The sequence below is a fragment of the Panthera onca genome, chromosome A3, assembly GCF_046562875.1.
Source record: "Panthera onca isolate mPanOnc1 chromosome A3, mPanOnc1 haplotype 2, whole genome shotgun sequence".
NCBI classification, from domain to species: Eukaryota; Metazoa; Chordata; class Mammalia; order Carnivora; family Felidae; genus Panthera; species Panthera onca.
In genome coordinates, this window is record NC_138341.1 from 94101115 (window position 1) to 94389472 (window position 288358).

General features: G+C 40.4%; 1 protein-coding gene across 2 annotated transcripts; it reads right to left on the bottom strand.

Annotated features, from left to right (window-relative positions):
• Window positions 1-44601: 44601 nt before the first annotated feature.
• Window positions 44602-189456, bottom strand: KIZ (kizuna centrosomal protein). 2 transcript variants are annotated; one of them, XM_060610967.3, is made up of 13 exons: window positions 189246-189456; window positions 181865-181927; window positions 176325-176487; window positions 167234-167326; window positions 129170-129815; window positions 128467-128785; window positions 86855-86975; window positions 75721-75886; window positions 74515-74580; window positions 60433-60537; window positions 57421-57517; window positions 47158-47201; window positions 44602-44751 (listed from the first exon to the last, which is right to left on the bottom strand). In XM_060610967.3, exons 1-13 carry the CDS (start codon window positions 189410-189412, stop codon window positions 44648-44650), a joined length of 2154 nt encoding a protein of 717 aa, XP_060466950.3. In that variant the 5' UTR covers window positions 189413-189456; the 3' UTR covers window positions 44602-44647. The 2 variants fall into 2 exon arrangements, with proteins under 2 accessions (XP_060466950.3, XP_060466954.2); XM_060610971.3 differs by lacking the exon at window positions 86855-86975 and having other exon boundaries at window positions 128679-128785.
• Window positions 189457-288358: the final 98902 nt, after the last annotated feature.

Sequence of the window (288358 nt, forward strand, 5' to 3'; positions counted from 1 at the left end):
CATGGACAAAAATATGGCACACTGTGAGCAAGTTAAAAATGCTGGACCTGCCTTGGTTTAATATAAAAGAAGAGAAAACTCAAGCCTGGTTTACAAATGGTTCTGCATAATATTCAGGCACCACTGCAATACTATAGCCCCTTTCTGGGACATCCTGAAGGACAGTGGTGGAGGGAAATCTTCCCAGTGGGAAACACTTTGAGCAGTACACCCTTGTTCATTTTTCTTGTTAGGAGAAATGGCAGATATGCAATTATATACTGATTAATGGACTGTGGCCAATGGTTTTGCTGGGATCAAGGACTTGGGAGGAACAGAAGTGGAATATTGGTGACAAGGAAGTCTGGGGAAGAGGTATGTGAATAGATCTCTGTGGAATGGTAAATCTCTGTGTCTTGTCAATGCACACGAAAGGGTGACGTCAGCAGAGGAGGATTTTAATAATCAGTTGGATAAAATGCCCCATTCTGTGGATAACAGCCTCTTTCAGAGCCACCCCTGTCATTGCCCAATGGGCTCATGAACAAAGTGACAGCAGAGGCAGAGATGAAAGTTATGCATGGACTCAGCAACAGGGACTTCCACTCTCCAAAGCTGACCTGACTACAGCGATGCTGAGTGCCCAATTTGCCAGCAACACAGACCAGCACTGAGTTCCCAGTATGTGACCATTCCCAGGAGGCATCACCCACTACCTTGTGGGAGGTTGATTATATTGGACCACTTCCATCATGGAAGGGGAAGCATTTTGTTCCTAATGGAACAGATGTGCACTGGATATTGATTTGCCTTCCCTTCACACAATGCACCTACCAAAACTACCATCCGTGAACTTACAGAATGTCTTGTCTATCATTATGGTATTTCAAACAGCATTGCTTCTGATCAAGGAACTCACTTCATATCAGTGAAGTGTAGCAATGGTCTGTGCCCATGAAATTCACTGGCCTTTCCATGTTCTCTACCATCCTGAAGCAGCTGGCTTGCTAGAACAGTGGAATGACTTTTTAAAAAATGTTTATTTATTTTTGAGAGGGAAAGAGAGAAAGGGTGCAAGTGGGGAAAGACAGAGAAAGAGGGGGACAGAGGATTTGAACCAGGCTCTCTACCAACAGCAGAGAGCCTGATGCAGGACTCGAACTCTTGAACCATGAGATCATGACCTAGCTGAAGTTGGATGCTTAATTGACTGAGCCACCCAGGTGCCCCTGGAATGTCTTTTTAACTACTCTGTTACAGTATCAAGGGGGCAATATCTTACAGGACTGGAACAAGTTTCTCCAAAGAGGCTGTATATGCTCTCAAACAGCATTCAGTATATGATGCTGTTTCTCCCATAGCCAAGACTCACCAGTCTAGGAATAGAGGTGTGGAGATAAGATTGGCACTACTCACTATTACCCATAGTGACCCAGTAGCAAAATTTTTGCTTCCTATATTTGTGATCTTACACTCTGCTGACCTAGAGGTCTTAGTTCCAAAGCAGCAATGCTTCCAACAGGAGACACAGCAATGATTCCGTTGACCGAGAAGTTAAGACTGCCACCAGGCCATTTTAAACTCAGGCAAAAAAGGAAGTTACTTGATGGACTGGAACTACCAGGGGAAATGGGGCTGCTACTCCACGGTGGAAGTAGGAGAGGGTGTGCCTGGAATGCAGGAGACCCCTGTGTTATGTCTTAGTGAGATTAACATTCAAATAGGTGGACTTTGAGTAAAGCAGATTACTCTCCAGAGTGTGAGTTAAAGTCTTCATAGAACAAAGACTTCCACTGCACAAGAAAGAATTCTGCCAGCAGACTGCCTTCAGACTGGAACTGCAACTCTTCCCTCAGAATCCAGCCTGCCAGCCCCACTCCCCATCAGATTTTGGACTTGCCAAGCTCTCTCAATCTCTCTATGTCTCTCTCTCTCTCTCTGTGTGTGTGTGTGTGTGTGTGTGTGTGTGTGTGTGTGTGTGTCTCTGTCTCTATGTCTCTCTCTCTCTCTCTCTCTCTCTCTCACACACACACACACACACACACACACACACACACACACACACACACTTTTGATTCTGATTATGTTTCTCTGGAGAACCCTGACTAATATATTGGTCAAGATACCTAACCTTTCTGCACCTTAGTTTTCCCAACTATAAAATGAGGATTATATACTTCATGGAGTTTCTGTGAAGATTCAATGATACGACACTCAGAGCATGGCCCAAAACATGCCAAGCACCCAGCAAATGTTAGCCATTGAATGGTTATCTGTTGGGTTTTTGCCTTGAGGAAGCCTCACAATTTTGTTAGTGTGATCCACCTAAAAGATCTTGGACAATTTAATCACCTAATGGAGCTTCATTTTTACATCCCCCACCCAGCATTAACTTTCTGGCATTGAGGCTGTCTTCATTCTCTCTTGGTTGTATTTCCTACACATTCTCACCTCATTGAGTGTATGCTGCTAGTCTTCCCACCACCTTCCTGCCAATTCAAATTACACTTTTTCTCTCTCTCTTCTCCATGAATGTCTTCCAGAATGTGAGTGCAAACTGGCTCCTGCCCACTGTCATCTTCCATAGCATTCCCTGACTTCTACATGGCATCTCATCTTCCATTTCATTATTCCTATGAACATTGTGTTTAATCTATCAGGGTAAGCTGGGTTTTGCTATGGTAATAAATAATGCCTGAAATCTCATTAACTTACTGTAAATGGGGTTGGGCTACTCCCCAGGGATATCCTCCATAAGGTGACTCAGGGCTTCAGCTGCTTTCTTCCTGTAATTCTGCCAGCTCAACACATGACCAGACCATTGTTACTAAAAGGAAAGACTGAGCAGGAGGGATGTCCTGGGTGGTTTTTTTTCTTAAAAATTTTTTTTAATGTTTTTATTTTTGAGAGAGAGAGAGAGACAGAAAGTGAGTAGGGGAGGGGTAGAGAGAGAGGGAAACACAGAATCTGAAGCAGTCTCCAGGCTCTGAGCTGTCAGCAAGAGCCCAACGTGGGGCTCTAGCCCCTGTACCATGAGATCATGACCTGAGCTAAAGTTGGATGTTCAACTCGGGTGCTCCAGTCCTGGGTGTTTTTAAAGTCCAGGCTTGGTTGTGGCTTATTCATTTCCACTTTGGTCCATTTGACCAAAACCCAGTCACATAGTCCCAACCCAACTGCAGAGACACACCTGCAGAGGAGATAAGGAAATATAGTCTTGCATGCCCAAGGATAGGAAAAGGAAAGAGGATTGGTGAACACATGGCTTTGTCTCTGCCACACTCCTCAGCAAATTTGCAAATCAAATTAGTAAATATATATTTATGGTCCACAGTCTTTGCTATGTATGTTGGGTACCATAAGCAAAATAAATTATTTCTCCCAAAGAGCCTACCATCAGTAGCAAGGATAAGCAACAGCCACAAAATATAAAATAATAAAATAAGTCACAGTTTAGCCAACAATAAATAAGTCTCATATCACAGTGTATGACTGCAAGCCCAAATGAGCTGCATAGATAATAATTGCTACAGACATTGAGAAAAGACAGAGATCTAGTCATCTAACAGGGTCGTCAGATGATAGGGAGAAAGAATACACTGAGTCTTGCAATAACAGTAAGATTTGATTGAAAATAAAGAGGTGTGGAAGGAGATACTGTAAGTTCCCTGGAATCCAGCAGATTCTCAATAAATACATTGATTGAATTGAATTCTTAGAGCAATAGTTCTCAAAATGTTGTCCAGAGATCCCTTGGGTCCCAGAGACTCTTTTGAGGGGGACTTGAGGTCAAAACTATTTTCATAATAATATTCAAGTGTGATTTACCCTCTTCACTTTCATTCTCCAAGAGTATAGTGGGATTTTTCAGAGGCTATAGGGTCTGATATCTTAACAAATTGAATATCAGAAGTAGATGTGACAGTAATCCAGTTGTCATCTATGAAGCCAGACATTGAAGGATTTCAAAAAATGTAAAACAATGTCATTCTTCTCACTAAATTTCTTCTGTTGGGGAAATATAGATACTTTCATAAGATAGGTTAACGTGCATGAGTTTCCTGCTATTTTAAGTGAATTAATAAATTAGTATTTTAAAATTTTCTCAAGTTTGATTTGTAACATGGGAAATATTGATAGATATAATACACAAAAGCCCCTTGAAGTGGTCATAATTTTTAAGGGTATAAAAGAGCCCTGAGACCAAAAACTTTGAAAATCTCTGTCTTAGAACATAAAATGGAAATGGAATCTACATGTTTCTGCTCTTAGAAACAATGCAAAGCTTACTTTTCAATTTTCCAAGATTTTTGTATATTCAGATGTTGTCTCAAGTGCTCCTTGCTACCTAAAACACTCTGCAATCATTATCACCAAGTACAAATAATAGCTACAAATGAACATGACATTGGCGAGCTGACACACAAACATGTTTGTTGATACACATCCTATCTCTGTTGAACTTCAGACTGAAGCTCAGAAATAAAGGTACAGGAGGGCAATACAGGGATGTAGATAACCAAAAGATGTATTTTTTAAAGTTTGTTATTTATTTTGAGAGAGAGAGAGCACAAATGGGGTAGGGGCAGAGAGAGAGGGAGAGAGAATTCCAAGCAGGCTCCACATTGACAAAGCACAGAAACCAACGTGGGGCTCGAACCCATGAACCGCGAGATCATGACCTGAGCTGAAATCAAGAGTCAGGCACTCAACCAACTGAGCCACCCAGGCACCCCCTTCAAAAGATTTATTTTTAAGGCCGTAATATACACATTGCTAAATTTATTCAGAAAGATTATTTAACTCTAAACTTTCTCAGTGTATACTCATGCCTTAAGTTAACCAAAGAGCTGTAACAATAAGTAGTGTACTCCAAAGTATGTGAGAAATAGGATCTGTGGTCAAATAATTTTGGGAGCTTTGGGTTAAATTGAGCTGAGTAGACCGCAATTCTATCGCCCTCTTTGAGCCTTTTTGTATGCCCCATTTCTACATTTCTCTAACCATGGGAAACCACCCCCCCCCTTTTTTTTGCAAGGCATTTTGCAGGTTTTGTATCCCTGGGAAACAGTGTGAATAGATGCTATAAGTGTAAGTGTGTACAGGCTGCTACTGATGTTTTAGCAAGCTTTGGCTGCCTGTACTCAGGTTGCCAAGAATAGGATTTGACCAAAACCGTGAGTCTAAATCCATACTTGTTATTACATGGATTTAGATGACAAATCCCATGCTCTAAAATGTAACCCCAAACAGTCAAAGCCTGCTAGAACATGATTCGCTTGTAAAGCAGGTACAAGATGTCCTAGATCCAGCACTATGAAAGGGTCCTACTACATTTTATTTCCTAATATGACATCTGAGAAAATTCTGGCAGATTTCTGTTTAAGGCCACAGTTTGTATTGTCTCCTAAAGCAAAAGACAGGGAGTTGACAGAAGGCACATATTTCAAAGAGTTGAACGGTAATAATTCCCTCTGGGTGTATAAATGGGGGAAGCTGGCTAGAAAAGACCTTGTTTAGAGGATAATAAAGTGTAAAGCACTCAGAAGTGTTGAAGGTAAGACCTCAACCCTACAAGCTGATAAGCAGGCCCAGACTTTTATTTATAGTGACATGAGTGACATTTATCTGCCTTTCACTAGAACATCTAATCCACTTGTCAAGGTGTGTCTTGAACAGAGACCTGGTTTCTGGCCATGGTTGGCAGGCTTCGCATACAAATGTGACTACCCTGGCTGAAATTCCCGATTGAAAAACACATCAATGGTATATGAAATTATGGAGTAAATATATCAACCCAGTTTCAATTTGCCTCAGAGACAACATTGTCTGAAAAGGGTCTTGGCTTTGTGATAGAAATTATAGTCTGTCCATGAAAGTAGAAGTAGAGATAAATTACTGAGGGGTTCACAAATCCCAGTGTCTCGCTCCTTAGTCCCGAAGTACAAGCATAACAGGGCCGTAGATGTCTCTTCCTTACCCTCAGTTGTTAACACAGTTCACTTTTAGGAACTGAAAATCAAAATGAACCGAGAACACCTACAAAAACTGCCCAGCTGCTATAGTTAAGGAACCGTTAGAGATTCAGGATACAGTGCTCTCTTAAGGAGCTTTTTACAGATTATAAGGCATGACACATTTAAAGTTAGTAGTGATAAGCAATTTGAAGAACAGTTCAAGAAAAAGGCCATGGTTATTTACAGACAAATTAAACTTACTAGAAGAGTACAGAGGAGAGAAAGAAGAAATGGTTGCTGTGGGTAGGGACTCCAGCTAGAATTTACGAAGTGAAATTGGAAGTGGGTCTTGATGGAAGAGTAATATAAACAAGATCTTCAGCAAAACTGATATGTTATTAATTAATTACAGGCCATAGGTATCCTTACACACACACACACACACACACACACACACACACACTCGCATGCACACTCTCCTCCTCTATTTCCTATTCATATGCTGCTTTGGTCACTTAATCCACACTGCCATTTATTGTTCTTCAATGTAGGGCCTTTATGTCATAGGACTTCACCTCATCTTCATACTAGATGACAAGCACCTTAGGAAAGTTTCTTCTGTCTCCTCTTTGCCATGTGTAGAACTGTGCCCAAACAGTTCTTTTGTTCTTCACCAATCAACTTTATTAAGATATCATTTACACACATTAAAATGAATCCATTTTACATGTACAGTTCAATGAATTTTGACAAATGTATGTACTCGGGTAACCACCACTACAACCAAGATATAGAACAATTCCATTGTCCCCAAAAGTTCCCTGTGCTCCCGTGTTGTGGCAACTCATTCCTCACCCCTGGTCTCAGGCAACGTTGATCTGCTTTATGTTCCTGTAGATTCGTTTTTTTCTAGAGTTTCCTATAAATGAAATCATACCATTTGTAGTCTTTTGTCTGCATTCTTTTACTCAGTATATGTGTTTTTAGAATTCATCCACGCTGTGTGAACCCATCGTGTTTTTACTGCTGTGTAGTATCTTGTTGTGAACAGGGTACCACAGTTTGTTTACCCATTCACAAATTGATGGATACTTGATTTGTTTCCAGCTTCTTGAAATAAAGCTCCTATGGACATTCCTGTACAGGGTTTTTTTGTTGTGAGGAAGTACATTTTTACTTCTTTGGAGTAAATACCTAGGGATAAGGGTTGCACTGGAGGTATATGTTTAGCTTTGTAAGAAACTACCAAACTGTTTTCAAAGTAATTGTACCATTTTACCTAACTATGTTTGATGATTATAGGAATGACCTCCATGAGCATTTTTGTCACTGGAAACCTTGGAAGGCTCTCTGATTTCCATAGAATAGAATTCACACTCCTTAGGCTAGCATCCTTGGCCCTCTACAATCTCCCTTTATTTTATTTTTTTTTCAGACTTTGTCTTCCACTGCTCTGGTATATGCTCACTTCACTCTCTCATGCACCACTGTACTACTTGCTCATCCACAGATGAGCCATACCTAAGTCACAGTGCAAGTGGATTTGTACAAGTCCAGCTCCTCTGTTTACTTTGTTGTCCATGTAACCATTGTCACATGCTTGGCAGCCAAATGGCCAGGGTAAGGGCTCAACAGGATCAGGATTAGGCAACAACTTACATGTGTGACTCAATACAGTCCTAAGACAGATTTCATAAACATTATTTTTTTGAAGTTTTTATTTCATTTTATTTTATTTTTTTAATTTACATGTAAGTTAGTTAGCATATAGTGCAACAATGATTCTAGGAGTAGTTTCCTTAATGTCCCTTACCCATTTAGCCCATCCCCCCCCCCCACAACCTCTCTGGATTACTACAGAGGATAGTAATCCTCTGTTTGTTCTCCATATTTAAGAGTCTCTTATGTTTTATCCCCTTCCCTGTTTTTATATTATTTTTGCTTCCCTTCCTTTATGTTCATCTGTTTTGTATCTTAAAGTCCTCATATAATGAAATCATATGATATTTGTCTTTCTCTGACCAATTTTGGTTAGCATAATACCCTATTGTTCCACTCCACCAAAAGTCTGCTAGAACTGATACATGAATTCAGCAAAGTCGCAGAATACAAAATCAATGTACAGAAATCAGGTGCATTCTTATACACTAATAATGAAGCAACAGAAAGACAAATAAAGAAACTGATCCCACTCACAATTGCACCAAGAAGCATAAAATACCTAGGAATAAACCTAACCAAAGATGTAAAAGATCTGTATGCTGAAAAGTATAGAAATTGAAGAAGATATAAAGAAATGGGAAAACATTCCATACTCATGGATTGGAAGAATAAATATTGTTAAAATGTCAATACTACCCAAAGCTATCTACACATTCAATGCAATCCCAATCAAAATTGCACCAGCATACTTCTCGAAGCTAGAACAAGTAATCCTAAAATTCGTATGGAACCACAAAAGGCCCTGAATAGCCAAAGTAATTTTGAAGAAGACGACCAAAGCAGGAGACATCACAATCCCAGACTTCAGCCTCTACTACAAAGCTGTAATCATCAAGACAGCATGGTATTGGCACAAAAACAGACACATAGACCAGTGGAATAGAATAGAAACCCCAGAACTAGACGCACGAAAGTATGGCCAACTAATCTTTGACAAAGCAGGAAAGAATATCCAATGGAAAAAAGACAATCTCTTTAACAAATGGTGCTGGGAGAACTGGACAGCAACATGCAGAAGGATGAAACTAGACCACTTTCTTACACCATTCACAAAAACAAACTCAAAATGGATAAAGGACCTGAATGTGAGACAGGAAACCATCAAAACCCTAGAAGAGAAAGCAGGAACAAACTTCTCTGACCTCAGCCGCAGCAATTTCTTACTTGACACATCCCCAAAGGCAAGGGAATTAAAAGCAAACATGAACTATTGGCACCTCATGAAGATAAAAAGCTTCTGCACAGCAAAGGAAACAATCAACAAGACTAAAAGGCAACCAACGGAATGGGAAAAGATATTTGCGAATGACATATCGGACAAAGGGCTAATATCCAAAATGTATAAAGAGCTCACCAAACTCCACACCCGAAAAACAAATAACCCAGTGAAGAAATGGGCAGAAAACATGAATAGACATTTCTCTAAAGAAGACATCCAGATGGCCAACAGGCACATGAAAAGATGCTCAACATCGCTCCTCATCAGGAAAATACAAATCAAAACCACACTCAGATATCACCTCATGCCAGTCAGAGTGGCTAAAATGAACAAATCAGGAGACTATAGATGCTGGAGAGGATGTGGAGAAACGGGAACCCTCTTGCACTGTTGGTGGGAATGCAAACTGGTGCAGCCGCTCTGGAAAACAGTGTGGAAGTTCCTCAAAAAGTTGAAAATAGACCTACCCTATGACCCAGCAATAGCACTGCTAGGAATTTACCCAAGGGATACAGGAGTACTGATGCATAGGAGCACTTGTACCCCAATGTTTATAGCAGCACTCTCAACAATAGCCAAATTATGGAAAGAGCCTAAATGTCCATCAACTGATGAGTGGATAAAGAAATTGTGGTTTATATACACAATGGAATACTACGTGGCAATGAGAAAGAATGAAATATGGCCTTTTGTAGCAATGTGGATGGAACTGGAGAATGTCATGCTAAGTGAAATAAGTCATACAGAGAAAGACAGATACCATATGTTTTCACTCTTATGTGGATCCTGAGAAACTTAACAGAAGTCCATGGGGGAGGGGAAGAAAAAAAAAAAGAGGTTAGAGAGGGAAAGAGCCAAAGCATAAGAGACTCTTAAAAACTGAGAACAAACTGAGGGTTGATGGGGGGTGGGAGGGAGGGCAGGGTGGGTGATGGGTATTGAGGAGGACACCTTTTGGGATGAGCACTCGGTGTTGTATGGAAACCAATTTGACAATAAATTTCATATTTAAAAAAAAATACCCTATAGTTCCATCTACGTGGTTGCAAATGGCAAGGTTTCATTCGTTTTGATTGCCGAGTAGTACTCCATTGGTGTGTGTGTGTGTGTGTGTGTGTGTGTGTGTGTGTGTGTATACACATATGTGATATATATATACACATATATATACACACACATATAGATCTATATGTGTGTGTATATATATGTGTGTGTTTACACATATATATACACACACATATAGATCTATATGTGTGTGTATATATATGTGTGTGTTTGTGTGTGTGTGTGTGTAGTGTGTGTATATATTTATACACATACACATCTTCTTTATCCATTCATCTATTGATGGACATTTAGGTTCTTTCCATACTTTGGCTATTGTTGATAGTGCTGCTGTAAACATTGGGGTGCATGTGACCCTTCAAAACAGCATACCTGTATCCCTTGGACAAGTACCTACTAGTGCAATTGCTAGGTCGTAGGGTAGTTCTATTTTTTAATTTTTTGAGGAACCTTCATACTGTTTTCCAGAGTGGCTGCACCAGTTTTCATTCCCACCAGCAATGCAAAAGAGATCCTCTTTCTCCAAATCCTTGCCAACATCTGTTGTTACCTGAGTTGTTAATCTTAGCCATTCTGACAGGTGTGAGGTGGTATCTCCTTGTGGTTTTGATTTGTATTTCCCTGATGATGAGTGACATTGAGCATTTTTTCATGTGTCGGTTGGCTATCTGGGTGTCTTCTTTGGAGAAGTGTCTATTCATGTCTTTTGCCCATTTCTTCACTGAATTATTTATTTTTTGGGTGTTGAATTTGATAAGTTCTTTATAGATTTTGGATACTAACCCTTTATCTGCTATGTCTTTTTGCAAGTATCTTCTCCCATTCCATTGGTTGCCTTTTAGTGTTGCTGATTGTTTCCTTGCTATGCAGAAACTTTTTATTTTGATGAGGTCCCAATAGTTCATTTTTGCTTTTGTTTCCCTTGCTTCCGGAGACGTGTTGGGTAAGAAGTTGCTGTGGTTGAGGTCAAAGAGGTTTTGCCTTCTTTCTCCTTGAGGATTTTGATGGCTTCCTGTCTCACATTTAGGTCTTTCATCCATTTTGAGTTTATTTTTGTGTATGGTGTAAGAAACTGGTCCAGGTACATTCTTCTGCATGTCACTGTCCAGTTTTCTCAGCACCACTTGCTGAAGAGACTGTCTTTATTCCATTGGATATTCTTTCCTGCTTTGTCAAAGATTAGCTGGCCATATGTTTGTGTGTCCATTTCTGGGTTCTTTATTCTGTTCCATTGATCTGAGTGTCTGTTTTTAATTTCACAAACATTATTAAGTTTGAAATTATGTTTGTCTCTAAACATGCCAAACATGTATCTAGGATTTGAGAAATCGTTTTTTGAAAGGGAAGGGAATACAGAGGGCATTCTCTCTTCATAGATGCAGTCCACAAACATTTAGTGAGCATCTTTTATGAGCAAAGCTTTGTGGGACATACAGGCACATAGTGTCTCTGCAGGATGAGTGTGAGTCACTGCAGCAGTAGGAAAGGGGAAATAGCAGATGGCTCTTAGAGAGCCTAAAGTATCTAAGTGGGTAGATGTGACTTTAACTGAAGCACAGACTGGAAAATTAGAATATATGATTCATGACAATTACAAAGAGGAAGAAAAAAGAAAAAGAGCAATGTAGTTCACCCTGCCTCATTATTCATTCACTGCTTAAGCAAATAAACTTAAAATCATCCATTTGGTGATGCTGAATTTGAATGAAGTCTATTGCTATTAGAAATATCATCATGGGCAAGATTAGGCTCCATAATGTCTCCTGGGCTCAGCTTGTGGTTTCTTCAAGGTAATGCTAATCGTGAGAATAAGAACAAGGTTAGAAAGGAGCAGAATTGTGCACTTAAAAAATTTCCAATGGCTAATTTTGCTTGTAATACAATGATATCAATTTGAACAAGAAAATACATCAGTAATTTAGTGTATAGAGTGTGCAAGCACTATTTCTCATTTCTTCTCTCTTTTTTTTTTTTTTAAAACCTGATTCACACTGTTCTGCAAATCCCCATATTCTTTCCCGAAATGAATCTTCCACCTGAACTAGTGTGTTTCTTTGTCCTAACAGATGTTGCTTAAATAGAATGATTCAAGAAACTTGAATAAGAGCTAAAAGATAGAATTGGACTCTTGTTTTATGCAAAAATGAGTCATTATTTGGTTTATGGCTGCACAATGTGTACTGCTCATACTCCAGATGTAGTATAGCATAATAGAAGAACACCTTAAATTAATTAGCACTCTCAGAAATGCAACAAAGGTAGGGATCCAAAAGCTTTTCAGTGAGTGACTAGCAGTAAAAATGTTTCTATCTTTCTATCATGGAATCACTTTCCTGAGAATTGGCTCAAATCTCTAGCTTTTACAGAGAGTTCTTTAGCTGATGGTGGGGGTGGGGAGGAGGGTGGGAAGGGAGAGGATTTTATGATACCAAAGACCAGGAAACTTTTTCACACAGCTTATCCCACCACCCAAGGCAAATCAAATGACCTAAAAACTCCAAAAGGAATGCATTGCCCTTCTGTGTAGTACACAGAGATTTTGCCCAACACATGAGCCTGAATTGTATCATCCAATTCGTATCATCCAACTCATAGTCTTATTTCTAAAATCTCATTTGTTTGTGTCCAGCCAGCATTGCCAGGCTAGGAATGCTCATTTCCAAAAAGTTGCTGTACTGAAGAGAGGGCTGTCCTTCTCCAGAAGAATAAAATACCTGGAGTTTTAACTTTACCTCGTTACCCAAGTCATGGAGCCTGGTTCCTAAACCTACTGCTGTGTGACCTTGAACAAGGGTCTCCCCTCCTTTGGATCCTACCATCTTCACCTGTAAAATGAGGAGCAACACCAAGTCACCTCTAAGGATCCTTCTGGCTCTAATGGCTCAGAATTAGACATTCCTTCCATTGTCTGAAAGCCTGTGACAATTGTGATCTGTATTTAAAATGTTGATATACATGGCCTTAGTGCCACTTATTTTCTGCTGTGTGGGTCTTCCTTTCCTGGAGTCATTCAATGCAGTCAATAACATTTGAGAAATCTGAACTGAGCAGCTACTGTGTGCCAGGCTCTGTTGTATGTGCTGAATATTGGGCACAAAATGCCTGGTCTCCTAAATTTTACAGTTTTATTTGGGGTGGGGGATGGGGTGGGAGAGAGATAGCAAATAAGTGAAAAAACAATGTGTAATACTATGTTGAGTTGTGGTAAGTGCTTTTTGTTTTACTATAAAACAGGGCAAAGGGATGGGAGGTAATGGTGGGGTGGGGCCTCTTTTTTAGGGTCAAGAAAGGTCATTTTTCTATTTTTTAAATCGGGCTATAATTGAAATATCATAAGATGAACAGTTCTTAAAGGTTCAGTCAATGGGTTTTGGCAATTGTTCAGACCTGTGGTGTGTTAAAACATGTCTGACAATTCTGTGGCCTTAGTGACTTGATTCCAATGCACAGAATGTGGTGGAAGGGACATAGTGTAACTTTTGAGGTTAGGTTAGAAAAGGCAATACAGCTTCCATCTGACACTCTTTCTCCCTCTCTTTCTCTCTCAACCCATCCACCATGCTGTAAGGAAGCCAAGCAGTCACATGGAGAGGCCAGTGTAGGTATTCCGGCCCACAGTCCCAGCTGAGGTCCCAGTCAACATCAACATCAACCACCAAATATATAAGTGAATGGGCCTTTCCAGCTCCCAGCCTTCAAGTTTTCTAGCTAAGGTCCCAGATATTACAGAATATATTGTTCCTGTTGTGTTCTGTCCGAATTCCTGTCCCACAGAAATTCTCAGAGATAATAAATAGTTGTTTTGCGTAACTGAATGTGGGGTCGATTTGCTACACAGCAATAGATAACAGAAACATCCATGGGAGAGTCACCATCCAAAATGAAATATAGAATGTTCTCTTGTGCCCTCCAGGCAATTCCCCCTCTACCCAGAGGCACCTCCATCTAACTTTTACTGGCATAGATTAGTTTTGCTTATTCTAGAGAAGGAAGATGCTCAGGATGAAATGAGTTTTGATTAGACACCTGCAGGTAGTAAGGGAGTGAATGACACTGGCAAAGATCCATGGGATGTAGACAAAGGGAATAGCCAATGCAAAGGCCCTCAGACAGGACAATGACTAGGGAGTTTGAGAAACATTAGGGACTAATTTGGCCTGAATGAGGTGAGTGGGAGATAGGAGCTGGGAAAGGGGGCAAGGATCAGATGAGATAAAGTTGACAACCACAGTGAAGAATTGCAGTTTTAGTCTGGACAAGAGGAGAAGCTACTAGAGAGTTTTTAGGATAGGAGTGACATGGTCTGGCTTATGTTTTCAAAGGAAGTCTGGAAGTTATGTGGAGAATTATGGGGTGGGAAAAGTGGAAACAGGAGCTATGGGGGGTTAAAAATGACCACAAATTCTTGGCTGCTCTGCTCATCCAGAGGTGGACTTTATTCCTCCTGATTTAAATCTGGCCAGTCCTGTGACTGCACTGACTAAAGGAATGCACAGCAGTTATTCTGTGTAACTTCCAAGGCTGTAATTTTAAGGACTGTGCATTTCCCTTTCAGTGCTACTCCCTCATAGAAGTCATGCTGTGTAGCAGCCTAACCAGACCCCTGGCTAATAACTCCAGCTGAGCTCCTAACTGGGAAGTCATCACAAACTGCCAGCCATGACAGTAAGGTCATAATAATCCTTCTAGCCATCCCACACCCCAGCTGACACCACATTAAGCTGTAGAACCACAAACAAACAAACAAACAAACAGAACAAAAGCTGTAGAACCACCTGTTCAACTCACAGAATCATGAGAAATAATGAAATGGTGTTGCCTTAAGCCATTAATTTTGGGATTGTTTGTTACACAGCAATAAATAACAGAAACAACCTGTAGGAGACTATTAGTCTGGGTGGGAGATAATGGTGGTGTGACCTAGAGTAGTAGAAGCAGAAAACAAAGATGACAGGATTTGTTATTATGTAATAAAAGAGAGAGACAAGCTCTGGGTGATGCCAAGGATTTAAGCCTGAACACTTAGAAGAACAAAGTAGTCATTTACTGAGATAAGAAGAATGCCTGAAAAGCAGGTTTGGGGAGAAATCAGGAACTCAGATTTGAACGTGTTGAGTGTGATATGCTGATTAGACTTCCAAATGGAGATGTTGAGTAGGCAGGTAGATTTGTTGCTCTGAAACACAGGGGAAGAATTTGGGCTGGAGACTTAAATTTGGAAGTCTGCACTGTATATTATTTAAAGTCATAAATAGAGATGTCATTACTTTGGACTAGTGCTAAAAAGGAAGAGAAGAGTTCTGAGCACTAAGCCTCCAGGGAACTTCAATATGTAGAGTTCAAAAAGATGAGGAAAAATCTCAAAGGAGACTGAAAAGAAGCTGCCAGTGAAATGAGAAAGAAATCAAGGGACTGTGTCCTAGAGGCCAAGAGAAAAACATGTTTCAAGAAAGAACAACTGTGCCCAGTGCAGCTGATGGACTCCTTGAGTACAGCCATGAAGTCTGCTATTTTACCAATCATTTTATATTTGTTGAAACTTGCTCTGTGGCTGAGTATGCAATTGATGTTTGTTAATGTGTCTTCTGCAGCAGAAGGGAGCAGTATTCTGTACATGTCAGATAAAACTTGCTAATTGTTTTCAAATCCTTTATATTTTTCATTATTCTTTTGGCCTGTTTGATCTCTCTATTACTGAAAATAGCTTATTAAAACTACCCACTAATGGGTGATTTTATATATTCCTCTTTGTAGTTTTGTTAATTTTTTTCCTTTGTATATTTTGAGGCTATGTTATTAGGGGCATTCAGATTTAAACTGTTTAGATTATTACAGTGTTACATCCTTATGAAGTAGTTCTTTATTTTGAGAAATGCTTTGTGTCATAAAATCTAATTTGTATAACATTAATATAGCTATACTAGCTTTCTTTTGATACTTGTCAGGTATATAATTTCTCCTTCGTTTTCTTTCACTTATCCTATATTCTGCTTTTTTTATGTGTTTCTTTCAAATGAAAAACAGCTTTTTTTTTTTTTTTCCTTTTTAAATCTGACCATCTCAGTTCAGGTGCCAGACAGAGAGTTAAGAAGCCATCCTAGACATCCAGCCCAGGTGAGCATTCAGATGACTCCATGTTCAGCCATGGGGTTACCAATGCAAGATCCCAAGCAAGCACCGCCAAGCTAATCCCAGTCAACCCACAGAACTGTGAGAAACAATGAATTATTATTTAAAGCCGTTAAGTTTTGGAGTGGTTTGCTACACATCAGTAGGTAGCTGAAGAGAAAACTAATAAGAGAAAATAGAATAGTGGAAATACTCCCTCCCCCATAAAAAAAAGAGCTAATGATTTGACTATGTATAAAATATTAAACTCTTGTATGTTCAACTAAAAAATATATAGAAAGATAGAGACCTATTCTGCTTCCAGTATCATGTGAAACCAAGAGCTCTGGGCCCCTCTAGCCCCACAACAGGTAGATACTACACATTCTTTTATATATATATCTATATAATTTATTGTCAAGTTGGCTAACATACAGTGTATACAGTGTGCTGTTTTGGGGGTAGATTCTCCTAATTCACCGCTTAAAGACAATACACAGTGGTCATCCCAACAAGTGCCCTCCTCAATGACTATCACCCATTTTCCCCTTTCTCCCACTGCCCCCCCCCCCCGCATCAACCTTCAGTTTGTTCTCTGTATTTAAGAGTCTCTTGTGGTTTGCCTCCCTCCCTCTCTGTTTGTAACTACTTTTTCCCCTTCCCTTCCCCCATGGTCTTCTGTTAAGTTTCTCAAGTTCCACAAATGAGTAAAAACATATGATATCTGTCTTTCTCTGACTGACTTATTTCACTTAGCATAATACCCTCCAGTTCCATCCACATTGCTGCAAATGGCAGGATTTCATTCTTTCTCATTGCCAAGTAGTATTCCATTGTATATATAAACCACATTTTCTTTATCCATTCATCAGTTGACGGACATTTAGGCTCTTTCCATAATTTTTGAAAGTGCTATTGTGCTAAAGTGCTATTGTGCAATAGCTAAGTGCTATTGTTGAAAGTGCTGCTATAAACATTGGGGTAAATGTGCCCCTATGAATTAGCACTCCTGTATCCTTTGGATAAATTCCTAATAGTACTATTGCTGGGTTGTAGGGTAGTTCTATTTTTAATTTTTTGTGGAACCTTCATACTGTTTTCCAGAGTGGCTGCACCAGTTTGCATTCCCACCAACAGTGCAAGAGGGTTCCTGTTTCTCCATAACCTCCCCAGCATCTGTTGTTTCCTGAGTTGTTAATTTTAGCCACTCTGATTGGTGTGAGGTGATATCTCAATGTGGTTTTGATTTGTATTTCTCTGATGATGAGGGATGTTGAGCATCTTTTCATGTGTCTGTTGGCCATCTGGATGTCTTCTTTGGAAAGGTATCTGTTCATGTCTTCTGCCCATTTCCTCACTGGATTATTTGTTTTTCAGGTGTTGAGTTTGGTAAGTTCCTTGTAGATTTTGGATACTAACCCTTTATGCGATATGTCATTTGCAAATATCTTCTCTCATTCCATCAGTTGCCTTTTAGTTTTGTTGATTGTTTCCTTTGTTGTGCAGAAGTTTTTTTCCTCAACGAAGTCCCAATAATTCATTTTTGCTTTTATTTCCCTTGCCTTCGGAGATATGTCAAGTAAGAAGTTGGTGCAGCCGAGGTCAAAGAGTTTGCCGCCTGTTTTCTCCTGTAGGATTTTGATGGTTTCCTCCATCTAGGTCTTTCATCCATTTTGAATTTATTTTTGTGTATGGTGTAAGAAAGTGATCTAGTTTCATTCTTCTGCATGTTGCTGTCCAGTTTTCTCAGCACCATTTGCTAATGAAGCTGTCTTTTTTTCAATTGGATATTCTTTCCTGCTTTGTTGAAGATTAGTTGGCCATATATTTGTGGGTCCATTTCTGGGTTCTCTATTCTATTGCTGTATGCGTGTATTTTGTGCCAATACCATGCTGTCTTGAGGATTACAGCTTTGTAATACAGGTTAAAGTCCAGGATTGTAATGCCTCCTGCTTTGGTTTTCTTTTTCAACATTACTTTAGCTATTTGGGGTCTTTTGTGATTCCATACAAATTTTAGGATTGTTTGTTCCAGCTCTGTGAAGAATGTTGGTGCTATTTTGATTGAGATTGTATTAAATGTGTAGATTACTTTGAGTAGTATCGAAACTTTAACAATATTTGTTCTTCTAATTCATGAGCATGGAATGTTTTTCCATTTCTTTGTGTCTTCTTCAATTTCTTTCATAAGCTTTCTAGATTTTTTAGCATATAGATGTTTTACCTCTCTGGTTAGGTTTATTCCTAGGTATTTTATGGTTCTTGGTGCAGTTATAAATGGGATCAATTCCTTGATATCTCTTTCTGTTGCTTCATTATTGGTGCATAGAAATGCAACTAATTTCTGTACATTGATTTTATATCCTGCAACTTTGATGAATTCATGGATCAGTTCTAGCACGGTTTTTGGTGAAATTTTTTGGGTTTTCTATGTAGAGTATCGTATCATCTGCAAAAAGTGAAAGTTCGACTACTTCTTTGCCAATTTGAATGCCTTTTATCTCATTTTGTTGTCTGATTGCTGAGGCTAAGCCTTCCAACACTATGTTAAACAACAGTGGTTAGAGTGGACATCCCTGTCATGTTCCTGATCTCAGAGAGAAAGCTCTCAGTTTTTCCCCATTGAGGATGATATTAGCTGTGGGCCTTTAATATATGGATTTTATGATGTTATGTTCCTTCTATCCCAACTATCTTGAGGGTTTTTATTAAGAAAGGATGCTGTATTTTGACAAATGCTTTTATTGCATCTATTGACAAAATTATATGGTTCTTATCCTTTCTTCTATTAATGTGATGTATCACATTGATTGATTTGCAAATATTGAACCAGCCCTGCAGCCTAGGAATAAATCCCACTTGATCATGGTGAATAATTCTTCTAATATACTGTTGAATTTGATTTGCTACTATCTTGTTGAGAATTTTTGCTTTCATGTTTATCAGGGATATCGGCCGGTAATTCTCCTTTTTAGTGGGTTTTTTGTCTGGTTTGGGAATCAAGGTAATGCTGGCTTCATAGAATGAATCTGGAAGCTTTCCTTCATTTCTGTTTTTTGGAACAGCTTCAGAAGAATAGGTATTAACTTTGCTTTGAATGTCTGGTAGAATTCCTCTTGGAAGACATCTAGCCCAGGACTCTTATTTGTTAGGAGGTTTTTGATAACTAATTCAATTTCTTCACTCGTTATGGGTCTGTTCAAATTTTCTGTTTCTTCCCTTTTGAGTTTTGGTAGTGTGTGGATGTCTAGGAATTTGTCCATTTCTTCCAGATTGTCCAGTTTATTGGCATATAATTTTTCATAGTATTCTCTAATAATTGTTCATATTTCTGTGGTATTGGTTGTGATCTCTCCTCTTTCACTCATGATTTTATCTATTTGAGTCCTTTCTCTTTTATTTTTGAGAAGTCTGTCCAGGGGTTTATCAATTTTGTTTATTCTTTCAAAAACCAGCTCTTAGATTCATTGATCTATTCTACTGTTTTTTTTTAAATTCGATATTATTTATTTCTGCTCTAATCATTATTATTTATCTTCTGCTGGCTTCAGGTTTTCTTTGCTGCTGCCTTTCTAGGTGTGAGGTTAGGTTATATATTGGGGACCTTTCTTCCTTCTTGAGATAGGCTTGAATTGCAATGTATTTTCCTCTTAGGACTGCCTTTGCTGCATCCCAAAGGGTTTGGACTGTTGTGTTTTCATTTACATTTGCTTCCATATATTTTTTAATTTCTTCCTTAATTTCCTGAATGACCCATTCATTCTTTAGTAGGATGTTCTTTAACCTCCATGTATTTGGGGCTTTCCAAATGTTTCCTTGTGGTTGATTTCAAGTTTCATAATGTTGTGATCTGAAAATATGCATGATATGATCTCAATCCTTTCATATTTGTTGAGGGCTATTTTGTGACCCAGTATATGATTTATCTTGGAGAATGTTCCATGTGCACTCAAGAAGAATGTGTATTCTGCTACTTTTGGATGAAAAGTTCTTAATATATCTGTTAGGTCCATCTGGTCCAATGTATCATTCAGAGCCACTGTTTCCTAATTGATTTTCTGTCTAGATTATCTGTCCATTGCTATGAATGGAGTATTAAAGTCTCCCACAATTATTGTGTTATTATTAGTAAGTTTGCTTATGTGTGTGATTAATTGATTCATATATTTGGGTGCTTTATATTGGGGGCATAAATATTTACAATTGTTAGCTCTTTTTGATGGATAGACCCCTTAATTATGATATGATGCCCTTCTTCATCTCTTGTTACAGCTTTTGTTTTAAAATCTAGTTTGTCTGATATAAGTATGGCTATTCCAGCTTTCTTTTGACATCTATTAGCATGATAGATGGTTCTCCATCCCTTCACTTTCAATCTGCAGGTATCCTCAGGTCTAAAATGAGTCTCATGTAGACAGCATACAGATGGATCTTATTCTTCTTCTTTTTTAATCCATTCTGATCCTATGTATTTTGATTGGGGCATTTAGTCCATTTATATTCAGAGTGATTATTGAAAGGTATGGATTTAGTGCTATTGTATTATCTGTAGGTTCTGTGTTTGTGGTGATACCTCTAGTCCTTTGTAGTCTTTACAGCATTCCACTCAGAGTCCCCCTTAGAGTCTCCTGCAAGGCTGGTTTAGTGGTCATGAACTCCTTAGTTTTTGTTTGCCTGGGAAAGCCTTTATCTCTCCTATTCTGAATGACAGCCTTGCTAGATAAAGTATTCTCAACTGTATAGTTTTACTATTCAGCACTTGAATATTTCCTGCCACTCCCTTCTGGCCTGTCAAGTTTCAGTGGATAGGTCTGCTACTACCCTTATGTGTCTACCCTTGTAGGTTAAAGTCTGTTTGTCCCTAGTTGCTTTCAGATTTCTCTCTTTATCTTTGTATTTTGCCAATTTCACTATGTTATGTCATGGTATTGACATAATTTTGTTGATTTTGAAGGGAGTTCTCTGTGCCTCTTGAACTTGATGTCCGTTTTCTTCCCCAGATTAGGGAAGTTCTCAGCTATAATGTGTTCAAATAAACCTCCTTCCCCTTTATCTCTCTCTTTTTCTTCTAGAACTCCTATGATATGGATATCATTTCATTTCATTGAATCACTTAGGTCTCTAATTCCCCCATTGTGGTCTAGTAATTTCCTTTCCCTCTTTTTTTTCAGCTTTATAACTTTCCATAGTTTTATCTTCTGTTTTACCTATTCTCTCCTCTGCTTCTTTCATCCTTGCTGTCACTGCATCTGGTTTATTTTGCATCTCATTTACAGTATTTCTTAATTAATAGTGACTATTTCTTAGGTCTTTGATCTCTGCAGCAATAGATTCTCTGCTGTCTTCTATGCTTTTTTCAAGCCCAGCTATTAGTCTTATGACTAGTAGTCTAAATTCTTGTTCAGATATATTGTTTATATCTGTTTTGAGCAATTCTCTGGCTGTCATTCCTTCCTGGAATTTCTTTTGAGAAGAATTCTTCTGTTTCATCATTTTGGCTAGATTTCTGTCTTTTTTGCTTATGTGTCCTGTACTTGTAAGTACTATATTAAGGGGTCATATGCTGTCCAGGGCCTGGCACTTCAGGAAGTGTTTTTGGAGTGTGTTGCGTGCACTCTGTTGTTGCATATTTGGCTGCCCTATTCCACTACTCGTAGTGGTGGACTGTTTGGACCTTCCACCAGGTGTGCTTTGATTTGCTTGTTGAAGTAACCCTGGAAAAAAGGAAAGAGGACACCTTATCCCATACAAAGAGAGAAATTAAAGGGGTGGGGAAAAAAAAAAAACACCAGGCAGAGCTTCAAAGAAACTATAAGGCTTAATTTAGGGGGGGGGGGGGGAATAATGAAGAAAGAGATACAGGAAAGGTGTAAAAAGAATAGAGTAAAAATGTCTGATTAAACAAACAACCAGAACAGAGGAAGAAAGAAAGAAAGAAAGAAAGAAAGAAAGAAAGACATATATGATAAGAATGGACCAAAAATCAAATCAGAAACTATGAGCCTGATTCCAAAGGAAAAAAAAAAAAGAAAAAAGAGAAGGGTAGAAAGAAAAAGAAGGGAAAAGAGAAGAGAAGAGAAAAAGAGAAAAAAAATGAAAAATAGAAAAAAAAACCAGACTAATGTACAAAACCGTAGGACAGTTGTCAGTTGGTGCCTGGGACTGATGGCTGTACTGGTTTGGAGGAGAGGCCAGCTGGTTCGGTCAGTGTTAGTCCCACTCAGTATACAAACAGTTACCAGGCTCAGAGAGGTGAGGCTTGGTGTAAGTGGTCCCGCCTCCACTGGGGGCCCTCTGTTCTGTTCCCTGAAGGAAGATGGGGAGAAAAATGGCAACAACCCAATCTTTTATCCCTGGACCAGGTGCCTCAAACCACACTGTTCAGGCAGCCCTCACAGAGTAGTGTAGGTGACCAGCTTGCACTGCTCCACAGTCTCCCTCACCTTCTGGGCACTCAGCTGAGATTCAACCCCCAATGTCTTAAAGGGTCTCGCACCTCGCAGACCTGGTTCCGGGGTAGCACCACTCTGCCCTTGCCCAGCTGACACAAGGTCTTGAACTCCTGGTTCTTTTGTCCTTGGGGGTGGCAACAAACTCTCTTCCCACAGTGCTCAAGAGAAGGGACTGTTGTCTCCCAGTGCGCCCCTGAGATGGCTACTGTTCCCCCCCCCCCACCCCAGGGGCTGGCTCCCTCTCCTCCAGATACACCCACAGGGCAGGAGCTCCCGTCTAGAGAACATTGGCATCACTGAAAATTGCAATCTTCAGCTCCTAAGGCTGTTTGTAAAGTAGAAACTGTATTTATTGCTCCCCAGCCCATGGTCTGGAGAGGTTTTTCTCTTGTCCAAACACACAATCCCACACTTCCACAGCCTCTCTTTCTCATCCTTTTGTTTCTCCACAGAAGGGGTTCCCTCCCTTCCGTGCCTACATTTTATCTCTTCCAATTCACATAAACGCACCTCTGTCCAGCCAAGTTGTCTCCATCCACCTGTGGAGATTTTTCTGTCACTCCACAGCCTGTATACCCGGGTGTTCCAGTGTTCTGACCTCAATACAGCTGAGTTTGAGGGACGAGGGCAATCCCGGTGCCCCTACTTCTCCACTGTCTTAACTCCTAGTCTAATGCAACCTGCCTCTGGTCGTGCCTGTGGCTGGCTCAGCCTCCAAACAGACTTCAGTCTGTGTCTTAATTATTTGTAGTATAGTGCATTGTAAAATACTTATTAAAAAGAGAGACTTTTGGTTATGGTCTCATGGTTCGTGAGTTTGAACCCCGTGTCTGGCTGTGTGCTGAGAGCTCAGAGCCTGGAGCCCGCTTTGGATTCTGTGTCTCCCTCCCTCTCTGTACCTCCCCCCCCCCCATGCTCTCTCTCTCTCTCTCTCTCTCAAAAATAAACATTGAAAAAAAGTTAAAAAGGGAAACTTTGGGGCACCTGGGTGGCTTAGTCGGTTAAAGGTTGACTTCTGATTTCAGCTCAGGTCATGATCTTGCTGAGAGTGTGGAGCCTGCTTAGAATTCTCTCTCTTTCCCTCTCTCTCTGCCCCTCCCTTGCTCATGCTCTCTCTCTCTCTCAAAATAAATAAACTTTAAAAAAAATTTAAAAAGAGATACATTTGATGTACTCTATATTTTTAAATGTCTTATGAAATATAATAAATATAATATGGTTTCCTACCTTTTGTTTTGGGTAAAATGAATATTTTCGGCCACACAATGGGGTACATAAGCTTCTATAGGCTTATCTGAACACCTTCCTATAATCATGTAGAGTACAGTATGGGAAAATGCTTTCTGATGGTAAAAACAACCAATTTGTAAATGGACTTTGAAAGATAAATTGTTCATAAGATGGGTTCAAAGGCAGTTGAACTATCCAGTAAAGTTTAAATTCTCCATTACTCCTGAAATTCTTCTGCTTCTATTCATCTGTAATTACCTTTAATTGGGAACCAACTCAAAGCTTGACTCTTGCCATTGTTGGAAGGTATTATTTTAGCATATAACTCAGCTCTTCTATTCTTTTCCATGTTCTACTAGGGATCAGTTCAGAAAATATTGTCTAATAAACTGCAAGAAAAAAAGGGATTTTCTACCATGTCACATAATTTGGAGACATGGTTCTCCCAAAGTATGAGGATGTGCAAAGAAAACAAGGTGAGAGAAGGTAATCGATGCCACAGAGATCTAAGGCAGTGTTTCTCAAACTGTGGCCCCTGGACCACCAATAATAGCATCTCCTGGAAACTTATAAGAAATGTATGTTCTCAGTCCCCACCCCCAGACCTCTGGATCTGAATCTTTGTGGGTGGGGCCCAGGAATCTTGGTTGTAAAATGCTTTCTCCAGGGGATTCTGATGATTCTGATGCCACTCAAGTTTGGGAACTGATGTTCTAAGGAGTGGGGGAGGAGGGTTAGAGCTTCACTGCCTAACAAGCCAGCTGGTTCTCCAGTGGACACAGGCATGCAAGCAGGAAAGGGAAGCATCTTATACTAAAGGGGCAGGTTCAAACAGTGCCAGGTTTGTCCAGATTCAGGTGTTCAGGTGAACCAGAAATTGCAGGAACATCTCCAAGTAGAGAGTTTTCTATGTTCACAGAAAATCCACAGGGAACATGTTAAAAGACAAAGTGAGGCATATTAAAAATTATAAGTTAATTTTTGGAGTGCCTGGCTGTCTCAGTCAGTGGAGCATGCAACTATTGATCTAGGGGTTGTAAGTTTGAGCCCCATATTGGGTGTAGAGATCACTTAAAATCTTAAGTAAAAATTATAAGTTAATTGGAGGAAAAATTGATTTGAATCAGGGAGCACCAAACAGGAAGTGGTTAGGAGCACTCCATGCACAAGAGCTAGAAAAGGAAGGACTTCCCTAAAGAAGAGGCCGAAGCAAAGCAAGGAAATTATTGATTGGCTGTAACTTGAGTGGTTGCCTTATTTGGAAAAGTCTAGTTGGCTGTGATTGCTTGTCCTTGGGTTTTGATTTCTAAACTTTGAGAGATTTATAGGCTTGAGTTTTGGTTTGTTTATGCAGGCTACTAAGGCATTAAGGCCACCTCACTGATTGGCCTCCTTGTTTAATTAATTTAACACTAGTGAGAGCAAGAATAATTTCTGTTTGCTGTCTCCACTGGCTCCCCAGCCTATACCTGATTCTGTTTCAGAGAAATCTTCTTGGGATGTTGGTTTTCTCATTGTTGAGTCTCACCTGACAAGTAAGAATGTGGAGGTTCCAAGATAATAGCTATGGGAAGCCTTGGCAGAATAATCTTATGGGGAAAAGGTTGGGGGCCAGGGGCTGAGGGCTAGTGGGTAAAGACAAAGGTGCAGGGAGCTTCTCCCTGACCTTGTGGTCTGCCTTTCACAGGCCAGGGAGCATCCCCCAAGTCCATCCCTTCAATAAGAATGTGGCCACCTCAGAATCTCTGTTTATAATCATGAGGATGGGGGAAGATGACCATGATCCCAAACTGCAGCCATAATACTATTTGACATCTATTTACAATTTCAGGATTAAACTTTTTGCTGTCCTAGAAAAAGAGACTGATGGGTTTGGCAAATGGATGCAGAGTTACAATGGAGGGGTGAAGAATGGTTTCAAACAAGCCTTGTAAATAAGCTATGCAAACAGGACCTGGTGTGCTATTCTGGACTCGTGTGGGCCAATGTTATCTCCCACTTTCTGCGAAGAGAGGCTCAGAGTGACTTAAACCTTAGGCTTCTTCAGCAAATTACAAAGCTAGGAGCTGTGACAAATTCTTTCCTGACCAGGGCAACAAAGGTAGCATGAAGATCTAAACACTTTGTACTTAAAGATGAATTCAGGCCAAGACTGGCCTCAGAGGGAGAACCGCTTAGTCTCTTTCTGCCCACTCAAAGCCAGGCTTGAGAGTCCTACTGGGCTGAGAGGCTCTTCAAGGATCTCAAGTTTGCCCAGCAGGGATGATGTTGACCTTCTGTTTTAATCAACGGTTCTTCCCCTGAGGCCGCACAGAAGATGGAGCCTGCAATCTGTCCTTTCCCCTTCTTTTCTCTCTCTGAAGCCCTTCCTTAGTCCTTGCAGAGCTGTTTCCTTGGGAAGAAATAGATAAACATTTACATCTGACTTCCATGGTCCTAGGGATAGTCTGTGGGGTTCCCATAGTGGTCTGTTTTCTGATGGTTTCCTGGGGTAGAAGGTGGAAGAGGGGAACTGTCCAAACCAAAGGTCATGCATGGTCCCTTTCCCTGCAGGCAGAGGACTTACAGGAAAGGGACTGTGCCTTAGAGAACTGAGAACATGAATAAACCTTCCAAAGCCCTTGTACACATTTTGGTGTCTATTAGAATAAAATAATGACTTCCCTACATGATGCAAAAGCAGTAGAAGCTCATCAGGACCCTTCAGGATCCTTCCATGCAGTATCAATAAGAAGCTTGTGAATTTATTTGACTTTAGGCTAGATAATGTGCAAACCAAGAAGAATTAGAACAGTGTATGTCTGGTTCTTCCTGCAAAAAAAAAAGATTACTTTTGTTAATGACATGACTAGTGTTAATAGACTCTTGTATTCTGGACTCTTCCCTGTTTCTGGAGATATGCTACCATCTCTTCCACCAACAGAAGCAAGAAGGTCCTGAGCTGACTTACTTTCACTCTCTTGATACCACATTGCCAAAACTGTCCACCCTCTTTTCTTCCTAATCACCGGGTCTCATTCTTTCTAAGCATCACTTCCCAGAGTGATTAATCTCTACTCAAAAAAGGTACCCTGAAGTAAACATTAAGGAGGTAGGCGTTCCCCTAAAGGAAACAACTTGGAATTACTAATATTATTACAATATACCATATAGCAAGGACACTAAGTGTTTGTGTATGACCATAAATGAAAATAATATATATGAAACATGTTATAACCTACAAAAGACTAGTTTAGAATAGTCTTTACCACAAATGATAGCCCCTGTTAAAACTCAGGACCTGTGACAAAGGTAGAACAGGTGTTGCTCCCCATTCTGAGAGGAGCAAATTGCTGCCAGGTAATAATCACACTGTGAATTTCTAGTTATGATCCTTTTCTTCAGTAAGTTCAAGAATTCTACATGTCTCTAAAAACCAAATGCAGTGAGTAAGCCTCAAGTAGCTTCTGCAGCTTAAAGAAAATTGCCCTAAGGATTCATTTGGGCACAAATAACAAAACTCAAATATAGACTATCCGTTGAATGCCATTGCTGAGTTAATGTTAATTGTCTTAAATATGACCATAGTAACGTGATTAGGTAGGAGATGTCCTTATTCTTCAGAGATGCAAGCTGGAGGATGTAGAACATCCATCAGGGAAAAGGGTACCACAGAGGAAAGGAGAGTAGAGGTATCAGAAGCCCCCACTGGTTGGCTCAAGACCCCACTCAGTTAGGTGGAAAACATACTTTTTTGCACATCTCTTTCTGCATAAATAAACCAGCCTGAAACATAGAGGCTTACAACAACAATTACTTGTTTGTTCCCAATCTGCACTTTGGGCAGGCTGCTAGTATCTCCTTTGTGTGGCATCACCTCTGATGCTCAAAGGGTTGAGGGCTGGACTTGCTGTTGTCCAGGTTCCTTGGTTCTCCTCCTCAGATCTTCTCATGTGGTTAGCTTGGGCTTCCTTACAGCATGGTGTTCTCAGAGAAGTCAGATTTCTTACACAGTAGCTGATTGCCCTTGAACAAAACTTGGAACCTTCCGAGTGTTCATAAGTCTTACGCCTAGAATGGGCGCTGTGTCAGTTCTGCTGCAGGCCATAAGGCCAGGCCAGATTAAAAGACTTAAATACCAGAAGGAGGGGCTCATTGTGGGGGTCACTAAATGAACAGTTTGCCACACATAGAGATCAGGGACTGTGACCAGTGATATTTCCAATGGGCCAGCAACTGCTGGAACAGGGTACATGAGAGGTGACTATGTTTCAAAAATCTTTGGCTCCTTGATCTCTGTTAATAGTAGTTGAACTGTTCCGTAAAAACAGAGGGAAACAAAGGTATTCTTCTTGCAGCTCCTCTACAAGAATTGAAGAAGCTCATCTACATTGGGATATAGTATAAAATATTTCCCAGACATATTTGACCATGGTGAACACTTTATAAGAGTATGCTTAGAGACATTAAGAACTGTAAAGACTCAAATTTAGATGAAAGTAAATTTAAAATTTAATAACACTTTAAAAAACTGTGGTAAAATATACATGACATAAAATTTACTATCTTGGGGAACCTGGGTGGCTCAGTTGGTTAAGAATCCAACTCTTGGGGCGCCTGGGTGGCTCAGTCGGTTAAGCATCCGACTTCGGCTCAGGTCACGATCTCGCGGTCCGTGAGTTCGAGCCCCGCGTCGGGCTCTGGGCTGACAGCTCAGAGCCTGGAGCCTGCTTCAGATTCTGTGTCTCCCTCTCGTTCTGACCCTCCCCCATTCATGCTTTGTCTCTCTCTGTCTCAAAAATAAATAAAACATTTAAAAAAATTAAAAAAAAAAAAGAATCCAACTCTTGGTTTTTGCTCAGGTCATGATCTCGAAGTTCACAAGTTTGAGCCCTGAGTCGGACTCTGTGCTGATGATGCAGAGCCTGCTTGGGATTCTCCCTCTCTCCCCTCTGTCTGCCCTTACCACCCCCCGCACCCCTCTCAAATAAATAAATAAATAAATAAATAAATAGAAAAAAATTACTGTCTTAACCATTTTTAAGTGAATAGTTCAGTGGTATTAAGTGCATTCACATTGTTGTGCAATGATCACCACCATCTGCAGAAGTCTTTTCATTTTGTAAAACTAAAAGGCTATATTCATTAAACACTGATTCCTCATTTCTATCTCCTCTCAACCCCCCAGCAACCACCACTGCACTTTCTGTCTCTACAAAATTTATCCACTCTTAACTATGTAAGTGGAATCATACAGTATTTGTCTTTTTGTGATTAGCTTATTGATAGCCACCCTTGCTCTCTTTTGGTTACTATTTGCATGGGATATATTTTCCATAGTTTCACTTGCAATCTGTTTGAGCCTCTAGGTTTAAAGTGAGTCTCTTGTAGACAGCACAGAGTTTGATCATGTTTGTTTTTTTTTATCCATTCTGCCAATCTCCGTCTTTTGATCAGAGAGTTTAGTCCATTTACATTTAAAGTAATTACCAATAATAAGGGATTTGCTTGTGTTATTTTGGTATATTTTATATGCCTTGTAGCTTTTTGGTACTTCATTTCCTTCATTATTATCTTCTTTTTTGTTTAGTTGATTTTTTTTTTTTTGCAGTGAAATGTAATTCTTTTCATTTCCTTTTGCATATATTCTATAGCTATTTTCTTTGTGGTTGCCATGGGAATTACACTTAACATTCTAACATCATAACACTCCAATTGGAATTTATACCAGATTAACCCCAGTAGCATACAAAAACCTTGCTCCTATACAACACTGTCCTCACCCTCTTTCAGTTATTGATGTTACAAAGTTACATCTTTATACATTGTATGTCCAAAAACATAAACTAGCAATTGTTTTTTAATGCATCAATCTCTTAAATTATGTAGGAAGCAAAATGTGAAATTATAAAACCAAAGCTATAATAGTAGCTTCTAAACTAATAGTTTTAGAAAGTGTATTAGTCTCTTAAATCATGTAGAATACAAAAATTTGAGTTATAAACCAAAGTTAAACTAATACCAGCTTTTACACTTGTTTGTGTGTTTATATTTACTGAGATCTTTATTTCTTCATGAAACTTCAAGTTACTGTCTAGTGTCCTTTCATTTCAACCACAGCATTCCTTTTAGCATTCTTGCAGGGCAGATCTAGTGGTAATCAACTCTCTCAGCCTTTGTTTATCTGGGAATATCTTAATTTCTCCCTCACTTTTGAGGGACAGTTTTGCCAGATGTCAGATTCTCGGTTGACCTTTTTTTTTTTTTCCTTCAGCACTTTGAATATAACAGCCCACTACCTTCTGGCCTCCAAAGTTTCCGATGGGAAATCTGCTAATAATATTACTAAGGATCCCTTATAGGTGATGCATTGCTTCTCTCTTACTGCTCTTAAGATTCCCTCTTTGTCTTTGTCATTCAACAGCTTGATTATAATGTGTGTTGGTATAGTTCTCTTTGAATTCATCCTACTTAGAGTTTGTTGAGCTTCTTGGATGTTCATATTCATGTCTTTCATCAGACTTGGGAAGTTTGGGGCATTATTTCTTTGACTAATCTCTCTGCCTCTTTCTCTCTTCTTTTTCTGAGACTCCCACAATGCATATGTTCATCCAATTTATGGTGTCCTACATGTCATTTAGGCTCCATTCACTTTTCCTCAGGCTTTTTTCTTTCTGTTCTTCAGACTCGGTAATTTCAATTGTCCTATCTCCAAGTTCACTGATTTTTTTTCTTCTTCTGGCTGCTCTGCTATGCCTTTGAATCACTCTAGTGAATATTTCTTTTTAATTATTGTACTTTGTATTTCCAGAATTTCTTTTTAGTTTCTTTTTATGTTTTATATCTCTATTGATATTTCCATGTTGCTCACATTATTTTCCTGACGTTCTCCCTGTCTTTCTTTAGTTCTTTGAGCATCCTTACATACAGTTGTTTTAAAGTCTTTGTCTAGAAAGACTGCCCTCTGGTCTTTCTTTGTGACAGTTTCTGTTGGTTTCTTTTTTTTCTTTTTCCTTTGAATGGCCATACTTTCCTATATACCTTGTGATTCTTTTTTTTTTTTTTTTAAATACTGGACAATTGAACCTAATAATGTAGTAACCCTGGAAATCAGATTCCTCCATTTTCTTGGGATTGATGCTTTTTGTTTTTGTGTTTTGATTTTTGTAGGCTGTGTCTGTGCTGGGGATAAGCCTGAGGCATAAACTTAAGGTCTTCTCAGGGCTTTTTTTAAGCCTGTGCCTTTCCTGGCCATGTGTGGTGATTTTTTAAGTGCCCTCATATATGTGATTCCTTTTGAAAGTCCTAGACTTTATATGTCTGGCTCTCATAAAGGGGAACGGAGAAAGGAGAAAAATGAAGAGGATAAAAGAGGGAAATAAAAGGAGTGCTGGCCCTTGAATTCCCCTGGAAGTTGTTTCAGTTGGAGTGGGAAGGGCTTGCAACATTGTGAGGAGAGGTGCAACAGTGGACACCTGCCTATGTTTCTGCATCTCCAAGATCAGAAGCAACAATCAACAATCAGAACACAAATCCTCAATTTTTGGAGGACAGTGTCCTTATTGCCCACCCTGGCACCCAGTAGTTGACTGATGCCACGTGCCATGTGGCTGAGTGCAGGAGGAGGGGAGAGTGTTACAAGCTGAAATTGTCCAGAATTAACTGCGACAGGCATTCCAATTTTCCTCTGGAAGTTGCAAGTCTTGAAGCATACTCCAGAGTTCCAAAATAGTTACATCAGCCAGATTCTGCCAATGCAATCACTGCATAGGTCAGGAGACAGATTCCTGGTGCTTTCTACTCTGCCATCTTCCCAGAATCCTTTCTTCTCTAGTTTGGACTCTTGTCCTCCAAACATAGAGGATGAGTTTCTCATTGTATTATAATTCTGGTTTTTCTGCTGTCTGTCTTCAGTGCCAACATGACACTTGCCCCTGAGTCTCATGATGTATGTTGATAGTCTTTCTTCTCCTATATCCTGCCAAGGGGATCTGAGGTTCAATGTCACTATAGAGTCAGAATGTGAGACTCAGGAGCCTAATATGAGCTCCTTTGGTATGAGAAAATCCTAATTGCTCAAAGGTAAAAATAATTATGTGGTCACGTAGTTCCTTTGGCACATGCATGCCCAGAATGACTGAACTCCCACTTGCTCAATTTCTATTGGTCCTTTGAGACTTAGCCAAAGTTTACCTTCTTATATAAGCCTGATAGGACTCACTCACAGACAGTAGTCTATTTAATCCTTTAACTGTATTTCCATGGAATGGCAAATAATATTCTCATCTAATACTAATTGGGTACCTACTATGTGAATGATATTGTGTTGCGTACTGGGATTCAAATATAGGCTCGTTTGCCTCCTGAACCTGAGTGTTTAACCATTTCATGATTTGGCCTCTCCAGAGATGTTCCTCTATCAATATTTAGCACATAGCATTGTGTGTCAAAGGCTACCAGTTTTCCACCAAAATCCATTGTCCTCTTTTTCCTGGCAATATGGCTGCCCAGCTGGAGATTGTTTCCCAACCTACTTTATAGCTAGGTATGGCCAAATAACTAAGCATTTGCTGATGAAATGTAAACAATAACCATGTCATCCCTTAATAGAAAATTCCTTTCCTAGGACTTCCAGTCTCTACCTCCTCCTGTGTCTGCAACCCAGTTTGGCCATGCAGACCAAGATGATGCCCTAGGAATGGTGGAGGAAGAAAATGGAAGGAACCTGGATTTATTTTTTTTAAGTTTATTTATTTATTTTCGAGAGAGAGTGAAGGAGCAAGGGAGGGGCAGAGAGAGGGAAATATAGAATCCCAAGTAGGCTCTATGCTGTTAGTGCAGAGCCCAATGTGGGGCTCAAACACACAAACTGTGAGATCATGACCTGAGCCGCAATCAAGAGTCTGACACTTAACTGACTGAGCCACGCAGGTGCTCTGGAACCTGGATTTCTGAATGTGTAAGAAAAGACCATCTGCCAAACCTGGGGTTGTTAATGAAAGAGAAATAAATTTCCATATTCTCAAAGCCACTGTATTTGGGGGCCTATTTGTCATAGCAGCTAAAACATCACCCTAAACAATTTGCATATAGATGACCTGTTTCTTTCCTATGAGACAGGGAAGTCCTTGATTCATCTCTCCATATATTTGGCCTGGCATAATGGCTGGGGCATAGCAAGTGCTCCAGAATGAATGCTCTTATTAAACAAGTGATTGAATAAATTGTTACTTCTCATACAATTGCAAAGATGCCTATGAGAAATGTTTGAGCACTGAGAGTACATACAGGCATATCTGAAAAGGGAGAAAGAACTGGTCCTTGGCAAGAACTGGGACCAGGATGTAAGACTGACAGCATTCTTGTTGCACCAGAGGGAGGGATGTATTTTGATTTCAGCTAATTTCATACAGTTGCCGTAACTATGCTTGCAAGTGCCATTAAGGCCTGGCCAGCAGGGCCCTATGAATACCATTTAGTAAACTATCATGGTGATTAAACCACAGGATGCTGCAGAATGGCTTCCTAGCTCTTTTCTCCAGCATGTTCCCTTGGTTGAGAAGCATTCAGCTTTAAATTTGGGAAGGCAGGGGATGGCAGCCATACTGTCCATCAGTATCATCTGTCGCCATCTTTGAGCTGCCAGCATGACAGCTGGGGTAGAGCAGGATCAGGTTGACTGGCAGAATGTTTTACATCTAATGAGTTTGTGCACAATAATAGTATAATAAATAAGGCTCTAGAGGAACTCGGTTATCGCTTGCATTCCAAAAGTGAGATATGGCCTTACCAGAAGCTCACAGAGCCATCTGTCATCAAATATTAGTCTTTGTGTCAATGGCTGGACTGGCCTGAGGAAATGGAAAACATCAGCGCAGTGAGGCAAATGGCGACACCACGTCGTTCAAAAAGATTTAAAGGGAACTACCTTAAGGAGCCAGAGATTTCCAGATGATTCTGAAATAAATACACAGGACCGCTACCAGAAGCAGTTAGACTTGAAATCTTGGCTGCTGAATGCTAATGAGTGTTTCTACTGGATGAGTTCAGTTTCTGTCACTCGGGGTAAGTTCTTGAGTAATATAATCCTTATCTGCTTGGATTTGGGGCTGGAATTATTGCAATCTTCTTTAATGTGTTTTTGCCAGTTTGATACATCGAAATCTGATCGTCACCGAAGCACTTTGCTGATGACACAGCTGTAGTGACAGGAATATTGAAAGTGGACGAAAGCTTGAGAACTGGATAAAAGCTTTCAGGATTCATAGTTTGGTTTCCTTATTTTTTCTTGAGGGTAGGGAGGAGGGAACTCATGAGCTGTCACCAATGGAGAATTGGTCAGTAATGCCACTAATGCTGAGAGTGGCAAACCACACGGTAATGAGAGAAGCCTGGGAGGACACAGTGGTGACCAACAATTTAAAAAGCAAGTGCAATTAGAAAAGCAATTCACCAAGATGAAAGGTTCAAGGCTAGCCAAATCCCAGTGGCAGAAAACATGGGAGATTTTATGGGCCTTTTTCTAGACCATGTCTTCATCCAGCACTGACCTTCATAGGATTTATGCCTGGAGGAAATGTGATTTCCCACTGTTGTTGGAAAACCCTGCCTACACTTCCGTGGGGAGCTACAGGGATGGATCCCAGGGACAAACTTCAGTGAGGGTGACTTTGGTCATTCAAACTCAACGTAATCCGCCCCTGAATTTGGCTTCCCTGTTTAGAACAACCCTTCCCAAGTGTATTCCAGGACCAGTACTGGTAGATCTTTACAGTAGATATGGTAGGACGGTGCTTAGCATCCATTCCAGCAGCCTGTGGTACGCTTGCTATACTGCAGATCCTGGAAAGCTAAAAATTACATTTTCTAGATTCCCCTCAGCTAGAGTTTTTTGTGATTTAGGCAGGTCCTACCAATCAGCTGTATGGGATTTGGACAGTGGTTTCATAACAGTGGCTGAGATTGGTCAGTTGGTGTTTAATAGGCACAGAGCTGCAGTTGTACAAGATGCAAAGAATTCTGGAGATGGATCGTGGTGATGGCTGCCCAAAAATGTGAATGTACTTACTGCCACTAAACTGTGCCCTGAAAATGGTTATGATGGCAAATTTTACTTTATGTGTGTTTTACCATAATTTAAAAAAAAAAACTTAAAAAAATATTCCACTTTTGTGCACATATAAAAAGGCAAATGTAGTAGACCAATTAAATGTCACTGCTTTCCTAAAACTCCTTCACATATAGAATGTGCATCTTCTAAACCATTTTTTTTTAATTTTTAAAAAATATTTATTTAGTTTTGAGAGAGAGAGAGAGAGAGAGAGAGCGTGAGTGGGACAGGGGCAGAGAGAGAGGGAAACACAGAATCTAAAGCAGGCTCCAGACTCCGAGCTGTCAGCACAGAGCCCGACACGGAGCTTGAACCCATGAACCGGAGATTATGACCTGAGCCAAAGTCAGACACTTAAATGACTGAGCTACTTGGGTGCCCTTAAATCACTTTTTGATTCAGAGTTGCTGATGTCAACAATTCTCCATGTTTTCCTTGTCTGTGCCATGAGGTGTGTTGGCAGGGTAACATTTAAGAGTGCTCCCCAGGGCACCTGGGTGGCTCAGTTGGTTGACTGTCTGACTCTTGATTTGGGTTCAGGTCATGATTCCAGGGTTGTGAGATTTGAGTCCCACCTCAGGCTCCACACTGAGCATGGAGCCTGCTTAAGATTCTCTCTCTCTGTCTCTATCTCTCTAAAATAAAAAAAAAAAAAAAAGAGTGCTCCTCTAGTGTCCCCATAATTTTCACCAAGTGGCTGCCGTGCATTCTGCACATCGGTGCATCAGCTCAGGCAATGACGTCTATGCCCCGAGTGTTAACTGGACAACACGATACATGCCAATTGCAGAGTTATTCAAATAAAAAAAAAAAATGTGTTAGAAGCAATGACATATTTTTCCTGACTGTCATTAGATGATGAGCTGGATAAGCCTAAGATAAGAGTGCAAAATTCTCTCTCTAGATGGAAATCTCATCCTCTGTTTAAAACTCTTCAATGGGGGCGCCTGGGTGGCTCAGTCGGTTAAGCGACCAACTTCGGCTCGGGTCATGATCTCACGGTCCGTGAGTTCGAGCCCCGCGTCGGGCTCTGTGCTGACAGCTCAGAGCCTGGAGCCTGTTTCGGATTCTGTGTCTCCCTCTCTCTGACCCTCCCCCGTTTATGCTCTGTCTCTCTCTATCTGAAAAATAAATAAACGTTAAAAAAAATTAAAAAAACAAAAAATAATAAAACTCTTCAATGGCTTCCAAATACTGATCAACAGAAGAAAGTCCAGACTCCTTAGCATGTGATACAAAGTTCTTCATGACTCGTTTCTTTAAAAAATTATAAACTATTTTATTTAATTTATTTTTTATTTTTTTTAATGTTTTATTTATTTTTGAGAGAGAGACAGAGACAGAGCATGAGTGGGGGAGGGGCAGAGAGAGAAGGAGACACAAAATCCAAAGCAGACTCCAGGCTCTGTGCTAACAGCTCAGAGCCTGATGCAGGGCTCAACAGGAACGAGATCATGACCTAGGCTGAAGTCTGACACTTAACCGACTGAACCACCCAGGTGCCCCCAAAAATTGTAAACTATTTTAAACACACAAAAAATGCAGAGAACAGCATTACATGAATGACATGAAACACCACCCAAATTGGACAGATATTTGACAAATGTTAACATTTGGCCATATTTGCCAAGAATATTTGCTTGTTAATCTAAAGAAAGAAGCTGTTACTGATGCATTATACTTCTCTATTTACCACTCATCATAGTGTCTTCTTTTCTTCCCCAGAGCTAATCACTTTCTTGGAGATGTTGTGAACCTCTTCCTTGCATGTTTTTATACTTTTGTCATATACAAACCTTCTCTCCCCTTTCTATAAACAACACACTGAATTGTTTCATGTTTTTCACTTTTACATGTATTTTATGAACTGTATAAATCCTCCAGCAATGTGTTTCTTATTGTTTTCTTGTTGGTGGGCACTAAATGTCCAAATTTTTACTATTTCAAACAATACTGCAGCTAAGTTTTTGTCTCTCTGTGTACTACAGTGAGAGTTTCTCTTTGTCCCATAGAGATATCAGAGAGCCACAAATGTGTGTCACATAGTAATTTAAATTTTCTAGTAGCCACATTAGAAAATGTAAAAAAAAAAAAAAAAACTGGTGAAATTAATTTTAACAATATATTTTAACTCAACATATCCAATGTCTCTATTTCAAGCTATAACCAATATACAAATTAATGAAATAATGAAATAATGAAAAATATAATGATTTTACTTATATGTGGAATCTAAAAAAACAGTTAAGCAGAAACAGACCCATAAATACAGAGAACAAACTGTTGGTTGCCACAGTGGGGGATAGAGGGATAGGCAAAATGGGTGAAGGGGAGTGGGAGATACAGGCTTCCAGTTATGGGGTGACTAAGTCATGGGGATAAAAGGCACAGCACAGGGAATATAGTCAGTGGTACTGTAATATTGTTGTATGCTGATAGATGGTAGCTACACCTGTAGTGAACATAGTGTAACGTATTTACAAAATTAGTGAAGTATGTTATGTTATTTCTTTCAGAGACAGTCTTGAGATCCAAAATGAATTTCTCAGTTTGGACTAAGCCAAACTGCTCACGTGCTCAAGAGTCACGCACGGCTGGTGATGACTGTATTGGACAGTGTGGCTCTATATATTTAGAGGGAGAACCATAGCGTCATAGGATCTGATATGCCATCTGCAACCTTACTTGATGTGTGTTTTTTCATAGTTAATGAAAGTCCTTCTTTCCTGCTTCCTACCCAAACCTCAGAGTGATCTGCCTCCAATCTTGGCCAGTCTACTGGCTATGAAATGACACCCCACTGTACTTTTCTTTTGCTGTTTGCTATGCTAGTAACTCTAAGTACCTTTTATGTTTACTGATCATTTGGTTTTCTTTGTCTATGAATTGCTCATTCTAATCCTTTTTTTCATATTCTGCTGAGTTGTATTTTTTATTGATCTATGCTTCTCTATGTATACAGATCTTTGATGGGCATGTATCCTACATAAGTCATCTTCTAGCCTATAATTTGTCTTTTCATATTGGTGTTTCAGTTATACGGAATATTTTCATTTCAATGTGGTAGTATTTATCAATATTTTCTTATGTGAGTTTGTGCATTTTCCTCATGGGTTAAGAAATTCTTCTTTGTTCTGAAGTCATAAAATTAATTGCCTATTTTTTTTTAATTTAAGAATTTTCAAGTTTTTCTTTTTCACATTTGCTTCTTTATTTGAGCTGAAATTTCCTTTGTATTGAGAGTGAGGGGGGTGCCTGAGTGGCTCAGTCGGTTGGGCATCTGACTCTTGATTTTGGCTTAGGTCATGATCTCATGGTTTGTAAGATTGAGCCCCACACAGGGTTTTGCACTACAGTGTAGAGTCTGCTTGGGATTCTGTCACCCCCTCTCTCTCTCTGCCCCCCACCCTTGCACTCTCTCTCTTTCAAAAAACATAAATAAAAAAACTTAAAAAGGAAAGAGTGAAGTAGAAATTTAATTTTACCACCTCACCACCTGAGGATGGTTACTATCAAACAACAGAAAATAACTGTTGGTGAGGATGTGGAGAAGGTGGAATCCCTATGCACTCTCCTTGAGAATGTAAAATGGTACAGCCACTGTGGAAAACAGCTTGGTACTATAATTATCATTAAACAAGTAAAAAATAGTATGGCGTTTCCTTAAAAAATTGAAAATAGAATTCAGGCACCTGGGTGGCTTGGTTGAGCTTCCTACATAGGCTCAGGTCTTGAAGTTTGTGAGTTTGAGCCCCAGATTGGGCTTGCTGCTGTCAGCACAAGCTGTCCCCCTCTCCCTGCCCTTCCCCCACTTGCACTCTCTCAAAAATAAACATCTAAAAAAAATAAATAAAAATAAAAATAGAATTGATGATCCATATGATCCAGCAACTCCACTTCTGGGTATATATCCAGAAGGCCTGAGATCAGGATCTTGAAGAGACGTTTGTACATCCATGTTCATAGCAGCATTATTCACAATAGCGGAAACATGGAAGCAACCCAAGTGTCCATTGACAGATGAATAGATAACCACATATCCATTCCACATATCCATGGAATAGATTACCATGTATATGTGGCATATACATACAATGGAATATTATTCAGCCTTAAGAAGGAAAGAAATTCTGACACACATCTCCAGTGTGGGTGAACCTTAGGGACATTTATATGAGTGAAGTAAGCTGGTCACAAAAAGACAAACGCTGCATGATCCCACTTATATGAGGTACCTTGAGTAGTCAAAATCATAGTGACAGAAAGTAAAATGGTGGTTGCCAGGGGTTGTAGGGAGGGGGAATTCAGAGTTTTAGTTAAACAAGATGACAGAGTTCTAGAGATGGATGGTGGTGATGGGTGCACATTGTGAATGTATTTAATACCACCAACTCATACATTTAAAAATTCTTCAGATGATACATTTTATGTTACCTACATTTTGCCACAATAAGAAAGCTTGGGAAAAAATGTACTGGGGGGAGTTGGAAGGGCATCGAATGTACCCTGAATGAATAAATGAATTAATTAATGGTGGGAAGGAGTGAGGCAGGGAAGAGGGAACGGCCTTTACTTTCTTTAATCTGGAAAGAAAGGAGATGTCAGCCACTAAGAGGTTGCAGCAAAAGGAAAACAAAGCAGCTTATACTTCAATCTCAGCAAAATAGGGGACAGATTACATCCTTCAGCCAGGGGAAGAAAGAGGTTCAGAAGAGCTGGGGCAGTGGCGTGCCATTGATAAAGGGCCCTAAATATGTCACTAGGCACTGAGAGTGAAATTTATGCAAAAATAAACATTTCATGATGACCATGTAAAAAAAAAATTAGCTTGGTGTCTTGCCACGTGGTTTGCCAATTGGTCCAGTACCATTTATTGAAAAGTCTGTTACCGCCTCCCTGATTTCTAAAACTACATCTGTCTACACTCAGTTCTCCTGCCTGGGAATATCACTAGAGCCTCCCTTCTCCATGTTTTTATCTCCGAGCCACTACCACAGGGACTAATTACTATTCTTTATAATAAATCCTAATGTTTGCCACCACAAGACCTCCTTTCTATTCTTCAAACTTGTCATGGCCATTTTGGTCCTTTAAATTCCTTCTCAGTTTTATGACCAGTACTGCAAAAGACCTGTTGGGATTTTGATTGAAATGGAATAACTTTCTGGATTAATTTGGACAGAATTGTGAATTTCAAGATACAGGATTGTCCCCAAAATGGAACATGTCATTCTCTCTTGTCTCAGTAAGTGTGTACAATTTTGTCTTTCAATAATTCCTTTAAAAAAATTTAGATTTTTGATACATCATTTTGGTTGTTACTGTAAATGACGTCTTTCAAAAATTTAGTTTCAAACTGGTTTTCCTAGTGCATTGCTGAACTGTCACCAACTTTGCTGAGCTCCATGGTTCTAATACTTTGCCTTTAGAGTCTTTTGATTTTCTTTGGAGATAATCAGATTGTGTGAAAATAAAACACACACAGAGACCAGTCTTGAAAATTCTGGGCAGGGGCACCTGGGTGGCTCAGTCGGTTAAGCATTTGAGTTCAGCTCAGGTCATGATCTCATGGTTTGTGGATTCGAGCCCCGTGTCAGGTTCTGAGCTGACAACTCTAAGCCTGGAACCTGCTTTGGATTCTCTACCTCTCTCTCTGCCCCTCCCCCGCTCATGCGCTCTCTCTCTCTCTCTCTCTCTCTCTCTCTCTCAAAAATAATAAACATTAAAAAAACAGTTCTGAGCAGACAAAACCACTTCAGTCGTACAAGCATAGCTTAATTTAGCTTATTTTGTGAGACAAGCGAGGCTAACTTGACCTTTACCTCTTGCTTATACTTTTGAAAATCATAAGTGAAACTTAAATTGTTACCCCAAGTTGATAAGTGGTAGCCACTAACCAATTTCCTTTCATTTAAGAATATTCTAACGTGGGACACCTGGGTGGCTCAGTCGGTTGAATGTCCAACTTCAGCTCATGTCATGATCTTGCGGTTCATGAGTTCGAGCTCCACAAACTGCTGTCTGCTTGTCAGCGTAGAGCCCGCTTCAGATCCTCTGTTCCCTTCTCTCTGCTCCCCCCCCCCCAACTTGCACTCTCCCAAGAATAAATACAAAATAAAAATAAAAATAAGAATATTCTAATGGAACCAATCACTATGAAGAATAAGTCACTGGTTCTGTACTGTTAAGCTGCTTGATGAAAACAGACCCCTGGGCCTCATTCCATGTTTTGGTTTCAGTGCTCCTGGTTTGCAAACATTTTGGCATGTGCATGACAAACTTCTATGAATTACTACTTCAGTGATTGAATAGTTTTGCTTCTGGTCTTTTCGAAACATTTGACATCTGTGGCTAATGAGCACAAATTCTTTCCCTCCCAGCCAGAGTTGCTACCTTCTCTTGGTGTGCCCCCCTGCCTTCGCAGATGTGTGCTCATGCTTGCTGCACACATGTCTTGTGCTAGCCTCACACAAGCATTGCTTGTTTCCTTTACACACATTCTTTTGGGTCTCAGTCTTGCAAGAGTCATCTCTCTGCCTATAGTCCCTTATTCCTCCAGCACCGCCCCATCCCAACAAATGTTACCTTCCCTAACTCAACCCAGGAGGGACAATGTTTTCACTCCTCTGAGCCTGTGTGTGTGTGTTTAAGATTATCTATCATCTGTCATCATCTTACTGTACATAATGTACCTCGCTTCAGGCTTTGTCTCCTTTGTTGAAGTGTGAGCACCCTGAGGTCAATGACTATGTTAGATCCTCCTTGTATTATTCCCAATGACTAGCACAGTGCCTGACATGCAGAAAGTGTCAGAAGAGGCTTGCTAGTAAGCAGATGTTAAAGCTGTGTCTGAAGCTCGATTGGTAGGTGCTGGAAGGGCAGTTACTTCTGACATAGAGTTGGGTCCTTAGCACTGAGCTATAGCACTTGATTTTGTCAGGTGTTCAGGTCTCCATGCTAACCAAGCTCACCAAAGTCTCATTTATAAATTTGAAGACCACTGGAAATTAATAGAGAATGTATATTCTGGTCCTCTGCTCTCTGGTTCCTGACACAGAGCTCTAAACAGTTTTAAACTCTTGGAATTTCCCTGGGTGACAGGAGTGTCTTTTGTTCTGATGAGGTGATTCTGGGTGGGCTCCTGGTAGCTTCAGATTAGGGGCTCGTCACCAGGAAGACCAAGTCATGATGAGAAGCTTGGAACTTTCAGGCCCATCTCCCCATTCTTTGGAGAGGGGAGTGGGGCTCTGTAGAAGTGGGGTTCATAATCTATCATGCTTACATGATGAAGCCTCCATAAACATCCCAAAAGTAGGAGGTTTGGGAGCTTCCAGGTTGCTGAACACAAGCAGGTGCCGGTAGAGTGGCCCACCTGGCCAGGGCATGGAAGTTCCGCACCCCTTCCCACACACCTTGATATACACCTCTTCCATCTGCATGTTCATCTATATCCTTTATCATACCTTTCATGATAAACAGGTAAAAGGAATTGAGTGTTTTCCTTAGTTCCATGAGCCACCTAGCAAATTATCAAAACCAAGGAGGGGCTGTGGCCATCAGATTTGTAGCCAAGTCAGACAGAAGTTGTAGATAACCTGGGGACCTACTACTTGTGACTTGTGTCTGAAGTCGGGCGGGGGTGGGGCGGTCAGCCTTGTGGAACTGTGTCTTTAACCTGTGGGGTCTGCACTAAGCGCAGGTAGTGTCAGAACTGAATCGCATTGCAGGACGCCCAGCTGGGGTCAGATAATTTGTTGGTGTGGGAAAACCCCACATGTCTGGTGTCAGGAGTGTTGTGAGTTGTGGTAGCGGTATGAGAGGGCAGGAGAACGTGGTGGAGGGAGGGTGGTTCATACAAATAGTTTACAAACTTACATTGTCCCACTGCCTTTACCTGGGGAAACAAGACCACCTATGGGCCAGTGCATGACCCTCCAGGAATTTAAACCCCTGGAGACCCCAAAATGGACCAGAGAGCTGTCTGGTGAGCACAGCACAGTGGAGCTTAGTTAGCCAGCCCCTTAGCCATGCCCGCCAATCACTTGTCCTGTTATTTTCTTAGTATAATTTAAAAAGTCAATTATCTTCTTTTCTTTACAATGTATACAAAAGGGAAACTTTATATTACTTCTATGCATTTTAAATCAGGGTCACTTGAGGTCAATAGGAAGGAAAAAAAGAATGTTATTAAATTTAGCTGGAAAATTTGCCTGCAAAAGGTGTTGGGCCCCAGGCCTACTCTACCACTATTCAGAAGTAAGATTAAGCATTAGGAAAGTGGTAGACTGCACAAAGCTAGGCTTTGTTCTGGGTCATCATCAGTACACATGACATGTGATCTCCAGCAAAAGGTGTTCAGATGTAGGACTCTGTATTCCACGAGCACTGCTGACAAATACCTGGCTAGTGTGCTGGCTGAAGGGCTGTGTTATTGTCTGCTAAGATTTAAGAATTAAAAAATGAAATGTTCAAGACGATTTGAAAAACAAAGAAAAGGTAAAAACATAGAAAAGGTCTGGAAGGGTATCACCCAAATGTTCATGTTTACTGCTGGATTTTTGTGTGTGGAATAATTTTAGATTTATAGAAAAGTTGCAAAGATAATACAGAGTTCTTGTTACATCCCTCTGATCTTACCTTACCACAGTACATTTGTAAAAACCAAGAAAACAACACTAGTATAATTACTATCAACTAAACTCCAAACTTAATTTGGGTTTCCCCAAACTTTCCATTAATGTCCTTTCTTGGTTTGAGGATCCAACCTAGGATCCCACATTGCATTTAGTTGTCATGTGTCCTTTAGTTTGTGACTGTTTTTGTACATTTTCTTTGGAGCAATGTCGATTCAGAACTTTTGCTCATTTTTAAATTGAGTTTGTTGTATTTTTATTGAATTATAAAAATTCTTTATATATTCTGGATACAAGTCCCTTTTTAGATATATGATTTGAAAATATTTTCTCCCATTCTTTTCACTTTCCTGATGGTGTCCTTTGCAGCAAAATGTTTTAATTTGGGTGAAGTCCAATGTATCTATTTTTCTCAGTTAAAGGCTTTTGGTGTCATATCCAAGAAACCATTGCCTAATTCAAGGTCAGAAAGATTTACACAATGCTTACTTCTGAGAGTTTTATAGTTTAGCTCTTACACTTAGGTCCTTGATGCATTTTGAGTTAATTTTGTATACAGTGTGAGGTAGGGATCTAACTTCATTCATCTGCAGTTCTTTGGCTCTTCAGTTGTCCCAGCACCATTTGTTGAAAAGATCACTCCTTCCCCATTGAATGGCTTGGCACCTTTGTCAAAAATTAAGTGACCATACACATGAGGATTTATTTCTGGATTATCAGTTCTAGATTATATATAAATTGATACTTCACTGATCTGTATGTCTATGCCAGTCCCATACAGTCTCAATTACTACAGCTTTCATTTGTTTGTTTGTTTATTTCAGCTTTTAAGTAAGTTTCAAAATTGGGAAGTGTGAGTACTCCAACTTTGTTTCCTTTTTCAAGGTTGTTTTAGCTATTCTGGGTCCCTTGGATTTCCATATGAATTTTAGGACCAGCTTGTCAATTTCTACAAAGAAAGCAACTTACATTTTGATGGGCATTGCATATCACTTTGTTTTTTGATAACACTTCAAATGAATATGCTAGTTTATGTTTATGCCATGGAATTTCACTCCAGTAGCAATATGGTCCCAAGTGCTCCTATTAAACAATTAGGAAGCTTTAAAAGACATGCTTGTTTAGGACATCACATACAAACACAGGGTTTTAGGTTATTTAATGACTTTATGTCCAATGGTTGTTACTGCTTATTAGTCATAAAAATCACCAAAGTCATCGGCAGATGTGTTATGGTTTCTAGGGCGTAAAGCAGCTTCAATTTCTGAGTTACTGTCGTCGGATTCATCCCAAAAGGCTGGAAGAGAAAAAAAGACAGCTATTTAACATCTCTCCACTCTGATAAGCTTGGCTTCATCAGTAGACTGGTTCCAGGGGACTGGAAGCACTGGCCTGCAAAAGGCTTACTAGGGACACTGAGGGCTGAACCTGACCAGGTGCATCTGGACGCATGTCCATACTGCACAAATTTGCACATCTCAGTGTGTTCTATGGAAACACTGCAGAATATTTCCTTCCCCTTTTGTTGTGCTCAGCTCTTTACTGCAGGATGGGGATTTTAAATCAGGATTAACACAGAAGCAGGGTTAGCCAGGTATTTCACCAGGCCTGAGACCACCTCAGCTTAGCTGCTCTTGCACTTTGATCCCCTTCTATACTTCACAAGGAAGACATGGTGGAAGAACAGGAGGCCTTGGGTGCACATGGTTTACTTGGGCGGTGATCCTGGGAACGATGGGAGGGGCTGGAATAGTGACACAGGAAGAGAGGAAGCCAGCAGAGGGTGTGTTAATGAGGGGGGCTGGCAGTGGACAAGGCGGCTCAGGCCTGCAGGGCACTCTCTGAGAAACTCAGAACTCTCCTCGAATTGTCCCAACAAAGAGTAAGGCAGTGGGGTTATTTATTGACCAACTTCCATTTCTCATTGGTTGAAGGTTATTCTCATTCTCAACCAGGGCATCAACTCCCGGGTACTCTGGGCTGCCCCATTGGGGCTGGGCATGCGCCTGCAGCCAGAGAAAGCCCTTAGGCAGATGCACAGCTGCCTGTGGTGGAAGGCCACAGCGTGCCCACGAACTGCACTGTGATCTCCAGCGTGGTCGGACAGGATGTGGTGGGACACGGTCTGCTATACGGACAATCCCCATGACCACCGCTATCTCCACGGCACTACCTGCCATTCTGTGATGACTTCTTACACACAACCCCATTTCATCCTTGTACCAACCTGGGAAGGTAAGTGTTAATGTCTCCATTTACTGAGCAAATGGGCTGAGAGAGGTTAAGTAACTGGCCCCAATCATAGAATTAGCGGGTGTTGAAGCCAGGAGTCCCACCCAGGTTGTCGGACTTATACCCACGCTCTCGACCACAACCTACTGGGACGGGGGTCTAAGCAGACAGGAATAGAACAAGCCCAAGCTCTGCATAGGTATATCCTGCATAGGATATACCACAGTGTTAGCATGGAAGGTGGGGCTGAAAGACAAATAGGAGCTCATGGTGCTAAAGAAAAGGGGGGGAAACAGCATGAGCAAAGGCACAGAAGTACAAGCGTGGTATACAGGCATACCCCATTTTCCTGTGCTTTGCAGAGACTGTGTTTTTTTTTATAACTGAAGGTCTATGGCAACCCTACACAAGGCAAATCTATTGGTGCCATTTTTTCAACAGCATTTGTTCACCTTGTGTCTCTGTGTCACATTTTGGTACTTCTCTCATTATTCCAATTATTATTATTTCCATTATTATATTTCCTACAGTGATCTGTGATCAGTAATTATGACTCACTGAAAGCTCAGATGATGGCTAGCATCTTTTAGCAATAAGGTGTTTTTTAATTATTTTTAAAGTATTTTAAGTTAATTTAATGTTAATTAACACTTTTTTAGACATAATGAATGCCGTTGTACACTTAAGAGACTACAGTACAGTGTAAACACAACTTTTACAGGCACTGAGAAACCAAAAAATTTATTTGGCTTTATTACGGTGGTCTGGAACCGAACCTGCAGTATCTCTGAGGTACATCTATATTTGGAAAAAGCTGACTGTGACTAGATCCACAGAGGACAAGATCTTGGTAGGGACTGAGCTGGAAAGTAGGGATGTGGCCAGACCACAAAGGGAGAAAGTTGTGGACTCTATCCTGCACGTAGCAGGAGGCATTAGCAATTTTTAACCAGGAAGGTAAGAAGGTTACATGAGATTTTAGATGCTGGTGGCCAGGTGGAGGACAATGGGGAGTGGGAGAGGGGCCACATGGGAGGAAACCAGTTAGTGTCTACTGTAAGAGCCCTGTCATGTCATGAGCAGTGGGTACTCTCAGGGCATTAGCCATGAGGATGGGGACAGAGTCAAAAACCATTTCACAGGTAGAATATACCAGTGTTGTCAATCAATTGGATGTGGAGGCTGGGATACCCTGCAAATTCATACTTGCAAGTTAGAATGCTATGCCACCGTGGCCCATGGCACGCCATATATTGTCAGCTCATAGCCCTGTCATTGAAGAATGGTTCCTCGATAGCCCTCCAATCCCCTCAGAGACCATAATCACCCTGGGGAGAGCCACAGGGCGCCCAGTGATCGCACACACGCTTCACAGTCCTTACAGGAGGGTGCAGGAAACAAGAAACACATCACAAAACAACTCTGGGTTAAAACACAAGATGAAAATCTAGCCTCCAGTGATTTCTCTTACCTTTAGACTCTAAATTGGTAGTTAGTTTCTTTTCATTTTCATGCCTGAAAAATAAAGAAATAGCCTGAGTCTTGCAAAAAAAATGACAGACTGATATTTTTACAATGAGCACATTAGCAAAGAAGTACTGCACTGAAAGGCCAGAAATTTTACACTTCTCCCTGAGTCTTAAGAGCAAGAAGAAAATGTCAGGCGGTGCCTGGGGGGCTCAGTCAGTTGAGCTTCTGACTTGTGATCTCGGCTCAGGTCATGATCTCTCGGTTCGTGGGATAGAGCCCCGCACCGGGGTTGTGCTGACAGCATGGAGCCTGCTTGGGATTCTCTCTCTGCTCCTTCCCTGCTCTCTCTCTCAAAATAAATAAATAGAACACTTTAAAAAAAGAAGAAGAAGAAAATGTCAGGACCTCGGTGGCCAGAGGTACTTGCTGATGCTTTGGTGGGTGGGTCCCTATTGCGACAGCATCACCAGTATCCCTGAGTGCATTCTCTGCTGGCCCTGCAGACACCGGTCATAGTGTGCCCTGCGGGCATCCCTTGCAGCGCAGGACAATGAGCACATGGTGAGGTAGAGGATCCACTTCCCTTCAACAGCCTTCCCAAAACATGTCCAGACAAAGCTTTGGCACTTTTAGACAAGCTAAAAGTGAAATACCCGAAGTAGAGAATCCAAGATAGAATACAAGGAGAAGCTGGCGGGGAAGATAAGATCCTCATCTCCATCAAGCCAGTGATACCAATCCTTAATGGCTTGACAAGGGAGTCCAAGATAAACCCTCAGTCTGCTTAATTAAAAACACTAACTCAAGACAGAGAAAAACGTAAGTATCCTGGACACCGAGGTGTAGGTTTCTGGGTATCACATACACAAAGATGCTAGTGTCTATGGCATCTAATACCTAGCAACCTGTTCTTGCCAAGGTATTTGTTGGGATTTACATTTATATATTATTGCATTAAAACAGATTCCAGTCTCTTAGAGGAGAAGAATGTCAAGAAAAGACAGACCCCAATGTGTATGGTCACTGCTCATGGCCAGGACCCTGGTCCTCTTAACATAGGAAACCCTGTGAACTTATCTTCTCCCTCCTTTGTGTCAAGTCTGGCTAACCTATGGCTTAAAAATCTGCTGTTTTCCATAGCTGCCATACTTGTTTTTTTTTTTTCCTGTAAAATAAGCTCCATTTAGGTATCATTTTCTAGGCTCAATATCTGTCAATGCTTCCTTTAAACTTGGTGCCTGTTTCATTATCTGTCATGACCAACTAGTGGCCCACAGCTGTTTCTCCATGAAGAGTGGATGGTCCTATGAAAGGGCCCAGCACTAACCATCAGTCATGGAGGCTGCAGGTAAGGTGGCCACTGACCATATGAATCCATCTTTCATAAAGTACTAGTGTATACACACACACACACACACACACACACACACACACACACACTAAATGCAACTGTGGGTTGTATGTCTACTATTTACCTACCTCTCATTTCATGAGGACTAGTCTAGATGCTGGAGGCAGAGGTGGGTTAGAACAGTGCTGGTGGGGGCCAGAGAGTCTCCAGCTGTAGTCCAGGTAATAAGAGCAACAGCGGGGAGAGGGGTAGAGCACTGAGGGCTGGGAGAACAGGGAGCAAAGGGTGGGTGATGGGTGGCTGCAGGACCCCTGAGGAAGCAGGGCATCTCCTGGACTCTGCTCTGAAAGCCAGAGAGGATCGCACAGGCCAGTAAAGGGGTGGGGGGATGCAGTGGGATGTGGTAGCAGGGAGCTCTTGTTAAGAGCAAGGACACAATGGCAGATAAGCACGGGCCAGATCCCCGTGGCCCCAGCCACTTCTCTGAGCTCCAGAAACATGGCCTGTGCTCATGTGCTAGTTCTACTTGGCCGCCTCCCAAGCACCTTGTGGGCAACATGCTCATCCATGACTAAATTCACAATCTCCCCACTGTGATTCTCTTCTCCTGCCAGGCCAGGTCCCTCCTGTTTCAGTCAAGGGCACTCGGATCCTCTGCTCCCTCCCCAACCCTTTCCACTCCTAGGCCCTCCTGCACCCAGTCAGCTCCGATGTGTAAATCAATAGACGGGGCTGTATTACAATTCAATCCTTGCTCTTCCCTCCACACTGCCACAACCTGGCCAACTACACCAGCACCTCTTGCCTGGACCTTTGTAACAGCCCCTAACTGGTGATGCCACACACACCCTGTCCCCTACAGTCCATCTTCCACTCAGCAGCAAGAATGAACTTCTCACTCCACTTCCTTGCTAAAGCTCCTTAAAGCCTTCCCATTGTTTTTTGATGAACTCCCTAAATCGTGAACAGCACCTCAAAGGCTGATCCCCAGACTTGGTTGGGTCCTTCTACTGCAGCCTCACTTCCCCTACTGCTCCCCCACCCACCACTGATTCCTCACCCAAGTTGCTGTTTTACACTCATTTGTGTAACTAATGCATGTGTGATCACTTCTGCTATAGACTATGAGCTCTGTGAGGGAAGCGATGGCACCTGCTTCAGCTCCCCTGGGTAACCCAGGGCTTTGCGCTTGGTGATTATGTGCAGAATGAAAAGATGAAGCTCACCAAGAGCAGGGCCCTGCTTAAAGACACTCGACCTAGTTGCTGGCACATTATTTGACTTTCATGTTTCTACTTCTGTGACTTCAGAATCAGGTTAAGTTTCTTACCGGAATCGTGCAAGAAATCTGCAGAACTAAATGCATGTACGTCACCCACTGAGAAAGGTGGACACTGCTTCCAGGTGTCTCCTACTCCATCCCCATGCACTAGGGGCAATTATGTTTCCCCTTGGGAAGCCAGCTCTGCCCACCAATGTGACACCCCAATTCAAAGCTGACCTAGAGTCACATGCAATTCTTAGGGTCAACGGTTCTTTCTGAGTCACACCTAATGTGTAAAGCTAAGACAAGGCCAACGGGCATAGTGGGAGAACTTTCCCTGGAATACTGGATATAGTCAACTTGAGCTACTATAATAAATAAGATGAGGAACACATTCACTCTGGCAAAGTATAAGAAATGGAAGAGTTAGTCTTATAGGCCATGGGATTGGGTCACACATACTTGGAGTCTGACTGCTTCGTCTTCCCTAAGAGCACGAAAGTAACATTTTCATCTTGTAAAACAGAGGTTGGCAAAGGTTTGCTGTAAAGAGCCAGAGGGTAAATGGCTCAGCTGTTGTGGGCTATATGGTTGTAGGACAACTCACCTTTGTGGCTGTAGCATGGAAACAAGCCATGAACACGATAGGTGGGGCTGTATTGTAATTCAACCTCACTTATAAGCACTAAAATTTGAATTTCATAGAACTTCCAGGTCAGGTGTCATGCAACATCATTCTTCTTTGGATTTCCTCCAACCATTTAAAAATGTAAAAACCTGGGTGGCTCAGTTGGTTAAGCGTCTGACTCTTGATTTCAGTCCAGGTCATGATCTCATGGTTGTGAGATCGAGCCCTGTGTTGGGTTCCATGCTGAGTGTGGAGCCTGCTTAAGATTCTCCTTCTCCCTCTTTTTTGCTTCCCCTCATCCCCCAAAAATGTAAAACCCGCTCTTAGCTTGAAGGTGTACAAAAGCAGGCAGAGGCCAAGACTTGGCCCTGGGGCCACAGTGCACCGAGCCGGTTGAACAGGTGACACTGCCATACTTACAGCACACCAAAGGGTCTGCCTGTCCCCTGCATGGTCTTTCATGGGTAACTCTTAGAATCCAAGATGGCAGACTTGATTTTTTTTCCCCAGAAGGTTACAATTAGATTGGAGGTCCTACTTCAAAACAAACCATTTTCAGGTAAAACACCACAGACAATGGATTAAATTAAAATGTGACCATGTTCTGTTGGTCTCATCATAATGGGACAATGACCTCTGCAGAATTTCCCAGCAGGTTAGGTATTTTTTTCCCCATAGCTGTACAATAAATACCACATACCCATGAAGGGGATGCTTAATTTACCTTTTGCCATATTGGCTTTATCACATATCTTCCCTCTGTCTACCCATCAAGCCATCTCATTTTTTGATGCTTTTCAGTAATTGTTTATGAATTCCCCTGCTATTGATAAACCAGATTAGGACAACTCTAATCAAAGTCACTTTTGTTCTCATCCTTGCTAAACTTAAGAAGTCAAGGTTGGTCAGGGCCTTAACAGTTTTTATTCGAAGAGCAGCACCTGGCACCCACGTGCACAATCCACAATCGTGGTGAAACAAGGTATCACTGAAATTATGTGTGTCAACTATTCATGTTATATGAGCAAAAGGCTAATGTAGCTAGGAATACTTAGTTAACACAGTCAACATAAATACAAAATTAGATGGCAAGGCCTACTGTAAGCATGAAGTTTTGCTTTGTGGAACTGGCAAGTAGAGACAAAATGAGAAGTGGAAAACCTATGAGCTTCTAAGAAACCCATTATTAAATTATAGCAGAGCACTTATAGATTATCCAGCGCTTTCACTGTATGGGTGGTGGGGCCCAGAGAGGCTGTGAAGGCTGTGCTTCAAGACACACAGAACTGTCAGATGGGGGTGGGGGCAGACGAGGACAGAGCCCCCCAGCACATGGATGCTTCCCAAATGCAAACACCTGTCTCACCTCGTGAGATGTGGTCAAACAGCAGGGTGGAGAGAACCTGGGTTGGGGCAGCCAGTCCCTGTCCCAGTGCAGGACTGCTGATGGGAGACAGTGTCAGCTCTGGGGCCAGACAGCCTCTACTCCCTTGATGCTCTACTCTGCTCCCTGTGTGGCCCTGGGCAAGCTCCCTACCTCTCTGAGCACCCGTTTTCTGTCTGCAAAATGGGGGAAGTAGGCCTTCGTTGCAGTGTTCTGGTAAGTATAGAGAGAATCCTGCTTGACAGCCTGGCTACGGCAGGTGTGGGGGACTGGTGCTGCTCACTGTCACAGCATTCGGGTGCACAAAGGCATGTGCTTGGTTTGGTGATGGCAGTCATGGGTTCTAAGTGAAGGTGACAAGTACTCTGGCACAGTGGCCAAGGAAAGGGAAAATGTGGGGACAGAGAGAAAGGAAACAGGCCTGAGATGCATGAAGTCTCCTCCTTAAGGAGCCTGATGGGCAGGAGCACTTGGGACGGGGAGGACACAGGGAAATGGCCTCTGCCAGGCCTTGCACAAGCAGGTCGGCAGAGCAATGGTTTGTTCATTCATCCATTCCCTTACTCATTCACTGTCTCATAGGTCACACTACACATCAGCTCTATGCTGGGCCCACAGCAACAAACAACACCCATTTGATCTCTGTCTTTGGGCCTCTCATGCTCCAGTGGGGAGACAGATACCAAAATAACTGTGACACAAGCCAAAAAGGGCAACTGTGGGGTAAGCTGAGAACTGACAGCAGCAGAATTAGGGGGTAACGTGCAGGCCCCTAGCACATACCAAGAGCCCATGTCAAGTTCAGGGCCAAGAGCCAGATATCCTTTTACCAATAGACAGGACAGCAGTTAGGTGAGGACCCCAGTAATGCACTGTATGAGGGTGCATGCCCAGTGTGTTTCCTGGAAGCCAAATGCAGGGTGCATGATTGGAGAGGGTGCAATCGAGGTTGACTGCAGGAGTCTCCCTTGGGAAATGTGTGTGTGCCCTCCCTCTCCTATACACTCATGCAGAGACCTTTGTGGAATGCATGATTTCCTGCAGCTTGGGTACGTGATGCCACCCAGAGGTGAGGGCATCTAAGACAAATGCTTGAGTGAATGTGGAGCTATACACAGAGGTTCACTTACTCAGCAAGTCCAACAGTTATTGAGCACTGGTAATCAGAAAAGCCCTCCAAGCCCCCCAGTGAGGAGCTCACAGTGAGGGGAAGGTACCTGCAAATGGCTACAATCCCTATGCTACAGATGATGGTAGAAATAGCCATGGGGCCACAGGAGGGGGGTCTTGTATGACCAGATCCTTTGCTTAGGAGACTTTTAGAAGGTTAATAGTTAAGCCCTGACAATCTAGTAGGCATCAGCCAGGTGAAAGTGTGGGGCAGAAGCATTCCAGCAAAAGAGCAGGAATAGAAGCTGGGGCTCATGACATAGCTGGTTGTATGAGGGCATGACATGAGGCTGTCAAGTGGGCACAGGGACATGGGGGAGCGGGCTGGAAGGCGCTGCAGACTGTAGGCCATGCAGTGCTTGAGGGGGGTATGGGTAACAGAAGCCCTTGAGAGACTCACAGCAGCAGAGGTGCAACAGTCAGGCTAGGATTTCAGACACTCATTCTTGGCCCTGTGGGAGGAGGAATCTGGAAAACAGCAGACCTGGGGGATGTCCTAATATTAGTAACACAATGATTCTCAACCTCATGGTCAATACTGTGTTGAAGGAAATAAGTATCCACAGCCTGTCAACAAACTACCCAAGTTATTGTGACCTTGAGGTCATGTCAGTGGAGTCTGGCAATGAGACTCTGAGGGTCCTGCCAAGAGCAGGGGTCTATGGGATGGGAGACCACGAGGGGGGGGGGGGGCTACTAGTGGGAAGTGTCCTTCCTGTTCTAGGGTCTTACTATATAAGACTGAAAATATTAACTAATGAGAAGATGTGGTCTCTAGACTCCAAATTCTGTAATTTTTAATGATTTTGACTGCTAGCTAAAATCGGTATTAAAATGTCTCAAATAGAATCTTCAGCTACAATTTTGCTCAAGAGACATATATTTCTGAAAAATAGAAGGCATAAAATTATTCAGGAAGGAAAAGAACCCCATGAGTATGCCAACAAATCTCTGTAAATTCTAATTTTAAGGGCTGACCAAAGGCTGAGACAGTTTTAATTTGACAAAGTCCGAGCGCCCCCTGATGGTTAGCCAGGGACCCTGCAGCAGAAGCCTTTTTTCTTTTTTTTTTTTTTAAACTGCCTGGGGTCAATTTGCTAACTCCTTCCCTTCGGCTAATCTAGCAAGTTACTGTTCTTTCATGCTCTGTGTAGAAAAAAATAAAGTAGGTGGGTCTATGAGGAGAACACGTAGGATATTTAGGCAGCTGCTTATTCAGTAGGATTTAAGGCGATTGCAGATTTGCTAAGCCAGAGACGGAGAACGGGTGCTTTAATAAAACCTAAAGGACTTCCAGGAATACGTCATTTTTATTTCACTGGTATTGATTCCATGCAATCTTTGTATTCTCCCAAGGGAAAATGGCCCAGTGACCAGGCAAAGAGAGAGACACGGCATCAGCTGCGGCCAGGCGCCCTCCGCTGGCCACTCTGGTGGTTGCAGGGTGGACACAAAATGCCACCCACAGCGGCCCTGCCAGGGTGCCATGGCTGGGTGACTTCTGCTACCTTTCCCCCAGGCAATTATGTTGCAAGCACACATCCTTTTCTTCGGTAAAATGTTATCTCGATCCAGACGGTAAACTGAAGTTACATGGCAGGCTGTTAAAATATACTCTCCATTGAATAAATGGATCCGGGAGCGTGAAAACCGCTTCCTGGGGAAGGTAAAGCGAGACAATGTTTGCAGAGGAGAGGAAGCTCTGGCATGCACCCCTGAACAAAAGGGAACAAGTGGTCTTTACTTGGAGAACGGCTTCCTATTAGGACTCACTCCTTCGTACATTATGCCTTTCATCCCCACTCAACCACAAAATGATTTTGCTGAAGCAAATACAATGGTAGAAAAAGATTTACACTGAAAGAATCTTTAATAATAAACTGTTGCCGATCTGCCTACTTGCCCGTGATTTATAATACAATAAACATCGGATTCTATTACGGCTCATGCACTGAAGCTGCTGCTCGGAAAAACGGAATATGAAAGCACCCGGATCCCACCACCATCACAATGAAATGAGCATGGATAAATGTGCTAAGAGTATCTCTTTGCATCTTTTATAGCTGGTGTGTATTAATCTGTAACGCTTATTAAGAAAGTCATTGCTATGCAAAGCAGCACCCAATCCCTTTCTCTGGCTTTTCAACAGAGTGCACTGTTTAGCCAATAGGACGGACCCTCTGGCCCTCATTCTGCATTCATCACAGGCAACATTTGCACAATGTATCTCTCAAAGGCGGCTGAAAAGAAGGCCTTAATACTCATGTAAACAACTGCAAACCAATTACTTAATGAATCAGGCCCACACATAATGAGGTGCAGACAAAGAGCTATAAATGCATTTTTGCACCCAAGCCGCTGCTTTAAAGTAAAATCCCTCAGCTGTAGTTTGGGCTTAACTAGCACATCATAATTATTGTCTCTAGGACATCAGAAGAAGCCATTTTTTTTTTTTTTTTTAGGTCCAGCAGGGTCTTTTTTTTTTTTTTTTTTTTTTGAGGTTGCTCATCAGCTCACTGACAAAATAGAGCAAAGAAGAATTTTTAAAAGTGCTACAGCAGCACTGCACTGTTATGTTTATTCTCAAGTACTGGGTTTCGAGACCACTTGTAAAAGCAATAAAGCACGAGGAGTGACTGCAGTAAGTGGGATCCTTAAATGTAAGCCTCTAAGAAATTTCAGTGAATCCAGGCACAAACAGCAAAACCAGAGCTCTCCAAAGCCCAGGGTGGTGTATTAACAACACCAAACCCAGCAAAAGAACTAAACCGTAACAAACAGCACGCCAAACCCACACACTCAATGCCCAGACCTTTTTCATCACTGGATTATTATCAAGTGTCTAGAACCAAATGTTCCTTGAAGACCTTTTTTTTTTTTTTTTTTTCTTAAAGAGGGTTATGAGATTACTCATGATTTATTTAGAAAATTAATTTCATGCAGGAGCAATAGTAACACAAGGTCCCTGCCTCAAAATGGATGGGGAAGAAAGTATGAATTTAGTTTAGTGAAATATAGACACAAGACATGAAATTACCAGGCCGAGAAAACATTCTTTGGGTCTAGCTGCTTTCTGAATGTATTTTAACATTGCCTGAAGAGTATATACATATAAAGACAAGTTCAAGAAGAATTGGGGTTTTTAATGCCTCTAAAATATAATGGAGATGACCATTTCCAACGATCTTTTAACAACTACAGGATGTGTTAGTGAGCCAGATGGTAACAGTGAGTGCTGACACCTACCTGTAGAACTTACTGTCTTTTAAAATACCCTTTACAAGACGTAGAACTTGAATTTACAGGATAATCAAAAATATATAACACTTGAACATTCTTCCCATCCCATAATTCATTTCCTCCCACTTCTTTCAAAACCAAGGATGAAAACCCAGGTATTAAACATGCTAATTTTTGGTAACTACATGAGTAGTTTTCTAAAACTGAACTTGTCGGGTTTCGAAAAGCAACAACCTAATTTTAGAAAATCCATCTCATTTTAAGATATTCCAGTCCTAAAAATAGTATAATGTTTTTCAAAATATAAGTGAAAATAGGATTTTTTTTTTTTGATTTAAAAAATACTACATTTCCGGATCAAATCACTTTATATTATGGGATACTGGATATGATGTTAGAAATGTAAAGTTTCTGTTTTAAAATTTTGTCAGGGCAAGTTAATTCTAATGTAATGTAAGCATCTAAAAGACACCTTTTTAATGAGAAATGTTATTAGAAAAGGAAATTTGTGCAGTTTTAAACAATATGCAGCCAAAGCCTAAAAGGCAGGTATTTCCTCAGACAATTGCTTTGATTCCCATCTATATATTTTTTCCGACCCAATGCCATCGCATGGCTAGTATTTTATGTCGATGACATATCCAGCACACAACTCACCAACTCACTTACATTGCTTGAAAAACTTATAAGAGGTGCTGGGGTTCAGCAAATGTTGGATACATCTTGTTCTTTATGGACAATAAGCAAAGAAGTATCAGAAAAGGGAAGAATAATCTTGCCCAAATGCCTGGTGAAAAAGAGGAATACAGAAACAAATACCCAGCAATTGCCAGTATATATATCAGCCGTCTCAGAAAGCAGAAACGGGCCACTTTATTTCTTTTAAGGCCCGATGTTTTCTCTCTGCCCTTTTCCGACACCCTCCATTGTGTGGTCTCTAAGCAGCCCTACTGCGAGCAGCTGTAGACGCTAATTTGTGGTTCACTGAGGTGTCAATTGAGTCTTAAACCAACGAAACAACAGCTGCAAAACAATACTTGGCTCTCTGGCACAAATATTTTCAAAGGTAGACTGGAGTTTCAACTGTTATTTTAGATAAACAAAAAACCAAACCATAACCTTCCCTCAAGTCACACAACAAAATAATATGCAGCCAGAGTTGCATTCATTACGGAGTGACAGTTCTCATCTTGTGACCGCTGTTCAGAAAGGCTTTCACGACTTTACCTTGACAAAGGACTTCCTTCGCTGGATGAAAAACTAGCCTCCGAGGCGATTTTGTTAGTTGTCTTTGTCTTGAGTATACCGCTGCCAATGTTCAAACCTGTGATAAGCACAAACGTGGAGAGTGAGTGCTGGCCGCCACGCAGCAGAGAAATGCACTGAATGAAGAAGCAGCCTCACAATAACTTTGGTGAAACAAACGTCGACGGGGGAAGATGCTGTCCAAGCCCCAGAAGGCAAAGGAGCTTCTGAGGCAAGGAACAACATGTTGGCAGAATACTGAAAGGAAGTGTGTGTGCGTGTGGGTGGGTGGAGGGGCTTCCTGTGACATGCAGAAGCCACAAAAACGAAAAAACAAAATCATTCAAAGACCTCAATTTTAAATGACCAAGTCACATGTCTGCGCATATGGGTCTCTCCTATGACACTAAATGCTGATAATTTACCTTGTTGTAACACATGGGCAGTGAGAAATCACCAAAATGATGGGTGCTGGGAACCAGGTCTCAGAACAGAAATCACTGACATCCCAGGATGACAGATACCCCTCTGCCAAATCCTCTCTCTTCCATCTTGTGGGGAAGAATGAAACTCCACTGAAAGCCATCAAGGCCACTCTTTAATCAGCCTGAAAAGGTTGATGGGGAAGATGACAATCCACCTTTTCTCTGGAGCAGAGGAACCAGACCATGCCCATGGGACATCTAGCTTGCAGGGCAACCCTCACCTCATCTCCTGGGTGCCCTTGGATGTCAGCTACCAGTCTGATTCTCAACTGGTGGTCACTGGGGTCATGGATAGAGAGTGCATGGGCATCGCTGGGAAAGGCACTGGCAGAGTTTCTGACCTGTAACCTGCCTGTCTCACAGAACCTCTGCAGCCAAGTGATCCCCTTAATGAGGTGTCCATGTTTGCCCAAAGAGAGTCCCCCATGCTTAACCAGACAAGGTCTTCTCAGACATGAACATGAAGGCACAAGGTTTAAGTGGCTTGCCTTAAGTGGTCCAGAGACACAGCATAAGACCTATGAGCAGAAGTTAATTGAAACCTGAATTTCTTCAACAGTTAGATGAACTCTTGAGTTCAGGGTCCACAGCGCTACGGCTACCTGTAACAACGCTGTGAGGTCTAATACGGGTACATGGCTTCCATTTCCCTTCACTGTCCCATCCCACTTCCTGCTTTTCTTTGGAGCTCAGAGAAGTCCCTAGGCTCGGAGTAAGCATGAAAGTGAAAAGGTAGCCGTGACCAAAGGTAAAATAAATACAAGAAGCAATGTCTAACTACAATGACAGCCAGGACCATCAGAAGCACCTCTGTGAGCCCAGTGTTAGAAAATATGGAATCTTGCAAAGCATATAGTATAATTGTGAGGGTAGGTGAGGAAATTGGATCTAGGGCTGCTTGACTTGATACAACCTATCACTTCACTTATGAATAGATTAAGAAATGAATATATTAATTATTACTATCTTAACAGTACCAAACTGTTTAATATACATCCAAGGGACTATAACTTATGTCAAACTTACTTATCCTTTGAACCTGTCCATGGAACTATCATGAATATACTTAGCAGAAACAGACTTGTGGAGTCCCCTTCCAAATGTGTGTCTGCTAACAGGCTGTACTGTTCTGAGAGAGACATCACTGTCTTGGGGCCTCATTTGTAAAATAAGGGGTTGGATAAATACTTTCTAAGATCCCTCTGGACTCTAATACTGTGACTCAAATGTGAAGAAGGTGATGAAAAGCACAGTTGCAGGTTCACAGTACTGTATCTTTCCATCCGGGTAAAGGCCCTGCATTATACAGCAAGGTCTCATGTTTGTGGAGTTCAAATAATAACCACCATTCTCCTAAGGGCTTTTCTCTAACAGGCACTGTGCTGGCATTTAACCTGCAAAGACTCACTGAATCCTCAAAATAGCCAAAATAACTGAATTTTACAGTAACTGATTCTAATACTAATATTATTATCTAGGAAATAGCTCTCCAAAGACAGCTAAGTCTGATACACCGTAAGTATGTCCCTCAAAAGAAAGGTCTGTCTCATGAGACAACTGGGCAACTTGGATATGGACTGGAAATTACATGATATTAAAAAATCACTATTCATTCTGTTAGGTGAAATTATGACACTGTGGTTTATGTGAAAATAAGGTCAATTAAAGTATACTTTAATGCATTTACTTTCACGAAGAGAGCTGAGGTGACTCCAACTAAAAAAAAAGGTACAATAAGATAAAAACTGCTGAAAATAATAAAAATACAATAACACAATATATGAAAACAAAGAAAGTTACAGTTGAAGGAACTACATTTAAACTTAAAATTTAGCTTTACTGGGATTTGCAGTATTTTTATTTAAAGAACCAACATTCTAAGGAGGGAAGGTAGCCCAGCCTGATGCTCTCACTGATGATTAATAAACTGGGAGGGGGCGCCTGGGTGGCTCAGTCGGTTAAACATTCGACTCTGGAAATCGGCTCATGTCATGATCTCATGGTTCGTGAGTTTTGAGCCCCACATCAGGCTCTGTGCTGACAGTGTGGAGCCTGCTTGGAATTCTCTCTCTCTCCCTCTCTCTGCCCCTCCCCTCCTCAAAGTAAATAAATAAACTTAAAAAAAATGAGAGAGAGAGAGAGAGAGAGAGAGAGAGAGAGAGAGAGAGAGAGAGAGAGAAACTGGGAGATATTGGGAAAAGAAGGAGTTTGGGGTGTTTCCAGTGGTACTTAGTGACAAGTTACTATCATGACATACCAGGTAGAATCCAAGGGACTGTTTGGGCCATTGCCATGCTGGGGGCCTGTACATATCCAGGAGGGAAGACTTCCAAACTGTTGTTCGTTAAGAACTGAAAAAGTATTGGCTTATTCTGACCTGATGGCAGCTTATTACAAAGCAAACTCCAGAAACCTTCAGAGGGTGACCACCCTTGCTTGAACCAGGCACTGGCTGCCCTCCTAGGTCCCCTGGATCCTCACTTTGAGCACTGAATATGCCCTTGCTTACCTGACAGTTGTATTACAGAAACATCCGCTTTTTGGAATCTGTCTTCAGTGTGATTTATATTATCCTGAAGGGTAGACTGCTTCAGCAACTGGTAGGCTTTTGTTTCTACAGATTAAAAAGAAAGACACAGATAACTGGAAATTCACATGCAAAAGAATAAATTTGGACCCTTGCCTTACACCATACACAAAAATCAATTCAAAATGGATTACAGACTTAAACATAAGACCTAAGACTGTTAAATCCCTGGAAGAAAACATAGCAGAAAACTTTTAGGACATTGGAGTTGGCAATGATTTCTTGGATGACACCAGAAACATAGTCAAGAAAATTAAAAATGGACAAGTGGGACTCTAACAAACAAAACTTTTGCATGTCAAAGGAAAAAATGAACAGAGTGAAAAGGCAACCTACAGAATGGGAGAACATAATTGAAGTAATATATTTGATAAGTGATTAATATCCAGAATATATACGGAACTTCTACAACTTGGCAACAACAACAACACAACAATGACAACAACAACAACAACAACACAAATGACCCAGTGAAAATGTGGGGAAAGAACTTGAACAGACATTTCTCCAAAGAAGGTATACAAAAAGCCAAGAAAAGATGCTCAAAAATCACTAATCATTAGGGAAATGGAAACCAAAACCACAATGAGGTAATCAGGTCTGACCCATCAGGATGGCTATTATCAAAAGAACAGAAAATAACAAGCGTTGGCAAGGATGCAGAGATGTTGGAATCCTGTGCACTACTGTTGGGAATGCAAAATGGTGCCACCATCATGGAAAACAGTGTAGAGATTCCTCAACACATAAATAGAACTACCATATGATTCAGCAATCCTACTTCTGAGTATATATCCAAAGGAATTGAAAGCAGGATGTGGAAGAGATACCGGCACATCTGTGTTCACTGCAGCATTATTCATAACAGCCAAGAAGTAGAAGGAGCCCAAATATTCATCAACAGATGATACACAAATGTAGCATATACCTACAGTTGAATATTAAGCAGCCTTTAAAAAGAAGGAAATCCTGACACCTGCTACAACATAGATGAACCTTGAGGGTATGACGTTAAGTGAAATAAGCAGTCACCAGGAGATAAATACCATATGATTCTGCTCATATGAAGTATTGAAAGGAGTCAAAATGATAAAAACAGAAAGTGGAAAGGCGGTCACTGAGGGCAGGGGTGAAGGGGAAATCAGTGTTTAGTGGGTAGAGTATTTCAGTTTTGCAAGATGAAAAAGCTCCAGAGATCTGCTGCACAACAATGCGAATGTATTCAACACTATTGAACTGTACACTTAAAAATGGTTAAGATGGTAAACTTCATGTTATGCATTTTTATTCACAGTTAAGAAAAAAAAAAGGAGAATGACCAAACATCGCAATTGGTCCATGACAATTCAAGTTTGTGCCTGTTGTCCCAGTATAACTATTAATAGAGTCCCCTTTTGTTACCAAATGTTTCCTTATTTAGATGGTGACTTATGTGGTCACCCAAACCAAACACAGTGTATTGGCATAGTCTGGCTACTGACTCAAGAAAAAAAAAAAAAACTGTGAGGAAGAGTAGAACACTGATGGGATAGTTGATGATACTGATACATTATTATTAACTGTTTTAATTGTGGGGAAAAAAGACACATAAATACAGAAAATTCTACTGCCCAGAGAGGTTTCTTAAATTCCTCCTGTGATGATACTTTAAAATGCATGCAGATTATTTTCTTGAACTGTCACTTTTTAGAAATTCTGAAGACAAACAAAAAACAATTTAGTTGAACCCAGGTTTCAAAACTCGAAGATAAGTTGTATGAGTTTATCTGAGGTGGCCAAATTCCAGTCATTATTTTGAGTTGGTCTGTGGGTAGTCTCAACATCCTAGTAAAATGGTTTCTCTCCTCTTTGGGCCTTGCAGAAGCCACTAGAGGAATGAATCTCAAGAGACAGAACTGATTTCCTTGGTTTCCTGGTCCCTCCAGAGCACTCCTCACCCTGGAGTGAAGGGGGACCAGAGGAGAGGCTGGGTGGGGACAGGAAAGTCAGGAAGACTAGCAGCCACAGGATGAGCTCCAAGGCCCGCAGCTGAGAAAATCGAATCTGGGCTCATCGTGCGGACAGAGTGTTTGCAGTGAGCAAAGCCAGGCACCCCTGAGGGATCAGCAGCAGCACAGACCTGGCTCAGGTCCACTTGACTGAGGTTCCCACAGGGCTTCTCATCGTGTCTGCTGTGAGTTAATGTGGGGACGACTGTTGGGAACAACGACAAATAAAAAGAACCCGAGTGACACAACCTTCTGTATCCCCTCAAGTCTCAAGGATACCTGAATGAAACTGATAGCACAAACATAACAAAACAACATCCATGGCTGTACCTTCAACGTGGCCACAAAATAAAAGGATTCCTGCTGTCAGCACTGGGGGCTGGCAATCAGCTGCATCCCTGTGTTTGCTGGCTCCATTTAAGAACTTAACCATGAGGCCCTTCTTACTGGATTAAAACTACCATCACACTGAAGAAGAAGAATATAACTTCTCTTGCCCTACTGAGAATCAAGATAAAAATAAGTATTGAAAATGAGCATCATATTTTGGAATGTTAAATGATATATAATTAAAAATATGTACAGATCAAGGACTCTTAACTCTGAAAATAACAAATTCTAAGGCAACATTTTTTTTTAACACTGCTGGATTGTGAACACACTGGAACCAGATTTAGTACAGAAAACACCAGAGGCAGTGGATGCAGAATGGGAAAGTATTGTTTTGTGTGATGCGTGTGTGTGTGTGTGTGTGTGTGTGTGTGTGTGCATGCATGCGTGTGTGAGCTGCCCTGGGACAGAAAGTGTTTTTTGCTATAGGTTAGTCTCATTGTCCTAGGATGGCTTCAATAGGATGGCATCATAATACTCTCTAATTAAAATCATCACGTCCGTATTACTCCAGACTTGTAAGGTTATTTTGGAAGAGGGGAGGTATTAGTAAAATCAAAGACAGAGCATCTGGATTCTAAGTAGGTAAAGAATCATTGTAAAGGAGGTGAAAATGCACAGTTTTGTTTTTACTATATAAAAACTTTCCAGCCTTTAGGATACGAGTCCAGAGCATAATGACCATATGCTATTTCTGCATTCAATTACATTTATTTGGTCAAGGAAGAGATAGCAAAGCCAGACATTTAACAACAACAACAGAACACAAAGATTTTGTTTCCTGGCATCTGGAAACTTGAAGTGGGGTTTTCTCTCAGCTGCTGTCTTAAGTGAATCATTTCACCCCAATGAGCTGGCTCTCCTGCTCCTCAGAAACCAGGAAAATGTGTACCTTTTATTTTCAGCTTGAAAAATGGCAAGCTAGTAGTTGAGAGGTAATTTCAGATTTGGGGGGATTAAATGTGTGGTCCAAATATTAGTGCTGATATTGTTACTGGTCCGAGTCTAGCAAGGGAGAAATGTAAAGTGAGTTCATGCTTAGCAGTAAGGGGCCATTTTACTACTCTGGAAAGATAAACCATTTCCACATTCTGTGTACTTTCTATTCTGGTTTCCTTCCCTTCTTCTTCTTTTTAAAAATTGGGGTGTAGTTGGCATACAACATTATGTTAGTTTCAGGTGTACCACTTAATGATCTGATAGTGTATATATTGTAAAATGATTATCACAATAAGTCCAGTTACCGTCCATCACCTTACACAGTTACACTTTGTTTTTTCTTGTGATGAGGACTTTTAAGATCTACCTTCCCTTCCTTCTTGAGGGACTTGGGCTCTGTGCTTTCAACTTTACAACAGTATTGGAGAGAGATAGCTCATCTCTCCTGTTCTTTTCAAGCAGAACCCAACCCCCTTCCCAAACACAAATCCTTGTTGGTATTTGATCCTTAAACCTCCTGTGGCCCTTCTCTGAGCAGGGTCATCGAAGCTCGCCTGGAAAACTTTTATCTTAGATGTAGCTGCCCTGAACTGAGTGATAGAGGGAGGGTTGGCAAAATCAAGCTGGGGGCTGCTGGGCACATCGCCTGCCCCATCCCCATGTGTGATTCTTCCAATGGTTTCATGGCAAAGTGAAGCTTAAAAGGTAAAAGGATTAAATGCATTCACTTGGAGGAATAAACACCAGAGACACCAAAACAGCTGGAGGCATTGGAGCAGCCAGGGGCGTGCTGCTGGCTATCAGGAAGTCTGTGTTGGGGATCAGACACTCAGAGCTGGGAGTCACTTTCCCATGGCATGTTCACATCCTTATTTTAGCCATTAGAGCTGCAACACACGACATATGAAGGGCTGGGAGTGGACTCGAAGGCAATTTGGTGAAAAAAATAATTAGGGGAGGTTGAAGGCTACAGAGCCTGTAAAGAAAGAGGGGAAGAAGGGCTCAAGTCCATAGATACTGCATACAGACTGGACAGGGTGGGACCATAAACGCAGACACTTACTGGGGCCGAGCAGGTACCATACAGAAGTAACTCTGGCGTAGTGGGAACAGTGGGCAGGGGAGCGCTGTAGCAGGGCTGGAGCCCTATCCACAGGGGACAGCTATTCTCTGGTGACAGCCAATTGCTGCCAGTTGGGAGAGTGGGCCAGACTTCTTGCCAGACTTCTGGCAAAATTAAAAAAAATGTTTTTAATGTTTACTCATTTTTGAGAGACAGAGACAGAGTGAGTGGGTGGTGGAGGGGCAAAGAGAGAGAGAGAGAGAGAGAGAGAGAGACAGAGAGAGAGAGAGAGAGAGAGAGAATCTGAAGCAGGCTCCAGGCTCTGAGCTGTCAGCACAGAGCCTCACTTGGGGCTCAAACCCATGAACCGCAAGATCGTGACCTGAGCTGAAGTCAGACGCTCAACTGACTGAGCCACCCAGGCGTCCCTGGACTTGTCTTTTTTAAAAAATAAAACACTGCACGTGTCAAACAGAGAATACCTGTAACCTCAAAACTGAAAGGCAGTGAACAATTTTTTCTTCACTGTGTAAGCACAAGAACCCTTAGAGAAAAACTTCAGCCAAGGGATACAAGTTTGATGTTAGGAAAAGCTTTTTTAGCTGAAAGTTGATTGGAACATATTATCAAGGGGGGCTGCAACAGCTGTATGGAGATTTTTAATGAGCCATCTTTGGAGGCAAGACTCTAGTTTTTGCTAGGGGTGCTCTAACAATTCAGACATCCTCTTGGAGTGGTTTAGAAGGTGAGTATATCAACTTTATAAAGCAAAAGAGCAAAAGTTACTGGCATGAGGTTTGTGGCAACTAAGGCCCAGGCATTCCTGGAAGGAAGGGAAATAAAGGATCAGGCTGTTAAAAGTTGCACTGTGTTGCCCAGCAAATTCATAGTTACTTAATGAATGAATGAAAAACAAAGAACAAAAAGTAACAAATGTAGAGGTTCGAGTTAGCTGGCTTAAACAAGGTAGGGGCAAAGTTCATATGGTTCCAAGGGATAAGACTTTAGTTTTCCCAACTGCAAGTAAACTTTAAATCTGCAAATTGGAGGCCTGGGTGGCCCCTTAAGTCTTCACTTTCCAGCCTGTGACTTAGAACTCCAGAAAAATGTTTCTTCCCATTGGTAATGTCAGACTCTCAGGAAATTATTGAGTAGTGCAAACAGTTTGATAAATGTTTCTAAAGAATAGATTTGAATGTTCTGGCGTACACAGAAACAAATACACATGTGTCCTCAAGCTTTCCTTTCTGGGTCTCTCAGTCACGCATCCACTGTATACTCAAATCTGTGTCAAGATTTAGTTTAAAAAGTAGAAAATAGTGGAGGTTTAAAACATAAAACATGGCAAGAGGTCCCAGGGGGTTAAAATCTATCCTTGGTGATTAATTCCAGAGCAGTGACACAAGATAAATATATTTTTTCCTACTTTGTTACATATGCTGGCCAAACCCAATCATGTCTTCCTGCAAAGTGGTGAGGGATCACTGAGACTGTGTTTTTCTTTTGACATGCATTTTGTGTCTAGAAAATGGAACAGCAAGGGAAAGAAAGAGAAAACATGCTGAATAAAGGGAGGTAGGAGATGATGTTGGTGAGAAAAGGAGAAAGAAAAAGCTTCAACTTCTTATGGGTCGTTCTCTTTTATATGCAAATGTACACCTGCTAAAATACTTCTAAATCTACAAATAAAAAGAAAATATCTGATGAACAAGTGCTTTTAACAACCCGTTACAAGAGCCAGATAAATGTGGGGTTCACCAGCCTCGAAGGGGTGTCTCCGAGGCAGAGAGTCCGCCCAGGGCTTTCGCAGAAATCCCCCATGAAGAAAGGGAAGAGCTGGGCCCGGAAAAGGAATAACAAAGAGGGATGCAAACAATACTATCACTCCGGCTAGAAAAAACGACCTTGAACTGACAAGAACTGGGCATCTTCGAGTACAGAAGGATAATTACTATTCCCATCTGAAGTGTGCAGTAATTTTAAAATGAAATTTGAAAAGTACTTTCCATCTGCTGAGTTTCCCACTGCTATTACTCACATATTCCTACACCCATGCAATTTTCCCCCCGCCCTGTGCTAGATATGTGGCTGATGCAGCAAACCCAGTCATCTTTGCAAAAGAAAATAAAAATTGGGGGATGCATTTCTAAAATTAATTCTGAAGATAAAGATTATCGCTTAAAATTCAGAATTATTCGTCTAAGTGTAATCTGCTCAAATGAATATGAGAGACTATGAGGATATGGGTGCTTCCATGATCTGAAAATACAGAATACTCATTATATTTAGGATTTTTAAAGTTAAAGGCCGTAAGTCTATGTGAAGGTGAGACATACAAGGTTGGATCCATAACTACAATCGCTTTTCATGTCTAGATTTTCTGCCATTAACCTTACTCCATCAGTTGTCCTGGGCTGGTAAACCATTGCCAGGGAGAAGGCTGATGCATACAGAAGAGAAGAAACGCTGGATTCAGCTGACTTGCCTGGAGCTGCTTCAGAAAATAAGTATTTACATCACATTCTTAAATTCTATGGAGCAATTCAACAATTACACCTGAAAATAAATGGCAGGCTTGAAACTGCCCATTAATCAATGTTCCAAAACCGAACTGAAACACTTCTGCTGGTATTACTTCCCATGTAAACTGACAGCTCTAGTGCCTGCCACTTAACACTGCTCAGTCCTGGGAGGTGAGTTTTCAACTCTGAAAGTCATAGAAGCTTTAACTTTTCAAAGACGGCACAATCTGATGAGGAAGCTGTATTTTATTGGCACTATTTGTTTTTCAAAACAGTATTTTTAGTGGCTTTGCAGGCAATGATTTATATGAGAAGAATCAGAAATAAAGACAGTACTATTATTATTTCATCATTTATAGTAGGACCAAGAATAATTGCTGTATAAAGATGATCTGGATGCTAGAAACATAAAATACACAGAAAACCCCTCCTCATCCAGTGTAGTGAGTTGAAAAGTATCTCTCCCCAAATTTATGTCCACCCAGAACCTCACAATGTGGTCTTCATTGGAAACAGGTTCTTTGCAGATGTAATTAGCAATGGACCTTATGATGAAATCATCCTGGATTTATGTTGGCCTTAAATCCAATGACTGGGGTCTTGGTAGGAAGAGGAACAAACAGAGACAGAGAGAAGTCAGTATGAACATGGGGCAGAGACTGGACTGATACTGCCACATGTCAGGAGCCATCAGCAGCTGGAGCAGCCATGGAAGATTCTCCCCTGAAGCCTTCAGAAGAGCACAGCCCCCCTGACACTTTGATTTTAGACTTCCAGCATCCAGAACTGTGAGATAATACAGTTCTGTTGGCTTAGGTTTGTGGTACATTGTTATAGCACTCCTGGGAAAATAATACACTCCCTGTTCCCCAGTTTTATTGAAATATCTAAAGCCCAATCTCTCTTCTTTCTCTTTCTTCACTTGAGTCTCTTGTGTAAAATGGCAGTGTTTCACCACCTGACTTGCAAGGGCTCTCTCAGCTCCTCAAACTTGGGAGACCACCTGGGTCTATGTAAGACTGATGCCTGGGTCCCACCCCCTCAGAGGTTCTGATGTCACCGATCAAGGGTGTAGCTGGGGCACGGATGTGTAAAAACCCTGCATGGGATTCTACTGCACAACCACTGAGAAGAATTTCTCTAGGCTCCTATGAGTTGATTACCTTGAAGGCAGGAGCATCCAATCAAGAGCACTCTACAGAAAGATATCTTTCATTCTTTACTGACCACTTTAAATCAACACCACCACCCTCAATGTCACGAGTGAGGAATATTTTGCTCTAGCAAGCAATAGGCAGTAGGCCCCATGGGTGAAGCCCCAGCAACCTGACCCCTACCATATAGGAGGGCCATGGGGACTGCACTGGACAGCCCAGCAGCACATAGCAGGTTCCCTCGGTTTTGCACGAGTTGGGCGCTCCCTGTCTCAGGTACAGCAGGTAACATGTCTTCACATGACTTTTGTGCATTTCTGGGACAGGACAATGAGACACACTCGTAGAAAAGTCTGAGCAGTGGAGGTTGTACTCTGGCCGCCAGCAGTTGTCACTGCAGTCTTGTCTTCCAGGAAAACTCTAGTCACCAGCGACCACCTGGCTCTTGTGTGTTTCCAGACCTTTCCCGGTGTGATGAGAAACTCAAGTAATCGTGTTTTGGGAAGCAGCGCCCAGAACCCCAAGTGGCAACCTTCAAATCTATGCTGACCTCCCACAAAGCTTTTAAATGGACGTACCTCAGTATGACCTTGAATATTTCAGCTTGCCAAAGAATATCAGTGAGAAATGGCACAGTCAGGCAACCACTTTCAACACAGCTTGACCAAGAGAATTGGTGTCAAAAGAATGAGAGGCTGAATGGACATTCTTAGAGGCTTAATCCTCTTGAGATAAAAGCTGAGAGGCCTTTTCACATGGAGCTTAAGGAGATGAGTTTTGCCAGGATGGGCACGTGGGGTGGGAAAAGAACTGGTGGAGTGAATGACTGAAAGAGATAGTATTCTGGCCTGAATCAACAAGCATTAAAGAAACTCCTTAATACTCTCATTTTTATTCATTCATTTGACGAAATAAGCACCCACTGTGTGCCAGATACTGTGTTAATGGATGGGTTTTTATGAAATTTAGCATAAGCATGCATTACTTGCTGAAAAACTCATTTACCCTGCAAAGGTAAATTTAGTGCAAATACAAGGAAAATTCCCAATGTGGGAAATTTTACTCGGGGGTACAAGCTGTTCAGAGGGAGACTTTCTCTCATAAGGTAGGTAAGTATCACTTTAATCCTGGCTTAAGTGTTTCAGGGAAACACTGAGCTGAATATCCAACTACTGGCACATAGTCTCAGGCCTAAGTGCACTCAGGCTCGCCCCTCTTTATCAAGGGCAGACCTCTGGTACAAGCTATGCCCGGAAAGCCTCACAAGCTGCCCACCTCTCTAGGTCTAACATAAGGGAAAGGAAACACACGGCTTTGTTCATCAGTGCTCTCAAAGCATCCTTTGCACAGCTCCTCTTTCGCTGGGATACACACTGACATTTCACTGACCCAGACATCCTGATGCAGTCGACTCCAACATAAAAAGAAATTGGAAGAGTGGTGGGATGGAAGGAGTTCAAGGCTTAAATCTTAAAGTTTGTGTTCAAGATCTAACACTCTAGCAACATGGCCTTGAGCTGGAATCTTAACCTTTCTAAATTTCTGTTGGACCATCTGTAGAACAAGGCACTGATGTTTACCTCACAGGGCTGTTATGAAGATTGGGGGTGACGGAGGCTTAGTGAGGGCAGGGTCGCATGCAGTCTTTTGCTGTCCTGGTATTTCCAGGATGCAGCCCAAGTAAAGATGCAGCATGCATGCAAATGAGAGACTACTTGGTGTACACAAAAACCACATATTCACTGATATTCAAATTCATCTTTGATTTCTACCTGGATTCTTTAGTGTGAACAGCCAGACTAATAGAAGGAGCAGACTGCATTAACAACGGCAGATCATACAGGCTATGGATGTGGGTGTGGGTGTGTATGGAAGGATTTCTGTGTAAATTTAAGCACAGATTATGGGAGCCAGAGTTATGAAACTCACACTCTCCCAAATGATGATTAACAAAGCAGATGCCTTCAGAGTGACAGCAAATTCTTTAAAGATGAGCCCCCTTGCCAAGAAAACCTGTGTTTGAGAGTGATAAACAAATAAGAAAAGGAAAAGAGGAAATGAGAATGGTGGTACACTTGATTCCTTCAATATGGACTGAGGATCACAGACTTCTAGCATTAGAAGGAATGTCAGCATTCCCAGAAACAGGAGTCCTTCCACAGAGCCCCTCTAGACAGTGGGTTCCTGCCATGGTTCAACCACCTGGCAGCTGGAGGACACACTTGCTTTTGCTGAAATGAAGAGTGAGGAAGTTCTTCCATGACTGAGCTGTGAATTCCTTCCTGCAACACTCACATAAGGGCCCCCTGGGCTACATTCTGTAATTATGCTTGATAAATGTTTGGTATGTGGCAGCCCCACAAATATTTAAAGATAGCTTTTGTGCCCTTTTCAAGTTAAACTTTCCCAGGACCCTTGTCATTCTGAAAACAGTTCTATTTCAGAGCTTCCCACCCATTCTGCCCAGCTTCCTGGTGCCTGCCCTGAATTTTGCCTCAGCCTCTCTCTTTACTACATCTCTCCTGAGATGGCTGTAAAACAAATAGTGTCACACAGAGGACCCACGCTGAAGAGGAGCACTTTGGACTGTCATAAGTTACTACTGTAACCTGCTGGTTGTCCATTCGGGGAGCATTTTAACATATAACTAACATATAACTTTCAATCATAACATCATCTAGGTTTACTTACACTAAAGCAGCCCAGGGTCTTATTAGAAGCTAGCTTATCCATGAGGGATGTTCCCACAAAAAGGAACCACAGGAAAACACTGAAGATAAATTTAGACTGCTGAGAAAACCAGTGTCCTCACTAGACTTAAGGTTTTAACAAACGTTTCACATATATGTGTGTATATTTGTATTTCCCAAAATGTGTCTCACAGAACATTAATTCTGTAGGCCATTTATAGGAAGGATTCCATTTTCAGATAGGAGATTATTTGAAACTCTAAATTCACACTTTTAAATGGTTCATTTACAGGGCGCCTGGGTGGCTCAGTCTGTTGAGTGTCTGATTCTTGACTTTGGCTCAGGTCATGATCCCAGGATTGTGGGATCGAGCCCAGACCTGGGCTCTGTGCTGAGCATGGAACCTACTTGGGATTCTCTCTTTCTTTCTGCCCCTCTCCCTGCTCACACGTGCTCACTCTCTAAAATTAAAATAAATAAATTGTTCATTCACTGAAAGTTCTAAAAGTCTTTAGCAAGCTCCAGAGCACTGTGCTGGCTGTAGAGAGAAAGAGGGGTCAAATAGGGTTTGGTCACAAAACACGTATTCCTTGACATATCTTCTGGGTGGAGCACTGCACAGAGCAGATTTGGGGAAATGCTGCATCAGCTCATCAATACCTGTGAGAGCACACCAAGGGAAGACTTCTCTGGTGATGAAGGACCCTGCAATGTCCTCAACCGTGGGCACCTCAGGCTTATGGTGCATAAGCCCTCACAGAGACATCCGGCCTCCACCAGGGAAAACTCCAGGAACTACTTCATTAACTTCTTCATGGGACTAAGTAGAAGTTCCTAAAATATCATGGAACTCTCCTTAAGATTCTTTTTTGATAAAGTAAACATCCTTCTGGATTCAAACCATCCACTGAGTTTTCAAGTGGAAATTTCCTGCAGAAACTAATTTAGCAGTACTATGCAAAGTACTGTCTATGAGAAATTATGGCAGCAAAAGGCTTGGGTGGGTCTTGGTCCCAAGTGGTTACTACAGTTCAGGAGGTAGCATTCATGTATTGAGTGTGTAGTACATGCTTGGTGCTTTCACACACATGACCTCATTTCAACTTTAGGACAACTTTTCCAGGTAGTATGTCTTTCCCAATACAGAGGCTCAGAGGGGTGGAGAAATAGAGCAGGGAGTAAAGAGCTGACATAGACAGCTGATGCCAAAGCCCAGGCTCAGCTGCCACATCTCTCCCAGAGGACAGCCCCTGGAATATTCTTTTCCTTTGGAATACTCTAGAAGGAATGCAGCTCATACAACAGGAAAGCCTCAACAAAATTATTATGAAGGGGGTGGCGGACTGTATCTTAAGCCAAACAGGACACCTGCCCTACTCTACCAAAGCCCAAATCTCCAAATAATTATGCCAAAAGTCACAAAGACCTAATAAAGAGAGGATGGTCAAGAACTTGGAGACTGAACTAATACAATGTTATATGACAATTATATCTGGAAAAAAATGAAAAAAAAAAAAAGAACTGAAGATCAAAGTAACTTCAGTGACACATGGTACAATATAGTATTAAGCAGAGCCAAGGTGCCTGAGGCCCTCAGACATCAACTTCATGGGAAGTCTGGTGGGTCTCCACAGAGGAGAGTGTGGTAGCTAGGACAGAAGGCAATGCTCAAACAAAGTCACTGGCTTTGCAAGTTTTTTTTTTTTCTTTCACATTTCCCAAGTTAGTTTATGACTACTACTTTGGCATAGAACCAGGCGCAAGGCATTTTTTTTTAACTGCCAACTATCAATGGGTCAATGGCATGATGATGGAATTGCAATTTCTTTAAAGATCCTAATGGCAAATAATCCTTGTTACCTCTAGGCTTGTCACACCCCTTTCTTCAGGAAGAGGAGAAAATCTTGAAAGCCCAGTATTTAACTATCTCTTCTATTCTAAAGAAAGTCTATGAGAAAATACCTTCTGCATTAATTTGGGGAAGAGTCATCTATATGCAAGGGATGATTCCAAAGAATACTGGAGAAGTAAGAATGGGTGAGTGGATCATTTCCTGGTTTCCACCCAATAAGCCTTTGTCATTTCATCTGAAATAACTTCAGGGGTCATTAGATACTTGTGCATTCAAAGGTAAATTGCAAAGGAAAAGCATCTAAATGACTTCTTGGTTATTTGCAGTTTGGAATCATCCATACTTCTATTAATAAGAAGAGACTCTACCAGAGTTCTCTCAAAACGAAGAATAAGAAAGCAATAAATATCTCGCTGGGAAAAGGTTTAAAAGAAAAGAAAACCTCTGCATTTTGGAGTGAAATATTATCTGATGCAGAATATATACAATAATTGCTCTACTATAAACTCCCTTTTCAAAACCAGAGTTCATCACAGAAACATGGGCGTAAAAAATTAATCATGAGGCCATGAATTGTATTGCCATAAAGGAAAGCCATTCTTTTCTGCTTATAAACAACAAAACTACCACATATGCAGATGCATGCCTCAGTACCTCCGTGCAATGGTGTATTTACTTGTATAAATATTTAAAGTCAGACCTTTGAATTTCTAATGAAGTAGGACACCACTTTACAAAATAAGGTACTAGTAAATTTAGATGTATGACAAATAGAACTCTGTTCAGAATACTAATTGCTGCTGTTGATATTCTAAAACTAAAAAAAGTAATGATATTCAGATTCCATATAAACAAGCCTAATACATGTGCAGAAATCTTAATAGGTCTTGATGAAGCCTTACTGCTAAAATTGTTAAATTATCAGACAGGCTAACCACCTCCTATTTTTGGTTAGTTTTAAGTTATCAGAGGTACAAGACAAGCTTCCCAGATGGCATTTCCCCCTCCCTGCTCTTATTTTAATAATACACATTCAATTATCACAGGAAAGAAAAGAGTAACATCAGAAACATCTGTAGTTTGCCATATAATGACTGGGTGTTCCCCATGGAGACTGACCTTGTCACCCAGACGCAGGTGCTGAAAGGCTGTGTGATGGGGGTGCTCACATGTGTAAATGTAAGACACGATTATGAAGAATTCAATAGACACGGTTATTTTCCACCTTAGTTTATGTTAACGTAAACTCACACATCCTGCTCTTACAATTTAATCTCCTGCTCGAGCATGTAGCAGTTGAATATCCTTGCTCTTAGCGGAGTCCACAAACCACTAACCTAGAAGGTTCTGATTACATAATAAGGTTGAATCCTGTGTTTGAAACTCACAGGCGACCGTAACTTTACCTGTGATGGGGATCTTTGCTGCCACGCTTTCTTCCCTGGTCTCGTCTCCACAGCCACTGGAAACTTCTAAAAACAAAACACATGATGATAAAAGTGTATTTCAAGGATATATTTATGGAGTAGACCTTTGTCCTTTTATTTTAACTGCCATTCCTTTTATTTTCATTGCCTCTCCATGTCTGTTTTTTGATTAGTTTATTTATTTTTTTGTCTGAAATAGTACTGTTTCTAAAAGGAAACTGATTCTAAACCAAAAGTTCTCTCTATGCTGTCTTCAAGCAAAATAATTTAGTGTGGCATCTATCAAATTCAAATGGGGCTTAAAACAAGTAAGCTTCGGGGCGCCTGGGTGGCGCAGTCGGTTAGGCGTCCGACTTCAGCCAGGTCACGATCTGGCGGTCCATGAGTTCGAGCCCCGCGTCAGGCTCTGGGCTGATGGCTCGGAGCCTGGAGCCTGTTTCCGATTCTGTGTCTCCCTCTCTCTCTGCCCCTCCCCCGTTCATGCTCTGTCTCTCTCTGTCCCAAAAATAAATAAAAAACGTTGAAAAAAAAATTAAAAAAAAAAACAAAACAAAACAAGTAAGCTTCAAATCCTGCACATGTATATCAACTGCTGAGTATGTCCTGAGCAACTCACAGCTCTCTTGGAAATACCATCACAGCAGTTTACTGGCATGAATTGACAGTAACACTAAAATTATCACAATTTCTGGACACTAAACATTGGCTATTAAATTTGGCAGGCATAAACTCAGATTCTTGGTCATCTGTTTAGACTTTTATGAGGTTCCATTACAATTAAAAAGAATGTTTACAAATTATGAGTAAATTTTACTAAGTGATATCAAAAACTTCACAGTATTGTATGGAATCATTTTAATGGAATCATCTTCATCTTTGTGACACAATCAAAATGATCTACTGTCAAGAGGTTAGTTTTGCTAAGATTTCATTACTTATGAAAACTTATTTTGTTGGAAATTCAGCAGAACTGCAGACCTACGATTAGGTTTTCCATTCCTGTTAGACTAAAGGAAAACAAATACATTTACTAAAAGGTGGCTTAAAACAAGTAAGATATTATGCATATTAAAATCAGAGGTATTCTCTGGTCAGCTTAATTTTATACGTATACCTTGAGAAAGAGGGTGTTATGGTGACTTTGAACGCATTTCTTCTGTGGACAGAATTTGTAACAATACTTACCTTGTTCCCTTGTACGAACACTGTTGAGCCACAGAGTGGGCTTTGCTTCCTTTATTCCACTATTGTCATTCAGAATAGATGGCAGACTGCAAGATGATTCATTACTGTGAATAGCTGACCTATCATCACACTCTTCTGTAAGGGCTTTTTTCAATAATGCCGTTGCCTACAGTGTTTAAAAGAAAGCAGAAAGAAATAAAAACAAACTCTAGTCACATTACCCTTGGTCTCAAAAACCCAGCCTTCAAATGTAATTTCAGGTTAAGCTTTACTTGGGATTTAATTTGCTTCCTGACATTTAACTGAAATTTAAATGTCTTCAAGATAAGACAACATCTGATTATTTTCCAGCATAATTTCTTTACAACAACTTGCACTTGCAGTGACACCTTTTTTGAGGACTTACAGAATGCATAAGTGTTGACTCGTGAAGTATGTATATGAGATGTGAGCATCTCTGTTAATCTGGGCTTGTTTATCCAAGATTTACTCTTTCATTGCATGAATCTGTTTTTTGGGCATGTAAGACAGTTGGGTTTGGAAAGTAAAAGAGATCTGGAAAAATGTGACCTTAAGATATCCCCATCCTTCTATTTTTATTTATTTATTTATTTATTTATTTATTTATTTATTTATTTATTTATTTTGAGAAAGAGAGTGAGCATGAGTGGGGGAGGGGCAGAGAGAGGGAGAGAGAGAGAGAATCTCAAGCAGGTTCCACACTGCTTGAGCTCAATCTAATGAACCATGAGATCATGACCTGAGCCAAAATCAGGAGTCAGACACTCAACCAACTGAGCCACCCAGGTGCCCCAATATCCTCATCCTTCTAGAAATGACCCCTGAACTTCCCCCAAACGGGAAGATTACAGAAAAACTTTGTGGCTAAGGAGGATATACTAAAGCAAAAAGAGAACTAATCTTATTCTAAATCATAGTCTTCAATCAAGGATAAAGACACTCTGCACTTTGCCCCTCAGTCTGCTGGGGAGCTTGGGAAACTTGCCCACCACACTGCCTACCTGTTTTCAAAGGGCCCTGAAATGTCTTACCTGTATCAGCTCATGCCTCACGGGCAGGCAGGTGGCACAGATTTCATCATGGCCAACTTGAGCAGTGGAGAACAAGTGGCAATTAACAGGACAGGTTAATACTCACGTCTATTCGTCAGGTCAGCACTCTCCTCCCAAGAAATAAAAATATACTGCTAACAAGAGGTAACCAATGATGACATCACCTCCTTCCAGAGAATATGTTTTTACCTCTCTTCCTACTTAGAACTGATGATTTGCCCAGTCTTTTGGCAGAGGAAAACGAGGTGGTGGTGCTGACCTATCACTGGTATCAGACAACAGGAGTAAACACAGGGTGGTGTTGAACCCAACCTGTGGGAAATGAACACAAGACTCTAGAAGAGTGGAACTGCACAAAGCCTCACAGGTTATCTTTAGTCTAAGTGAAAAGTGGTAAAACCATAATTATCTAGTAAACAAGAGGGAAGATAATAATCTTTCCTTGTGATTAATATGAAAGAAAGTGAAGATGCCCTGACAAAGGGAATTACTGAGGCAGAACATGGAAGATCCAGCCCTGTGAGTTTGGCTTGGAACATACTTTGAGGTCACTGCTGTCAGCCTTGACATTCGTGCAAGGTTCTTGCCTTCTGCCTTTCCTAGGACCAGCTGGCCTCCTGGACTCATGCCCATTATAGAGGATTTCCATGATTGTAGAGGATTTAAGGAGTTCTGGCCTAACTTCGCATCAAGTTAGACTTATAGCAAGGATCTGTCTGTAGTCCACTTCTAGTAACCAGGTGCTTTTCCTCTATTTATTTAAATTAGTCCTTGATTTTACTCTTACTCCAGTTATGGTAACTCTGTACTGGGATGATCTGCACAGTATCTGTGCTTCTGCAGACTAGAGTTCAGGTGTAGAGTCCTGTTTCCAAAGCTCAAGCGAGAGCTGGTTCCCATCACTGGCTGCCATAGTGCCCTAATTCCAGTTGCCTACATGGACCACTGTGCTGCACCTGCTTCCAGAATCTGTCCAGGAAGAAAGGTATAAAGAGTAGGACCACCTCTTTGAACTGCCATCTCTCTGTCATTATGGTCTCTGGACCATTCCAGCATGTCTCAGTTCTAGATCTCCACCCATCCTGATCTAGTCTCTTCCCCCAGAGAGTTAAGCTCCAATTCTGTGTCCCCAGTAATGCTGGCTATGTGAAAAGCATTTTAGAATGTGAACAAAATGAATTCGCCCCAATTCTGTAGTGAAAGCTGTACATTTCTTTTTCTGATAGTTAAAATAATCCAAACATTCTGAAAGAGCCTCAAATATGCATTTCTTCCCCATCTTACCTTATGCAATAGCTGTAACTAATAATTTCTTGGCATGACTTCATAATAGCCTCTGTCTTAACACATATCTTAAGAATAGAATTGTTCAAGGGCTATTGAAGCTTCTTGTGCTTTGTGCTGTAGAATTTGCAGACACCAGAAACTGGGGTTGCCAGTGATTCAAACTACTTCTCACTAGCTCCTCAGAGATGACACATAATTTATCTCACTGGTTTATGCATCCCTTTTCATAGAAGGGATCCCTTCCATGAAGCAAATGGGATCCCTTTTGCTTTAGCTGGGTTCCAACTGGGTCTCAAAAAGAACACAGAATAAAATGCTATACTAATGCAGTAAATTTCTTTCTAATAAGTCCTTATATGCTTGATAACCATACAGCACTACCACTAGTTCTATACCAAGCACCCCTCGTCTTTCACTCCAGAGAGGTAAGTAGAGTGATAGGAATACTGCAGGTTTTTATTTATTTTGTACATTTCATGCCATTTATCTTTACTCAATACTCCTGTCTCTGGAATTTCTCTTACTTTTTTTCATAGAGACATTTACTAAAAGGACTCATCTTCTAAGATAAGTCTATAGATAATTTCTCTTTTTTTCTAAGTTTATTTATTTACTTTGAGAGAGAGAAAACAAAGTACATGAGTGGGGGGGGGAGAGAGAGAGAGAGAGAGAGAGAGAGAGAGAGAGAGAGAGAATCCCAAGGAAACTCCATGCTGTCAGTGCAGAGCCTGACTCGGCTCAATCTCATGAACTGTGACATCATGAGCTGAGCTGAAATCAAGAGTCAGATGCTCAACCAACTGAGCCACCAGGCACCTCTATGTCTTAACAATGAATTTTTTATATCTGTAAAGATTTTTGGTAGAGGGTCAAATTATAACATAAGAATGGCTAGGTTGGCTTTACTGGATCATGGAGCCAAGAGAGAGCAGATGTGCCCACTGGGTCATCTGCAGAGGAATCCACAATATAAGGCCCTAAAAGCAGGGAATAATGATAAGCAGGACAGAAAGAAATGTCAGCCTCAGACAAGGAACAGTGAGAAAGTTTAAAGTCAAAAAAAACTTCTGCAGAGTCAGAAGAAACATCTGTAATACATTCTCAAGACGTACTGTTTGCAGACCTTTCAGAAGGGCATATTTCTAAGGAAGCCCCCAGTTTGAAGCAGTTTGCAGTCTGAGGCCACAACACTAACCAGTACCTGCAAAGGAACAAAAGCCCAGAGAAGAGAGAACAAGCTACTTTACACAGCTCATGCTGGGACTGAATGGGCTCTGCAAATTGGAGCTCTCTATGTGAAAAATGTCACCAGACAACAACTTTACTAGCGGCCTCCTGATGGTGCTTATGAATGGACTATGCTTGGGTTTCAACTTACCCGTTAGCGAATAAAGGCTCTCTTTGATTTCATACATTTGGAGCCTAGGAGGGAGATGGAGACTGTCTCACTTCTCTCAGTTGTCTGATGCCTAAGTCAATACCAACAAACTAGTCCCCTCACTTTTCTGGCTTCCCAGGAGCCAGGAGAAAGACACACACTGTTTGCAGGATGACTGATGGTGGTAGCTCCACATTTCAGATCTTATGAAAGATAAATCGTCCCATGAATTATATTCAGCAGGATACCTAGTTACTGGTTCAACTCTACTAGAATTTTTCTCAAAGTCCGGTTTAAATATGGATCCTGCTAGGTCTAAAATCCCGAGTCGTCTCTTAATTTATATCCAGAAACTTATCAATTATGATATTCACATGCATAGATAAATGAAGATATTACTGGAAAAGACATTATGTCCAAAACACCATTAAAAGAAATGAAAGGAGAAAATCAAACTGCTCCAAATATTGTAACAAATTGTACCAATTTATATTAAAAAAGTTCCTACAAGTCAGTAAGAAAAAATATTTCTAACCTAATAGAAAAATGAGCAAAGAACACGGACCTGCAAATTATAAAAGAAGAAATACAAATGGCTAACAAATAGGTAGGGGAAAATTTGACCTCAACTATAATGTAAAGGTCAAATGAACAAAAAAAATTGGATGTCATTTGCACTTCTCAATGCTGGTGCTAAAAAAAAAAAAAAAAGTCTGTAGTATCCAGTTTCATAAAAAGTTCACAGAAATGATATTTTCATTCATTCCTCATAACTGATGACCCTTCCAGAGTGAGATGTACCAGTGCATAGCTATAGCCTGAGAGATGCACACACCCTCTGACTTGACAGTTCCACAGCTAGAAATTAATCCTAAGGAAATAGCATAAACAGTTGTAAAATCTGAATTACTCAGATGTTCTTTGAAACTTTTTTTTACTAGAGTAACAATTAAAAACAAATGTTAGGGGCGCCTGGGTGGCTCAGTTGGTTGAGCATCTGATTCTTGATTTCGGCTCAGGTCATGATTCCAGGGTCGTGGGATCGAGCCCCGTGTTGGGCTCTATGCTGAGTGTGGAGCATGCTTAAGATCTCTCTGCTCTCTCTCTCTCTGACCCTGGCCCCAGCTCACGCTCTCTAACAATTAAAAAAAAAAAAAAAAGAAACCACAACAACAAACAAAAGCAAACAAAACAAAACAAAAAAACACAAATGTTCAACAGAAGTGTGGTTAAAGAGACTGGAGTATTCACACAGAGGTCTCAAACATCCATACAGATGTTTGAAATGATGTGATGTGATGATATGAAGGGAATGTGATGATATGAAGGGAAGTTCACTTGTGACAAGTAGGAAAAAAAGAAGCTTTGTACACAGTCAGTATAGCCCACACTTGTCAATACATTAAATATTAAAAATCACACACTGCAATTTCAATTGACAATTTTCTTTTATTCTTTCTGTTTACCTTAATATTCCAAGTTTGGAAGTTTTTTTCCTGTTAGTTTTTTGTTTTTTTTAAACTTATGCTAGCCCTAAAAGAATGTGATTTCTGTGATAGGCAGTACAAATACAACAGAAAGGGAATGTGAAAGCATCTAGTAAAAATAAATCCTGCTCTATATGTAAATCAGTGCTATTAATGCTGATACAAAAAAGCAAGAGAATTAGGGCTGTCAACAGCACATAACATTTTCTCCTAATACACATATTTAACTGACCTTCCTCAACAACCTCACTTTTGCACACCAAAAGTAATTTTTCAGAGTTTAAAATGAAATGCTCTTAAGTTATAGGAGGGGAAAGGGATAGAAAGAGAAGGGGATTTTATCTATGGAGCAATCGGAAGAGAGGGGGAAGTATTCATACAAGCCGGTAAATGAGTATTCAAGAGATAAGATAAAAAAAACAAAAAACAAAAAACAAAACCAAAAAAACAGGCCATCATTTAGGAAGAGTTTGAAGGGATTTCTGTGACCAGTCACCTGTCTCTTCTGGCAATGTGTGTGTGGTAGGGGACAGGACTGACCTACTGTATGAATGATACCAACATGCCCCTCTGCTTTTGCGTAGAGAAATTCTCTTGGGTGGAAAGAGACATCACTTAGGAGAAAAGGAGTATTAAGGCACTTTGTGTTTTAATGAAGCACCCAACTCATTTTTTTTTTTTTTTGTCCACATAAAGTAATTACAAATTTTTCTGATTTAAAAGCATGCAGCTCAATTATGTAATTACCTAATAGGTTATGCAGGTGCTGTGGATCTTATCTGGTCTCGAGGGGACATAATCTGAGTTTCGGTGGCTTTAATGATGTATTTACTCAAGAGACGGGATTGACTCCAGCTGACAGCAAAGGGACCCACAGGTAAACATCATTTACATGTGGCTGTTTAATTAGACATTTACCCAAGAGATCAAAGTAAATATTTCTGAGCTTCATTAGATTCTTAACCAAGTAATTTCTAGCAGAGCTTCCTTAAATTTTGAAAATCTCTTAGTTTCACAATTTTTATCTATGGGGAACTATTTAACTGATACTATTTACTAAATGTGTGTATTGTTTCAATGCAGAGAAACAACTCAAAGACACTTGATTTTGCTAATTGTGACAAGATGATGTGTGAACGAAGTAAGTCCTAGGACTCACAAAAGCATTTTGTCATAAAGTTCACAAGGCCTGTCCTGCTCATGTCATTTTGGTAATGTACTTCTCTCAGGCTGTGCATTTCTTTGGTCCCAAACTAACAGAAATTGCCTGCTTACTTCTATTTTTAAGGACAGACTTTGTCATTAATTTGTTGGTAATTTTTTTGATTGTCACTAATATGAGATCAGGATCATTTAAAAAGGAACAAAAGGGGCGCCTGGGTGGCGCAGTCGGTTAAGCATCCGACTTCAGCCAGGTCACGATCTCGCGGTCCGCGAGTTCGAGCCCCGCGTCAGGCTCTGGGCTGATGGCTCGGAGCCTGGAGCCTGTTTCCAATTCTGTATCTCCCTCTCTCTCTGCCCCTCCCCCGTTCATGCTCTGTCTCTCTCTGTCCCAAAAATAAAAAAAAATTAAAAAACGTTGAAAAAAAAAAAATTATTAAAAAAAAAAAAATAAAATAAAATAAAATAAAAAGGAACAAAAAAACCTACCAGGGGACTCTCTCTAGAATAAAGAAAAATTTTAAAAAGGGGCATCTGGGTGGCTCAGTCAGTTGAGTGTCTGACTCGTGATTTCAGCTCAGGTCATGATTCCAGGGTCATAGGATCAAGCCCCGTGTTCAAGGGCTTATGATTTTCTTATGCTTGTGATTTCTCTTAAGATTTATGATTTTCTCTGTTTCTCCCTCTGCTCCTCTCCTCCATTCGCACTCTCTGTCTAAAATTAAAAAAAAAATTTTTTTAAAGAATCTAAAAAAAACCTGCTAGGGGAGGCATACTATCATTTGAATCCTAAGCTATTAATTGGGCAGCCCCCTTTCCATTAATAATGGAGTTTTTATTTGAAAAACCATGACTGAATTGTCTGGAACTTGGGACATGTTTTCTAATATGAACAACTTAAAAAAATAAGATGATTAGATAGCAAAGTGAAGTAGACCAATACTTCTTTCACCCCTTTTTAAAAAATGTTTATTTATAAACTCAAAATGGTTGAAAGACCTAAATGTAAGACAGGAAGCCATCAAAATCCTAGAGGAGAAAATAGGCAAAAACCTCTTTGATCTTGGCTACAGCAACTTCTTACTCAACATGTCTCCAGAGGCAAGGGAAACAAAAGTAAAAATGAACTACAGGGACCTCATCAAAATAAAAAGCTTCTGCACAGCAAAGGAAACAATCAGCAAAACTAAAAGGCAATTGACAGAATGGGAGAAGATATTTGTAAATGACATATCAGATAAAGGGTTAGTATCCAAAATCCATAAAGAACTTATCAAACTCAACAACCAAAAAACAAATAATCCAGTGAAGAAATGGGCAAAAGACATGAATAGACACTTCTCCAAAGAAGACATCCAGATGGGCAACGGACACATGAAAAAATGCTCAACGTCACTCATCATCAGGGAAATACAAATCAAAACCACAATGAGATACTACCTTGCACCTGTCAGAATGGCTAACATTGACAACTCAGGCAACAATAGATGTTGGCAAGGATGCGGAGAAAGAGGATCTCTTTTGCATTGTTGGTGGGAATGCAAGCTGGTGCAGCCACACTGGAAAACAGTATGGAGGTTCCTCAAAAAGCTAAAAATAGAACTACCCTATGACCCAGCAATTTGCAATTCTAGGCATTTATCCACGGGATACAGGTGTGCTGTTTCAAAGGGACACATGCACCCCCATGTTTATAGCAGCACTACTGACGATAGCCAAAGTATGGAAAGAGCCTAAATGTCCATCAATGGATGAATGGATAAAGAAGATGTGGTGTATATATATACAATGGAGTATTACTCAGCAATTAAAAAGAATGAAATCTTGCCATTGGCAACTACGTGGATAGAAGTGGAGGGTATTATGCTAAGTGAAGTTAGAGAAAGACAAAAATCATATGACTTCACTCATATGAGGACTTTAAGAGACAAAACAGATGAACATAAGGGAAGGGAAACAAAAATAATATAAAAACAGGGAGGGGGACAAAACAGAAGAGACTCAGAAATATGGAGAACAAACTGAGGGTTACTGGAGGGGTTGTGGAGGGGGGATGGGCTAAATGGGTACGGGGCACTAAGGAATCTACTCCTGAAATCATTGCTTCACTATATGCTAACTAATTTGGATGTAAATTTTAAAAAATAAAATTTAAAAAAATGTTTATTTAGTTTTGAGAGAGAGAGAGAGAGAGAGAGTGCACAAGTGGCGGAGGGTAGAGACAGAAGGGGTAGAGGATCTGAAGCAGACTCTGTGCTGACAGCAGCAAGCCCAATGCAGGGCTCAAACTAATAAACCATGAGATCATGACCTGAGACAAAGTCAGAGACTGAGCCACCAGGGCGCCCAATACATCTTTCACCCATGACATGGCTGAAATGTGAAGTACTTGCAGTGAATGGAATGAATGAAAAACACTGTTGTTATAAAATAGTACTAAATAAAATGGACAATAAAACCTGAGAAAATCTTGCTTAAGAACTACATTTATCAACAGATATGGAATGGACCTGTTTTTCCTTAAGAATATTGTTCTTTATTTACTGAGTCCCACAAAATGCAGTAAAATGCAAATGTGTGTGGGAAGGATACATACAAGGTTATCTGTGAAAAGGGAAATGGGATCCATGAAAGGCACATGGGGGCTGTGTCTATATCTGCAATAATTTATTTCAGAAGAGGAAAGGGGGGAGGAAGCAGGTAAGAGGAGAAAGAGGAGGGGTAGGGCGATGGGGGAGGGGAGGCAGAAGGTGAGGTTTGAAACAAATATGGTGCAATGGTAACAACATCCATGAACTTGGGCAGGCATGGGATTGTTGAGATCATTATATCATTCTATGTGCATATTTTGAAATGCTTAAAGTCTCTCTCCTCTCTTTTTTAAAGAGGCGAGGAGTGGGGGGAGGTGCTTGGTAAGGGCTGAAGGTGCTCTGAAAGGCTTGTGGGGGCGATGGCAGAAGCTCTGGACCACAGTGACACAGACATGTGACTTTGGTGCAGAGGGGGCAAGGCTTGCCTCCAGGAGGGACACATGTCGAGTCCTTGAACTTTGAACATGATAAACATAAAAACTTAAAAGGATCAAAGCCAGAAAACCCTACATTACAAAGATGAGAAAATATACTTTGAGACAAAACACATTGACAAGACAATAAATTTAGAGGAAGTGCCACCTCTCTCAATAGACGGCCTTCTAGGGAACAAGGAAGACTACAATGGGCACACTTTAGACCTGGGCTTCTGGGTCCTCCCTAGTGCTCCTCCAGGGGATCTACTCCATCGCTTTCCTCTTTCTGCTCAGCATCTTCACACTCACCCTCGGGTGCCTCCTTGTCTGTCTGGTCAGAACCATTGTAGGGGTCCCTCCTCTGCCTTCTCAGTCCAAATCCAAGGGGGTACAATTCCCTAAGGCACTGCAGAAATCTTATTACAGCCCTGCTCAAAAAGCTCTCAGGGCTTTCCAGGGTCTAGTAAAGCAAACACAAACTCCCTACTTGTGCTGGATGGTCACTGCACACAGGGCCCAGCACTACTTTGGACCTTCTCGCCCACCACCCCTGGCCTGAAGCCTGCCTTTCAGCCAGGAGGACCAGAGCTTGGCTCTACTTCCTGGGTCTGTTCTTTGGCTCCTAACAGCCCTTCCCTGTCACCCCTGCCCCTCCCTGCCTGATGCAACCCCCTGCAATCTTAGCCTGTCAAAATTCTGTCTTTCTCTCTTTTTTAAAGTTTATTTATTTATTTTGAGAGAGAGAGAGAAAGAGAGAGAGCACAAGCAAGGGAGGAACAGAGAGAGAATCCCAAGCAGGCTTGGTGCTGCCAGGGCAGAGCCTGACTCGGGGATCCATCTCACAAACCATGAGATCATGACCTGAAATCAAGAGTCAGACACTTAACTGACTGAGCCCCATTCTGTCTCTCTTTTAAGGGTCACCTCAATACTTCTCTACTCCCTCCACTGTAAAGTCTGCCTCACTTGTTCTCCAGATGGCTTGGCTCCTTTTACTGGAGGCCCATATTCTCTGATATTTTCTTATTACACACATCCTATTATGCCATTTCCCAGAAGGAAATGTTACATTTTATTTATCTCTTTCCCTTCAATGGATCTGGGCTGGTACCTTTATACAGAAATGGATTGGTACATATTTGCTGAATTAACATGTATGATTGCTCAGTATTTTTTGTTATTTATTTTTTTAGAGAGAGAGAGTGTGTGAATTGGGAGAGGGGCAGAGAGAGAGAGAGAGAGAGAGAGAGAGAGAGAGAGAGAGAATCTTAAGCAGGCTCCACATTCAGTGGTGAGCCTGATTTAGGGCTCAATCTTGCAAGCACAATCTCTCAATCGCAAGATTATGACCTGAGCTGAAATCAAGAGTCAGACACTCAACCAACTGAGCCACCTGAGCAACGGGTGCCCCAGACTGTATTTTTAAAGTATAGAGTGGGGAAAGAAAACCAGAATGCTACAAGATGCTTCTAAGTTACTTGGAAAATGTTGTGGTCATTATGCTCAGTTAGGTTACCTCCAGGATCTGAATGTAGGAAGTTGGGATTCCTACACAAAACTCTGCACAAAAGGCCTGAGATCAGAAAGTGTCAACAAACAAACCACAAAACCTCACTTATTACATAACATTTTTTTCCAAATATTTTAACCATGTTTAAGAAGGTGACTTATTTCCTCAAATGAATCATTTGTATAATCTTGAAACTTCATTTTTTTTTTTTTTAAATAAAAAATTACTAACCCTTGTCATCTGGTTCACTTTTTTGACTGGGAAAACTTCAGATGGCTTAACTACTACTTCTCTGATAGAATTATCATGTTCTTTCAAGGTGGCAACATGCTGACCTGGTGCTTGTTCAGATCTATAAAACAGAAACAGGAGACACATTAGACATTGGCAGTATTGTGTGACTAAATGAGATTCCTTCATTTTTAAAGGCCCCATAATCAAGCTAGTGAAGGATTATTTATTCAGAAAAGTCAGGAACCTAATATATTCTAGACTAAGGTAATTTTCAGAGTTCAGGTATGTTTTTTAAAAATTTATTTTGGTTATGATTTCATTGTTAAATGAGCATTCTCAACTTTGACCACATACTGGAACCACCTGGGGAACTTTGCAAAATCTAGGTGCCTGGTGCCATCACTAAAGGATCTAGTCAAACTGGGCTTGGGTGTGGCCTGGCCATTGGGATTTTTTTAAAGGCCCTCAGAGTGGTTCTAATATATAGTAGCCATGGTTTCAAATCATGGGATAGATAGTCCAGCTCCTCTTACGTGTGGTTAAGAGAAACCCATCACATTTCTTTCTGAACAATAATTTATCCTTGTTATACTCTCACTAAGGTCTACTTGTAATTAAAAAGCATTGAGATAATATTAGTAAAGAGTTAAAAAGTGAGCATGTATTATACGTGCAGACTCTGGCATGTAGTACATCTCTAGGGTAGGAGATGTACGAGATGAGCCTGGAACATCTGGGCATCACAAAGTAAGGAAACTCTCAGAGGCTACTGAGTCATGTTAAAAGGCCTCAGAAGCTCCCCTGAAGGGGATCCCACTGGCCCAAGATGAAACAATTTGAGCACCAACAACAATAATGACTGCAATGGACTGAAACACAGCAAATATATGAAAATCATGAGTTCATTTAAAAAATAAATAATAAAAAAATACTTAAGTTTTAAAAATAATAAAAACCTTTGGATTCAGCCTTGCAAAGCAAGTACATCTTGTCACATGCTACATGGATGAATCTTAAGGACATTATGCTAAGTTAAATAAACTAGTCATAAAAAGGCAAATACTGTATAATTTGACTTAATGTAAGCCATCTAAAATGGTCAAATTCACAGAAATAGTGATCATAATGGTGCTTGCCAGGGGTTTGGGGGGAAGGAGAAATGGAGAGTTGATTAATGGGTATAGAGTTTCAGTTCTGTAAGACGAAAAAGTTCTGGGGATCTGTTGCACAACAGTATGAATGTACTTCATGCTACTGCACACTTACTTAAAAATGGTTAAAATGGTAACTTTTGTGGTGTGTTTTACCACAATTAAAAATATAAACCGACCAACAAACAAACCTTTGGAGGCTGGTAAGGCAACTACTCATTCTGAAAATTGGTAAGTAAAGGGACAGTATCATTTATCCTGCCTTTGTGGTAAAAAAATGCATTTCAGGGTTACCAAGTAGTTGATGGGCAAAGTTCTTCCAACTAATAAATGCAGAACAAATGAATAAATTAGAAAAGCCACCATTTCTAAGTCCAGATTAATGAATGCATCTAAGAGATGATTATAATTTTGTGAAAATTGTGTAACAGTAAATGCTGTACTAAAGGTATCAGTGTGCCAACACTCGAACCCATGGATCAGTCCTAGCAACACTACCAGTGGGACGACCAGCCATCGTGTGCTGCCTGCAGAGGTGTACCAGAAGTACTAGCGCCACTTATGATGTCGTCTTGCCAAAATAACTGGCCTGGAACATAATCTTGTATTTGTATCAAGCTACCAGTTTATGGGTAATATCACTTGGATCCTAATTCAAACAAATCAAATGTAAAAAGACTGAATCAAAGACTGAGACCATCAAGGCCAACTGGCAAAAAACAGGTATTAGATAAGGAATCTAATTAAACAGTAATGTATTAAATGCTTATAGATTAAAGAGATAAGCATTTGTATTTGTAAATGAAATGTTTTGTCTGTTTTAAATGACTCAGGAAAAAAATGTGGGGAAGGGAAAGAGATAACACAAGTCTAAAAAAATGTTGACAATTGGTGGATCGGGATGATGAATGCATGAAATTTCATTATGTTGTTATATTTGCTTTTGCGAATTTTTGTTTCAAAGTAAAAAGTTAAAAAAAACAGTGCATTAATATCTGTGACTTGATTGGAAATGCATAAAAATAAATGACTCAGATTGATGGATAGATGGAAGGATGGAAAGACAGACATAAAACGTCAGTGCAATAAAACGTCAGTGGTAGATATGGGTGGTGGGCGTATGGATGCTCACTGTACCATTCCCTTTATTTTTCTGCATGTTTGGAAATTTTCAAAATAAAATGTTTGGGGGGAAAAGTAAGTCTATATACAATTCAGAACCTTCTTTAATGCATCTCAATTGTTATAATCTTTGCTTCACCTAACCAAGACTTGCATAAAGTGGGATGTGTCATGGGGATCCCTGAACTTCTTTAAAAACTTCCTAGAATGATTCTAAAGTTTCTGGCTCGTCTGGTAGAAAGGTCCTTCAGCAAGTTGAATTTCTTAGTTTCTACCAGACTTCACTGAAGTCATAATGCCACCCAATTCCTTTGTTCTGATTCTATATAAATGAAGGAACATCCATTTACATTTGGTTTTACAATAGATTTCACTACTGGGAAAATGCACTCACAGGGCATGAGCAAATTCTAGTCTATTCAACTGTTGTATTTCTTATAATGAGTAAATCAATTGTGTTTCTGGTCTGAAAGCATGTTTAGCTAAATTGAATTAAACTTGAAAACAGGTTGATTTTGGATGAATTAAATTAATTAAATTAGTTGGGATGGATTGAATGAACAGAGACCAATCTCTCTGGTGATTGATACACATGACTTCTGTAGAGGCAAAGCCAAGGCAAGACTCTGGCTACTAATACCCCCACCAACCATAACCATCCCTTGGGTCCTGGGATGAAGAACTTGCTAAGGTTTCCTATAATTATTATACATACTTCACAAAAGGACAAAACCATTAATTGACTTGCAGGGGGTCAAACAGCAAAATGAGCTCCTGAAGGAGGTACAGCATCAAGAATTTGTGACTTTGGAACAGCTAAGTCAAAAATCAAAGCACAAAACCAGGCTTTTCTGCAGATTTATTTCAGGATAGATTGGGCAAGGAGTCCAAGAGTCATGGCTGCCTTTGTATGAAGTGTTGCCCATGGTTCTACATGAATACACCATATCAGAAGATCTGCAAAGTGGTACAAAGGACTTAAAAAAGTTTTTTTTTTTAATTTTTCCACCTTGATTGGAAAATTTATAACATCAGTGCCACACAGAAAGAAAAACAAAATTTGGTGTCAGATAAATTATATACTCCTCTAATTAAAATTTTAAATTATTTATTTACTTTTGATAGAGGAGAGAGAGAAAAGAGAGAGAGAGAGAGAGGGAGAACGTGACCAGGGGAGGGGCAGAGAGAGAGAGAAGCATAAAGGGAGAGCCTGAAGCAGGCTCTGTGCTGTCAGCACAAAGCCCAATGTGGGGCTCGAACTCACAAACTGTGAGATCATGACCTGAGCCAAAGTTGGACACTTAACTGACTGAGCCACCCAGGCGCCCCAATATACTCCTCTAATTAAAAATATAACAAAAGAAGAGACTTTAATTAACTTCATATATTTGGACTGGCTTCCAATCAGAAAATTGCAATTAAAACAAATGTACCAGTTCTTCCTAACCACAACTGATTTATAACAGATTGGTAATTTGACCAAAAGTTTTAAATGGAGACAAATTAATAAACAGCCTGAATTTTGTTATGAATACAGGCAGAATAAAATAAAGAGGCTTTTGCATACTGTAACCCAAACAATATAAAGCTGACTCAATTTTTCAGCATGATTTTGAGAGTACAATTGGGCAATTGTATTTGAGAGTAGCCAGTAAAAGAGACAACTAATTAGTTGCGCCTGGAAAAAAGTATAAAGTAATAGGTAGTCTCATTATGGTTTTTGTATAAGATAAAACTACTTATTTAGTAACCATTTTCATTTTAAAATATGTTTTCCTAAAGGCAACAATGAACAGAACTTTTTATCAAGTACCCCAAATGACATGAATCAAATTGTAATAACTCATCATTGTCTAAAATAGTGACTTGATACTCTACCTAATAGGAAGCCTTTCTTTCAAATGAAGGACTTTGAACACTTAATCCTTGATATAGCAAAAATCAATAATGATGATAAGAATCATTTTGTTCTTTTTTCCTTTAAGATGCTTCATTTTATGAGCAGGAATTTGGAGGTCTTCACACTCACTATCTTTTAGAGTATGCTATGAGGCAGGTGTCCCATTCTACACATGAGATTAGAGAGACAGATGTCGATTGCCATGGTTTGGTCAGGGGCACAAACAGGAATTTGGACACACCGAACATGGCTCTACTGAATGGGCTTTAAGGAGTTCATAACCTGTTAGAGGCTACCCACTCTGCCTGGCTTACACTTCTATGACATCAGAGTCATTAGCAATTGAAGAACAAAAGCACATAATTCTTTCCAAATCTGTGTTTCTGGAATGGTTTATCAAATTGACTAGTCTGATCCAGGGGAGATCACCAAGCATACAGGAATATTTCACTTAGGGGAGTAGCCAGCAATAACTACTGATGTTGAGGGGTGCAGGGGGTGGCTGGAGCAAGGAAGGCAGTGGGGAGCTGGATGCCACGGTTAAAACCATTAGAAGGAATACGTATTTAAAGACTTGACTACTTGTCTCTCACAGGTCATATAAACACTTGGCACTTTTTCTGAAGCTAGAGAGTGAAGCAGTGACAATCTGAACGCATTAAACACTACTATCCCCAGTCACAGTACATGGGACAATTCTAATTGTAACAGAACATAACACTGACATTAGTAACCATTCCTGACTTCTTTATCTGGCTTTAAAAATGATTGTGGTAACCAGTCTTGAAGGCTCCAGATATTAATTTTAAAATTTGTGTTGGTCATAAAGAAGGCTCATTTCTTAGGAAAGGCTGATTTATACATAACTGTAGGTCAATAGTAATGTAAAATGCAACCTTTCATAATGGAAATCAATGCTTTATCATGCATGTTGAGAAACTATAACAAACATCAGTCTAGTAGATGTAGATATTATATCTTCTCACCCACAATCACACTTTGGCAGCCTAGGTTAAGAGAGTCAAACAATGAATCATTTAGTGTAACAAGTCAGTTTGCACAGAGAATTATAAATGCATATATGCTTCCTATGCCACACGTCACACTATGGTTTATGCCAAATAGTATATCAACAGACATAAAAGGCAGTGAGAAAGAAACAGGGGCCCAGGGAAAGAGCCTCACGACACATAAGCACTGAATGACCTATAGAGCACAGAAAGACTCCTCCCAGCCAGCTTCTTCCACCACCTTGTAAAGGAGTATTTTAAGACTGCTGTTTTTTTTTTATTTCACATGATAAATATATGCCAGAGGATTTTCTTGTATTTTCTTGCCTTTATTGCTTCAGGCTGAAAAGCTATTGAATAGGAAGGTCATTTCCAACATTTTCCATAACTTGGGGATCACTAGTAGAGATGTAGAAGTTGATGTAAATATACTCAGGACTCGTGAAGCTCATCTTGTGGTCTGCGAAATGGAACCATTCGCTTGGCCAAGTTTTCTTGTGACAAGGCCCTTTTAGAGACCATTATTTATTTGACTTCTCACGCCTTAACGGGATCCAATACACACTAGACTTAGGCTGAACTCTACTCTAAAAACTTGTGAACATAAAACAGCCTACAGGGCACATTAAAGATAGAGAATGATATTGGAGGTAAGATAACCAGACCCCAGAAGCCCCTCCCAGGCTCTCAGGCAAACAAGGTCCTTGCAGATGGACTTTCACAGACACCCTTCTGCTGACCACGCCTGAGTAATCATCTGTTCTCAACTAGTAAATGGCAGGATATATTTTACTAAGAGGAAATAGAGTCAACCCCCAAAATACAAATCAAAGTTAGAACACAGGCAACATTTACGCCACATGAATTAGGAACCCACCAGATAACAGTACTGGATAAACCATTACACACATTACACATTTGTAATTCTATGAACTCAATAAGCAGCCCAATGCCACAAAACTTCTGAGGCCATGAAAAGAAACCCAACTGCCTAAAGGGCGGGTAGAGGGTATGGAATTGGTTTCTAATTGACTTAGGAAAAGTGTACAAGAGTCATGGTTCATATGTGCTGACTACCTTGCAAATAATTAACTCTCCCTCTCTCTCTCTCTCATCCCAGAATTGTGGCCATTTAAGGGATATTTCTGAAATGGTGGCTCTCAAACTTGAGGGAGCAGAGTTCCCTTAAGGGCTCATTAAAACACAGGTGGCCGCACCCACCTCCAGATTCCTGATTTAGTGGGTCCTGGGTGAGGCCTGAGAACGCATGTTTCTAACAAGCTCCTAGGTCTTGTTGATGGTCCAGTGACCCATACCTACAGATTGGAGACCGGTATCACTAGCACGACCTTGGAAATTAAGGAGTGCTTCCCTCCGGGTGGTGGTTATACTGGATGGTATCCTGGGTTGCTCTCGGGTATACGAGTATGCCAAAGGCTACCTGTGCTCCCTCCCCCCTTCCAAAGTAAACCCTTAAAACATTGCTATGATCAGGGATTGAGTGTATATATCCAATTAACAGAAACAAATACATTAACAAAGTAGTAAATGATACAGTTTGTAAGAAAAGGCTAAATTGACAATTATAAGTGACTACCCCAGGGGAGACTGTGTGAGTTCTTCTGTGACCCTTTACATTTGGAAGTGTCTGGGAGCAAGAACAGCCATCCCACCCCGCAGTGATTAATACTTGACTTGCTTTTCATCACTGCCACCCCCAGGTAAGAGTCCTGGGGGCTGGTGAAGGACAGCTGCTCTGCAGGCTTCAAGGTCTCCTTTCAGAATGTCACTGTGATTATAGAGCCTATAAAACAAAACAGGTGCTGCATGAGATGTTTATTTAAGCACAGACGGCCCGCTTCTAGAATCTATAGTGGTTTTCATGGTTTATTGAAATATATCTGTAATATAATCTAGACATAAAAATGCACCAACTAGACTGTCTCTCGACAAAAATGTAAAATGGGGCAGTTTGGGAAAACTTGTTTGTGTGCATGTGGCAGTTTTAAATCCATCAGAGGAAGCAACTTTTAACCCTTTGAAGACTTTAATGTTTTCAATCTACAGCTGTGCAATCTCATGCCACATTGCACCTGACTGATAGGAATGCTAGATAATCTTAACAGCGGAAAAGGCTAATTTTATATTGTCAATCATAAAAAAGTTAGAGCCCCACAACTCATGTGAAATTTACTTAAATTGTCACTGCTAAGAAATTGAAAACTGTTGGCTAGAGTATAGGTTATATCCTCCATTCCTGAATAATAAAAAAAAATGACTATTATTTCTTCATTTGGATCTCACTACAATAACATTTTCTTTGTAAGAACAGGAAGGCAAGGGAAGAGGGATTTAGCCTTCATTGTCTACTTCCAGGTAGAGGGGAGGAGTGGCAGAGGCTAACAACTTGGCCACTGTTTCTAGTTAGGTCTGTCATGGTACCAATAGCCTCCAAAGAGATTGGCTAGCAACTTGCCTTAAAAAAAGGTGTCTGTTTGGGGGAAAGCATGATTCTAAAAAGCTATTGGGGAGGATATCAAAAAACAAAACAGTATTTCTACATTAAAAAAGATCACAGTTGGGAATGTTTGATACATGCCCCCAAATGAAAATGAAGCAATTCTTAAGGCAATGGGTTAACAGCAAAGTATTATTAATTTGTAATTAGTTCTATAGTTGGTTAAGTCACTGGATCCATTTGATGGCCATGTGCCTGATATCATGGGGATAAAAGAGATGTGATCTGTCCTACTTGAGGGTGAGAAAAAACTGTGGGCATAGTACCCTCCCTACCGCTACCCCCCCCCCCCCCCCCCCACCATTCCCTTACTCTGATACAGGCTTTTACCCTGGGCAGGAAATAAAAATGGATCCCTGGATTCAAAACCTGTTCCGGGCTCTGGGCCACACTGTCAGTGCCCCAGCTCCTTGCCAAGTCCTGACCTGTTGTCTAGACTCTGAGTTTGGAGTCTTAGTCCCTGTGGGCCAGACCCTGGGTTGGGCCCTTCACTTATGAGCTCTGCTGCCCAAAACCTTCCAGACTCCTGGCCTATGTCACTTACAGTACCTAAGAATACTTTTTTCTTGGGTAAAATCTGTGTCCTAATTCTTCCTGGAAGACTTTATCTTACTGCCACTCAATTCACACAACAATACTTGCCCTTAAGAAGAGGAAGATAAGCCCATCAGTGGTGAGCCAATTTTAGAGATGTAAAGGGGAGCTCAGGATGAGGAGGCAGACCATCAGGAATGATGAGGAAGACCTTTTGCCAGCGATCATTAAGACAGAAGGGGAGATAAGACTGCAAGCTCAGGAGCAGGTGATAGGAAATGCCAGGTAAGGGGGGGTGTGGGTGCCAGTAAGGAGACAAGTTTGGCCAGGTAGGGATTGCTGTTCGTGGTGATAAGCTAGTATGGGTGACTGGTGAACAACACGGGGGTTACGGGCACCGAACGCCCATGCAGTCAAAAATCCATACATAACTTTTGACTGCCCCCAAACTTAACTACTAATAGCCTTCTGTTGACCTGAAGCATTACTGATAACATGGTTAACACATATTTTGTATGTTATATGTATTCTATACTGTATTCTTACAGTAAAGCTAGAGAAAATAAAATATCATTAAGAAAATCATAAGGAAGAGAAAATACATTTACAATACCATATTTAGGGACAAAACAAAAAACAAAAAACACGTATACGTGGACCTGTGCCATTCAAACCTGTTGTTCAAGGGGCAACTGTAATGGGAAATAAAATTCGATATAAAACTCTGGTGAGAAAATAGCAACAAATCTTTCAGATGTCCACGCAATGGCTGGTTTCCTAAAAGCAGTGTTTTTGAGAGGGTTAGCCTGGCAGCCATATGCTAATGCTACTGGTGAGGCCCCAGGAGCCAGGAGACTAAGCTCATGCTCTAGGAGCCAGCAGGGGGAAAACAGTGGTGGGTGAGGCAGAGGAGGGAGGGATCACCCACAGTGGGGGCTGGTGGGGCAGTCGTGGAAGGCTGGGGCCCGTGCTTCCTGCAAAGGGCCAGCCACTCACAGCTCCCACTGTGAAATGGGGGTCTCAGTGATGCTGATCTTCCTAGTGTTCAAGAGAAGCTAGAAATCTACAATTGCAAAGTTTATTTTTATTTGCCATGTTCTAAGTTTACAAATGTGGCAGTTAACTCAAAAGAAGGTTAAATACTATGCTGCACAGAGCCTGCCTGTGGGTTTGGGGTCTCCAGTTCGACTGCCTTTAATTTGATTTTCAGAACCAGGTGGTGCACCCTGAACAAGGACCATGGCTTGGATGTTTCTATATCACCTCTAAAATGTTCCCACGGGTAGTGGAAGTTAGCAGACACTCACTAATGCTGGGGTACCAACGTAGGGTGTGGGCAGGGTGTTGCTATGAGAACAGCCTCCCTCCAGGGGAAGAGTGTTTTATCTTTGCCATTCTTAGGAGTGGTGATAAGAGAAAGCAGACAGTTTTTTGTTACTGTTTATCAAATTCTCTAGAGAAAGCGCATCCCTCGTTGCCTGTGTTTGTATCTCTGTCCCCATTGAGCACGGTGTGCCAGTGTTCAGTAACACCTGATTGTCCAGTCACATAACCTTTGTTCTTTTCCAAATGTGAGCCTCCTGTAGACTAGCTTATCTCACACCAGTCTAGATGCTTCTCTGACCATCTCAGTCATCGGGCTCTTTCTTATCCCTGATTTCCTTTAGCACTCACCATACAGACGGCATCCTTAGTTACACTGAACAGTCCCCTAGTTATGTCCTTTCTGCTTAGCCTTCTCAACAAAACCAAAAGCTTGTTGAGAACAGCAATTAGACTTGTGAATTGTTATGTTTTAAGTTTCATGTAGCACTCAGCATGACACTGAAGACACACTTAACAGCAATATGTGTTGAATGGCAGGCCAAGATTTAAACCCAGATTAGAGAAATTCATGACACATCTATTTCTACAGTTTTTACATAGTTGTTCTACCAGTCCAGTACTTCCAGGGCTGGGCAACAAGTGATCAATGAGATGGATAATTACTATCTGCACAGAGCTTACAACTACTCTAGATGAACTCAAGTTTCTCTGGCTGAAAGAAGAGTTGGTATGTGCTGGGGATTTCTAATAGGTATTCCCCCACATGGTACCTGGCTCTAGTTTGCAAAATATCCATCAGTCCTTTGCTAAAAATAACTCTATTCAAGAATTCAAACACTATGGAACTAAAGATTAAAGACTATGTGTTATGGAAACACTGACTAACTATATTGGAATTCAGGACTCAACTTCTTTTGTGTCTTCTATTTGTATTCCTACCAAAATGATTCCTGCTGGAGGGGCATTGGTCCAGTGAGGCCAGGTCCAGTCTTGCCTGGGGAATGTGTGGACTGGCCTGGCCTCAACACACGGGGCCAGTTTGTTCTTTGTGAAGTCCAGCAGGTGGACAAATCTGCTGGTTGACAGGGAATTGTTAGACACACAAATGGAACCTTTAAGAGGTGTATTTTATTTTACCCAGCAATGGTTAAAGCATACAATACATAAAATTTTGGGAGGGCCTAATTTAAAATAATTCTTCCTAGTTTCATTTTCATCTTTTACTCACATCTTTCATCTTTTACTGAATTTTGGAGGTAATTTGAAAGAAAACAACCCCATTCTAGGCTAATGTGAACACTCAGTATATGTATTTTAAAGTGAGGAAGAGAGAAAAGTGCTATGCTTTTTTCTTTCAGTATTGTGACCTGAGAATTACTTTTTGACAAGACAAAAACATAAAAATAGAAACAAACCCTGTATGAGGGTTACAGAAAGTAAATGATTCCTTAATGCTGCCAGGTAACTCTCACCCATTCCTGTAGGTGTTACCTTTTCAGGGACTTCGAATTTAAGCATTTCAGCTGCAGCACTACAGGCTCAACTTTCAGGTTTTATTTTCTCTAGGGAACAACAGTCTCAAAATAGTATGGGAATCACTGATGGTAAATGGTAATGAGTTGGCTTACAAAATTTTTAATGCTGAAGGATTGTAAAGCACCAGGGCTGGTCACAGAGCAAAGTTTTAGTGAAGGAAATCTGTATTTCAAAATAAGCAAAATGAAAAGGCATCATTCGAAGAGGTGGTCCACAAGCTGGGAGCTTGCAATTTAGGAATAACCCATACACAGAAAGGTGGGAAAGGAGCAATACATAGGACCTTTGTTTCCAATTCCAGTGCCTGCAGCAACCCTGGCTGGAAAACTCAACTTGCTCCTCTTCATCGGTTTGACCTAAACATAAGAAGGCTTTGATCTTTAAGCTAACAGCACATGTTCGGGACAGAAAAGATTACTTTTTAAAACCATCATTTTATCTAGTTCTGGTTCTGGTTTTTTACACTTTATTCCCATGGACATTTGTTGATTACAATTAACATTTAAAATCCTAAGAAGCATGAGGATTCTTTAGTTTAAATAGAACAGAGTGCATTCATGTACCAAACATTCAGACCACAATTGCTACAAAATATAACTAACGAACCAAAGCCGGCTGTTGTCAGTCAAAACCGGAGACGTTAATTCAATTTGTGGAGCTTACTGGTCATCCTGAGGCAATTTAGCACCTTCACCAATAAGAGAAAACCTCCAGTGACCTCCCACCCATAGGTATACAAATACAACAGAGAACCAGAGAGGTCTCTAGAAGCTCTACCTCCATAAAGATGCAAATTAAGATTTAAACAGTGTAACAATTGGCCAGAGCTAATCCTTTTACAGAGGTGTAAATGGCTATTGAGAACTGAATTCCGGGCTGCTAGCTTTTGTTAAGTATCATTACAGACAAATTTCATCAGAGAGTAATGCCAAGCCACCAACTCTGAGGACTATGGATAAAATAGTTTCATAAATCCAGTGCAATTTGTTTGTTTTGATACCAAATTTCCTGACCATAAATCCAAACAAACGTGTAAATATAAACCACATCAAGAATTAGTGCCCTGGGAAAATAAACTGGAAGCTACTATCTCAAGCCTGACACCCGATGGCTGGAACAGCTGTATGTGCGGCCACAGTGAAGTTTGTATATGGGGTTTTGTTTGCCACACAAAACAGTTGTAGAAAGGACAAACACATACATAGTTAAACAGTATTTTTCTTTTAACGGGCTGTCTTACAAAACCTATGTTTTGGTGGCTACCTCGGTCCCCATTGTGCAGCCCCCTGGGTGGTCCCTTCCAGGGGGCCACTTGAAGGGAGCACAATGACAAAAAGGAGGAAGGAGGGGACTGCGACACAAAGGCCAACAGAGCAGGGCGGTCTGCGCAGGCTAAGGACCAGGGGTCAGCAAACAACGCTCCTTCTCTTTACCCAGGAAACAAGGGCTCCTTCTCTTTACCTGGAAACAGTGTGATTAAGCTGACAGCTTGAATTATGGGTTACATTTTGTAGGGTACTGTCCGTCTGTGTTAAGGTCCCCTCCATTGTATCAGAGGCTGCACAAGCAAAACCCTTGCCTTTTCCCCCACTTTGGCCTCAAAACAGACCTCATCACTCTGTAATTTTCAGAACTGCTCTCTCTCCCAGGCCACCTTTTTTTTTTTTTTTTTTTTTTTTTTTTTTTTTTTTTAATTTTAAGTTCCTGAACGAGACACTGGACAGCCTGAGAGAATTTGTAGTATGTGTTTTCTTCACCCTTAAACAGAGATAAGCAGCCTGAACTTATAAAGAGATTTTAGTAGCCCAGAATCATTAGTTCCAGCTGCAGACATCCTTTGTGAAATGTGTAAGGGTTCCAGTCTGTTTTCTCCTTGATAATCTATGGATCCCCTACTTAACACTTTGGTTGATAAAAACCCTTGCAAGGAGGGTGAAGACCAGAAACATTTACTCTTGCTCCCTGGGTTTCCTTTCAGTCAGCGCTGACATGTTAGCAGAGGGGTGTTGTCATTAGGGCTGCACTCCCCCAGTCTCAGGCACACACAACAGATTTATGGAGCCATTCACTTAATTACACCTGGCTTCAAATATCTGCTGCAAAAGAGAACACGGTAAACGTCCTACCACCATACACCTTATGCCTTTCAAAAATGGAATACAATCAGGATCTTCATTTTGGAAAAGTTTAAAAAATATTATGAACATAATAAATTTCTGCTTATTAGACATTATCATAATCATTTCTACAATTAAGCTCTAGGGAGTGCTTTTGGTAAAAGGGCATCTGATATTGTCAGGGTAGTTCCATCTTTGTTGGGACTTCATGACTGATGGAGGACCATAAAACAAAATCAAACTTTTGCTGTGCTGTTACCTGTCTGCCTCTGCATGTGTGTGTGTGCATGTGTAAGAAGGGAAGCATGGAGCCTCAGACTGGGCTGACAAGGGTTACAGCACGGGAGGGGATCCAGAGAGAAGGGAAACCAGAGGATACAATAGTGTGGTGGGTGGGCTTAAGGAGGGCTCTTGCCACATCCAGACCCCATAATAAGTTAGTATGCCAGTTCGGTGGGATAGGTGAGTCTCCTTGGAGGCCAATAACTGATGAATGGGAATGAGGTCCAGTGCAGTCACCCTCACTGAGGGGGAGCTCAGATAAGTAGACCAGTTCCCTCTCTGGATTCTGACTCCATGTTCTGGGTCCACCACCATGAAGACAATAAGATGGAAGTGGCAGCTCCCTGGGAGGACACTGCCAAAAAGAACACTTGGCTGTTGACATTTGCCTTCTGCTATGCCAGGATGGTAGAAGTCAAATGCAGGACTGCTGAAAAGACTGCTGGTTTGCTGCTGGCCCTTCACAGGTCATTGCTCTATTACAACGAAGAAGCTGAATCAACTTATTACTTAAATGTGCATTCACCTAAGAGGCTGCTCAGAAGAAGCTAAAGACGAAAAGAGAAAACAAGAAACAAGAAAGTGGGAGATACTAAATCATCAGTACGAATTAATAAATGGATTAACTGTGGAGGAAAGGCAGGCAGGATGCAAACAAGAAAATGAAAGCTAACAGCTCTGCCCTCCCACATAGACCTTGGGAGCCAGGTGATAAGGCTTCTTTCCTTTGGGTCAGAGTTCAGGGGATGTCAGACAAGCAAATCCCTGATTCCTGCTAAGTATACTTTTCAAAACAGTGGGAACCAATTCCAAGTGTGCTCATTATTACACATGTAATAGTGCTTCCAAACTACCAGGTGCAGTGCATGTCCTTGTAAATACATAACACAGCTCATCAGTAAGGACATAGGATGCATGACTCAATACCAGAAATTCAGGGATTTGATTGCCCAGGAAAGTAGTGCTTTCCAATGTTTAAGGTGGCAGAACACCTGGAATTCACAGAACTTTTTTTTTCAAAATTGCATGAAATATTGATATATTTCATTTCATCATATAAAATAGAAACATTTTTATAAGCAATGACTATATGTATGCAATATAAAAATCAAACCACAGGTACATATATGCATGATTAAAAAATCTATCTGTCAAAGCTAACAAGATCAGCTGCTCCACATTTTGTTATTATTCATCTGCTGCTCTCATGCATTTTATCTTGAAGTAGGCAGGCAGTAGCAGGTACCAAAGTTTTAGTAAAATGATTTTGAGAAAGTTCTCAAAATCACAAAGATTCATTGTCCTGCAAACTTGGGAAAGATCATTATACTCAACTGCAGAATAATTCTACTGAAATACATGTGAGAATCACTGCCAAAAAAAAACCCCAAAAAATGAAACCACATTATTTTAAACAGCAGATTCAAACACATTTCCTGTCCATCAAAATAACAAGCAGATTAAAATAAATTTACACTGACAAAGGAAAATAGGAAAAAAAGACAACTAGTTCAAAGCCATAAAAGACAGGGGATCCAGAACTGCTCCTCACATCTGGGGCACTGGGGTGACTTGGTCGGTTAAGCATTTGGCTCTTGATTTTGGCTCAGGTCACTATCTCACGGTTCGTGAGATTGAGCCGTGTTGGGCTCTGCACTGACAGCACAAAGCCTGCTTGGGATTCTCTCTCTCCCTCTCTAAATAAATAAGTAAACATTAAAAAAAAAAAAAAAAAAAAAAAAAGAATTGCTCCTCACATCTCTCTTACAGGTTAAGGCAACAGTGCAATAGTTGGAAACTAGGACTCAAATGGTAAGATTAAATATAAAAGTACAAGCAAATATATCAAAGTCTCGGTTTTTGCTTAACTTTTGAGTTTTTCCTTGTCTCACCTGCTTGTCCTGTCTGCACACACTCCCTGCAAAAGCCCTCACTGAAGGGAAGGTTTCCCACTCAGCTCTCAGGCTCAAATGTTCTTTTTCAAATCCCACCTTAAGATGCATTTGGGTTTTCCAGAAGGCTATCACTAACAGCTCCAAGACTGTTCTTTAAAGGTGAGAAATATAAGTTAAAGAGACTAAAAGGAAAGATGAGCCATAAGGAAGTGAAGGAGGAGGAATAAAATAGGCAGCAAAATGGGGAAGTGAAGCCAGAGATGAAGTGTTGAGGTTTGCCACCCAGCAACCTGTAACATTTCAGTTTTGCTCTAAAGAACTACCACTCCCCCATCCCAACCACCCCCCACCATGGATGGGGCTCAGGGTGAAGTCTGGGGTCCAGGTGCAAGCTAGTGGAGCTCTCCCCTTGCTACAGTGACTGAGGAAGGGCTAGGAACAGGATGGGATCAGAGCCAAAGAAAGACTTTGGCTCAGCACTCCAGGACAAAGGCCACCAGGATGCTGGGGCTGAGAACTGAGCCAACTCAGGGGAAATGGAGCCAAGAAAAAGAGAGGAGTCAGAGCCCAGTGGCATCATCTGAGCCTTGGATGAAGCCACGCTGCAGACTATCTACCACAGCACTTCTTGCCACATGCCAATAGAGTTCCCTCTGACTTAAAGCTGTTTAAAATAAGTAAATACAACAGAAATAGTAATGGACACAAAGAGTAAAGAAATTTTAAAAGAGGTGAAAAGGCAAAAATTTTCAGTAATTCCTTGCTTTTGCCTCAGTTTTATTTTTATTATAAGCATGCTAAGCATTTGATTATAAAATAGAAAATACTTTCTAAGGATATTTAGCACACATGTCCAAAAAACTGGCCATTAAAAGCATCACCGTTACAGGAAGCTTTCCAAGGCTGTCAGTGAAAGCTATGAAATCAGCCATATAATCAAAGGTGCCCTTGCCTCCACAGGGCAAACACCACAGAGCTGCAAGACATGTTTTTTAACCTTTGGAATTCAGAAGATTAAAAAAAAAAAAAAGCCCACAACAGCTTTACTGACATATAATTTATATAACATAAAATTTGCTCATTTAAAGTATATATTCAATGGTTTTTATTAACAGACTCATAGTTGTGTAATCTCCCACAATCTAATTTTAGAATATTTCCAAAAGATAGTTTTGAGGGCTTGTTTTTAGCTTAACTATTTTCTGATTATAAAAGCAATACTTATTCATTATTAAAAAAGCCCAAGTGCTATCTTGGACACACCTCCTTTGGCTGTTTCTGCATCCACAAAGTCTTCTTTTGACCAAGTGTAGCAGCACTGTGGCTGCCTATTCACTGCCCAGATCCTTACTTCCCTTTCACAGAACCTCAATTTTGTTTAGGAATCAACCTTCCTCTCGAGTAACTCCAATTCAGGACTAGATCACAATTAGTCTAAGCCAGGGGTAACCAAATCCAGCCACGGCCTTCTTTTGTACAAGCCTGGAGCTAAGATTTAAAAGAGGAAGAAGGAGGGAAAGGCGATGGGGGTGGGAAGAGGAAAACAAAGCCTAAAATATTTACTACCTGGTCCCTCCCACTATAGGCTTCTTTCATCTCAGCCAGTTATAATAACCCTTGCCAGTGATTGACTTAGGAATGGGCCTGTGACTGAATTTAGGTGATGAGATGTTAGAGGAAGTCTACTGAAGGCTTTCCCTGCTTCTAATAAAGAGAATGGAGAAGAGCAAATGTCTTTCTATCTTTGGTGTCTCTTTACCTTTGTGTACCTAGATGAAGTTCTTGGCACTTGCATTCGTCAGCTTTTACTGCCATAACAAAATGCCACAGATTGGGTGCCTTAAATAGCATATTCATTTTTCACAGTTTTGGAGGCTAGGAAGTCCAAGATCAAGGTGCAAGTTGATTTGGTTCCTTGGTGAAGACCCTCTTCCTGGCTTATAGACAGCCACCTTCTTGCTGTGTACTCACTTGGCAGAGGGAGAAAGAGAGCTGTCTCAAGTTACTTCTTAAAAGGGCACCAATCCCATTATGAGGGCCCCAGCCTCAATGACCTCATCCAACCCTAAACACCTCTTAAAGCCCCCATCTCCAAATACCATCACATTGGGGTCTAGGGCTTCGACATGAGTTTTGAGGGGGCACAATTTAGTCCATAATAGCATTCTGCTGCCATCTTGCTCCTGGCCATAGGATAAGGCCAGTACTGAGGCTGACAGCAACAAAATGGAAAGGGTCTGGGTCTCTGATGACAGAAGTGAAGGGTGGCATTAACCAATCTCAGGGCCTGCTTTATTCCTGGACTTCCAGAAATAAGAAATAACAAATATATTTATTATTGAAAGGAGTTTGAAACAGTGTTCCTGTTATTTGTAGCCAAGAGCAACCTGATATATCAAGATAATTTATAGTTGAATGTTCAACAAGGCCAAAACACTAACTTTGAAAAACAACAAACTCTTACAGATGGCTTTTCAGTAATTCAGATTCATATTTCACTGAAAAAAATTTAAGGAGGTATCTTAAAATGACAATCCTGTTCCTGTCACCCTGGCCCCCACCATATCTCCTCTTATTTTTATAAATATGAGCAATAGAAGGATCCTTGCTCTTGGTGTGCTTGGCACTGGAGAGATAGAGAAAGACTCTTGCGGCTCCTGAAGTGGTGCTATATGCTGCCACATGAGCCACCCTTTCAGTTGGAGTCACCAACAGTCTCCTAGACATGGGCTGTGGTGGCTCTTCTCTAGGATTGCCCTCTTGCAATCTGGAATGGCTGATCTCCTTCAACTAGCCAACCAGTCATCACGGATGGTCTGGTTATCCACTGCTGTGTAACAAGTTAATCCAAATTCAGTGGTGTTATTCAACTTGCACTATGCTCATGGCTTTTGTGGGTCAGTAATTAGCAGGTGGCTTGTCTGCTCCATAATGTCTGGGGCCTCAGCTTGAACATCTAGGGGTGGCCTGGAATTCAGGGGACTGTAACTGTTTGGGAGCTTGTGCACTCACACCTGCATCCTAGGCTGGGATGGCTTCAGGCTTGGCAGGACCTACTGATGGCCAGACCTATACATGGCCTCTCCCTGAGGCCCGTTTGCTATTAGCCCCATTTTCTTGAAAACCTAGCCATGTTCCAGTCTTTCCTACCTTGTTTGGGTCTTAAACAACCAGGGCCTGACTGTCAGAGTTTCCTCTCCCAACATCTGAAACCATGGTAAACTTGTCCCACTCAGAATAAACTACTTACAGATCTCAAATTTGTGTTGAAGGAGGTTTAGTTTTGCTACACACTGAGCAGGATTTGGTCCGTTGTTCCCTCCCTGGCAGAGGTGTAGGTCTGCTACCTTCTCCCACTAGCCTCCCTCATCTTTCCCTCCTCTACCATCTCCCTCCCCTCCCTTTCCAACTCTTGTTTGGCTCCCAGAAAGCTGGGGCAGGGCACCTTCACATGCCATTGGGAGACTGCCCTTAAAATGTTGTGATTTACCCAAATATCAAATGGTAAAAAGAATTCTAGGAAAATAGTGTCAGCGTACTTTTTTTTTTTTAATCTCTCAGAATTCCCCTAATAAAATAAAAAATAAAGACAACAACTAGTAGAGCAAACCAAAAACTCACAAGTAATATCTACCAAAAAATTAGGTGACAGAACACAAGGCAGTGTGACCAACTCAAGAGCAACCCAACCCATTACATCTGCAACTGTACAAAAGGAAGTGGAGGGACAGCAAAGAGACACAGGATGTTCCCCAGAACACAAAAACCTCCCCTCCACATCAGCAGGTGGTACTCACCAGAAGGACAGCAGCCCATCTGGAAGGGGGTCTGCAGGCCCATTTCAAGGGTGAGAACAGAGGGGCTTGTGGCAGGGACAGGAGTGGCCCTGCAGTCTGGGACCTCACTGTTCTCAGTGCTTTTTCAGCAGAGAGTTCAGCCCTGAGAAGAAACTGCTGGAAGTGACCTCTAAATTGAACTGAACTGAGGCAATAAGAAAGACTCTTTCCACTTAATGTGGATGAGGGGAAAGAAGCAAGAGATCCAAGAAAGCTAGAAGCCACACTTAGAAACATTATGGGAGAACCACAGAAGAGGGAGCTCTGGAGCCATGAAAGCAGGAAAGCCAGCCTGGTCCACCTGCCCTTCCAGAGTGCGGGAGAAGGCATCTCATTGGAAGGCAGTCCCAGAGGTGATTCTCGTCCCCTTATCAGTAAAATGCAGGTAATGACACCTCTACTACATAGGACCACTGTCATAAATGAGATAATGTGTATAAAGTGACTGGCACAGCATCTGCTATGTAGCAAGCACTCAAAGATAATAGAAATTATCACTATTATTATAAATATTAGCATATCAAGTTTATATGACAACCTTAAGCCTAACCCTAACAAAATATTAAAGATTTTGGGTAGGTCAGGTGAAGTGTGGTAAAACTCCACTGTTCCACTCCAGGGGACACCTCCCGAGTTGTCCGCCCCTGGACCTGGTGCGTCTCTCCCCACATCAGTACTGGATGTGGAACTACCTGATTCTGCCTCAAGCCTTCCCTTTCCTGGGCTGTATGCTGCCCCTGTTCCACATGCTCACACATCCTTGCTTCAGACAGACCCTAAAGCTGATTAGTCTATGACCTTCCTTGAAGGTAACTTTTCAACCCTGATTACAGGCATGCCTCAGAGATACTGTGGGTGTGGTACTAGACCACCGTGATAAAGCAAGTATCACAATAAGGCAAGTCAAATGAATATTTTTGTTTTCCAGTGCATATCAAAGTTATGTCTACACTATACTGTAGTCTGTTAAGTGTGCAATAGCATTATGTCTAAAAAGACAATGTAAATAATTTTAAAATATGGCTAAAAAAATGCTAACCAGCATCTGAGCTTTCAGTGAGTCATAATCATTTTGCTGGTGGAGGGTCTTGCCTTTATGGCTGCTGAGTGATCAGGGTGGGAGTTGCTGAAGGCTGGGGTGGTTGTGGCAATTTCTTAAAGCAATGAAGTTTGATGCATCAATTTACTCTTCCTTTCACAAATGATTTCTCTATAGCAGGTGGTGCTCTTTGATAGCATTTTACCCACAGTAGAACTTCTCTTATGATTGGAGTCAATCTTTTCAAAACCTGCTGCTGATTTATCAACTAAGTTCATGTATTCTAAATCCTCTGTTGTCATTTCAACAATCTTCACAGCTTCTTCACCAGGAGTAGATTCCATTTCAAGAAAACACTCTTTGCTCATCTATAAGAAGCAACTCCTCATCCATTCAAGTTTGATCATGAGATTGCAGCAATTCAGCCACATCTTTAGGCTCCACTTCTGATTCTATTTCTCTTGCTGTTTCCACCACATCTGTAGTCACTTCCCACTGAAGTCTTGAACCTTCAACTTGTAAAAAAATGCAGAATATGTGAGGCTCAATAAAGTGAAGCACAATAAAACAAGGTATGTGTCTTTTTTCTGGAAAGTATCCCTTTTTAAGGAAAACTTCTGGTCACACCCATTTGGATTATGACTTCCTGGTTGAACTCTCCAAGTTCTGGGGCTTTGCTGGTGACCTTATATATTGATGTTAAGTACAAACTATACTTACAGTGAGAGCACCATACCCAACACTTTTCAAGGGTAAAGTAAAACAAAATGCCCATTTTGTCATGATTCTGATTATTTGATGCTAGAAAAGAAATTTACCAAATTACCAACAGTCAGAAATAAGAGACACAGAAGCCAAGTTCATTTCTAACTTAAAAAAAAAAAATGTTGGCCATTCCTGTTTTACTTCATGTATGTCCCTGGATCTTGACTTCTAGAACCATCATATCAGGTTATCATCAACTAATAAAGATTCAAATTATAACATATGCCAGCCACTGTACAGGTGCTTTAGCTGAAAGAAATGAATCTGATGAAGGTGGAAATGAGAACGAGAAGTCAAGTTCAATTAGTCAATTTCAATACTGGCCACAAAGAGATACAAGATGACAATTACAAGAGGTCATGGCTTTGCCATTTCTCCTGTGATTTCACATGTCTAGAGCAGGGAGACAGCAAGAGAACATTCCAAAGCAAACAAATGTGTTCCCGATTTGTTTCTTGTGATCATCTCTAGTTAAAGAAATGGAATTAGCATTAGCCTGACAGGAGAAACAAAAGGAAGGAAACAGGTTCATATTCTGGATGATTTTTCGTAAATGGGTGTAAACCATAACAACATTTTGAAATAGCATATTCTACAGGTCAGCAGACAGTCATGAGTTTGGAAGGCTTTCCAGTAACTACACATACAAAAACAAGAAAGTATTGTGTGCAAACTACAGAGACAGACTGTTGAAAGACTTGAGAGGGTTCATACAGGCAAGAAAGATAAAATGGAAAGGAAGAAAACCTTCCAAGTAACAGATTTAAAGGGGGAAAGGCAAACCAAATTAGGAAGGCTTTGGCCAAAGCTATGCATTTCATAATTAAAACTCAAAGGGGCCAAATGATATCTGGTTTCCTTGGTCTTCAGAAAGGAAGCAGCAGTTAATGGAAGTGATGATGAGGGAGAAGTGTGGGAGGGGGACAAAGAGCAGGCTTTGGGTACCAAAACCATTTCTGGACAGGGAGGGGCTACCAGGGGTGTTCACTCTGTGATAATCAATCAAGCTGTATACTTATGATTTGTTCACTTTTCTATGTGTATGCTATACCGCAATAATAAAATTTATTTTTAAAAGTGCATATGACAAAGACTTCAGGTTCTCCTAATGGCATCCTAGGTAATGCAGGTGAAACCTTGCACTAAGAACAACAACATATATTTGAAAAATCTCCTTGACAGCATTAGACAGATAAGGTAATGAAGGACTACAGGATCAAATGTAAAAAAAAAAAAAAAAAAGAAAAGAAAAGAAAAAAAGAAAATTCAGTGAAATGAGCTTAGTATGTGAGGCAACTTTTCTTTGAAGGGCATGTGTAAATTCCAGAACAGGAAGCTGAGAATCTGAGATGCTAAGTAGAGCTTTGGACAAACCCACAGAGTTGGAGAATAAAAACCGACATTGGGTCTACTAAAGAAGGGAGCCCTAATAAATCACCCACACTTTGAACTGGAACCTCAAAGGGCTACTTTCTATAGATAAGAGTGAAATAGAATAGTCTGGTCATCAAAGGGACTAAAGTCTGGCTCCAAACCATCAAAATCCTCACACCTGGATGAAAGAATCCAGGATTGCTTCTGCCCCAGACACATGCCAAAAGCATATGTAAATCCTCTCCAGAGGAAGAGAACTTCCTAGGTCTCAAATCACTTCAAAAATGCTTCTATACAATATCCATTCAAAAATTACCAGAGATTTGAAAAAAACAAGACAGTGATTAAGAAACCAAAGAAAATAGACCTTCAAGGAATAAATGGAGATATAGTGTCTAAGGTACTTATATTGCCCAGGAAGAATGTAAATTAATTAATTAACAACAGATTTTTGAAAGGTCTGAAACTTATAGATCAAAAGTTAGTGAACTCGCAGGTTAAAACTATGTAATTAATAAGCTTGAGCTAATAAAAGTAAGGAAACAGGTTCATATTGTGGATGATTTTTCATAAATGGGTGTAAACCATAACAACATTATGTGAGCTGGGAGGGGCAGAGGGAAGGGAAGAAAGAGAGAGAGAGAGAGAGAGAGAGAGAGAGAGAGAGAGAGAGAATCTTAAGCAGGCTCCACACTCAGCAAGGAACCAACACAGGGCTCAGTCTCACAACCGTGAGATCATGACCTGAGCCAAAACAAAGAGTCAAACACTTAACCAACTGAGCCACCCAGGCACCCCAGAAATGAATGAGTTTTTAAAAAGCAATAGATGGGAAAAAAAAAAAAAAAAGCAATAGATGGGATAAAATCTGATTTGAAGAAAAGTAATAGCATAGACAAATCTTATGCAGGATTGACTCATTAAAAAATAGGGCAGACAAAAAAATTATGAGTGAGAAAAGGAGCATAATTATGGATACAGTAGAAATCCTAAAATATAAAATAGGCCCACACATTTGAAAACTTAGAAAATGGATCTATTTCTAGCATAGTATACATTTGCAAACTGAGTCAAGATGAATGAAAACATAAACATATGAGCATTTAAGAAGTGGAATAGGTAATCAAACACAAATTGACGGGCTCTTCATTGGTAGAGTTGTCTTGTAAAAAATGTTTAAAGAGGTTCTTTAGGCTGTAAACTTCGCAAGTGCTCCTCAGTACCCCACAAGACTGTCTTTGCTACAGGTCACTCACCTCATCTGACCCAGGCCATCAACATAAGATGGCTGGCAAAGGCTGAGGTTCAAGATGGCCAAGGGAGTTGTTGTTTTTTTTTATTCCCTGCATAGACACCAAGGAACAATGACTGTGATTATTGACTATTTTGCTAATGATCAGGTATCAGAACTACCGCCCTCTTAGAAACCTGGCCCTGGACTTTTACATTTTTAACCAAAGTAAAGATAAGGAGGTCCCAGATTTTTCAGACTGAAATAGGTTCGCTAAAACAAGAGGCACAGGCAAAACTGGAGAATGATACACTGATGGCCTCACCGCTGGCGCTGGGTTATTTTTCCAGAAATGTAATGCACAACCTGACTTTGGGAACAAAGGCAAGAATCTATGGGGTGGCAAGAAAAAGTTCAGGGGACCACCTGCATTGAGGGGTAGAGGTCATAGCCAGGAAAAACAAGTGACAGTGGTGAAGAAAAAAAGCAACTGAAAACAGATATCTGAAGGCATCACAGCATCTGAAGGAATGCTGAATTTGTGTGTGTGTGTGTGTGTGTGTGTGTGTGTGTGTTTTCAGCTCTTAAAGTGAATTTAGGGAAAATTCTAAAGGAACACAGTTATAACCTGTGATTCCTGGCAATTATGATTTTCAGCAGCAATCCTTTCTCAAATATAAGAACTTCCTTCCTATGTTTAACTTTGAAGAGGGGCTAAATTAACATCACTGGATGAGATTCAATCTATGTGATCACATTTTTATGACCTTGAGAAACCAAGGCTTTCATTTGACTTAACTTAAAAGGCAGCATTACATTTTGCTTTCAGTCGTACTCCAGGGGGAAAAGAACAAAGCAACTTTGCAAGTACTTTGTTCAAGTTTGAAGAAAGGCACACAGCTCTTCACCAGATTATTTGAGACTGGAAGGTACAAAAATCAATATGGATGGAGCAAAAGATCAAATTGTCATGGCTTGGTTTTCCTTTCTTTTTCAATTAAAGAATCTAATTTGCTTCCCAAACTTCATTATTCGACCCTATGAAATAATACCTTCAATGACACTCCAGTTATTTAGGCAGGGGAAGGTTACTGGGAAATAGCCCAGGGTACCAGTTAGGACTGTGGAGGCAGCCAAGTTCAAAGTGCACTGAGATACTTTGTAACTCTGAACATAGCCTCTCTGTGTCTGTTTCCTCCTCTGTAAAATGGTGATGATAGTAGGAAAAAATGGATTTACAAAGCTGTCAGAACAGTGCCCAGCACAGAGTTGGTGCTATTGAAGGATACTGTCACCATTATGATTGTGATTTGGGGGATAGAGCACAGAAATTGAGAGCATGAATTCTGGCATCTGACTATCAGCATGGATGCTAGCAGCACCTCTGACTAGCTCTATGATCTGGGAATGTTACTCAGTCTTTCTAAACCCCACCTGAGACACTCCACTTGACACCAACGGCACAACTTCTCGGTTCTAATGGCTTCCGGGTATATGATTTAAAAATGCATTTATACTCAGATGATTTAGTAAAATTGCAGAATACAAAAACAACATACAAAAATCAGTTGCATTTTTATATAACAACTCAAAAAGGAAATTAAATAAACAATCCCATTGACAATAGAATTAAAAAGATAAAATATTTAGAAATAAACTTAACCAATAAGGCAAAAGGCCCGTACACTGAAAACTACAAACCATTGTTGAAAGAAATTAAAGAAGACACAAATAAATGGAAAGACACCTCATGTACATGGATTAGAAGACTCAATATTGTTAAAATGTCAAAATTACCCAAAATTATCTATAGATATGATTCCTATCAAAATCCTAAGGGCATTTTTTTACAGAAATAGAAAAAAACAATCCTAATTCATATGGAACTACAAAGGACTCTGAATAGCCAAAGTACACTGAGAAAAAAAGAACAAAGCTGGAGGACTCACACTTCCTGATTTCAAAGCATATCACAAAGCTACAATAATCAAAATAGTATGGTACTGGTAGAAACAAAGGCATATAGCCAAGAGGAATAGAACAAAGGGCCCAGAAATAAATCCATGGAGTCAACTGATCTTTGGTCAAGCATATACAATGGGGAAAAGATAGTCTCTTCAACAAATGGTGATGGGAAAAATGGATATCCAAATTCAAGGATGAAATTGGATGCTTATCTTATTTTTTCTTTTTGAGAGAGAGAGAAGAGGGAGAGTGTGTATGCACAAGTGAGAGCAGAGGAAGGGAAGAGAGAGAGGAAAAGGGAGAATCTTAAGCAGGTTCCACACTGAGCATGGATCTTACAACCATGAGATCATGACCCGAGCTGAAATCAAGAGTCAGGTATTTAACCAACTCAGTTACCCAGGAGCCCCTGGACCCTTATCTTATACCACACACAAAAGTCAATTCAAAATGTACTGAAAATGTAAACATAAGATCTGAAGCTTTAAAACACCTAGAAAAAAACAGGGGAACAGCTTCCTGGCATTGGTCTTAGCAATTATTTCTTGGGTATGACACCAAAAGCACAGACAACAAAAGCAAAAATAGTTGTCTATTTGTATGGGAATACTTTGAACTAAAAAGTTTCTACACAGCAAAGGAAACCACAAACTGAGTGAAAAAGCATCCTATGGAATGGGAGAAAATATTTTCAAAACATATATATGATAAGGCATTAATATCCAAAAAATATAAGGAACTCCTACAACTCAACTGCAAAAAAAAAAAAAAAAAAAAAAAAAAAAAAATTTAAAAATGGGCAAAGGATTTGAGGATCACCTGGGTGGCTCAGCTGGTTGACATCCAACTTCGGCTCAGATCATGATCTCATGGTTTGTGGGTTCGAGCCCAGTGCTGGGCTCTGTGCTGACAGCCTGCTGTCTGGAGCTTGCTTCAGATTCTGTGTCTCCCTCTTTCTGCCCCCTTCCCACTCATGCTTTCCGCCCCCCCCCTCAAAAATAAACATTAAAAAAATTAAAAATAAAAATTTTTTATTTTAAATAAAAGGCAAAGGATTTGAATAGATATTTCTCAAAAGAAGATATACAAATGACCAAGATATATGTGAAAGGATATATATGAAAGGAACTTCAAATTAAGACCACAATGAGATATCACTTCAATGATGTTAGAACACCTATTGTTTGGGGGGGATAAAAAGGCCAACAGGAAATAACAAGTGTTGGTGAGTACATAGAGAAAACTAGATTCTTGTGCACTTTTGAAAGGAATGTAAAATGTTGCAGCCACCACAGAAAACAGTACAGAGGCTCCTTAAAAAAAATAAAAATAGAACTACCATATGATCCAGCAATCCCACTTCTGAGTATTTATTCAAAAGACCTGAAATCAGGACCTCACAGTGATAGCATCACTCTCATGTTCACTGCAGCATTATCCACAATAACCAAGAGGTGGAAAAAAACTAAATGTCACAGACAGGTGAATGGATAGAGAAAATCTAGTGTATATATACAGAATGGAGTATTATCCAGCCATTAAAAGAAGGAAATCCTGTCAGATGCTACAACATGGATGAACCTTGATGACATTATGCTACAAGAAATATGCCAGTCACAGAAGGACAAATACTGCATGATTCCACGGATATAAGATATCTAAAGTAGTCAAACTTAGAAGCAGAAAGAATGGTGGTTGTCCCAGGGCTGGAGGAGAAGTCAATGGCACTTGCTATTCAATGAGCATGAAGTTTCAGTTAGTCAAGATGGAAATGTTCTAGAGATATGCTATATAACATTGTGCTTACAGTCAACAATACTGTATGGTACACTTAAAAATATGCTAACTTTTTTTTTTTTAAATTTTTTTTTTTTTTTAATGTTTATTTATTTTTGAGACAGAGAGAGTCAGAGCATGAATGGGGGAGGGGCAGAGAGAGAGGGAGACACAGAATCGGAAGCAGGCTCCAGGCTCTGAGCCATCAGCCCAGAGCCTGACGCGGGGCTCGAACTCACGAACCGTGAGATCGTGACCTGAGCTGAAGTCGGACGCTCAACCGACCGAGCCACCCAGGCGCCCCAAAATATGCTAACTTTTTAACAAATGGTACATTTTTAACAAATGGTAAAATAACATCCATATGCAAAGAAAAAAATGAATCTAGATACACGCCTTATACCCTTCATAAAAATTAGCTCAAAACGGACCACACAATGTAAAACACAAAACTACAAAACGAAAAGAGAACAAAGGAGAAACCCTAGATGATGTTGGGTTATGGCTTTAACTCTTTAGATACAACAACAAAGGCATGAGAAATCATTGATAAGCTAGACTTCATTATAATTAGAAACTTGAAAAGTAATAGCCAGAGAATGAGAAGACAAGCACAGACTTGGACAAAATATTTGCAAAAGACACATCTGATAAAGGACTTGTATCCAAAATATACAAAGAGCTCTTAAAAGTGGGCAATAAGAAAATAAACAACTTAATTAAAAATGGGCAAAAAGAGACACCTCACCAAACTATACAAATGATAAGTAAATGTATGAAGAGATGCTCAATATGTCACTAGGGAATTGAAAATTAAAACAACATGAGATATTATTACAGATCTATTGGAATGGCTACAATCCAAAAAACTGACAACAAATGCTAATATGGCTTTTAAGCAACAAGAATTCTTATTCATTACTGGTGGGAATGCAAAAAACATTCTGCAAAACAGTTTGGCAGTTTCTTACAAAGCTAAACATAGTCTTACCATACAGTCCAGCAACTGTACTCCTTAGTATTTACCCAATGAGTTGAAAACTATGCTCACATAAAAATCTGCACAGAGATGTCTATATCAGCTTTATTCATAATTGCCAAAACATGGAAGCCACAAAGGTGTCCTTCAGTAGGTGAATGGATAAATGAACTATGGTATATCCAAGTAATGAATATTATTTAGCCCTTAAAAGAAATGAGGTATCAAGCTACAAAGAGACATGGAGGGACCTTAAATGAATATTGCTCAGTAAAAGAAGCCAATCAAAAAAGGCTACAAACTGTATGATTTCAAGAATATGACATTCTAGAAAGGTAAGACTATGGCAACTGTAAAAGGATCAGTGCTTACCAGGGGGTAGGGGTAGGGGTATGAATGGGTGGAGCACGGAGAATTTCTAGTGCAATGAAAATACTCTTTATGATACTCTAATGATGGATACATGTCATTATACATTATCGAAATCCACAGAATGTGCAACACCAAGAATGAACTGTAATTTAAACTATGGATTTGGGGTAATCATGATGTGTCAATGAAGGCCCATCAATTGTAACAAATGAACCACTGTCATGCAGGATGTTGATAATGAGGGAAACCATGTATGTGTGGGGGCATAAGGTATATGAGAAATCTTCGTATCTACCTCTCACTTTTGATGTGAACCTAAAACTATTCTATAAAAATAAAGCCTTAAAAAATGTTAGGGTAAATCTCATGTTATGTGTGTATGTGATTTTTCAACACATACATTTATATTTCCAGAATTTGACTACTTCTCACTGCTGCTACTGTGGTCAAGGCACTACCATCTCTCCCTGGATCACTGTGATATTCTCCAAACAGGTTTCCCTGTTCCCACCCTTTCCCCAATAGTTCACTTTCCATTAAGTAGCCAGCGTGATTCTTCATCTCCCTTAAAGCACAATCCAAAATTCTTCCTATAGCCTACAAGACCCTTCATGATTTGGTCCATTGATACTTCTCTCACTCTATCTCCTACCTCCCCCCCTCACCTCTTGTTGTCCAGCTGGATTGGCTTGTGTGCTGTTCCTGGAAACATCAAATATGCTCCCACATGAGGGAGCATGTATAATAAACAAATATACCAGGGTGAAAATTAAGGTGACAAAGAATAAAGCAGGTTAGGTGATAGAGAAGGTATGGGTACAATTTAATGTGGCTTACTCACTCACTTTAGGTCTCTACTCAAATATCATCTTACTGGAAAGACTCTCCCTAACCATCCCATATTAAGTTGCATCTATGCCTTCTTTATACACTTAACCTGCTATTCTTTGTCATAACACTTTCCACATAGACTGTTTATCAGTTTATGGTATCTTCCTCCCCTCTACATGGATGATCATAAATGTAAAAGCAAAATAGTGCCTGGCACAGGGGAGGCACTCAATAAATATTTAAGGTAAAATGAACTAAGTCTTATAGTAGTTATCTGTAGACTCATAACAAAGTACCCCAAAACTTGGTATCTTATAACAACCATCATTATATTATATGTGATGATTTTGTGGATCAAGAATTAGGCAGGGCTTGGCTGAGTGATTCTTCTACTTCATGTGTTAAGAGAGGTTGGTTGGGGTGAATGCACTTGTCTGGAGGGTCCAAGAAAGCTTCACTGCATATCTGGCATCTTGGTGGAGATAGCTGGAAGGATGGGCCCAGCTGGGACTATAATCTAGAGCACCTAACATAATTTCTTCAAGCACAGCAGTCTCAGATTAGTCAGATTTCTCATAGTGCTTCAGGGTTCCAAGAACAAGTGGTGTAGCAAACAGGGCAGAAACTGCATGGCCTTTTACAACTCAACTTTTAAAGTCAGAGAGCATCAATTCCACCATGCTCTACTTAGTTAAGCAGTAATTAGCCTACTCAGATTCAAGGGAAATGGACAGAAACCCCATCTTTTGATAAGAAAAGTGTTGAAAAAATTGTAGCCATATTTTTCTTTCCTTTTTTTAAAATTTAGATTCAAGTTAGTTAACCTATAGTGTAGTACTGGTTTCAAGAGTAAAATTCAGTGATTCATCACTTACATATAACACCCAGTGCTCATCCCAACAAGTGCCCTCCTTAATGCCCATCACCCATTTAGCCCATTCCTCCACCCACCTCTCCTCCAGCAACCTGCAATTTGTTCTCTATATTTAAGAGTCTCTTATGGTTTGCCTCTCTCTCTGTTTTTCTTATTTTTCCTTCTCTTCCCCTATGTTCATCTATTTTGTTTCTTAAATTCCACATGAGTGAAATCATACTTGTCTTCCTCTGACTTGACTTATTTCACTTAGCAAAATATACTATAGTCCCATCCACGTTGTTGCAAATGGCAAGATTTCATTCTTCTTGATCACTGAATAATATTTCAATGTGTGTGTGTGTGTGTGTGTGTGTGTGTATCTCACATCTTCTTCATCCATTCGTCAGTTGATACACATTGGGTTCTTTCCATAATTTGGCTGTTATTGATAATGCTGCTATAAACATTGGGGTGCATGTGTCCCTTCAAATCAGCATTTTGATATCCTTTGGATAAATTCCTAGTAATGCAACTGCTTGGCCATAAGGCAGTTCTATTTTTACCTTTTGAGGAACTTCCGAACCGTTCTTCCCCTTTCTCCATATCCTTACTAACATCTGTTGTTTCCTGAGTTATTATATTTTAGCCATTCTGACAGGTGTGATGTGGTATTTCACTGTGGTTTTGATTTGTATTTCCCTTATGATGAATGACATTGAGCATCTTTTCATGTGTCTGTTAGCCATCTGGATGTCTTCTTTGGAAAAGTGTCTATTTATGTCCTCTGCCCATTTCTTTACTGGATTATTTATTTTTGGGGTGTTGAATTTAATAAGTTCTTGATAGATCTTGGATACTAACCTTATTCTATCTGATATTCACTTGAAAATATCTTCTCCCAGTCCGTTGGTTGCCTTTTAGTTTTGTTGCTTGTTTCCTTTGCTGTGCAGAAGCTTTTTATTTTGATGAGGTCCCAATAGTTCATTTTTGCTTTTGTTTCCCTTGCCTCTGGAGACATGTCTAGTAATAAGTTGGTGTGGCCAAGGTCAAAGGGGTTGTTGCCTGTTTTCTCCTTGAAGATTTTGATGGCTTCCTGTCTTACATTTAGGTCTTTCATCCATATTTTAAATTGCCACAACCCCATAGTGCATAGTACCGAGCTTTGGGCCTAGCAGGCATTCAGAATATTTTGGTTCAAAATGGAATTATACAGTGTGATTTTCAATTGTATATTCAATTAGTTATATACTGTAACTAGAAGGAAGAACAGTTTGATTCTTTTATACAGGGCTTCGAAAAAATAATTAATTTAAAACAGTCTACTTAAGTGCAAAACCAAAAATGTACACATCAAACTCAAATCTGAATACCTGTGATGGCCTCACAAGTAGACAGGACATAGCTGAGGAAGGAATCAATGAGCCAGAAGATATGCTAGTATACAAACCTGCCAAAATGAAATGCAAAGAGAAAGAAGAATGAACAATAACAAAAAAGGAACAGAATATCCAAGAACTGTGAAATAATTACAAAGGGTGTTAACATACAAATAATGGGAATATCTGAAGAAGGAAGAGAAAGAAGCAAAATAAATATTTGAAGTAATAATGGCCGAGAATTTTCCAAAGTTAACGACACCAAACTATAGACCTAGGAAGCTCAGAGAACATGAAGCAGGATAAATATCCAAAAAACCACCTTTAGGAATATCATGAAAATCCTTAATGTGTATGCACCTAATAACAGAGCACCAAAATACATAGGCAAAACTGATAGAACTTCAAGGAGAAACAGGTAAATTGACCATTACAGCTGAACACTTCAACACACCTCTGTCAGTAACTGGCATATCCAGCAGGTAAACAAGCAGAAAGGATATAGCTGAAGTGAAGAGCACCATTAATCAACTGGATCTAATTGACATTTACAGGATACTCCATTCAACGACAGCAAAATACACATTCTTCTCAAGCTCAAATGTAACATTTGCCAAGGCCAAATATATTCTAGGCCATAAAACACACCCCAAAGAAATTAAAAGAACATAAGTCAGAGAGAGTATGCTCTCAGACCACAATAGAATAAAACTAAAGATCATTAACAGAAATACAGGAAATCTCAAAATATTTGGAGGTTAAAAAACACATTTCTGAAGAACACATGGGTCAAAGAAGTTTCAAGAGAAATTTAATATTTTGACTGAGTGAAAATGAAAGTGCAACTTATAAAAAGTTGTGGGCTACGTCAAAAGCAGGGCTTACAGGGAAATTTATAGCATTGAACACGTATATTAGAAAAGAAAAAGATCTAAAAATGAGTAATCTAAGCTTCTATATTGGGAAATTAGAAAAAAAAAGGGAGGGGGGTAATTTTCCAAAGTAAGCAGAAGAAATCATAAAATCTAGAGAAGAAATCAATAGAATTGAAAACAGGAAAACAATAGACAAAATCAACAAAACAAAAAACTGTTTCCTTGAAAAAAAATAAACAACAAAACAGATAAACCTCTAGCCAGGTGTATTAGTCTTTTCAGGCTGCTATAACAAAATACCACAAACTGGGTGATTTAAACAACAGAAATTTATTTTTCACAATTCTCAAAGTAGGGAAGTCCAAGATCAAAGTGCTGGCTGATTTGGTTCCTGGTGAGACTTGCAGATGGCCACTTTCTCACTGTGTCTTCACATAGCTGGAAAGAGCTCTAGTGTCTCTTCCTCTTCTTATAAGGGTTCTGGCCTTATGGGATTAAAGCCTCACCTTTATGAGCTCGTTTAGCCTAGATCACCTCCTCACTGTATTTGTATATCTCTGAATACAGTCACTTGCAGCACTAGAGCTTCAGCATATGAATCTGGGGGGACACAGACATTCAATCCATAATACAAGGCTAACCAAGAAAAAAAAGATATACATAAGTCATAATGAATGACAGACCATCATTATTGATCCCATGTACATTAAAGGGAAAATAAAAGAATAATATGAATAACTCTAAACTCACAAATTTGGTAACTCAGATGAAATGACCCAATTTCTAGGACACAATATGCCGAATCTTACACAAAGAGAAACAGAGAATCTGAATAGAACTATATATGTTAAAGAAATTGAATTAATAATTGACAATCTTTCAGAACAGAAAGTACCAGGGCCAGATATGTTCACTGGCAAATTCTACCAATCATTTAAAGAAGAAATTATACCAATTCTCTACAATCTCTTTCAGAGGATAGAAGGCAAGAGAATATTTCCTAACTCATTACATAAGGCTAGCATTACCCTAACACCAGAACCAGATAAAGACGTTATAAGAAAGGAAAACTACAGATCAGAGTCTCTCATGAATATAGATGCAAAAATCCTCAAAAAAATGGCAAACTGAATCCAAGAATGTATAAAAAAAATTATACACCATGACCAGTTGGATTTTATCCCAGGTATATCCCTGATTTAACATTTGAAAGTCAATGGATATGACCCATCACATCCAAAGCTAAAGAAGAAAAATCATATGATTGTACCATTACATGCAGAAAAAGCATATAAGAAAAGTCAATACTCATTCACAATAAAAACTCTCAGCAAACCAAGAATAAAGGGGGAATTTCTTCAACTTGATAAAGAACAAATGTTCTTCAACAGATAAAGAACAAAAACCTATAGCTAACATCATATATAATGTGAAAGAACTAGAAGCTTTCCCCAAAAGATCAACAACAAAGCCAGAATGTCTCCTCTCACCACTCCTATTTAACATTGTACTAGAAATCCTAGCTAATGCAGTAAGAAAGAAAATAAGGGAAATCTGGGTGGCTCAGTTGGTTGAGCATCTGACTTCGGCTCGGGTCATATCTCACGGTCTGTGAGCTCAAGCCCTGCATCAGGCTCTCTACTGTCAGCACAGAGCCCACTTTGGATCCTCTGTCCCCTGCCCTCACCCCTCAGAAACAAATAAACATTAAAAATTTTATTTAAAAAAAAAAAAAGAAAAGAAAAGACATATAGATTGGGAATAAAAAAATAAAACTGTCTTTATTCACAGATCACATGCTTGTCTATGTTGAAAATCCCAAAGAATCAAAAACAAAATACTCCTGAAGCTAATAACAATTATAGCAATATTACAGGATATAAGGTTAATCTACAAAAGTCAATTGCTTTCTTATATAGCAGCAATGAACAAGTAAAACTTGAAATGAAAAACACAATACATTTACATTAGCACAAAAGAGAGAAAAGTACTTAACAATAAGTCTAACAGTTTATGAACAAAAACTACATGAAGAAAACTACAAAACTGATGAAAGAAATCAAAGATCTAAATAAACAAAGAGATATTCCATGTCATGCACAGGATGACTTAACATTGTTAAGATGTCAGTTTTTCCCAACTTGAATTCCCAGTTCTGGATTCAAAACAGTATCAATCAAATCGCAGCAAGTTATTTTTCTGAATATTGACAAACTGATTCTAAAGTTTACATGGAAAAGCAAAAGACCCAGAGGAGTCAATACAGTACTGAAGAAGAGCAAAGTCAGAGGACTGATACTACATGAATTCAAGACTTACTATAAAGCTAACATAATAAAGACAGTGTGATACTGGTGAAGGAACAAACAGATCCTAATGGACCAGAACAGAAAACCCAGAAATAGACCCACACAAATAAAGTCAACTATTTAACTCTCCAATGGAAAAAGGATAGTCTTTCAACAGACGGCACTGCAAAGAATGACATCCATAAGCAAAAAGACAAAATGAATCTGGAAACTGACCTTGTGCCTTTCACAAAAATTACCTCAAAATGGATCACAAATCTAAATGTAAACTGCAAAACTATAATATTTCTAGAAGATAACATAGTAAAAAATCTAGGTCACCTTAGATTCAGTGATGGGACCTCAAGATGGTGGCAGGGAATGCAAGTGGCTAAGCCCTGCAGTACTGGTGGGCCAGCACTCACTGCTGGGGTTCACTGCCCTGGGAGAGGTTAAATAAAAAAGAAAAAAACACAAAACAAAAAACTTCTGCCTTGAAAAAGACACTGTCAAGAGAATGGAAAGACATGCTACAGACAGGGAGAAAATATTTACAAAACATATTATCCCCCTGATAAAGGACTTGTATCCAAAATATGCAAAGAATTATTTAAGCTGAATAATAAGAAAACAGACAATCCAGTTAAAAACTAGGCAAAAGAACTGAACAGGTATCTCACCAAAGAAGACATACAAATAGTAATTAACTACATGAAAACATGCTCACCAATCATATGTCATTAGAAAATTGTAAATTAAAATAATATACCATTGTGTACCTATCAGAATAGTTAAAATTAAAAAAAAAAAAACTGATAATACCAAAGGCTGACAAGGATATTTACTGATGTCTACACAAAAACCTGCACGTAATTGTCCATAGTGTCTTTATTCATAATTGACAAAATGTGTAGGTCACAAAGCTGCCTTCAGTAAGTAAATGGATAAATAAGCTGTGGTATATCCAGGTAACAAAATATTATTTAGCACTAAAAGGAAACAAGCTAGCAAGCCATGAAAAGCCATGAACAAGAGTTCAAAATATGCATATTGCTTGGGGCGCCTGGGTGGCTCAGTCTATTAAGTGTCTGACTTTGGCTTGGGTCATGATCTCACAGTTGAGAGTCAGGCTCTGAGCTGACAGCAGGGAGCCTGCTTTGGATTCTGTCTCCCTTTCTCTCTCTGCCCCTTCCCTGCTTATGCTCACACATTCTCTCTCTCTCTCCTAAAAATAATAAACATTAAAAAAATTTAAATGCATAATGCTTAGTGAAATTTGAAAAGGCTATATATACTGTATAATTCTAAGAATATGACATTCTGGAAAAGGCAAAACTGTAGACAATAGAAAGTTCAGTAGTGACCCAGGGTTTGGGTGAGGGGGTGGAAAGAGAGATGAGTAGTAGACAGAGCATAGGGGTTTTCAGGAAGTGAAAGTATTCTGTATGATGTAAAGGTACATATATGATACTACGCATTGTAAACAAAGCAAAACCAAAAAACCATCAATACATTGCTTCATTCACTAGAAAAGTCACCAGACAAATACTGTTTGCATGAGAAACTGCTTGTTGAGTAATGCAGTTTTGCACACCCACTTTTCTAGGTCCCTACCAGTCAACCATGTTCCATGCCTGCTCACCTGCATGTGGCCATGTGTGAAAATGCACTTGCTCAGATGGTGAGGGTACAGGGCAAGAGAAAGCACAGGTCAGTTGCTGGGCCCAACCCAGGTAGCTGCTAGGTCACTCACTTTGCCACCCTGGCACCATGTGCTCCCACAATGGACCCTGAACACATCTGAATCATCCTGCCTTGGGTCACTATGGGTAGTGACTTCTACCCATAAAATCTTGCAAAGATACAATCCCTGATTCCAATTTTTCAATTGGATCATAACTGCTGCATAACAAATTACCACAAATTTCACACTTACCATAAACCTTTCTCACAGTTCCCATGGGTCAGAGGTCTGGGTCTAGGTTAGTGGAGCCTTATTCTCAGAGTCCCACCATGCTGACATCAAGTTGCTGGCCGGGTCTGCAATCTTGTTTAAGTCTGGGTCCTCCTCCAAACTCACTGGTTGTTGGCAAATGAATTTCCAGCCAACGATTTCCTACCATGTGGCCTTCTCCACAAGATGGCAGTTTGCTTTTTCAAGGCAAACAGGAGAGTACATCAGCTGCTTTGAATCTCTGACTTCAGTAAGGACCCAGTCCCTTTTAAAAGGCTAATCTGACCAGTTTAGGTCAGGCCCACCCTGGAGAATTCCTTTTTTGATTAGCTCAAAAGCAACTGATTTGGGACTTTATCATATTTGCAAAAGTCTTCATATCTGTCATTTAACATAGAGTAATTGTAGGAGGGAAATCCATCAAATGTACACTCCTGCCCACACTCAAGGCAAGGGGACTATACACAGTACACACCAGGAGGCAGGACTCTGGGGAGCCACGTTAGAATTTTGCCTACCTTGTGGATAATTAATCCTGACAAAACTAATCAAGTCAGATTAATTCTCCTAAGTCAAGTTACGCACCATACTATCCTTCAGCAGTTGTGCAAAAGACAGAAAATCAACTCTAAATTTATTAACCAGATATTCTAGGCCTGTTCTCAGCCATGCCTCAGGCACCATTTTAAACCTTTATTTTAAGGAGTCCTGCTCACTGAGCCTCAATCACACCCTTTGCTCTGCCCACCCATCCCCTCTGTGCACTCAGCATCTACATGCCTGCCAGCACTCCTCTCAGAGAACTAACCCACCTCTTCCTACCTCCTTCTTACTCAAAGCCTCAACAGCCTTCAAGATGCCACATCAACACCTGTTATAAAACCTTTCCTGACCTTTGGACCCATGCTGAACTTACCTTCATTTGAATTTGTCCTAAAATACTGTGGGAGGGTTGCAAAAAATGGCCATAAGCTTCCCATCCCTGTGTGTCTCCTCTTTTGCAATGTGACTCTGCCACTCATCTTATCAAGAGGTGGACCTCTTGACTTTTTCACCTGTTGACTCTGGGCTGGGCCTTGTGACTTTCTTTAGCCATGGGACACTTGCAAATGTGACTTAGACACTATAAAAGCATCTGGGCACTGGGGCTTGCCCTCTTGCTGTCTTAGGAACTCTGCTACCACCACCAGATGACAGGCTAAACGACTCTCCTGGATGAAGAGGGGCACATAGCTAAATTATCCTTGAGGCCCCAACTGACACTGGGCCAACACCCGACACATGAAAAGCAGCAAATATCAGGTTAAGTCATGGAGTTTTGTACCAATGTTTGCAGCAAACTGTTTACTGTTTAAGAATAAAAAGATTCTAGGGGCATCTGGGTGGCTCAGCCAGTTAAGTGTACAACTTTGGCTCAGGTCATGATCTCATGGTCCATGAGTTCAAGCCCCACATCTGGTTCTGTGCTGACAGCTCAGAGCCTGGAGCCTGTTTCAGATTCTGTGTGTCTCTCTCTCTGCCTCTTCTCCACTCACGCTTTGTCTCTCTCAAAAATAAAAAATAAAAACATTGAAAAAAAGAATAAAAAGATTCTAGGTCTTCCTTTTTGACATCTGTTTTAAGCTCAGATTTATTTTGGTATGCTTTCTTGTGAAAAGGGTTAACTCTAACTTGCGATGAAGGAATTATGCATGAAGCCCAGCCTGGTTTTCAATATCTGGAAGTATCCATGGGAGTGGGTCATGAAGCTTCTCAAAAACACTTGGCTTTTAGGTAGAAGCAACCCAAGTGTCCATCAACAGATGAATGGATATACAGAATGTGGTATGTCCATACACCAGAATATTATTTAGTCATAAAACAGAATGAAGTTCTGATACCTGCAACAACATGTATGAACCTAAAAGATCTTATGCTCACTGAAATAAGCCAGACAAGTGCAAATAATGTATAATTACCAACAGAATAGACAAATTTACAGACAGAATGTACATTAGAGGTTACCAGAGACTGAAGGGAGGGAAGAATGAAGAGTTACAGAGTTTATATTTGGGGTGAGGAACAACTTTTGGAAAGAGATAGTGCTGATGGCTGCACAGTACGGTGGATGTAATTAATGTTACTAAATTATATGCTTAAAATCGCAATTTTAAAATGTTTTTTACATTTTAGCACATTTTTCACAAATCAGTAATGTAATATACCCCGAACCCTTGGATTATACACTTTAAGTGGCTGGACTGTATGTTATGTGAAGTATATTTCAATAGAGCCATTAATTTTTTTTCTAAACAAAACAAACAACAACCAAACAACACAAAAATAATCCTTGGCTTCACTTTTCCCCTCTAATGGAAACTATCCAGCATACTGTATTCCTCTTTTCACCTTTACTACTAGGAAGCTTAAGACCAAGTTTCATGTCCAAACACAGCAATTTAGTGGGCATACAGATGTGCTAAAACATAATAACTATCATCATCATCATCATCAAATCAGAGGGTCCAGTTTCCTGTCTGTATCTTTCTATGTGTCTGCCTTTGTCCCATCTCTCATCTTTCTTAACTAAAATTCGTTCAAGTGACTTTTCTCCAAGCCCCCCCAAAGACCCTAAAGTTAACTGAGGTAATGAACCTTTGAGGTCACAGTGTCAGCTCTGTAAATACAATGCTATAGCCCCAGATTAATAATTAACCTTCAGAGCAAGGGAGAACAACTCATGCTAAAGAATAAATAAGAGAAAGTAGGGCCTCAAAAGCAGTAGGAATGTCAGCAGGTTAACCAGCGTCATTTAAAAGCACTTCCAACCTATTCGTGGGAGTACTTTCACCACAGACAACCAATAGGCTCAAATTTGATAGCACAGACATCAACCACTGCTGACTGACCTTTTATTCTGGGGACATTCTTTTAAGACAAATATTCAAAAATTCACCAAATGACCATATTTCCCAATAAGTTTTGGAACACCATATCCCAAATTCCCAAGGAGCTTGGCTTTAAGGTCATAGGAAAAAGTCATTCACATAGGAGAAAAGGAGATAGAGTGTTCTTAATTCCACACACATGCTCATCGTTTTTCATCTCAGGAAAAGACTGAATTCTGAGTAAAGACACTAGTACATGAGCCCCCTTGTTAGCCTACCAAAGTGCTAACTTGGCCAATGGATTGGTATGAAAAGAAGCCTGTGAATACAAAACCCAGAATAGATGATTTTATCTCCGGTAATAAAGTTTCTGATGATATAGTATATAATATCTGTACCTCTTTGATGAGAGAGAAGTATTATGACTAGAAAAATCCATTTGGTTTGTCTCTACAATAAGTAAGTCCAGGAAGTTTGTCAGTGCTTCCAACCATAGTGCAAGTGCTTTGTATTTGATGTGCTCCTAATAAATCTTTCTTGAACTCTTGGAGTCAAACTATAAATTAAACTTTTCACCATAAGTAGATTATGAATGGTGAAAAGCAACATATTGAAAGGTACAACAGTGCTCTAAAAGAGAGTATATATCCCAATACACAACAATGCCTACTTGTCTTTTCACTGTTGCTGAGACCATTGAAAAGAAAGTGACATTATCAGGGGCACCTGGGTGGCTCAGTCAGCTGAGTGTCCGACTTCGGTTCAGGTCATGATCTCACAGTCTATGAGTTTGAGCCCCACATCTGGCTCTGTGCTGACAGCTTGGAGCTCAGAGGCTGGAGCCTGGAGCCTGCTTCAGATTCTGTGTCTCCTTCTCTCTCTGTCCCTCCCCCTCTCATGCTCTGTCTCTGTCTCAAAAATAAATAAACATTAAAAAAAATTTTTTTTAAAAGGAAGAGTGACATTATCATAGTATAAGAGAAAGTTCTGAGGGTAGCATGTAAGTTGAGGAGGCAGGTCTGCCCCAATGGCACAAATGTCATTCCTATGCCCCTGGCCTTGGTTTCCCCATTTTTAAAAGATAACATCTACCTTAGGTTGTTTACTTAGGTTTCTTCTACTCCTACAAGAGATGAGATCCTATCAGTGCTATTTTTCATTGCAGAATAAGTTCCCTAATAGTTTCAATGCTTTCTACATAATTCCACCCAGTATCTCTAGTCAATAGTGAAAAATCATATGTGAGCTTTTATAAGTTGGATATTAGAAGTGCTCAGAATGTTTAACACTAATGTTGTTCCTACTTAATATTAAAGATTCCAGTGTCTTCATTCAAAAAATGAAAGCTGACTTGGAAATATACTTAGCAGAACTTATAAACTCATGTTTAATCGTAAGACACAGTGGCAAGGAATAGAAGGATTAAGCAAATTAATTAGATACAAAGTTCTTAGCCTCTAAAGCTGAACTCCTAGTAAGTTTAACTATTTGTTACCTTCTGTGCTACCACAACTTCAAAAATGATTTACTTTCTAGAATGCTGGAGGGCAGGGTGTAGGGGGGAATGACTTATGAATTAACCAGGGGTTGTTTGGATATAATTATAAACTGCCAATCACCATGAGTCAATGATATTCAGACTTTTAAAGCTATTTCATTAAAAAGAAAGAAAGAAAGAAAATTAAACCTTATCTAAAAGACTGTTTACGGGACTTAAGGAACTTACACATCCATGGCTGAAGGTTCAATAATACATTCCCAGTGGAATGGTCTCTAAAAATGTCTATAATTAAAAACAGAACAGTAAAAAAAAAAAAAAAATTGAATGTCTTACTCTCTTGTTGGTGAGTGAGTGGCGGATTCCTTTTTTGAATCAGGAGAGCTTAGGGTTTGCAAAATACAATTATGTTTTTCGGTGGATAGGGCATCTCGTTCTTGCTCAAAGTGGATTAATTTTAAGGCCTCTATTCCATTTTCTCCTTCCATCACGTCACCCGGATTTGGCTGTGGTTCTGAACTCTTGAAAATCAGATCATCTTCACTTACAGAGACTGTGAGATCACTGCTGCTGCTGCTCAAACTTTCCTCCTCTTGCTGTTCCTGCATTTTTCTGAAGGGTTTCTGTGATTCTGGGTCCCCAGGAGGAAGATGATCTATAAGAGGGAATATGAACAGACTACAGATCACAACTTCAGGGAGAAGCAAGGTTAACACATTCTGCCTCACAGGCAGATAAATTACTCAGTTAAAAACATGTAGAAACAATCCACAATTAATTATATAGTATGTGAAAAATCATTAAAAATATCTTTAAACCTATCACAGTGGGTTTTAAAATCAGTGAATTAGCTTGCAAAAATATTTCCACCTGTGTATTTAAGAACTCATGAGAATGGAATTTTTTAGCCAAGTCACTGGTTTGCTTTTTGACAGAGATAAAATTAAAGAATGTATTTTGTTCTTACATAAGACCACCACCACTCGCAAAACCTAAACACCAACAAAAACCAGCAAACCATCTCAGCCTCTCAACCCACCTAGGAAACCTTCCCAAGCAGAATCCTTCTCTTGAGAACACTTATTTACAGATGCACAGTATTCTGAGGCTGATAGCGGAGAGACTGGCGGTCTGGCTCTTTCTTCCTTGACTTCAATACATTCCTGTGTCAGTATTTCTCCCTCTGATCCCTCTGATCTGCTGCAACTGTCACACTTTAAATCAGTGGTTCTGTTCTCTGGACTTAATCTTTCCTGTAACAGGGAATGGAGTTCAGCAGACTTTTTGCCTTCAGATAAACTACTCCCGCCGTGACGCGTGTTGCTTCCTATCTGTAAGCAATGAGTTTGTTCCTCCTCAGACAATGCGCTGGCTGTGACTGGCGTTTTCTCACCAATCTGAAGAGATGTCTTTCCATCTATTTTGTCAGACTTATTTAAGCACTGTGTGTCACTATTAGTTTGTACTACATAGCTGTCTGTCACATTACCGCTCTGGGCTGTCTGTCGGTGTGAATGTGGGTCAGGAATTGAAAAGTTCTTTGTGGGCTGGGGAGATTTCTGCTCTGTACTGAAACCTCCAATGCTTGAGATGGCTGACATTTGGCAGCCCATAAAGATTGTTGCCGGTTGATACAATCCTCTTGACATGGCTGTCCCCGAGTTAGTTCCTGCCTGCCTTGTAACCTGCAACGCCAAGGGAGAGGTGAGTTAAACATACTGTGTCTGGACGATTAAGTTGTTTACATCCTTCTCAAAAATGAAATGAGGAAAAGGAAGCACGGCCACTGAAATCAATACTGACCACATTTTATAAAACCCACGGCTTCCACAAAATAAGTCAGAAAAACGGTACAGTCCATAGTATTTACTTTGAATCACAATATTGGTTCCTCAAACAAATATTATCTAACAACTATGTAATCTACATTTCAAAAAGAGATGCACACATTGCACAACTATGTGAAAGTACTTAATGCCACTGAATTGTACACTTAAACATGGCTAAAATGGTAAATTTTATGTTACATATATTTTAGCACAATTTAAAAAACTGAATTCTAACCACTTTTCACAGAGAGGCTTGGATTTAATAGAACTAGGGAGATACTATACCAAAAAAAAAAAAAAAAAAAAAAAAGAGAGAGAGAAAGAGAGGGAGGGAGAGACGCATACAAAGGACTATATGAGTTTTAAAAACTCTTTCTAGTATTATGGGTAATATAAAAAAAAAACTTCCACTAATCATATACAGGATTGCATTAAAATATACTCCATTTGTGCAAAAATAATCCTGATTGCCAGTCAAACTGCAAATAACAGTTTTTCCTCCACATCTTCAAGTAATTTTATTTATTTATTTTTATTTGAGAGAGAGAATGAGTGCAAGGTGGGGAGAGGGGCAGAGGAGGGAAGACAGAGGGAGAGAAAAAGGGAGAGAGAAAGAGAGAGAGAAAGGGAGAATCTTTTTTTTTTTTTTTTTTACATTTTTTATTTATTTTTGGGACAGAGAGAGACAGAGCATGAACGGGGGAGGGGCAGAGAGAGAGGGAGACACAGAATCGGAAACAGGCTCCAGGCTCCGAGCCATCAGCCCAGAGCCTGACGCGGGGCTCGAACTCACGGACCGCGAGATCGTGACCTGGCTGAAGTCGGACGCTTAACCGACTGCGCCACCCAGGCGCCCCGAGAAAGGGAGAATCTTAAACAGGCTCTATACTCATTGTGGAGCCCAATGCGGGGCTCAATCCCACAACCCTAGAGTCATGACCTGAGCCAAAACCAAGAGTTGGATTGTCAACTGACTGAGCCACTTAGGTGCCCCTCAAGTAATTTTAAAGACATGTAAAGCAATTTAAATTTACAGTCATGTCTATGGGGAGAATGAGCATTGTCTCTTTTTTAAAAAGAGAGGGGGCTGGGTGAAGCAACAGAAGCAATTGGTTCAGTGGCTTGGTCAAGGACACACAGTGGGAAGTAGAACTGGATGTAACAATAATGAAGCCTTGAGGAAGTTACATGCTTTTCTTTTGAAGGGACCAAAGCATCTCTACAGACCTGATAGCATTTAGTTCACAGAGGCTTACAGAATACATGGGGAGATATATTTGCATCTCTCTTTTGCAGACAAGAAAATCTGAGGCCCAAATTTTAGAAGAAAAAATGTCACATACACAGCTGAAACAGAATCCAGGTCTTGCTTCTCTTCAAATATACCATCCCTCCCTGAAAGCATAAAACTTCTAGAAGAAAACATAGGCAGTAACCTCTTTGACATAAGCCTTAGCAATAGTTTTCTAGATATGTCTGCCTCCTTAGGCAAGGGAAACAAAAGCAAAAATGAACTATTGGGACTACACCAAAAAAAGCTTTTGCACAATGAAGAAAATCATCAATAAAACACGAAGACAATCTACTGAATGGGTGAAGATATTTGCAAATGATATAGCTAATAAGGGGTTAATATCCAAAATATATAAGAACTTCTATAACTCAACACCAAAAAATAATCTGATTGAAAATGGGCAGATGACCTGAATAGACATTTTTCCAAAGCAGACAGACAGCCAACAGACACATGAGAAGATGCTCAACATCACTCATCATCAGGGAAATGCAAATCAAAACCACAATGAGATATTACCTCACACCTGTCAGAATGTCTAGAATCAAAAAGGCAAGAAATAACAAGTGTTGGCAAGGATGTGGAGAAAAGGAACCCTTTAGTGCACTATTGGTGGGAATGTGAATTGGTATAGCCACTGCGGAAAACAGTATATAAGTTCCTCAAAAAATTAAAAATAGAAATACTGTATGGTCCAGTAATTCCACTACTTGGCATTTACCCAAAGAAAACGAAAATACTAATTCAAAAAGATACATGCACCCCTATGTTTACTGTAGTATTATTTACAATGTCCAAGATATAGAAGCAACCTAAGTATCTATCAATAGATAAATGGATGAAGAAGATGTAGTGATTACTAAAGTAACACACACACACACACACACACACACACACACACACACACACAGGAATATTACCTGGCCACACACACACATACACAAATAAGATCTTGCCATTTACAACAACACTGATAGACCTAGAGGACACTATGCTAAGTGAAATAAGTCAGACAGAGAAAGACAAATACCATATGATTTCACTTATATGTGGAATATAAAAAACAAATGAACAAACAAGCAAATTTTTGTTTAAAAAAAAAAAAAGCAGAAACAGGGAACCTGGGTGGCTCCATCAGTTAAGTGTCCAACTCTTGATTTTGGCAGCGCAGAGCTTAAGATTCTCTCTCCCTCTGTCTGCCCCTCCTCCCCACTTGCTTTCTCTCTCTCTCTAAAAAAAAAGCATAAACATACCCATAAATACAGAAAACAAACTGATGGGGGGCTCATGGGTGGCTCAGTCGATTAAGCACCTGACTTCATCTCAGGTCATGATCTCACAGTTCGTGAGTTTGAGCCCCAAGTGAGGCTCTGTGCTAACAGCTCAGAGCCTGAAGCTTGCTTTGGGTTCTGAGTCTCCCTCTCTTCTCTGCCCCTCTCCTGCTCACTCTCTGTCTCTCTCAAAAATCAACACTGAAAACAAACAAACAAAAAAAAAAACACAACAAACTGATGGTTGCCAGAGGAAGGAGGGTGGAGGGATGGGCAAAAAGATGAAGGGGAGTCAGAGGTACAGGCTTCCCGTTATAGAATGGATAAGTTATGGGAATGAAAAGTACAGCATAGGGAACACAGTCAATGCTATTGTAATAGCATTGTATGGTGTCAGATGGTAGTTATAGTTGTTATGAGCATTGTACAATGTATACAGTTGTTGAATCACTATGTTGTGTAGTGAAACTAATGTAACATTGTGTGTCAACTATATTTCAATTTTGAAAAGGGAAAAAAGTGGGCACCTGGGTAGCTCAGTCGGTTAAGTGTCCGATTTCAGCTCAGGTCATGATCTCACAGTCTGTGAGTTTGAGCCCCATATCAGGCTCTGTGCTGACAGCTCGGAGCCTGGAGCCTGCTTCAGATTCTCCCTCATTCTCTTCCCCTCCCTCACTCATGCTCTGTCTCTCTCTCTCTCAGAAATAAACTTAAAATTTTTTTTTAAAAAGGGAAAAGAGTGAAATAAATAGCACTAATAAGGGTAACTACGTTGGTAAACATAAAAGATAGCATAAATATATTTTTGTAACTTTTTTTCTCCTATATGATTTAAAACACAATTGCATCAAGCAATGATTACAAATATATGTTGATGAGCAGCATATGAGATATAAAGACATAGCTCGTACTATAATTACAACACAAAGGAACAGGAAAGGAATAGAACTGTATAGCAACAAAGTTTTGGCATGCTATTAAAATTAAGTTGGTATTAGTCTGACTAGATACTTATAAGCTATTAATTATAACACCAGGAAACCCACAGCAACAGAAATGATAGGGAATCAAAATGGCACACTAAGAAATACATATTTAAAGCAAAAGAAGGCAGTATGGAGGATAAAAGGACATAAAAAGATATATGGAAAAGAAAGTACAAAATGGCAGAATAGAATCCTACCTTTTTAGTAACCACATTAAGTTTAAATGGATTAAACACTACCATTAAAGTCAGAGATTGGCAGAAAAGATTTTTTAAAAGCCATGATCCAACTATACGCTATCTAAAGTGACTCATTTTAGATTCAAAGCCACAAACAGGTTAAAGGAACAGGAGAGTAAATGATATATGAACAGAACCTCATGAAAAAAAATATACAGACAGTAATCAAAAGAAAGCTGAAGTGGCTATACTAATATCACATGAAATAGACTTTAAGATACAAAATTGATACTAGAGACAAAGGACATTTTATAATGTTAAAATGGTCAATTTGTGAAAAAGATATAACAATTAGAAAAAATACATATATATGTCAAAAAATTCCTAAAATACATGAAGCAAAAACTGAAAGAATTGAAAGGACAATTCAATAATAATAGTTGTTATTACTCCACATTCAATAAGACTCCACATTGCACAATATATAAAGCTAAGTAGAAGGTCATTAAGGAAATAGAAGACTTGAACAACTGTAAACCAACTAGACCTAACAGACATACATAGAAGACTCTACCTACCAACAGCAGAATCCATATTCTCAAGTGCACATGGAACATTCTGTGAGATAGACCCGTATTTTTGGCAATAAATCAAGTTTCAATACATTTAAAGGGTTAGAAAGTATGTTCTCTAATGACAATGGAATGAAATTAGAACTCAATAAAATAAGGACATTTGGTAAATTCACAAATATGTAGAAATTGCAAAACCCTCTCTAAATAACTAATGGGTCAAGGAAGAAATTACAAGGCAAATTAGAAAATAGTCAGAGATAAATGAAAAGCAAAACACAACATACTAAAGCCTACAACAAGCAGTTGTAGAGGCAAATTCATACCTACAAAAGCCTATATTAATATTCATAGCTATAAAAGCCTATATTAAAAAAGAAGAAAGAACTCAAATCAATAGCCTAACCTTCCATGTTAAGAAATTAAAAAAAGAAGAGCCAATTAAATCGAAAGCAAGCAGAAGGAAGGAAATAATAAAGATCAGAGCAGAACTAAATGAATTAGAGAAGAGAAAAGCAGCAGTGACAATCAACAAAACCAAAGGCTGATTCTTTGAAAAGATCAACAGATTGACATATGTCTAGCTAGACTAAGAAAAAAAAAACTTAAGTTATCAAAATCAGAAATGAAAATAAGTACTTTGTTACTAACCCTATAGATATAAAAAAGATTATAAGGGAATACTATGAATAATTGTATGCCAACAAATTAGCCAACCTAGATGAATTGGACAAATTCTTAGAAAGACACACACTATTAAAACTGACTCCAGAAGAAATAGAAAATCTGAATAGACTTGTAACTAGTTAAGAAACTGAATTGTAGTAAAAAAACTTACCCCAAAGAAAAGTCAGGATCACAACTCTTCACTGGTTAATTCTACCATAGGTTTAAAGAGTTAACACCAATCCTTCATAAACTCTTCCAAAAATAGGCAAGGAAGAAAAACTTCTTGACACACTCTATAAAGTCAGTCCCTAATACCAAAACCAGACAAAGATATCTCAAAAAAGGAAAACTACAGGCCAATATTTCTTTGAATATAGATGGAAAAACTTCTAACACAATACTAGAGAACTGAATTCAGAAACAAATATAAGGAATTATACATCATGACTAAGTAGGATTTATGCCAAGAATACAAAGTTAGTTCAACGTATGAAGATCAAGTAATGTAATAGAATAAAGGGGGGGAAAACTCCCAAAAGATTATCTCCATAGACACAGGAAAATCATTTGACAAAATCCATCACATGTTCATGATAAAAAGCACCAAACCTGGAATAAAAGGGAACTCCCTCAACCTGATGAAGTGCATCTCTGAAAAACACCCAACAACATAGTCAATGGTGAAAGACTGAAAGCTTTCTTCCTAAGATCAAGATTAACACAAGAATATCTGTTCTTACCACTTCTATGTAACACAGCATGCAGATTTTAGCCAGGACTGTATGGTAAGAAAAAAAGAAAAAATGAAAGACATCTAGATTTCAAAGAAAGAAGTAAAACTATCTCTATTGGCAGATGACATGATCTCATATAAAGAAAAACCTAATGGGGTGCCTGGGTGGCTCAGTCGGTTGAGTGTCCAACTCTTGGTTTTGGCTCAAGTCATGACCCTAGGGTTGTGGGATAAAGTGCTGCACTGGGCTCCATACTGAGCGTGGAACCTGCTTAAGAAAGATTCTCTCTCTAGCTCTCCCTCTGCCCCTCCCCTCCTCAAATTAAAAAATGAAAAGAAAAGAAAAACTTAAGGAATCGCAAGAAAAGATTAGAGGTAATAAGTTCAGCAAGGTTGTAGGATACAAGATCAATATACAAATAGAAATAATGTATTTCTATTCATTAGCAATAAACAATCTGAAACTGAAATCAGAAAACAATTCTATTTATAATAGCATAAAAACACAGAAGAATAAATTTAACAAAGAAGCACAAGACTCGTATACTGAAAACTACAAAACATTGATGAAAGAAGTTAAAGAAGGCCCAAATAAATGGAAAGACATTCTGTATTCAAGGAACATAAGACTTGATATTAAGATGATCAAATCTGGGGTGCCTGGGTGGCTCATGGCTCAGTCGGTTAGGTGTCCGACTTTGGCTCAGGTCATGATCTTGCGGTTTGTGAGTTCAAGCCCTGCGTCCAGCTCTGTCTGATGGCTCCGAGCCTGGAGACTGCTTTGGATTCTGTGTCTGCCTCTCTGCCCCTCCCTGCTCACGCTCTGTCTCTCCCTGTCTCTAAATAATAAATAAACGTTAAAAAAAAAAAAAGAGGACCAAATCTTACTCCCAAATTGATCTACATATCCAATGCAATCTCTATCAAAATCTTGGCTAGCATTCTTGCAGAAATTGGCAAGATGACATGAAAATTCATATGGAAATCCAAAGAACCCAGAATAACCAAAGCAATTTTCCAAAAAAGCAAACTTGGAGACCTAATATTACCCACTTTTAAAACTTACTACAAAACTAGGGTAATTGTAGACCTCATTGGCATAAGGATAAACATACAGATCATTGGAACAGAATTGAGAGCCCTGAAATATTCATGCATCTACAGTCAACTGACTTGTTTAAAGACATTTTTAAAGAGTAGTTTTTGATTCAAGGCTAGAAGGGGCTGGAATTGGTTATTTCCCTTCCTCCACATTGAAGGCTATGCCTTCTGGGTTGGTATTTCTCTTCTCTCAGGTCAGTTAGGCTCTGGTCAGTTTCTCCTGAGGGCAGATCTTTTTAAGAACAGAATTCTTTCCTATATTTCAAAATGATTACTTTTTCCCTGCCCATGCCTGAATTATAGGGGGATTTTTCTCTGATACTCACTGTGTAGAACTGGTAAAGCTCCCTGGAATTAAAACACAAAAGGTGGGATCGGGGGGCTATGACTAGGTCTCTCTGGAGTTATCTCTCAGACCTGTCCATGCTGAGCCTCCAGCAATTTGTCAATTACAGCTTGGATTTCTCTATCCTGGCACCAGTTATTGTAGTGGTTTCAGCTCTGCTCTAACAAGCTGTGATTCTCTGTATTCCCTGTTGGTCTCTCCAATTTTAGAGGCAGCAGATTGTTCTGTAACCCCACTTCTCTGAGAGATCTAAGAGTTGTTGATTCTTTGGTTTGTTCAGCTTTTTACTTGTTAGGACAGTGTGGTGACTTCCAAGCTTCTTATATGTTGGGTCAGAAAGCAGACTACAAAGTAATTTCAGTAGCTGAATATTATCCTATTCTATAAATGTACAATAATTTATTTAACCCATCTTATTTTGATGGACCTTGGTTTGTTTCCCACCATCTACCATTCCAAACCATGCTGCAATGATGATCCTTGAGCGTATGTCTCTCTGTACATATGCAAGTACAAGACAGCTTCTTATAACTGAAATTGCTGGATCAACACTTGACTTATAGGATATTGCCATTTTGCCATCCAAAGAGGCCATTATGTCATTATTAAGAATATTCCATTGCACCATAAGGTTTAAATAGCAAAATTATAGTAATCAACATTCTGATTCACCTGATATAAATATTATTTGTGACTTCTATTCCTTTTGTCTCTCTATTCCTTTTGTAATTGAAAAGCTAATATAAGAACAAAGACAGGGGCGCCTGGGTGGCTCAGTTGGTTAAGCGGCCGACTTCGGCTCAGGTCATGATCTCACAGTCCGTGGGTTCGGGCCCCGCGTCAGGCTCTGTGCTGACAGCTCAGAGCCTGGAGCCTGTTTCAGATTCTGTGTCTCCCTCTCTCTGACCCTCCCCCGTTCATGCTCTGTCTCTCTCTGTCTCAAAAATGAATAAACGTTAAAAAAAAAAAAAAAAAATTAAAAAAAATAAAAAAAAAAAAGAACAAAGACAAATTTAAAATAGGCAAAATCACCTATTACCATTATCCTAATCTAACAACTACTTTCACTTGTCCTATTGTCAAAAAAAAAAAAAAAGTTCTTTAAATATATGGCTTCAAGGGATGGGCTCCTGTGTAGAAGTTAAAGCTGGCCATATGCTGAGGTCAGCTAGTACAAAATTGAGGCAAATCAATGATCAGACTTATGGGTTTGGGAGGTCTTTGATTTTTCACTTTCAAGACCCATTTAGAGAATGTTAATGAACCAATACCAGAGTAATTACTAACCCAGCACAGGGAATACACACCTGCCTCTTTGGTTGTCTGTTAAAGGCCAAAACATAAAGCAAAGGAGTAGGCATGTCTTAGAGAGAAGAAAGCCACCTGGGGAAGGCCAAAGGAAGTACCCTGGATTACTCCTTTCTACCAGTAATTCTCAAAGTCCTCTAACTTACTAAGAGGCCAAAAACTCCAAGTCCATTCCCACTGAACAAAGAACCCCAAGAGCTAAGAAATGGAGAGAAACAGCAATATAGTAACCTGCACAATCAACAAAATTAGCATGTAATGATTTAACTTACAGTAAATGCTTCTAAAACCACAGTAAGTGAAAAACAGCAACAACAATTCAAAACAGTGCTGTTAATGAAGAATACTTCATAAAAGTAGGAGAGATTCCAAATCTCTATGACAGCAAATGGTTATAAACTGCCATTTTTGCCAAGCGTTCAACACTTTTTAGAATATGAAACTGTGGGTCCTCAACAAACTCTACTAATATACTACTTACCAATATAGTAATCAATGAGAACATCACATTTATTTTAATTTTTTTAATATTTTAAAAATGTTTATTCATTTATTTTGAGAGAGAAAGAGAGACAGTGAAATAGAATATGAGTGGAGGAGGAGCAGGAGAGAGAAAATCCCAAGCAGGGTCCATGCAGTCAGCACATAGCCTGACTCAGGGGTCAGTCTTACCAACTATGAGATCATGCCCTGAGCAGAGATCAAGAGTTGGACACTTAACTGACTGAGCCACCCAGGCACCCAGAACATTACATTTTAGTGGCCTATAATAAATCAGAAGTTATGGAAAGGTGGCCTGTAATTATGCATAAAATTAGAATCTACAGACTGGTGCATTTGTTTGCCTATAGGACCAAAAGAGACAACTTGCATTTGAGGATCTGTTGAGACCCAATAGGAAGTTTTTTCTGCGCTATCTCTAGTTGTTCATTTGTGGGGGACGAGAGTTAAGTTTTTGGTATGATTTCAACCTTACAGAAAAGTTTCAGGAATCATAAGAAAAACTCCCCTAATATCTTTTGTCTAGAATAATCAATTATTTACATTTTGCCCCATTTGTTTTATCATTCTCTCTCTACATATATGTGTATGTTTACACACACACACACACACACACACACACGCACACACACACAATTTTTTCCTGAACCATTTGAGGGTAAATGGAGATATCTGGTCCCTCTCCCCCAAACATTTCAGTGTATATTTCCTGAGCACAGGGACATTCTCTTTCATCAGTAGAGAGAGTTCAATGATTAAAATCAGGAAATTCAACACTGATAAAATGCTATTTTCTATTCCACAGTCCTCATTCAAACTTTGTTACTTGGCCAAATAATATCCTTTATATAGCTACCTTTTTCCCAGTTTCAGGATCCAATCTAGAGCCATCTCTCTTTGAGCCTATTTTAACCTGGAACAACTCCTCAGTCTTTGTCATTCCTGACCTTGACATTTTTAAAGAACATAAGCTATCTACTTTGCAGACTGTCTCCCAATGTGTGTTTGACTAATGTTTCCTCATGATTATGTCCAGGTTATGCATTTTTCGCCAAGGAAAACCACAGAAGTATGTTTACAGTTTTCAGTAACAGGAATACTACTCTGATAAAGCAAATTTATTGGGATGGAAATTAACCCCCAATCCTCCCACTATGAAGCAGAATAATTAGAAATATTTGTTTAAAAATTTGCCTTCTTAAAAAAACAAAAAAATTAAAAAACAAGAGGGACAACAACATAATATTACTTTATACCTATTACATTAAATTTTAGAAATTAAAATTATAACACCCAATCCTGGATTGGGTCCTGGAACAGAAAAAGGACATTGAGGGAAAATCTGATGAAATACAAAGTCTGGAGTTTAGTTAACAGTAATATACCTAAGTTAGTTTTTTACATCTGATAAATGTGGCATTGTAATGTGGACCATTGTGGGAAATGGGTGAGGGATCCAAGGAAGCTATATTGTTTCTGCGACTTTTCTGCAAATCTAAAATTATTCTAGAATAAAAAGTTTACTTAAAAAGATAACCCCTTGGGGAGGAGAAGCCAAGATGGTGGAACAGCATGGAAGTTTTTTGTGTGTCTCACGTCCAAGAAATACAGCCAAACCAACACTAAAGCATCCTACACACCTAGAAAACTCGCTGGAGGATTAACACAACAATCTGCACAACCTGAACCACAGAATTCAGCAGGTACGTGGCACAGAGAGCTGAACTTGGGAAGCGAGGAGCAGGAAGGGAGGTGCTTTTGCAAGCAAAGAGAGGATGGAGACTGGTGGAGGGAGAATATGGGTAAAGCACCCCTCCCCAAAAGCAGCCGGAGAGAAAGTGGAAAATTGGAAACAGCTGCAGGGACTAAACAAAAAGGGAGAAAGGAGAAAGGAGAGGGCTTAAATTCCAATAAGACTGTAAACAAGGGGAGTGCAGTCTGCAACTCTGCATCTTGATACCTGGCAGTGCTCTGCTGGGAAGGGTGAATCCCCAAGAAAAGAGTGGGGTCCAGGAGGTTCTCAGGCCACACAGGGAAAAGCAGTTTCACTGCTAGAAGGACATTTGGTAGAGACTGTTGAAGCTACCTGGTCCCAGCAGACTCCAGAAGGTGGCCACATTTGCTGGTGCTGGGTCAAGGTCATTAGGGTCTGGCCTGGTGCCAGATGTGTGTCGTGATTTTCCACAATCCCTGAAAAGCTACTGCTACACTATCTCGCAAACTTTTTCTGGGGCAGGCTGGTACCTGGCCGCAGTCTCAAGGCACCGGCAGCAGCGGGGTCTAGCAAGCATTCCTGGGCGCAGCCAACATTCGGCCATTGCTCACTCGACCATTGTGCAGTGAGACCCTCCTGCAGAGGGGCAGAACGGGTCAAAGCCACAGTCCTTCAGAAGTAAGGGGCTGGGAAAACCAGCCACATTGGAGACAAAACTCAGGAGACAGATACTGCCTGGGGTCTGGTCATGGAGAGTGAAAACGCAGGGAGTGGACAAAAGCTGAAGACAGAGGACAGGTGTGCGATTGCTAATCTGGGAGGACAGAGTTCCAAAACTAGAGACTGGGTAGCTGGGTGGCGCCATTTTCACCGCTCCCGCGCATGTGCATACACACCTAGGAGCGCTACAACACTCCACCCCACTAGGGTAGCAGCGCCATCTAGTGAAGAGCAGAGTCGTTATACTGAGCCCTGTCCAACTGGGCCAACTTCACTCTTCAAGAACACAAGTCTCATCGCCTGCTTAGTTTATGGACTATAAAGCGCTACATAGTCTGACTTCTAGGGGAAAGTGAAGTAATTTCACTCCTACTTCAATCTGTTAGCAGGTCCATCTATTCAATTTTCTTTCTTTTTTTTCTCTTTTATACTTTTCTTTTTCTTGAATACAGAAAGAGAAAAAATTCATTTTTATTAAAAATTTTTTCTTTAATTTTTATTACTGTATTTTTTACTTTTGTGGAAAAATTTCCAAATTCTATTTTACTTCCATCATTTTATTTTAGTCTACTTCAGTGTATTCACTTTTTCAAATTTTCAAACGATTTCCTTTTTTTAATCTTTTTTCTTTTTTGTTTCTTTTCATTTTCTTGAATACAGAAAAAGAAAAAAATTCATTTTTATTTTTAATTTTTATTAAAAATATTTTTCTTTAATTTTTCTACTATATTCTTTACTTTTGTGTATATTTTGTCAATTTCTGTTATATTCCCATCATCTCATTTTAGTCTACTTCAGTGTATTCATGTTTCCAAATTCTCGAACGATTTCCTTTTTTTTACTCCCCCTGATTTTTTTCCCTAATCTGTCAAACCCCTTTCAACACCCAGACCAAAACACATCTAGGATCTAGCATCATTTATTTGATTTGTGTGTGTGTGTGTGTGTGTGTGTGTGTGTGTGTGTGTGTGTATAATTTTTAATTTTAATATTTTTTTCATTTTAATTTTTCTACCTCATTAATTCCTTTCTCCCTTCAAAATGATAAAAAAAAAAAAAAAAGGAATTCACCCCAAAAGAAAGAGCACAAAGAAACGACGGCCAGGGATTTAACCAACACAGATATAAGCAAGATGTCTGAACCAGAATTTGGAATCACCATAATAAGAATACTAGCTGGAGTCAAAAACAGATTAGAATCCCTTTCTGCAGAGATAAAAGAGGTACAAAATAGCCAGAATGAAATTAAAAATGCTATAACTGAGCTGCAAACATGGATGGATGCAGTGGTGGCAAGGATGGATAAGGCAGAACAGAGAATCAACGATATAGAGGACAAACTTATAGAGAATAATGAAGCAGAAAAAAAGAGGGAGATTAAGGCAAAAGAGCACGATTTAAGAATTAGAGAAATCAGTGACTCATTAAAAAGGAACAACATCAGAATCAAATGGGTCCAAGAAGAGGAAGAGAGAGAAATAGGGGTAGAAGGATTATGTGAGGAAATCATAGCAGAAAACTTTCCTAACCTGGGGAAAGACACAGACATCAAAATCCAGGAAGCACAGAGGACCCCCATTAGATTCAACAAAAACCAACCATCACAAGGCATATCACAGTCAAATTCACAAAATGCTCAGGCAAGGAGAGAATCATGAAAGTAGCAAGAGAAAAAAAGTCCCTAACTTACAAGAGAAGACAGATCAGGTTTGCAGCAGACCTATCCACAGAACTTGGCAGGCCAGAAAGAAGTGGAAGGATATAGTCAGTGTGTTGAATCAGAAAAATATGCAGCCAAGAATTCTTTATCCAGCAAGGCTGACATTCAAAACAGAAGGAGAGATAAAAAGTTTCCCAGACAAACAAAAATTAAAGGAGTTTGCGATCACTAGACCAGCCCTGCAAGAAATTTTAAGGGGGACTCTCTGAGGGGACAAAAGATAAAAAAGTATATGTATATATACACGTGTATATGTATATATACTTTTTCATCTTTTCTCCCCTCAGAGGGAGGTATTTATTTATATAAATAAATAAATACCAAAAGCAACAAAGATTAGAAAGGACCAAAGAACACCACCAGAAACTCCAACTCTATAAGCATCATAATGGCAATAAATTCATATCATCTAGAGTGAGTATCAGTACTCACTCTAAATGTCAATGGACTCAATGCTCCAATCAAAAGACATAGGGTAACAATGGATAAGAAAACAAGATCCATCTATATGCTGTTTACAAGAGACCCACTTTAGACCTAAAGACACCTTCAGATTGAAAATAAGGGTATGGAGAACCATCTATCATGCTAATGGTCAACAAAAGAAAGCCAGAGTAGCCATACTTATATCAGAAAATCTAGACTTTAAAATAAAGACTGTATCAAGAGATGCAGAAGGACATTATATCATAATCAAGGGGTCTATCCACCAAGAAGACTTAACAATTGTAAACATTTATGTGCCAAATGTGTGAGCACACAAATATATAAATCAATTAAACACACAAAGAAACTCATTGATAGTAATACCATAATAGTAGACTTCAACACCCCACTCACAACAATGGAAAGATCATCTAATAAAAAAATCAACAAGGAAAAAATGGCTTTGAATGACACAGTGGACCAGATGGACTTAACAGATATATTCAGAACATTTCATCCTAAAGCAGTGGAATATACATTCTTCTCTGGTGCACATGGAACTTTCTCCAGAATAGACCATATACTGGGACACAAATTAGCCCTAAGTAAGTACAAAAAGATTGAGATCATACTGTGCATATTTTCAGACCACAATGCTATGAAACTGGAAATCAACCACAAGAAAAAAATTTGGAAAGGTAACAAATACTTGGAGACTGAAGAACATCCTACTAAAGAATGAATGGGCTAACCAAGCAGTTAAAGAGGAAACTACAAAGTATATGGAAGCCAATGAAAATGATAACACCACAACCCTAAACTTCTAGGATGCAGCAAAGGTGGTCATAAGAGGAAAGTAGATAGCAATCCAGGCCTTCCTAAAGAAGGAAGAAAGATCTCAGATACAAAACCTAACCTTACACCTTAAGGAACTGGAAAAAAGAACAGCAAATAAAACCTAAAACCAGAAGAAGACAGGAAATAATAAAGATTAGAGCAGAAATTAATGCTATCAAAACAAAAAAAACCCAGAAGAGATCAATTAAACCAGAAGCTGGTTCTTTGAAAGAATTAACAAAGTTGATAAACCACTAGACAGTCTGATCAAAAAGATAAAGGAAAGGACCTAAATGAAATCAAGAATGAAAGAGGAGAGATCACAACCAACACAACAGAAATAAAAACAATAATAAGAGAATATTATGAGCAATTATATGCCAATAAAATGGGCAATCTGGAAGAAATGGACAAATTCCTAGAAACAGACACTACCAAAACTGAAACAGGAAGAAATAGAAAATTTGAACAGACCCATAACCAGTAAGGAAATCAAATTAGTAATAAAAAATCTGCCAAAAAACAAGAGTCCAGGGCCAGATGGCTTTCCAGGGTATTTCTACCAAACATTTAAGGAAGATTTAACACGTATTCTCTTGAAACTGTTCCAAAAAATAGAAAAGGAAGGAAAACTTCCAAACTCTTTCTATGAAACCAGCATTACCCTGATTCCAAAACCAGACAGAGACTCCACTGAAAAGGAGAACTATAGACCACTTTCCCTGATGAACATGGATGCAAAAGTCCTCAACAAGATATTAGCCAACTGGCTCCAACAAAACATTAAAAAAATTACTCACCACAACCAAGTGGGATTTACACCTGGGATGCAGGGCTGGTTCAATATCTGCAAAACAATTAACGTGATTCATCACATCAATAAAAGAAAGGACAAGAACCATATGATCCTCTCAATATGATGCAGACAAAGCATTTGACAAAATACAGCATCCTTTCTTGAGAAAAACCCTCAAGAAAGTAGGGATGGAAGGATCATACCTCGAGATCATAAAAGCCATATATGAACAATCCAACGCTAATATCATCCTCAATGGGGAAAAACTGAGAGCTTTCCCCCTAAGGTCAGGAACAAGACAGGGATGTCCACTCTCGCCACTGTTATTCAACATAGTATTGGAAGTGTTAGCCTCTGCAATCAGACAACACAAAGAAATGAAAGGCATCCAAATCGGCCAGGAGGAGGTCAGACTTTCACTCTTCACAGATGACATGATACTGTATATGGAAAACCCAAATGACACCACCAAAAAACTGCTAGAACTGATTCATGAATTCAGCAAAGTTGCAGGATATAAAATCAATGCACAGAATCGGTTGCATTCCTATACACCAACAATGAAGCAACAGAAAGACAAATCAAGGAATCGACCCCATTTACAATTGCACAAAAACCATAAAATACCTAGGAATGAGTCTAACCAAAGAGGTGAAAAATCTATATGCTGAAAACTATAGAAGGCTGATGAAACAAATTGAAGAAGACACAAAGAAATGGAAAAAGATTCCATGCTCCTAGATAGGAGGAACAAATATTGTTAAAATGTCAATACTACCCAAAGCAATCTATGTATTCAATGCGATCCCTATAAAAATAACACCAGTATTCTTCACAGAGCTAGAACAAATAATCCTAAAATTTGTTTTTGTTTAATATGAAATTTATTGTCAAATTGGTTTCCATACAACACCCAGTGCTCATCCCAAAAAGTGCCCTCCTCAATACCCATCACCCACCCTCCCCTCCCTCCCACCCCCCATCAACCCTCAGTTTGTTCTCAGTTTTTAACAGTCTCTTATGCTTTGGCTCTCTCCCTCTCTAACCTCTTTTTTTTTTTTTTCTTCCCCTCCCCCATGGACTTCTGTTAAGTTTCTCAGGATCCACATAAGAGTGAAAACATATGGTATCTGTCTTTCTCTGTATGACTTATTTCACTTAGCATGACACTCTCCAGTTCCATCCACGTTGCTACAAAAGGCCATATTTCATTCTTTCTCATTGCTACGTAGTATTCCATTGTGTATAGAAACCACAATTTCTTTATCCATTCATCAGTTGATGGAAATTTAGGCTCTTTCCATAATTTGGCTACTGTTGAGAGTGCTGCTATAAACATTGGGGTGCAAGTGCCCCTATGCATCAGTACTCCTGTATCCTTTAGGTAAATTCCTAGCAGTGCTATTGCTGGGTCATAGGGTAGCTCTATTTTTAATTTTTTGAGGAAACTCCACATTGTTTTCCAGAGCGGCTGCACCAGTTTGCATTCCCACCAACAGTGCAAGAGGGTTCCCGTTTCTCCACATCCTCTCCAGCATCTATAGTCTCCTGATTTGTTCATTTTAGCCACTCTGACTTGCATGAGGAGATATCTGAGTGTGGTTTTGATTTGTATTTCCCTGAGGAGGAGTGACGTTGAGCATCTTTTCATGTGCCTGTTGGCCATCTGGATGTCTTCTTTAGAGAAGTGTCTATTCATGTCTTCTGCCCATGTCTTCACTGGATCATTTGTTTTTCGGGTGTGGAGTTTGGTGAGCTCCTTATTGATTTTGGATACTAGCCCCTTGTCCGATATGTCATTTGCAAATATCTTTTCCCATTCCGTTGGTTGCCTTTTAGTCTTGTTGATTGTTTCCTTTGCTGTGCAGAAGCTTTTTATCTTCTTGAGGTCTCAACAGTTCATGTTTGCTTTTAATTCCCTTGCCTTTGAGGAAGTGTCAAGTAAGATAATGCTGCGGCTGAGGTCAGAGAGGTTTGTTCCTGCTTTCTCCTCTAGGGTTTTGATGGTTTCCTGTCTCACATTCAGGTCCTTTATCCATTTTGAGTTTATTTTTGTGAATGGTGTAAGAAAGTGGTGTAGTTTCATCCTTCTGCATGTTGCTGTCCAGTTCTCCCAGCACTATTTGTTAAAGAGGCTGTCTTTTTTTCCATTGGATATTCTCCTGCTTTGTCAAAGATTAGTTGGCCATACTTTTGTGCATCTAATTCTGGGGTTTCTATTCTATTCCATTGGTTTATGTGTCTGTTTTTGTGCCAATACCATGCTGTCTTGATGATTACAGCTTTGTAGTAGAGGCTAAAGTCTGGGATTGTGATGCCTCCTGCTTTGGTCTTCTTCAAAATTACTTTGGCTATTTGGGGCCTTATGTGGTTCCATATGAATTTTAGGATTGCTTGTTCTAGCTTTGAGAAGAATGCTGGTGCAATTTTGATTGGGATTGCATTGAATGTGTAGATAGCTTTGGGTAGTATTGACATTTTAACAATATTTATTCTTCCAATCCATGAGCACGGAATGTTTTCCCATTTCTTTATGTCTTCTTCAATTTCCTTCATAAGGTTTCTATACTTTTCAGCATACAGATCTTTTACATCTTTGGTTAGGTTTATTCCTAGGTATTTTATGCTTCTTGGTGCAATTGTGAATGGGATCAGTTTCTTTATTTGTCTTTCTGTTGCTTCATTATTAGTGTATAAGAATGCAACTGATTTCTGTACGTTGATTTTGTATCCTGCGACTTTGCTCAATTCATGTATCAGTTCTAGCAGACTTTTGGTGGAGTCTATCGGGTTTTCCATGTATAATATGTCATCTGCAAAAACTGAAAGCTTGACTTCATCTTCGCCAATTTTGATGCCTTTGATTTCCTTTTGTTGTCTGATTGCTGATGCTAGAACTTCCAAAATATGTTAAACAACAGTGGTGAGAGTTGACATTCCTGTCATGTTCCTGATATCAGGAAGAAAGCTCTCAGTTTTTCCCCATTGAGGATGGATGATATTAGCTGTGGGCTTTTCATAAATGGCTTTTATGATGTTTAAGTGTTCCTTCTATCTGGACTTTGTTGAGGGTTTTTATGAAGGATGCGTTTTTTTGTCAAAAGCTTTTTCTGCATCGATTGACAGAATCATATGGTTCTTATCTTTTCTTTTATTAATGTGATGTATCACGTTGATTGATTTGCGAATATTGAACCAGCCCTGCAGCCCAGGAATGAATCCCACTTGATCATGGTGAATAATTCTCTTTATATGCTGTTGAATTCGATTTGCTAATATCTTATTGAGATTTTTTGCATCCATATTCATCAGGGATATTGGCCTGTAGTTCTCTTTTTTTACTCGGTCTCTGGTTTAGTAATCAAAGTAATTTTGGCTTCATAGAATGAGTCTGGAAGTTTTTCTTCCCTTTCTATTTTTTGGAATAGCTTGAGAAGGATAGGTATTATCTCTGCTTTAAGTGTCTGGTAGAATTCCCCAGGGAAGCCATCTGGTCCTAGACTCTTATTTGTTGGGAGATTTTTGATAACTGATTCAATTTCTTCGCTGGTTATGGATCTGTTCAAGCTTTCTATTTCTTCCTGTTTGAGTTTTGGAAGTGTGTGGGTGTTTAGTAATCTCTCCATTTCTTTCAGGTTGTCCAGTTGGTTGGCATATAATTTTTCATAGTATTTCTTGATAATTGCTTGTATTTCTGAGGGATTGGTTGTAATAATTCCATTTTCATTCATGATTTTATCTATTTGGGTCATCTCCCTTTTCTTTTTGAGAAGCCTGGCTAGAGGTATCAATTTTGTCTATTTTTTTCAAAAAACCAACTCTTGGTTTCATTGAGTTTTTTAGATTCTATATTGTTTATTTCTGCTCTGGTCTTTATTATTTCTCTCCTTCTGATGGGTTTGGGGTGTCTCTGCTGTTCTGTTTCTAGTTCCTTTAGGTGTGCTGTTAGATTTTGTATTTGGGATTTTTCTTGTTTCTTGAGATAGGCCTAGATTGCAATGTATTTTCCTCTCAGAACTGCCTTCGCTGCCTCCCAAAGCATTTGGATTGTTGTAGTTTCATTTTCCTTTGTTTCCATATATTTTTTAATTTCTTCTCTAATTGCCTGGTTGACCCATTCATTCTTTAGTAGGGTGTTCTTTAACTTCCATGCTTTCGGAGGTTTTCCAGACTTTTTCCTGTGGTTGATTTTAAGCTTCATAGCATTGTGGTCCGAAAGTGTGCATGATATGTTCTCTGTTCTTTTATACTTATTAAGGGCTGTTTTGTGACACAGTATGTGATCTATCTTGGAGAATGTTCCATGTGCACTTGAGAAGAAAGTATATTCTACTGCTTTGGGATGCAGAGTTCTAAATATATCTGTCAAGTCCATGTGATCCCATGTATCATTTAGGGCCCTTGTTTCTTTATTGATCCTGTGTCTAGATGATCTATCCATTGTTGTAAGTGGCGTATTAAAGTCCCCTGCAATTAACACATTCTTATCAATAAGGTTGCTTATGTTTATGATTGTTTTCTATATTTGAGGGTTCTCATATTTGGTGCATAAACATTTATAATTGTTAGCTCTTCCTGATGGATAGACCCTGTAATTATTATATAATTCCCTTCTTCATCTCTTGTTACAGCCTTTAGTTTAAAATCTAGTTTGTCTGATATAAATATGGCTACTTCAGCTTTCTTTTGACTTCCAGTAGAATGATAGATAGTTCTCCATCCCCTCACTTTCCATCTGAAGGTGTCCTCAGGTCTAAAGTAAGTCTCTTGTAGACAGCAAATAGATGAGTCTTGTTTTTTTACCCATTCTGATACCCTATGTCTTTCGGTTGGTGCATTTAGTCCATTTACATTCAGTGTCATTATAGAAAGATATGGGTTTAGAGTCATTGTGATGTCTGTAGGTTTCATGCTTGTAGTGATGTCTCTGGTACTTTGTCTCACAGGATCCCCCTTAGGATCTCTTGTAGGGCTGGTGTCGTGGTGATGAATTCCTTCAGTTTTTGTTTGTTTGGGAAGACCTTTCTCTCTCCTTCTATTCTAAATGACAGACTTGCTGGAGAAAGGATTCTCGGCTGCGTATTTTTCCTATCCATCACATTGAAGATTTCCTGCCATTCCTTTCTGGCCTGCCAAGTTTCAGTAGATAGATCTGTCACGAGTCTTATCGGTCTTCCTTTATATGTTAGAGTATGTTTATCCCTAGCTGCTTTCAGAATTTTCTCTTTATCCTTGTATTTTGCCGGTTTCACTATGATATGTCGTGCAGAAGATCGATTCAAGTTATGTCTGAAGGGAGTTCTCTGTGCCTCTTGGATTTCAATGCCTTTTTCCTTCCCCAGATCAGGGAAGTTCTCAGCTATGATTTCTTCAAGTACACCTTCAGCACCTCTCTCTCTTCCTCTTCTGGAATACCAATTATGCATATATTATTACGTTTCATCGCATCATTTAGGTCTCTAATTCTCCCCTCATACTCCTGGATTTTTTTTATCTCTCTCTCAGCTTCCTCTTTTTCCATAATTTTATTTTCTAATTCACCTATTCTCTTCTCTGCCTCTTCAATCCGAGTTGTGGTCGCCTGCATTTTATTTTTCAGCTCATTTATAGCATTTTTTAGCTCCTCCTGTTTCTTAGTCCCTTGATCTCTGTAGTAATATTCTCTGCTGTCCTCTATACTTTTTTCAAGCCCAGAGATTAATTTTATCACTATTATTTTAAATTCATGTTCTGTTATATTGCTTAAATCGTTTTTGATCATTTCGTTAGCTCTTGTTACTTCCTGGAGTTTCTTTTGAGGAGAATACTTCCATTTTGTCATTTTGGATAGTCCTTGGAGTGGCGCGGAACTGCAGGGTTCTTCCTCTGTGCTATCTGGAGTAACTTGCATTGGTGGGCGGGGCCACAGTCAGACTGGTGTGTACCTTATCTTCCCCTCTCCCAAGGGCAGGACTCACTGTGGAGTGGTGTGGCCCCTGTCTGGGCTACTTTGACACTGCCACACTTGTGGTGCTGCTTTGATGGGATCTGGCATATTAGCTGGGGTGGATCCGCAAGGTGCACAGGGGCAGGAGGGGCAGACTCAGCTAGCTTTGCCTTCGGTAGTCTGCTTCGGGAGGGGCCCTATGGCACTGGGAGGCAGACCTGTCGGAGGGATGGATCCACAGAAGCACAGCATTGGGTGTTTGCGTGGTGCAAGCAAGTTCCGTGACAGAAACTGGTTCCCTTTGGGATTTTGGCTGGAGGATGGGCGAGGGACATGGCGCTGGCCAGCGCCTTTATTCCTCACCAAGCTGAGCTCTGTCCTCTGGGGCTCAACAACTATCCCTCCCATTGTCCTCTAGCCCTCCCACTCTCTGAGCAGAGCTGTTGACTTATAACATTCCAGATGTTAAGTCCCACTGGCTGTCAGAACATACTCCATCTGGCCCCTCTGCTTTTGCAAGCCAGACTCAGGGGCTCTGCCCTGCCGGGTGGGCTGCCCCTCCACCGCCCCGGCTCACTCCTGCCAGTCTGTTTAGTGCGCACCGCCTCTCCACCCTTCCTACCCTCTTCTGTGGGCCTCTCGTCTATGCTTGGCTCCAGAGAGTCCATTCTGCTAGTCTTCTGGTGGTTTTCTGGGTTTTTTAGGCAGATGTGGGTGGAATCTAAGTGATCAGGAGGACGCGGTGAACCCAGCATCCTCCTATGCCACCATCTTCCCCACACCTAAACCCAAATAATCCTAAAATTTGTATGGAACCAGAAAAGACCCTGAATAGCCAAAGCGATCTTGAAAAAGAAAACCAAAGCAGGAGGCATCACAATCCCAGACTTCAAGATATACTACAAAGCTGTAATCATCAAGACAGTGTGGTACTGGCACAAGAACACTCACATCAATGGAACAGAATAAAGAACCCAGAAATGGACCCACAAACGTATGGCCAACTGATCTTTGACAAAGCAGGAAAGAAGAGCCAATGGAATAAAGACAGTCTCTTCAGCAAGTAGTGCTGGGAAAACTGGACAGCGACATGCAGAAGAATGAACCTGGACCACTTTCTTACACCAGACACAAAAAATAAACTCAAAATGGGTGAAAGACCTCAATGTAAGACAGGAAGCCATCAAAATCTTCGAGGAGAAAGCAGGCAAAAACCTCTTTGATCTTGTCCGCGGCAATTTCTTACTCAACACGTCTCCAGAGGCAAGGGAAACAAAAGCAAAAATGAACTACTGGGACCTCATCAAAATAAAAAGCTTCTGCAGAGCGAAGGAAACAATCAGCAAAACTAAAAGGCAACCGACAGAATGGGAGAAGATATTTGCAAATGACATATCAGATAAAGGGTTAGTATCTAAAATCTACAAAGAACTTCTGAAACTCAACACCCAAAAAACAATCCAGTGAAGAAATGGGCAAAACACATGAATAGACACTTCTCCAAAGAAGACATCCAGATGGGCAACGGACACATGAAAAAATGCTCAACGTCACTCATCATCAGGGAAATACAAATCAAAACCACAAGAGACCACCTTACACCTGTCAGAATGGCTAACATTAACAACTCAGGCAGCAACAGATGTTGGCGAGAATGCGGAGAAAAGAGGATCACTTTTGCATTGTTGGTGGGAATGCAAACTGGTGCAGCCACTCTGGAAAACAGTATGGAGGTTTCTCAAAAAACTAAAAATAGAACTACCCTGTGACCCAGCAATTTTACTACTAGGCATTTATCCAAGGGATACAGGTGTGCTGTTTTGAAGGGACACATGCAACCCCCATGTTTATAGCAGCCTATTGACAATAGCCAAAGAATGGAAAGAGCCCAAATGTCCATCCATGGATGAATGGATAATGAAGATGTGGTGTAGTGTATATATATATATATATATATATATATATATATATATATATATATATACACACACACACACATACACACACACAATGGAGTATTACTCAGCAATTAAAAAGAATGAAATCTTGCCATTTGCAACTACATGGATGGAACTGGAGGGTATTATGCTATTAGAGAAAGACAAAAATCATATGACTTCACTCATATGAAGACTTTAAGAGACAAAACAGATGAACATAAGGGAAGGGAAACAAAAATAATATAAAAACAGGGAGGGGGACAAAACAAAAGAGACTCATAAATATGGAGAACAAACTTTGCTGGAGGGGTTGTGGGAGGGGAGATCGGCTAAATGGGTCAGGGGCATTAAGGAATCTACTGAAATCATTGCTTCACTATATACTAATTTGGATGTAAATTTTAAAAAATAAAAAAATAAAGTTAAATCAAAAAAATAAATAAATAAACCTGGACCCCTCAATGTAAGACAGAAAGCCATCAAAATCCTCGAGGAGAAAGAAGGCAAAAACCTTTTTGATCTTGGCCGCAGCAACTTCTTACTCAACCTGTCTCCAGAGGCAAGGGAAACAAAAGCAAAAATGAACTACTGGGACCTCATCAAAACAAAAAGCTTCTGCACAGCAAAGGAAACAATCAGCAAAACTAAAAGACAATCGACAGAATGGGAGAAGATATTTGAAAATGACACATCAGATAAAGGGTTAGTATCTAAAATCTACAAAGAACTTCTGAAACTCAACACCCAAAAAACAAATAATCCAGTGAAGAAATGGGCAAAACACATGAATAGACACTTCTCCAAAGAAGACATCCAGATGGCCAATCAACACATGAAAAAATGCTCAACGTCACTCATCATCAGGGAAATACAAATCAAAACCACAATGAGATACTACCTTGCACCTGTCGAATGGCTAACATTAACAACTCAGGCAACAACAGATGTTGGTGAGGATGCAGAGAAATAGGATCTCTTTTGCATTGTTGATGGGAAAGCAAGCTGGTGCAGCCACACTGGAAAACAGTATGGAGGTTCCCCAAAAAGCTAATAATAGAAGTACCCTAACGACCCAGCAATTTGCAATTCTAGGCATTTATCCATGGGATACAGGTGTGCTGTTTCAAAGGGACACATGCACCCCATGTTTATAGCAGCACTATCGACAATAGCCAAAGTATGGAAAGAGCCCGAATGTCTATAGATGGATGAATGGACAAAGAAGATGTGGTATATATATACAGTGGAGTATTACTCAGCAATCAAAAAGAATGAAATCTTGCCATTTGCAACTACGTTGATGGAACTGGAGGGTATTATGCTAAGTGAAATTAGTCAGTCAGAGAAAGACAAAAATCATATAACTTCACTTATATGAGGACTTTAAGAGACAAAACAGATGAACATAAGGGAAGGGAAACAAAAATAATATAAAAACAGGGAGGGGGATAAAACATAAGAGACTCTTAAATATGGAGAACAATCTGAGGGTCACTAGAGGGGTTGTGGGGGGGGGATGAGCTAAATGGGTAAGGGGCACTAAGAAATTTACTCCTGAAATCATTGTTGCACTATATGCCAGCTAATTTGGATGTAAATTAAAAAAAAAAAAAGATAACCCCTGGGAAGCAGGGTGCTGGGGATAGGCTTAACAGTATAAACGTGCATTGAATAGTAAGTCCTAGAGATCTAATGCCCAGTACAATGAATATAGGCAACAATATTGTATTACAATCATCAAACTTGCTAAGAGACTAGAACTCAATTATCCTAACCACTGAAAAGAAATGGTAATTATGTAATGCGATAAAGGTGCTAATTATCACAAAATGGCAATCATATTAAAATATATATGTAACAAATTAACCTGTTATACACCTTAAATTTATACACTATTATAAGTCAAGTATATTTCAATAAAAAAATAACAGTAACAATTTTCAGAATCTCCAGTAGTGATGAAGGTTAGGTGAAATAGATGCTCCTGTATTGTTGGTAGTGAAATAAACAGGCAGAATCCTCTGAAAGCAAATAGGAAAGAATCCAGCATCAAGAGTCCTAGACATTTTTATTGTCTTTGATTCTTTCATTTTACAAGGAAACACCTTAAGGAAATAAGCCTTACAGGAAAATAAAAAGCTATGGGACAAACAAGTTCATTTGCAGCATTACTTACAATCATGAAAGGTTAGAAGTAAACCACATAAAATAGGGCAAGTCACAAAAATGAGGCAAATGAAGACTATGCCATAACAAGGGAAATGTTTAGATATGGCAAAAGAAAAATAAAACCCAAATTGTATATTTAATATGCTTACACCTATGTAAAGATAAATCAACAGAAGAGAAAGAAATTAACCAAAATGTGTTTATATAGGATTATGCCAGGAAAATGAACATTGTTCTGCTCATCTTGTCCTTTTTCCAATTTCACAAACTTAACAAAAACCATTTTATTGAGATATAACTCACATACCATAAAATTCATCCTTTTAAAGTATACAATTCAGAGGCTTCAGTATAATCACAGTTGTGCAACCATCACTATATCAATTTTAGGACATCTCATTACCCCAAAAAGAAACCCAGTGCCCTTTAGTAATCACTCCCCATCCTCCCTGACCAGCCTCCAGCCCTAGGCAACCACTTATCTGCTGCACCATTTTACATTCCTACCAGCAATTACTTAAACTTTTATAACAACAAAAAATGTACAATAGGCCTGTACAATTGAACTGCTGCTTGCTGTAAGGCAATGCTACATCTCAACTGGCTCAACATTTGCAAAGTAAAATAGTGGCTCCAGTAAAATACAAGCTGGGCTTCTACAGGTTGGCAGCTTTCCTGTTTGCTGAGATGGGTTGTGAGACAGGTGCCTCTTTTCTTTTTTTTTTTTTTTAATTTTTTTTTAACATTTATTTATTTTTGAGACAGAGAGAGACAGAGCATGAACAGGGGAGGGGCAAAGAGAGAGGGAGACACAGAATCTGAAACAGGCTCCAGGCTCTGAGCTGTCAGCACAGAGCCTGACGCGGGGCTCGAATTCACGGACCATGAGATCATGACCTGAGCCGAAGTCGGACGCTTAAGGGACCGAGCCACCCAGGCACCCCTAGTTGCCTCTTTTCTTTTTTAAAACAGACTGCATTTTGTTTGCTTAGCAACAGGAAATAGGGTGGTCTTTAATCTTAAAATTCTGACATTGTTATGTGTCTCAAGCAGTTTCTGAGCCAGGAAAGCTGAAGAGAGAATGTTGTGTTTCACATTCTTGTTGACACAGGAATAATATTAGGAATTGAACAGTTTGAGACAGACATTATTGCCAAAAGAAGGTGCATGTATCAGTATTTAAGGATCTGAAATAATTATCAATGTTTCTACGCCTTCCTATTACTTTCTGTAGCTCAGTGCTTGAGGTAAATCTCTAATCCAGGATTTTGGTTCAGTTCTTCCTTTTCCTGACACAATTCTCTATCTGTAGTTTCTTTAAACATTTTAGGAGCTGGGGAAAGTGATTGCAAAGGAAATGGATATGACTAAAAATAATGTTTATTTTTGAGAGAGAGAGAGACAGAGCATGAGTGGGGGAGGGGCAGAGAGAGACAGACAGAATTCGAAGCAGGCTCCAGGCTCTGAGCTCTGAGCTGTCAGCACTGAACCCAACACGGGGCTAGAACCCACAAATGGTGAGATCATGACCTGAGCCAAAGTCAGACGCTTAATGGACTGAGACACCCAGGGCCCCCAGAAGGTAACTTTTAAAACCAGGACTACATCTTTACTGGGGGGAAAGGAGAGAGACCTAGTTTACAATTATTATAATGATGACTTAGTTAATAATTACTAACTACAGGGGCACCTGGGTGGCTCAGTCAGTTAAGCATCTGACTTTGGCTCAGGTCATGATCTCATAGTTCATGAGTTCAAGCCCTGTATCACTCTCTGTGCTAAGAGCCTGAAACCTGCTTCAGATTCTGTGTCTCCCTCTCTCTCTCTGTCCCTCCCCTGCTCACACTCTGTCTCTCTTTCTCTCTTAATAAACATTTAAAAATTAAAAAAAATTACTAACTACAGCTGTCAAAGCAGGTAGATCTTAATCATTACTGTACTTTGAAAAATACATGTTATACTTCACATTCTTTAAAAAATGCTCAGAAAATCTTAATTTTTTTCTTACTATATTATTTCTTTCACAGGTGAGGGAACTGAGAAATATCAAGATGAATGCAGACTAGAAATGGAACTATCAGACCAAATTTTCAGCTTTCACACAGTTCAATGATTATTTCTAGTTTCTGTGTAAGCAAGTCCTTACATTTTTTTTTTTTTTTAAATTTTTTTTTTTTTTTCAACGTTTATTTATTTTTGGGACAGAGAGAGACAGAGCATGAACGGGGGAGGGACAGAGAGAGAGGGAGACAGAATCGGAAACAGGCTCCAGGCTCTGAGCCATCAGCCCAGAGCCTGACGCGGGGCTCGAACTCACGGACCGTGAGATCGTGACCTGGCTGAAGTCGGACGCTTAACCGACTGCGCCACCCAGGCGCCCCAGCAAGTCCTTAAGTCACATTGAGATTTCAAAAACAATCCCTTAATAAAAATTTACATATAACAATCCTGAAGGAATTATTTTACTTCATCATGTGTTATAAACTGAATTGTGTCCCCCTTCCCCAAATTCTTATGTTGGAAGCCCTAATTCCCAGTATGACTACTGGGAGACAGGGTCTTTAATGGGATGACTCAGGTTAAATGAGTTTGTAAGGGTGGGGCCCTAATCCAATATGACTGGTGTCCTGATAAGAGGAGGAGATACCAGAGATCTCTCTCTATACACACACACACACACACACACACACACACACACACACACAGAGAAGAGGCCATATGAGGACAGAGAGAAGGGACAGCTGTCTGCAACCCAAAGAGAGAGGCCTGATCTTGGACTTCCAGCTTCCAGAATTGTGAGAAAATAAATTTCCATTGTTTAAGCCCCCAGTCTACAGTATTTTGTTATGGCCACCTGAGCTGGCTAAGACATCATGCCAAAGTAATTCTTAACACTTCTTTCATTTTGCCACTGTGATAGATTATAGACACAATCAATTCACAACTAAGGCCACAAAGAGATATCTCTGGCCATTAAATCCAATAGTCACTAGAACCATATTAATTTTAAAATGGATCCGTTAAGTTTAGGCTTCAAAGGTATCTTCTAGAAGTAACTTTGTTGGGCAAATCCCTATAACATAAATCAACTACAAGCTGTTACCACCCGGTGGCTTTACGTCCCATTTCTTTAACTCATAGGTAGCCTCTCCATCCCCAGAGCTCGTGTCACCACTCTCTAGATAAGTGGCAAAAAGCTGGACCAAAGAATGGCTACTCTCACGGAGACCAAAGACGGAGATGATGGGGACAGTGGTGAGAGTGGTGGCAGGATCAGTGAACATTTGCCAAGCACTTACCAGGTGTCAAACAGATTTATATTCATTACCTTTTTTTAATTCTCAAAACAACCATTATTATTGTACTCATCCTTATGGGACTTAGCAAGGTTGAACAATTTGCTCTTGGTCACAGATTCAAACCCACACACGAGGACTCCAATGCCCATCTCTTATGCTACAACACTCAAAATGGAATCAATGAAGCTCAAATTGTATCACTGAACCACAGCTTTTTTGAAAAACAAACATAAAAGTCTCTAATAATAAATTGGAAGTCTACATCCAATTTCCTACTAAATTCAACCAGTATAAAATCAGACCTATTAAAATAGGACACTAAGTGGAACCTGTACCTGATAAATAAAACCAAGTCTATATAGGGTAAATGGGAAGAGTAGGAGAAGAGCAGATAAAAACTTCAACATAAATTCAGCATTCCTAAATTGTACCAATTGGTGATTTTCAAAAAATAAACACACACACCCCAGCACCAACATTTTCCCCAATACCTCTAGGTTTATGCAATTAACCTTGATCAAAACAATAGAAAGCCACAGCATGCAAAAAAAGAAGCTTAACAAGTGTCTGAGAATATCAAGACAATAGCCTTTTCTTTTATAATACACTTTAGTATGCTCTGTACATGCTCTGTGGTTCCTATACAGGGTGGCTCGGGATATAACTGTGTCTCTTAGAGCTTCCTGTTAAAAAAGAAATGTGCAGGACTACATTAGAAAGACAGAATGCCAACTCCAGTTTCTAATTTTGAGAGAGGTGAGGATAGAAGCAACTAACATACTACAATTAAAAGAGCGATCCCATACACAGGCAGGCTCTTTCTTCCTAAAATAGATTAACCACTGCTCATCCCTTCCTCAAACTTTTTGGGTTTTTTTACTGTATTAACATTATTTTAAAATTTTTTAAATGTTTATTTATTTTTGAGAGAGAGAGAGAGAAAGAGAGAGAGAAACAAAGCACGAGTGAGAGAGGGGCAGAGAGAGAGGGAAACACAGGATCCGAAGCTGGCTCCAGGCTCCGAGCTGTCAGCACAGAGCCCGACCCAGGGTTCGAACCCACGAACCACAAGATCATGACCTGAGCCGAAGTTGATTGCTCAACCGATTGAGCTACCCAGGCGCCCCTAGTGTATTAATGTTATTAAACTAATTAGAGTTTCTATTTCTTGAGGATAGCTGGATTGCTGGCACAAAGCATACGTGTACATCCAACCCCCTGAACAGTCAAAAATCTGTATATACCTTAACTACTAATAGTCTCCTGTTGACTGGAAGCCTTATCCACAACACAAATGGTCGATTAACACATACTTTTAATATTATATGTGTTATATACTGCATTCTTACAATAAAGCAAGCCAGAGAAAAGAAAATCATAAGGAAAATACATGTACAAACTGTACATAAAGTTCAACATCTGTGAATAAGTGTACCCGTACATTGTTCAAGGGTCAACTGCATATATAATTGTGATAGTTATTGCCAGATTCCTTTCCAAAAAAGTTCTAGGCATGAATACATTTTTTTCAGACTACATGAAAAAGACTTTTTTTTTTCTAATACATTATTTCATAGAATATAAGTATATGAAGTTTGGAAAATCTTATAAAAAATGGAAATCAAAATTTGTTCTCCTGTGGAGGCTTCCATAATCCCTTGTACCATCAAAGGGAGAAAAGAAACAGTGTTTTCCACAAATTTTGTCTTCCTCTTGCCAAATCGGCTTGTTTCCGTTTCCCCTTCTCCTTGACTTTTTCTCTCTTCCCTATCACTCTACTACAAGATGTGTACCTATATATATATATGAATGCAATTTTCTCACCTGTAAGAGTCTTTGACACATAACACACTTGTCACATAATTCCACCACAGAGACAGCAAAGGAGTGATAGTTGTGTAGCCAAATGTCTTCACAAAAGGAAAATTTAAAAATATGGTTATTTTCATTCTTGACTGTGAGAAAGAGGTTAAGTCTCTTCCAGAGAGACTTCTTCCCACCATTCTCCTAAGTGAAACCTTTCTTGCAATGACTGAGAAGCAAAGTTGATGTATTTATTAATTAAGGCTCTGCCACTGACCAGCTAGGTGATCTGGAGACAAGTTACTTAATTTCTTTGGGCCTCCATCTCCTAATTTGTAAAATGGGCATAAAAATAAATCTTACTTCGGAAAGTTGTTGTAACGAGTGTGTGTAGACATGTGTGTGTGTGTACTGTATCCTATAAAGTCCTTAGAACCGTACCTGACACAGAGTAAGACCAATGCAAATGTTAGCTGTCATTCTGAGCCACACTACCCACTTGGGAGGTACCCTCAAAAGGAAGCAGGATGTGGAGAGTTCAAACTTCATCCGGCCTCAGACTCCAGTGGAATGGGGCACACCCCTCGCTCAAGAAGAATGGCTCCCTCCTCTTCCTCACTGCAGGCTGGTGGGCTGCTACCACTCACCAGGTGGAGCAGTGGATGGGCCTAGACCCTACCATGCAGGAGCTCATGGTCTAATGAGCATGGAGAGAAGAGAATTTTCTAGCGTCTCCTGAAAAAAAAGGCCTGCAAATCTAGTATTAGCGCCAGGACTTGAAAAACTTTGTGTAATTCAGTTTAATTTTTAAATGTCTTGTGAATAGAAACACATACAAGTGAAAAAGCTATTTAGATAAAAGAGGCCCAGCTGAACACCTTCTGACTTTGTCATTGCTCTAGGTCAAATAAAGTCACAACTCTGCGAGGGTGTATCACTATCCCAAGCAAGGTACAATGTCCCAGTATTAGAAACCTGGGCAACCGCTCAGAGCCCCACTTTAGGGAGATGCTTGCACTCTTCAGAATTGAGCAGTGGATCAAGGAGACTGCTGGTGAATGAGGTACTGTGGGCCAGTAAGGGTAAGAAATTGGGGCCTATATAGATAACTTTAAGTAATAACCCAACCACTTTACTCTTGCCCTGCACTGCTCTCTCCAGTAGCCGGTATGACAGGGCCAGACCCATATCTATGGGAACCTCACCATCCCAGTACATGCCCACAGTGTCCTTCTGGCCTGGGAGCTTCCCTCACTGCTCTGCAGCAGCCAGGAGTAGAGCCAGCCACAACATTCAGTCAATGACAGATAGGAACTGAAGAATATATCCCCACTCCCTTTTCTACGCCCATGTGTGAAGACACTAAGGCATGCGCTACACAGTCTTCCAAGGTTCCCCAATAGGACTGAGCTCTGGCTGCTCACAGTAGTAACCCATTCAATCATTCAATCACACACTACTGGTTGTGTCACCTTCCTCTCTCCTCTGTGCTTCCTGGGACCACCTCCCAAATAAACCACTTACACTCCAATCCTTGTCTTAGGATCTGCTTCCAGAAGATTCCAACCTGAGTCATTTTCTCTTTATGGGTATTTCAGGAGAGTCTTACCCTTTACCCTTGCCATCATGTTATTTCAATCACTTGTCTCCTCCACAATGCCGGTCACTTCAGCCCTTGGAGATGAGCCCAGGCCCTACAGTGGCTGCCTTGGTCTTGTGAATACTGCTCAGATCCCAGGAGCCACGGTCTGTCCTCTGGAAACGGAACTCTTCCCATCATGTAATACTGGGCTGTCTTCCCTGTTTGGTGCCTCCCCTGCAACAGGGCTGCTCCCCACCACAGTTTCACCACCTCTCCTGACACAGCTCCAACCCACAGGTGAAGCCACTGTACACAAAGTGCACATGTCTTCTCAACTGGAAGTTCTTCTTCAGCAGAGCTTTAAGGTATTTCTTCTGCCCTACCAAGCCAACTCAAATGGATTCTCCTTTAAAAATTTTTTTTTTTTTAGCGTTTATTTATTTTTGAGACAGAGAGAGACAGAGCATGAACAGGGGAGGGGCAGAGAGAGAGAGAGAGAGAGAGACACAGAATCCGAAACAGGCTCCAGGCTCTGAGCTGTCAGCACAGAGCCCGACATGGGGCTTGAACTCATGGACCGCGAGATCATGACCTGAGCCGAAGTCGGACGCTTAACCGACCAAGCCACCCAGGCGCCCCGGATTCTCCTTTTAGTGTAAACATGAGCAGTTCAGAGACAGATGCTCTGCTTTCCTTGGCTCACCTGATTTAGCTGGAATATTATAGCACCAAATGAGACCAAGGTTAGGCACAAATGCAGCATCTAAATGGATAATTGGAATATTTTGCATGATGTTGGCCAGGGTGTTTTTATTGGATCAGGAATTTTTCCCAACTTTTGAAGAGCATTTCACCCACACCACCTCAGATGGCAGGGCAGCAAGATGGCTAACTGCATGGACACTGAAGCCAAAGAGTCTGGATTTGAGTTTTGGCTCTGCCTCGCTGTGTAGTCTTGGGGAAGTTAACTAACCTCTCTGAGCCTTCCCATGAAATGAGGATAACAACAGCATCTACTTCCAGGATTGTTGAGATGATTAAATGAGTTGATGACCATAAAGTGCTTCATGTAGCACCTGGCACAGAATAAGTGTGCACTGATCATTACCCATTGTTACAGTTAACATGAGAAGTAGAAGTAACAGCCCGCATAACCATTCTCCATGTGACCCTTGCAGGAAGTATTACAACAGTGAAATGGACCTCTCCAGTTAGCCTTCAGCCCTGTGACAAAATTCCCTGGTCCTCCACAGATCTCCAGCCAGGCCTAGCACGGTACACTCTTGCTGTGAAGGATCCAGTTCACTTCTGCTTTTAGTAGAACAAGTTTCATAGTATAATAGTTCAAAGATTGCCTCGGGTAGTTTCAACATTTTAACAATATTTGTTATTCCTATCCAGGAGCATGGAATCTTTTTCCTTTTTTTTTGTGTCTTCTTCAATTTCTTTCATACAATGGAGTATTACTCACCAATCAAAAAGAATTAAATCTTGCCATTTGCAACTACATGGATGGAACTGGAGGGTATTATGCTAAGTGAAATTAGTCAGTCAGAGAAAGACAAAAATCATATGACCTTACTCATATGAGGACTTTAAGAGACAAAACAGATGAACATAAGGGAAGGGAAACAAAAATAAAAACAGGGAGGGGGACAAAACAGAAGAGACTCATAAATATGGAGAACAAACTGAGGGTTACTGGAGGGGTTGTGGGAGGGGGGATGGGCTAAATGGGTAAGGGGCACTAAGGAATCTACTCCTGAAATCACTGTTACACTATATGCTAACTAATTTGGATGTAAATTTTAAAATATAAAAAAAAAATTTCTCTCTCTCACACAAACACACACAAAAATAGTTCAAAGAAACTTCACAAACCCCATCCCAAAATTGATATCTCATTCACAAATGACAATACATACGCTTTGATTTTAAAAAAAATTTTTTTTTTAACGTTTATTTTTGGGGAGAGAGAGACAGAGCATGAGAGGGGGAGGAGAGAGAAAGAGGGAGACACAGAATCTGAAACAGGCTCCAGGCTCTGAGCTGTCAGCACAGAGCCCGACGTGGGGCTCAAACTCATAGACCGCGAGATCATGACCTGAGCTGAAGTCGGACGCTTAACTGACTGAGCCACCCAGGTGCCCCTTGATGTTTTTTTATGTATGTTCTCTAGTCACTGCTCATATAAAAAACTAAGTAACTAGAACATGCCAAAAGACCAACAGAATTAGAATTTACACCCTGCCCCAACAACAAAAAAATGCAATGTATAATAGAGGGAAAGGATTGCTGAATTATAGTAAAATTTGTGAGGATCCGAATGGGGGCTTGAACTTTGTCTTTTTGCTATCTATTAACCAAAAACCAAAAGTTTACTAGGTAAACTAATCATGGAAATAAGCTTGGGGAACAAGTAGACCAATTATTAATTCTCTTAAGAGAACACAGGACTCTGAAAAGTAGCCAGAGGAGGCATGAAAACTCTGGATGCCTTATTATGAAACTGAGCTAGAGTTTTACATTGAGAAAATGGACAATCACTGCTTGATGACTTTTCTTGATAGAGTATCCATGTTACTGCTATGGTTGAAAGGTATACAATCACTTAAAAAATATAGCTTCTTATAATTCAGAATTATCATTAATTTGACAAGTCCTCTCCCCCTCATCAGTGTTTTCCACTTTAATGGCAACCCTCAAGTTAGGCTCTTAGTTAATTCTTCCTGTCTGAACAAACCCTGATTCTTCAGTTCCACCAACTCCTTCCCCCAGTTCGTCCTCCATGGCACCTCCAGCCTTATCTCCCTGCTGCTGCACAGCTGTGATGTCACTGCTCCACCCACAAGTCCTGCCTTTACCTGCCCCAACACATACACACACACACTATTACACATGCCCACGCATGCGCGCGCGCGCGCGCACACACACACACACACACACACACACACACACACACGATTCCAGGAGGAAATCTCAATTCTTAATGTGGCACTAAGAAGTTCCATGATATAACTTTCCAACCTTACTGTCTACCACTTCCGTACAAGAACACTGGACTTCAGCCAGGCTGCACAACTGCCCACTGGGCTTTCCTGCTTCTACTCCTTTAATCATGACATCTCCTGGCCTTCGAATGTCTACCACATCCCCACTGACTGATATCTTTCCCATCCTTCACACTAGTTCAAACACCACCTCCTCCACTGAGTCTTGGGCCACTCATTTTGGTAGAAGCATACCTTCTTTCTTCATGCAGCACATGCCCACCACATGTAACTGGCATTCATTACATACTATCTTGTGCCTTAGAAAGGACATCTCCTTGGAGGAAGCACCTTGAGCACAAGCCCTGTGGAATTCATAGGGGGATCTCCTACTGTGGCTTCTCACACAGATCACATGCTTAAAAACGATTTATTGACTTCAACCAGTGACACCATATTGCGCTTCAGGCCAATACCTGAAGACCAACAACTCTGGGAACAGAGACTAATTCATATGACTGTCTAAAGAAGACATGTATGGATTTCCACCGGAAAAAAAATGTAACTCATATGATAAGCAATTATTCTGGAATTAGCATATAATAAGGATTCATTAATTCATCATTTTACTAAAATGTATTTACCTTTTAATTGATGGAACACCAATAAGAAATTGAATATAGGCAAGAAAGAAATTTCTCAAAATGTTACCTAATTGATTGTTATATACAGTCAATAATCAAAGCTTTTAAGATGACACTTTATAGTACACAGGAAAATACCTGTCTTCTAATTATTATATGTAACGTCTTTAAGGGGTTGTCAGCTGTATGTCTCTTGCCCTAATTTTAAATATAACTTAAAAGGAGACTATGTAATTGTATGTAAGGTAAGGGATCACTAGTGCAAATACAAAAAAAAAGTCTCCCATTTTACTTAAGTACCATTGACACTGCTGTACTAAGAATGCCTTTATCAGGAATGGCATAGAAAGAACAAACCGGCTTATAGATTAAAAACACATCAATTATTTCATGACCCAATGTCAAACAGAAAAACTGCCTGAATGGTTTAGAAGTCTTTCACATCATACCACATTCGGCATACATCTAATGGCACAGAAATCATTTATCATTAAAAGGCCTTTTTATATAGGTCAAGGTTTCTGGGGCTTGGTGTTTTGTATCTTACAGTTTAAAGAATGCTCTAAATTCTAGGTTTTTTAACTTTTTAATCTTTGGGAAGGAAAACTAAAACTTCCTATAAACTCAGATTAATGCCTGCTAATGCATGGAAAAAAGGAAAACTAAAACCTTCCTCCTACTATAAAAACAAAATAGTGTGGCCTCTGTTTCTTTTCTGATAAGAGTCTTAAATACCAAACAGTTAACTGCATAATAACATTTACTGGCAGCCAGGCAGCCTGCTTAGCAGATATATAAAGCAGGTAAAAGGAGAAAAAGTTAATTTCTTGGCTGAATGATTCCATCGGTAGCTATAGGGCAAACCTGAAAGTCTTTTAGTAAAGTAGCAGTTGGTTCTTCTATCAATCTGTAGCACACATACTCTTCCAAGGAAAGCATTAAATATGAAAATCATATCCCGTTATCATCTGTTTCCAGCTTTCAGCCCAGTAAGCTTTTCTTAATGAATGCTGCAGCCTAAGGAACAAGCACGCTGTTGGCTTTTCTGAATAATGGAGTGATGCTACCATTTTTGCTTATTACAATATCGACTGGCTGAGGGGGTTTCACACATAGTCACAAGTGACTACTCTTGCCAGCATGCTCCAAGTTATTACAAGATGTTTTTAGACATTTCATCTAAAAGAGCTTTACTGCTTTTAGTGAAGAAAACATCTATGGTCTTGAACAGAATCATTTATATGGAGATAGGCTGCAGGATTAGAAGCCTGCATTACGGCAGATACATAGCAGAATTTATTTAAGTATTCCTTGCCAGTCTTTTTGTCTGTTGCTTAGATATGCAATCTTTTCTTTCCACTTTCTCTGTGAAAAGGTTAAAATGTACAAAATTATATATACAAAGAAAAGAAGCAAAATTCCATATTTTGTTTACCTTTTATTTAAAACATTTCTGGAACGAAGAAAAAAAGCAGCGACAAAGCATTATTTAGAGAAACATAATTTCACCTGCTAACAACACTAAGGTTTTCTTTGGAATCTATCTCTTTTAAACCTGCTGTGACTGCCTTTTAGCAAATTTAATTGAATTAGACATTAAAGCAATACTCTATAAGTCTTTAAATAATACTTAAGGTTTAATAAAAAAGATCTCTGTAATAAGATTATTTTATTTAAAACAATATAGTAAAAGAGAAACACTCCAGAAATCCTCTGTTAACAGAAAGTTTATTGTTTTAATTTATTACCTTTTCTCTGTCTTCATCTTTCAGTTCACCTTTTATTCCAGGTCTATCTTTTGAGAGTAGCTGTGTCTTCTTAATTTGAGCCTCATATTCGGTCTAAACAGAAACAAAGTTTTGATTTTGTGGTGGCTCTTATTATAACCAGCATCTGCCTATATTTTTTAGTCTTTAGAGTATAAAACACTGAAGTAGAAAGTAAAAGTTGATGTTACTAAGAAATTCAACTTATCTTAGAATAGAAAATTTCACAAATAAAATGTCAAAAGCTGAGGTCTATAAAATGCTGTATGTTTTTAAATAAGACCTGATGGCTGCTTACTGTCTTCCATCAATTTAGGGAATAAAACCTTAGCATATTAAGCTATCAGGAAAATCCAGTTACTTTATTATGAAAGCAGCACATTAGACAGTGTTTACCCTGAAAAGTTTTGTCCTAAAGGAAAATAAATCAATCCTACAGACTTCTTATCTTTATAGATATCTACATTAGTATCATGGTCCTACTAATCACAGGAACAGAGTATATTATTTGCTAGCTCATCGACTTGAAACAAACTCCATTTTCTTTTTTTTTAACGTTTTTATTTATTTATTTATTTTTATTTTTTTTATTTTTTTATTTTTTTTTATTTTTGAGACAGAGGGAGTCAGAGCATGAATGGGGGAGGGTCAGAGAGAGGGAGACACAGAATCTGAAACAGGCTCCAGGCTCTGAGCTGTCAGCACAGAGCCCGATGCGGGGCTCGAACTCACGGACCGTAAGATCGTGACCTGAGCCGAAGTCGGCCGCTTAACCGACTGAGCCACCCAGGTGCCCCGAAACAAACTCCATTTTCTATGAATAAAAATATACAGGAAACATCAATGATCAGCACCATAGTAATGAAGTTTGCTCTGGCACTAATAACTACATGAAGATGCCTGCATCATTATCGCACTATAATTGATGAAAGTGATTCCATCATAAAATGACTTTTTCTTAAAAGCAAGGCATAAAAAGGGCTTTGATTCAGTATGTTAGTAATTAAAGCCTTAAGAAATTCACGGATGGTGGTTCATCACAGATAAGTATCAGAACATTTTCTAAATTAGGCCGTGATGCACTGCAATTAGAAAAACACCTATGAGATAATCAGAGAACTGTTTCCTTAGTTCTTAGTCTGAACATGAAATTGGCCTGAGCTTTGTTTTGACATATAAAAAAACAGACAATCATCATGAAAACTCACTTGTTTCCCTCAAAATATCTTAAAAGATATTACATGCTGCCCCATTTCTAATAAGAATTTAGCAGGGAATTTTTTTTCTCTATCAGAATGCTATTAACATGATAGATGACAGTAATAATCTAAAGAAATACCTAATTAAATGGAAGTTTTATAAGGCCGGTAAAAAAGATAAACCAAGAAAAGATTTAAAAATAAAGCAATTAAGACAATACAATTTACATCTCTCTGTTCTACCTACTCCTTTGGACTCAGAGATAGTTACTTTTCAACTCCAAGAGCTTTCAAAAGGCATACTTTACAGATTCTAAGGGAAAGTATCTTTAAAAAGGGATGGGAGTGGATTATGAAATAAACAAAATAAATATTGAGGTTTATTAAATAATTGCTGGTTAAATAAAAACTCTGTTCCTGTGGCTGCAAATATTTTCTTATGTTCTTTGAGATCAGTTATAAACACGCAACAGGCATTATACCTACTTTTCTCATTATGGGATCATTTCAGAGCCATACCTTCTAAAGACAGAGCACTTTCTCATGGAAACATGACTTTTGTTTAATTCATTCTGCTGCAGCAAAAAACCTGTAACCGCATTAGGACTTTATAAAGAATAGTAACAGAAGTCTCAAGAGTCCAAATTACATTGCTCTCAATGGACCTGAAAACTTCACTGAAGTGTAGGTACTTTCCTAAATTAGTGATACAAATAAAAACTGAACAATGTACTTGAAATCAAAAGTTGCTATGATAAATTGAAAATTGATGCAAACTATAATTCTGCATCCCCTAGGACCACAGATTTGCACCTACAAACATTTTGTTCTCTTTGCCATTTATTCATACATATGATACTTGGTTACTATCCATCAAATTTACCTCCTAAACATTGGAGAGCAGGGATTTTCAACCCCACCTCCTATTCTATCTGCATATAAAGGGTTGTACTATGTTTAAAAGTTTTTTCAGTTTGGAAAACTGTATAGACAAATCTTTCCAAAAATTCCCTAGCTAAAAATGATAAAACAGCAGAGCATGTGCCCTATTTTTCCAACTATCAGTCTTTCCATGTTTTATGCCCCACTTCTTCTTTGATAAGGTCCCATTATATTTCCACAATACATCAGGATTTGTACTGCATCCTTTCTGTCTGGTGCTGATTCAGGTCTCTGTTCCCTTCTTGCCATGTGGCCCAGATTCCTCTTACATTTGCTGTTTCAGGGGCCAAAGTTCTCATGGCCCGGTAGCATCTGCCAGTCCACAGCACCTCTAAGGACAGTCCCCTCTTCCCACAAATCCCCCAGGGAAACCTATTTTAATGAACTCAAGAGCACTGAATCAACCTATCAGGTAACTAACTTGTTCCATCTGCTAATGTATTGCTTCCCAGCACTGAGCTTGATGCTGCCCACCTAAATTTAGGAGAACTTTCTATTCACTTCCCCGCTGTGCACAATTTCATCTCAGCTCAACTGATGAAATCTGTTGACGATCATCTGGGGTTATCTGAAGGAGGTGGAGGTCATGGGATCTCTTTCAGGTCTCTGGGATATGTTTCCATGTTAATAGCACATCTCATTTTCCATTCTTTTCTTCTTTTCTTCTGTATCCCCACTTACATTCCTTCAAATTCCCCTCGTCACATTACCATTTGCCTGAAAGTGCCACCACTACCTTTTTGTTTTTTTAAACAGGCTTCCTTCTTTCAGTGGTCTCCAGGATTATATAAAAATTCTTGGTTACAGAACTGAACAGACATTTAAGATCTGCTGGCCCAGCTTCCACATGTTAGAGTTGAAAAAATGGGTACAGAGAGTTACATAAATTGTTTGAGTTCACCCTCAGGACTACAAGTCACAGTCTTTTCTCTTCTCCTATTTTTTCCAGGATATGGGTTTCCTTTTATTATTTCTTAAGCGTTTATTTATTTTTTAGAGAGAGTGGGGAAGGGGCAGAGAGAGAGGGAGACAGAGGATCCGAAGCAGGCTCCAGGCTCTGTGCTGACAGCAGAGAGCCCAGAGTGGGGCTTGAACTCACGAACTGTGAGATCATGACCTGAGCCAAAGTCAGACACTTAACTGACTGAGCCATCCAGGTGCCCCTATGGGTTTCCTTTTTAGATGTTTTTTTACAAAAAGGTATATGCAGGAACACTTATTTATATTCAACTAATACATATTAACAAGTAAGACACTCTGGTTGATAAAAAATGGGAAAAGCTACAGACTGTCCTCCAGGAGCCTGAAGGTCCTGCCCTGCCCAGAGTGGCTGTCACAATGCTCAGTAGGAATCGAATGAGGGCTCAAATATTTGTTCTCTTCAAATTTTATCCCTCGTAGGCACATATACCCTAATGACTGAATTTCCAACAAGAATCACATCTTTAAATAGTGACATTGTATCTTCAGAGTGCCTCTGCTATTAAACAGAAATGCTCCTGGGAAGGTATAACACAGGATAGAACCAATACCACATTAGCTCTCACATAGTTGTTCATGGTCCAGAAGAGAGCAAGTTGAAAAATACAGAATTAATTTTCAGTCAAGGGAGAAGTCCCAGTGCTTACTGAGTGCTTAAAGAATAGGGAGGTGTTCCTCAAAGCTTACTGAGAGCTTATTATGTGCCACATTGTGGCCCAGATACTGACAGCACTGAAATAGTAAGATGAGGAGCCCACAACGAGGTGGAAAAACAGACATGTAAGCAATGACAACACTATGAAGGAAGTGCTTACTGAGATAATTACGGCCCAGACCTAAGGCAGGATAGAGAGAGAGAGGGCTTCTAGTTGAAGAAGATAGGAAATGATGTGATGCTTTCAAGAAAATATAGCAGTCAGCATGTTTAAAACTTGGATGCATGTGAGTGAGTGTATTAGTGTGTAAGAGAAAGAATGTGCACATGATTGGAAGATAAAAGATGGAGAGGGACAGTGGGAAGACATGGGAGTGGAGGGAATATTGCATAAGCGATGGGGGGAAATGGAGGAGACAGGTGCGGGGAGAGCAGAGCGTGGGCAGAGAGTGAGCAGAGATGGGAGGCAGAGATGGGGAGAGAGGAAGGAGGTGAAGGGAGGCAGTAGGGAAGAAAAAATGTGCACATGTCTGTATATTTGTGTGAGACAGAAATGAGAAAGGACATGTGTGTGTTAAGGGTCATAAGGTTGAGCTGCAGGGTGGTATGCAGGCAGACGCCAGCATCTGGGCTTTATCCTGAAAGGCTGAGCAAGCACTCAAGGATTTCAGGCAGATGAGAGATATCATCAGATGGGGACTCTCCCTGAATGCCCTGACATACCAGCCTCATGCCTGGCACTTGAATGGGGAAGGCTGAAACAGATGCCATGCTCCACACATGTCCCTGGGACCCTTTTGGGTGCTCCTAAGTCTCAACATTCCTGTCTCTGTGCCTAAGGAGCCTGTGGTTAATTTCTCCTCCCCCCCCCCCCCCATCTCTTTGTCATCAGCCTTTAATCAGTGATGCTCAGGAGCCATGTCTGCATATTCCAAATGCTCAGAACCATTTGCCAGGGTTTCCCTGTAAGTTAAGTTCCAGATGCTGACTATGGTAGTTGGCTTGATAATACACCCTTTTCCATGGGGGTTGTTGGGGGAGGTGGGATGATGGCGTCCCGTGGTGGCGGCGGCGAGGCCTGTTGGGCGGTTGCCCGTTGGGCCTACAGCAGCACGGCAGCTTTGGGGCTGGCGCCCTTGCGGGGCCCTTAAGGCGTCAGTGTTGAGGTGGCGGCTTGCGGCCCCTGGTCCCCCACCTCGCTCACCCCCACCCTGTCCAGGTACCTAGGGCGTCGCCGGCGCGGAGGTTTAAAGACCCTTTGGGGGGTCGCCCATCCGCTTCGGGTCAGGGTGGTCAGGCCTGTGGGGAGTTGTGGAGGCTGGTTTAAAAAAAAAAAAAAAATATATATATATATATATATATATACACACACACACACACACACACACACACACACACAATTTATATATGTACACACATATATACATATATGTATATAAAACATACATTTGTGTATATATATAAAACATATATACCTGTCCTTCCCTGTTTCACCTCCCCACTTGCCTCCTGACATCCCATGCACTTCCCAGATGAACCACTTACATTTGAATCCTTGTCTCAGGGTCCACTTCAGGAGAACCCAACCTGAGATAAGCACAAAGGGCACCAAAACACCTGCTTTAAGGCCCAACTGGGGCTCTTCGACAAGCACCAACGCAGGGAGGGGGAGTAGAGGCAGGAAGGGGGAGAGAAGGACACAATCTTCACAGTACTACTAATATTTATATTCTTGAACTGAGCTTAGTTGGCCTCTTTATCTGACAAGTAGCAATATAGCCACAACACCGTGTTTTCAAAATGACATGACAAATCAACATCCTTAAAAGCCCTGAAAATTATCATAGGACCCCAAAGTAGTATAATTCATAAAATCAGTTTAAAATAAAAAAATTCATAAAATATGTTTGCCTTTATCCCATTTAAAAAGATTTTAATATTATATAATAAATAGTCTTACAGTCTTACAAAAAGGGAGAAATTCACTTAATACAACTTGGGCCAAATCCCCACTTCTCACATACTGCCTCATTTCGTTTCACTTTCTGGAACTCTACCAATTATTAGTCCATTTGCATCAACTATATTCTATTCAAGGGGAAATACCCCTAGCATTGTGGGGTGTGTGGGCAATATGCTTCCCCAGAACACCTTTCTCCTAAGACTTACATGTGGTCAGTCAGTGGAGGTAAAGATCTGCTACCTGAGTGGGGCAGACTCCAGCCTTCCTAAGGCTACCACTGGATACCAAGATGAAATGAAGAGGAGGAAAGGAATGGGAAGACAGCACGGCAAACATTCCCCACTCTGAATCTCTGCTTACTGTATAGCTTGCTGAGGTAAGTGGTGTCACTGGCTGGAGTTTCAAAGATTGCTGCCTGCATTCAGCTTTGGACTCAGGGTGACTCCCAATGGTGCTCCCATCTTTCCCAACTGTAGCTACATGATCTGCTCTTCTGTGCCATCACAGACTGTTCTCTAAAGGCATTCCTTATCCATTTCAAAATGCTCTCAATATAAAAGTATGGATTCTCCCTTTCAAATTCCTCCCTCTCACATTTGGCTATATCATCAAATCAATAATTAAGTAAAAAAGCATCAATGTGAAAATAAAAGGAAAACTTCTATTATTTCCTTTTTTCTATTGGGAAAGCAAAATTCCCTGCTTTGTCCATCACTTTTACTTTCTCTGTAAAATCTCTGAACAGCAAAGAGATTTACAATGTTTATAATAATTACTTTTTGAATGTTAAGTATTCTACTTGAAAACTAAGAAAGAAAAAAAAAAAACTGTAGTGCTGTAGCTAAAATGTGCTATTGTTTGAGCACATCTACTTCCAGATCTTGGTTTCTAAATACCCTTCCCCACTAAAAGGAACCACAGCTCCTTGGAAAAGAGGCTAATTCCATGTCTGAGGCAGCGGTGTACAAAGTAAACCTGGAACATGTTGTGCCCCAAAGCAAAGAAGGCTCAGGATTAATGAGGTCAGGCCAAAAGGACACAGAAGCCAATTTGAAGAGACACTCCCAAGCAAAATTTGGAGAAATACAAACAACAAAAATAATAACTACAGTAATTGATAATATACTAAGTAAAAATTTGTAAGTCTATGGTGATACTTAAAAAAAGAGAAAGAGGAGAGAAAAGAAAGAAAGCTCTTCTTTATAGAACAATTTAAGCTAATAAAGAGGAAGATTAAATTAGAAAATCCCCATTCCACAACCTCCACCACACTGATTCAAGCATCACTAACAGATCCTAAAACCACTAAGTAAAAGGCTATTTAGAAACAAGATGTTCCCAAGATGTCAAACTATCACTCCACAGATTATATGCTCAGTTGCAAATGGAAGAAAAGGTCCTTATAAGAGAGATCTAGAGCTTGCCATCTTAAGCAATGCATCAAACTCAACCTCACTCAGGTCAGACCACCTGACATCACGACTCATAAGCCTCCTGATGGGATACAGTAGGATGTATGTAACCTCAGCTGTGATTATTTAAATTTAACCAATTAAAATTAACAAAATTAAAAGTTCAGTCCTTAGTGTCACAGCCACATTTTAAGTGCTCAGTAGTCATGTGTGGCTAGTGGCTACTAAATTAGCACCAGTATAGATCGGGAACATTTCTATCACTACAGAAAGTTCTATTGGGCAGTGCTGGTCTAATCCAAATTTCCAGTTAAATTATACCTCAAAGAAATAACCAAATTCTGAATGTGAGTCATTATACAGGCAACCAAATTGCCTTCTTCAAAAAGCCAGTGTCATGAAAAAAAAAAAAAAAAAAAAAAGGAAGAGTGGTAGGACACTAAATTTGATTTAGAGACCAAAAAACCAAAATAGCAAATGTAATGTGAACCCTAGTTGGCTCCTGGTCTGGAAAAATAAAGAAAATTTTGGGAGGAACTGGGGAAATTTAAATATCAGATAGATATTAAGTGGTATTATGAAATCATTATTAATTTTCTTGGGTGTGATAATAGTAGTGTGATTGTGTAGGAGACTGTCTGTGTTCTTAGGAGATCCACACTTAAGTATTTAGGGGAGAACTGTTATGGTGTCCACAGCATACTTTCAACAGCTCAGGAAAAAATGTACACACACACACACACACACACACAAAGCAAATATACCAAAATATTTACAACTACTGTATCTGGGTACAGAATATGTGAGTTATCTTAGTCCATTCAGGCTGCTATAACAAAATATCCCTGACTGGGTGGCTTATAAACATCAGAAATGTACTGCTCACAATTCTGGAGGCTGGAAAGTCCAAGATCAAGGTACCAGTGTGGTCACCTTCTGGTGAGGGCCTCTTTCCTCATTCAGAGCCAGTACCTTCTCACTGCATCCTTACCTGGTAGAAGTGCTCCAGAGCCTGTTTTAGAAGGCACTAATCTCATCCATGAGAGCTCCACCCTCATGACACAAGCCCCTCTCAAAGGCCCCTGGTATGAACACCATCACATTTGGTTAGGATTTGGTTAGGGTTAGGATTTCAAGATACGAATTTCAGGACACAAACATTCAGACCACTGCATAGTATTTTCATTTTCCTGTGTACCTGAAATAAAGCCTCAGTGGGGGAAATTGCTAGAGGAAAAAAAAGTAATTAAAGGCAACTTCTTCTATAACCAGTATTTTGTTGGGTTAACATGAGCAACAACCCTTGGCCAGCACAACTGCTTAGAGAAAAAAGGCCTAGCCCTCCTCACTGGGCATAATCTGTAGAGGAGAAGGTTGCCCAGCACCTTAAAGGAACGAGATGCCATAATCAGAGAGGGCTGCAGAAAGCAGTTGCTCTGGGTCGCACAGATGAGGAGTATGAAGGTGAATTCCGTGGGGCCAGTTCTACCCTCAGTGTTTCCCAACACACTGCCTGATGGGAACAGAGGAGCCCAGGGAAAAAACCCGTTAAAGAAGGAAACGGTCTCTGGAGAGAACCCTAATGCTGCTCAAATTCAGTCATGAAGCCACCAAATACCACGTGCCAGGTAGTGACTAGTGCCCATGTCTGTTACAAGTTAATTATTTGTGCAGTATAACAAAGTACAGATATTCCATTAATTCCTCAACTAAAGTAGAATCTAAGAAAATTCAATTTCAAGTTCCCTGATCAAAATTTGGCCACATGGTAAATCACAGAGAAAATGAGCAATTCTCTTATGGATGAACAACTGAACATTAATGACCACCACTGATCTGAAACTTAGTGCTCGTTACTTCCTTCCAATTTTAGCAAAAGAAAGAGAGATAAAGAGAAATATAGTGAAAAACAAGATGTTACCTTTAGTTCCTGAAGCTTCTCTGTATTTGTAGTAAAGTGTCCAACATGAGCTTGGACATGCTCAAATCGCTTTAAATATTCTTGGTTTCGAGTACGAGCCTTCTTTTCTGATTCACATATTTCCTTCAGATATCTCTTTAGTTTCACATACTTCAGCTTAACTCTAGAAAAATAAAAGCAGATTTTTAAATTATGCAGTTAGACATTAACAAATCAAAGAAAGAGATTTTTCTCAAACAAAATTGTTAATGAGACAATGTATTCTGAGATACTTTACCTAACTAAACACTGAAAGCTAAAGAGCAGAATGTACACACATTTTTAGAAGAAATTAATGCAACATCACTGAGTATCACATCCAGGCATAACTCTCCTGAGAAATGTATACAAGACTACATTATAACATTCACACAATAAAGATTTATATGGATTTCTTTCTCAATATTAAATGTGGTTTCAAGAGCGGTGGCTATGTGGCCATGGTCGGATGAATAGTCCATTAGCATTCTTTTTATGACAGACAATTTCAGAACTATCTGCTCATATGGAAATAGAATCAAACTGCAAACCACAATCCATAAACATTGAGAAATTCTAAAATTTAAAATACCCAAAAAGTTCTCCTTTAGATAATAATAAAATTTTATTAGGAACTGCAACAACCTACTATATTTTAAAATATTTTATGATAATATATAGGCTGTGACTCTACTCAAATTGTGAACAAAACCTTTAGAGACTCTCATCCAAAGTGTAAAACAAAAGGCACACATTGGGGTGCTTGGGTGGCTCACTCAGTTGAGCGTCCAACTCTTGATTTTGACTCAGGTCATGATCCCGAGATCAAGGAGATTGAGCCCCGTGTCGGGCTCCACCCTGGGCATGGAGCCTGCTAAAGATTCTTTCTCTGTCTCCCTCTGCCCCTCTCCCCTGCTCCAGTGTACTTTCTCTCAAAAAATGAATGAGTGAATGAATGAATAATGAATAAACAAATAAATGAAAAGGCACACTGAATGGCTCAAGTTGTGCAGCCCACTCTTCCCACAGAACCAACCCTGCATGTTCTAGCTCTTTCTTCTTCACAAATTTTACATCATAAGAGTACGTGATATGAAGCATTTCTATTGTTAGTTCAATAAAATAATTCAACATTTTTATTATCTAATAATTCAAGTATATATTTTAATTCAAGTATAGTTAACACACTATGTAATATTAGTTTCAGGAGTATAATTCTATACATTACTCAGTGCTCACAATTTTCATGTTCTTCTATCAAGGAAAACTAAGATGAAAAGCACAAAAAAGTTCACCCTTAAAAACAGATTCGCAAACATGCTGCAGATATTAAAAATTAATCAGCAACTACTGGCACAAAAACAGACACTCATATCAATGGAACAGAATAGGGAACCCAGAAATGGACCCACAAACGTATGGCCAACTAATCTTTGACAAAGCAGGAAAGAATAGCCAATGGAATAAAGACAGTCTCTTCAGCAAGTGGTGCTGGGAAAACTGGACAATGAGATGCAGAAAAATGAACCTGGACCACTTTCTTACACCAGACACAAAAATAAACTCAAAATGGGTGAAAGACCTCAATGTCAGACAGGAAGCCATCAAAATCCTCAAGGAGAAAGCAGGCAAAAACTTCTTTCAACTTGGCCGCAGCAACTTCTTACGCAACATGCCACTGGAGGCAAGAGAAACTAAAGCAAAATGAAATATTGGGACCTCATCAAAACAAAAATCTTCTGCACAGCGAAGGAAACAATCAGCAAAACTAAAAGGCAACCAATGGAATGGGAGAAGATACTTGCAAATGACATATCAGATAGAGGTTAGTATCCAAAATCTATAAAGAACTTCTCAAACTCAACAAATAGTCCAGTGAAGAAATGGGCAAAACACATGAATAGACACTTCTCCAAAGAAGACATCCAGATGGCCAACCGACACATGAAAAAATGCTCAATGTCACTCATCATCAGGGAAATACAAATCAAAACCACAATGAGATACCACCTTGCACCTGTCAGAATGGCTAACATTAACAACTCAGGCAACAACAGATGTTGGCAAGGATGTGGAGAAAGGATCTTTTTTGCATTGCTAGTGAGAATGCAAACTGGTGCAGCCACTCTGGAAAACAGTATGGAGGTTCCTCAAAAAATTAAAAATAGAACTACCCTATGACCCAGCAATTGCACTAGTAGGCATTTATCCGAGGGACACAGGTATGGTGCTTTGAAGCACCCCAATGTTTATAGCAGCATTATCGACAATAGCCTAAGTACAGAAAGAGCCCAATGTCCATTGATGGATGAATGGATAAAAAAGTGTATGTATGTATGTGTGTGTGTGTGTGTGTGTGTGTGTGTGTATATATATATATATATATATGTATATATGTATATATGTATATATGTATATATGTATATATGTATATATGTATACATATACACATATATACATATATATATATACACACACATACATACACACACACACACACAATGAAGTATTACTCGGCAATCAAAAAGAATGAAATCTTGTCATTTGCAACTACGTGGATGGAACTAGAGGGCATTATGCTAAGCAAAATTAGAGAAAGACAAATATCATATGACTTCACTCATATGAGGACTTTAAGATACAAAACAGATGAATATAAGGGAAAGGAAGCAAAAATAATATAAAAACAGGGAGGGAGACAAAACATAAGAGACTCTTAAATATGGAGAACAGAGGTTTACTGGAGGGGTTGTGGGAGGGGGGATGGGCTAAATGGGTAAGGGGCATTAAGGAAACTACACCTAAATCATTGTTGCACTATATGCTAACTTAGATGTAAATTTAAAAAATAAAATAAATTTAAAAAAAAGAAATAAGGAAATGGAAAAAAATTCATTAGCAATAGACCTTAAACCTCTACACCTAAGCCAAAAATTTTCAAGAAATTCTTTATAATGCTAATAATTTTGTGCTTTTGACCTTGGTTGGCTGTCCCCATTTTTCCTTCTGAAACAAAAAAAACTTAAAACTGGTTTTATTGTTGCCCATGTCTGCCACTTTCGACGCTGAGCGACAATAATGGAGGTGGAACCTAACATACTGTCTTCCACATGCAGGCGCACCTGGTGAAGTTGCTGGTGGTGGCCAGTGTCCAGCTGGAGTACATACAATAGTAACCATGCCTTCTCCACCCAAAGTCTAGTTTCATTCCTGCCCACATGAACCTTCAAAGCTCACCACTTCAGTCATCCACCCACTCGTGCAGTCATTCATATGTGCAGTACTGTGAATAGGAAAGCCACTCACTAGTCAACAGGGAAAACAAAAAATTAGATGAGTCCAATGCAGTGTGATAAATGCTAAGAGGGAAAACTGCCAGGGACTCTTACAGAGTGGGCAATCTGACCCAGTTGAAGGGGTCAGGAAGGCCTTCCCAACAGAAATTAATTTTTAGTTTAGACATGAAGGGTGGGTGAGAATTAAACCCAAAACTGGGGAAAGCAAGGGTGAGAAGATGAGGGGAAACACTCAGTCAGGGGAAATAGTATGTTGGAAAGCTTAAAGGCAATAATTAAGAAGAATAACAGTAATACTGATTTTAAAAATAGCAACAAATAATAAATTATTGACTCTTACACAGGGCCAGATACTGCTTTAAGGCTCTGTTAAGTCCTCATAGCTACCATTATCCCCATTTGACAGATAAAGGAATGGAGGTACAGAATGTTGAAGTAATTATCCTAATGGCACATGGCTAACTGCTGGTGGGGCTCAGACTGAACAGAAGTCCCTGGTAATAAAACCCACCTGCTTACATGATACTACGAAAGTCCTTGTCATGCTTCAGACACTGAAGATTCTGTGTAACATGTTAGTGGAGGCTGATGAAAAAGGGTGATGATGAAAATGAACCAGGGGAAGATAATGGAGGGTCTGGTAAGCTGTTGTTCCGGATACTTCTCAGGCCCTCCTTACATCCTCCTGGCCCAGCATTTCCTCTCCAGCCATGGTAGCACCTGGTATCTTGCTTTTCCAGGGCTGCTTCTCTGTGTTTGCAGCATGGATGTGAGAAGGAGTTAACACCTCCCTGGTGGCCCTGTCCAATGTGGGATTACGGATAGGTAAATGGCCCCCCTTCCTTCTCTTGAGTGAACACTTGTGAGGAGCAGAGAGGCAATCTACATGGCTCCTCTGAAGATCTAAAAGGGTGGAGCCCCAGGTGCCCACAGCAGTGACCAGCTCCTATTTCATTCTTCCCAGCCCTGCTTGACAGTTTTATGTGACCACTTCCTAAAATAAACTACCATCTACATACAAACCCTTATCTCAGACTCTGCCTTCTCGGGGGGAAACCAGGTTGAAACAGCCATGTTAGACAGTTTGGATTTTATCCTGTTGGGCAGTCAAAGAAAGGATATTTTTTAGCAAATCATACCCTCTGTCTTCTAGGAAACAAGAGGGGAACAGACTCAGCAAACTGACAGCTTGCTAAAAGTCTCCAGTTTCTTCTTACCTCCCCCTTCCCATCACCATTATGCCAGGAAGCCGCCCCCAAACAGGCTGCAGGAAAAGTCTACACTCCATTGGCCACCCTCTTGGCTGCAGTCTAGAAAACTGGCAGCTTCCACAGATGCTCTCAGACTTGGGCCCACTTCTGAGGCCATGGCATCCATAACACTGCTATTCCTTACACTATTTTACTGGCTTCTTGTCTCTTCTAGAACTACTGGGGACATATCAATGTCCACCATGACTGGTATCCTTGGAAGTACACTCAATCCTAAAACCAAAGAATAATTTTGCATAGGAGGAAATAAATGGACCTGATGGGTGATTTGGTTTTAAATCTCTCTTCTGGATGAGGTGTTTTCATTTCTCACTCATCTTATGATGTGGCTAAATCACAAAATTAATGCTATCATAGCCAGAAATTTTTCATATGAATAATATTGGAGGTAATACCACACATTTGGCTTAAGGATGAAGTTCAATTTACATAAAATAGAATTAAAAATATTAAAAGTTGGCTCTTCAGATTAAGTAACCTGGAAAGGACAACATTTATATTATCCATTGCTCATAATAATTTTCACAGGCATTGTCAAATATCCATGAACAAATGAGACATCACGTAACCCTGCCTTCAACAGTTTGTTGAAAGGTCAGCTATAGTCATTATGCCTTAATCATTACACAGGCTCAATGTGTTTAAATTGTGATCAAAAAGATAAAGACTATGATGCATCTTATTCCTCAGACATTTAAGCAAAATAGATTCTGAAATACCACGAATACCAAATAGCGAAAATAAAATCATCTTACACAAAATTTAGCCAAATTTATTCCTACATTTGATAGTGATTATATTAAATTTCAGTATTTACTTGAAATGATTACATATTAGACATAAGAGAATGGTAAAAGTACTGCAATTATGGTATCTGTAACATACATTAGGGTTACACTTTTTTGATTAACATATGCCAATTGGTTTAAAAACTGTTCCCACTATCACATCTTACCTGCATACATCAGACTGATTATATTCATAAAGTTTCTTTTCCAGGTCCAGTCTCTTTTTTTCACTATAAAATAGAAAGAAAACACTTTATGAATAAATTACACTGATAAGTAATAAGCAGCTGGATTTAGAACATGATCTCTTTTGAAATTACACCTTTGTGAGAATGCATCTCTGGACTCTCTAAGAAGCAGAAAATGCCAGCTGATTGAAACTCAAGTCATAAAAACATTTGGTAGTCACCATGGGAGTCTAGAAAGCAAAACGATACCAATATGAAGTAAAAAGAACAAGATTTTCAAAGTAAATGGGGGAAATGCACTAAGAAAAGACTGGAAGGTAGATTCATTCATTCAATAAGAATTTCTTGAGTTCCATGATGAGCCAGGCACTGTTCTAGTCCTGAAGACTAACATGGGGAACAAGACAACCAAGGCCTCTGCTGTCAAGCAGCTGACATTCTAGTCCTCACCTGGACCATTGTTTTAATGTTTATTTATTTATTTTGAGAAAGAGAGAGAGAGAGAGAGAGAGAGAAGGGGAGGGGCAGAGAGAGAGAGGGAAAAAGAGAATCCCAAGCAGGCTTTGCACATGTCAGCATGGAGTTCAAACGTGGGCTTGAACCCACGAACCATGAAATCATGACCTAGGCCAAAACCGAGTTGGAGGCTTAAACACTGAGCCACCCAAGTGCCCTGAATTTGTTTTTGTATTTGTTTTTTTTTGAGAGAGAGAGAAGTGGGGAAGGACAGACAATAAGAAACATGAATACATAAATATAATATGGCCAGATTTCTCTGGACAGTGGCATATGCATGATAGGGGTCCCGCCAGGTCAAGACACCACACTTCCACAAATCCACCTTGGAGTGAAGATTGGTGGCTTGCTCTACTCCCAACCAGACTTGGGTAGAGCCATGTCTCTGAAAAGTAGGCCCAACCCCATTCACATTTAATAAAGATCAAGTCCCCTAACACAATTACTTCAAATTTGGAGGAATTTCTTTCTATATCTTTGTAACATCATGATCTGTCACTGACTGCCATTCCATAGAGCTACTCCACTAAAGATTTATTAGCTTGTGTTGTTCAGGTGACTGCTGGCAGTAAGCTAGAGGACAGACCTTACTCTGCACACCTATATGCCCAAGCCTGATAAGAGGAAGGGAAACTGGGCAGCAGACAAGGTGGCAATAGCCAAAGCCAAGGGGCCACGGGGTAAAGCTGCTGAACAGGACTAGACATCCCAATCCCAGAAAGAGCCCTTGGGGGGTTTGACCATGGGGGGTTCTGTTCTACCACCAACATACCAGCTTCCACTGAAGCCAAATTGCTAATCTAAATTAATACTAACTAAAGGCCAAAAGAGAAATCACATAATGTCTGCAAGAAAAATGCCAAGAAAAAAAAAAAAAAAAAAGACTGTGAATCAAAGACCTATCCAAACAGAAGGTGACCTCAGGTGGCCTGCTAAGGGAAAGGGGCTGAGCCCACATTCCATTTTGGAACTCTTAATTATTAGTTTCCGTTTTCCTTCAGATATATTTTCCCTTCTAAAAAAAAAATCTCAAAAGTTACTCTGTTAGTTGCATTATAAGTAAATTTCTTTGCTTAGCATAATCTAGAATGGAAACTTCCATTTAACCAAATTCTGTTAATGGGAAAATGGGGTCCAAAATCCAAACACTGAATCTTGGCTTGGGCAACACAATCTATCTTTTTTTTTTAATGTTTATTTATTTTTGAGAGAGAGACAAAGCATGAGTGAGGGAGGAGCAGAGAGAGAGGGAGACACAGAATCCAAAGCAGAGTCCAGGCTCTGAGCTGTCAGCACAGAGCCCAAGGTGGGGCTCAAACCCACAAACCATGAGATCATGACCTGAGCCGAAATTGGACGCTTAACCGACTGAGCCACCCAGGCACCCCACAATCTATTCCTTAATTGGGGTATGCCCATGCCTAAAAAGGAAAAAAAAGATTACAAGGAAAAAATTCAGAGACACCATTTTTTTAAGTAGTAGCTCCACACAGATCTTTACTTTCTCATCTTCTAAGAGTGAACTTAGAAAAGAAATGAAGGAAATATGATATAAGTGCTTCCATGTTAGAAATTTTTATTAGTCGCTTTTTCCTCTTCTAAGATTTCATGCTCAACACTTAGCTCATATAGAATGAATGACTGGACAGTCAGCTAGCTGTCACTAAATTACAAAGACAGAAAGACCCTAAGTGTATCTATGACCTTGTGCCCCTGATGTCATGCTTCATTTCTATGCTATTTTTGTCAAGAAACGAGATCAGAGTCTGGTCATGAGGAACCATCAGATGGACCCAGCTTGAGGATCACCCTCTGGAATGAAAGTTGTACTCTATGAAACTTTCAGGAACACAAGACAGGGAATGACTAAGGAATAGCTCCAGACTGGATCTGGGGAGACTAAAGAGACATGGCAACATGGGTGCACAGATGGGAGCCTGGACCATTAAAGGAAAAACACAGCCTTGGGACAGTTGGCAAAATGGACACATGGTGAAATTTTATTGGAGTCTGGGTACTGGTATCAATCAGTGTTGATTTTCTTACTGGGAGAGTTATAGGGTAATCATGTAAGGGAGCATCCCTTTTTGGAAATAGACAATTTTTAGGAGTAATGGGGCATCATTTCTGTAGTTCTCAAATGGTTCAGAAAAGACTAATGATTTTAAACAGGTTGATAGACAAAATAGAAAAAAATGGAATACAATGTTAAGAGTTGGGGAATCTGGGTGAGGGGAATACTAGATACCTGCAACTTTTTTTGTAAGCTTGAATTTAATTCAAAATAATTTTGAGGTGCCTGGGTGGCTCAGTCAGTTAAGTGTCCGACATCAGCTCAGGTCATGATCTCACAGTCCAGGGGTTCAAGACCCACATCAGGCTCTATGCTGAGAGCAGAGAGCCTGGAGCCTGCTTTGGATTCTGTGTCTCCCTCTTTCTCTCTGCCTCTCTCTCTCTCTCTCTCTCTCAAAAATAAATAAACATTAAAAAAATTAAAAATAAAAATAATTTTAAAAATTCACCTATGACCTCTAGTGAAAAAGGACCACAGCCTTTTTGGGAATCCATCATCTCCCGTGCAGCAAGTTCTTTTTAATCACAAAGATAAAACTTCTTTGTTCCTGCTCTGTCTTTAGTACATACAGACATCTGCAGGTTACACTTCTCTATTATGACATTTCATATGGTGAAAAATCACACTTTCTGGCCTTACGCTCCAGACAACATAATGCTAGTCTCATTAACTCTTAATCACAGGCCCTTTCCCCAACCTCCTCACCACACTGCAGAGCTTCAGAATGCTGTCCTTCATTTCTAGTTTAAGATGTAAAACAAAACATCTCCCTCAATAAAAAGCCACAGAGGGACGCCTGGGTGGCTCAGTCAGTTAAGCATCTGACTACGGCTCAGGTCATGATCTCACGGTTTGTGGGTTTGTGCCCGTGTCGGGCTCTGTGCTGACAGCTCAGAGCCGGGAGCCTGCTTCGGATTCTGTGTCCCTTTCTCTCTGCCCCCCCCCCTCTTTTGCTCTTTCTCTTTCAAAAACAAATAAACATTAAAAAAATTTTTGTTTAAGCCAGAGAAAGGTTTACAGGGAGGATCTCTTGCAACCCTTACATACTAAATCTTTATTTCAGAATATCTGAAACACCAGCCCTGGGATGTGTATCCATAGCCTATGGTTTCCGTCACCTGCACCCCTCACCTGGACCATTGTTTTAATGTTTGTTTATTTTGAGAGAGAGAGAGAGAGAGCGCAGGGGAGGGGCAGAGAGAGAGGGGAAAGAGAGAATCCCAAGCAGGCTCTGCACTGTCAGCACGGAGCCCAATGCAGGGCTTGAACCCATGAACCATGAGATCATGACCTAGGCCAAAACCGAGTTGGAGGCTTAACCACTGAGCAACCCAGGTGCTCTGTTTTTTGTTTTTGTTTTTGTTTTTTGAGAGAGAGAGCTCACACAGGAGGGGAGGGGCAGAGGGAGAGAATCCTAAGCAGGCTGCAGGTTCAGCACAGAGCCCCAAGATGGAGATTGATACTACAACTGTGATATCATGACCTGAGCCAAAATCAAGAGTCAGATGCTCAATCAGCTGAGCCACCCAGGTGCCCCTGGACCATTCAAAGGTTAACACAGCTGGGTGGTCTTTACAGCAGAGCCACATGGTTCCCTTTTCTCCTTTTAAGCCACTTTTTATTCTGTTTTTGCCTCAACACCAACTTCAGCTTTACTCAACTAATACCTTAGAATCAATTTCTGGACCATTATGATATCTCACTCTGAATCAATACTGGCATTGAAAGAACTGGGGCTGGTTAATGGGCCTTTTAAAGGGATGTTTTTATATAATTATAAGAGTCAATTCCACTCACATGTTTCTACCGTGCTCGTGGCACTACACACACGGTAATGAGTCACTCCAGCAGGCTCTTTAAGATTCTATGACTGATTTCACCACAGTGCAGAGAAAACACCATATACAAAGAGGAAAAAATTAAGACTATATAAGTACACCTACATGTGACTACAGCTGAGACAATCTGGGCTAGAAATATACCACTTACAAGAGAAAGGCCCAGTTATTAGAGCTAACACCACAATGTCCCAGCTCTAAGGAGGCCAGAAAAGGGCAAGTTTTGTGTTTTTTTTTTTTTAATCTCCCACCTCCAGGAAATTTCTGGACTGATAAAGCAGCTGTGATGATCCAGGGATGCAGATTTTAAAAGGACTCTGAAGTTTTACAATCCTTGCAGTCACTGAAATTGGTTAAAAACCAAAACTAAACAAAAAGCAAGTACACTCAAACAGTCAAATAGGATACAAACAATGATATTCATTACTTGTTGCTTTGCAAAACTACAGATTCCTTTTTTTTTTAATGTTTATTTATTTTTCAGAGAGAGAGAGAGACAGCGCACGGGGGAGGGGCAGAGAGAGAGGGAGACACAGAATCTGAAGCAGGCTCCAGGCTCTGAGCTGTCAGCACAGAGCCCAATGCAGGGCTTGAACTCACAGATCACAAGATCATGACCTGAGCCATAGTCAGATGCTTACCTGACTGAGCTACCCAGGCACCCTGCAAAACTACAGATTTCAACTTTTTTAGTATGAAGCTAGTTACTAGAGAAAAAAAAAAAACTATGGTTTTACCTTACATATAATTCAATGCTCTTCATTTCTGGTGAAGAACTAAGGTTCAGAGAAGCTGAACAAACTACTCAAGGTCACACAACTGTTCCTAGAGTAGAAACCAACTTTCCACATGTCTACTGCAGTTTCTCTGTATTCAAAGTTATTTGCCTCTGTGCTTACTATGCATTGGAGATAGTTATGGACTTTTAAAATGAAATATGAATACACACTGCAACAGATTTGTACTAAGTAAAAAAATAAATTTAAAACCTCCAAATGCAGAACCGTGAATAGGCTATAAAATCTGATTTGAATTCCTTATATAATTTCAACAGCCTCACCTTGCTTAACAGTTAAAACATTAAGTGTTAAACATAAAGTGAGTACTAATCATTACAGTTATTATACCATAAGGACTATAAGCAGCCAGGTGTTCCTAGCATGGAAGCAAAAATGATAACTCACAATGAACTTAGTTCAAAAAGAATGCCATTTGAACCAGTAACATTTTAAAATTAGAAGCTGGGCTAAGAGGGGTGCCCGGGTGGCTCAGCTGGTTAAGTGTGCTGACAGCTCAGAGTCTGCTTCAGATTCTGTGTCCCCCACTCTGTCTCTTAAAAATAAACATTAAAAAAAAAAGAAGTTGGGCTAAGAGATAACGGAAGGCCTTAGATAACTAAGCTATTCTTCTGGCAAAACAGAGTCAAAAAGCACTTTGGGTGCACTAATGTGCAGACCAGTGTCTTGTCTTTTAACTATAAGGTGTGTGCAAACATTTAATACTGTCTTTGAAATATCATACTGTTCACTTTTCCTGGTTGACTAAAAATGGTCATGATTTAGTGACAATGGGTGGCTACAGTGTTGTATATAAAACATTCATAACAGCTGCACCCTGGATGGTTGACTTTGGGATTTCTGCCATTCACTCAACAAACATTTGTCAAGTTCCTCCTCCACCTCAGCTACTCTATTATCAGCTAAAGATCCAGCTAGATATGGTTCCTGTCCTCTTGGAATTCTGCATCTCAGCAGGGAGTGAGTTACTTAAGCCACTTGTCTACAGTGCTACAAAAATATAGAGATCACATAATTTAGAGAATGGGTTGATCAATACTTGCCACATGGAAAGCACTGCAGGAAGTGATATTTTTTTTTAAGTTGGAGGTGAGGAGGTCCCCAGAGTGGGTGAGTGGCAATATGTCAGAAAGAAAAATAGGATATAGAAAAGGACTGAGGGATAAAATATGGTGAGGACAATTATGGAGGCCTGTTGTGGATGCTCTATAAATATTTGACAAGAATTAAATCTAGGATAAGATGAATATAATTCCTTTTCATAACCACTTACTCCTGCCTTTACATGTAATTATTGTTGTCATTTTAGAATTGTCACACACAAAGCTCTCCTCTTCACTGAAATGATTTTGTAACTTTTAACATTCATTAAACGCTTTGTTTATCAAGTGATCCAAATATCTATTTCCTTTCTTGTCAACTAATGAGATTTCCAACTCCAATTAATTTAGCAGCTAAATAATAGTTCCAACAACTTATCTTTTATGTGGTTATTTATAGTAAATTGCTTTATAATTTTCTCTCTGTGCTCTCAGATCTAGCTGTTTTCAGTGGCTCTCATCTTTCATGTCTTAATCAAAGTATGATGAACCCTCTGGAAGCTGGACTTCTGCTGTAAATTTCACCTCTGCTGGAAATCTGGCCAGCCTTCGTTCCTCCCCAAAATGCTTCCTGCATTTAAATGTTTCCTGCATATGTTTCTCACACACACACACAAACACACACACACTCCCCGCCTGCGTTCCTGGACTTGTCATCATTGATGCAGTGCAGCTGTCAGGGTGGGATGACAATTTGAAGAGAGACAGGGGAGGAGGCGTGTAGAAGGGGAGTAGAGAAATTCACAAAGCGTGACTGAGAGTGACAGGCAGAAGAATCCCACTCTCACTTCTAGGCACATGCAGTGATGCGGCCGCATCTTCCGGCAGAGACCTCCAATAAAGGCAGTGGGCCACGGTATTTGGTAAACTTTGTCCTCCAGGCCCCACCAGAAACTTGGGGCGGGGGGGGGGGGCGTCGCGGGCGGATCCGGGCCCTGGGAAACACGGCGCGGGGAGTGGCAGGGAACAGGGGTTAGGGCACCAGCTAACCCTCGGCCGGGCCCACTCCCCGCCCCCGCCCCGGGTAGGCCGTACCTGTCCCGCAGCCCGTGCTGGAGGCGGCCCAGCCTCTCGTAGTAGTCGGGGCTCGCCAGGGGCGCTGAGGATGAGAAGGCCGGGTGCATGCCACCGCCGCCGCGCTCGCTCTGCAACGCCAAGGGACTGTCGGGTGGCTGGGTTGTCCCAGGCGACGGCCCCACCATGCACCGCGGGTAAACAGGGCCTAGGCCGCCGCACAGGGGGCGGGGCGGAGGTCTGCAGGGGCGGGGCGCCGTGGATGGGCGGGACAGAGGGCCGCGGGGGGGCGGGACGGCGTGGAGGGGCGGGGGAGAGGGTGGGGTAGGAGGCGGGGCCTCTTTTAAGGCTGCGCAGGTCGGCTCCGAAGGGACTGGCCTGTGTCCAGGCAGGACGCGGCGTGGCCGCGGTGCCTTGGCCTCTCCGCCCGAAGTCTGCAGTCTCCCTTTCCTCTCACCCTTCAGAATTCTCCTGAGACAGACCGTAGCCCACCCCGAGGCAAGGAGCCCCTGTAAGGGACAAGTGAGAAGTGGTCCTGACTACTAACCCCCCACCTTGATAGAGGCTGGGAGGGTGGGGGCACCGCTGGGCGGGAGCACTTTACTTGATCTTTTTTTTTTTTTTTTTTAATATTTATTTATTTTTGAGAGAGAACGCGCGCGCGCATGAGTGGGGGAGGGGCGGACAGAGGCGGACAGAGGATCCACAGCCGGCTCTGCACTAACAGCGAAGAGCTCCGTACGCTCTTCTTGTGGAACTCACAAACCCTGAGATCATGGCCTGAGACCAAGCCGGATGATGCTTAACCAACTGAGCCACCCAGGCGCCTCTCACTTGATCATTTTTGCCTTTGGCATCAGACTGCATGAATTTTCCAAAGCTCATTCTCTCCTTCCTCCCCCAGCTGTCCCTCCCTTCTTTCAGGATTTCTGAGTTCCAGGCACTGTGGTAAACTTGTTTTCCTACCACACTTAAAAGCAGAAAAAAACACTACAAAAAAGACAAAACCCAAAATACTAAGCAACTGCTCTCAGCCCTGACAGTAGAACAATCCATTGCTTGAAAGTCCATGCTGACCAAGGTTGTGGTGAATGCTGATGACATTATTGGTTGGTGAAGAGGGAAAAGTTGCTAACTAGGTGCTCATGAAGCAGGCATTTGTTTGTGTAGACCAAGCTTGGTGTACAAACGCCCTGGTGAATCCTTCCTCATGGATTCTGGACCCAGACTCCTGGGCTTGAATCTCCTCTTCCTCTGCCCAGCTGTGTGACTGCTGGCAAGTTACCCTCTTGATGCCCAGATTTCTTCTTGTAAAACAGGGAGGCTATTAGTGCAGGACCCACCTATGCTACTGTTATAATAATTAATTAATGTGTGTGATGTTTATAAGAGGGCCCCACACATAGTAAGTTTGTATCATCATCATCATCATCATCTTGGGGGATAAGCTTCCTGCAGAAAAACAAACATAGTCTAAACCCACAGTGCAGAAGAAAAGGAACTACTACAGTATAGAGTTTCTTTACTCTCTTATTCTTCACTTGGCTTCTTTTCTTAGTCATTAATTTCACTTATTCTTACGTGTGACTTAAGCTAGTAAGACAGATGGACCACTTAAAGGTTGGCAGTATAAAATTATGATGTTACTCAGCCTTCTCTTTGTATTTGCCAGGTCTAGGGCAAGAGTACATGGAGGCCTGTGTACTGTCTCTTCAAGTATTAATTATAACTCATGATGACAGGTTATAGATAAACTATATTCTCTCCTCCAACCTTGACCAATGTACCTTCATAAGAACCTGGGAAGTCACAGGGGAATTTAGTTCTGTGACTCATTCCCCAACTTACCCTCTTATTTATCACCCCCAGGCTCAGTCCTGCACTGTGAGGGGCTCCCTGTACGGGCAGTAATGTGTCTCCCTCACTCCAGTCCACAAGTCCCAGATCTATCATCATTCCAACCTTAGTCTCTTCTTGGCCATGCATCAAGCCTGATGGTGAGCACACCAGTGATAGTCACCCTCACAGGAAGGATCCAAGAAAGAGGTCTTTAAAGGCCTTGGAAAGTTAGGCCCCTTTGAACAAAGAATGTTGGTGTTGTAGGGACCTGAAATGTGTTCTGGAAGGGTGTGTGTATGTGTGATCTTCAGGCAAGCATGTACCCTGGCCTCGGGGCCTCTTTGCTTTGTATGGAGTAGCATGGCCAAAAAAGAGCCAAAACAGCCTATGTAATACACAGAAGCTAGGGCAGGGGCCCTCTTACCTGGGTCTAAGAGTAGTACTAACATTCCATTTTTTAGTTGTTGTATGAAATCATTACACCAAATTGATTCTATGGTCATGTACAAACGTTTATTTTGCTGATTTCAGCGCAAACTACATTTTGCCACCACTCTGGGAAAAAAAATGCATATTTTTAGCATATTTTATTTAGGTTCACTCTCACCCAGGTAAGTTTTTAGAGGGAAAATATTCCTCTATTAATATAACTAATTATTTTCAGCAAATATACAGAGTAAGCAGATGAAGCAGTCACTTAGCATCTCAAATTTTTATTAGGCCATTTTAGGGGAGCCTAAAATTAAATATAATTAAACAGTAAATAGATATTTCAAAATAATTACAATTTGCATTTTATGGTTGGATTTATTAATGACATATGACAAATCTAGATGCAGGACCTCCTTTATTAACAATAGCACATAGCAAACTAAGTGAATATTTCTAGAGTATTTATGCCAAAATTATGCATTCTAAATGGTGACACTTTTAATAAAATGCAGTGTTCTTCACTTTGAATATTTAATTTGCCGGAGCACTGTCTTTTAATATTGTTCTTAAATCCCTTTACATTAGCAGAGGTGATTTCTGTAAGCAGCTCTACTTTTACTTACCTGGCCTACAGGCCAGCAAGTCTGCCTAGGTGGGCAAGGCTTCCTATAAGCTACACAATGTCGTAGGTGGAAGTTAGGGAGAATCTAGTCACCCCTTTATTTTTTAGAGGAAGAAAAGGATTCAGGGCAGGTAAGGGACTTGGCCAAGGTCACACAGCTGGCAATCTGTGTTATACCAGTGAATTGTTCTAAATATGGGTCCCCTGGAGCCCCACTAAGCAAACAGCAAGGAAAGCCAGTGTGTCAGTCCTGTAGTCATGGATCTTAGGGTGACCCAAATTAAACTGCTGCTTTTGTAAGCTCAAAAGCAGATTAACAAATAGAAAATTGGTTTTGGAAATACGTTGAAATTAGAATTGGACAATTTAAAGTTTACGTTTTTAAATGCCATTTTAAAAATGGATCCTGTATATTTGAGTCAATAACTGTTTGAATATTATGTTTGTTTGCTAGGGCTGCCACACTAAAGTACCCCACATGGGTACTTTAAACAACAAAATTTTATTGTGTCACAGTTCTGGAAGCCATAAGTCTGAGATCAAGGTGTCAGCAGGGTTGGTTCCTTCTGAGAGCTGTGAGGGGGAATCTGTTCCATGCCTCTCACCAAGCTTCCAGGGGTTTGCTGGCAATCTTTGCCATTCCTTGGCTCATAGATGTATCACCCCAATCTACCTTCATGTTCACATAGTGCTCTCCCTGTGGACACGCACATCTCTGAATGTCTCCTTTTATAAGGACACTAGTCATACTGGATTAGGAACCCACCTTCCTCCAGCATGACCTCATCTTAACTAATTACATCTGCAATGACCTTAGTTCCAAGTAAGGTCACACTCTGAGGTATTGGAAATTAGGACATCAACATGTGAATTTGGGTGGGAGTTGGAGGAGAAGCAACTAAACCTACCACAAACAGGAGCATGGAAAAGTATTTCATTATTTGCAATCACTATGCAAATATTAGACCTTGTGTCCTATGCTATGAGAAAATTCAGTTTGTGAGAAAAGATGACTCCAAAGTGGAAAGTAAGAGAAAAAAAAGAAGAGAAGGTAGGAGAAAAGACTATCACATACATGTGTGGATGCAACCCCTCCAGCCACTGAGCATTTACACTGATGTAAGCATTTATTGCCTCGTTTAAACCCCGTGAGTGAGGGTTCTTTGAGGGCTCCACACATTTAAACAACAGGCCTAAGATTATGCTGCCAGTGTCTTCTTGGCCAGCTAGCAGTAAGTAGTGCTAGAATTCCAACACAAACCTTTTCCAATTCCAAAGTCTTTTCTTAACCTCCATTCTACATGGCCTTGAAACTCACCATTTTCTATTCATCAATACCTACTGATATTTTGTATTTTCCAGTATTAGATGTGTAAAATATAATGTATGCAGGAGGGTTTTCACATATACATGGTTCATTTGTTTGGGGGAATAGTAATTATATACTGACATAGAATGCATTTTTCTACATGCTGTGATATAGCGCTATGTGTTCACCATTCTGTTCATTTTCCTCTTTGGCACTACATTTCTCATCCTTTCTAGCAGTTTAGATGGGTCTACATGATGGAGTCTGGCCAATGAAATGTGAACAGAAATGATGCAGTCACTTCTAGGCATGACCTGCAAATATGCTATACTCTCTTCCCCAGTTTTCATTCATTGGCCGCCTACATGCAGAGATTCCAATGGAGAACTCTGTGGCTCTGGAAGAAGAGAGAATTCCTGAAAAGAGCACAGGATGTGACTTGGGCAAGCAATCAGCCTTTATTGTGTTAAGCCAGTGATATTTGGGGGTTGTTTGTTTCAGCAGCTGGCATTACTTAGCCTGATTAATACACAAGCATTCCACAGAACACTTATACAAGTGCATCAAAATGCCTTTCCACAACATTCTCAAACAGGATTTACATGACTATCCAGATGGTCGAGGAGACACCAAACCTGGAACTCAGAGATTGAGGGTCGATATCTGAGGAAGAAGCATCTAGAGTAGCTCTATTAAATGAGACTTTCAGCAATGATGTAAATGGTCTATTTGGTGCTGTCCAATATGGTAGCCACTAGCTACATGTGACTGTTGAGCAATTGAATATGGCTAGTGCAAATGAGGAATTGAATTTTTTATTTCATTTAATTTTAATTAATTAAAATTTAAATTTTATAGGACATGTGTATCTAGTGGCTACTATGTTGGACAGTGCAGATCTAGAGATAAAGTGGAAAGATGGATAAGCACAGTGAGTTAAGGGGAGATTATAAGTTACCAGGAGGTAGAAAGGTAGAAGCTAGAGTGTGAGATGCCATCCTTGGTGGGAGGTAATGGTGGTCAGCAAGGGAGGTGTGATCAGTAATTTTATGTGTCAAGTTGGCTAAGCCATGATGCCCAGTTGTTTGGTCAAATACCAGTCTAGATGTTGCTGTGAAAATATTTTTATGATTTAAATCAGTAGATTTTGATTGAAGCAAATTGTTTTCCATCATATGGATGGGCCTCATTCAATCAGTTGAAGACCTTATGAGAAAAGACTGAGGTCCCCAGAAAAAAGAATCCTGCCTCCGGATTGCCTTTGGGTTCAAGACTGTAACATCAATTTCTGCTGAAATGTCTAGACTGCAGGTCTGCCCTATAGACTTTGGACTTGCTTGCCCCTACAATTGTGTATGCCAGTTCCTTAAAATCTATCAATCTCTCCCTCTCTTCAGATTCTCTCTCTCTCTCTCTCTCTCTCTCTCTCTCTCTCTCTCTTATCTATCTATCTATCTATCTATCTATCTATCATCTCTCTATCTGTCATCTGTCTTACCTACCTACCTACCTACCTGTCTTACAGGTTCTGTTTCTCTGGAGAACCCTGGCTTATACAGGATAGCATGAGGTTACTAAGCGAATTTTGCTCAAAGGCATTTATAACAGCTAATTTGAAACAATAAGAATTGGGTGCAAATTCCAATAAATAAAGTGAAAACATAGTTTTCCTCATTTTATTTCATATCATGTAAGCCACCAACTAATGTGCGGGTTTCTAAAATACGCAAGTTCTGTGATAGCTAAATAACAGCCAAAAATAGAATAACAGAGCATTGAAATGGATCTAGCTAGAGACTTCTAAAATGAGATGGGTTCACTTCATCTCACAGCTCTTGCATACCTATGATTTCCATGGAAGTCCTTGAATTTGTGCTTCCATGAGCCCTCCAGGACTATCCCTCTGTTGACAAAGAGGAATCCCCAGAGGCGATAGATTTGCAGCACCAAATCTTTGCATGTACTCTTTTCTCCCCGTAGGACTGGATGGTGGCTTGGTGCTGCCTGGCAGGGACTGCTCTGTAGCCGTGGCTCCCTGGGTGCATGAGTAGCAGCCCTGCCTCCCTAGGTGTTGACGTCATGCGTGAACAATCTTTGAATGCTGAGATTCTCCTTAAAAATCATTTGGTGGATTTTGTAATTGTTTGCCACTTGGATGCACTTCTCATCAGGGTTCAACAAGTACTCCTAACGACAAGGATTGGAAACAAAGGGATGCTCTGGGCTTGCTCTTACAACTCACAGACAGGTTGAAACCAAACGGTTTTGCATAATAAATACCATTTAATTTGCCAGCTATGTAGTTTATATTTATAAGGTTGACAGGGTGAAGAATGTTCCACTTCTCATCGTCTGCAATTATCTGTAGCATGTGTCTTTGTAGAAATGTTGACTTCATTCATTCCTGGGGCACTTGGATGGTGGCTGCCACACAGAGCACCCTCCCTGCTCCAACAAACACTTGCCATCATGTCCTACAGAAGTGGTAGAATACAGAGGTTAAGAATTTTGGCTCAGGTCCCCCTCTGCATAGTATACCTTCTCTTACAAACTATGCAAAGTTGGGCAGATTACTTAAACTTGCACTGCCTCAAATTCTTCAGGCTTGTTGAGCAGATTGAGTGTGGTAACCTGTGTGATGCACTTGAACCATGTCTGATAGAATTAACCCTCAATAAACATAAGTTAGCATCACTTCTTCAGCAGGCAAGAAGAATATCCCTTTGTGAGATGGAGAGAGCCATCAGAGGTTAGGGCCCACGTTCTGCTTCTTCCTAATTGTCTTGCAAAGACATTTCCCAAGCTTTCTCTCCACTGTCCTTCATCAATCCTCACATGCCCACTGAGAGGGGTTGAGTCACCTGAACTTATCACCAAGGACTCAGTATGTGGTGTTCAGTTGGGAACCTCAACCATGGTTCAGTTTCACTCCTTTTGTGTTAGCCCTTGAAGCTGAGGAATCCTAGCTTACCATCTCTCAAGAATAGAAGTCAAGGGCACGGGATGGGGTATGTCAAAAGATCACATACTTTAACATCTGGAGACCTGAGTTCAAATCCTAAACTTGCATCATACCATCTGTGTGACTCTGAGCACATGTCTTAACATCTTGAATGCTTCATTTTGCTAGTTTCAAACTTGAGGGTAATGACATTTTTTAATGGAGTTACTGTGAGGTGTGAATAAGGTACCATTTGAGAGGCTCTTAGCACAGAACTGGCCCATAGAAAACATTCAATAAACAAATGGAGATTAGTAAATGGTCAGTATGGAGGTTAGCTTCCAATGTCTCCCTGAGGACGAGGAGAATTCCTAATTTCTTAGGACTTTTACTTAATTTTATTTTTTAAGTTTATTTATTTTGAGAGAGAGAGCAAAACATGGGAGGGGCAGAGAGAGAGGAGAGAGAGAATCCCAAGCAGGCTCCATGCAGGGCCTGACCCCACAACCATGAAATCATGACCTGAGCCAAAATCATGAGTCAGTGCTTAACCGACTGAGCCACCTAGGCACCCCAATTTCTTAGAACTTTTAAATGTAATCAAAGAGGATGACAACTGGTTCATTTTGTTAATGGTTGTGTGTACACACACATGCACCAATAAATATCATCAAATAGCTACCATTAATGGAGCTTTACTTTGTTCCTAGTTCTTTATAAGTATTGCCCCCATTTTCCAGATGAAAAATCTGGGGCACATCAAGGTACACAATCCAAATGAGGCCACACAGCTCATAAGAGGAGGAGTGGTATTATAACCTACACAATGTAGCACAGAGCCCAGACTCTCAACCACTCTGTTCTACTTCTCACAATGACAAGTATTTGTTCATCAGGGAAAATGAGGCATGAGAGGTAATACATGACCAGGGCAGACCACTGTAGCTGGAGCAGAAGTTGGAGTGGGCCTGTGGAGGTGTGATGGAGGTGTTGTGTCTCCCCAGTGGTAGACTTTCTTAGGCTAGACTCAACCTGGAACCTTGGCAGCTATTTAAATAATACATTGGGAATATTTTAAAACCATGTTTCATTATCACAACTTAATTGTAAGTCTTCTGCAGGGAGGAAGACTGGCATATATTTCTTTGGTGTTCTTTAGCTTAGCTGCAGGACTAAAACCCAGCAAGAAGATTATCCCCAAATACCAACTGATGGGCAGAAGCAGCAACAAGAAGCATTTTTAAAAATTGCAGTATAGTTCACATATTATAAAATTCACCTCTTTAAACCATACAATTCAGTGGTTTTTAGTATATTCTCAAAGTTATGTAAACATCACTGCTCTGTAATTACAGAATATTTTTATCACCCCCAGAGGAAACCCTATAACCATTAGCAGTTCTCTTCATTCCCCTGGACCTCTAGTACCTAACAACTGCTAGTCTACTTTTGGTCTCTACTGATTTGCCTATTCTGGAAATTTCATATAAATATAGTACATAGCCTTGTGTCTGAAGAAGCCATTATTTTTTATTTTTATTTTTATTTGACTTTTATTTACTTTTTAAAAATTTTTTAATGCTTATTTATTTCTGAGAGAGAGACAGAGCATGAGTGGGGGAGAGGCAGAGAGAGAGGGAGACACAGAATCCAAAGCAGGATCCAGGCTCTGAGCTATCAGCACAGAGCCTGACACGGGGCTGGAACTCACAAACTGTGAGATCATGACCTGAGCTGAAGTCGGTCGCTCAACCGACTGAGCCACCCAGGCACCCCTATTTTTATTTGACTTTTAATACATTTTATTAATTTATTTAAAAATGTTTTAAAATATAAATCCAAGTTAGTTAACATAAAATGTAATAATGATCTCAGGAATAGAATTTCATGATTCATCACTTACATATAACACCCAGTGCTCATCCCAACAAGTGTCCTCTTTAATGCCCCTTGCCCATTTAGCCCATCCCCCACCCAACACCCCTCCAGCAACCCTCAGTTTTTTCTCTGTATTTAAGAGTCTCTTATGGTTTGCCTCCCTCTCTATTTTTATCTTATTTTTGCTTCCTTTCCCATATGTTCATCTGTTTTGTTTCTTAAACTCCACATATGAGTGAAATCATATCTTGTCTTTCTCTGACTTATTTCGCTTAGCATAATACACTCTAGTTCCATCCATGTAGTTGCAAATGGCAAGATTCCATTCTTTTCAATTGCCAAGTAATATTCCACTTTATGTATATATACCACATCTTCTTTATCCATTCATCAGTCAATGGACATTTGAAGAAGCCATTATTTTTCAAATGTGATAGGATGGTCAATATGGAGGTTAGCTTCCATAATGACCCTTGCCTTTGTTTGCTGGGGCTGCCATAACAAAGTACCACAGACGGATGGCTTAAACGAGAGATATTTATTATCTCAAAGTTCTGGAGGCTGAAAGTCCAAGACCAAGGTTTCAGCAGGGTTGATTTCTTCTGAGGCCTCTCTCCTTGTCTTGCAGCTGGCCACCTTCTCCCAAGTGTCTTCATGTGGTTTTCCCTCTGTACTTGCCCATGTCCTAATCTCATTTTATTAGAACATCAGTTATATTGGATTAGTCCCACACTAGTGACCTCATTTTAATTTAATTACCTCTTTTTAAAATATTTATTTATATTTTTTGAGAGAGAGAGACAGACAGAGAGACAGAGCGCATGCAGGGAAGGGAAAGAGAGAGATGGAGACACCATCCAAAGCAGGTTCCAGGCTCTGAGCTGTCAGCACAGAGCCTGATGTGGAGCTCAAACTCATGAACTATGAGATCATGACCTGAGCTGAAGTTGGACACTTAACCAACTGAACCACCCAGGACCCCTAGTTTAATTATCTTTTTAAAGTGCCTATCTCCAAATAAAGTCACATTTGAAGTGCTAGGGGTTAGGGCTTCAACATATGTATTTTGGGGGGAACACAATTCAACCAATAGCAGCCCCTCAATGTTCCTTTCCACCAGGAGTTCATGCCTTCTTCCACATTGAATAGAGGCTAACTCATGTGATGGTGATAACATTCAAGGATGGCTCTCTTTGTGAGGACACCTAAGCAGTCCTTAGGAAGGGGTCATTAGGAGAGTAACTGAGGCTTCTTGCTAAAAGCCAGTACCAACTTAATGGCCATTTATGTGAGTGGGAGTGGATCCTCTAGCCCGATCTAACCTCCTGATGACTATAGCTCTAGCCAACATCTGACTATAACCTTGTGAGAGAACTCAAGAGAGAACTGAGCAACCAAGCTTTTGTTGAATTCTAATCCACAGAAACCGTGAGATACTAAATGATCCTTGTTATTTTAAGCCATTGTTTTGGTATTATTTGTTATGCAGCATCAGATAACTGATACAGCTGAGATGAAGAGCAGTGATTGAAGAAGCTAATGACTATTACATGCCCTCTATCTTCTAGCCATAGAATCATCTGTGGGAATCCTCTCCAAGCCTCACAAGAGCTCTGTAAAATGTGTGTTATCATTACTATTTCATCGAGGCTCAGGGGTTAAGGAGATTGCTGAGGTCTTAAATATATGTACTTTCCACTGTTATCACTGGATCCCTATTGTAGGATACTCTCATACCATGACTGATGTTGTGCACGCACTTAACAACTTGCTATTATTTAGCAGCAATGAAAGTGAGCTAAAAGGTGTCTTATATTTACCTTAGAATTCTTCTTTGGAAAAGTCACCCTTTTTTACGCAACATTTTCTTCTTCTTTTTTTTTTTTTTTTTTTGCCTCTCATATATTTCTCTTCTCTCTCTCTCTCTCTCTCTCTCTCTCTCTCTGTGTGTGTGTGTGTGTGTTTGTGTGCATTTTAGTGTTTTCAAAGAAAAATGACTTATTATTACCCACGAATCCGTGACTTGGCTGGGCTCAGCTGGGTGATGTAGGTTGCATATTAGGCTGCATTCAATCAGGAGCTCAGCTGAGACTGGAATGTCCAAGACAGCTTCACTCATATCTGAGCTCTGGTGTAGCTATTGGCTGGACCTTTCTTTCCACATGGTCTTGCACCATTTAATGGTTTAGCTTTGTTCTACAGTGGCCAGCTTCCAAAAGAGCTGTCATATATTTCATTATTTTTAAAGCAATATGTCATGCAAAATTCAACTGAGAAGATGTACAGTGAAAATGTCCCTGCCACCAGAGCCTCTGTGCTTCTTTCCCCAAAGGCAACCAGTTACCACTTTTTAAATTAGATTTCCTGAGTCTATATGTATATCTATATATTTTTATCTATGAAGCTAGCTATTATAGCATTTAAAATATAAATGGTATTATTCTTTACACACTTCAGCATCTTGCATTTTTGCTAAAGCTATCTTGGTGATCTTTCTATATTAGGATATGGAGAGCTATAGATCCATCCCATTCTTTTTAAATAGCCATACAATGTTTCATTTTACAAATATTACATGAAGCAACTTAATGAGTCCCCACTCAATGGACCTGTTTTTATTTAATATACAATGATATTGACAGTGGTGACACTTAATGCAGTAACTATTCACTTTAAAAAATTGGCTTTATAATGTTATAGAGATAGGTATCTTTCTGGTGCACCACTGGGCCACCCCATTGTAGCACTACGAGTGGGTCATTCATCAAATGTATACATGTATCATGCTTATGAAAGCATGATCTCAGAAATGCTGCTGACTGAAAACTCTGGTGTTTTTAAAACTTGCATTGTTAAGTTATACTTACAGATATGCTCTACCACTTTAAGGTCTCTCTCCCCAGTTTTCATTAGATTTTTTTAATACCCCACACACCACTTCTACTCCATTTTCTTAGAGAAATTATCCCTTCTTGGTTTTAGTGACCTGCACCTGAGCCCCTCCTTCAATCATTAGCCATTTATGTTGCTGCCTGAAACCACATAGAGTCAGATCTATTACTTTGTAGATCTATTACTAGCCTTAGGAGACAAGTGGGGCAGAGTCAGTACTGCACCATTAGTATCCAAGTACATGCATCTCAATGTTGTATCATCATTATTTCAAGTGTATACTCTCATATTCAGTAAGACTAAAGGACACAATCTAGAGCCAGAAGACCTGAGTTCTAACTCTAGCTCTGCTACTGGCTTGATCATTTGTCAAGTGACCTGACTTAATTCAAGTCCCAAAGGCAGATCTCAAGACAAGGTGTTTTGTTTTGTTTTGTTTTGTTTTGTTTTGTTTTGTTTTGTTGTTGTTTGGCACAATTGGTTCATGTAAGGTGTGATCTCAGGAAGTGGTTGACAGAGAGGGAAAGTAAGACATGAAAGGGAAGGAAGCAGACATAACATGCCTTAATGAGTGGGTCACCACTGTGGGAAACTATTCTCAATTCAACTGTGACATCTAGGCGACTTTGTAGCAAAGAACAGAAACATCCTGATTTAGGGATGTGAAAGTAGGGTTTTTATTATCTACCTACTCTCATCACTCACTGATGGAAGATTGCTCCTGGTGTTTCCAATTGTCCATGCAGCTCCAGGACCAAAGAACATCCTCAGGCAGAGAGATGCAGGATGTCCTTGGCTATACAGAAACTGTGAAGGTTGCTTCTGGGGGGAAAAAGGGAAAATGGATTTGAACAGAGTTTGTTGTGTTTGGAAGTAGCATGTACATTAGCTAGGAATTTAGCCTTTGGCCCCTTAATGGAGTACTTCATGGTAGGGCTTTCTGAGCACTTAATTCTGGGCCTAAAGGGTGCTTAGCATGTGAAGGTGCAAACGAAATTACTATATGGTGTTTAGAATATCAAGCATGCTAAGTGTTTGCCCTGGGTAGGCCTTTAACATACATGATCCCACCAATCCTAATGTAGTATGGCAAAGTAAGCATTATTATCATGAGGCTCAGAGATTGTTCAAGATTCCACAGCAGATAGAGAAATAGAGGTCAACCAACCCATGGTCATCTATGTGACAAATGTCCTCTAAGCTGGCTAAAGGTGAGTGGGGACACCAGGCTATGTCTGACTCCCCTTCAGAATGGCCTGCTGAGAACTAATAAATGAGGTTATTAAGGCTGTAGGAGAAAATATCAATATTTTTAAAAAATCCATGTTTCTATATACCAGCAGAAAACAATGAAATTTTAAAAAATACTATTTATAATAGCATACAAATTGAAATACTTAGGGATAAATCTGACAAAAGATGTGGAAGTTTTATACAGTGAAAACTGTGAATATTGTTGAAAGAAATTAAAAAAGATCTAAATAAATGGAGGGAACTCTGGGTCAGGAGACTCAACTTTGTTAAGATGTCAGTTCTCCCCAAACTGATCTATAGATTCAATGGATTTCCAATCAAAATCCCAGAAGGCTTTTTTTTTTTTTTAAGTAGGCTTCACACCCAACACAGAGCCCAATGTGGGGCCTAAACTCATGACCCTGAGATCAAGACCTGAGCCAAGATCAAGAGTTGGATGCTTGACTGAGCCACCTAGGTGCCCCCTACCAGGCTTTTTGGTAGAAATTGATAAGCTGACTCTAAAATTCATATGCACATGCAAAGGACCTAGACTATCCAGAACAAGACTGATTTCTAGATTTATTACAGGGCTGCAGTAACCTACTACCTTGCTTAAAAAGAAATGGTTCAACTGCCTCCTCATGATTTGAGTTGAAGAAGTCAGTGGATACACTCAGAAGCTGGAAGGTAGGAGGGGATTGAGCACAAGCAGGTTTCATCCTGAGCCTAAGTCTTGGGCCAGTTTGTTGTCTTGTGACAGTGGCAACTCCAGTGCATTCAAGAAAGTGACTTTTTTTTTCTTGCTGATTATATACTTGCGGATTTTCTGGCTCTTGTTTTTGTAAGATTGGGAATAGCACTCTTTTCAGCTCTCTACATCACCAAGAAGAAACTGTAAATCAATGAAATGAATTTTAAATAAAAAGGAGAGGGGATGAAATAATTCAGTGGTCTAGAAGTGACAATGTGAAATAAAAAGAGGGCCTCAGGCCAACTGGTTGCTTAAAGGTGTGTAGAGAAACTAAGACTGTCAGAAAGCCCTAACATCAAAGTCAAGGTTCTCTGTCACTTTCCCATTTTCAACACCACATGAGATTCCTTCTCCACCATTCTATAAATTACTTACCTCTTAAAGCTTCCTTGAGTATTTCAAAGCGGATTCTCTAACATGTTGGAACATGTTGGAAATTGTGACATCATTATCTTTGGGCAATAAAAGGATAGAAGGGGAAAGAATAGTATGCTATCGCAGTAGAAGAAAAATGCAAGGAGTTCCCATGACGTCCCAAATCTCAGAAAATGCCCCTGGCATTCCAAGAGTAGAATATTGGACCTCACGTTATTTCCATTAAGATATTCAACTATGTCTCTAGAACATTTTGGCCACATCATTGACAAAAATGATTACCTTTTGGACTTTAAGACACAGAACAGATGAACATAAGGGAAGGGAAACAAAAATAATATAAAAACAGGGAGGGGGACAAAACATAAGAGACTCTTAAATGTGGAGAACAGAGGTTTACTGAAGGGGTTGTGGGAGAGGGAGTGGGCTAAATGGGTAAGAGGCATTAAGGAATCAACTCCTGAAATCATTGTTACACTATATGCCAACTAATTTGGATGTAAATTAAAAAAAATTAAATAAAAAGAAAAAAGTGATTACTTCTTGTTCTGTAGAATGCCTATAGACATAGTTGATTGCCACTGTGTTTTACAGAAGCATTAGATAAGAGCTCCCTCATCATGAAATCACAGAAATATTTAAGGTTTATTTGAGCAACTTTATAGAGAAAGTGAAATAAAGCTTCTTTCACCTTAACTTACCAACTATTTAATTCCATAACCTCTTTAGGTCCTACAATTTTTATAGTTCAATAGTTGGTCCATATTATTTCATTTTTAATTGTTTATTATTTTCTTTGCCTCAGTATTAACAAATTATGTGTTATCAATTTAACAACAGCAAAATATTCCATCTCACTAATAAGTCTTGGGATTTTGAGAACAAGAAATTTTGAAAAGATCTCAATGATAAATCTAGAAGATATTCACTGTAGAAATGATGAAACTGAGACCCAGAGAAGCAGAATATAGAATATAGTAGACAGTGTCAGTTCCTGTTCTGATTATTTCTTGTTTGCATGATAAATTATTTTTTTAATGTTTATATTTTTGAGAGAGAGAAAGAGGGAGCGAGCATGAGTAGGGGAGGGGCAGAGAGAGTGAGGGAGACACATAATCTGAAGGAGGCTCCAGTCTCAGAGCTGTCAGCACAGAGCCTGACAAGGGCCTTGAACTCACAAACTGCGAGATCATGACCTGAGAGGAAGTTGGACGCTTAACCACTTAATGGACTGAGCCACCCAGGCCCTCAGATAAATGATTTTTTATTATCTTTCATGGTTCTGTGGGTTGATTAGATTAGAATCAGCTGGATGGTTCTTGTTTACAGTCTATACCAGTGTCCTCCAAGGAAACAGAACCATTTATATAACATATAAATACTTATATATCATATATTTATGTATACATTTGGTTTATAATTTATATAATGTATATAATATTTATATAATTATTTTACACATTAATATAAATATACATAATTATAGTTATCATCTTAATTATATAATTATTGTATAAATTGTATTATATAATTATATGCTATATCAAGATAATAACTATAATAATATATAATCATAATTATATATTGATAATATAAAGACATGTAAATTAATAATTATATTATGCAATTTATAATATAATTTATATGTTATATATTAAATTATATACATATATACTTTTTGAAATCTTTTTTTGAAATCCTGCTTGGGCAGGAGTTGGTGTAGGCAACTCCTACAGTCGTGAGGCAGAATTTCTTCTCTTAACCTTAGTTTTTTTTCTTAAGGCCTTCATGATTGGATGAGACCCACCCACATATTTGAGGGTAATCTCCTTATTTAATGTCAACTGATTTTTGATGTTAACTACATCTACAAAATACCTTCACAGTAAAATCTAGATTGGTGTTAGATTAAATAACTGAATACTATAGCCTAGCCAAGTTGACACATAAAACTATCACATGGCCTCTCATAGGGGTATAGTCAGATGTCTTCTGAAGACTCAATTGGGTGTGATGTCCAAGATGAGTCATTCCCATGGCTGGTGATTTGAGCCGGTCATCAGCTGGAAGCTCAGCTAGGGCTCTTGACCATGCCAAACTTATCCCTCTCCATTGATTTGGAATTCTCTCAGCAAGAGGGCTGAATTCTGAAGGGAGTGTCCTAGGAGCCAGCATTCCAAGAAATAGGAAATGGAGGCTGCTAGGCCAGTTAAGACCTATGCCTGGAGCTGGTACAGTGTTCTATTGGTATGTACTATGTTCTATTGGTCAAAGCAGTCATGGAGCTCACTCAGACTCAAGAGGGTGGAAAAATAGATTCCATCCTTTTATGGAAGAGTGGCAAGGCCACACTACAGAACATATGGGCTGGGAGATTTAGTTGTGGACATTTTTGGAAAATATAATGGCACTCACCTTTTCCATGTACACTGGCCAGCCATCCAAACTACCAGCACCTGCAATCCTGTGCCTCAGAGCTTTCTCTGGTGACCAGGGTCTGCTGTGCTTCTTGTGGGACAGGTTTGCAGCTGTGTGGAATTAACACTCACCTCCTATAGTTCCCAGCCAATAATTGACAAGAGTTGGATACAATTCCCTTGCTTCCCAGAGCTCCTCTAGCAGGATTAAGTTCCAGTTGCAGACAATGGTAACTTGCTTGATAATTCACTCTTTATTACTGCCTTCCTTTCACTGTTTCTCTTCCCTCATCCCCCTACTATATTGCTTCCTGAGATCACCTCCTGAAAAATTTACTTGCTCTCAAATCTTTGTCTCAAGGTCAGTTTATGGGAGAACCCAACTGAAGTTATAGACTAATGTGTCCAAAGTCAGAGCTAAAACTAGAGGCTAAGCTAACCCCCGCCACCCCAGTCAAGAGTACTTCCCATATTTGTTACATTCTGAAAGTTTCAGAATAATCAAGTGCTTGACTTTATTGAGTGATGGGGGAAGGGCTTATAAAAGAGAAAAATTTGAAGTACATATTAGCTATACTAAGCAGATGTTGGTTGGAAAGAGCACTGGACTAGGAGTCAAGGAATCTGGGTTCTTGCTTATTATTCTGCATCATGAATAAATTGTGTAATTTCCCCAAGCATGAACTGGAAAGACTAAATTCCCATTCCACAATCATAGCATTCCTGCGAGAGTCAGATGATTGCAAAAGTGGTTAACTGGAAGAAAAACAGGCAAATGAATGGAACAATTTATTTTTTCTAAATTTTAATGGTTCATTCAACAAAATATTGGTTTTTTTTCTTTTTTTAAATTTTCTTTTTTATTTTTAAAAATCTACATCCAAATTAGTTAGCATATACTGAAACAATGATTTCAGGAGTAGATTCCTTAGTGCCTCTTACCCATTTACCCCATCCCCCCCTCCCACAACCCCTCCAGTAACCCTCAGTTTGTTCTCCATATTTAAGAGTCTCTTCTGTTTTGTCCTCATCCTTGTTTTTATATTATTTTTGTTTCCTTTCCCTTATGTTCATCTGTTTTGTCTCTTAAAGTCCTCATATGAGTGAAATCATATGATTTTTGTCTTTCTCTGACTAATTTCACTTAGCATAATATCCTCCAATTCCGTCCACGTAGTTGCAAATGGCAAGATTTCGTTCTTTTTGATTGCCGAGTAACCCATTGTATATATATACCACATCTTCTTTATCCATTCATCCATTGATGGACATTTGGGCTCTTTCCATACTTTGGCTATTATTGATAGTGCTGCTATAAACATGGGGGTGCATGTGTCCCTTTGAAACAGCACACCTGTATCCTGTGGATAAATCCCTAGTAGGGCAATTGCTGCGTCGTAGGGTAGTTCTATTTTTAATTTTTTGAGGAACCTCCATACTGTTTTTCAGTGTGGTTTCACCAGCTTGCATTTCCACCAACAATGCAAAAGAGATCCTCTTTCTCCGCATCCTTGCCAACATCTGTTGTTGCCTGAGTTGTTAATGTTAGCCATTCTGACAGGTGCGAGGTGGTATCTCATTGTGGTTTTGATTTGTATTTCCCTGATGATGAGTGACGTTGAGAATTTTTTCATGTGTCCGTTGCCCATCTGGATGTCTTCTTTGGAGAAGTGTCTATTCGTGTCTTTTGCCCATTTCTTCAGTGGATTATTTGGTTTTTGGGTGTTGAGTTTGGTAAGTTCTTTATAGATTTTGGATACTAACCCTTTATCTGATGTGTCATTTTCAAATATCCTCTCCCATTCTGTTGGATGCCTTTTAGTTTTGCTGATTGTTTCCTTCGCTGTGCAGAAGATTTTTATTTTGATGAGGTCCCAATAGTTCATTTTTGCTTTTGTTTCCCTTTCTCCAGAGACGTGTTGGGTAAGAAGTTGCTGCGGGCAAGATCAAAGAGCTTTTTACCTGCTTTCTCCTTGAGGATTTTGATGGCTTCCTGTCTTACATTGAGGTCTTGCATCCATTTTGAGTTTATTTTTGTGTCTGGTGTAAGAAAGTGGTCCAGGTTCATTCTTCTGCATGTCGCTGTCCAGTTTTCCCAGCACCACTTGCTGAAGAGACTGTCTTTATTCCATTGGCTATTCTTTCCTGCTTTGTCAAAGATTAGTTGGCCATACATTGGTGGGTCCATTTCTGGGTTCTCTATTCTGTTCCATTGATGTGAGTGTCTGTTCTTGTGCCAGTACCATACTGTCTTGATGATTACAGCTTTGTAGTATATCTTGAAGTCTGGGATTGTGATGCCTCCTGCTTTGGTTTTCTTTTTCAAGATTGCTTTGGCTATTCAGGGTCTTTTCTGGTTCCATACAAATTTTAGGATTTGTTCTAGCTCTGTGAAGAATGCTGGTGTTATTTTGATAGGGATTGCATTGAATATGTAGATTGCTTTGGGTAGTATTGACATTTTAACAATATTTGTTCTTCTTATCCAGGAGCATGGTATCTTTTTCCATTTCTTTGTATCTTCTTCAATTTCTTTCATCAGCTTTCTATGGTTTTCAGTGTATGGCTTTTTCACCTCTTTGGTTAGATTTATTCCTAGGTATTTTATGGTTTTTTTTGTGCAACTGTAAGTGGGATCAATTCCTTGATTTCTCTTTCTTTTGCTTCATTGTTGGTGTATAGGAATGCAACAGATTTCTGTGCGTTGATTTTATATCCTGCAACTTTGCTGAATTCATGAATCAATTCTAGCAGTTTTTTGGTGGAGTCTTTTGGGTCAACAAAATATTGTGTTTTAAATTTTCTTGCAACCTTCTCATGTAGACTTGATCTACATTCTACATTTCAGAAGTACATAATTGCCTAGTCCATCATTCCACACTGTTTGGATGATCAGGTTATATTGAAAGTCTCTGGGTGTTTTTGTTTTTTTTTTTTAATTTTTTTTGATGTTTATTTATTTTTGGGACAGAGAGAGACAGAGCATGAACGGGGGAGGGGCAGAGAGAGAGGAAGACACAGAATTGGAAGCAGGCTCCAGGCTCTGAGCCATCAGCCCAGAGCCTGACGCGGGGCTTGAACCCACAGACCGTGAGATCGTGACCTGAGCTGAAGTCGGACGCTTAACCGACTGAGCCACCCAGGCGCCCCTCTGGGTGTTTTTTTTTTTTTTTTTTTTTTTTTTTTTACTTAATGTTTATTTATTTTTGAGGGAGAGAGACAGAGCATGAGTGGTGGTGAAGGGGGGATGGGGGGGAGGGTTGCATAGAGAGGGAGACACAGAATCCAAAGTGGGCTCCAATCTCTGAGCTGTCAGCACAGAACCCAACATGGGGCTTGAATTCACAAGCGTGAGATCATGACCTGAGCGAAAGTCAGATTGAGCCATAAAGTCTGTAGACTGTGCCCTGAAAGTCTCTGGTTTTAAAAATAAGTCTTCAGATATAATTTTTAGCAGAGAGTTGCCAGTGGCCTACTTTAACAAGAAAGGGCTCCTGGAATGGAAAGTGATCTCTCTGACCAGACAACAAATGTTCTATCATTGCAGAGCATACATAGGCATGAATGGCCTGGATAAGATTTTTTTTTTCCATTGGTTTACTTAAAAAAGAAAAATCTATGTCTTATAGCTCCCCCCCGCCCCCACTCACTAGCTTCTTTAGGATTTATGAAATTCACCTAGTTCTTGGTGTGTGTGTGTGTGTGTGTGTGTGCGCGCGCGCCTTGGGTTTTTGATACCTATCTCTTTGTGTGCTAGTGAGTAGAGTTGAAAAATACAGACAACAGATTAATAGGAGACAGGATATCTCAAGAATGGTCTTGGACACCAGTAATAATATTGATAATTTTCTGTGATAAAATGTAACCACAGGGTCAGGATGTATCTATTTATTTGCTTACTAAATCGATCACACTTTACTGGTTGAGAAGGTAAAATGTGATTTAGGTTCTAAGGATTTGGAATTTACTTTCATTTGACATATATTTTTATGTTATATTTTTAAAGGGAAATAATTTGATTTGGTCTACAGTTTGTTTAGAAAACTTTACTTTCCAACTTGACTGAATCCACAGTTATTTCCTACAGGAACTGGCCTCTTGCTACACCTAACCTTGGCTTCTGCTAAGGTGAGAAAAGACTTAATTTCGGAATTACATTTCCCTTAAAGACTAATTTCAAACTGAATATTAAAAAAATATGTTGGTTGACAGATTCATATCTACATTACCCCCTCCAGGGCAGCGGATGCTCTTTTGTTTATTTTCTGCTGTTGTGTTAGATCCTGAACACTGAGAACTAATTAGCCTTCTTTGTGTCACTAAAACAACTTTTTATGAGCACTTGCTTCTTCATTGTATGGAATCAAATCCTACGAACTTTCATTCAATTGGTGTATTCATTTAAAAATATCCATCTAATAGAGGGAAAGGGAAAAAAACTAGAAAATAAAATCAGTTTCTAAGACTTTAGAGTGAAACGCATAGATTAGTTTTAAAAAGAAAGCCTCAATTTAAGGATTGAATTGAAAAAAAAAACACCTTTATTTTCCTTTCTTGACATCTACAGTATGCAAAGGTAAGAAAGCCCTTTTGAACTGGGGGGGAAGTTGTCCTTTGAAATGACTTCAGTGATATGATTTCATCTGTATTTCAAACGCATTAATTTCACACCGTCCAAGCTAGGTAATGAAGATGCACAGATTCGGGTCAAATTCACCCTCCAGAAAAACTACAAATTAAGATGCTGCTGATTGATCCGCTGCTGGCTGTCTTAATCATCTTGATCAAAATCCAAACATTAAGAAAAGGGGCCCTGAGAGATGCCTTTGGGCTTTTGACAAACCCTCGACCAAACTCTAGGCTAGGCTAGGCTAGGCTGTAAGCCCAGCCTGTGCTTTCCTAATCTTTTTCCAGGCAAGAGACCCCATCAGCCCGCGTGGGGCTCGCAGCGTTCCTCGCGAGGGCTTCGACACCCCCACCCCCACCCCCCAAACCCAGACACACCCCGACCCCGCGAACGGGTCTGGGCTGTCAAAACACGCAGCGGCGTGCTGAGTCCCAGTACCTCGCATGACGATTAATGAGCGACTTGATAATTTAATATCGCGTGTGATTAAATTATAAGGCGTGGGGGAGGGGAGCTCTGAGCTCCCTCGCCCGTCAGGGCCGACGCCGCCAAGCCTCCGGGTCTCCTCTGAGTGCGGACCGCGCTCTTCCTTCGCTCAGTGCCTGGCAGGCTCGGCAAGCGGCGGGTCCGCGCCTTCCCAAGGTCAGTGGGCCGCGGGAGGGGAGGGCGGCGGGGTAGGGGTTTGAGGTGGGGGGAAAGGTGACTCGAAGAGCCGAAGGGGGAGGTGCTGGCACCAGGCAGCGTGGGTCTGAGCGGAAGAGGTGGGTGAGCGGCCGGCTGTTCCTTGGCAAAGGCGCGGAGGGGCCGGGCAATGGCTTCAAAGGGAAGATCTCTTTCTGAAATCCCCTGTCCCTCTGGGACCCCGAAACCCCTGGAAGAGGGGGCGCGCGGCCTGGTCCGGCTGGGTCTCCGCCCGGCCCCCACCCCATGCGCCTGGACTTGGAGAGGGTTTCTCTGCAGGCAAGGGGTGGCGGCCGGGTTGAGCCCCCAAAGCCCCTTCTCCTCCCCAGCCGCGGACCCAGCCCTGTCCAGTGCAACGCGGAGTCCAAGCCAGCCTAGGGTACGTCCGGAAGGAGAGAGGGAGTATAAAACCACGCAAAAGCCTGAAGCCTCTGGAAAGCGGACAGACGCTGACAGTCTCTGGGGTTCCCAGCTTGATTTATTGGGGAGGAGGCGCGGGAATCCTATCTAAGCCCCTTTGAGGTTACTGGAGGGACTCCTTACTGTCACTCCCTTCTCCTTAAAGACTGGTCGGCAGGCTCAGGCGTGGCCATCCCTTCCTCTGGAAGTGTGAGCTCAGGTTTCGAGGCGAACGCCCCGCGTGGGCCCCCGTGGGTAAAGGGGCCGACTGCCCGCACAGTCCCCGCAGCCCTGGCGCAGCCCTACACAGCCCTGGCTCAGCTCCTGCGCGCGAGATGTAGACGGCTGCCTTTGCTGCAATGCAGAGCCCCTACTCTGCGCGGAGGACGGCAGTATTGGAGGGGGAACCTGAGAAGCCCCTCGGTGGGCCAGAGGGAGCGTCGCGTCTTCGTGGTCTCATCGGAGGGCTTCACGTTCATCACAGGGAGGGCAGGCCCTCGAGAGGCGAGGATGTCATCAGAAGACCCTAGGAAACCACCTGGGGCTGTTCAGACGCGGAGCAGGAGGGTGAGAAATGAAAACGCCCGATCAGGGCTCCCGAGGGTGGGGTGTCCAAGCTCTGCTCCGGGCCTGGCAAGAGGATGGGTACTGGCTGGATTTTCAGCCAGGCAATGAATGCTAGAGGCGATGCTGCAGGCTGAACCCAGGCTGCCTGCTGATCGTCAACTAGAGGCCCGAAAGAGCTCCAGGAATGGCGCGTCTGGTGTCGGGTGTTTTGGGCTCCAGGTGCGATGGCAGAACGTCCCTCCGAGGTGCGGTGGCAGATGCTCCCTGCTAGGAAGGGATAGAAGCTTCCCAGGTCGGGTTCCTCGGATATGCAGGAATCAGCACCCTTTTCTTTGGCTTTTTTAAAAATTTGGAAGTAGCGCCAAGCGCGGAGGGTGGTGGTGGTGGTGGTGGTGGTGGTGGTGGTGGTGATTCCCGCCTGCTTGGCGTAAACAAAGGTCACAGTACTGGGGGAGACTATATATATATATTCAAAACATCCAGAGAGACTATGAAAATGGACCTGCCTAGCTAGAGCAGAAACAAACCACAAATTTGTTCTAGGAGGCTTAGCCCGACATACCTCAAATTACCAGAGGGTGTAGGTAGGCTGTACCTGCAAACCCAGGATATTCAAAACACACAAAATGCTCCTTAGGAAAAAAAGTTTGAAGGTGCGGTGGGGTGGGGTGGAGAAAACACACCCAGAAACCTTCTCTCACTCTTGGCCTGCGTGTGTCCTTGGAAGCGCCTTTACCCCGGGTGGCTTTGTTCCGGTCGAACTCCACTCTGTCCAGGCCCACAGGTTCTAAGGAGGAGGCAGCCCCCTCAAGGTGCCTGAGTACTAAGTAAAAGGGTTTCATAGGCAAGGATGCTGCCTGCGACCGCCTCCGTATCTGGGAATAATTCTGCAGAGAGGTAGCCCCGGACATCACCAGTGTGCATGCTGGCACTGGACCCCAGCATACTGACACGCCCCAAAGCCAGACGGGAGATTATGGAAGGCTGCTTATGTCCCTGTTCTTAAAACATTCCTGAAGTTTGCTCCTCCTCCGTGCTTCTGTCTGATACAAGCTGCATCCCTTTATCTGGTTTCCACCCAAAACAGTGGCTGGGCCCACGGAGGACAATTTGAAAGGACGGGGCCAACTTCTTCCTCCAAAAGGTACCATTTACTGTGTGAATAACAGACGCCTCGTGGACGCAATACCTTTCCCCGGAATTAAATCTGGGTTCCAGAAATGGGACTGGGAAAGTCCTAGACAGAAGTGTGTCCTTGGAAGGAGGGACCCCCGCGTTCACGATATTAATGTGTTGTGATGACGGGCGCCAAACTAGGTTTTCTTTCCCAGATTATTGTCCATCTGTAGTCGGACTAAACGGCGCCAGGATACCGTGAGAGAGATGGCCATATCCAATTTCTAACGACTCCCAAAGTTGCCAAAGGAGGAAAAGTTAGTTTTCTTTCATCCACAAGATCACTCCTGTTTAATGATGTCGGACATCTGCAAAATGACGTCGAAACCGGCGGCGCATTGGGTGGCATTGTTCACTCAACCTGCCGGGACTGAGCGCTAGTGCCTTTTCCCTGTCTCCCGAGGGCGAGTTCGCGCATTGATTTCACCCCTCGCTCTCAGCCTGCTGCCGAACACCATTTAGGCCAAGATCGGGTATAATGGGAAACACTATCAGCAGACAATTACCCTTTCAGAGGATTCACTTCTCCTCACAGACACTGTTATTTGAGAAATAGGATCATTTGATTTCATATTGCACTAAATAACACCCAGCCGGTTCAAATTGCCAGCTTCTTAAAAACCGCCCATTGGAATAAATTGCGGCGGCCTCTTTTGCTTTTTCAGGGCAATATGATGGGCACCGGGCAGAACTTGTAAAAATAACTACAAAGCCAGCCCTGAGCTGTCGCTATTGGTGGGAACAGCTCTGCTACCCTGCAGGCAAAGGCATTTAGCCACCCGATTTCCTTCCACCTCCCCCTCCGCCCTCCAATTTAGCGATGGTTTATCCACCTGGATTTGGGATTAAAATGCACAGCCCTAGCCGCTCTGAGAAAGTGCTTCGGGATACACCGCGAGTTAGGGATGAGCAGAGAGAGATGGGCGGGTGCGAAAGGCACGGATTTGCTTGGGTGCCGCCGAGGTGCCAGCAGGGCTTTGACGCTGGCAGACAGCCGGGGGTCTGGGGTTCGCAGTTGGGCTGTGCACTCCGCAGGTTCTCGGGTCATGGGTTCCCACCTGGAGCGTGACACTGCCGCCGCGCCCGGCTTACCCGTGCACTCTCCAGACCTGCCGGCCGCCGCGACACACTCTGACCTCAGTACCTGCGCCAAATCGGGAGCTGTGGCTCTCGGGGTCCGAGTTGGGACGGAAAGAGAAGGGAGCCTCACTGTGGCTTCAGTAAGGAGTCCAGAGGGACAGAAAGCGGGCGAAGGAGAAAGGGAGAGTTCGCTGCACACCCGCCGCCAGGGACATTTCAGAAAGAATTAAGCTTTTTAAAATTGGTCACGAGCTGAGGTTTAATAGACACTCTGTTCAACTGAGTGACAATTGTTCAGCTCTATGGGGGCGATCCATCCCCCCTCACTTTTATGTAAAACAAGATTTGATTCCTTGGTGCTTGTTTCATTCGTGCTAAGGGGATGGGTGAATTTAAAACCAACGGGGCCTTGGCGAATCTGCCCTTTGCAGTCTTTTATTACATTTGTGTTAATGTACTTCACGAAGGCCGAATTAGACTCCCTCAGGTAAATTGAAGGCCGCATCCTGGGACTCATATGTGCACCCCAATTCGAGGCATGAGTTGGATCGCGAGCCCCAGAGGGAGTTAGTCTGGGCCTTTGGGGACTGGGTGGGAGCGTTTTCTCTTCCCTGGCACTGGGAGGAGCCAGGGAGCAGGAGTTTGTGGACATGAGTCCAGAAGGAAGGTTGCAGGTGCGTCGAGTGAGAAACTAAATTTCTTTTGCTGGGTTTGGCGCAGACTTCAGTGCCGGGGCAATGTCGGGGGTTGAGGAAAAGGCGCGGATGCCCGCCCTAGATGGAGTGATGGGGCTCTGAGAGTGCCTACACCTTCCACTTGGCCTTGCCCTGCGGACCCTGAGCCGCGCTGCGCCTTAGCGTTTTCTCCCTTCACTCATTTCCCCCAGCAAATAAAAGCGCAGTCCGCGAGCATCAAGTGTGCGTGCCCAAACCAAACTCTGGACCAAGTTGTGCGCCTGGGCCTTTGAAGCTGCCTTCCGGGCCTGGGAAGAGGCTGCGATGCGCAGTTTCCCACGCAGCCGGCTCTGGCCCTGCGCCTCTAGATCCAAGGCAGGCCTTGGGCTGCCCACCAGAGCCTACGAAGAGTCCCAGCGCGTGCTCCATCCAGGTCCCTACCTCAAGGCGCTGGCGTCCCCACCCAGCTCCCCTCTCTGCCCCAGCCCCCCCCCCCCCCCGCACTCAGGGCGTTCTCTCCCAACTTGCCTTCGCTTCCCCGTGGGGGCGCAAGCAAGGAACCCTTTTCTTGCCAAACGCCAAGCCCAAACGCGGCCACTTTTCGACGAGGCAGGGAAAGGGTGATCAAATTCGGAGGAGCCGGAAAACACGTCTTGACCGACTCCAATCTTCTCAGCAGGCAAGAATGGAACCACAGAGCTACCTCTGTGGAACCACCGCGCCTCTGCCCTCGCGATACTGACCCGGGGCCGGAGCCCTGGAGCAGGCAGAGGCTGCTGCCGCGACTAGTTGCGCCCCTGGGGTTCCCAAAGGGGGCTCTCAGGACCTCGAGGGTGGGCCTTTCCCTCCGCACGCACCTCTTTCTCTCTCAGACCAGGGCCGGGGCAGCGCGTTCAAAATCGGCCTCCAGCACTGGGTGGGAGCTTTGTGTCCGCCCTGTCCCGGCCTGGGAGCCCGAGGTGAGGGCGGCGAGAACCAGTTGTCGCAGCTCCCGTAGTCTTTGGCTTCGGGCTTTGGCTTTGGCTAGGGCGTCCTCCCCTTTGCTCACTATTCCCGCCCCCATCCCTGATCTCCTCTAGGCAGCGCGGACCCCCGCGCCACCCTCCCTCGCTTCCTCTCCTTCCACGTCGCCTAGTTTACCAGCGCGTTTTGTTCCCTTGTCGGATTCCCGGCCGAGGGGCAGTTACCGTGCTCTCCTCCGATGGACGCTAATCAAGTAATTTCCCCATCCCAGCCCCATCAAATTGCTCTTTAGCTGTTGAACCGCGGAGTTTTGCTCGCCTTTTCACATGCTAATCATACCCATTCAGCGGCTCTCGGTGGGGCTGTTTGTCGCGGGATAAATCTCCTTGTTTGCCGGCTGCATGATTAATTGATATTGTTGTCTGGCTTTTGTGGGGGCCGTGAGGAGCTGAAAGGCGGCGCGTCGTGACTGCGCCGGGGGCCGCTGGCTACATCATCGGGCTGCTGAGGTCCCGGCGAGGTCGAGCCGGGGCTGATGACATTATGCGCCCGATTTGGTTTTCCTTATTAAAAGGATGATGAAAGACTCGGAGACCCCAGTTTTACAACCCACCACTGGGGCGTAGAAACCGCACAGAGTTTAAGCCACAAGCGCAGACAAAGCCTGGACGTTTGCTTAATTCTGAGAAAAGAGAGGGTGTCACTCTCCACGCAAGAGACAATTAAATCGCATTTCGGCCTACCCGGGATTTCCATAGGAGTTGAACTTGCGCGCGCAGCGGTGTGTGTGTGTGTGTGTGTGTGTGTTCAAATAAAGAATAATTTTTGGGGGGGAGGGAGAGGGGTGTTTGTAAAGACAGGTTAAAACACTTAAAAAATAAGTAAAGGGAATCCCGAGCACAGAAGACCTTACAGGTTGCGGTCGAGGAAAGCAGCGCAAAGGCGCTTCCAAATCTGGACCCGGGTTTGCCAACCGCTCGCTGTTTAGACCTAATCACCTGCCACTAAGGGGCCCGGCGCTAACGCTCAGCTCTCAGGATCACTAAGGCCGGTAACCGCCTGCAGGCCAATATATTATTAGCTATCCGGGTCCCTGCTCATTGCTGCAGTTTTCCTCCTTCCGCAGGTGTACAGTCAAACCAACAAATTCCTCCGCGCTCCGCACCCCTCCCGCCTTCTCCCCTGGGTCCTGGGGTTTTATCCTCTACGGACATCCCTGAAAACTTGGAGATTCAATTAAATAATTCCAGTTACGCGGTGCTCCTACCGCCTGCTTATTGCAAATATTTCCTTTTTCGAGTTCCTTAAAAAAAAAAAAAAAAGCAAAGAGAAGAAAAGAAACTGTCGCCTTCGCTTTCACTGCGCGCGGGGTAATTGATAGGCGCCATCGGAGGTCAGAATTTGCATAAGAATTAAGAGCAGTAAATTAATTTAATATTCCATGCACATCTCCAATTATTCCTGGAGACCTTTGTCTCCGCGGCTGCCAGAGAGGGGATTCAGCTGCTCTTCAGCCAAACAACATCTGTGCGGTTAATAATTTGATAAACAGCTCATACAAATAGTTTCTGAATTATCTGGCAACCCAATGACTATTCAGTTTGGAAACGCTTTGGCAGGGTCTCCCAGCGTCCTCCGAGGGCCTCAGGCGCCCGCTCAGACAAATGTCTTCTTATCTTTTAAACATCAGCAGACGACAATGTGTAGGATAAGTCATTATCATTAAGTAATAACCCTACCCCTTAAAAAAAAAACAAAAAACGCCTGGGTCATCACGGTGTCGGCAGGTCGTGTATCAAATACCCTGAGATTAATAGACCTGCTGGGGAGGGGTACTGAGTGAAGAACTGCCTGAAGGAAGAAGACTTGGGTGTTGGGGGGGGGGGGGGTGAAATAGGAGGCTGCTTTCTTTAATGTCTGGATTGAAATTGACTGACTACACTTATGTATGCAAATATCTACTGGAAGGGGAATGTGGTAGGTGGGTGAGAGGAGATCAGCTTTTCACTGGATTGCCTCTTGTACCTTTCAATGTTTCCCTACATGCCTATTATTTATTCCAAAAATAAATACATAAAAGACAAACTGAATTACCAAAAAGCAGGGGTGAATTATTTTGGCTGCCTATAGTCCTTACCTGACTTCTCCCCATTCTTCCTCCTGACCACAGTTCCTCCTTCCTACCTTCACCCCCAACCAGTGCCTCCCACCCCCATCCTGATAGCAACTTCCCACAAAGCACAAGTATGTCACCTAAACGTTGAGTTGGCCACAGTTTGGAAGGAAACACTTTGCACAATGATGCCATACTGTTGTCAAAACAGACCTGAATTTAGACACGTTTCCCTTGCTTTTCCTGTTCCTATACTGAAGATTTCATAGCTGTGATTATGTTCCTATATCTTTCTGCCACCCATAGCAGAACGCTGTTCCTGATATTAAGTCTAGAAAAGAACCATTTGATCTTGAATGAGACTCAGACCGCTCTAATTTTGCAACCTGTGCATTGCAGCTCTTTTGACTATGAGTCTGTGTTTACCCTGGAATTGTTCTGCACTGACTTCACTATAACAGGATGTTCAACTGGGATGCTTATTTTTGTCTATACATTCTTACATGTTTGATGTATACACCTCACCCATTCAGTATTTTTTCTGTTTCCTACACTGCTAACAATCTAAGTACTTGAAACCACTGAAAACTACCCTGAAGTTCTGAGTAGTGTCTAAGCAGTAATATGATCGAGCTCTGTCCTTGTACTCTAATGAGCCTGGGGTAGCACTGAGCTTTAAATACAAGCAAGCTCTTCAGACTATAGGTCTAAATATACTTTACAATGAATACAATGTTTGCCTGGCTCAATTGAAGAATTACTTTTCCAGAAAATAAGTCATTGTATCACAAGAATACAATAGCATTTCAACCAAGCACATTCATTTCTATTTTTTAACATTTTCTTCTTGCATTTCATTAGGTGCCCCCCCCCCCACCCCGCCCCCGTGCCTTGCAGGTTTTAAAAGCATACAAATCGTCTCTGTTATTTATGATTAGGGGTCTCTGTCTGCATCTTTTTATTAATTTCTGACTTTGATTCAGACTTGCAGTCAGCAGAGTGATTTGAAAACATTTCTTTTCTTAAATGGAACATTATCAATTCAATTGGGAACCATTCTAAACACCAACATATTCAGTTTCTTAATCTGCAGCTCTGATGTTACTCATTTTTATGCACACAACCTATCCCCTATGGCGTTAGTTTGTTTATGCTTGATATTTATCTTTTTTTACATTTGTTTGACTATTTTTCAAGGCAGTATATGGGCAGAAAATGGCTATTAAACAAGAATATGGGGACTCTGATTATATTTTGACTATGTAAGTCAAGCCATAGTACATTGAAATTTTGCGGGTATTTTTCTTTCTTTTCTTTTCTTTCCTTTATTTTAAACTAATGAGCCCTCTCCAGAAAAGCCGTCTGGATACCATTAAAGTTGATGAGTTTGGAAGGATTATCCTGATAAATGCTTGGCTTCTTGGTGATTAGACACATATTTTCAGCAGTTTCCTAAAAGAGACTGAGATCTGCATTTGGAGGGAGGTTTGCTGAACATAACTGGAAACTGTTGGTGAAAAAAATCTAGAGTATCACTTTATTTTGTAGAGTTCAAATCAAAGGTAACTGCTACTCATGTACACTTGCAGTAAAAATATTGGAAATACAGTATTAGGTGATATTCAGTAATTTAACAACACATACCCTGTCATTTCCAACCTAATTATAAAAGAAATAAGCCTTCTCTCTTGTGAAAAGTTACAGAATAGACAAGGAGCAGAATAATGATTTTAAAAAGTGCTATCTTCTTCAAGGATAAAAGACTTTTTTTTTTAATTTGAAGGAAAAGAACAGTGCAGAGCCATTAAAGAAATTCTCCCAATAAACAAATTTTTGCAATTATTTGAAAGAATGAATGATTCTTATTGCTCTTTAAAGAAAGTGATTTTTACATATGTGGCCAGCTCAAACCCAAATCTATTGAAAAACTGAGTTTGAAAAATATAGGTTAGCTTGTAAAAGTTAGGAACAGAATTCACTTAGATAAACCTGTCTCCTCTCATTTTCTTCTATTTTAATATTTAAATAAGCTATGCTGGGTTCTGATACTGGGTTTAAAAGGAAAGAGCTTCAATACTTATCAGCCTATGGATACTTGCAAGCCACAGAAACAAGTCCAGATTCCTCAGAGATGACTGCAAAATGTCTCTGATCATTGTGGACGTCAGCCTGCCCCATGGTTCTTTCCCTCCACTCCCACCAGGAGTCATGATTACAATCCACAGGTTGAGTTTCACCTAACTCCAGGTGCACCATTCAACACCATTGTCACTATGGATGTGTATGGATTTTCAGACACTGCTCTGTGGTATGACAGTAAATTAAAGTTGAGGGAGAAGGCTGTTATTATTATTATTTTTAAAATATGTACCAAGGGGCTACATGGGTTAAGTGTAAGTCTAGCTGGCTCTGCTTAAAGAAGACGGTCATGGATAGTGGGGACTGTGGACTCCCTGGGCCATTGGCTTTGGCCAGAAAGTTCAATCCAGCATCCTAGTGTAGACTGAATTTAAGAGGGATTCCAAGGACTTACTCTGCTTTGCTGACTCTGTGAGGAAAGCAGATGGATCCTGCAGAATACCGGACTCATAAGCATGATATTTGAGACCTGCCACAGTCTGGTTGGAATCAATGTTGGGGTCAGAAGGAAATAAATGGTGGGCAGAAGGCTTATAGTTCTATCTGTCCACTAACTGGCTGTAGACACTTGGGCAATCACCTAATCTCCCTGTGTCAGGGATCCTGTCTGCCACTTCTCACCAATTTATTCTCTTCTTGCTAGGCACATGGATGCCCAGTTGGACTACATTTCCCAGCCTCCCTTGCAGTTGTGTAAACTCTTGTGACTAAGTTTTCACCAGTGGAATGCAAGCAGAAGTGATGGGAGTAATTGTCATCTCATACTTGCACCTTCCTGTTCCTTCTTACTGGCTGGAATGATGCTAATGGAAGCCACATATGGAGGATGACAAAACTCGCCCAATGACCTGGAGGATGACAAAACTCGCCCAAAGACCTGGGTTCACAAAATGACTCCCTAGATCAGAGTCTGCACTTTCACCCTGAACTGTTATATGGAGGGAAATAAATGTCTATTTTGTTTGAAAAACTGCATATTTGGTTCACTTTGTTACAGCACTTACCCAAAGTAATCTACATCCTGGCTTTCTTTTTCTTTCTACTTTTTTTAAGTGCTTATTTATTGATTTTTGAGAGAGAGATAGAATGCAAGTGGGAGAGGGGCAGAGAGAGGGAGAGAGAGACTCCCAAGCAGGTTCCACGCTGACAGCACAGAGTCTGACGTGGTGTTCAAACCCACAAACTGTGAGATCATAACCCAAGCCAAAATCAAGAGTTGGTTGCTTAACCCACTAAGCCACCTAGGGGGCCCAGGCTTTATTTTTCTTAACTGTAAAGTGAAAGTATCTTAGTTTGGGTTTCCCCCAAAGCAAGCAGTTTATTGGGAAGTGATCTGAGGAAATGCCAGTTGAGGAGTGGGGTTGACAGACAGGAAAATGCAGGCAGCCATTAAAGTGCACTTTAAAGCAAATTACCATTGTGGGTAACTGGGATTTAATTCTATCGAGGCAACTTTGAGAAATGGTATAGAACATCTGCCTTAGAATAAGTCCACCTGAGCCAAAGTATTTATACACCAACTCCCATCAATCATTAGCTGAGGATTACTTTTCATGGGCAGTATTTCCTCAGCATGTCTGGCCTGTTTCATAGGCAAAGTAGGCTTTAGGGACCAAAGGAAGTACTCAGGCAATGTACCGCATATGCTGGTGGTTGGATATTGAGCTGGTAGGCACTGAAGTTTAAGGGCAAAGGTCTACTGATAGGACACTGACCACATCTGCTACAGAAAGCATTGATGAATAGTCTTGAAGCTCCCCTTCCTACATTGAAGTTATCTGGACTCAGTTTATCAATCTGTTCTTCCAGTTGCTAATCTGAAATGCCTGCCCCAGCCAGGGTGGTTTACTTGTTTTAGTGCTCCCCAAATACCATGAGCATTTATTCTCCTTTTATTTGTGCCATCCTTTCATGGGGAAAGTATCCCATCACGGGTATACTCCTCTTTTTTGTCAGCATTTAACCAACCACTCTAGAACTTAGTGCCTTAAAACTACAATAATTTGTTATTTTTCACAATTCCATGAGTTAGAAATTGGGGCAGGATCTGCTAGGCACTTCTCCTCCATGGAAGGTCAGCTAGGCTTATTCACCTGGAACCACCAGGATGGCCTCTTATCTTCAAGGACATCTCTTTGTGTGGTTGTGTATCATTCAGTAGCCCAGTGAGGACCTCCCTGCAGGACAGCAGCTGGGTTCCATAAGGGAAGAAGTAGAAGCTGCTAGTCCTTTGAAGGCTTGTGCAGCCAGAAGTCTCAAAATGTCATTCCCATTTCATTCTATTGGTTAGAGCAGATCACAAGGTCTGCCCAGGTCAAGGGGGGCAATAGGCTCTTCCTCTTTGTGGGAGGAGCTGCATATGCATAAAGGAACAAAATACAGTGGCCACATTGTATACTGTCCATCATGCCTACCTGCCCCTTTTGCACTTATTCAAATTCAAGACATATTCCTGTCCATGCTCATATAGAAAGCTTTTGTTGTTATGCTAGGCCACTGGGGTCTTCTAGCCCCACCTGAACTCTGTGGGCGCTTCTTATCACACACACTTCTTATCTTGTCCTTAATTATTTATTGTCTTGTAACACTTTGTTGCTACCCATTGCTGCCTCTTTGAGAGCAGAAAATGCATATTAGATTTCCAAGAACATTTTGTATAGTGTGTATCTCTGCAAAAGCAAAGGAAGGGCATAGAAGTAAGAGGTGGGTGGAAGGAGTTACTAGCATGTATATGCCCTTAGGCTAAGAACTAGATCAGTAGAACTCATTTCTAGTAGATTTATCTGGAGTCTTCAACTGTAAATTCTGAAGATCAAATAATTCTGAAATCCTTCCAGCCTAAGTGAGGCTTAGGTGACACACATAGCCACACGAGGGAATGGCCATGTTTGTGAATGGAATGGATCACCAGGAAGGCCTCCCCTTCCCAAATACCACTCCTCTGCCATAATGATTCCCTTGTGTCAAGCTTTGCCCTTTTTTAAAATTCAAGTACTACCTGAGGGAGATGAGTGGGAAGGAGAGGGGAGGGAATTTGAATCTCTGATGTTTTAGTGATAAATTAACTGATAAGAGAAGTGTTTCTCTTTCAACAGAAGAAACTGGGACAGTATGGATGTGCTGGAAGATTGGAACCCACTGATGCTGAGGGGGGTAGAATTGAGGAGGAGGGATCCTTATGGCCAAGTGGTCTCCTTTCATTTCAGCCAGGCCAGTTGTGAGGAGACATTCTCAAGAATGCACTGCCCTGGGTATTAGAAGGTAGCTGCCATTCTCAGAGACAACAGAGAAAAATAAAAACATGAGCCAAGGGAAGATTCTAGAACCTATGCATATGTTTTTGTGGGTTTGTAGTCAGCAAATGGACATCCCTCCAGTCTCTGGCATTCAGTCTCCTACACTGTGACTGGTCCTTTGTCACTAGGTTTCCAAAGGTAGAGTAAGCCTTTAGTGGGTCTATGGTGTCCACAGAAAATGAAATAAGAGTTGTTGTTTTCCTTTAATAGAACCACTAAGGGAAGATCAGCAGACAGCAGGGATGCATAAAAGTGCAAAAGACTGACAAGACTTCCTCTGTTTCTCCTAGTGACAAGTGGGGGTATTTCTATAGCTCCCTGAACATGTTCTCTCTGTAACTCCCACCCCACTTTTTTATTAAATGCCCTGAATTGCCCTTTGGGATCAAAACTTTATCATGTCAATCAAAGTAGGCTTGCTTCAGCTCACCTCATGGCTAAAGATATCAGATGTGTAAAAGATGATGGGTTAGACACATTTTCAGGACTAGTAGCTCTTTGTGCATCGATGTTAGCTAGCATGCAGAAAATGCATTTTACTGGGCTCGTGGAAATGTGTGATGGATGTCAGCTCTAGGAGAGACAGAATACAGTGTGGATTCTGCCCTGGGTCATACCTGGGTTTAAATTCTACCTCTGTTGTTAGTCTTGTGACCTTGAGCACATTTGAAAACTCTGTTGGATGTGTGAAAAGTTTTCCTCATGAGGAAAGTGAGAATAACAATAACAATAAGTCACAGCGTTGTTATATTGAATAAGTAAAGATGTACTAATTTTTTAGAAAGTTCCCTGAAACAAAATTATGTTTAATAAATGACTTTCAAAGAAAAGTTACTATTTTTTTTCCTGGAAGCCTGTACCTCCCATTCCCTTTCTCCATTTTACCCATTCTGCCGAACCCCTTGCCACCAGTTTGTTCTCTGTATTTATGGGTCTGTTTTTGCTTTTTTGTTTGTTTGTTTTTCACATATAAGTAAAATCATATGTATTTGTCTCTGTTTCTGACTTATTTCACTTAGCATAATATGCTCTAGGTCCATCCAGTTTGTTACAAATGGCAAGATTTTATTCTTTTTTATGGCTGAGTAATATTCAATTATATATATATTTATAAAATTATATATACCACATGTTATTTATCCATTTATGTATGGATAGATATTTGGGTTTCTATATCTTGGCTATTATAAATAATGCTGCAATAAACACAGAAAGACATATAACTTTTTGAATTGGTATTTTCATTTTCTTTGGGTAAATACTCAGTAGTTGAATAGAGGGATCACATAGTGTTTCTATTTTTAATTTTTTGAGGAGCCTCCATTTTCTACAGTGGCTGCACCAATTTACATTCTCACCAAGAGTACCTGGGGATTCCCTTTTCTCCACATCTTCTCTAACACTTGTTATTTCAAGTTACCATTTGATCATTTTACCCTATCATTATGCTTGCACATTCTGTGTATGCATTTTCCATTAACTATCAGAAATTATATGAAGGTGGCTCAGTCGGTTGAGTGTCCAACTCTTGATTTCAGCTCAGATCATGATCCCAGGGTCACGGGATCAAGCCCTGCATTGGGCTTCATGCTGAGCATGGAGTCTTCTTAAGATTCTTTCTCTTTCTTCCTCTGCCCCTTCCCTCCTGTCCCTGCCTTAAATAAAAAAAAAGAAAGAAATTATGCAAAGGCATGATTCCTTAAGATCAAGAAGATTAAGGATTACCAGCCATCCTGTTACTTGAAGAGAATCTTTTGGTTCCAGTATGGGGGTTCATAAAGAAGATGAGATGTTAAAGCCATAACAACAAGGAATTCTTTTTGATGGTTAAAAACACAAATGAGCTGGTTATAAAAATTGGCAGAAACCCCTGGATGGATCTCTTCCTTCTGCTTAGAGCATTCAACCCCAGATTGTCCATTGACTGGGAACTCCTATAGCTTCACTGTTACAATCTCTTATAAGTGTGTAAAGAAACCCTTCTCTTTTGGATGATCTCTAGTTATTGAGAGTCATCCTTTTTGGCATTCGCTGAATCCCAACCACACTGAGACTTGCTCTTCACATGGAAAACTTGGTAAACAGTCCTGCTTGTTCCATCTTTATCACTTGACTAAACTTCTCCAGATGCAATCATGTCTCAAAAAAAAAAAAAAAAAAAAAAAAAAAAAAAAAAGCAAGAGTATTTTCTTCTCTTCCAAAGGCTATTTGTTGGTTGATGACACTACAGAATTTGCAGTGTCCTTAAACCCTTGCTGAAGCAAACATCTCTCCATTGACTCTTTAATTGGGCTGAAGCACCCTGATGAGGGGGGCTTTATTTAGCCTTTTCAGTGAGTTATTTGCCAAGAAGCCAGGGCCCAGGGATTTCAGAAGGAACAAAAAGAACTCAGTAACTTTATAAGACTCTGCTCCAAAAATTGAAAGAAGGAAAGAAAAATGCCTGAAAAAAATTAATTAATTTTTTTAAATGTTTATTTATTTTAGGGAGGGACAGAGAGTGAGAGAGAGAGGCAGGGAGAGAGAGGGGAGAGAGAATCCCAAGCAGGCTCCACACTGTCAGTGCAGAGCCTGATATGCGGCTTGAACTCATGAACTGTGAGATCATGAACTGAATGGAAATTGAGATTTGGACACTTAGCCAACTGAGCCATCCATGTGCCCCTGGAGAAAATTAACTTAAAGATAAATACCAGACAAATATAGAAAATCACTAGAAATGAATGTATTTACAGATGTCACCTTTCCAAAGGCAGTTAGATTTTTGAGTTTCATTTCATTCATTGTAGTCTGTGCCCATTGCCAGGGATGTATTCTTCCAGGGAAAGTAAAGGCAAATTCCTTAGCATTTGTTTTACATCGCCCCACTGGAAAACTCATCAAAGAGCCATTCCTGATGGCAATTAGAGATGTAAATGAAATGGCCTCTTTTTAGTATTTGGTTGAGATGGCCCAAATGTTTGGTAGTCATTAAACCTTCCCCAAGCAGTATTCATGGTAATAAACCAAAGTTGTCAACACGCAACATCATTAAAGCTATGTCAGTAGTCACCAGTGGAGGGAAATGGAAATCAAGTTGCATCAGAATGCACTCATTTCCAAACTATGGCTTCTGTCTCCACTTTTTGGGGAGGGGGATAGGTTCCACAGTCTCTTTACTGAGTTTTTAATCGAGTTGCTATTCCACTCTTTCTTTTATGGAGCCATAGAAGTGTCTGTAATGAAAGATTAAAATGGTTCTGTGCAGTGGTTTGCAGTGGCTGTGCCCAAATAAAATATGACAGCTCTCTCCTAGGGCCTATGTGTAAGCAGAGGGAGCTTGGTAACAAGCCGCATTATGCTCTCTGCCATGCATACTGATTGCAAATTGCGTGGGTTCTCCTCCATGCCATGAAAAAAGGGAAAAGGTGTGTGTGTGTGTGTGTGTGTGTGTGTGTGTGTGTGTGTGTGAAAGACAGAGACAGAGAATTTTTTTTCTACCAACTGATTATGAACCTCATGCACAGGAAGCAACACAGAAATCAGGCTCAGATTTCCTGTAGTGGAGGACACCCTCCCCCAACCCCACCGCCCCCCCCCCCCGGCCCCCCCCTCCCACACACACACTGACAGGCTAATGGCTACTTTCCCAAAGAGTGGTTAGAAAGTAGTAAATGGGACTGTGTTGATGCCGCGAGAAGACCCGGGCAAAGATCAAGATACCCAGCAACATATCGGATAACACATAATTGGCGGGTCACAGCCAAATGAGTGTAGTCATGCATCGCCGGGCAGGCCTTTGCTGGTGATAAAGACACTTGTAAACAATTCAGTCCCAGAACATGGCAATAATATGTTGATCCGGCGTGTAATGAGGTGTCCCTGGAATCAATAAGCAGTCCTGGAGAGCAGGGAGCAAGGGCAGTGGCTGTCTTTTTGATGACCTTTCCTCACCACCGAGGACCCCATCTCCCCTGAAGAGGACTTTTCTCATTTTGCAGCCAGCTCCGAGTGTCAGAACTTCCATTCGCAGCCGGCAAATGAACAGCCAGGCCCTGCATGCTAATGAAGTCTGGGCTATTTTGCACCTTTTCATCCGCACATTATGCTCTTGACTCTGGAGAAGGTGGGAATTAGGCCGGACCCCGGTGTCAGACTGCCTGATGGCTCGGCTCCGGAAAACTGGTAATTGAAGCTGATGACTGATGCGAGGGAGGCCTGAATTTGGAAATAAACAGTTTCAAGCACTGCATGTCATTTCTAGAGAGACTGCTGCGGGAATGGAAATGAGCTCCGTTTCTTGAATCTAATGCAGTTTCTCAGCAGGAAAAACACCGTCTTTTAGACAACAATGCCAGTCATTAAGATTTAAATGTTCTGGCGATAATAGAAGAACTGGCCTCCCTGTTCACAAACAGCACTTATGTAAATGTCTTTCAACACCCAGATCTACATTTAATCCACGCCCAAGAAGATAACTGTGTCGGATATCGGAAGCAAATGCAATTCTTAGTCTATAAATATCATTCATAAGGAGAGAGAGGAAAACAGTAAAATTGTTTGCTAACCTGTCACATAGCACGGCCTGTCAGCACCGGTGGTGGGAAGGCAACTCCTTGTGGAAACAATGAGAAGACACTGGGAAGTGTACAATAAACACCTGGAAGCCACACTTTTACTGGCTCTTTGTGCACTGCTGTATTTCCTTCCAGATGCCCCATCCTAGCCTTTCATGTAGAAGGGGCAAGAAAATTCCCTAGCTTAGATGCAGAATCTGTGTTTGGATAGTGGATCTCTCTGTTCAGTGTTGCAACAGAAGCCCAGATCTGGAGCCATTCACTTGCAATCTTTTAAAAGAAGTTCCTTCGTCCGGGGTTTATATCATTTTCCCTGCACATTCCTGGGTTGTCACAAAACCCCAGACCAAACATGACATACTGTTTCATCCCCTCTCCCCGGTCTGCTGAGATTAGTTGGACATTGTGCTGCCTATGCAAAAAGAAGAGCTTGTAACCCCCACACGGCCTTTTGTGTTTTAAGAGGCTTTAAAAATCATTTTTACTAGCATCCTTCCATCCCAGTTCTTCCTGTGCAGGTGGAACACCGTCAGGGAGAAAATTATGAGCCCGGAGAAGAGGAGAGTGAGGCCAGGGGTATCATCGCAGGCCAGAGTGATTCATGAATAACCATCGGTTTGCTCTTTTCTCAATTCTCTTCCCTACCAGAAGTGAGATTTCGATACTTCGGGCCTTTTTCAATTTAATGGTGACATACAAGATTCTCACTGGCAGTCTTTGGTTTGTTAGCGACATCAAGGATATCAGTACAACTTGAGAGAAACCGAAGACGGCTGGGGTGTTATTGTCACTTCAGTTTAAAGGTAGCAAACCTATCTCATAAAGGATCAACACTGAATTATTTCAACATTTCAGAAATATAGATAAGCAATGCATTTCTAATAGCATACTTGTGGATCCTAGATAGATCAATGAATATTCAGCAATCCTTTGCATGAAATATATGAAACTCAATGAGAAAAAGGATAAATCTTAAAAACACACGCATACAGGCAAACCTACCCCTCACTGTGACAATGTCCTTGTGTCTCGTGGGGTCTCCCACAGCATAATGGCTAAAAAAGAGGGAGAAAATTGGGGTCACTAAAATGGGATAATGATAACCACAAGGCTTTCTGTGCACGGTGTACACGTATACTGGGAATTCAATATTTATAGAGTGATTCTCTCCGTGGTCAGAGCAGCGTTGATTTTTTTGAAAAGCTTTTATGTGTATTTCCTCACTGGACTCTTCATCACAAGCCTGGCACAAAGGTCTATTTTATTAACACACAAGAAAAGGGAGCTAAGAGAAGTGATACGATTTTTTTTTTTTTTAAGATCACACAGCCCATGCAATAGTGAAACCAGGACTGGAAATTTTGTTTTCAACATTTGCCATGGTATTCATTTCTGTAAGCCCATGCTCCCCTGTATAGACACCATCAATCAATAAAGGAAGTTATGCAGTATTTGGTTATTTTACTTTTATCTTTCACAAGTGCTACCTACCTCTTCTGTTGCCATTATGAGGTTGAATTGTTCTGACGTGGAAGCAGGATGTGCGACTCCAATTGTCTTGAGGAAGAATAGCCAAGAGTAAGATTTCTTCCAGTCTTTAAGGGCCACTGGAGGTGACTGTTATAGTAAAAGCATCCCTTTTGTGTGGAGAGAAGCTGCCTGGATAAAGAGCAGTGATTCGACATAGATTAAGGGTTACAATCATGTGCTTGGCTTTGGTTCAAATCCTGGCTCCATCACTGTCTCAGTAATAGCAGGTAGATATCTAGGGTGGAAATAGGTAGTCTAAGGTGGAAGAGAACAGGCCCCATGATGCTATCAGTGTCCCACGTTCCTGTTGTCTCCCTGTTCTGCCTTGTTTTGAACTCATTTCCACCTTAAGGTTGCCTCGGGGTTATGCCCTGGCTGTACAGCTTGAGTCAACTTATCTTAAGGAGGAAGAAGGGAGGAGAGCAAAGCAGAGTCAGATGGTTGCTGTCCTTTCAAGGAGCTTTGCTGGAAGCAGCTCTACCCCTCAACAGCGTCAATAGCTCATGGGCAAGATTTCTCATGGTTATTGCTACCTACAAAGTAGGCTGGAAAGGGGAGATTCAAAGCTGACAGGTTTCTGCTCGTTCCACAGTCTGGGTTCTCTTACTAAGGAAGAAGAGAACAGATACTGTGTAATTAGTTAGAAGAAGAGTTTGCTGCCACCAGCACTTACTAGATGTGTGAATCCACACTAGTTCTCAGTTGACTTGCCTGTCTCATGGGGGATCTAGCGGCTCTTTCCTCACTATCAGACCAGGATGGGCTGTGAGAATAAAGTGAAATATTTTGCATGAAACACCCATTGTAGTTCTGGGCACATAAATATTAAGATATGGTGACCTAGGGATGCCTGGGTGGCTTGGTGGATTCAGCATCCAGCTCTTGATTTTGGCTCCAGTCATGATCTCACAGGTTCGTATGATTGAGTCGCTCATTGGACTCTGTGCTGGGTGTGGATCCTGCTTGAGATTCTCTCTCTTCCTCTCCCTCTGCCCCTCCTCTGCTTGTGTGGGTGCAGGCATGCACATGCTCTCTCTCTCTTAAAAAAAAAAAGATACAGTGACCTAATAAATGAGGTATGCAAATATGCTCAGCTTTACTAAAGATCACAGAAATGCAAATTAAAACCTCAACAGGATATCACTTTTCTCTCCTTTCCAGTTGACAAAAATTAAAATGAACAATAATGTACGCTGTTGGCAAGTTCATGGGGAAATGGGCATTCATAAACTACTAGTGAGATAACTGGAACAATGGTTTTGGAGGGCAATTTGGCAGTAGTCCCCCTGGGAATCCACTCTAGGGAAAAATATTTGCACAAATGTATAAAGAGATCTGTCTGACGATGGTCATTGAAGTACTGCTTGTAATAGCAAAAAACCCCCCACAAAAAAAACCCCAAAATTCAGAAAACAAAAAACAGCAAAAACTGAACACATCCAAAAGAGGAATGTTTAATTAAACTGTAGAACATCCATAGTATGTCTCATTATGCAGAAAATTAGAAGAAAGAGGAAGATCTGTGGGTATGTAGTGATAAGGAATGAGAAAAAGGGAAGACATATTAAGACCTTGTTAAGTGAAAGTAACAAGTTGCAGAATGATATGTAGAATATGATGTCATATATGGGGTACCTGGGTGGTTCAGTCGGTTAAGCATCTGACTTCGGCTTAGGTCATGATCTCACGGTTCCTGGGTTTGAGCCCCGTGTCCTGACAGCCCGGAGCCTGGAGCCTGCTTGAGATTCTGTGTCTCCCTCTCTCTCTGCCCTTCCCCTGCTCATGCTCTGTCTCTCAAAAATAAATAAATTAAAAAAAAAAAAAGAGTACATGGGTTTAGAATATGTGTCATATATTTAACTCATTCCATACTGTATTCCAAATCACTCTTTTCTCTGTTTTTCTGTCTCTGTCTTTCTCACTGTGTCTCTGTCTCTCTAGACACACACATATATATATTTATAATATATTTATACCATTTATAAAATATTTATACCGTTGTATATAATGGTATAAATATATGGTATAATTTACACCATTTATAATATATTTATACCATTTATAATATATTCATACCATTGTATAGCTAATGGTCTAGAAATGATTACACCCAACATTGATCACGTCTTGACTTGGAACAGGAAAATGGTCAAAGAAAGTTGATCTTTGGCCTTGTCTGGTTAGTGATTTACTTAAGTGATTTTTTAAATGCACATTTTTATTGCAATATTGTTAGTTGGCAAATTTCTATGGTTCTCATATTTATACTTCATGTCTTATGAGTGGTGGCACCAAGAGTTTTTGTTCCAGACTATGTATTCAACTATGTTTGTACAGAAAACAACCTTTGAAGACAGAGATGGTGTCTCTGAGGTGAGGATAAGTTTATCTGCTGTCCAATGTAGTAAAGACACTGTCCCCATCTGGGACAAAGTTTGAGCAGTTTGCTTGTAGCCCCTTTAAAAGGCAGACTTTCTAAGCTTAGGGTCCCTCAGGTCTGCTGCAAACCCTGTGCGTGTGCTGCATTCACAGGGGCCCAGCTCCCTGTCACCCCCACAGTACTTAGAGGTCAAAAGGAACCGATACAAACATGAAGTCCATCATAGCCCATAATAAAGTCCGTCTCTGACCCTGAAGTCTCATGTCTTCTGCTGGCATCCCTGAGATTGTGGCAGGCTAAAATCTCAGCATGTTCACAATGCAATGTAAATATTGAACAAGTGGATTCACATGTATAACCAGCACCAGATCCAGAAAAAGATCATTACCAGCATCACAGAAATCTCCTTGATGTACCCTTTTAGTCACTATCCCCCCAAGGGTAATACACTCCTATCTAACCGCATAGATTAGTTTTGTCTGTTCTGAACTTTATATAAGTTGAATTATATGACATGTACTCTTTTGTGTACATTTCTTGCAACATTGTGTTTATAAGATTCATTCATTCATATTGTTACAGGTAGTTCATCATAATCATTACTGGATCAGTAAACCACAACTTACATATTTATTTTATTGTTGATGGATATTTACATGATTTCTAGTTTTTTACTATGTAATTCTTTTTTTTACTAGTTTTATTGAGATATAATCAATGTACATCACCATATAAATTTAATGTATGCAGCATAATGGTTTGACTTACATGTATTATGAAATGATTACCTCAGTAAGTTTGGTTAGCATCCATCATCTTACACAGATACAATAAAAAGAAATAGCAAAAAAAAATTTTTCCTTGAGTTGACAACTCTTGGGATTTACTCTGCTGACAAGTTTCCCATATACTTTATAGCAGCATTAGCTGCAGTCATAATGTTGTACATATCCCTAGTATTTATCTATAACTGAAACTTCGTAACTTTTGATCACCTTCCTGAATTCCTCCAATTGTTTCTTCTTTTTAAAGAGAGCATATTTATATATTGCTTACATGATTTTCATTATAGAAATTTTCAAGCATGCACACAAGTAAAAAGAGTGATATAATGATTCTCTTATGTGCCTGTGGCCCAGCTTTAACAATGATCAACTTCTGAAATTTTGTTTAAAATTTTTTTTAACATGTATTCATTTTTTGAAAGACAAAGAGAGAGCACAAGCAGGGGAGGGGCAGAGAGAGGGGGAGACACAGAATCTGAAGTAGGCTCCAGGCTCTGAGCTGTCAGCACAGAGCCTGATGGAGGGGCTTAAACTCAAGAAATGTGAGATCATGACCTGAGCCAAAGTCGACGCTTTACTGACTGAGCCACCCAGGCGTCCCAACTTCTGACATTTTGTTATAATTAAATTATAATTACAACTTAATGGTATTTAAAACAAAATCAGTCTTTTTGTTCCCCACTTTTCTTCCCCAGTTTCAAGATGAAAGTGTCTCTATAGTGGAAGAATAATACCAAGTCCCTCTCATGATCATGCTATTAAGTACATTTATATCTGGTTGACATCCAAACTTATTTCTCTGGCCAAAAGCCCTCTGATGAACTCCAGGTTCATATATCCATCTCTGCTTGGATGTCATTTTAGGTCTGGTTCCTCAGAAGCAGACTTTACATGAGGGTTTGTGTTTACGTGATCTATAAGGAGCTACTTTCAGAAGAAACTAGAGAGGGGATGGGGAAAATAGGACAGGGATAGAGCAGGTGAGGAAACGAAGCATCACACAATATCAGGCAAAGTTCTGCAGAAGGCAGCTTCAACTTGGTCCCACAAAGGTTCTCTAAAGTATACGTTATGTCTTGAAGTTTGTTCCAGTGCAAGAAACAGGAGCTGGGCTATTATATTCTTGCACTCATCCATCATTGTCCGAGGGTGGCTTTGTGGGGGGGTGGTGGTGAGCGAGGACACAAACTCCCAGCCACTTCCAATTTGGCAGTGGAGCAGCAGCAGGGTCTGCTTCTAAGTCCATTAAATATCTCAGACTATATGTGTCCAAAACTCCTGAGACCCCTCCCCCAACTCCCATTCCCCAACTCCATCCTTCCAATTACTTATACAGAGCACCTTGGAGTCATCCATGACTCTCTCTCTCTGTTACGCCTTGTCAATATATCAGGGAATCAGGTTGTCTCAATGTTTAAAATGTATCCAGAATCTCCTCATTGCTTCCACTGCTACCCTGCTGAGCCACCATCTTGTCTCATGGACCTACTGCTACAGCTTCTTAGTTTCTCTTGGCTTCTACCAGTTTCTACACTTCTACCTTCCCCCAACTTGTCTCATCCTAGCAAAGCAGGATGAAAAGTCCTGTCGAAATGGAAGTGATCCTGTTAGTCCTCTGATCAAGCTTTTCATTGGCTGTCCATTTCCCTCAGTGTAAGTCACAATCCTCACAGAGTGGGCTACAAGGTGGTTCCTTCCACCCTTACCTGTTTATCTCTTGACCTCCTCTCCTACCATGGTCCTATTGCTCACTGTCTGTGGCTGCATGCTCTCCTGGCTGCCTCCTGAATACACTAGGTCCCCTAGCTGATTCCTTTGCCTGCTACATTTTCCTCCCAATCACATAGCTCCCTCCCTCATCTCCTTCCAAACAGCTCAGTGTCACCTTCTCAGTGAGGTCTACCTGGACAAGGCTATTTAAAACGGTAACTATTCTCCATTTCCCTGTACTCTTTATCTCTCTTACCTTGCTCTTTTTCCCCCTTATACTATATAACTCACTTTCTTATTATGTGGATTGTTGACTCTCTGTCTTTTCTCACTAGAAGGTAAATTCCATGAAGACAGGAATTGTTGTGTGTTTAGTTCACTGATGTATACCAAATTCTTGGAATAGTTCAGATGCACGGTTTATGCTTAATACATATTTGCTGAAGGAATAAATGCATTTCCATAAATCTCAATTTAAGAATACTGTCTCAAAGGAATATGCTTAGATTCAAGATCAGCTGTCTTTTGAGTTGTACCCCTTCAGTGACCAGTCAGTGGATATAGATTGCTCCTAACCAGGGGCAGAAACTTGGGCCAGGCAGCTCCCTTCAGCTAATGGCTGTTTCAGGGTGGGACTCAAGAGTAAGTCCTAAGTAGGCAATCTGTCATGCAACCATACAGTGAGTGCTCCAGACATAAAGAAGGACTCTGCATAGTCTTACAGCATCTGCTGTAGAACACCCCTTGTCCTCCGAGGTGCACTTGCTGCATATCAATTGATCCCTTCTGGATTCTCCTTGTTTCTTCCTGGCAGAATGTAATTATAAAAGCAAAGTTAGTGGGATGAGAGCCTCTGGTCTCCAAGTCCTTCATAGACTGTTGCTGCTCTTGATCATTTACTATCAAAACTTGTCAAGGAAAGACTAAGAGGCATTCAGTGGGTCACCTGGGTGCCCTGCATGTTCCTCCCTATCCCACTAGGTAAGAGCAGCCCCACCTCTTCCTGATCAGGGCCAATTACCCGGCCAGGATAGTGACCCATCTCCTGGCTTGCTGGTCTCTTGGCATGAAGATCCTGAAGTTGGCATTCATATATCAAAGTTTAGTGGGCTACTTACATCCCTGGTGGAAGTGTTCCCCTTCTTGGGAACTGGAATGTCTAGAACTACAGAACCTAGAATTACAGAGATAGAAGTACAACTTCTCTAAATAAACCACTGAAAGTGATGGTGTGTTGGGCCACTTCTATGTTCACTCTAGACCTATTGATTTCACCTACTGGGAACATGGTGTCATAAAATGGTCATTGATTTTGGGTGTATGCCACAATCTGGAGGACAGAGGCCCATCCTTGCATGATGTTATTTCTCAGCTGGCATATTGGCTGTGCTTTGAAAGGATCATTTAACTACTCTGTCAGGCTGACAGTTTCTTTGTGGTGGTGAATGGAATAGAGTTGTTAGACCTCATGGACATGAGACCACTGGTGGACCATCTTTGTTATAAAGTAGACCCTTTGGTCCAATGTGACATAATGAGGTATCTTATGTTGGTAGATTAAATACTCTAAGCCCTATAAATGTGCTTCTGGATGAGACCCTAAGGACAGGAAAAGCAAACTCATACTTGGAATATATGTTGACTCTGGTGAAGAGGAATAGCCCCTCCTTCCAGAATGGGAGAGGTCTAGAGTAATTAACTTGCTATTAAGTGGATGGTTGATCTCCTTGAAAAATGGTGCCATAATAGGACCATTGGTCCCTGTGGTTGGCATATTGGACATTCAGTAACAGCATTAGCCATGGTGAGATGGACCCCATGCTGTTGAGCCCATGCATGAGCCCCAAACCTGCCATCATCCCATTTTAGTTCACATACTTATTTTGCTGACACTAGAATAATTGGTGATAGAGGAAGGCCGAGTCATTTTGTCTACCTAATCTTCTACTGTCTTTTCTGTGATGGAAATTTACATGATATATGAAAATTCTTATATTTCATATTCACTTCAATATGTGCATTCACATGCCTCTATCTTAGAAGATCCATTCATGTGATTCAGGTATTAGCTTATGGAGAGAAACTGCTGGTGGATGGCATGGAAGGATGGCCACTTGTTTATGTAATTACTGGCCCTTTAGGATCTGTACATGTCCCATCCTGGATCTGCCATGTCAACCTCACAAAGGATTACTGTTGGGCCCACCTTTCCTTAAGAATCTGAGTCTCATAGAACCCAGCTTATGTCAGGCTATTCTGGCTGCGGAGTCACTTGCTGCCTCATTTAACATGTATTCCATCTTTTTTCATTTAAAAAAATTTTAATGTTTATTTATTTTTGAGAGAGAGAGAGAGACAGAATATGAGCAGAGAAGGGGTAGAGAGAGAGGGAGACACAGAATCTAAAGCAGGCTCCAGGCTCTGAGCTGTCAGCACAGAGCCCGACATGGGGCTCAAACTCATGAACCATGAGATCATGATCTGAGCCGAAATCAGACACTTAACCTACTGAGCCACCCAGGAGCTCCTAACATGTACTCCATCTTTGCCTGGCCCCAGAAGACTACCAACAGCAATTTTTCCCCAATCTTTTTTTTATTGTGGTAAAATACACAAACCACAAAGCTAACCATCTTAACCATTTTTGACTGTACAGTTCAATGATAATAACTACATTAATATTGCTGGGTAGCCATAACCACCATCCATCTCCAGAGCTTTTTTCATCCAACAGAACTGAATCTTCATGCCCATTAAACAGTAACTCTCCATTCTCTCCTCTCCCTCAACCCTGGCAACCACAATTCTATTATGTGTCTCTATGAATTTGACTACTCTGTGTACCTCATAAAAGTGGAATCATACAATATTTGTCCTTTAAATGTCTGGCTTATTTCACTCAATGCAAAGTGCTCAAGCTTTATCCATATTGCAGTGTATAGCAGAATTTCTTTCCTTTTTAAGACTGAATAATATTCCATTGTATGTATGTACCACACTTTGAGAAGCAGGGTTTTGGATGGCATAAAGTTCTGTACTGCCGATGGTATGGACTTATTCTAGAACTCTAGAGTCTATATTGTGATTCATTTCCTGAGTCTTACGTAAACTTCACTGGCCATCGTTTCTTGCTACATATGCCTCTAATATCACCAGTACTGTCAGATTGTATGGCCCAAGTAGCAGGCCTGATCTGCTGCAGAGCTTTTTTGCTCTAAGCCCCATTAAAGCTGGCAGCCTTTTGTGTCACTCAGTAAATGGGTTGGAAAATTTTTCAAAATGTGGAATATTTTCCCACCAGAACCTGAATAGGTTTACCAGGCATTGTGTGAGATGCAATAATTTGTTCTTTTCCTTGAAGGGGATGTTACATCATGCCTCAGACCACTAAAAACTTCACTGATAGGTAGGTTCCTGAATATGGTTTATCTCACATTTTCTGGAGCACATATATTGTACCACTTCTTGCTCATTTGGTCCTATTAACTTAATGTCATTAATACACAGACCAATGTGATGCTCTGCAAGATGTCCAGCCAGTCAAGGTCTCTATGGGTCACAGAGTCATGCCTAAATCCAATAGGCCTAAGGGAGGGAGTGTTTACATAGCCCTGGACCAAGCTTGCAAATGTAGTGTTGTCTATCTTGGGTTCTGCTCTGGTTCTCATTCTTGATAAGTGTGGAAAAGAAAACATCCTCCAAATCAATGGCTACATGCCATAACATCAAAACATAGTAATCTGTTGTACAGGTACCATATCTAGCACAGCTATCATTGTGGCTATGATCTGGTTCCATTTGAACTTAGTCCATGATCATCCTTGAATATCTGTCTTGGTTTTGCAGAGCCAGATTGGTGAATTAGATGAGAATATAATGGAGATAACTCCTCTTTCCTTTAACTTATAATTTCTTTTTTCAATAATGTCTACAATTTCCCCTGAATGATATTGTTTCTGTGTAACTTCTTGGTGAAGAGTGGGGTGGGGGGGGGGTTGTGTCAGAGGGGCTATTTCACTTGTCTTACTCACTATATAGCCTTCACATTATTGGTAGAGGAGCCAATGTAGGTATTGTGCTAACCACCAAATACGTCCATTTTATACCAATAGATAAGTCCATGGATTCAATGAACACAATGGGAGCCTGGCTAAGACTACTTATACCTGTCCCAATCTAATAGGAATTCCATGATGATGCTTTGGTTCCTTGGGTATCAAAATCACATTAGACCCTGTGACCAAGGGCCCTCAAAATGTTTGGGAGGCGATCCCTCTTCTGGAAGGTTAACCTGAGGGGATCAGATGTGGACACATTAACCCTTCCCAAGGAAGGGTAAATTTAGATCCCAATCTTGTATTAAGGTTGGGTTATGTAAAGATTTTCAGGGGAGGGTCCTTTTTTTTTTTTCCTGCCCATTGCTCATGTTGAGACAGAGCCATTTTTTGCTTTCTACTTACATGGAGGAGATTTTCTTTTCTAGTTTACTTTTCACTGAGGTATGGTTTTCTGGGAGATGCTGTTTTATGTGAGGTATTTCTATTCCCCATCTAGTGTAGGCACTGTCTTCTGTCTTTATAGGCAAATCATCAAAATGGAAGCTTTTTGCTATCAGTTAATGATATCTGACCTCAGGTGAGCTGATTTCAATGCTTGCGTATCTCTCTGTATTTCTGTTTTCGCTTTGTTTCGGCTCCTGGGGATTTTGTTTTCTTTCTTACTCATGTGTTATGAACTGAATCAATGTGTTGAAGTCCTAACTCCCAGTACCTCAAAATGTGATTGTATTAGGGATAAGGGCTTTAAAGAGGTGATTAAGGTAAAAGAAGTCATTAGGGTGGGTCCTAATCAAATTTGATTGGTATCCTTATAAGAAGAGAAAACTTGGACACACAGAGAGACACCAGGAGTGTACATGCACAAAGGAAATACCATTTTAGGACACAGAAGGTGGCCATTTGCAAGGCAAGGAGAAAGGCCTCAGGAGAGCCCCAGTCTACTGACACCTTGATGTTGGATTTCCTAGTCTCTAGTACTGTAAGTAATAGATTTCTGTTGTTTATAAGTTACCTAGTCTGTGATATTTTGTTATAGCAGTCCAAACGGACTAAGACAGATGTGCAAGTTGAGAATATTTTCTCCCAGTGTGTGGCTTATCTTTTCACATTCTTAATGGCGTCTCTTTATGAGTTTAAGTTTACATTTTGATGAAGTCCACTTTATCAGTCTTTTTCTTTTTTTAATGGTCCATAGTTTTTGTGTCTTGTTTAGGAAATCTTTGCCTACCCCAAGTTCATGATGATCATGATGATCATCTCTATGTTTTCTTTTAAGACTTTTATGGTTTTAAATTTCACATTTAGATTTATAGTTTATCTTTAAAAAAATTTTAATGTTTATTTTTTGAGAGAGAGAGAGACAGAGTGTGAGTGGGGGAGGGGCAGAGAGAGAGGGAGACACAGAATCTGAAGCAGAATCCAGGCTCTGAGCTGTCAGCCCAGAGACCAACGTGGAGCTCAAACTCATGAACCATGAGATCATGACCTGAGTCGAAGTTGGACACTTAACTGACTGAGCCACCCAGGCACCCTTAAAAATTTTTTTATAGTTAATTTATTTATTTTGAGAGAGAGAGTGAGCATTGGAGGAGCAGAGAAAGGTTGGCGGTGGGGGAGAGAATCCCAAGCAGATTCTGTGCTGTCAGTGCAGAACCTCATGCAAGGCTTGATTTCATGAACTGTGAGATGATGACCTGAGCCAAAGTCAAGAGTCAGATGCTTAACTGACTGAGTCACCCAGGCACACCTGATTTATAGTTCATTTTGAATTAATTTTTGTGGGTGGTGTGAGGTAAGGGTCAAGTTTCATTTTTTAAATATAGGTTTCCTGGGATGATATATTCAAAATGCTAAAAGAAAGACACTGCTAACAAGCAGTATTGTACTCAGCAAAGCTGTCCTTCAGAAATGAAGGCTAGATAAAGACTTTGCCAAACAAAAAAATGCTAAGGGAATCCATCACCACTAGACTTGGTTTACAGGGAATGTTGAAAGGAGTTTTTCAAGCTGATATGAAAGGGTGCTAACTAGTAATATGAAAACATATGAAAATAAACAACACACTCATAAAAACAAGTATATAGCCAGCTTCAGAATCCTGTAATACAGTGGTATGTTAACCACTTAACTCTAGTATAAATGTTGAAGGACAAAAATATTAAAGACAACTATTGCTATGATAATTTGTTAATGGATACAAATATAAATATAAAAACATATAGAGGCACCTGGGTGTCTCAGTCAGTTGAGCATCTGACTCTCGATTTCGGCTCAGGTCATCATCTCACAGTTCCTGAGACTGATCCCCATGTTGGGTTCTGCATGGACAGTGCAAATAAGTAAGCTTAAAAAAAAAAAACATGTGAAATGTGACATCAAAAACAAAATGCGTGTGTGTAGGAATGAAAGGTAAGAGTTTTTGTGTGATCAAAGTGAAATTGTTATCAACTTAAAATACACTGCTAATCTATCCAATTTTACATAAGCTTTGAGGTAACCACCTATAAAAACCCAAAACCTATAACCAATACACACAAGATTGGGAAAGTATACCACTTTGGAAAATCATCAGTTCGAAAGGAAGGCATCAAAAGAGGAAGAAAGGAACAAAGGAACTACAAAACAGCCAGAAAACAATTAACAAGATGTCAATAGTAAGTCTTTACCTACCAATTACTCTAAGTATAAATGGATTAAATGCTCTAGTCAAAAGGCATAGAGTGCCTGAATGAATTAAAAAAATAAAAGACCCAACTACAAGCTGCCTACAAGAGACTCACGTCAGCTTCAAGGACACTCATAGGCTCAAAGTGAAGAGAAGATGGAAAAATATATTCCAAGCAAATGGAAACCAAAAGAGAGCCAAGGTAGCTATACTTACATCAGACAAAGTAGACTTTAAGCCAAAAACTGTAAAAAGAGACAAAGAAGGTCGTTATATAATGAGAAAAGGGTCAATTCATCAACAGGATTTAACAATTATAAATATATATGTACCCAATACCAGAGCACCTAAATATATTAAGCAAATACTAACAGATCTGAAAGGAGAAGTAGACTACAATCCAGGGAATAATAATAGCAGGGAACTTCAAGAATCACACTTTGAACAATGAATAGATCATCCAACAGAAAATCAAAAAGGAAACATTAGACCTGAACTATACTTTAGACCAAATGGTACTGACAAACCTACACAGAACATGCCATCCAACAGCAGCAGATTATACATTCTTCTCAAGGGCACACAGAACATTCTCCAGGACAGATTATAGGTTAGGTCACAAAAAAGGACTCAGCAAATTTAAAAACATTGAAATTATACCATGTATCTTTTCTGACAAAAATGGTACAAAACGAGAAATCAATAGGAGTGCCTGGGTGTCTCAGTTGGTTAAGCATCTGACTTCGGCTCAGGTCATGATCTTGCAGTTTGTGAGTTCGAGTTCCACTGTGACTGTTTTCATATACATAAAGCAAATGCTGTTTTTCTACAGTAGCAGCAATATATGGCTAAGTGGTTTCAATTAGAAAATATAAGGGAATGGGGCGCCTGGGTGGCTCAATCTGTTGGGCGTCTGACTTCAGCTCAGATCATGATCTCGTGGTTCATTAGTTCAAGCCCCGTATCGGACTCTGTGCTGACAGCTCAGAGCCTGGAGCCTGCTTTCAATTCTGTGTCTTCCCCTCTTTTTGCTCCTCCCATGCTCATGCTCATGCTCTGTCTCTCAGTAAGAAATAAACTTAAAAAAACAAACACTAAAATCAATAATAGGAGGAAAACTGGAAAATTCACAAATATTTGGAAATTAAATAACACACTACTGAGAAATCAATGGGTCAAATGTTTCTCTTTTCTTTTTTTAAAAATTTTGTCTTGGGGCACCTGGGTGGCTCAGTCAGTTGAGCGTCTGACTTCAGCTCAGGTCATGATCTCACAGCTCGTGAGTTCGAGTCCTGCATTGGGTTCTGTTCTGACAGCTCAGAGCCTGCTTCGGATTCTGCATCTCCCTCTGTCTCTGCCCCTAACTCACTTGCATTCTGTCTCTGTCTCTCTCAAAAAAAAACATTAAAAAAAATAAAAAAAATTTTTTTTCTGTCTTCTAGTAGTTGTCTCCAAAACCCAGTTAACATGGTCTCCCATAAGTTCTTGATTTTTTAAATCTTTTCATGTTTTCTACTGAACTTCTGTTATATTACATGAGGATCTGGTTCATGTATATCCTTTCCCTATCTTCTGCTCCTAAGTTTTGGTAGGTAAGTCTTTTGTTTACCAAACTTTCTTTCCCTTATATTTTCTTTTTTCTTTTTCTTAAAAAAATTTAAAATATATTTTTAATTTTCAATTTATTTTTGAGAGGGGGAAACAGTGTGAGCAGGTGAGGGGCACAGAGAGAGAGAGAGAGGGAGACACAGAATCCAAAGCAGGCTCCAGGCTTTGAGCTGTCAGCACAGAGTCCGATACGGGGCTTGAACTAATGAACCACGAGATCATGATCTGAGCTGAAGTCAGACGCCCAACAGATTGAGCCACCCAGGTGCCCCATTCCCTTATATTTTCTAATTGAAACCACTTAGCCATATATTGCTGCTACTGTAGAAAAACAGCATTTGCTTTATGTATATGAAAACAGTCACTTACATGTCACTTTTCTGGATGTAAGTATTTTTTTCCTTTTGGATATAAATACAGTTTTCATCTTTGATTCAATCTGTAGCACTTCAATTAAAGGACAGAAAAATAAAACTCACATGGGAATCCTGTGTGTGTGAAATGGAAGCCTCATCAAATATTAAGCTACACACACACACACACGCACAACCAAAGTTAACACCTGATTCTTTCATCTGAGGAACAAGGGTGAGAAACTCTTTGAAATCCTCCCTGAGATCCATGTAAATGACCAAGATAGGTAGCAAATGATCTTCAAAGTGGGCATCCTTCCAACAAATGTTTGCATTGATTTCATTATTTCTAAAGGCTGATTGATGCCAGAAAGAACAAAGAGATAAGGCAAAAACCATCGCTTTTATTGTCCCCCTCCCCATCCTGTATTTTAGAATGAGCATGTGATATTGGGCAAATTCTGTGGTCATTTAAGAAATTTCAGACATTCTCTACTGGGGGCTAATATATGCTGATGGGTAGGGTGAGGACAAGCTGTACCATGGGCTCAGGTGTCCAGAAGTTCTGTCTGCTCTGTTGTTTATTTGTTGTTCTTTGTGACATTTATGGGTTAAACTGCTTAAGAAAGGGTTAAAGACAACTAACCAGTTGTTCTAACCTAATATCAAACAATTACAGGAAAACCTTGGATTGGGAGTAACTTGTTCTGTGAGTGTTCTGCGAGGTAAACAAACATTTCTAACAAATTTTCACTTGATAAACAAGCGATGACTTGCAATATGAGTAAGTACCAGGTATCGAATGTCACATGATCACAACTGAGCCTGTGTTCTTGAAATTCCCTTTGATATACGAGTGCTTTGGATTACAAGCATGTTTTTGGAATGAATTATGCTCACAAACCAAGGTTTTACTGTATTTTGTTTGAATTTTTAATTCTTTAATTTTTAATATGTGAAATCAGTGTGACTTTTCCATAGTGCAGATGAAGAAATAAGAGTGGGTTTTCAGCTTGTGTTAAATAGATATAAGGAAAGGGTATATGATGCCTTATCTGAGAATTTCTTAGCAACTGAGGCAGGAGGACAGAATACAAAGATGAGATCACAGGAGGACAAATGAAGCCAGGTGGTATAGAGAAAAAGCCAGAGCCACCAGGGTAGCTGGATTCATTTATAGGCAAGAATTTTTCATTATGAAGAAAATTATTCCTGATTCATAAATATAGTGTTTGTTAACAAAGTTTTGGTGCTGAAAGCATTATTGAGAAAATGTACATATATGGCAAGAAATGGGAGCTTTCATCATATATAGTTGACCCTAGAACAGCACAGGTTTTGAACTGTGAGGGTCCACTTATACATGGATTTTTTTTCAATACAGTACAGTTCATGAATATATTTTCTCTTCATTATGATTTTCTCAATAATGTTTTCTTTTCTCTAGCTTACTTTACTATAAGAATACAGTATATGTATATAACAATATAATACATCTAACATACAAGATACATGTTAATTGATTGCTTATGTTGTCAGTAAGGTTTCCAGTTGACAGGAGGCTATTAGTAGTTAAGTTTTGGGGGAGTCAAAATGATACATGGATTTTCAACTGTACAGGGGTCCATGCCCTTCACCCCCACATTGTCAACTGTATGAGTACTCAAGGAGAAATGTCTGGTTTCAGTTATCCGAATCTTAGTACAAAGGACACAAAAGGACATGGAACTTTAATCATTTTGGCTAAAGGAATTTTTCCTTTAGTTTACCCACTGACTCAACTTTGCTGAGTGGTGGGATATTGGAGGACTAACATTCTTTTTTTTAAGTTTATTTTATTATTTATTATATTTATTATTTTGAGAGAGAGAGAGCAGGAGAGGAGCAGAGAGAGAGGTAGAGAGGGGATCCCAAGCAGGCTCTGCACTGTCAGGGCAGAGCCTGGCACAGGGCTCAAACTCATGAACCATAAAATCATGACCCAAGCTGAAACCAAGAGTCACACGCTTAACCAACTGAGTCATCCAGGCACCCCATGGAGGACTAAAGTTCTAACCTGATGCTGTCCAATAGAAATGTAGTGCAATCCAGATATGCAACTTTGAACTTTCTTATAGATACATCATAAAAAGTAAGAAAAAATTAATTTTAATAATATATTTTATTTAATCAATATTAAAAATATTTTAATTTCAACACACAATCAGTAAAAATATTTTAATGAAATGCTTTACATTTTTTACCCTAAGTTTCAGATTTCATTATGTATTTCACACTCATAGTGTATCTCAACTGAGACACTAAACTTTTAATGGTTGAGGTATAATGTATCTCTACTAGAACAATAAAGTTGTGTTTCATAGAAACACATTTTATATTTATTTGGTTCTAAAACTTTAATTACAGTGAGGTAAAATTAAAAATTCATTTCCTCAGCCACACTAGCCACATTTTGAGTGCTCAATAGTCACGTGTGGCTGTGGACTGCTATTTTGAACAACAGAGCTCTCACCTAAGGATGCCTTTAGGACTCTCAAGTGGTCCAATTCTGTTGTTAGTCTTCTAGCCAGAACTTCTTGAGTTAGAATAGTCATGGTTTGTGCACATCCTGACTGCTATGGGCTGAATTGTGTCCCCTCCCTCCATTCATATGTTGAAGCTCTAACCTCCAGTACCTCAGAATGTGACTGTCCTCAGAAATAGGGACTTTGAAGAGGTAACTAAGGTGAATGGAGGTCATATGGGTGAGCCCTAATCCAATATGACCGGTGTCCTTATAAGAGCAGGAAATTTGGACACATGGAGAGACATGAGCCTTGCCTGTGCACAAAAGAATGGACCTGTGAGGATATGCTGAGAAGGTGGCCATCTGTAAGGGCAAGGAGAGAGGCTTCAGAAGAAATCAAACCTGCTGCCACATTGATCTTGGATTTCACTCCAGAGTTGTAAGAAAATACATTTCTGCCATTGAAGTCCTCTCAGTCTGTGGTACTTTGTATGGCAGCCTATGCAGACTAATATACTGGCCCAGCATGTAGAGGGTTAAAAGAAATAGATAAGTCCTTCACCATTTCAGATGTTTTCTTCCTACTTTGTCACCAGCTTCATATTTGAATATCCCACAAATCCTTAGATCTTGGCTCTCTGAAAACCAGCTAAAGAAAATAAATGTCCATAGGGTGTTTTTTTTTTTTTAACTGACCTTGTGTGAAAGTTCTTTAGTGGTTGATTGGGCAGGATGTTGTGTGTGTTTTCCTTTTGGAAGGGGAGTGAATGAGTCACATCAACAAACCACAAACACATAGCTTTGAGGTTCAAAATGAAGTATCTGTCCCCATCAAGCTGAACCTCTTGCCTTTGTCCATCACAGACGTGGAGCCTCTTCAGGATTGCCAAAGTTCATTAATAGCGTTTGTGACTATGCTAATACAATCAGAAAATTATGCAGACCGTCTATTTCTTTCCAGAGAGAACAGGGTGATCAGCCATTAGTGATTCACACTGATGAGCCTCCACTAATTGCGCAGAATGTAATTAGTGATTATATAATATTTGAGCTCTTGCAACTGTCATTAATGTCCACGATTCACCAGAGGTGGGCTCTACTGAATGGAGTATGATTGCCGCATGCTAAATGTAGTTAATCCAAAGTATGTTAATCAGCACAGGATGCACTTTAGGCAGTGGTTAAAAGCTCTACTGACCTCACAAAAAACCCCTCACATCCACCAAAGTCTGAATTGCTTACAATAGGGATCCTTTTTAAAAGAGAAATTTAATAATTAAATGGCCTGGAAAACTTGAGGACAGAGTTATTGGATGGTATTAACACATTTAGATTCTTCTGTAACAGATATGGTGACCAAAATGTTGTATTTGTGCTGGCATTAATTTATGATACGTTTGACTGTTGACTCAGGGTGTATTGTACTCTAAAATTATCATGGTTGTCATATGGCTAAGGAAAACTAGATTAAGAAATAATTCTTTTTAAGAGGAAAGATGAATATAATTGCCCAGATTCTCATAGAGCACAATTTTGGAGGTTCATTTTATGGAACAAAGTTTTAGCAAGCAATAACATTATAATGATATTTTGTTCCTTGTAATAAATAAAAGTTGGGTTCTAAAATGCATTCACATTTCACTGTGTTTTGAGTCATGATAGATTTTTGACATTTATTTGTAGCAGATGCTGTGGATGTGGATGTCCCAACCAGTGCTCCCATGGTCAATGCATTCACCTGCAGCTGCAGTGGACAGTCCCTGAATATACTGTAAACTTCTCACCCCAAGCATCTTTGTCTTTCTCTTTTTCTTCCAAAAGGCTTTCTTCAGCACCCCATGAGCTTGGTCAACCCACTTGTAGGGCAACCTCTAAATGTCAAGGATTCAACAACTTGGGGTAAGTCTCAACCAAAGGGGACTGGGAATAGGTGGATAAATTTCCCTGCTTACCCTTCCTTTGGCGGGATTTTTCTGAAGGTGTGTTCCACATGGTTTTTCTGAAAGTCCCTAGCACCTCTGAGCACCATTTGCCCATAGTGGTAACTCTCTCATGAATGCTGTCCTTCTTGGCTTTTCTCTCTTCCCATCTAACTTCCAGATTCCTCCACTTGTGTTTCCTGGCATTATTTTCTTTAATGCTTAATTTTTTGCGTCAGTTTGACTGGCCCTCGAGTACCTAGATTAAACATCATTTTCTGGGTTTGTCTGTGAGGGTATTTCTGGATGAGATTAACATTGGAATTGGTGGACTCAGCAAAGTAGATTGTCTTCACCAGTGTGGGTGGGCATCATTCATCCAATCCATTGGGGGCCCCAATAGAACAAAAAGCAGATGAAGAAGAAATTTACCCCTTTTCTTCCTGACTCATTATAGAGTTTGCCTCCTGAATTTAGGCCCAGATTGAATTACACCACCAGGTTTCCTGGCCTCCAGCTTGCAGACAGAAGATCATGGGACTTCTCAGCCTCCATAATCACGTGAGCTAATTTCATATCTATCTATCTATCTATCTATCTATCTATCTATCTATCTATCATCTATCTATCTATCCATCCTATTGATTCTGTTTCCTTGAAGAAACTTGACTAATACATCTCCCGAGTAAACTGTCTCTACCCAAGCCCTTGCCAAGGTTGGATTTTGGAGGAACCCAACTAAAAATTCTTCCCTACTTCCCCTCCACCCAATCCTGCTACCACATCACCCAAAGAGAATGTAAAGCACTGCGAATGTAACTAGATGAAACCAGCAGCCTCCTCATACGTGCGATAAGCCCTGAGTAGTTCTGTCCTGGTATGTACTTTTTACTGGTGAATTGATGTGAATTAAGATATTTTATACCAACCATAATTTGTGTTTTAAGTGACAGTACATACAAATGATTGTTTCCAGTGTGGAATTTGTACAGGCTTACAAGTTTCTAAGGCCTGAGTAATTTAATATGGTCCAGTTCTTCATGAAATAATATAGCTATTGTAAACTCCAAGAAAAGTAGCAACTTATGATTTATGTGATTTCCTCCTAGTTATGCATTTTATATAAATAATAAATGCTCTAGCATTTTTGCTTTGTAAGGTACTTTCTAGTGGTTGTTTAATCAGCTCAAAGTCCTTCAGGGATCGTTTGAGTAAAGTTCTGTTGAGTAATAATGGTAGGAACTTGTATCAACTCTGACTCTGTGCCAGACACACCGGTAAGCTTTCTGCTATAAAAACTATAATCATCCCCAGTTGTAGGTGAGGAAAATATGTCTTAAAAAGGTTAGGTGATGTGGTGCCTGGGTGGCTCAGTTGGTTGAGCGTCTGACTTCAATTTAGGTCATGATCTCACGGTTTGTGAGTTCGAGTCCTGCATCAGGCTCTGTGCTGGCAGCTTGGAGTCTGCTTCAGATTCTGTGTCTCCCTCTCTCTCTGCCCCTCCCCCGCTCACACACACACACACACACACACACACACTCTCTCTCTCTCTCTCTCAAAAACAAATAAACATTAAAAATATTTTTTTAAAAAAGGTTAAGTGATGACTTGCCTAAGGCCACAAGACCTACAAGTGGTGGAGACAAGAATCAGCCTAGACACTCCTTAAAGCCCTCATTTGCTTTAAGGCTGAAAATCTAAAAGATTAGAAAATTTCCCTTGCATTTCCTGCTGAACCTCTTTTTTGGCCTTCACCCAGTCAGAGGCCAGGATGCTGTAGCAGACAATGCCAGGTCTGCAGGCATTCTCATGTACAGTAGCCCCTCAGAGCCATTGCCTGTGTGTCTTTGTCCACAGGTGGGCTCAGGGCTCTTCCACCCTGATGGTTAGTGCAGGTGCTAGAATTGACCTTGTTACAGGTGCAGTCTGTAACAGTGTAAGAGGGGAGCAGTGTGCTCACTCAGGAGGGGCCTATATCGTCTCCAGAGATTTCCTGTTGGACTGAACCAAAGTCACCTTCCTAGGTGATTTGCTTGATACTACACTTGGTGTGGCTTCCTTCCCTGTCATCCTTTCCCACCATCCCACCAATTTTTCCTGGACTCTGCTCCTACTAAACCATGTTCACAGGAATGCTCATCTAGGGGACTGCTTCTGGAGAGCCCAGCTCAAGACAGAACCCATGAAAAATGCTGTCAATTCTTAGAGTCAAATATACTCAAAAGGTAAATGATGAACTTGAATTGGGAGTACGAACAGAGTTTTTCATTATTTGAGATAGAATATGATTGTAATACAGTTGGAAACATCTTAAATATCTATCAATAATGGATGATATAGGAGGGACCTGGGTGGCTTAGTCGGTTAGCATCGGACTTTGGCGTGGGTCATGATTTTGCACAAGTTTGAGACCCACGTCAGGCTCTATGCTGACAGCTGAGAGCCTGGAGCCTTCTTTGGATTCTGTGTCTCCCTGTCTCTCTGCCCCTACCCCACTCATACTCTTTCTGTCTCTCAAAAATAAATAAAACATTAAAAAAAATAAAAAAAGATAATGGATGATACAGGTAAATCACAACACATTCATTCAAGGGAATACCATACAGCTGTAAAAAAAGAATGAAGAGACTGATTTTATTTTATTACTTTTTTTCTTACAAGATTTTATTTAAATTCAAGTTAGTTAACATATGGTCTAGTTTTGGTTTCAGGAGTAGAGTTTAGTGATTCATCACTTATATATAATAGCCAGTGCTCTTCACAAGTGCCCTCCTTAATGCCTATCACCCATGTAACCAATCCCCCTACCCACTTTTCCTCCAGGAACCCTCAGTTTGTTCTCTATAGTTAAGTCTCCAGTGGTTTGCCTCTCTGTTTTTATCTTATTTTATTTTTCCTTCCCTTCCCCTATATTCATCTGTTTTGTTTCTTAAATTCCACATATGAGTGAAATCATATGGTATTTGTCTTTCTCTGATTTATTTTGCTTAGCATGATACACTATTTCCAGCCTAGTCTTTGCAAATGGCAAGATTTCATTCTTTTCGATGGCTGAGTAACATTCCAGTGTGTGTGTGTGTGTGTGTGTGTGTGTGTGTCACATTTTTTTTTATCCATTCATCAGTTGATGGACATTCAAGTTCTTTCCATAATTTGGCTGTTGTTGATAGTGCTGCTGTAAACATTGGGTGCATGTGTCCCTTCGAATCAGTATTTTTGTATCCTTTGGATAAATACCTAGTAGTGCAATTGTGGGGTCATAGGGTAGCTCTATTTTTAACTTTCTGAGGAACCTCCATACTGTTTTCCAGAGTGGCTGCACCAGTTTGTATTCCCACCAACAGTGCAAAAGTGTTGCCCTTTTTCTGCATCCTCGTCAATATCTGTTGTTTCCTGAGTTGTTAATTTTAGGCATTATGACAGTTGTGAAGTGATATCTCATTGTGGTTTGATTATTATTTCCCTGATAATGAGTGATGTTAAGCATTTTCTCATATGTCTGTCAGCCATTTGTATGTCTTCTTTGGAGAAATGTCTGTTTATGTTTTCTGCCTGTTTCCTAAATGGATTATTTATTTTTTGGGTATTGAGTTTGATAAGTTCTTTATAGATTTTGGTACTAGTCCTTTATCTGGTACATCATTTGCAAATATCTTCTCCCATTCCATCAATTGGTTGCCTTTTAGTTTTGTTGATTGTTTCCTTTGCTGTGCAGAAGATTTTTATCTTGAAAAGTCCCAATAGTTCATACTTGCTTTTATTTTCCTTGCCTCCAGAGATGTGTCTAGTAAGAAGTTGCTGCGTCCAAGGTTAAAGAGGTTACTGCCTGAATTCTCCTCTAGGATTTTGATGGTTTCCAGTGTAACATTTAGGTCTTTCATCCATTTTGAATTTATTTTTATGAATGGTGTCAGAGAGTAGTTCAGTTTCATTCTTCTGCATGTCACTGTCCAGTTTTCCCAACACCACTTGTTGAAGAGACTGTCTTTTTTCCATTGGATATTCTTTCCTGCTTTGTGAAGAGACTTCATTTAAAATCACCAGGAGTAAATTTCATCTATTGAATAAGAAGGATAAAAGAAAGAAAAGAAAATGAGCTAAATAGAAAATATAAAATAAGCAAGTACATTAACTTCTAATGAATTAGTAATTGGAATAAATGTTTGTGGCTTAAAAACAGATTTTTAGGCTGGAGTTAAAAATCTAGTATACAAAAGATACTCTTAAAGTGGAAAGGTAAAAAATACTTGAAAATAATAGGATGAAAAAGTTATACCAGGAATATATGAATCAAAACAAAGTTGGTATAGCAACATTAATATTTCACAAAATAAAATTTAAGGCAAAATATAATTAAAACAAAACAAAATGTTATAATTGCAGAGGAACAATAAGACAAAAATATATATCCATCCTGATTACATATGGCCCTTATATATCAAGCAACAACTGATAGCACAGCAGGGAAAATTAGATAAAACATGTTTTTGAGGTTTTAATACAGCCCATTCAGAAACTATTAGATCAAATAGATTAAAAATAAGCAGAGATACAAAAAATTGGAACAGTATAGTATAGCTCGAGTTAACACACATATATGGAGTTCTATACTGAGAATGAGAGATTGATTTTTCTTGATCACCGTGAAACATTTTTTTTTCAATATATGAAATTTATTGTCAAACTGGTTTCCATACAACACCCAGTGCTCATCCCAAAAGGTGCCCTCCTCAATACCCATCACCCACCCTCCCATCCCTCCCACCCCCCATCAATCCTCAGTTTGTTCTCAGTTTTTAAGAGTCTCTTATGCTTTGGCTCTCTCCCACTCTAACCTCTTTTTTTTTTCCTTCCCTTCCCCTATGGGTTTCTGTTAAGTTTCTCAGGAACCACATGAGTGAAAACATATGGTATCTGTCTTTCTCTGTATGGCTTATTTCACTTAGCATCACACTCTCCAGTTCCATCCACGTTGCTACAAAGGGCCATATTTCGTTCTTTCTCATTGCCGTGTAGTACTCCATTGTGTATATAAACCACAATTTCTTTATCCATTCATCAGTTGATGGACATTCAGGGTCTTTCCATAATTTGGCTATTGTTGAGAGTGCTGCTATAAACATTGGGGTACAAGTGCCCCTATGCATCAGTACTCCTGTATCCCTTGGGTAAATTCCTAGCAGTGCTATTGCTGGGTCATAGGGTAGGTCTATTTTTAATTTTCTGAGGAACCTCCACACTGCTTTCCAGAGTGGCTGCACAAATTTGCATTCCCACCAACAGTGCAAGAGGGTTCCCGTTTCTCCACATCCTCTCCAGCATCTATAGTCTCCTGATTTGTTCATTTTGGCCACTCTGACTGGCATGAGGTGATATCTGAGTGTGGTTTTGATTTGTAGTTCCCTGATAAGGAGCGACATTGAGCATCTTTTCATGTGCCTGTTGGCCATCCGGATGTCTTCTTTACAGAAGTGTCTATTCATGTTTTCTGCCCATTTCTTCACTGGATTATTTGTTTTTCGGGTGTGGAGTTTGGTGAGCTCTTTATAGATTTTGGATACTAGCCCTTTGTCCGATATGTCATTTGCAAATATCTTTTCCCATTCCGTTGGTTGCCTTTTAGTTTTGTTGGTTGTTTCCTTTGCTGTGCAGAAGCTTTTTATCTTCATAAGGTCCCAGTAATTCATTTTTGTTTTTAATTCCCTTGCCTTTGGGGATGTGTCGAGTAAGAGATTGCTACAGCTGAGGTCAGAGAGGTCTTTTCCTGCTTTCTCCTCTAGGGTTTTGATGGTTTCCTGTCTCACATTCAGGTCCTTTACCCATTTTGAGTTTATTTTTGTGAACGGTGTGAGAAAGTGGTCTAGTTTCAACCTTCTGCATGTTGCTGTCCAGTTCTCCCAGCACCATTTGTTAAAAAGACTGTCTTTTTTCCATTGGATGTTCTTTTCTGCTTTGTCAAAGATTGGTTGGCCATACTTTTGTGGGTCCAGTTCTGGAGTCTCTATTCTATTCCATTGGTCTATGTGTCTGTTTTTGTGCCAGTACCATGCTGTCTTGATGATTACAGCTTTGTAGTAGAGGCTAAAGTCTGGGATTGTGATGCCTCCTGCTTTGGTCTTCTTCAAAATTACTTGGCTATTCGGAGTCTTTTGTGGTTCCATAAAAATTTTAGGATTGCTTGTTCTAGCTTCGAGAAGAATGTTGTTGCAATTTTGATTGGGATTGCGTTGAAAATGTAGATAGCTTTGGGTAGTATTGACATTTTAACAATATTTATTCTTCCAATCCATGAGCACGGAATGTTTTCCCATTTCTTTGTATCTTTAATTTCCTTCATAAGCTTTCTATAGTTTTTAGCATACAGATCTTTTACATCTTTGGTTAGGTTTATTCCTAGGTATTTTATGCTCCTTGGTGCAACTGTGAATGGGATAAGTTTCTTCATTTGTCTTTTTGTTGCTTCATTATTAGTGTATAAGAATGCAACTGATTTCTGTACATTGATTTTGTATCCTGCAACTTTGCTGAATTCATGTATCAGTTTTAGCAGCCTTTTGGTGGAGTCTATTGGGTTTTCCATGTATAGTATGTCATCTGCAAAAAGTGAAAGCTTGACTTCATCTTTGCCAGTTTTGATGCCTTTGATTTCCTTTTGTTGTCTGATTGCTGATGTTAGAACTTCCAACACTATGTTAAACAACAGTGGTGAGAATGGACATCCCTGTCATGTTCCTGATCTCAGGAAGAAAGCTCTCAGTTTTTCCCCATTGAGGATGGATGATATTAGCTGTGGGCTTTTCATAAATGGCTTTTATGATGTTTAAGTGTTCCTTCTATCCCGACTTTGTTGAGGGTTTTTGTGAAGAAAGGATGCTGAATTTTGTCAAAATCTTTTTCTGCATCGATTGACAGGATCATATGGCTCTTATCTTTTCTTTTATTAATGTGATGTATCACGTTGATTGATTTGCAAATGTTGAAGCAGCCCTGAAGCCCAGGAATGCATCCCACTTGATCATGGTGAATAATTCTTTTTATATGCTGTTGCATCTGATTTGCTAGTATCTTGTTGAGAATTTTTACATCCATATTCATCAGGGATATTGGCCTGTAGTTCTCTTTTTTTGCTGGGTCTCTGTCTGGTGTAGGAATCAAAGTAATGCTGGCTTCATAGAATGAGTCTGGAAGTTTTTCTTCCCTTTCTATTTTTTTGGAGCAGCTTGAGAAGAATAGGTATTATCACTGATTTAAATGTCTGGTAGAATTCCCCAGGGAAGCCATCTGGTCCTGGACTCTTATTTGTTGGGATATTTTTGAGAACTGATTCAATTTCTTCGCTGGCTTCAAGTTTTCTATTTCTTCCTGTTTGAGTTTTGGAAGTGTGTGAGTGTTTAGGAATTTGTCCATTTCTTCCAGGTTGTCCAGTTTGTTGGCATATATTTTTTCATAGTATCCCTTCATAATTGCTTGTATTTCTGAGGGATTGGTTGTAGTAATTCCATTTTCATTCATCGTTTTATCTATTTGGGTCATCTCCCTTTTCTTTTTGAGAAGCCTGGCTAGAGGTTTATCGATTTTGTCTATTTTTTCAAAAAACCAACTCTTGGTTTCATTGAGTTTTTTAGATTCTATATTGTTTATTTCTGCTCTGGTCTTTATTATTTCTCTCCTGATGGGTTTGGGGTGTCTTTGCTGTTCTGCTTCTAGTTCCTTTAGGTGTGCTGTTAGATTTTGTGTTTGGGATTTTTCTTGTTTCTTGAGATAGGCCTGGATTGCAATGTATTTTCCTCTCAGGACTGCCTTTGCTGCATCCCAAAGCATTTGGATTGTTGTGTTTTCATTTTCCTTTGTTTCCATATATTTTTAAATTTCTTCTCTAATTGCCTGGTTGACCCATTCATTATTTAGTAGGGTGTTCTTTAACCTCCATGCTTTTGGAGTTTTCCAGACTTTTTCCTGCTGTTGATTTTAAGCTTCATAGCATTGTGGTCCGAAAGTGTGTATGGTATGATCTCAATTCTTTTATATTTATGAAGGGCTGTTTTGTGACCCAGTACGTGATCTTTGAGAATGTTCCATGTGCACTTGAGAAGGAAGTATATTCTATTGCTTTTGGATGCAGAGTTCTAAATATATCTGTCAAGTCCATCTGATCCAATGTATCATTCAGGGCCCTTGTTTCTTTATTGACCGTGTAGCTAGATGATCTATCCATTGTTGTAAGTGGAGTATTAAAGTCCCCTGCAATCACCACATTCTTTTCAATAAGGTTGCTTATGTTTGTGATTAATTATTTTATATACTTGGGGGCTCCTGTATTTGGTGCATAGACATTTATAATTGTTAGCTCATCCTGATGGATAGACCCTGTAATTATTATATAATGCCTTTCTTTATTTCTTGTTACAGCCTTTAATTTAAAGTCTAGTTTGTCTGATATAAGTATGGTTACTCCAGCTTTCTTTTGATGTCCAGTAGCGTGATAAATAGTTCTCCATCCCCTCACTTTCAATCTGAAGGTGTCCTCAGGTCTAAAGTGAGTCTCTTGTAGATAGCAAATAGATGGGCCTTGTTTTTCATCCATTCTGATCCCTATGTCTTTTGGTTGGAGCATTTAGTCCATTTGCATTCAGTGTTATTATTGAAAGATATCTGTTTAGAGTCATTGTGATATCTGTAGGTTTAATGCTTGTGGTGATGTCTCTGTTACTTTGTGGTCCTTGCAACATTTTACTCACAGAGTCTCCCTTAGGATCTTTTGTAGGGCTGGTTTAGTGGTGATGAATTCCTTCAGTTTTTGTTTGTTTGGGAAGACCTTTTTCTCTCCTTGTATTCTAAATGACAGACTTGCTTGATAAAGGATTCTTGGCTGCATATTTTTTTCTGTTCATCACATTTAAGATTTCCTGCCATTCCTTTCTGGCCTGCCAAGTTTTGGTAGATAGCTCTGATACTACCCTTATGTGTCTACCTTTGTATGTTAGGGCCCATTTATCCCTAGCTGCTTTCAGAATTCTCTCTTTATCCATGTATTTTGCCAGTTTCACTATGATATATCTTGCAGAAAATCGATTCAAGTTACATCTGAAGGGAGTTCTCAGTGCCTTTTGGATTTCAATGCCTTTTTCCTTCCCCAGATCAGGGAAGTTCACAGGCATGATTCGTTCAAGTACACCTTCAGCCCCTTTCTCTCTCTCGTCTTCTTCTGGAATTTCTATGATACAGACATTGTTCCATTTGATTGCATCAGTTAGTTCTCTAATTCTTTCCTCATACTCCTGGATTTTTTTTATCTCTCTTTTTCTCAGCTTCCTCTTATTCCATAATTTTATCTTCTAATTCACCTATTCTCTCCTCTGCCTCTTCAGTCCGTGCTATGACCACCTCCATTTTATTTTGCACCTAATTTATAGCATTTTTAAATTCCTTATGACTATGTTTTCGTCCCTTGATCTCTGTAGCAATAGATTCTCTGCTGTCCTCCATGCTTTTTTCAAGCCCAGCCATTAATTTTATGACTATTATCCTAAATTCTTTTTCCATTATATTGCTTAAATCAGTTTTGATCAATTTTAGCTGCCACTACTTCCTGAGTTTCTTTTGAGGAGAATTCTTCCGTTTTATCATTTTGGCTAGTCCCTGCAGTAGTTCCAAACTGCAGGGCATTTCCCCTGTGCTGTCCAGAGAAACTTGTGTTGGTGGGAGGGGCCTCAGTCAGACTTGACGTCTGACCCCTGCCACAGTCAGACTGGTGTGTACCTTATCTTCCCCTCTTCCAGGTTCAGGACTCACTGTGGAGTGGTGTGGCCCCTGTCTGGGCTGCTTGCACACTGTCAGGCTTGTCTTGCTGCTTTGGTGGGATATGGCCAAGGATGTATTAGATGGGGTGGATCCACCAGGTACACATGGGTGGGAGGGGCAGGCTTAGTTAGCTTTGCCATAGGTGGTCCCCTGTGGGAGGGGCCCTGCAGCACCAGGAGGGAGGCAGGCCCGTTGGAGGGATGAATCCACAGAAGCACAGCATTGGGCGTTTTCATGGTGCAAGCAAGTTTGGTGATGGGAACTGGTTTCCTTTGGAATTTCATCTGCGGAATGGGAGAGGGAAATGGTGCTTGCCAGCACCTTTGTTCCCCCACTGAGCTCTGTCCTTCCAGGACTCAACAACTGTCCCTCCTGGTGTCCTCCCACCCTCCCCACTCTCTTAGAGCAGAGCTGTTGACTTTTAACATTCCAGATGTTAAATACCCACTGGCTGTCAGAACTCATGCAGTCCGGCCCCTCTGCTTTTGCAAGCCAGACTTCAGGGGCTCAGCCTTGCCTGGTGGGCTGCCTCTCCACCACCCCAGCTCCCTCCTGCCAGTCCGTGTAGCATGCACCACCTCTCTGCCTTTCCTACCCTCTTCCATGGGCCTCTTGTCTTTGCTTGGCTCTGGAGAGTCCATTCTGCTAGACTTCCAGCGGTTTTCTCGGTTATTTAGGCTGATGTGGGTGGAATCTAAGCAATCAGCAGGACGAGGGGAACCCAGCAACCTCCTACACCACCATCTTCCTTCAGTAGTCTGATTTTTCTTAATTAACTCAGAAAAATAATTTGATAAGATTCAACACCTACGTACGATAAATTTATCAAATCAAGAACAGAATTGAACTTCTTTTAGTTGATAAAACGATTTATACCAAAAGTTGAGGCAGCTGCTATACTTAACAAAAAGTTTATACTCAGTGCCTTTACTATAAAGACATTGTTTGAGAGTGTAAATTGGGGTCATTGGACCGGAGAATGCTAGCATGACAAGTGATACAGTAATATCATAATACAAACAGAGGATTAATTGACCAAATGGCTAGGTGAATGCTACTTGCAGAGATTCTTGCTCTTCTTTCAGAGCTTCCCAGAAAGCTAGAAGTCAAATGTTTTCTATCCAGAGAGAAAACTAGAAAAGTGGAAATCTGAACAGCCCAAAAGGAAATATCCAAAACTATAAATATTAAATGTTTGTCAACTAAGAGTCCACTCAGATTGCCCAGAAATGAGGCTGAAAGATGATAAGCCCCATATAAGAGCACCAAGCATACATATGACACAGTGAGAAGGTCTAAACATGTGAATTTGGTGCTCTAGGGGAGGAGGGTGGGGAATTGACAGACAATATTTGAAGATTTTGTGGCTGAGACTATTCCAAAGCTGAAAGATGATAAGAAGTCTCTGATTTCAGAAGCACTATGAACCTCAGACAGGGTGTATACAAAGAAACCATACCTACGGATATCATGTTAAAACTTATGAAAAGGAAAGACCAAGAGGAAATCCTAAAGGCAGCTGAAGAGTAGCATCATGATGATGGTAGAAGACACGTGCATTATCATTCCACAATTTCGGTTAAAAAGTTAACCATAAATTTAATGTTGCTAATTTATAACTGACCCTAATGAATCAAGGTACATGTTGTAATCTCTAGGGCAACCACTAAAAGTATAATAAAAGAATGCATAACTTACTTACAGAGGTCGAAAATGGAATGAGAACAATACTTGATTAATCCTCAAAGACAAGAAAGAAGAGAAAGAAAATAAAGGATAGGACAAATAGATAATAATAAGATGGTGGATTTAAACCCAAATATATTAGTTGACACATTAGTGTATATGTTAAATACAAATAGATAAAATATGGTAATTAAAAGTCAAGACTGTCATGTTGCATTAAAAATTCAATAATACGCAGGGCGCTTGGGTGGCTCATTTGGTTGAGTGTCCGACTTCAGCTCAAGTCATGATCTCACCGTCTGTGAGTTTGAGCCCCGTGTCAGGCTCTGTGCTGAGAGCTTGGAGCCTGGAGCCTGCTTTGGAATCTGTGTGTCTGTCTCTCTCTCTCTCTGCCCGTCCCACCTCTCAAAAATAAATAAAAATAAAAAATCAATAGTAGCAACTTAATTGTGACACAGTTTTATTATTATGACACTAAAGGGTTGGAAATATAAGTGTACCATGGAAACTTGTACCATGTACCATGTACCATGGTACCATGGAAACACTAACAAAAAGATACCTGGTACAACTATGTTAATATCAGACAAAATAGACTTTAAGAGTGAGGAACTACTAATTATACTAGTTGTAATGATTTCATAATGATAAAATGTTCAACCCAACAAGAAGACATGACAACCCTAAATTTGTATGCAGTTAGTAACACAGCTTCAAAATGTATAAAGCAATAGAATGAAAAGAAGAAATAAGTTAAATTATAATCCATTATAAATTTTTAAATACTTCTTTCTGTAACTGATGGAGCAAACAGAAAAATCATAAAACTGTAGATTTGGACAATAGTATTAGCCAATTTGACCTAAATAACATATAGAGAATAATTCAAACAACAACTGGAGATTGATTGGTTTTTCGGGTGTATTCAAATAGAACATTCACCAAAAATCACCATGTGCTAGGTCATAAATTGAGTTGTACCTCAAACTATTAAAAACATGGGGAGCATGTTTTCTGACTTCAGTTGAATTAAGCTATAGATCAATAACAAAAGATAATTAGAAAAATCTCTATTGGAAATTAAGTCATATTCTTTTTTTAAAATGTTTATTTATTTTTTAGAGAGATAGAGTGTGAGTGGGGGAGGAGCAGAGAGAGGGAGACACAGAATCTGAAGCAGGCTCCAGGCTGTGAGCTGTCAGCACAGAGCCTGATGCGGGGCTTGAACTCACAAACTGTGGGGTCATGACCTGAACCAAAGTCAGAGGCTCAACTGACTGAGCCACCCCGGTGCCCCTAAGTCATATTCTTCTAAGTAAAACTTCTTAAAGAAGAAATCAGGGTTCCTGGGTGGCTCAGTTGGTTAAGTGTCTGACTCTTGATTTCAGCTCAGGTCATGATCTCATGGTTCGTGAGATAGAGCCCTATGTCAGGCTCTATGCTGGTAGCACAGAGTCTACTTGAGATTTGCTCTCTCTTTTTGTCTCTGCCCCTCCCCTGCTCTCTCTCTCTCTTTCTCAAAACAAAAATAAACTAAAAAAAAAAAAGAAATCACAGTGGACAATGGAAGATATTACTAACAGACTAACAATGAAGGTATGATATATAAAATTTATGGAAAGTAGCCAAAGCTGATCTTAGAGGGAAATTTGTAGTGCTAGATGCATACATTATAAAATAAGATTATTTATTTATTTATTATTTTTTATTTAAATTTTAATTAACATACAGTACAATATTGATTTTAGTAGACTTCAGTGACTCATCACTTACATACAGCACCCAGTGCTCATCATAACACATCATAACTAAGAGAGCCCTCTTAGTACCCATCACCCATCTAGCCCATCTCCACCCACCTCCCTCTATCAGCCCTCAGTTTAGTCTCTATCATTAAGAGTCTCTTGTGGTTTATTTCCCTCTATCCTCTCTTTTTCCCCTCTTCCCATATGTTCATCTGTTTTGTTTTTTAATTCCACATATGAATGAAATCATATGGTATTTGTCTTTCGCTGATTTATTTTGCTTAGCATAATACATTCTAGTTCCATCCATGTCACGGCAAATGGCAAGATTTCATTCTTTTTGATGGTTGAATAGTATTCTATTGTATGTATACATCTAAAGAAGATAATTTATGATTTAAATATTTCATGAAGTCAGGAAAAACATTAAATAAAACCTAAAGAAAGTAAAAGAAAGGAAATAAGAAAGATAACATATAAGCTAATTAAATAGAAAACAGGCATACTATGGAGACAATCAATGCAGTAAAAAGTTAGTTCTGTTTAAAAATTAATACAATTATTAAACTTTTAGCAACACTTACTATGAAGAAAAAGACCACAAATTACCATTTATCAACAAAAAATAGGACATAATTACAGATCTTTTATACATTAGAAAGATCATAAAATGATATATTGAACAACATGTGCCAATACGTTTGAAATTTTGATGAATTGTGCATATTTCATAGAAAACATAAATTTAAAAAATGGACACATGAAGAAATTAAAAATCTGAATAGTCCTCCTATTTCTATTTCTATTAAGTTGAATTTATAATTTAAAAACTTCCAATAAATAAAACTTTAAGAGAAATGGCTTTACTGTTGAAATCTTCCGACACTTAAGGATAATATACATTAAACTTATATGGGGCACCTGGGTGGCTCAATTGGTAGGCTTCCAACTTCAGCTCAGCTGAAGCTGACAGCTGACAGCTCAGAGCCTGGAGCCTGCTTTGGATTCTATGTCTCCTTCTCCTTTCTCTCTCTGTGCCCCTCCCCCACTCATGCTCTCACTCTCTGTTTCTCTCTCTCTCAAAAATAAATAAACATTAAAAATTTTAAAATTGTATATACTCTTTTAGAGAAGAGAGAAGGGGAAAACATTTCTCAACTTGTTTTATGAGGCCAGAATAGCATTGATACAAAAACCTCACAAGGATAGTATAAGAAATGAAAGCAACAGGATTAATATCTCTCATGGATATTGATAAAAAAATCCCAAATTATTAGCAAATCAAACTCAGCAATATGTTTCAAAAAGATAATTATGATTAAATTGGGTTCATTCCAGGAAATCAAGCTTAGTTTAATATATGAAAATCATTGGATGTCATTCCCCATAATAACAGAAAAAAAATAGAAAAAATCAAATAATATCTCAATGAAAGCAAAAATAGTATATCATTGAATTAAACTCCTAATTAAAAAAACTCACAGCATACTAGGAATACAAGAGAACTTACATGTCTCTGTAAAAACCGTATGGAAAACATTCCATTATTAAATTATTAATAATTACTTAAAAGCTTTCCCTCTGTGATTAGGAAAGAAAGGAGGATGCCTGCTATCACATTTATTCACCATTATCGTGGTGTTTCTAGCCAGTGCAAATTTGGAATAAAATGAAAATTTATGAAGGTTGGAAAGGAAGAGAGGAAGAAAGAAAAGAGAAGGAATAAATAAAACAGATGGTATGTTTAGTATATAGGAAAGTTAAAGCAATCTACAGATGAATAATTAGGATCAATACATGGGCTTAGCAAGGCTGCTGAATAAAATGAAAACATGCCAAAATCAGATTTTAAAAAATATATTAACAACAATTAGAACATGACACTTTGAAAAAAGTCAATATTTCCAATAGCATTAAAAAATAAAGTATTTAGGGGCGCCTGGATAGATCAGTCGGTTAAGCATCCAACTTCGGCTCAGGTCATGATCTCATGATTTGTGGGTTTGAGTCCCGCATCGGGATCTGTGCTGACAGCTCAGAGCCTGGAACCTGCTTCAAATTCTGTGTCTCCCTCTCTCTCTGCCCCACCCTTGCTCGTGCTCTGTCTCTCTCTGTCTTAAAAGTAAATAAACGTTTAAAAAAATCTTTAAAAATGAAGGATTTAGGAATAAATACTGATGTGCAAGAGATCTGCACAGAGGTCTCACAAAATTACTGAGAGATATTAATGGATTGGAAGACAATATTAATGGATTGGAAGACAATATAATATTATATATTGGAAGACAATCTGCAATATCTGCGGATTCAATGCAATTCCAGCAAAAATCGTCAGATTTGTGTGTGTGGTGGAAATTTATTAGTTGATTCTAAAATTCAAATGGAAATGAAAAGAGCCAAGAATAGCCGAGTAATCTTGAAGAAGAACAAAGTCGATGGATTTAATTAATTGCTGCTGCTTTATGATAAGACAGTATGGAACAGATGCAAGACAGACAAACAGACCAATGGAACCAATAGTCCAGAAGCAGACTCACAACATTTAGTCTCATGATTTTATTGCAAAAATGCAACAAGGGTGCAGTAGGGAAAGGATGGTCTTCACAATAAATGATTCTGGGTTAATTGACTACCCATAAGGAGGAAAGGATCTTTGACTTTTCCTTACATCAGAGACAAAACCAATTCCAAGTGGAATGTACATTTGAACATAAAGGTAGCATGGACACATATCTTCCTGACTCTGAAGGCCAACGTTTCTTAAATGGATTTGATAAACACTAATCATAGAATACCTTGATTAAAAATCAAGCCATAGAATAAGAAAACATATTTGTAATATAGGTCTATATATCTGTCTGTATCAGGCCTTGAGTATATATAATATTCCTAAAAATCAGTTAGAAAAAGACCATAAAATTTGAAAAACGAGTTAAAGTCTTTTAAAGACATGAAAAGTTGTTCAGTTTCATTAGGCAGCAAGGAAATGCAAATTAAAACTTTAATTGGTTACCACTACATATCTACCAGAATGTCTACAATTAAAAAAAAACAATACCAAGGTTTGATGAGGATGTGGGACAATTGAAATTGTCACATAGTGATGGTGGGAGTGTAAATTGTACAGCTACTTTGAAACCGTGTATTAATAACTACTATAGCAGAGCAACAACCTACACATAGAGTTAGTTTCATTGTCAATCATAACGATTGTATATCCTTATTTCTGGTAGTCTTTATAATTTCAATATTCTTTGGCTGAATTCTTGTCACACTAATGGGAGCATTATAGTTTTTATAATGAAGCTGATAGAAGATAATGGGAATGGAAGAGTCAGCTCTGCCATTTTTTTTTATTCCTTTGTGCTTGTGATATCATGATTATCTTCAATCTGTGATTTCTTGGCTAGAATATTTTATTTTATTAAGTAGGCTCCACACCCAATGTGGGGCTTGAACTTATGACCCTGAGATCAAGAGTCACCTACTCTACCAATTGAGCTAGCCAGTCCCCCTCTCTTGGCTAGAATATTTTAGTTTATTTTTTAAAGTTTATTTATTTATTTTGAGAGAGGGAGAGAGAGAGCACAAGTGAGGGAGGGGCAGAAGGAAAGACAAAATCCCAAGCAAGCTTTGCATCATCAGTGCACAGCCAAGTGTGGGACTCGAACTCATGAACTGTGAGATCATGACCTGAGCTTAGATCAAGAATTGGATGCTTAACTAACTGCACCACCCAGGTGCCCCTAGAATATTTTAAAGCCACTTTCCCCAAATTGGGAAACTAATTTAGTTAAAGCTAGATTTATAAAAGCTGTACATTCCTTTAATAGAACTCACAAAAGGCCACCAAATAAGAATGCCACTCTCTGCTCTTTGGAGCAGGGGCATTCCTACATTCCCTCGGGCCTCCTCAGGTACCAATAATGCAAGACAGACACACAGACCAAGGAAGGGCACTAGTGTCAATCCATACATTTCAATAAAGTTTAATCATTTTACCACTGTTATATAAAAACTTACAAATAGAAATCCTAATTTTTTTCTTCACCCAGTGGATTTTTGTGCATACCCCACTTTGGAGACCCTGGCTTAAGGTATGTGTATATATGTGTGTATGTCAGCATAGCAAGAGAAATGAATCAATATTTATAGATCATTTTCTAGTGCCAAACATGGTGCTGTGTGAGTTACTTGCTAGTATCAAAGCAGGTCACATCAATTGAGCATTTATCATGGTGCTACCAGACTAGGCCTTTTCTGCATATACCCTGAAGCAATCCTAAGAGTTAAGTATCATTACTTCCCTGTTGCACAGGTGAGAAATGCTTGGTATTTCCCTGGTTCATCTGGAGGCCTGCTGTGGGGGAAGGCATGGCTTTCAGTATCTGGAAACCCACAAACTTGCTCATTCCTCCTTCAGAACCCAGCACCAACCTCTTTGCGTTTGATCCTTCTGATTGTTACCTGTTAAAATTCTTTTTTTTTTTGAATTTCAATATATGAAATTTATTGTCAAATTGTTTTCCTTACAACATCCAGTGCTCATCCCAAAAGATGCCCTCTTCAATACCCATCACCCACCCTCCCTTCCTTCCCACCCCCCATCAACCCTCAGTTTGTTCTCAGTTTTTAAGAGTCTCTTATGCTTTGGTTCTCTCCCACTCTAACCTCCTTTTTTTTCCTTCCCCTCCCCCATGGACTTCTGTTAAGTTTCTCAGGAACCACATAAGAGTGAAAACATATGGTATCTGTCTTTCTCTGTATGGTTTATTTCACTTGGCATAACACTCTCCAGTTCCATCCATGTTGCTACAAAGGGCCATATTTCATTCTTTCTCATTGCCATGTAGTACTCCATTGTGTATATAAACCACAATTTCTTTATCCATTCATCAGTTGATGGACATTTAGGCTCTTTCCATAATTTGGCTATTGTTGAGAGTGCTGCTATAAACATTGGGGTACAGTGCCCCTATGCATCAGTACTCCTGTATCCTTTGGGTAAATTCCTAGTAGTGCTATTGCTGGGTCATAGGGTAGGTCTATTTTTAATTTTTTGAGGAAACTCCACACTGTTTTCCAGAGCGACTGCACCAGTTTGCATTCCCACCAACAGTGCAAGAGGGTTCCTGTTTCTCCACAACCTCTCCAGCATCTATAGTCTCCTGATTTGTTCATTTTGGCCACTCTGACTGGCATGAGGTGATATCTGAGTGTGGTTTTGATTTGTATTTCCCTGATGAGGAGCGACGTTGAGCATCTTTTCATGTGCCTGTTAGCCATCTGGATGTCTTCTTTAGAAAAGTGTCTATTCATGTTTTCTGCCCATTTCTTCACTGGATTATTTGTTTTTCAGGTGTGGAGTTTGGTGAGCTCTTTAAAGATTTTGGATACTAGCCCTTTGTCTGATATGTCATTTCCAAATATCTTTTCCCATTCTGTTGGTTGCCTTTTAGTTTTGTTGGTTGTTTCCTTTGCTGTGCAGAAGCTTTTTATCTTTATGAGGTCCCAAATGTTCATGTTTGCTTTTAATTCCCTTGCCTTTGGGATGTGTCAAGTAAAAAATTGCTGCGGCTGAGATCAGAGAAGTCTTTTCCTGCTTTCTCCTCTAGGGTTTTGATGGTTTCCTGTCTCACATTCAGGTTCTTTATCCATTTTGAGTTTATTTTTGTGAATGGTGTAAGAAAGTGGTCTAGTTTCAACCTTCTGCATGTTGCTGTCCAGTTCTCCCAGCACCATTTGTTAAAAAGACTGTCTTTTTTCCATTGGATGTTCTTTTCTGCTTTGTCAAAGATTAGTTGGCCATACTTTTGTGGGTCTAGTTCTGGGGTTTCTATTCTATTCCACTGGTCTATGTGTCTGTTTTTGTGCCAATACCATGCTGTCTTGATGATTGCAGCTTAGTAGTAGAGGCTAAAGTCTGGGATTGTGATGCCTCCTGCTTTGGTCTTCTTCAAAATTACTTTGGCTATTCGGGGCCTTTTGTGGTTCCATATGAATTTTAGGATTACTTGTTCTAGCTTTGAGAAGAATGCTGGTGTAATTTTGATTGGGATTGCATTGAATGTGTAGATAGCTTTGGGTAGTATTGACATTTTAACAATATTTATTCTTCGAACCCATGAGCACAGAATGTTTTTCCATTTCTTTGTATCTTTAATTTCCTTCATAAGCTTTCTACACTTTTCAGCATACAGATCTTGTACATCTTTGGTTAGATTTATTCCTAGGTATTTATGCTTCTTGGTGCAATTGTGAATGGGATCACTTTCTTTGTCTTTCTGTTGCTTTATTATTAGTGTATAAGAATGCAACTGATTTCTGTACATTAATTTTGTATCCTGCGACTTTGCTCAATTCATGTATCAGTTCTAGCAGACTTTTGGTGGAGTCTATTGGGTTTTCCATGTATAATATCATGTCATCTGCAAAAAGTGAAAGCTTAACTTCATCTTTGCCATTTTTGATGCCTTTGATTTCCTTTTGTTTGATTGCTGATGTTAGAACTTCCAACACTATGTTAAACAACAGTGGTGAGAGTGGACATCCCTGTCGTGTTTCTGATCTCAGGGAAAAAGCTCTCAGTTTTTCCCCATTGAGGATGATGTTAGCTGTGTCCTTTTCATAAATGGTTTTTATGATGTTTAAGTATGTTCCTTCTATCCTGACTTTGTCGAGGGTTTTTATTAAGAAAGGATGCTGAATTTTGTCAAAAGCTTTTTCTGCATCGATTGACAGGATCATATGGTTCTTATCTTTTCTTTTATTAATGTGATGTATCACATTGATTGATTTGCGAATGTTGAGCCAGCCCTGAAGCCCAGGAATGAATCCCACTTGATCATGGTGAATAATTCTTTTTTATGCTGTTGAATTCAATTTGCAAGTATCTTGTTGAGAATTTTTGCATCCATATTCATCAGTGATATTGGCTGGTAGTTCTCTTTTTTTGCTGGGTCTCTGTCTGGTTTAGGAATCAAAGTAATACTGGCTTCATAGAATGAGTCTGGAAGTTTTCCTTCCCTTTCTATTTTTTGGAACAGCTTGAGAAGAATAGGTATTATTTCTGCTTTAAATGTCTGGTAGAACTCCCCTGGGAAGCCATCTGGTCCTGGACTCTTATTTGTTGGGAGATTATTGATAACTGATTCAATTGCTTCACTGGTTATGGGTCTGTTCGAGCTTTCTATTTCTTCCTGTTTGAGTTTTGGAAGTGTGTGGGTGTTTAGGAATTTGTCCATTTCTTTCAGTTTGTCCAGTTTGTGGGCATATAATTTTTCATAGTATTCCCTGATAATTGCTTGTATTTCTGAGGGATTGGTTGTAATAATTCCATTTTCATTCATGATTTTATTTATTTGGGCCATCTCCCTTTTCCTTTTGAGAAGCCTGGCTAGAGGTTTGTCAATTCTGTTTATTTTTTCAAAAAACCAACTCTTGGTTTCATTGATCTGCTCTACAGTTTTTTTAGATTCTATATTGTTTATTTCTGTTCTGATCTTTATTATTTCTCTTCTTCTGCTGGGTTTAGGGTGTCTTTGCTGTTCTGCTTCTAGTTCCTTTAGGTGTGCTGTTAGATTTTGTGTTTGGGATTTTTCTTGTTTCTTGAGATAGGCCTGGATTGCAATGTATTTTCCTCTCAGGACTGCCTTTGCTGCATCCCAAAGAATTTGGATTGTTGTATTTTCATTTTCGTTTGTTTCCATATATTTTTTAATTTCTTCTCTAATTGCCTGGTTGACCCATTCATTATTTAGTAGGGTGTTCTTTAACCTCCATTTTGGAGGTTTCCAGACTTTTTCCTGTGGTTGATTTCAAGCTTCATACCATTGTGGTCTGAAAGTATGTATGGTATGATCTCAATTCTTGTATACTTATGAAGGGCTGTTTTGTGACCCAGTATGTGATCTATCTTGGAGAGTGTTCCATGTGCACTCAAGAAGAAAGTATATTCTGTTGCTTTGGGATGCAGAGTTCTAAATATATCTGTCAAGTCCATGTGATCCCATGTATCATTTAGGGCCCTTGTTTCTTTATTGATCCTGTGTCTAGATGATCTATCCATTGTTGTAAGTGGCGTATTAAAGTCCCCTGCAATTAACACATTCTTATCAATAAGGTTGCTTATGTTTATGATTGTTTTCTATATTTGAGGGTTCTCATATTTGGTGCATAAACATTTATAATTGTTAGCTCTTCCTGATGGATAGACCCTGTAATTATTATATAATTCCCTTCTTCATCTCTTGTTACAGCCTTTAGTTTAAAATCTAGTTTGTCTGATATAAATATGGCTACTTCAGCTTTCTTTTGACTTCCAGTAGAATGATAGATAGTTCTCCATCCCTTCACTTTCCATCTGAAGGTGTCCTCAGGTCTAAAGTAAGTCTCTTGTAGACAGCAAATAGATGAGTCTTGTTTTTTTACCCATTCTGATACCCTATGTCTTTCGGTTGGTGCATTTAGTCCATTTACATTCAGTGTCATTATAGAAAGATATGGGTTTAGAGTCATTGTGATGTCTGTAGGTTTCATGCTTGTAGTGATGTCTCTGGTACTTTGTCTCACAGGATCCCCCTTAGGATCTCTTGTAGGGCTGGTGTCGTGGTGATGAATTCCTTCAGTTTTTGTTTGTTTGGGAAGACCTTTCTCTCTCCTTCTATTCTAAATGACAGACTTGCTGGAGAAAGGATTCTCCGCTGCGTATTTTTCCTATCCATCACATTGAAGATTTCCTGCCATTCCTTTCTGGCCTGCCAAGTTTCAGTAGATAGATCTGTCACGAGTCTTATCGGTCTTCCTTTATATGTTAGAGTATGTTTATCCCTAGCTGCTTTCAGAATTTTCTCTTTATCCTTGTATTTTGCTGGTTTCACTATGATATGTCGTGCAGAAGATCGATTCAAGTTATGTCTGAAGGGAGTCTCTGTGCCTCTTGGATTTCAATGCCTTTTTCCTTCCCCAGATCAGGGAAGTTCTCAGCTATGATTTCTTCAAGTACACCTTCAGCACCTCTCTCTCTTCCTCTTCTGGAATACCAATTATGCATATATTATTACGTTTCATCGCATCATTTAGGTCTCTAATTCTCCCCTCATACTCCTGGATTTTTTTATCTCTCTTTTTCTCAGCTTCCTCTTTTTCCATAATTTTATCTTCTAGTTCACCTATTCTCTCCTCTGCCTCTTCAATCCGAGCTGTGGTCACCTCCATTTTATTTTGCAGCTCATTTATAGCATTTTTTAGCCCCTCCTGACTGTTTCTTAGTCCCTTGATCTCTGTAGCAATAGATTTCTTCTGTCCTCTATACTGTTTTCAAGCCCAGCGATTAATTTTATGACTATTATTTTAAATTCACTTTCTGTTATATTGTTTAAATCATTTTTGATCAGTTCATTAGCTGTCGCTACTTCCTGGAGTTTCTTTTAAGGGGAATTCTTCCGTTTCATCATTTTGGATAGTCCCTGGAGTGGTGCGGAACTGCAGGGCACTTCTCCTGTGCTGTCTTGAATAACTTGCATTGGTGGGCGGGGCCGCAGTCAGACCTGATGTCTGCCCCCAGCCCACCACTGGGGCCACAGATTGGTGTGTACCTTCTCTTCCCCTCTCCTAGGGGCGGGAATCACTGTGGGGTGGTGTGGCCCCTGTCTGGGCTACTTGCACAATGCCAGGCTTGTGGTGCTGGGGAATCTGGTGTGTTACCTGGGGTGGATTGGCAAGGTGCACAGGGACTGGAGGGGCAGGCTCAACTCACTTCTCCTTTGGTGATCCGCTTCTGGAGGGGCCCTGCAGCACAGGGAGGGAGTCAGACCCACTGGAGGGATGGATCCACAGAAGCACAGCACTGGGTGTTTGCGGGGTGCAAGCAAGTTCTCTGACAGGAACTGGTTCCCTTTGGGATTTTGGCTGGGGGATGGGCGAGGGAGATGGCGCTGGCGTGTGCCTTTGTTCCCCACCAAGCTGAGCTCTGTCATCTGGGGTTCAACAACTCTCCCTCCTGTTGTCCTCTAGCCCTCCGGCTCACTGAGCAGAGCTGTTAACTTATAACCTTCCATATGTTAAGTCCTGCTCACTGTCAGAACACACTCCATCCGGCCCCTCTGCTTTTGCAAGCCAGACTCAGGGGCTCTGCTTTGCTGGCTCTCTCCCGCCAGTCCGTGTATTTCACACCGCCTCTCTGCCCTTCCTACCCTCTTCATGGGCCTCTTGTCTATGCTTGGCTCTGGAGAATCTGTTCTGCTAGTCTTCTGGTGGTTTTCTGGGTTATTTAGGCGGTGTGGGTGGAATCTAAGTGATCAACAGGACGCGGTGAGCCCAGCGTCCTCCTATGCCTCTATCTTCTCATGTTGGTCTCTGTTAAAATTCTTTTGGTCTTTAACTAATACTTTTTTTTTTATAATGGACATCCATGCATAATATAAAATACCTCCCTTTTCACTTGTGTGCAAGATGGTAAGCTCAAGGGGTCAAAAATCCAACCGTCTACAGCATTATTATATCGTTAGTGCCCAGCAGAGTATCTGGCAGGGAAGTCATGCATATCTTTGTTGAATGAATGGATGAATGAATGAATTGCAAATTTTACTTTGTTGAATGGATGACTTACAAGGGCAGTAACATAAAAGACTGTCTAGAATATATGATAACTTTGGTCTTTCCCTGTGTCTTTTTTATAAGCATCCTTTAATACTTTTTCTCAATGAAAAAAACTTTATATGACCTTGAAAATGAAAATATTCTTCTTTATATTTGACTAATTTTACTAATGTCATCTGAGGAAGTCTTTCTTTCTGAATTTAGCAATTTCCAAATAAGTGATCATAATACCAGGCTTTGCATCCTGGGTAAATTAAATCTCACCTTCAGTATATCTATTAATTTTAGAGACATGCACAAACAGTTGATTACCTGTGAGCATCCTGAATTTTTTTAAGGGTATTCATTCACAATTTTATTATTATTATTATTAATTATTATTATTATTTAATGTTTACCTATTTTTTAGAGAGAGAGGGAGACAGCACAAGCAGGAGAGGGGCAGAGAGATAGGGAGACACAGAATCCGAAGCAGGCACAGCTGCTGTCAGCACAGAGCTGGTCTCACGGCTTGAACTCACTAACCATGAGAACATGACCTGAGGTGAAGTTGAACGCTTAACTGACAGAGCCACCCAGGTACCCCCATTCAGGATTTTAAATGGACTTTTGAGTGTGTTTCTGAGAGCATTTGCAAAAATATCCTTAACCTTTTCTAAACTGAGGCTCAGCTTATATTTTTTTCCTCACCCTGAAACTCAGTGTTACTGGCTCATTCATAGAGTTTGTCTATCTGTCAGCGTGAGAGACTGCTAATTTCAGCAATGTTGCATGATTTTCTGGCAAACTAAGTTGGCTCAACTGATTGACCCTCATGTTTAAGTGACACTCACTTTATGGATAGCAAAAGTTTTTAAAGGGTTCCTTTCAATGTGACCTATGACCTTGAGGATTACTTTGTGGCATATGGAGCTTCGTGTTTCCTCAGTTCTTTTGTTTTCTAGAAGAGATCCTGCGTGAAGCCACCCCACAGAATCACAGAGGGCATGTTATGACCCCTTGAGCTGCAACACCTATTTATTTACAATTTAGATGGAACCCTGGGGAGATTTCCCCCTCAGTTGGCCAAGGTTTTTAAACTCTATGATCTATAGCTGAATCTAAAACAGTAAATAAGCTGATAACAAACAGAAAAGTTCTTTTTGAAGAGGCAGCTTTGAGGATGGAAGAATATCCACGCAACATAGGAACAAACGTGTTAAAAGCAGCCTGGCTGGATTAAGGGTTTCCAGTGAGCTCTGCCAGCTAGAATCTTTCCTTTGTCTCAGCATGCCCCCAGCTGGCAGACGGGGCTCACAATTTGCTTTCAAATATCTTGGCCTGGCTCTAGGATCTGATGTTTAAAATGAAAAGCGGCACATGAAGATTTCCCTAGTCTATAACACTCTGGGCCAATAATAATCTTTGTGGGGCGGTCTTTGGCTGTTGTAACACATGAGGATTAACCATTCAGATACAGTTCCTTCTCTATTTGAGAACAAGCAATTCATTCAAGCAGTTGATCTTCTCCTACCTTTGGCCTTTTGCATCACATTTTCCCACTGTCTCCATCCCGCCCCCAACTGCTGGAGTGATGGAGGAGGGAACAGAAATTATAGTCAGGGTCCCACTTGCTGCTCTGTTATCATCTGAATGGTTTAGCCAGTAGGCCCAGGATACACAGGAGAAAATCTCAGTTCAGAGTTTCGGGAGTATAGTAGATGCTGTTAGGATTCTACCCATGTTCCCTAAGCCTACTATGGAGATGTGGCCTGCATACAGCTCCCTCACTCCATCAACTTCCTTCACCATGGATGGGGCAGACCATGAGTGTCAGGGAGTTAACACCCCAGGAGTGACCCTCAACCAATGAGGGGTGGGATTAGCAGAAAAATGTTCCAGTGTTCCAGCATCTCAGAGGGAAAATTCCCCATGGCTTCCTAGTGGATCCTGGGGGATTGAGCCCTGGTACCCACCCTCACTGATGCACATCGGGTTTCTTCTTGCCTGGCTCCCACCCCTTCCTCACAGGGCTCCCTGAGACTAACTCCCAAACAAGTCATCTGCACTCAAATCCTTGTCTCAGGCTCCACTTTGGGGGTGAACATAAACTAAGTCAGGCACCCTGTGCCAGTGGCTGAAGCTGTGAGAATGGGCCCAAGAAGCAGTGGGCAAGAAAGGCAGTCTTGTTTGTAGCATCCACCCTTCTCTTTAGTGTTTGAGATCCATGGAAATGATTCCACACTTGTTCTTTCATGCAGAGATAGGCCAATGGAGCCAGGTACCCTGTTCCGTTTTCTTCATCCCTCATAGGACTCTACCACCTGCTGTGTCCCTCATCTGCTCTGAGCTGCAGTGTGTAGGCAGCATCCTATACATCCGCAGGGCTGGGTGGGCCATAATACTATGCTTACACTGCAGATGTCCTCTGAGCTACCAGTCTGTGAGCACTGCCCCAAACCTCATCTGCTCCTCTGTCAAATGATGGAGTCAAATGCAATGATTTCTTCTTTTGATATAGCTTTGCTGTGTTTTTGTAAAAAATTACATGCTTCTTACAAAAACAATTTAACAGTATAGAAAACATAAAGAAGAGAATAAAGAATCTTGCCACCCAGGAATGACCACCATCTCCTGTACCCTCTTCAAAGCCCCTTGGCCAACCTTTTAACTCCGGCCATGGCCACCGACTGTGCAGGTGTAACCCCAGCTCCCCTGCCTACATTTGCCTCAGGGCTCCTCTACCACTGTAGGTAGATTACCTATGCCCATCTGGGGCAGGTACTCACAGGAGGCTGAAAGGATTGAACACCCTATGGGGCAACCCCTGACCAATGGGGCCTAGATCCAGTGAATAAAAACACCCTTTCTCCTCTTCTGCAAGTGGACAATTCTGAGGCTGTCTACACAGCTCCTGAGAGGGTCCCAAATAGGACTGAGTCCCGGGTGATTGGCTCAACAATTGTCCTTGGGTTGGTTTTCCCTACTTCCTTGTTTCACATTTCTCTAGCCCTCCCCTTCCATTTTTGTGATAACTTCCCAAAATAAACTGTCCACACACAAGCTCTTGTCTCAGGCTGATCTGGGGGGGAACCGGACACACTAAGACATTCTGTGTGTGTGTGTGTGTGTGTGTGTGTGTGTGTATGAATAATGTACAGCATCAAGCAAAAGCACATGCTATACACACAATTCTGTAACCTGGATTTGCACTTTGTATGTCGGTAGATACATATCTGTATCCTGATTTCTATGATTGTGTAATATTTTCCATTGTATGTACCATGCTATTCCTAACTCGTCAGATGGTTTCTAAGTTTTTGCTGTCTCACGCAGGATCCTAGCCTTAAATGACAATAAGCTGGATTACTTCCAAAGCATTATCTAGTAGGAACTAACAAGCCTTGAAAATTCCACTCTGATCGGTAGCTGGAAATATAGTTTCTATCTCACTAGTTAACGCTGTGCAAAGCTATGATCTTTGCCTGGGGTCTAGTCTCAACCTTATCCCATGGGGTAATCTGGAGTGTGAATTGCACCATGGATTTCATGTTCCTTGAGGTACATATGAACCCTTATGAAACAGTCACTGGACACTGGCTGCCCCTGGGGCGGGGCATAACCCCATAGGTGAGGTAGCTTCCCTTTTGGCAGTGGGTGATTCTCCAGAGATTAAGGTAGGTGAGAGCTGTTAGCAGCCACCACTCCTGGAAGCTGGAGGCCAGCACCTGGCCTCATAAAGGAAGCCTGGGTGGTGCAACAGCAGCATTTATATAATGTATACACTTATACAGGTACAGAATATTACTTTACTGAAGTATATGCTCGTGTATAGAATAGTGCTTAACTGAGAATTATAGTACATTCTCTTTATGATATATATGGATTATCAATTTTCAACCCACACCTTTGCTATATACTCAGTGAGGCTGCCTGCCCCTTCCATTTCCAAATACCCTGATGATGTATTAAAATAAATTTCTATTAAACAATAACAAAGTCAGCACTTATGATATAATGCACCATTAGGCTTATATAACCTAGTAGTCCTTAATGAGTCACAATCTCTCAAAGCTTTGTAAAAATTAGTTCCCAAGGTCACACGAGGTCCATGGGGACTCTTACTTCACCAGCATTGTGAATTTGTCTCCTGTCTTAGCATCCTCAGGTGGCTATGTCAGCATTCATTCTTCCCCACCAGGAGAAGCCTTTGGTGCCTTCTTCTTGCCCCGGGCTGCTCACTGTTGCCCCTAGAGGGCGCTGTGGTAGCCATCACTGAAGTTGCCCCATGGGTCCTCCAGGAAACCCACAGGGTGTCTGAAACCTGGCACCCCAGCTTTTCCAGAGAATAGTGAAGTAGGCCTTAGCTCTGCATTTTCTCCTCTGGGCATTGTCGGGGTCACTGCTGCTCTCCTCTTAGCAACTCTCTTTCACACCATACATTGGAGTACATCTTCAGCTTTGTGAGTGAGCTGGAGGAGAGATTTGTCATCCACTCTGTTCTCAGTTCTACTGAATAGTGGCAGTTACCCAGAGCAACACCTGGACCCCTATTCCCCCTCTCTTTACCTCTGACATAGCTGTACAATGGGAGAAAGAGCAGTACAGAGCTGATATGTGGAAGGTGCCCAGAACAGTGCCTGGTTTGTGTCAGGACTTAATAAATGTTTGCTATTATTGGTGTAAGATCACCTAAGCACTAGGATTTCCTACCTCTCATCATGTTTCATGGTAAAATGGATCTTTTCCATTTGTCTATCTCTATATCGAAGTAAGAGAGTTTGTCTTGACAAGAGCAGTCTTGGTGAGTGCTGGCCTTAGTCTACCTTGGCATCAACACAGCCAGGAAACAGAAGGATCCAGCTGAGTTTGATGCAAGCAGTGTGGGGTTTAGAGCTGGAGAGAAATGGGTTGGAATTCTGATGAACTCACCTGGGCCTTAGTTTTCTCATTTGTACAATAGGAAAGCAATACTTTCATGATAGACTAATTATGGGGGTTAAATGAGGAAGTAGAGTCTGGTGATTGAGAGTGTGGCAGGTTCTAGGGCCATATTGCCTGGCTGTATCCAGTTATACAACTGCCCATTGATCAGTTGTATAATTGTGAGCAAGCTATTTAACCTCTGTACCTCAGTTTTTCTATCTATAAACTGGGATAATAGTAACATGTACTTTGCAGTACATTAAATGAGTTAACATCTGTGCTAAACACTTATGTATGGTAAGCACTTAATAAATATGGGGCTCTTTATAAGTATTATATAATTATTATATTACTATTAATGTCAGTATTAATTGTTAGCGTACAAATGAAGATGATGACAATTATGTATAGAGGACATATTTATATGAGTTGAATTTAGTATAATGTAAAATATTAGTTGTTTTATATATTCACCCCAGATTTGAAATAATGCAAGTCCCCATGATATAAATATTAATCCAGAATTGTGTAATTTCAAAGCTAACAGGTTGGGGGGAATGGTACACTGGTTTTATGCTGTTGCCACATGACTGGCTGGTAATAAGAAATACCTTCTTCCTGGGATTAATGTTGAATAATGCAGGCTTTGCATTATGCAGTTTCTTCAGGAACAATACCCTTTGCATAAAGTGTCACCACCTTGCATATAAAAAGCCCTCAAAGGCTGTGTGATGTGGAAGAGGTATTCTATGAATGGCAGTTACTATAAAGGTATAGTCTTTGGTTAGGTACCAAGCAAATCACTTGTGCTCCCACAAGCCTGGTTGTTCCTGAATCCTTTTCCACCAACATAGAGGGAGTCCCTGGGAATAGAAAGGCGGGTGGCATCACTACCCTGATATCACTGCCCAGTGTGGAGTTCCCTTCTCTGCAAGCCTCTCACCTCCCTGAGTCACTGGTATACACCATTTCTGGATTTTTGCTGTGAGTAAGGGTGGTTCCTCTGGCCACACTTCAAGTACTATAAATTTGGGGTGTGACTTTTCTCTTGCATTTGTTGCATTGTCTAACAGAGTGCCAGGCATACAGTTAATTAGCAATATGTCTTTTTGACTTAAATATTTTTCAAAATTTGGAGGGTTACAGGGGAAAGACTGTATTTGACAAAATTCTCCATTCAGGACACATGCATTTTATTTTATTTTATTTTATTTTATTATTTTATTAAGTTTATTTATTATCTTGAGAGAGAGGAGAGACAGAGCATGGGTGGGGGAGGGGCAGAGAGAGAGGGAGACAACAGAATCTGAAGCAGGCTCCAGGCTCTGAGCTGTCAGCACAGAGCCTGACATAGACTCAAACTCACGAACCGTGAGATCATGACCTGAGCTGAAGTTGGATGCTTAACTGACTAAACAACCCAGGTGCCCCAAGTTTATTTATTTATTTTGAGAGAGATAGTGTGCAGGAGGGGCAGAGAGAGAGAGAGAGAGAGAATCCCAAACAGGCTCTGCATTGTCAGTGCAGAGCCCAATGAAGGGCTCAAACTCACAAATTATGAGATCACGACCTGAGCCAAAATCAGGAGTCTGGTGCTTAACTGACTGAGACACCCATTAAAATGCATGTGTCCCAGGGGTGTCTTGGTTGATCAGGAGGGGAAAGGCAGCCAGAAGAGTTTTATAGAGTTTACTACCACTCTGAGGATGGGGGAGAGCCTGCATTGGAGTTTTTCCATCTAAGGGACGAAGAGTTGGGCTATTTATCTAGAAACTTCCATTTTCCATTAATTAAGGGCTTACCTGTAGGCAACAACTCCCTAGTACTTCTGGTTTGCCCTTCAGTGGCCACCCAGGCTGCAGCCAGGAAAGCCCCCAAACGGAAAGTGACTGCAGCTTTCGGAAAGTCAAAAACCATTATGGGAACAATGAGTGGCAACAGGGTGTGGGCATAATACCAACAGTGTCTGCTCTATTAAGGAAAAGAGTATGTATAGAGAAATATTCTAATCATACCCATGTTCTTTTTTAATGTTTATTTATTTTTGAGAGAGAGACAGAGAGACAGAGTGTGAACAGGGGAGGGGCAGAGAGAGACAGTCACAGAACCTGAAGCTGGCTCCAGGCTTTGAGTTGTCAGCACAGAGCCTGATGCAGGGCTTGAACTCATGAGTGGTGAGATCATGACCTGAGCTGAAGTCAGACACTCAACCAACTGAGCCACCCAGGTGCTCCCATACCCATGTTCTTATGAGCATGCAAAACTTACTGTCTTAATCTCCAACTATCATTTTATTACTACTTGTGGTTTCTGTGGTCAAGAATTCAGGAAGGTTTCACTGGACGCATTTTATAGACGGTTGCCATCAGTTGGTGGCTGGGGCTGGCAGAGCAGATGGCTTCCTAGAGGAGCTAGAGGTGGCTGGGAATCTCTTTCTGTCTCCACGCGGTCTGTCTGTATAGGCTTCCTCACAGCATGATGGCCCTCTGGCCATTGGGCTTAGCAGCTGAAGTCTGCAAGAGGTGTTTCAGAGCCTAAGGCAGAAAGTGCGTTTGTTTTTATGACCTTAAGTCACTTCTGCAGGATTCTGTTGGTTCCAGGCTTGTCATGAGCCAGTCCACATTCAAGGGAAGTGAATTAGATTCTTCTTTTTTAGAAGTTTATTTATTTATTTTGAGAGAGAGATTCCGCACTGTCAGTGCAGAGCCCCACACGGGGCTCGAACTCATGAACCCAGAGATCATGACCTGAGCCAAAATTGAAGTCAGACATTACCTGACTGAGCCACCCAGGCACCTCAGATTCTTGATGGGGAGGTGACAAGGTTCTAGAAGAGCGTGTGGGACAGGAAATAGTGAAGTGGCTCTTTGGAAAATACAACTTGCTGTGTGTGTGTGTTCATATTAGGAAATGCTGTCATTTTTCAATACCTTTGAAATAAATTGTACCCACAGAATAGCAAATGAGCAATGAGCATGGGTCAGCACAAATGCCTTAGCCAATAAGATATGCAGAAATGTCCAAGTTTGGTAACTCTCTAAGAATGCCCACCCACTGGCCCCAGCTGTCAGTGGCTCTGTTATAATTCTTAGCCAGCTGGAGTGTGTGTATTTATTTGTGTGTGTGCCTGTGTATGCACATGTGTGCACATGTGCATTTTTAGATGAGACAGTATTGGCTAATGATTATCAGCAACTACGGAAATGAAGGAAATCAGTGACACAATAAAAACTCTAATTGCTTGGCAACAGTGTTTAGGCCTCATTAGGTAGATTTGTAACAGCTTCAAGAGAAATAAACTCCTGTGTCATTAGATAACAAGGCAAGAAATAGGTTATTTCCTTTTTGAAAGGTATGAAAGCTTCCAATTGCTTGATATATTCGCTTAGTAGATTATTTTCTGTCATCTCAGTTAATTGAATTTTATCCCTTGCTCTTAAAATGGTTTCCTTCAAAATAAGGTTACAAAGTTCAGAAAAGTCATATTTTAAATCATAGACATTGAAGGCAGAAATCATCCTTATCTGAACAAAGTCCTCCAGGAGGAAATAAAAAAACGTAAACCTTTAGAAGATCACCTTTTCTCCATATACTTGGGTGACTTGGCATTCAAATAATATTTTGTAGAATACATCTTTGCAATATATTACTCAAAAATAGATTTTAAAAGAAAAAAATTATTTGTGGTTCCATCTGTATTCTTTATGTGAAAATGCCATCAAAGCTTTAATTGTTGAAAAGTTTTTATTTTAATCAAAAAGGACAAAATCAGAACTCAAATTTAATTCCAATATAAACTTGGCTTGTAATATATTTGGTAGTATCATGTTTTCAATCTACTATGACGTATTTCAAGGATGCTGTCTTGTTCTTTGTACACTCTTGAGTCTTTCCAGAGTATGCATACTACACACACACACACGCACACCCCTTCTACTACACGGTCTGGTATAATGTGGTACATAAATAAGTTCATCTTTTCCTTTTAAATGCTAAAAAGTGGACCAAATCAATGTAGCAAAAATACATACAATGTCTCATATCTGATTTCCAAGGCTTAAATGTCCTTGACCATACTGTATATCATTTTCCCTCTTTTAATACTGACTTTTAAATCCATATGTTCTTAGGCAAAAGGAATATATAGTCTCCCTCCCTGCCTTGAGTATGCACCCTAGTTTGTATTACTCAAAGCCCCTTTGCCCCAGACCCTCAGAAGGTTTGGACCACAGATGAAAGAAGTAGGTAGAAGCCAACAGTTTGGGAATTTCCCAGCACACGTTGATTCCTTGGTGCCAAATAATGTCTCATGCAGAAGAGGGGTCTGATATCTTCCCTCTCTCATGGTGAGAACCTGGAAGAGTCTAAAAAAAGTATGTTTGATCTTCAGTGGATATAATTCCAAGCCCTTTGCCCAACATTTTTCTTAGAATGATACCTCTGTGAGAAAAAGTGATTGTCTAATTAGAATCCAAGAATATCCTTGTATATAATGTATACAGTGTGTAGAAATAGGAAGCGAATATAGTGGAACAAACACTGTCCATAGCCACCCACATCCCATCTCCTGGCCCTCATGTTTGTATATCCAGTGCCTGTGTCAAGCAGATGATCTGCATAGTTTAGGCAAAGAACAGGCCAAAAGTGCCTAGAAATTAATGCCTTCAAGCTCTGACAGGCAGGAATTTGTGGCTACAGAGCCCAGCTTCTTTAGCCCTGGTGGGAAACTATGAGGTGCATTAGACATAGTCACCTAGATGTCCCCAGGGGATTGTGTCCTAGCTGCCCATAGTGGTAACCAGCTCCTGAGAGCACCTCAGATTGGCTTCCTTCCCTTCCCTGTCTCACTTCCCCATCCCCCACCATTTTTCCTGGAATCACCTCCCAAATAAACTACTTGCACCCAAATTCTTGTCCCAGGGTCTCTTTCGGGGGGACCTAGCCTAATTCTATCTGTGAGGGCAGTGAAGTTTAATAATAGATGCTGTCATTTGACAAAGATGAGGCTGATCCATGAAGAGCAGATTAGCGTTGGCTATGCAACTCCTGGTCCCTCCTTCCCCACTGTGCAGTGGTCCTACCTGGCTCCCCTGCATGCTGAGAGGCCTCACAGTGGAGTTCAACCACCTGTGCTTATTTCCAGGCTCAGCCATCTGGAGCTCGGTAGCCCTGGACAAGTTACTTGTCCTTTCTAGCCAGGATTAGAGATCAATGCAGGAGATGAATGAGAAAAATGTTTGTGTCCAGTGCCCAGCACATGGAAAATGCTTAATAAATGTTAGCATTGCCGCTATTATTATTGCTAACGTTATGGCCACTACTATGCATGCCTAACTTCTTAGCATGTATTTTTTCACATAACTTAGAAGTTTGTAATCTGTTTCTTTGGCTCAGTCTTCTTTTAAAAATGTTCATTTATATTTGAGAGAGAGAGAGAGACAGGGTGTGAGTGAGGGAGGGGCAGAGAGAGAGGGAGACAACAGAATCTGAAGCAGGCTCCAGGCTCTGAGCTGTCAGCACAAGCCTGACTCGGGGCTCGAACTCATAAACCGCAAGATCATGACCTGAGCCGAAGTTGGATGCTTAACTAACTGAGCCACCTAGGGGCCCCTCTTTGGCTTAGCCTTAAGGTAGATATGCTATAAGGAATCCATATTGGCAATGAAATTTTGGTTCAGAATATTTCTGTGGCATAAAATGTCTGAATTCTGGAGTTTGGCATTTACAGATCCTAATTGTATAATGGCAAGTTTTTCAGTGCCTCTTAAAAGGATAAGGTTTCATCTGATTTTCTCTCCTTAGTTGCAACTTTTGGAATGTGTCTCTAATTCTGTTTACGATTTTGTGGAAGCATAATTTGGAAAACACTTAAAAAGTATATACACAATGGAATACTATGTGGCAATGAGAAAGAATGAAATATGGCCTCTTGTAGCAACGTGAATGGAACTGGAGAGTGTTATGCTAAGTGAAATAAGTCATACAGAGAAAGACAGATACCAAATGTTTTCACTCTTATGTGGATCCTGAGAAACTTAACAGAAGACCATGGGGGAGGGAGGGGGGGAAAGTTACAGAGAGGGAAGGAGCCAAACCATAAAAGACTCTTAAAAACTGAGAACAAACTGAGGGTTGATGGGGGGTGGGAGGGAGGGAGGGAGGGTGGGTGATGGGCATTGAGGAGGACACCTGTTGGGATGAGCACTGGGTGTTGTATGGAAGCCAATTTGACAATAAGTTTCATATTAAAAAAACCTTTTCAAACTACAAGTTTTCTCTCTTATCTCCAAACTAAGTTCTCATCTAACACTTGTTTTTGAGGGCAAGTGTGCCAGAAAGCGACAAATGCTGCCATTTTTGGGTGGAGAATTTACTACACTGATTTTGCTGTGACCCGGACAAGCAACCGTATAAAAAAAGAAAAGCTGAATTATTTTGGGAGTCCCTCTTGTGTCCTTCCCTAACCTTGTATTCCTAACCACCATCTTTCTTCCTTGCAAACTTCTTTTTTTACTTTTTATTTTTTATTTTTTTGTTTAATTTTTAAAAAATTTTATTTAAATCCAAGTTAGTTAACATGCAGTATAATAATTGTTCCAGGAGTGGAACCCAGTGATTCATCACTTACACAGAAACCCAGTGTTTATCATAACAAGTGCCCTCCTCAATGCCCATCACCCATTTAGCCCATCCCCCCACCCAACACCCCTAAGTGAGTAACGCTCAGTTGGTTTTCTGTATTTAAGAGTCGCTTGTGGCTTGCCTCCCTCTCTGTTTTTATCTTAGTTTTCCTTTCCTTCCCATATGTTCATCTATTTTGTTTCTTAGGTTCCATATAAGTGAAATCATATATCTGTCTTTTTTTCTGACTGACTTATTTCGCTTAACATAATACCCTTTAGTTCCATCCCTGTTGTTACAAATGGCAGTATTTCATTCTTTTTGATCACCAAGTAATATTCCATTATGTATATATACCACATCTTCTTTATCCATTCATCAGTCAATGGAAATTTGGGCTCTTTCCATAATTTGGTTATTGTTGATAGCACTGCTATAAACATTGGGGTGAATGTGCTCCTCAGAATCAGCATTTTTGTATCCTGTAGTGCAATTTCTGGGTCATAGAGTAATTCTATTTTTAATTTTTTGAGGAACCTCCAAACTGTTTTCCAGAGTGGCTGCACCAGTTTACATAACCACCAGTAGCTTCCTTGGAAACTTCTTAAACAACACTCTTCTCCTTACCTGTCCTACCAAATAGCCGGGTCCCTTGACATAGGTTTTAATATGGAAGCTTCCATCAGTGAGAGTTCTTGAACAAGTGATTTCTAGTTTCCCGCAAGAAAGGGGGCTCTCTGGTGATCACATTGCATGATAGAGTGTGCAAGACTAAATGGAGTGTTTCTGTCTCCATTGCGTGCTCACATGAAGTGGGTGGCACTGAATCATGCTGTGGGCTAAGTATTTGCTTGCAGTCTTGATGTTTGGATGTGTTGTTCACTGCCACCTTGTCCTGTCAGAAGCTTAGTCTCTTTATTGTTTGTTACATTTTGGCCCCTTCTCTGCCACCAAAGTTCAGGAAGAATCTTTAGTAAGTCCTTTACACCTTAATGCTATTAAGCAGAATTAAGGGGTTTGAACATTATTGGGATGGCATAGGGGCCAAGAGAGCAGGCATTCCTGAGTCTGACCCTGGACTGCAGTTGTTTTACCCTCAAGGATGCCATTAGAGATGGACAGGGACAGCAGTGAAGGAAAATGAGTCCCTTATTGCTGTCCATCATGGTTGGGCTGCCAGTGTGCAGAACACTGAATTCTGAGGATTCTGAGGTATAGAAGATGGCCAGACTGGCACTGCTCCCCCATAGCAAACCCATGATCTTAAAGTGCTCCATACACTGGCTAGCCATCCAGAGACCAGGGGACCCATAGAAAAAGACCAAATTGCATCCAGGGGAGCAAATGGCTTTGCGGGAGGAGGATGGAGAGACAGAGAGAGAGACAGAGAGAAGCACCAGCAAGATAAAGCAAGAGGATCAGACCTCCTTTTTGTGGACAAGGCCTCGGACCATTGACTGCCATTGCTCTGGCTGGAAGAGGACAAGAGGAACTACACAAATAAACATGCCCCAATTGATGTCTTGAAACTGACCAAGTTTAGTGGGGTTCCTTTTTTGGGGGAAGAGGAGGTGTAGAGACAGGAGGAACTGAAGTGTGAAATTCCCATCTCTAGAGATCTCAGTGAATATACATTCATTTTTTCCTCTGCCAAAGTCATTTGTATTTTTAAACCTCTATTAAGAGAATTTCAGGCACAACTGAAGAAGTAGGGAAGAGGACTTTGGGCTCATTGATAGAGCCTTCCACTCTATCCTGGGAGTGTCGCCCCAGACGGAGTCAATAAAGGGCCATTTAGTAACTTACAAAGCTGTGGCTGAAGAGATCCGTGTCAGCCTGGAAGTGCCTGGGAGGTTGGACAGATTAGCGCCTCTTATCTCAGCATTGAATTGAAGGTCAATACCGTGAATTCTCCTGCAGTAAGCAAGTGTCTAGAGAGTATAGATTTTCTGCTCTATAAACTTGACTCTCCCTTATTGTTGGTCTACATAGGGCCAATTTCAAACCCATCAAAACGTATTATGGGGAAGTCATCCTTTAAAAAACCTTTGCACATGGTGTTTCTGGACTTTGGGGCTGATGTTGGCCAGTATCCTTTCTCCTCCCCATCTCTCTTCCCTTTCCCATTTATATCTAAATGACAGCAGACCCTGACTGGTAGCAGCATAGCAAAGATGCTACATACTAGAACAATTCATTGCTATAACTGTTCTGGAAAATGATGGGTGGTGGGTGAGCCACCTCTGCTGGGGATTTGCCACATGGAGAGAGTACATAAAAACCCTGTTGATGTGCATAAAACCAGCATGATGGTTAATTTTATGTGTCAACTTGCCTGGGCCACAGGGTAGCCAGATATTTGGTAAAAAAATTTTCTAGGTGTTTTTGCATGGTGTGTGTGTGTGTGTGTGTGTGTGTGTGTGTGATAAGATTAACATGTTATTCAGTAGATGGAATAAAGCAGATTGACATCCCCAAAGTGGCTGGGCCTCATATAATCTGTTGAAGGCTTGAATAGAACAAAAAGGCTGTCCTTCCCTGAGTAGGAAAGAATTCTTCCTTCCCAATCACCTTTGAACTGGGACATAAGGTTTTTCTTGCCTTTGGATCAGAACTGAAATGTTGGCTCTTCCTGAGTCTGAGCCCTGGAACTAGAACTACATTATAGGTTCTCTTGGTTCTCAGGCCTTTGGACTCAGACTAGAATTAAATGATCAACCCTCCTGGGTCTCTAGTTTGCTGACACCTTGTAGAATCAGGGACTTGCCAGCATCTATAATCATGTGAGCCAATTTCTTATAATAAATCTTTGTGTGTGTGTGTGTGTGTGTGTGTGTGTGTACACACATTCTTTTCGTTCTGTTTCTCTACACAATTCTAATACAACCAACTCAAATTATGTGTTGCACACTAGTTCTTTCTTCTCTTTAAAAATATAATTTATTGTCAAATTGACTTCCATACAACACCCAGTGCTCATCCCAACAAGGGCCCTACTCAATGCCCATCACCCACTTTCCCCTCTCCCCCATCCCCCATCAACCTTCAGTTTGTTCTCTGTATTTAAGGGTCTCTTATGGTTTGGCTCCCTCCCTCTCTGTTTGTAGCTCTTTTCCCCTCTTCTCTTCACCCATGTCTTCTTTTAAGTTTGTCAAGATCCACATATGAGTGAAAACATATGGTATCTGTCTTTCTCTGACTTATTTCACTCACCATAATACCCTCCAGTTCCATTCATGTTGCTGCAAGTGGCAGGATTTCATTCCGCTGCTATAAACACTGGGGTACATGTGCCCCTATGCATCAGCACTCCTGTATCCCTTGGATAAATTCCTAGCAGTGCTGTTGCTGGGTCATAGGGTAGTTCTATTTTTAATTTTTTGAGGAACCTCCACACTGTTTTCCAGAGCAGCTGCACCAGTTTGCGCTCTCACCAACAGTGCAAGAGGGTTCCCATTTCTCCACATCCTTGCCAATGTGCTAGCTCTTTCAGTGTTTTCCTCTGGTTGTTATGTATTCATTCATTTATTTATTTTTCTATGCACTCAACAATTACTCATTAAGCATTATTATTTTCCAGACACTGTACTAGGTGCTGGATGTACAACAGTTAACAAGACTGAGTCTCTGCTTTCATAGCATTTAGAGTTTATCTGTATTAAATAACAGTTGCTACATGTGCTACATCATTCACAACCACAACACTTCAAGGGCATACAACAGTAAGCACTAATTTAACTCATTCATTTGTGGGTTGGCTGGAGGGTAGGTTGATCTTGTCTGGTTTTGTCTGGGCTGGATCACATATCTGAGGGCTGGTTGAATTAGAATGGCTTGACTGGGCAGCTGTACTTGAAGATATCAACATTCTGTGCCTTATCTCCTCCCTGAGGACTGGCCTAAGGTCTGCCCTACATGTGTCCATCTGGAACTCAGGCTGAAGGCATGCAGCTACACCAGGGGAGGGCTTCTCATCATGGCTGAGGTTCATGCCCAATTGCGCAAGACTTTTCAAGCCTACGGTCATGTCACCTCTGCTCACATTCCATTCACCAAAGCAAGTCACAGAGCTAAATCTGCCATCATGGGGTATATACTCTGCTTCTCTAGCGGGAGGAACTGCCTAGTCTCACGGTGAAGAGAGGGATGAAGATTCAGGGCCACAAATATAACCTACTCCATCCATGCCACTAGTTCTGTTTCTAAGAAGAGACTCCAAGATCCATGCAAAAACTTCTACCAGAAGAGTCTGAGCATTAGCAAGTAGCTGGCTTGTTGTGCTGGACAGTGTATGGTGTACAAGATTTCAGAACCATAAGACTGTCAGTGAGAATGGCTCCAGCGGAGCCAGGAGAGAGGTGTGCAGGACAAAGGTGGTGGGGGTCCAAATAATGGGTAAGCCTCAAAATAAAGGTTGAACTCACCAAATGACATGGGGAATCTGGATGTCATTGTGTATGCATGTGTATGTGTGAGGGGCAGATTGAGAGGGACTGCCCATGATACCTAGTTTGGAAAATAATTTATAAAGAAGAAAAATGATGAAGGATGATTCAGATTCTTTCCATCTTGGCTATGTATCCAAATGTTTTAAAAAATGTACCTGGCTGGGTCCTACATATGGGTTTCTGATTCTGCGGTTTTATAATAGTCCGGTTAAAAATATTTATATTCTGTTCTAAAATTATTCTTTATGTGTGTATATAGTAAGGCTAAAATTTGAAAATCAATAACCAATATTTATATTATTGGCATGATGTGACTATTTGGTGTTCACCGAAATGTTAAGTATAAGGCTAGAATACGTCTTGCTCTACATTTCTGATTCTACTCTAGGTAGATTCCTCTACCTGCTTCCAGGTAGGCGAGGGAGCAGCTGTTTGTGGTGGGGTGGGGGGTTCCATGTTTCCATCACCTTAAGCCAGTGGTTCTCAGCCCTGACAGCCCATTAGAATCACCTGGGGGAGCTTTTAAACCCTCCCAATACCTGAATTGTACCTGACACCAATTAAATCAGAACCTCTCAGGATAGAATCCAGGCATTGTTGCTTTTTAAAGCTCTCCACATCCCACCATGTAGCTCCACTTGAGAATCACTCTTTACTCCTCTATGGTCCAGCTTACTTCTCATCCCTGCCATGCCATGTCTGCCCCGCCCCGTCACAGTCTGGCAGGGTTCCAGGCTGGTGGGCACCCCTCCATCTCAGCCCCATCTATAATGTTTGTGCCTGTGGCAACCTCTGTGTCTTTCACTAATCCTCTCCCACTTTTCTCCCTCTTCCACTCTTCTGGAAATGTGC

Bases quoted from the DNA above. Each gene is read 5' to 3' on its own strand.
- KIZ (XM_060610967.3), bottom strand. From the start codon at position 189,412: ATGGTGGGGCCGTCGCCTGGGACAACCCAGCCACCCGACAGTCCCTTG. The intron at 176,488-181,864 runs GTAAGATGTGAT...TTATTTTTCTAG, and splicing joins AATCAGTCTGATGTATGCAG to AGTTAAGCTGAAGTATGTGA. The intron at 57,518-60,432 runs GTAAGCAAGGGC...TGCTTATCACAG, and splicing joins TTCTGTAATACAACTGTCAG to GTTTGAACATTGGCAGCGGT.